Source organism: Ambystoma mexicanum, chromosome 10 (genome assembly GCF_040938575.1).
Source record: "Ambystoma mexicanum isolate Mex_15411 chromosome 10, UKY_AmexF1_1, whole genome shotgun sequence".
Classification (NCBI taxonomy): Eukaryota; Metazoa; Chordata; class Amphibia; order Caudata; family Ambystomatidae; genus Ambystoma; species Ambystoma mexicanum.
This window is the reverse complement of record NC_090932.1, coordinates 627630147-627918504: the sequence shown is the minus strand read 5'-3', so window position 1 is coordinate 627918504 and position 288358 is coordinate 627630147.

The following is a 288358-nucleotide window of genomic DNA, read 5'->3' as shown; positions in this document are numbered from 1 at the left end:
TGATGCTTTTTTTGTTGCTTTAAGGAGGAAATTCAAGACCCTTGCATTATCTACGAGGCTGTCTGGGGCGTGGGAACACACTACCTAAAGCTCTCTCTGGCAAACTACTTTTATTCATGATACCTTCGATCCTGTCGCTCCAACTGTCTGCTTGGGAAACGCTTCTCATAGCAGAGAGCAGGGTGCAGATTACAATTGACGTATAGGATCCGTGCCTGTTTGGACTCCACCTGAGGTTATCTTTGAAAGAATATGTAAATGTATTGGAAACAGGCACCTTGACATCGGTGAAATAGAAGTAAATATTGTGATATGTGGTTAACTAGAAATATTTCATTGTTTCAATACACTGATTGCCAGTAATATTGTTCATTTTTGTGGCATGTGTTTCCAAAAACAAAACTGACTCGAGCACACTGTGAACGCTACATGAAGGGTATCATTGTTATGCGTCCTTGAATACACAGCACTAAAAATTAGAAGGACTAAATGTGTTGAAAATCCACAAATAAATGATAAGATTCACTATATTGAAAGCTGACGTTGGAAAGTAAAGTTTCTGTTTTAGAAAACTTTGTTTTGAAGCAGTTGGTCTTCCGCTACATCAGAAGAATGGATTTGGAAAGGTAGTGTAAGCAAGATTTGAAATAATATCTATTGAAGTGTGTATTGAAAGTGTACTGTGTGCCTTATTATAAATGTTCTGAAAGATGAATGTGAAATTTGACGCAAATAATAGACATTGGATGTGTTAATTGTAACTTAAATGTACAGCCAAAATAAGAATGTACTCAGTATATTTAAGTATAAAGTGGTTTCTGAAATATGTTTTTGCATTCTCAATTTTACATAGTTATATAATCCCGATGTGCGTGTGTCATGGGTACAGTCTACCGGTTGACAACTTTTTCAACAATATTTGGACAATAAATATCAACAGTGGATATGTGATAACAATCATCAGGGATGAGCGCCAGACAACAATCTGTCCTTTAGCGGTTGCAGTAACAAGGAGTAACATGGGAGCGAACAGGTTTTTAGAAATGTGCGGATGTGAAAGTGTGGCATTCATTTCAATTTTAAAGCACTCATTTCTCTTCTGTAATGGAGCGCCTTGTGCGTAGATTACTCGTTGGTCGTGGTAGATCATTTTTGGTGAAGAAAGCAACGACTTGCATTAATCAATTGATGATTGGATTTAGCATTAGAAGATCACTGTTGACAGTTTCACAAAAAATGAGAACTATGCAAAGTTTGGAAGCGATGAACTGTGTTCTAAAAGGTTTACCAAGTTTTCATGGACTTAATTGAATGTTTTCATCGTTGTGTCAAAATGAAAAGTACTTGTTACGGTGTTGCTGTTTTCTTAAAAATAAAATGTTTCTATAATTTGTTTTGCATTCGGTTTGGATGTGTTTGTTTATGTTAGATAACCTTATGACGTTGGTAATGACAGGGTATGTTTGGCTATGCTACCTACTAACTTCATTGAAATAGGTGAAGCTCATTCTGAGCGTATATCGATGTTAGTGATGTTAGCATTAGGGGCGGACAAACCTATTCAGTGCTGCAAGGGCCTTTGAAGTTGTTAGGGAGAATTCCCTGTTTAGGCTGAATTTAACCTAGTGAGTCCCCCAGCAGCTTTGCTGGATTTCTGGAGTTTGTTTTTGTCATCCTGCCAAGAGTGAGACCCTTTTCTCCCACTCTTGGACATGATTTGTGGTAAATTACTTTGAATGTCAATGTGTTCGATGGGCTATGGGGTCTTTTACTCCATAGGGCCTCATGTGTTTTGCTATGTGTGTTACACAGCACCCTCCGTGCCGGAACACTGGGGGTGTCCTAGGTGACCCCCACCATAGACTCCATACCCTGGGACTGACTACTGTCTCCCAGGGCATGTAAAGTCACCATTGGCTTTACTAGACCTAAATTTACTAACAGAACCCGTACAAACCATCCTATTGTGGACGTACTGGTAGGGGTAATTCGATTACCCCTGGGTCTGTTGTTCGAGGGGGCACTGTCTCGTCCCCCCTCGTCGAGTTTTGGCTGGTGGCAGTGGAAACTACTTTTTATATTCGACCCTGAATATATTCCTATGGGATTCTTCCCATTGTTGGAGGCTAATACCTTTTCACGTTAGTCTCTAACATACCGCCGGTTTATTTATCTTAAATAAATCCACCGGGTGGTATTTTCTGCCAGAACTCGGTTTTTAAAATGGCGTATGTGTTCGCCTCTGTAACTCCGAACCAAAGGTTGAGCCCTTTGTTCCACTTTTGGCGGGCTTCTGCACAGAAGCCCTCCAAAGTGGTGCCATTCTGTCTGGGTACCACAGGGGGTTTGGGAGGGGATTTAGGCACCCTGGACTGAGTTGCCTTGCCAACTCGAGTCGCACTCTGGTGTGATTGGACCAAGTGGTGAGCCACCCCGCTCACCACTTAGCGTGGTTTGATTGACAGCTAGGCTGAATGAATGGGGGTTTTCTGCATAAAAGCAGGGCTTTTGGGACTGGATCTTCAGAAGTCGCCACAGGACCTAAGAATCCGACGAGGGTAAAGCTGAGCCGACCTGCAACGACGACACCTCCGGTGGAGCCCTGCTGAACCGACTCACCACTTCCCAACGACAGAGGAGATATCCCTGCTGGAGAGTCTTCTTCCCCTGACTGGTGGGAACAACCAGTCCCTTTGCTTTTTCTTCGCTTCCAGGTTGTAGTGGTCGAATTGCCCGTGCTGAGCACCCCGGCAACCGGATAGCCACTAGCCCGTACCGCGACCAAAAAGGTGGTGCCTTGTGACGGAGCACTCCGCGGCTGGTCTCTTCCCTGGTGGTGCAACGATCTTCAACTTTCCTTCGACAACGAGACCATCTCATCTCTTGGCAAAGCCCCGACTTGCATCCACCACCAGGAACAACTGCCCCCGCCGGAGCTGTCTCTTCACTTACAAGGTACTGTGTCCGCCTGGCTTCCCTTGTGACGGTTAGCGTGAGGTGTCTTAAATCCTTACCTTTCCATTGGGTCGCCTCCAGACCTTCTTAACTTTTTGTTCTGAACTGGTCCAACCTTTCTGTGACAATTTGCTACAAAGACTCGAAGTGCATTTCCACTGTGATACTTTTTGGGACATATCGCCTTGCCTCTCTCCGAGTGGGCCTGGCCTCTGAACTTTGTGATCTACAGTAGACCCTGCCTTACTTGCCTTGCATTTGCTTCCTAAAAGTGTTGGTACCGAGTTGGTTTCATACCCTGCCTTTTCTCTCCCGTTCTAACGAATATTAGAGTGCTATCTAGGTTAAAGCATTCACCTCTGTCTGCAAATAAGTGGTGCCGTTGAACCTAGACTTGTCGAAATATTGTTAGTGGATCGATATACTTATAGTAATTGTAATTGAAGTTGTTTGCCGTATTAGTGCCAGTGTGTTTTCCATAGATGTGTTTTTAAAATAAATAATGATATATCTTTACACCGAAGCTCTGTTCCGTGTCTGCTTGTTCTACTGTGTAAATTGCCCTATCTTGTATACTCCACATACTGCCTAACTTTTCTTGAGGGGAGTCTGACTGCTCAGTCACAGCTACCAAGTGAATCTGTGTGGTACAGACTGCTACCAAGTGGGTTTACTGCCAAACACCTGTAGTCCTAAATCTTTTGCAGTGGTCCCAGAGGGAACTGCACAGGTTTCTGCCTAACAGAAGTTAGGGCAATAGAAATGTATTGAGTCTATCTACTTTATTGGGAAATGTAAAATAGATGAAGTCTATAAGATTATTTGTTTTAGTTCGAACTGCGAAAGGTGGTTCCTAAGGAAACCTTTTTTTTGTTGTTTTTTCTTTTTTTCTTTTTTGCAGGAGAGGTCAGAAAGTAAGGTGGGGAGGGAAATGAGGGAAGAGGCACCACCAAAAATATGGAGGGGCAGGTGGACAGGGGAAGATGTGTTGCATCAACAGTCTTAGTTCTTTAACACTTTATGGAAAAGGAAACTGCAGATCTGATAACAGAACACAAGATATAAATTCTAACAAACATGTTAAAACCCTTGAGTCAAAATCTTCTCGGACTTACCTATCATGCAATGGGTGACTACACCCAGAGAGCTGACAATGGCCTCAGTTACAAGGACAAGCAGAGTCCCTTAACGAGCGTGGTGGGCCGTTACCCACAGGGTGAGCCCAGCCACTGAGAGGCATATCGCCTTTAGCACCTGTGTAGGATGCTTCACGGGTGCTAAAGGTTTTTTTTATGGTAAGTTTTTTTCTTTCTGGCCACAATGGAATAGGAAGGCAGGGCTGCATATGGAGCCCCTCTTCCATTTCCATGGCAGCCAGAGCGGGGACGGGAGCAGCAGCAGCTGCGGCAGCGTGAATCGCTGCCGCATCTAACAGGTAAGTCAAATTGGGGGAAGGATTCAAAAAAAGCAAAAAAGCAAGGGCGGTGAGGGGTGGATGGGGGCATGGAGATCTGCCCATCAAGGGGCATAGAATGCAGGCTTTCACTGGTAGTGTCAGCCCATGTTCCTAGCCACCTGATTGGCTGGCTACCCACCCAGGGTCCTAATGACAGTTACAACTGCAAACTGTGCCATCCACGTACAGCAAGTTGAAGTGCCAGCTCTTTCTATACAAGGGGCAAAGGTTGTAAGAGCCTGTGTTCTTTTGATCCATCCACTGTGTAAGTAAGTTGACACAACAAAAGCTACTGGAGTACTGAATTTTGATCTGCAGGGTGCCAGGGCTTCCTTTAGATGTAGAACATCATGCCTCGGCAGTAGGGGCAGACATGAACCTTTTGCTCACTGGGCCTTAGAGAGGCTCAGCTCCTCAGAAGGGAATTACTCACTGCAGCTGTATTTCTGGTGCTTGTATCTGTTTAGATTCACATGCGCCCACCCTTAGATTCACAGGCGCCCACCCTTCCTCCCCTGTGGAGTAGAAGTTGCATAGATGTTTCTCTGGCTTTATCTGCTCTCCTATGCTTTGTCACATCTGTACTCACGCTTCACTTCATGCTACGTCATGTCAGAAACAAAACAATCTGAGGGACCTCAGATGCGTGAAGGACCATGGGTACAGTAGATGTCACACTGGGGATAGTATTACTGGCACACCCTGTCGATGTCCCTATCATAGCATGTGAATCTAAGCAGGTACAAGCATCAGAAATAGGATTACAGTGAGTAATGTATCCCAAAGATTTGTGACAAAACTTTGTTAAAGGGACGTTATGGTTAAGTTGCACTAAAGGAAACCAATGAAATTCAGTGAAAAAACTTTGTTAAAGCGACATTATGGTTACAAGTAAAACCGAAAAACCCTAGAAATGTGTCGGTTATGGTAAGCTAAGCAACAACTTGTGCCACCACCGTGCAATGCTAAGACTAACACCCAGGACATCAGAGATGGCACCACAAATGTCATTGATGAAATCACTGATGACATCACATATCTAGACCACTTGTTTGTGTTCACTGACATATCTAGGCCAGGTGTTTTTGTTCACTGACAGTCAGAATATGAACATTCAAAAGGTACTAAATATCTAGATGTTAACCTTGTGGTATGTTCTTAAAGTACTTTCTATAGGGTTTGGCCTCAGCTCATGGTGCACATACACAGGGCAATAAGCAGGCCTCAAAACACAATTCATTTGTATAAATGAATATGAACTTTAATGTTATTGACACTTTTTGGTGATCTTGTTTCTTTCTTCCTTACCTTAGCTTACCTGTATGTGCCTCTGATCTGTGTGCATTGTGGGTCTTCATATGTATTGTTTGTACTAACACAAGTGTGTAGTAAGTCTTGAATTGTTAGCTATTTATTCCATGTTGAACATTATTCAAAACTCTGATAAGGTAACATTCATTATTTTACTGTCCAAAATTACCAGATTAAAAATAATGTACCTCTATGGTGGGTGCTGCAGCCATTGCCTATATGTATGTGTGATTAGGTTCCTGTATTTAACAACAACACTCTAATATAATGTTTTGTTTAGATGAGTATAATCTTTACTACATTAAGTAGTTCATGATAGGTCTCCCGCTCACCTCTGACATCTTGTTACCAACATTATAAACACAACCCCTTGTAGGGACTTTTCATCCAAATTAATTTCATATATGATGTCATCAGTTATGTCATCAATGACATTTGTGAGGTCATCTTTGATGTCATGGGTGTTAGTCTTAGCAAGTGCATGGTCCAGTTCAGCTTTCTCACTGAATTTCATAGGTTTGTATTAGTGCAACGTAACGATAACATCCCTTTAACAACGTTTTTTTCTGTGAATTTCATAGGTTTGTATTGAGTGAAAATGTTTCATGATGTTATATCACTGTATATAAGTTATTATTAATTCCTCCTTTAACATATATGAAAGAACTGTAAACCTCCTTTAACAAACATATTTTTTGTAACACATACATGCTGGGAATGCAAGTCATGGTTAAATTGCCTAGGGCATGAGGCTCGACCATGATTCCAGCCCCACCAAACCACCCACGTTATCCACTGCACATACCCTGCATCCTAGTTCCGTGTCCACTCTACCCTCATTATGTCACCAATGGCCAGAACTCATGGCTTGCAGCCATGGCCAGTCTCCACCATACCTGGGGCCTGGGCTTTGGCCATGCCGCTTTCCCCAATAGGCAAATCAGAGTAGACATTTGTCCTTGCTGAGGGCCAAGCCCACTGCCCAGGCAGAACATTTATATCACTATATATTGTACTTACTTTTGACACTTTCAAAAAAGTAAAACACAGCACAGATTTCCAAAATCATGCCTTCAGGTCCTTGCTGATGCTTCTCGTGCTCGTTTGCTGCAATCACGTTCCGCGCCTTGGGCTGCAGCCGCAAGCAATTTTTTTCCCCATTTAAACCTATGGCTTCGGCCATGCCACATGCCCCAATGTGTAAATCAGAGTAGGCATTTGTCCTTGCAGACGGCCAGGCCCACTGCTCATGCACCAAAGTTATATCACTATTATTTGTACTGACATGTTGACACTTGGAAAAATAAAACACAAGAGAGATTTGCTTTCAGGTCCTTGCTTACGCTCCTACTGCAGGTTTTTTTGTAATCCAGTCCAGCACTTCAGGCTGCAGACACAAGCAGAATATTTGTTCCCATTCAAACGTATTGTTCTTTTAACCCATCAAGGTGGTGAAGGCGGGTAGAAGGCACGTGGTGATGAGTGATGGAAGGTGTTGGAGCATGGATAGTGTAGCTATTGCGTGGTATCTGGATGTAAAGCAACCTGCATGTGGTGAACAGCATGGAGATGCCTTTCGGGATGGGAGAGATGAATGGTACTAGGGGTGTGGTGACAATGACAGTGAATGGGTCGCAATGTAGAAATTTCTTCTTCCTCCAGATGTGATGATGCATGTGGTAGTCAGGATGGTATACAGGGTGGCACAGATGATAGACATGACGAGGTCTCTTGGAATGATGTTATGTACGAGAGAAGGAGTTCGGGTAGCACAACAGGTCACGTGGGAAGGAGACCTTCAGAGCTTGATGATTATGTAATGTATAGATAGAACATGCTCTGGCATTGATGTTGTTCTCTAATGCTCCACGTGCATTGTATCATGTCCATGGTATGCTGTGTTTCTCAGTCCTTCTGAATCTATGCATTCTTTTCCAGTTCAGTACCTGATATGCGTAAGAGGAAACATATGTTGTATTCTCTGCTGTGCACGCAATGGCAACCCAGCATTCTATTACGCAATGTCATTGCATGCACCCCACTAAGTGACGGTTGACTGTTAACAGCAACTTGTTGAGTGGACTGGTACAGCGACATTCATGCCGATGGACCTGCGCGGGGGTCTTGCTTTACAGTAAAACGTATTCATATATAGCCAAACCTACCTTGATCCATCCCCTGGTCATTACTACTCCAACCCCTATGCAAAGCCTTGATCATTCACTGTACATCCTACTAAGTACTATATGAATAGAGACAGACTAGCTGGGAATCAGCAGAGAGATGAGCACAAGGGGGATAACTTAATAGCATACAATAACATGGATTACATTAAAAGGGTCGAATATTCAGTGAAAGTTCCAAGGGTTTTGAGAGAGGGAATGGTTACAGGTTCGGGAGTGGACGGTAGACGCAGTTGAGTTCAGGAAGTTCTGTAAAACATAGACTACTATTTCTTAACAAAAGAAATTCTGAAAGTGGGGACAATGTTCAAAGATAATGCATAATTATTTTAATCATTTAGAACGGAACTATTACTTGTTAAATGTGCAATACCAACTAACAAATGACAAATTCACATAAAAGTCACCCATTCCAAAGTAAAGACACGCAATTTAACAAGTGTTTAAAATACAAATACAGGAAACTAAGAGCTGTTTTCAAACATTTTGACAATCGACCTAACAAAACACATCCGAGGCACAAACTAATCACAGCAAATATTATAACAAGAGCAGCAATCAAAAATGTGTGTCACACGGAGAAAAATGTGGGAGCGCCCCAAAAATTGATAAATAGCAAACCCAATAAAGTCTACACACTGTCCAATATTTATATTTGCAGCAGTTGTGTCATTGATACATCTAGATTTTTCAACAATTGAATCACAGCACGTGTATCAGTCAATGGGCTTTACCGAAAACTCTGACAATTGTTTCCTGCACTAAGGTCACACGCAGCAGCCTTTCGCTGCATACTAGTTCTGTCATGTATGGGCCTCATCACGACTTGGGCGGTAACGGTAACGCTATTAGCGCGGGCGGTATTAGCCCTACCGCCGAACTCCCCGGCTCTAATAGCGCCGGATCACGAGTTCGCCGGTAATGTAAGTCCCCATTCCCAACTGAGCCCATTCGGGAATGCCCCATTCCTCATTGGGCTCAATCGGGAATCTTCGTGCTAATACCGCCAGCGGATTTCCCGCCGGCGGTAATAGCGCAAATTTTCAGCGGATTTCCCCCCAGCTCAGAGCTGGGGCGAAATCCGCCAAAGCCCTGATTCGGCTGACCCTTAAATTCAGCGGTAATAGCGCTATCGCCAGATTTAAGGGTTACCGCCGAAGTCGTGATGAGGCCCTATATAGTCAGGAGTGTTTCGGAATGATTACCTGTGGCGAATGACATCTGTCAAATAAAAAGTCTCCACTCCCCCCCTTTATTTGCTCCACACAAAACATTAATAAAAATGAAACTGCAAAACTGCCTTATCCTTGATGGGACTGCCATACCCACACCTACAGGTAGAATAGGATCTACCACCCATTTACTTATTTTAAAGTGAAGGTATCCAATAGAATCTGCATACCTTTCTGTAGCAGTTTGCACCTATGTCACAAACACGACGAATTTCGAGGCCAGCTGTTTAAATGGGCATTTTTGGGGGCAGTGAATGAGTTTGGTGGAAATACAAAACCGAGAGAGGGTCTGTTTAGAAATCTGATAGTGATTGTTGTGCCTGGGGTAAAAGGATTATGATTTTGGGGTAATGTAAAACAGAATTGTGGGTGCCGTTTAAGGCTCGCTTCCTTTATTTCCTCTTTTGATTTAGTAAAGTACAGTTTCTTTTTGCATTCACTAACCTTTTAAAATTCTTTTCTTAGGAAATCTGGCTCTGCGCTGTCTGACAAGACTCCCACACAATCTGGATCCGCTATTGTATAAGTACTTCTTATTGAAATATTTCTAATTTTCTTAGTCATGCATGGCACGTGTATTTAACAACATTTTGTTCGGAACAGTTAATTGTTTCAAATAGTTGACATCCAAAGCTGCAGTAGCAGTAGCTAATATGGAAGCTATTTGAAAATTAAATCTAAATCAAATGGGTTATCTCGAAATTGTACATTGAAGAGAAGTTATGTTTTATTCCTTTATTTGTATGTATGTACTGGATTTTATATAGTGAAAAACCTAGCTGCATAGCAACAAAGTACTATACAACAAGCACATACAGTCATAGGGTATAACAACATAGCTACAATTATAAAGATAGACTATTAAGAGTGATTAATTGATTGATTGATCTGATTGATCGATTGATTGGATATTTGTAAGGTGCCAATACAAGTGATGCTTCAAGGCACCACAAGACAAAAGGTGGGGGGACAAAGGAGAAAGATACAATAACGGTCCTACTAGGCCTTGTGACATTCGGATCATGCAAGTGCAGAACAAGAAGTGCGAGGGAGGGAGGGAGTGGCGGTTTGCGCAAAAAGCCAAGTGCTAAGGGGAAGCCAGAGGGCAAGTGCCAAGGAGTGCAGGGAAGGGGGAGGGTTGACTGGGTGGAATGGGGATCCAGTCTCAATCAGTAAACTTGATTGCATGCAGCTGTGCTCCCATTGAAGATATATTCCGGCGAGATTTAGATAATATGACCCTTTTATCTCATTATTAGTGATTCAATTCCTTGGATTCTTCCCTAATGGGAGAGGAAGAAAGATCATTCCCTTTCAACCCTCCCAGAAGGCCCCAAAAGCAGCAAATAAGCAAGCAGTCTCGCCCTACAATTCAAGCTGTCTTCCAAAACAATTCCAGCAGAATAACCCAGGACACATGCTCACCCACCAAAGATACTTTAGAATATCCTTTTTAATGACCCTCTGACCCTCACAGTCCCTATGCATATCTTCTCTCTCTCTCTCTCTCTCTCTCTCTCCCTCTCTCTCTTTCTTTCTCTCTTTCTCTCTCTCTCTCTCTTTTTCTCAACTCGATACATATTACTCACGGTGCAACAAGGATCAGGGACTGGCAGGTGAATGGAAAGGTGGCTGCCTGGGAACTCATCTAATTTCCCTCAGTTTATTGCTACGGGTTAAAGGTTGAGGTGCACTTTTGGGTTGAAGGAGATCCCAAGAATATGAGAAACAAACATAGGTTGTGGTATAATATAATACAGGATATGTCATGATATGAAGTATTTCTAAGAGCAACTTTCAACTGGAAGGACATCTTGATTTTTGACCTAAAGGACATTAATTAGCTGACAGTAGGGAGAAAGGCCAGTTCATATTGCAGAGGGAAGCTAAAATGTTTTTTTTTTTTTTTTTTTTACTTCTCCCCGGGAAGCTAAAATGTGATAGGACAGCAAAAGGTCAAGTGCTCATCAATAAATATTATTTCCATTCAGAGATCATTCCAGAAGTTGTAAGCCAACATAGAAATAGCTGGCAGCCCCAATGGATAAAACTAAAGACAACCATTATATTTCAGTGTCTTGTTTGCCCTGGCATTCATTTAACTTTGCCGCAAGATGGGCCACAGAATATGAATTCTGAGACTGCTAAGCCTCAGTAACAAATTGTGTAAAAAGATGAATGTTGGTGGATAACGGAGGGTAGGCAGGAGTTCGCACAGTCAGATTTTCAAAATCAAATATTGACAGCCTGGAATCTTAAGAAAATGATTCTTTTGATAGGTATTGTTTATGTCCTGCTAGACTTCATTTTAATTCACAATATGACAAAATCGCAGAAGAGACTGCTGGAATGTATAGAGTATATTTGGCCTGGAGTATTCTGCAAACATGCAGTTCTTCCCTAAAAATAATAGATTTGAATCCGTGAAAACCATGAAATTGCAGCACTTGTACACAGTTTGGAACCTTAAATGTCAGAAGATCTAATGATATTCTCTTCCTTTCCTCTCTTCTCCCCTGATGAGGTCGGTAGACAATTCCAATCTATGAAAGCCTTGTCAAAACAGGATCATCCATGTTCCTCTAAAACCATCAAGGACCACATTGACACCCTCGCTCCGGCCCTTGCCGATTTTTGCAACCACTCCTTTGCCTCAGGATCCTTCCGTTCCCCTCTGTAGCTCTCCTTTGTGCATCCTCGTCTCAAGAAACCCACAGCCGATCCTTACTGTCTGGCTAACTATCGGCCAATTTCCATTACTCCCTTTCTGGGCAAACTCCTGGGAAAGCTGGCCATCTCTCAGCTTAAACTTCATTCCGATTCTGTTGGCTGTCTTCATGACCACCAGTCTGGCTTCAGAGTGGCCAGGGCATGGAAACTGCTCTCCTGAACATCTGTGAAGATCTGCTCTCCAACCTTGACTCTAACATTCCCTCAGTCCTCATCCTACTCAATCTCTCTTCTGCCTTCGATACGGTCAACCATACCATCCTGCTCAACCGTCTCCATGATAACCTGGGTATCACAATTCAGGCTGTGGCCTGGCTGTCCTCTTTCCTCTCTGGTTGACCCTCCCAGGTCCAACTGGGGTCCTTCATATCTTCTATCTACCTCTCTACCTGTGGTGTTTCCCAGGAGCCTAACCTCTCGCCCTGGCTTTTCAACCAATACCTGGCAACTCTTGCCCACTGCATTGCCATTTTCTGCTCAAATTTCCAGTGCTACGCTGATGACACTCAACTCATTTTCAGGCTGCCCTTGGCCACCTCCTCTCCCTCTCTCATCTCTGATTGCCTAACTGCCATTCAAGATTGGTGTGCCACCAATGATCTTTGTCTGAATGCTAGCAAGACGGAGATCCTCCTCATCAGCACACCTTCACCCTCATTTCCCCTCACTCTCTAGCCAGCCTCTCTTGGCCTTCCTCCTACCCCCACCTGCAAGTCTAAGAACCTCGGGTCATCTTTGACTCCACAATTTCCTTCTCTGCCCACATCTCTGAGGTTTCTAAAAAGTCAAACGTCCTACTGCACCTCCTCAGAGGTACACTGCCTTTCCTCTACTTCCCCCAGAAGCTCACTGCCTCCCAAGCTCTGGTTCTCTCTAGGTTGGACTATTGTATCAGCCGCTTTCTAAGTCTACCTGCCTCTACTCTCTGCCCTCTGCAACAAATCCAGAACAGGTCTGTAAGACCTGTCCTGGGCCTTAAGCCCTGGGATCATATCTCACCAGCTCTGAAATCTCTCCATTGTCTTCCGGTGGATGCCAGGATTAAATTCAAAACTCTCTGCACTGTTCACAAGGCTTTCTGGGGCCTGGGTCCAAATATCTTCAGCTATCCCTCCACAAATACCTCCGCTCTCATGCTCTTCGATCCTTTACCTCTAACTCCCTTAGGGTCAGTTGTTCTTCAAAGAAACGAGCTGGGGGCAGATCTCTGTCTTCGGCTGGGGCCTCCCACTGGAACAGTCTCCCTGCCACTTTAAAACTTGAGGAGAACCATCTCTGGTTATGGAAGCACCTCAAGACCTTCCTCTTTGCTTCTGCCTTCGCTCCCCCTCTCCCCTGCTTATCTGCTCTCTCTTGGCACTGTGCACCTGGCCATCCTCTGTGCCATGGGCCCAGGTATCTGCTCACCTTGCCACCCTCCTGCACTGCCTCCTGACCACCCCTTTCACTGGTGACTATATCTGTACCCATACAGTCCCCCGCAACCCCCATTTTTTCCTTCTCTTTCTGCACTTATCAGACTTACCCAGTCTGCTGCCGTAAACACAGCACTTGCCACTTGCTAGCTGCACTACCACAGTTTATTGCCTCCATTTTCTATCTCTTTTTATTTATTATTATTTATCTGTTCTCCTCTGCTCTGCACTTTCCACTCTCCCCCTTCCATGCACTTTTCCCCCTTTCCCTTTCCTATACACTTGTGCATTCTCAATATCACTGGGCCTAGTAAGATTGTTGTTGTCGCGCTCTGAAACACTTGTGTATGAGCGTGACACAAATAAAATATCATATCATAGTTATGAGTAACATTTCAAACAAACAATTATCTTAACTAGGTCAAACCTCATTGGTTGTCAAGAATGTAACCTCAAAATGGTTAATGATTTTTCCCCAAACATTTCACTCCAAATGTGATCCCCCAGCCATCTAAAATAGAACTGAATTGTCTCACTTTTGTTGCTAGTTCTGCATAGAGTGGTGGTATCAAAAGAAAGCATATTTCCCCAGTCAATTGTTAAACATGTTAAGAATATGGTGTTCCAATATTTTTATATACTACACAGAAAATAACAAAGAACAATGCAGTTGTGTATTGCAGTAAAAATTTACGGACACAAATCTGTATTTGCATTTGTATTTGGGTTCACATAGGGCAAACCTACCTAGAAAGCAATTGAGCACTGTATGAGTAATTTGGGGTTAACATAGATCAGGAGAAAGAGAGGTCATAGAAGCTTGGAGAATCTATTCTACAGGTGTGGTATATACCTAGGAGTAGGAGGTGCTATGTGACCCCTAAGTATTCCCTGAAGATCAGGGTCTTGAAGTCTTTTCAGAACTGCAGGAGCATTGCAGACGCCTGGATTTCAACTGGGATGGCATTACAGTTGCCTGGCACATAGCAAGAGAAGGCACAATTGCTGATTGTTTCTTTACTTGCCAGCTTAGTCTCAAGCCTTCAAGTGGTCTTGCTCCTAATAGAGCTTGACACACCTGAGCCTATGAGGTATACGGCCCACTAGGGTGGAGTTTGGACAGTAGTTATCACATTTGTCATATGGCAGTTGCGAAGAGTATGCTGGCTGGAAAGGGCAGCCAGTGTAATTCTCTTAGGATGAGTGAGATGGGGTCAAACAGTCATACAGCGACATATTGAATGTCCCTAAGGGGGCCCAGGTGACTGGCTTGGATGCCGATGACGATGGTGCTGCCTCCATCAAGTTGTTATAGTAAGAGCTTTGGGAATGTTGGTCTGAAATCCTCCCCTAACTGTGTATGTATTGTGTCACCACCAACATGGCAGCCACCATCTAACATCAGGTATGTGTTCCCAGGCCTATGATTCCATAAAGTCATGTATTAGACATGCTTTAATTGTCATAGATATTTTGAATAATAATTTCCATTACAGTGTTTCTTATAAGTAGTCTCCAATACCCATGCATGTGGTATGTCACATTTCTGCCAGTGACTGCATTCATGTGATGCCTTTAGGCAAGGTAGCTTAAATAGATTAAATTCCACTAGTCCATCTTAGATGATCTACTGGCTTCTTTATTGCCTTCAACCATTATGAGACCCCCTGCACACCACACTTTCCAGTCAAGTACTCCCGAAGGTGGACCTAATAAGTCACTCTCATCCATGTGCCCTCCATAACAGACAGATGACCTTCACAACACCTCTTAATAGCAGGTCAAGGCCAATCTTAGCAGACCCATACAGTTATACACTTCCTCCAAAAAAGACATTGAACATCCACACCACCCCCTGATTACTGCACCAGGCGAGACCACCATAATACAGAGACAGTTGCAATATGCGGGATCACAGGCAAAATGCCACATTAGACACATATTTAATGACAGCTCTACTATCTCAACTTCAGTGGTATGCCTACACAGTAACCACAACTCTACCAGGTCAGTATTACTCCATCAACTACAGACAGAGGACTTTTCAAGAACTCCCCAGAAGCAACTACCAGGAGGGTTTACAGAAACTGGAACACTCCCAAACGTAAACCATAAAACAAAGGTAATAATGAAAACCAGGACATTAAAAACTGCCATCTTTGATTAATACTGTCTTTCCATGTTTCACCCCCTTCCCTCCCTAACCTGCTTATACTTTCAATCACTTCCCACATTACAGTACATATTTGAATCCCTACACACGTCTGCTAGCAGTCCCATCACTACACCAACCACTGTGGAGCAATGGAGAGCTCTCTCTGTCGATTTTTCTCTTCTCTCTCACACATGGAATCTCTCCAGCTATCCCCCGATTAGGAAACGGTCACATGCATTTTTACCATATACTGGTACCACTATTTCCATCTCATTTTAATATTAAAAAAGTCATTGTCTCTGCTCAATGCAAGGAGCTATGGTCTTTCAACTACTTTATAGGAGCAAATACACATTTGTGCTGAATTTTGTCAAATTGTCATCCAGCTTTAAGTCTGTTTTTCCACAACAAAAAAGTTCACCCTTTTTGGCAGACATTCTCTTTTGAAGCAGATGCTGCTGTCCTACCATTTCTGTGTGAATGTGTGAATGCCAATCTATGGGCTCCCACCATGTGTCTGGAGGTTCTAAGAAGGTTTCTATGTTCTATTTCCTAAGCTGGTATCGCAAAGAATATTTTGAGCTATATATTTCCTGAAACCACTTATCTAAGGACCTACTCAATACAGGATTCTTACTATCTGACATGATCATCCTTATGTGGCAATAAATGTGGGCCTCTCTTCCGGGAAAGAATTGTGATGTTTCTTCGAACATCGCAGATAATGTCTTGGAGTTCAAGTGCCAAAAGTGAGAATCCTAAAACTGATCCTATTCAGAGGAGTTGGCTTAGCAACGTTACTGATGGCAGTTTAGCTCTGCGGCTTCAATCCAGGGCTACATAATTGGGTCTTTTTCCCCAACATGAGGAGCGAGTGCTTACCTACTCGATGCACAAAAGACAGAGGAAGGTCGGAGGCAGCCCTTGGGCAGCTTGTTTGGCTTCCTGAGGCATTTTCTCTCATGGGAGGCTGCCGCCCGTGATGGTGCACTCGAGGTACTAAAGAAAATACACTCAGCAAGAACAGGTAACACGTAAAATAATTATATTAACTGAATAAATCTCACCCAAGTGCTGCTTTAAGGTATATCAACACATTTAGCTGCCTTCACATGTGACAATAAATACAATTTAAAGATGACCCTGTGGAGTGCTTAATTTGAGGTTGTGGTTTATTTAATTGGCACCCTGAATATCTTTGCTGCATTTGAACGTTACTATATTTTACCGTACTACTGAATTCAGCGCTAAAATCAATGTATTTAAGTGTGAGTGCAGCAACGTTTTAAAAAGACAGTCACAATCATCTGTCACTTCAATGCAACAAATGAAGCATTGTGGCATTGGCTTGTGTGGGTTGGATTTTAGTTTTCAAAGGACTTTATTGTTGGGAGGTGAAATCTCACTATGGCCTCCTTTAAAGGGAACCTAAGCAAAGAAATGCTGCAGCTGATCTGCAAGTGCTCATAAAAGACCAAAACATGCAAATATTGATCCCACTATGCAGTCTATCTTAACTGAGTTAAGAACCATGACGCCTTTTATGGAAACTACTAATATAACATTACAGCAGCTAGATGATACATGTTCATCTTTTGAATCAAGAATGGAGGAAGTCGAAGGGCAAATTGGCAATGTTGAAGATGCAACCAATAGAGTGTCAAATTGGACATTGCAGTAAACACTGCAATAACAGAGAATTTGGAAAACAGAAATAGGTGTTGTCAAGAAATGATCCAATTTTGTTTCTAGGAACTATGATTCCTAAATTACTAGTCCGTCCTAGATCCATGATTTTAAATATTCAATGAGCTCATTGAATCGGTCCCACAATATCTTCACCCAACAGGAGTCACTCATCAAGAATGCTTTTATTCGTCTTATTGGATTATTCACATATTCAGATCATCCTGAAGAAAGTTGAATGGGCAAAATGATTACTTTGGAATGGACACAAAATCTACATTTTTCAAGATGTGTTGAATGTGATGTCTTCCGAAGAAAGGAATTCTTGACATTTAGACCTACTCTGAGACATCTAAATGCTAGATTTAGTATTTTTCACCCAGGTTTGTTCAAAGTCACCTTGAAAGATTACACCTAAACATTTGAAAATCTTATGGATCTAAGGCACTTTATTTGTGCTACAAAAATTGAAGACATTGACACTTTGTTACTATCTTAAAATATGAATTCAGCATTGTTTCTAAATAATTTAACATGACATAGTTTTAGACTCCAATCCAATAAGAAAGGTACTTCAAAGGAACAGAATGAAGGACTGGCTTCAACTGCCTGGTTCTTCAACTCCCAAGTTGTCTGCATCAGCATGGATTGGTGTGGCCATTTCCTGTTAGCAACGGTTATAGTTAATAATGTTCCATTAGAGATTGAAGGATTGTTTCATGTTGGTGATATTGATTTCCCCTCCTGCTGTGACTGTCTTTGTTGTTTGTTTTCTTACAGGATGCGATCTAAGAAAGCTTGAGCTTTTCTTCTCAGATCTGGAATTGTATCTTGTTCGAGGAGGACAAGTAAGTCTACATTATTTATGCATATGGGTCAAAATATAGGTTGTTATCTTTGTTTGCTCTTTGATAAATGTTGCTGAATGTTGCTTCTTGGAATGTAAAAGGTTTGTATTATCTGACTAAGAGACATAATGTTCTCTCTTAATTGGAATAGATCTAAGCCATCTATTGCTTGCATCCAAGAAACACATATATCTCTTCTAAAGGTTGCAAAATTAAAAAGGTTTTGGGTGGAAGAGGTTTTTTTCAAATACAGCTGATGGAAAACAAGTGGTGTATCAATTCTTCAGAATAAATCCTTCAAATATAAGTGCTTCCTTCGAATTCAGATAATCAAGGTAGATGGGTTCTCATAAAAGTCCTTGTTCACTCAGTTGTTTCTACTATTTTAAATGTTTGTGGCCCTACATTGCCTAACCCCTCCTTCTGGTCTAGTTTGATAGAATATAGTTTTCAATCAGATATCCAAAACTTGATTAATTGTGGTGATTGTAATGACATTTGTAATCCTTTCTTAGGGAATCAGATGTAACTTTTGAAAATACCAAATCTCGTTAACAGTTTTTAAAGTTTATTTCTCAATTGGGTATTATAGTCTCCTGGCGCATTACACACCCAGCTGACATTCATTTTCATTTCACTCTATTCCACATAATTCATTATCAAGAATTGATTACATCTTTATTTCCAAGTAGTTACTGAGTTCTTTAATTGATGCTAATATTGAAAGTATTGCTCTATTAGACCATGCACCAAAACATATCACACTAGAAATAACCCCAAATGACCACAGACCTAATAGATGGAGACTAAATATCTCCTTATTAAATGACAAACTATTCACCAAATTCCTTACATAATTAAATCAATTATTTGCATTGAATAATAGTGTGGAAACATAAATAAAGATTTTCTTAGGGGGCATATTATTTTGTATGTTGCTAGAAAACAAAGAAAAGATTAAGGAGTTTAGAGTTAATTTTAAAACAATAAACCTTTTTGAAAAACAATGCTAAACAAATTAAAAATATTTAATATAATAAAATATCTTCTGAATGTTCCTGTGCTGTGCTGTGCTACTGAAATATAAAGCTAAAAGTTATCAATTTTCAAATAAAACCTATAAATCTCTTGCTTGAAATTTAGAAAAGTGAGAACTAGATTCCCTCTCATTAAAAATAGATTAGGTGTGAGGACGTTTTCTGATACATTTTATCAGAATGTATATTCCTCAGATGCATCATACAATAATCCTAATTTTCAGAAATTGCCTAAATGCTTCATTTCCGGATTGTGTTTTTACTTCTTTGGAGAGCCCCGTCTCCATTGATGAAATCTATCAAGCAATGCGAGACCTTAGGAAGCGCAAGGCTCCAGACACAGATGGTTTTTCCATTGATTTGTCTGTACAATTTCAAAGCCTACTAGCTCCTTAACTTAATGAGTTGTTTTCTTATTTTTCATTAAAGGATCAATCATTATCGTCCTTTTCTGTAGTCTTGAAATTTGTCTTTCCAAAACCAAATAAAGTTCCAGAATTTCCTCATAATTAAAGGCCAATTTTCCTAATAAACCTAGACTGTAAAATATATGCAAAAACTTTAGCTAAACGTTTGGCCCCCTTCATGTCCAGGTTGATTAAAAGAGATCAAGTTGGATTTCTTATGTGTAGATTATCATCTTCTAACTTTAGATTCTTTTTAGATATTCTTTGTATTGTGAATAAATCCAATGATATTTATACAGCTCTGGCACTTGATGCAGAAAAAGCATTTGATAGAGTGGAATGGGATTATTTCTTTGAGGTGTTGAAATGCCACGATTTGTCATTTATATCTATGATTAAATTGTTATATTCTGGCCATCATAGTTGTATTTTTCTTAATAGACATATGCATCCTTTTTTCCATTATTTAGTGGAACTCAGTAAGCGTGTCCCTTATCTCCCATTGTATTCATGATACCTCTTGAACCATTTTTAGAATCGATTAGACTGGATGATAACATACACAGAGTTGAGAAGTCTGATATTTCTATTAAACTTGCTGCTTATTAGAATAACATATTTCTATAGAAATATAAAATGCCCCTATCTTGACTTTTTCTGGGTATAAATTGAATAGGTATACGTCAGACGTCTTGCCCTTAAGTATTCACTTTACGAAACATTATCTTGAAAAATCTGAGATCTGTATTCATCATCCTATAAGGATATTATGAAATAAAATACCAAATACTTAATGTTTAGACTTAATTAGCTTATTAATTCATGGTCTCCATTGCATCTAACATGGTTGGGTCACTTAGAGTCAATTAAAATGATAACCACTCTGTACTTTATTTATTGTATACATTAGGCTGCCCTTTTCTTTATCTTTCTTAAGTCACTTGAATCTTGCTTGGTGAAATTTCCATAAGGGAGTGAAAAGCATATCATTTCCTACAGTAAACTTAAGGAATTGACTTGCAATGGGGTGTTCAATTCCCAAACTTTAAGTTTTATCATTCAGCATACATACTTAGACAAATTCAAGCTTGGCTCATCCCTAATGAAAGTGAAGAGATGACCTTTGCTGTATACTGGAAAAATCGTTGGTGACCCCTTTATCTCTAGAAGATTGTTGTTTCATAAAAGGCAGAAAATGACTGATTTATAATATGAGTACTAAAGTGTCAGCTGAGCATCTCAAAATGTTTTTATTTCTACATATTAGAAAAACAGATCAATTAATTTCACAATATGTATGGTTTAACAAATGTATTGACATTAATGGGAAATATGTCTGAAACCTGGGCCGTGCATAGGTATCAAATATCCAATTCCTGATACATGGAATTCCTATTTCATTTAATGAATTTATATTTTTTTCCCTTCTTCTCTCATATTGTCATTAATTTCCTAACTTTATGGATGCTATAATGGAAAATGTAGTGGTTGTGGTCTGCTAGTAATGTTTTACCTGATCAGGTCAGACTAAAACGTATGAAAGAGTGAACAATGTTTTAAAAAGTACTAAATACTAGTAAAACTGATGAACAAAAATGGAGGTTGGAAATCATTTGGGAACAAGAATGTGTCCTGACCAATATTGAAAATCTGTGGCCTCAAATTTGGAATAGGATTTTGCATGCTAGCACATCGGCGAGCCTAACTCAAACCCTTTCAACGATAGAGTTTTTGTTACACCCTGGAGACTATTTAAAAGCAATCTCTTAACAACCAATAAATGATGGGATTGCCCAGACACTGAAGGCTCCTTGAATGTAAATGTGTTAAGATATTTTGAGAAAATATCTGGAATAGAATTATACAAATCTCAAGCTATATCTGGGTTTTCATTTCAAACATCTATTGTTAGGTATTATTATTTTACAAGGTGTGATTGAAAAAAACCAATCACTTCCAAATTGGAATACATGAGACGTCAGTAATTACAAAATGTGGTGGAACCCCATTTGCAATATACATCGACTAGAAAAATGCTTAGCATCCTTTCTGCTGCAATTGATAAAAGATGAATGGAACATATTATTTTACTTTCTGTGTAGCTCCACTCTTAGTATATAATTGATTACAAGTGTAATCCTGTGTTTCCTTTCCATTCCCTTTGCAGCTCTCAGTGACTCCCTCCCTTCTTGTGGTTCTGTGCAGTTAATTGTTTGTCTTAATTGGGTAAGTCTTTAAAGATTATTATATTAGCCTATAACAGTTATCACCTTTTGTATTAGTTTGTTTTCATATTCAATATTATGTACCTTGTTAATGGATGATTATGTCCTATGTGGTTGTCTGCATTTTCCTATGAAATAAAAGATGTTCTTAAACTAAAAAATAAACTGATCCCATCACATGTGTGAAAACTTAACAATGTAAGGTTTTCCCACAGATGTGCCTACAGCTCTCTCCTCCTGGTTGCTTCATAATCAGTTCTAAACATTGGAACATCCTCCAGGTTCCTGGCAAATATACATTATTTTCAGCAGCATCATCAAAGCATCTACAGGTCTTTATTATACAATCCTTATCAATTTCATCAGTCAATGAGCACTTATTCCCCAGCACATCTATGAGAACCAAGCGGAGTTGTATTCTAGAGACGTGTAAGGTCATGTTTTCCTGCAGAATCAAGAACCAGGAAGATATATGGGGAAGGTTTGACCTATGTGCAAGACACCCTCATGCCTGAATTTTTCATCAGGTAAGACATTGTGTCCAAGAGCACACATTAAGGAACATAATATTGACATGTGCCTTGATTATGTATATGAGGAAGGCTTATTGAGTTGCCTTGTCCTCTTCTTTTGGTACAGTTTAGGTGCAGAATAATCCGCTACCACTGTAGGATAAATTCCACCCCTGAGACGCGACTCCATCATTGTATGTGGAGGTGAGTGTCAGTTTCTATATACATACATTGAGATATACACACAAGTTGTATCTGTGTCTACAGAAATAAGAGATCGGAATTTTGACAAATTGTATATTGTTTATTTGTAGATAGATATTTTGATGACATCCTCCACCTTTTTGACACCTTGGAGTGATTGCAACTGAACCATCCGTCTCCTGAAGAAGGTCGCCTACATCGACGGGCCCTAATTGAGAGCATCCCTTGACGACCGAAACATATGTCGAGTCATATTAAATAAGCATGATGCTATTTGATTTTGTGTGTTAACACTTACTGAAAATATAAAGGAGTGTTGTGATTTATTATATGAGTTTTTAGGTGGATGTATTACCCTATTTGTGAAATATTGAAACATTTAGTGAGATTGTGAATGAATGATGGAATGAATGGTGGGATATAAATGTGGATGTTGAGAATAATAAAACGTTTTGAAGATTACATATAAATAAATATATATTTTTGACAAAAGCTGGTGTTGTCAAGTAAATGTTCTGATCTCATATGCTAGGGTCCATTTTTTTGTTGTTCCATTATATTTAGCCTAAAGGACCTGTGGTTGTTTAGGCATCCCTTATTTTGAAACTCTCCATGTACAGCCCACTGGCTGAAAGGGAGCATAGTATTACGCAGCTAAATAATAGAGCTTAATTTAAATGGAGAATGTGAATGTTTTTTTCATTTTCCGACGATGTCATGCCTGCCAGGTCCTCCCATACTCGTGCTCAGCACCCTACATGTACAGCCCAGAGATCAGCCAGACCATTTTATACTCGGTGGCGACTCTGGGGGAAGCTTCCTGGCAAACGACTTCATTCCCGCTAATTCCTTGTCAGACTTCCTTACCTTCTGCCTTTTGCGAACGGACGGACATTCCATATCACGCATACCGCGCATACCATTTACCAATACCAATTGCATTCCACAGGTATGCGCGAGTATCACATGACTGGACGTCATCGCGCTACTCACACGCCCTCACCAGCTGACTCGCGCTACTCACGCATTCTCATCAGCTTACTCGTATTTAAACGGAAGCCTCCTGCGAATCGGCACTTCTGATCGTTGTTCTTTGATCTTCGTTCCGGAGCTCGGTATTCTACCTTGCTTCTAAGAAGTTTCCAAACTGCTCTTTCCTTTACTGCCAGCCGGACCCACGCTGCTATACATGGCAGTTTCCAGACTGCTTTTCCTTTGCTATCAGCCGGACCCGCGTTGCTAGTCTCGGCAAGAACTCCAGCTATCCTGACGCCGCGGTCCTCTGGCTCCTCGCAGCAACACCCTGCGGTTCATACCGCTATCTTCAGCTGGTTATTCTATTCCCCACGTCTGGATTTCGGATACTCCAATTCCTCCTTTTCCTTATCCAGTTATGCTGTACCCACAGGGGGTGATTTATAGGTGAGAACTGAGTCCTGTTCCTTCCCATCTCAAACCTCCCTTAAAGGGCTCTGCCAGTCCCACCCTATCCTGGACCTTCCTGTTCTAGGATTACCTTTTCCATCCGGACCTCCATCCAATTCAATCTACTTTTCTACAAGGATAGTGCACTGAACTTTATGGACGCTATCCGGTGTGCACCAACCCGTCACTAGTGCGGCCCTCGTTCCGTTCGGGTTAGTTACCTTATTAACTTCCCCTTTTCCCTTCGTTGGTTTTTATTTTTGGATTTGTATTCCTGGAACTCAGTCTTCAGTCCACATAAACTGCAGGTTAGTGTATCCTTAATCTAACCCATACATAGTAATTAGATCATGTGACTAGTGACTAAAACTCCTTATCCTTTATCCAGCAGACTGGTGGTATCCGTCCCATATATGGCCCTTTCCATTAATTACTCTCACAGGCTGTTTTTTTTCATCAATAGTCTGAGAGTGGCATTGGTTGGAAGGTTTTCAATCATCAAACTCATCTCCTTAGAAGTCACCCGGAATAGCCAATTGTGAGAAGCCCTCCGGGAACTCAACTTTTATCCTTTTTTGTACACCTAAGTATCCTTTTTGGTGTTCTGCTAGCGTTCTAAAATCTGTGGTTGTAACAGACGAACACTATAGGAAGTTACTTGACATCCCAGCCCTGTTTGAGAACGAGACACCAGTAGAAAAGATACCTGATGGGACAGATGAGTTGAACACAATTACACAAAAAAAGAAGAAATTAGCATGCACTCAACTACATGGCAGCTTTATGCTGCAATATTTGAAAGAAGGGATAATACCTGAAGGTCTGCAGGTAAAGATAATTCTGAGACTTTTTATTGAAAACCCCAGATTTAAAAAAAAACTTTAGTAGAGTATGTAATAAGTGTTCAATAGATTTGATGATTCTCATAGTGGAGACTGTGGAAGAGGAGGCCAAGGCACAAAGTGAGGAGCTAGAACACCTCGAAGAACTCTTTGTTGAAAACAAATCCATTAAAGATGCAAAAACATCACTAGAAAATCTAGAAGAAGAAATTAAAAAATTCAAACAATTTAATCTGGACAAAAAAATCAAGAAACTGAAAAAATATTTAAATAATTACAAAGAGGAAAGAATGTACCCTTATTTACGCATAGGATTCTACACAGAGACCACTACAGGCCCTAACAATAGAAGGCCGAATCGATATGTAAATTTTTCAAACTCCTCAGGCTCATCAATCGATTCTGATCAAACAGGTGGAGCACAGGGTGGTACAAATTTAACTAATACATGGGGGCAGCAGCCAGGTTTTTTCCGGGGAGGGGGCCAGAGAGGCTGACCAACAATTCGGACCAGGGGTCAGAACGAGACAATGGTACCAAAATCAGTAAACTCAGACAATATTCCTATCTTTAATTTATCATCTAAAGAGTTGACCGACATTGAACTAAATCTATTATCCAAGGGCTTGTCATACGTCCCAGTGTCTAGAGTGGATCCATTCAAGCGTGAAATGGAGTTACAAAGTTTCTTTCGTAAAATCAGATTAAAACATTACTTTGAGGTATTTTTACCGAGTACATCAACAGGAAACAAAAAAGTTCCAAAGAGCGAGACGAAGTGAAGAGTATCACTGGTCTAAAACTGAAATCACATTTCACACCTCCCACACATGTGTGCCCCCCTGAAATTATGACCTTTGAAAATATTGTGAGGAAACAAGTGCAGGAGGCCATAAAAAAGAGGAATTTCTATCAAGACAATTTGAACAAGGGCGAACGTGAAGCACTGAAGAATTTGTGCGATGACCCCCTTTTAACCATTAAACCAGCTGACAAAGGTGGAAGGATCGTAGTAATGGATACTCAAAAATATGAAGAAGAATGTTTAAGACTCTTGGGAGATTCAAAATTATATACAAAACTGGACCATGACCCTAGAAAAGCCTGACAAGAGGAAATAGTGAATTTGATGAAACACGCCGTGAACGAGGAATGTATCAGTGAAGAAGAACAGCTATTCCTATGCAAGATCCATCCCAGAAAGGGGGCTTTTTATGTACTCCCGAAAGTACACAAAAATGCAGACCATCCCCCCAGTAGACCAATAGTTTCAGCAATTGATTCATTGTTGCAGCCATTATCCGTATATACAGATTGTCTTTTTAAAACATTTGCCGAACAGATGCCGGCCTATATAAAAGACACTACTCATAGGCTCCTCACTCTAGAAAATGTCACTATGGAACCAGGGGATATTTTAGTGACGATGGACATCGAATCAATATAAACTTCCATCCCACAGATGCAGAGTTTAGAGGTTTTAAGAATTATCCTTGATACAAGGAAAATACCATTAACTCCACCAACGGGCTTCATTCTTGAATGTGCAAGTCTAGCTATGTGCAAAAACAATTTCTTGTTTAATAAAAGCTTATACAAACAACTAAGAGGTGTAAGTATGGGCGCTACTTTTGCGCCCGATGGGGCAAATTTGTATATGGCAGATTTTGAGCACAAATTTGTACTGGGACCTTCAAACGCTTTGAAACAACAACTGTTTGGGGATAACCTGGTAGTATGGAAATGGTTCATAGATGACGTGTTCTTTGTGTGGAGAGGTCAGGAAGACTCTCTGTTAGCCTTCCACCTGTGGATAAACTCTTGTGATACTCATATCAGTTTCACGATAGAATGGAATAAAATCAGTGTCAGTTTCTTGGATCTGGTGATTCAAAAGAAGGAAGATCTTTTGGAAACAACCTTATTTAGAAAGACCACGGATACACTGGTACACTATCAAAGCTTCCACCCTGCGGGTTTAAAATTACATCTACCATATGGTCAATTGCTTCGTATCAGAAGGAATTGTACTGAAAAGATCGAGTTTATGAATCAGTCGGTGAAGTTGAAGGAGAGATTAATTGAGAGAGGGTATCCAAAAAAGTTGGTTAAACAACATTACAAACGCGCCTTGAACACACATCGAGAGAAATGTCTGTCACCAAGGATCAAAGAAAAAAATGACAGACTTATTTGTGTATCTACTTTCTCCCCAATTAGTAACCTGATTAATAGGAGTGTGAACAAGATCTGGAACCTTGTGAAATGTCCCGGGAGCTTGGCACAAAAACCAATGTTTGCGTTTAAACGAAATATGAACCTAAAACAAAAACTGGTGCACACGTATAAAGAATCTAAAGACAACCAAACAGTGATGAACCAATGGTGTCTGAAACTTGTCGAAGGACATCACAAATGTGGCCACTGTGTAGCGTGTTAATTCACCTCGACAAGAAAATCTTTTAAATATGGCAATAATAAGGAGTGGATCCTAACAAACCACACTAATTATCTAAGTAAAAAAGCTATATACATTATTCAATGCCCATGCGATCTAATATATGTGAGAAAAACTATGAGAGAGGTGCATCAATATCGGAACATCGTTCCTGTATAAGGAACAAGGTGCAAGATAAACCACTGGTAGAGCATTTTTCCAAAATGGGGCACACAGACAAGGATATTAGTTGGTTTGTTCTTCAAACTATCAGGACCCCCATGAGAGGGGGTGATATGTCCACCATGTTACATCGACATGAACAAAGGTGCATCCATTTTTTGGATTCAGTCAAGAATGGCCTGAATATCTCGATCGATTGGAACAAATTCATCACGGGATAAGGAACATGACACATGACTCTCCGGGATGACAGATCCTGGCTGGAGTGTTGTGAATGAGATATATATTTTTCCTTGTATTTCTGTGTATTTGTGCATAGATAATTTTCCTTGTATTTCTGTGTATTTGTGCATAGATCACACTGTGTGACATCAGCCATTGGTAAGCGGTTTGTTGCCGCACACATGGGTGTTTTTCCACCCCACATATATATATATGTATAGATGGTTGGGGCACTATATGGGCAGGAGCTATGGGATCATGTCTGCACATAAGTATATAAACATATATGCTTATGCCATTAGAGACTGAAAAAATGTCCTGGGAACAGTCCACACATGGGGGTTGCACACGGGAGACAGTGTTCTTCTCATAGGCGCCACAAACCTAGTACTTATTTCTCAACGCGCACGTAAGGGCCGTATAATCCATAAGTTTGTTTTCAAATTGGGGCATCATTGTCCCAGGATTCAGGGAGGCTACATGCACGTGAGCGCTGCAACTCCCATTAGTGTGTCTAAAATGGGGGCACTAAATATCCCAGGATCCCGTGAGGCTGATACAGATCAGTTCTTCCTCCATGTCCATGATTGAGATCAGGTAGCCACACCCACATCCATTCAATTGTATTGCCAGCAAGTTGAGATAGAGCAGTACACCATGTGTCAAACAGCAAGAAAACAACGGTAAGAAAAAAAATGTCCCCTCAAGAGATAGACTAAGTGCTTTACATGCACGTGATGACTGTGAAACCCATAATGGTTTTGAAATGGGGGCACCACAAGTGTCATGACTGGATGGGCTCGCCCCTTCTGGAGTTCGTGGTAACAACAACACTGCCTTGCGGAATCCATTTTTCCTTCCAACATGGCGACCAATGTCTTTCCAGCCGCATTAGTGGTCTAGTTTCCTGGATCCTGTTTTTGTCACGGCAGATAGGTGCCGGACTCGAATTCAGCTGCGTGTCTCAACGCTCTTATTGCTCGTATTCCATACCCCGTTAGGCAGCCTCTCTCCTTCCTGCCCCTCACCTGCTTGCTGCCACCTACCCTCTCTCTTTCCTGGCTTCTTGCGCGTTGTTAGCCTGCTTCTTCCTGGTTATTCATCCCTGGTCCTCCCAGGATTCCTTCCAGGACTGACACTGTGAAACTCCTAAATGGACGGTACCTACGGTGCCTGTCTATTCAGCCCTGGCTCACAGGGTGGCATCTGGAGATGCGCGCCCTTATCTCAGAGACACCCGCACCAAGAAAAAGGACAAGCCTCCTGCGACAAAGAAAAAGAACTCCAAGTGCAAACAGGTGAGCCCGGGGAGAACTTGTGACAGTTTGAGACGCCCACTAACTGACAGTGATCCCGGAAGGGAGGCTACTATACAGAATCTCCTGCCTGGAATGCAGGAATTATCCACTGAGGTTCAGAACCTCAAGGCAGAGAACGCAGCCCTAAAACAGTTAGTCCTGTCCAGAGATTCAGCCCTACAGGAAAGTGCACCTACAGGTGGCGTGGTTGAAAAGTATGATGGGAACCCCAAGACTCTGCGCCCCTTCCTTGGTTCCTGTTTGGTCCATTTTACCTTCAAGCCCTATTATTTTTCTACCCCTCGGGCTAAAGTAGGGTTTGTTATAGTTCACCTCTCAGGAAACGCCCTAGCTTGGGCCACACCCTTGGTGTCTGCCGAAGATCCACTCCTGAATAATTATAATGGATTCATCTGTGCCTTTTAAACAATATTTGACCGCCCAGATCAGGTTTTTTCATCTCAGGGAAAACTCCTGGAATTCACCAAGGTAGCCAGGACATGCTAACCTATGTTACTCGATTTAAACAATTGGCCAAGGTAGCTGATTGGAGTACAGAAGCTTGTTTCACCCTGTTTCGCTGAGGCTTAAACGAAGAAGTCAAAGACGAACTGGCTAGGGTAGCCTGCCCAAGTTTCTTCCAGGCTCTATTGGACATCACACTGCAGATAGACTTCCGAATCCAAGAAAGAAAGGCAGAGAAGAGGAAAATATGCAGCCCTTGCCCGAAACTCACTACGGTGTATACGAGCTCCTGAGAACCCATTCCATCATCTTCATCAGAACCGGAACCTATGCAATTAGGAACATTACGTGGGTCTATCACCTCAGAAGAACGGACTTGCAGGATTAACAGCAGTCTCTGTATGTACTGCACTTCAGCCAAGCATCTGGTAAGAAATTGCCCTATAGCCCCTGCAAGATGGTTGGGAAACATCAGCTCCCGATTCTAAATGGAACACAGTATCGGGAGAAAGAGAACAGCTCCGCCTTCTCAGCCTCAATGAATCCACCATTCAGATCCTCCCTGGTGATCCTTCAAATCACACTCACTACTCATACAGATGAAGTTATTCCAGCCCTGGCCTTGGTTGATTGTGGGGTCATGGGCATCTTCCTTGATGACGAATGGGCAGACAACATGGTTTACCTAGGGAACCTAAGGATGTGGTACAAGCAGTCGAAGGGATTGATGGACGCCCTTTATCCTCTGCACCTAGAACTGAATGATCTACAGCACTCTTGCTGTCTATAAACAACCATCAAGAGATCCAGCAATTTGATATTAAAAGGGCAGCTCATTATCCCACAGTTTTAGGTATGCCCTGGCTACAACAACACAATCCCTACATCAACTGGAAAGCGGGGTCCTTGTTCTTGGGATCGGAATACTGTTTATCACATTGTTTGTCTCCTAAGTCTTGTCCCAAATCAATCCCTGCCAATGAACCTCACAAACACAAGAACATCACTGTATCTAACATAACCCAAGTCCCTGAGGCCTACCATCAGTTCTCGGATGTCTTTTCTACTGCTATAGTACAAAGACTACCACCCCATAGACCAGAGGACTGTGCCATCAACACTATTCCAGATGCAGTTATTCTTTTTAGATGGATGTTCATTCTATCTGAGCCAGAAATGAAAGCCCTATGAGAGTATCTAGATACCAACCTGACAAACGGAATAATCCGCCCCTCCAAATCACCGGCGGGGGCTTCCTTGTTTTTTGTTCCCAAGAAAGACTCTAAAGAACTCAGTCCGTGCCTGGATTACAGGGGGTTGAACCAACATACCAGAAAGGATCGGTATCCTCTACCACTTATTTCAGATATCCTTGAAGTCCCTCATGGATCAGCAATATACACCAAACTAGACTTGAGGGGAGCCTACCATTTGATCAGAATCAAAGAGGGCGACGAGTGGAAGACCGCATTTAGGACTCCCTTTGGTCATTTTGAATACCTTGGACTCTCCAATGCTCACACTGTTTTTCAGCGCTTCATGGACTGGGTCTTTTCTGACATGTTATTCCTATTTGTGATAGTCTACCTAGATGACATCCTGGTATATTCCAAAAACCAAGCTGCACATCAGAAACACGTTAAGCAGGTTCTTCAACGCATGCGGGAACATCACCTGTTCGCAAAACCAGAGAAATGTATCTTTCACGTGTCCTCCATACGATATCTGAGATTTGTTATAAGCCCCCAAGGAATAGCAATGGACCCATCCAAAGTCGCTGCTATCTCCTCCTGGCCCGTTCCTTCCATGGTTAAACAGATCCAATCTTTCCTAGGCCTAGCTAATTTCTATAGGAAATTTATACCGACCTTCTCCTCTATTGTTCAGCCCATCGTGTCACTACTGAAAAAGAACACCCCCTTTCAGTGGGGCGACAAAAAGGACAGGGCCTTTCGGAATCTAAAAGACAAGTTCACCCAGGAACACACCCTGATTCAGCCAGATGTTACCAAACCCTTCCTGGTAGAAACAGATGCTTCTGAATACGCTATACGGCAGTGTTGAAACAGGAGCTCAAGGAAGGGCAGGAGCATCCCATAGCTTACCTTTCCAGGACATTGAATTCCAGCAAAACACATTACTCCGTCCTAGTACAGAACTTCTTGCTATCCATCAGGCCTTTAAGGAGTGGAGTCATCTACTTCTAGTAGCCCAACATCCTGTACAAGTAAGGACTGATCACAGGAACCTCCAGGTGCTACAATCCATGGAATGCAGAAATAGCAGACAAGCACGATGGGCCTATTTTTTTGCTCAATACCATAATGGTGACTACTGATCTATTCTCCCACATGGCACACTTCACCCTCTTGCTGAAATTACCACCAGCCCATGAAATGGCACAGATCTTCGTGAGCCATATATTTAGACTCCACAGACTACCCACTAAGATAATATCAGACCGGGGACCGCAATATACCTCCAGGTTCTGGAAATATCTCTGTCAATTGTTGGGAATTCAACGTGCCTTGTCATCTGGATATCATCCACAGACCAATGGAATCACCAAGAGGGTAAATCAAACCCTTGAACTATACCTTAGATGTTTCTCCACCCAGGTCCAAGATGACTGGTCAGTCCTAATTCCAGTGGCAGAATTCACCTACAAAAACTGTGAACATTCTATGATTGGGACCAGTCCATTTTTTTGCAACCAAGGGTTCCATCCTTCCACCATACCCTTGGTTGTCCCACACTCCTGTCTGTGGACTCCTGGATAACCCATCGGACGACAGTACAGAAGGATATTAAAGGTCATCTGGAAATAGCCCGAGCAGACATAAAGAAATATGCTGATGCCAGGTGACAACCCTCCCCTTCATATAAGGTTGGGGATAAAGTATGGCTCTCTTCCCTTTATTTACCCTGACACCTAAGACCCAATAAACTGGCTCCTCGATTTTAGGGCCCTTTTACAATAATCAAAGTGGTTAACCCAGTTGCTCCACAACTCCGCCTTCCGGCAACCTGGAAGAGAATCCACCCAGTTTTTCACTCTTCCCTTGTGAAACCATATCATCAGTTCACCAGGTCCACTTCTCGTCCCCCTCCTGTTCTTGTCAACAATCAGATTGAATATGAAGTATCCAGGATATGTGACTCCAGGCATAGGAGGTGTCAGCTGCAGTATTTGGTGGAATAGAAAGGCTACCCGCCAAGTGCCCACACGTGGGAACCCATTGGGAACCCATTGGCAACATCAATGCTCCCCGTTTGCTACTTAGATTTCATCAGATTCACCCGGGAATACCTGGTGGGATGGGTTTTCAGAGGAGGCATGCTGTAATGAATGGATGGGCTCGCCCTTTCTAGAGATCGTGCTCACAACAACACCGCCTTGCGGCGTCCATTTTTCCTTCCAACATGTCAACCAATGTCTTTCCAGCCTTATTAGCGGTCTAGTTTCCTGGATCCCGTTTTCATCACAGCAGATAGGCGCCGGACTCAAATTCAGCTGCGAGTGTCAACGCTCTAACTCTGAGCTCAGCGCGTTACTGCTCATATTCCATACACTGTCAGGCAGCCTCTCTACTTCCTGCACCTCACCTGCTTGCTGCCGCCTATCCCTCTTTCCTGGCTTCTTGCGCGTTGTTTAGCCCGCTTCTTCCTGGTTATTCGTCCCTGTTCCTTCCTGGATTCCTTCCAGGACTGACATTGTCAAACTCCTAAACGGACGGTACCTCTGTGCCTGTTTATCCAGCCCTGGCTGACAGGGTGGCGTCTGGAGATGCGCGCCCTTATCTCAGATCACCCGCACCAAGAAAATGGACAAGCCTCCTGCGACAAAGAAAAAGAACTCCAAGTGCAAAGAGGTGAGCCCGAGGAGAACTCGTGACAACAAGTCCCAGGATTCTGCGATGTTACAATACCCATGAGTGTATTTAAAATGGGGGCACTACATATCCCAGGATACCATGAGGTTAATGTAGATTAGTTTTTCTGCCATGTCTATGATTTAGATAAGGAAGCCACGCCCACGCTCATTTGTGTGTGTTTTCTGGCGAGCGGAGACAGAGCAGTACATTGCGTGTCGAACAGCTAGAAAGAACGGTAAGAAACAGTTTTTCTCCCTCAAGAGGAAGACTGAGTGCTTTAATGCATGGGGCCCTAAGGTTGAGGCTGTTAAATTTAAACATTTAGAAACAGCATGTGTTTACGAGCATTGTCTATGAGATAATGTGCAATGCGCGAAGACATTAAACGTTTGAACATAGTGAATCAGAAGAATGTGGGAAAATATTTATATGCCTGGGGACCAGGATGTAATGAGATTCCTTGTTCATCCCGCACGCTGTAGATACATCAGATGGGATAGGGGAGCTACACCCACATTGTTGGATGTGTGCTCCTCGCGTCTAGATATAGATTAGCATGTTTTTTTAAAAAAACCTGAGAGTAAACAGGGTAGAGTAGTTCTCCCACACCGAAAACAGGGAATATTTTTGAAACACTATATTAGGGATACCAGATAGTAATATGAAGGACACAAAGTTTGATAAATCACGACCTGCTTATGCTCCGACAACTTTGCGAATGTGCCTTAATGGGTGTATGGAGTTATGTGATTTTGTCTCATATATCCTTTGTAGGAATATGGACAACAGCCATTGTGGAATGTGTGACTCATCTGTGGGCACAGAATAGATTATTCAAGGATCCACAAATACGAGGTGAGGTAACTAGAGGTTGGGTCACTCATGAGAACACGTGACATCCCGTAACGGACTGGTTTACACATATACTCTCTGTTTTGTATCGTAGAGACGTGTAAGGTCATGTTTTCCTGCAGAATCAAGAACCAGGAAGATATATGGGGAAGGTTTGACCTATGTGCAAGACACCCTCATGCCTGAATTTTTCATCAGGTAAGACATTGTGTCCAAGAGCACACATTAAGGAACATAATATTGACATGTGCCTTGATTATGTATATGAGGAAGGCTTATTGAGTTGCCTTGTCCTCTTCTTTTGGTACAGTTTAGGTGCAGAATAATCCGCTACCACTGTAGGATAAATTCCACCCCTGAGACGCGACTCCATCATTGTATGTGGAGGTGAGTGTCAGTTTCTATATACATACACTGAGATATACACACAAGTTGTATCTGTGTCTACGGGAAAATAAGAGATCAGAATTTTGACAAATTGTATATTGTTTATTTGTAGATAGATATTTTGATGACATCCTCCACCTTTTTGACACCTTGGAGTGGTTGCAACTGAACCATCCGTCTCCTGAAGAAGGTTGCCTACTTCGACGGGCCCTAATTAAGAGCCTATCCCTTGACGACCGAAACATATGTCGAGTCATATTAAATAAGCATGATGCTATTTGATTTTGTGTGTTAACACTTACTGAAAATATAAAGGAGTGTTGTGATTTATGTAAAAATATGAGTTTTTAGGTGGATGTATTACCCTATTTGTGAAAGAATGAAACATTTAGTGAGATTGTGAATGAATGATGGAATGAATGGTGGGATATAAATGTGGATGCTGAGAATAATAAAGAGTTTTGAAGAGTACATATAAATAAATATATATATTTTGACAAAAGTTGGTGTTGTCAAGTTTAAGAAATGCTCAGGGGTATGTCAGCCAGACACATGCACCCATTCTCTGTGCAGTTTACTTCAGGGTGAAAAGCACATCAAGCGATAAGTGAATCTGAACAGTGACCTACTGGATCAGTGTTATAATGTCTGTCTACAGAACCCATTTGGAGAACGAGTACTTCTTCTGATGATCCATATAAGGGACACGTATCAGTCATCTGCTACATCATGTATAATGATTGAATCTTGGAGAAAGCTCTACGCCTGGCTAAAGGCAACTTTGCTAAATTGCAGCGCTCATAAGGATACATGTTAGGGTGTGGCCCTGATATCAGTTGGCTGCTCTGCTCTTTTATGCATAATAGGTGCAATCTGTAGAAAACTCTGCAATGGTGTGGTTTCTCCTTCTGTTTTGCGTCTTGATAAAGCACTTGGTGGGCAAAACACGTTAATAGCCAATTAGTAAAAGTACAGTTGCTGGAGCCTTGCTTTCTATAACTCTCTTTCTTCTGATGTGGGTGTGTACCAGTCTTCCTGAAGAGAGTTTGTGGAGCCAGAATGGGAAGAACACTTTCAACTCACATGTTTTCATTGGAGTGTGCAGCATCATCACAGGAATCTTACTTTCCTTGTGCATTACATTGTGTTTTATTTTTTCACTTGGCCACAATGTTGTGGTACACAAAACATTGATAATTGGCACAGAAACAAGGCTTCTGTCCAAAAGGCTGGATGGAAGTATGTTTTCTTTAAATATTCATACTTCTATACCTGTGTAAAAAATAGCTTCCACATATTTTTCATCCATTTATTAGAAATAATTATTAGTTACGCATGGCCCATTGATGAACTAATGGTGACCGTCACAGTGTATTTTGAGTTGATGTGTCAACATCTTAAAAGACTCAGTTTGCACAGAGCACAGTACCCCTTTATGCAGCCCAGAGCATGCAAATTTCAAAGAGGCAAGGTCGAGAGAATGGTTTAATTGTAGCTTGGCCCTGTCTGTGAAGGACTGGATTGGACTATGATGAGCTAAAGTTGATAGGTGTGTAGACAAACGCACAGGCCATAGTGAGACTAAGGATATGCTAATATGGGTCTTGGGACACTCCAAACATATAATATTTTATTATAATTATTATTATTATTATTATTATTATTATTATTATTATTATTATTATTATTATTATTATTTATTCAGGGCACACAAGCAACAATCAACGATGTAGTCAGGACAATGACACAGGGAATCAGTAGAGTGGCGCTAGAGAGACAGACCAAGGTGTTGGTCTCTCTTTGAGCTCTGTGCTGAGCAATGAAAAATCCTGAAGAAAAAGCTGCTTGGGAGGCAGCACAATCGTTACACACGGTGCAACCGAATGCCCTGAAGGTCCCTCCTAGTGCTGGGCAGGCTGATGCGGCGGTAATCCCTGCCGTGCCCGCATTGCAGAGTTGATTGGCCCACCAGCGTGAGGAGGAGCCGACGGGGAGGGAAAGGTGCTCTGGGCCAACCACTGTGAGGGGGGTGTGGAGAGCTGCAGTGCCACCTCCTGTGGGGCGTGCTGATGCTGGTCTGGTGGAGAGGGTTGGGCTTACGTGATGGGCAGCCTGGTGCGGCGGTACCTCCTGCTGTGCCCATTTTGCAGAGTTGATTGGCCCGCCAGCCTGAGAAGGAGCTGACAGGCAGTGGAAGGCGCTCCAGGCCCGACCGCTGTGAGTGTGTGAGGCGGGCTGTAGCGCCCGTTCCTGTGGGGCGTGCTGTAGCCGGGCTGCTGGAGAGGCTTGGGCTGACGAAAACTACCGTGATAGAGGAGGAGGGAGTGGAGCGCATTTGACTTTGGGCTAGCCTGGCAGCAGAGGCCGTGGCTGCATTGTGGTCCAAGCACTGAATGTGAGCGGTGGTGGAGATGCTGGGTGGCAAGGCTCATCTTCACCCCACATCCCCCCTGGAGATATCTGCAACAACACCACCCCATGTGGAGGAGCCGAGACTGACCCGGAGACCTGGGGTGGTGGCGGGACACGGCCCACTGGTGGAGGCAGCTGGGAGCCCGCAGCCGGGATCCCAGATCTGGAGAGCCCCGACTGTAGGCACAATCTCTGGACTACAGTCTCCAGAACTCCTTGAGGGACAGCTCAGCAGGCATACTGATCCACCAGGGGAACAACATTAACATAATTCCACGTCCCATGCTTAGGGAGCAGAGGCAGTTTGGAGCCTGCTCCCCGTTGTGCAGTTGTAGCAGATTTAATAACTGAGTGACAGTGAACCAGTGGAAGGATTTGGTGGTGGGACCCTGTGCCGGTGACACTTCCTTGTGTCTGGCCACAGTGCAGGGTGGTGTTCAAGTGGGTGGTGGTGTTCAAGTGGAGGATAGTGGGTCACAGACCCCATGCTTGGTTTGGCGACTTGGTTAACCTGAGTGAACTGGAGTGCAGACTGGCCCAGTTGAGATTAAGGAGGTGACACTAGGATTAGTGGTCGTCTTGAAAGGCAACACCACCTGGGTAAAGGACCCTCACAGATCATTGATTGCAATACATTTGGGCAAGCGGCACAGCGTGCGACCTCCTCTTTGGGAGTGAAATACTGATCTTCTGTCCCGCTCCCACCTGGGACAACACCGGATGCTGCCAGAGGGCCCCTGGATCCTGTGGGTCCCGCTGAATAGACCTGGCAGTAGGCTTACAGGTGCGCTTTGTACAATATAGGTGCAGGGCTGCCCTCCCTCCTGACAAGGTAGGTGGCCTGACTCCCCATCGCCTACCACCGGAGGCAGCGCCGCAGTCCCAATAAGGTCCCCACTTAACAGACACCATACAGGCCCCGCGGTGGCACGCGACATAAGCAAGGCACGCAATGGACGTGGCGGCAGACAGCCTGGACACTATCAGTTGCAGCGACGGCCCCAGCGGGGAGCCCCATCTTCATCAAGTCCAGGTCCACGGCTGGGGTGCTTCCTGCTGGCTCCGCCCACCCCTGGAGTCGACAGAAACCCCCAGCAATATGGGAAAGACAGATAAGAGTCAACCAAAACTCACCTTCGAGGGGGGAGCTTCCTCTAAGTCTTCCAGGTTACAACATCAGGTGGAGGCAGCAGAACATGCAGCTGAGATGGCGGGGGAGCCGCCATGATCCCAGAGGTGGACATTAGGGAAATACTGCTCCACCTTAAGGAAGGCATTGGTGGCCTCGACTCGAACTTGGACTCACTCTTGTCCAAAGTTGACCTCCTTCAGCATCGACTGGATAAACACAGTGACCGTCTAGATGAGGTAGAGCATAGAGTATCCGGACTGGTGGATGGGTCGGCCTCGCTGGTAGCCAGAGTGTCATCCCTCAAGGTACAGATTAAGGCAGTGGTGGCTAAAAATGAAAATCTAGAAGGGAGAGCCCAGAGAAATAAAATACACCTTGTGGGTGTTCAAGAAAGAGACAGCAAGCTCAATATGGAGGAATTTGTGGAGGCCCTACGTAAGGAGCTCTTCGGGGGAGCTTTCTCCACTGTTCATGGTGGAAAGAGCCCACTGTAAACCTGCAGCTCGGCCGATACTTGTAGTGGCCCCCCGCCCTGTCAGTACACGCCTCCTTAATTACAGGGACTGGGATGCAATTCTGCGTCTGGCCATTATGAAAGGAGATCTTCAGTATGTTGGGGACAAAATCCATATATATCCGGACTTCTCCTCAGCAATGCAGGCCTTTCAGCGATCCTTCGCAGGGGTCAAGAGACGGCTGAGAGACCATAGCATCCAATATACTTCATGTTGTGCCCTGAAAAACTCCGGTTCCAGCACGAGGTTTAGGGGGTACCGTTTTTCACATCACCAGAAGGGGCGAGTTGGTTTCTAGATGAGATCGGCAGACACTCCCCCCCGCAACAACCCAAGACTCCGAGCAGGTGATCAGGAACGGGACCGGGGTGACTGGAGAGATCCAGGATGATGAGACCCAGATTGAATGGCTGAAAGGGAGTTATATGAATAGCACTGTGAAGTCTGTCAACACCACCATTTTCAGATAGTTTGCCTCAGTTTGTTTATATAATGCCAATTGGTGATGGAGCCCCGCAGGTTTGGCTGGGAACTGGCCCCGCCGTGCACAGCAAAGTTTTGGACCGATGGTTGGGGGTTCAACGGGCAGGTTGGGGGTTGCCCGTGGGGGTGGGTGGTTGTTGTGGGCTGTGGGTAAGGGAAGTGTGAGGGATATAGGATTATCCCAGGGACTGCATCTTTCCTGCACTAAAATGTCTTCACTGGCTCCCAGGTTGCTGCACAGATTAAATTCAAATCCATCTGCATCATCCACCGGGCACCACATTATCTTCAACTTTATCTTACTAAATACTCTCCTTCTAGACCACTACGGTCCTCTGACTCCAACTCTCTGTGTGTAAAGTGTTTGGCTAAACAGAGGACAGGTGGTCGTTCACTTTCCTCAGCTGGCTCCCTTCTATGGAACAGCCTCTACCTCCCTCTGCGCCTTGAGCAGGATCTTCATTAATTCCAGAAGCTCCTCAAGACTCTCTTCTTTACCTCCTCCTTCTCTTCTTATCTCCCCTGCTAATCCCACAGTTGCTGTGATAGGTGACCTGGGCCTTTATGCATCCTCAGGGCCCTGACCTCCTGCAGCCAATCGACCCAGCTCCTGTCTATCTTCTGCACTTGCACTTAAACCCTCCGCCCTGGAGGCTCGCACTTACACCCGTTGCAGCTCCAGGCCATGTAGCAATCAACATTCCTAGCAATCCCCAGCACTTCCTCTATGCCGTCTTCCTTGCTGCACTTGCACGTTCTGAATACTCACAAAGCATGGTAGGTTTGTCTTCTTTTCTTTTTCCCCCCACTGCTCTTAAATGTTGTGTTTTTTATGTATTTCAATGTATTTCCAACTCCTGCTCCCTCCCTTGCCCTGTTGGCTCTTTTAAAGAGTATTGTCTTTTTGTATAAGCGCCTAACTAGAAAACAATAAATAAATGCATACAATAAATTAAGTAATTGAAGATCCTTCCCTTCAAAGGGCAAATCAACTGATTTAATGAGTCTCCCTTCTCTCTTCCCACCTCAAACCTGCCACAGACCCTTCGGTATCCATCCTCCCAATAAACCCTAATCCTGTATGTGCAATTGGATCTCCCACAAGTGCAATTGTATCTGTGTAGTCATTGAGGAGATCTGTTGAATGATGCCGGAGACAGTTTGAGGATGGAGGAGACTTTTTAGACTTAACAAGAGCTCTCAGAATTCCAGTAGAACAAGGGATTGGCAATTACAAGGCTGGAGAATAAAAGCTTCTCATGACAATAAAGGAATGACGAGTGCCACTTTGTCGTTTGGTTCTTTTTTTACAAGAGGGCAATCTGGATAATTGGAAATGGCTAAAAGGCTTAATTCATTATTTTCTCTAATTTCAGAAAAAAATGTATTTGTGACTCTTGAATCCAGGTATGATCGTCAAGCTGAAAAACAGTGATTGTTGAAGGCTTAGTAATAGTGCAAAGAAGTTCACTTGTAAAGGATGACATCTGTTCCCGGGGACACAACACCCGAGGGAGCATACCAGTTTAAAAGGATGCTATTTGGATTGCTGTTATGTTACATCAGATGTTTAAGGGAATGTTGGGGTGGTGGAATTTCAAGATGATTTGTTAGTTTATGGACATACTGCATATTAACATAACAGAATATTGGACAATGTGCAGAAACTATTGAGGGAGGGAGGCATGACCCTGCAAAAGGGCGAAAGTTTTTTTCTGAAACCCTCTGTAGAGTTCTTAGGACATTTAATCTTTGCAGGGGGGATGGGCCAAGGAAATATTGGCTAAGGGTATTGGCACAGTGGCCACACAATAGTGAACAAATGTTATAATGTTTAGGTTTAAGTGAGTGTTATGCAACAATTGTGAATGGGTGTGATCTCTTGATAGGACCATTGAGGAAATTGTATAGGTGTGAGGTATGAGCAGAATTCCCTGTTCAAGAAAAGTTTCAATGGAATAAAGAATGCTATCATATCAGCCCCGATGTTATGGTTATTCAGAGAGAGCGAACCATTTGTAGTGACTGTAGATGCCAGTGCATGTGATTGGGCTGCCATGTTAGAGCCAATGGTCACAGAAAGAGAACATTCCACTTGCTTCATTTACTGTACACTCGTTTGAGTGGCAACATTCATTTATTGAACTTGGACCCTTGACATATGTGTGGGCGATAAATCCTTTAAAATGATATCTGTGGGGAACATTGTTATACTTTGTAATGACCACACACCATTATTGTAGGGGCTTCAGATGGGTAGAACAGCGAAAGCATTGGCTGTATTTGACTGCTTAACTTCAAAATTACATTAATTAATTTATCAATTGGTTTAGGTGTCAGGGTTAAATGATGATAGGGTAGATTGTTTTTCATGGTTGCCTGTTCCATCAACTGAAGATGAGTATGATGGGAGGATGAAAAGCAAATGGATCTGATGTGGGGCAGTGTAATTGATGCAATATAATGAGGGGCATATTGGAGAATAAAGTTCTGAAGGAAATAATGACTTATGTCAGGTTGGTGTAGCCTAAGTAAAGGAGTGTGAGATTAGAGGTACAAGCATACGTAAAAGTGTAAGATTCATTATTTATCAATGGAGAACATGTTTTATTGCACCAAAAAGTGTGAGTACCAAATTACTGGGTATTGGACATTATGAGCCTCATTCCGAGAATGGAGGTAACCATGCTGCTTTTTGCGGGATGGCTACCCCCATTCTGGGTACCGGGTCCGGGTTCCATGAATTGGGAAATACCGGTCCATTCTGACCTTGGAGGGCCCGGTATTTCCCCATTCAGGGAACCTGGACCTGGTACATTCCCATTCCCATTTGAGCCCCCATAGGGCTCAATGGGAATGGGGAGGATGCAAACCACGGGCCCGTTAATGACGGGTCCGTTGTTTGCATCCAGGTCTGCTTGCAGGACCCGCTAAGGACGCCTGGCTTTACCAGGCGTCCTTAGCAGGTCCTGCGAGGAGACCTCATAATGAGGCAGTAGGGGGTTAGTGGGGCTGGCAGCTCTACTGGGCCCGTTAACCCCCTACCGCCTAAAGTGTAATGAGGCCCTATGTATTAAATATTACGATTATGATTATGATTATTATTATTATTATTATTATCTATTTATTTATTTTATATAGAATTATTGCTATTATTAGGATATTTATTGAGGGCAGACCTAGCACATGATGGACATGGTGGGTCTACCACGGTGAAGAGACATTTGAGAGATAAATATATTGGTAGTCAACAATTGTTAAAGAGGTTGAGTGGCTATTGAATAGATGTTCCATGTGTAGTAGAGCTGATAAAGGAATGATGTTGAGACATGTCCCTTTGCAAATCGTGGATTGACCTGAGAAACAATAGGCCACGATAGCTGTGGACTTTATTGATCCTGTTGAATTGCTGGCATGCGAGTAGCGCTATGCCTTGGTGGTGGTGGATTATCACTCTAGATAAATGGAAGTGGAGTTTATTTCTACTGTGACCACTAACAGAGTCATTGAATGTTTGCAAGATGTATTTGTCAAGAGGGTGTGTCAGAGGCATTGGTGATGGACAACAGTGTCCAGTTAACTTTATGAAGAATGCAACAGTTTGCTTTTGTCTGAGTTGGGAATAAAGAGTTGGAGGACTGCATTTTATAATCCACAAGCTAGTGGTTTGGTGAAAGGATCTTATACAATTTTGGAGGAGTGCATCTAATGGGCTTTGGATAATCAGGTGCCAGTACATGGTGCAATTGTGTATGGTCTATCACATGATAGGTGTTTCTCCATTTTAATTCACTAAGGAAGGAAATCTGTGTTAAAATTGGCACCTGTGTGTATAGGTCAGTTGTCTGAAATTATGCACTTTGAAAAAAACTGGCGAAATTAGGAAGGACGTGTTGAGGTCACAGTGCAAGACCAAAGTGTAGTGTGATCGGTGCAAGCATATATAGAAACATGAAGTACAACTGGGTGATATTATTCTTATACAGAAGCCATTCATGGTTGCTAAAGGTGCATCACAATATTATGATTCAGGTGACGTCACAGAAGGATGCGGGAAATTGTATTTTGCTAGATGTTCAGAACAGAATGACTCATAGTGGTTGAATGATGGAATGGAAGATAAGGGTATGTATATGGCACTGTTGAGCCAATGATTACTGGGTCAGCACCAACGTGTAATGCTGATGTTGAAATCGAGGAGGTTGACATCGCACCTGCAAGTGATGTGGTTGAAGGTGATGTGAGTAATGGCACAGGGAGCATATCAGGTGAAAGGTTGGTGTTCCTGCCAAGTTTACAAATTATTAATGCTATGATGAATTGTTAGAAAAATATGTTGTCAACCTCAATCATTGAAATATTTATTATGTGCTTAGATCTATTTTTCTCTTTATAAAAACATTGATTTCTCAAATCACATGTGCCTTTAATGGCATGCGGTGTTGTATCTTGTCCTCCCCTGTCTGAGTGATGTAAGGTCATCATAGAATGTTTGCAGTGTGTGAAATATCCGTACATGACTTAATGTTCCAACCCATGCCCTGAGTGCATTCATAAGCAGCTCTGCTGTATAGTGGGCAAAGGTTACCCGACTGGGACTGGAGAGCTGAAGACAGGATGTCTGTTGGTGTCTGCTACCTGTCTCTAACCAGTGCGGAAAAGAGATAAGAGGGCTGCGAGTCCCTAGGGCAAAGGAAGTGAAAGAATTGGGAGAGAAAGGAGTGAGGTGCTGTACTTAGGGGCATAGGGTACCATGTACCCAGAGCAAGGGAATAGTACCCGCCAGCAATCCTGATGGAGGGTAGTCTGTTCTATGAGAAAGCAGCCATTTGCAAAATGCCAAAGTCAGGGATGAGAGATGGAGATATTTCTCCTGGACATCGGTGGCAGAGCCGCAGCGAACAACCAAAACACCCACAGGAGCGGAGAGATATCATTGGTGCCAGTGCTGCAGCAGGCACCCAGAGCATCTGCAAGGCGACAGATACCTGAGAGCACCAGATCTGCCTGTTGGATAAGGGAAGATATGATGGAGCTCTGTGAGTGCACCAGAGCTGACCTGGGAGATGTGAGTGAGATCTGGGAGCTCCATGCCCCCTTCCTTACCGAGAGAAAGAATATTGTGCCGGTGCCATGGCTAGCAGAGCCATTGTAGCCGTTGGACATGCTTCTTGGGCAAGAGTCTTCTGGTGACATCATCAGCAGCACAGACGGGTATGGTGAGGCACAGAACGTTGACCATGGTGTTACGCAGGTGCCCGTGCTTCAAATTCCACTGTAGTCGTCCAAAGAGGTTTTTGGTTTTCGGATGGATGGAGAAAAGGACCATGATACGTGGTGACGATGTTATGACACCATTCACGTCTCTCCTGAGCTCCGAGGACAGAGAGATCTTGATAGTTTTGTTTTACATGTTCTGTATTCAGGTACTGTTTACTTTCAGTAGTGCCACCAAGCGTGAGGTGTTGAGCTGACATTTATATGTTTTCTGCTGACTCTTGGCTAGTTTATGCAGAGTGCCACGCTTATCTTGTCAATCTCTCAGCTGGACAGCAGGCTGGGCTTCCGTCCACATTGGGAACAAAAAAACTGCTTCATTACGAGTTTGGTGGTAAGTGGTAAAATTGGCAGCAACTGTGTTACTGCTAATTGTACCACTATGCCAAATTATGAGTTTGGCGTTAAGTCGAGGATTTACCTCCTGCAACCCCCTGGAGGTATATCTTCCCACTCAACACCGAAAAATCAGCAGAATTGGCGGAATTCCCACTGCAGTAATTCTGCCACAGTAGTTCCACCAAAAATCCCAATTGGGTCAAATGGACCCAAAATAAATGGGGAATTACACTGCCACCACCACTTGTAATCAGGCAGAACTCCTGCCAGACCAAGTGGAGGTAAAGGTAATTCCTCAGGGCTATTTTTGGGAGGATTTACCGCCGATTTTCCACCTAACTCTTAATGAAACCCAAAGGGTCTGTGGACGCCCCACCTTAATTACCTTTTCGCTCGCTCTGCAGAGTAGTTATATGTTGATAGGGAAATAAACTCTCAGCCTGGAACGTGCGCTTATGAAGAAATGCTGTTCTTGTCACTTTGCCATACATTCAGGCCGATTCATGTAATTCCTCTCAAAAGTGTCGCACGCGGCTGGCGCACAGCATGCCCATGCGAATGTCTGCGCCAGCTGCGTGCGATAAAATCAATTTCCGCGCACAGCGTATTCATGGATTCTCGCCTCCAAAAGCAGACGTGGCGCAGAGTGGCGCAGCGACCCTGCAGCAGCGCCAGTTACGCCCCCAAGAACGCCCTCACGCAAGGAAAAGCCATCAAGATCGCAAAACCATCGCAAAGGGCTGCGCCAACACTGTACCAGTTTTACCGGACTGGCAAAAGCAGGGAACGCGTATTACGGGTGTCGGGAACACGCGTGCGCGAGAAGATTCACACGCGATCGGGCCAGGGGGAGCGTGTGCGTGTATTTCAGGGGTGCGCGAGAAGTTCTACACGCGAATGGCCTGGGTGCGTGTATTTCAGGGGTGCGCGGGAAGTTTCACACGCGATTGGGCTGCGTGCGTGTATTTCAGGGGTGCGTGGGAAGTTTCACACGCGATTGGGCTGCGTGCGTGTATTTCAGGGGTTTGTGGGTAGTTTCACACGCGATTGGGCTGCGTGCGTGTATTTCAGGGGTGCGCGGGAAGTTTCACATGCGATTGGGCTGCGTGCATGTATTTCAGGGGTGCGCGGGAAGTTTCACACGCGATTGCCCTGGGCGCGTGTATTACAGGGATACGGGGGAAGTTTCACACGCGATTGGACTGCGTGCGTGTATTTCAGGGGTGCGCGGGAAGTTTCACACGCGATTGGGCTGCGTGCATGTATTTCAGGGGTGCGTGGGAAGTTTCACATCCGATTGGGCTGCGTGCGTGTATTTCAGGGGTGCGCAGGAAGTTTCACACGCGATTGGGCTGCGTGCGTGTATTTCAGGGGTGCGCGGGAAGTTTCACACGCGATTGGGCTGCGTGCGTGTATTTCAGGGGTGCGCGGGAAGTTTCACACACGATTGGGCTGCGTGCGGGTATTTCAGGGGTGCGCGGGAAGTTTCACACGCGATTGGGCTACGTGCGTGTATTACAGGAGTGCGCGGGAAGTTTCACACGCGATTGCCCTCGGCGCGTGTATTACAGGGGTGCGCGGGAAGTTTCACACACGATTGGGCTGCGTGCGTGTATTTCAGGGGTGCGCGGGAAGTTTCACACGCGATTGGGCTGCGTGCATGTATTTCAGGGGTGCGCGGGAAGTTTCACACTCGATTGGGCTGCGTGCGTGTATTTCAGGGGTGCGCGGGAACTTTCACACGCGATTGGGCTGCGTGCGTGTATTTCAGGGGTGCGCGGGAAGTTTCACACGCGATTCTATTTATTTATTTATTTATATTTATATAGCGCGCAAGAAGCCCAGGGGCATTGAGGCGCTGTTACTTGCAATAACTTAGTTACATGGTACAGGCATGAAAGCGATTGATAACACATTATGAATACTACAAGATATCATACTGTTGTTACAGATATTGCATTGGGACGTATATTACAACATATATGATAAGTATTCGTGCTGGTGGGTCGGGTCTTATGAGAAGAGGGTAGTTTTCAGAGTTTTGCGGAAGGTGGTGAGGGAGGCCTCCCGGGTTCGTGTATTACAGGGGTGCGCATGGAGCACCACACGCAATTTCATCAGGGTACGTGTATTACAGGGGTGCGTGGGGAGCACCACACGTGAATTGCACGTGTGGGTCCTCCCAGGTGTTCCCTCTACACCCTCCATGGCCCCTGCAGGTGGCTCAAACCACAGGGGCCTACCCTGCACATGTCCTGCAGGCACCCCATCCACCATGGCCATGCCCCCCAGCCAACCCACATGTCAACTTGCACTACTGCCCACCAACACATGTCCCCCTGCACCCCCAGCCACCAGGGGCACCCTCCACCAGGCCTCCACCCATGTCTCCCACCCCCTCACCCCCCGGCACTGCGGGGCACCTGCCAGCAGGCTCCCACCCCCACACCCCCCAGCACTGCGGGGCACCTGCCAGCAGGCCCCCACCCATGTCCAACTCATGTTCCCCACCCCCCACTCCCCAGCAGTGCAGGGGCACCCTCCACCAGGCCCTCGCCCATGTCCCATCCATGCGCCCCTGCACCTCTGTCCCAACAATCCCCAATCATGTCCGTAATGGCCATCCTCCCCTGCCAAAAGGCCCAACCAACTATCACATCCACCCACATATCAAAGGCAATTACATGTTACACACCCAATGTAAATAATGCAAATGAACACATGTCTGTCACACACAATGGCTGCAAGTGAATGTTAAAACACCCAACATGACATGCATAAAAGCAATGAGATGATACGACACATTGAAGGATGAAAATAAAAATGTATTGAAAATCAACTTGAATGGAAATGAAATGAGAAAAACCACAAAGCAAAACAACCAAAAGAAGATGAATGTCCATGAAAAAAACAAAAACACACAGCACAATCAAAATGAATGGTGTCCAAAGTCACAGTCAGAAAAGTAATCCAAGTGTAAATGATAAACAAAAACCATTGCTCCATGGCGATGAAAAAAATCCAAAAAATAAAAGAATCCATTGAAGAACTATTTACACGATAATCCCGGGTCCATGAGACCAACCAAATGAAACCTAACTATGACAACTAACTAAAAACTGAACTATATACAAAAATGTGGCGCATTGTCCAATCGCAACCAAATAAAAAAAAAATATTAAAGGAAACCTAACACTAACTATATAACTATATACAAAGGCGGCGGGCAAGTCCAGCGGCTCACTCCGTGGTGTTCCGGGCCAGGGCATCATCGAACTCCTGTTCGATGTCCCGGAGGCGGTCCTGTTCCATGGCCCTGAGGGTCCGCAGGGACGACGCCGTCTCCTCCTCCAACCCCCTGCGGATTGCCTCGAGGCACTCGGCCCGCCTCAGGGCCCTCCGCATGGAGTTCTCCGCCCTGTCCATTGAGAGCCGTGCCTCTTCCACCCGCCGCTGCTCTGCACCTATATGCTGGCCCAACCGCTGCCACACGGAAGACACTTCCCGTCCTGGGTCCTCCTGCCCTCCGGCCGATGCCTGCCCCTCCGATGTTGATGGCCCCGAGCCATGATGCCTCCCACGTTGACTCCGCTGCTGCCTCCGACGCCACTGCCTCTGCCAGCACGACGGCATCCAGGCTGATGGAATCCACCGACGCCGTCGTGCACGTGCCCTGCCTGATGATGCCGGCACATCCTCCATCTGCTGGGGTACAGTTGCTGTGGTGTCCACCCCTGCTGGACCTCTGACTCCCGACTGTGGCAGGGATGGGATCCCCACCGAGCTGGCTGCATTGGTCAGGGCAGGTCCACAGGGGGCCCTGGTGGCAACTGGACCAGAAGACGGCAAGGAGAACGACTGGCGTATAGTTTCCACAGAGGAGGAGAGGGCCGCCAGATTGGCCGACACATGCAGGAAACCCCCGAACATGGACAATCACAATTGGGCCACGTCGGCACGGTTCTCTTCGTGATGACGTGGATGCTCCTCCTGGGAAGCACGCACGTCATCACGAATCACAGCCGTGCGCATCGCGACCCCAATCAGGACCTTCTCCATACGGCCAGGGGTCCCCTCGTCCGCAGGTGGAGTGGAGTCAGATGACATGGACATCCCCTCTACCTGCGGACGGGCCTGGGACGGGGCATCCCTGCTGGTGCATGGTGGTGCACCCACAGGGTCAGGGACAGCGACATGCACAGGCCCCTCCACGGTGACCTGTGCTGCCTCCTGCCCCTGCCCCTGGACTGCACCACTTGCACCAGCAGGGATGCCCCCACCAGGCCCCATGTGCGCCTCAGTGGCGGCCTCCTCCTCCTCTGTGGAAACCACCAACCTGGATGGCTCCTCACCGTCTTCCGCCGTAGCAGGCCCCTGTGGCGGCTCACCCACCCCTTCCGCTGCAGCCGTGGGGGCATCCCCGCCGCCTTGCTCCACAGCGCCGTCTCCGCCCTCTTCTTCACTAGCCGCTGGGTAGAGGGAGACATAGAACACAAGCATCGGGGTACGGTACAATGGTCCCCTAGACAGGAAGAAATAGCAAATGAGTGCCACTGTCAAAGTACACTTCCATCATGTCCCTCCACAACACATGTGTCAGTCCAGGCAAAACACACACAGTGACAGTCATGGTGAATGCCATGGACATTTCCATACATGTCCAATGGACTCTCGAAACATACAATGTAATGGAACTCACATGCATCATGGGTCATGCCTATCACATGCACACACTTCACCTCAGTCACATCCATCTGGCCCCGTACACCCCAATCACAGTGGATACAAGGATGACTAGGCTGCATCAGTGAATCGGTAAATTGTCACAGACATGTGTCATGCATCCATGGCATTCACAAGTCACAGACACGCAGGTCAGGCACACAGACATGGATACCATATATGTACCTGGCATCAGCACCCATCCCTCACCCCCACCCATGTCCAGGAACAGAGACTGCCATGCTCTCATGTGTACAATCTGCATAGGGCTCCCCATGTCGCATTTAAACACATGCAACAACCGTGCGGTTCACACATTACTGGTCGCACATGCATTACCATGATGTCCCTGCACACATACATCCGTGCATGGCCTATGTCACACATACAGGCAAGTATCAGACAACCAGCACACTGCAACATGCCCTGTCTCACACAGCAATGCTTGGCCACTTACCGCTCAACTTCAGACGGGTCTCCCTCTCAAGGACCTGGGCGTGGAGCGCTGGGTGTACGCGTTCCAGGACCGTCACCTGGATGGAACTCATGCGGCCCCGGCCCCCCTCCACGAGGCGCCGGGCCTTTATGAGGGTCCTGGACCTTAAGTCCTCCCAGCGCTTATTGACCTTCTTGATGGTGCGGGTTGCCACCCCCTCCACGTTGATGGCAACCACACAGTCGGCCTAGATCCTCTCCCGTCGTTCCTTGTTGGCGCGGGACGACGCGAAGAGGGCATCATACTGCCCCAGGACTTGCTCCACCAGGACACCAACTTCGGTGGCAGTGAAGCTGGTGCCCCTCTGCCCCTCTGGCCGGGGGTTGCCACTGGTGCCAGATGTTGATGTGCCCGACATGGCAACCCCAGGGGCAGGAGTGGGTGGGCAACTGGGTCCTGGGGCTGGGCTGTGGAGCGATGTTATCCGAGTCGGGAGGCTTCTGTTCCAGCAGGGGTGGACACAGCAACTGGACCCCTGCAGATGGCTGATGTGCAGGCACCAAATGGCAGGGCACGTGGCAGCAGGCAGGCAGGCAGCAGCGGTTGGCACGTGGGAGGCTGCTCGGGGCACTGGGGGGCAGTAATTCGGCCTTCTGGGCAGGAGCGTGGTCTTCCGTGTGTTTTTGCGTGGCCAGCTTGATGCAGAGTGATTTGGCACGTGAAAATCCTGCACGTCAGCGTGAAATTCGAGGAAAGGGGCTTAGCGCGTAAGCGCGTCAGCACGCGTACGCGATTTCATTGGACCAAAGGCCCTTACAGCGTAAGCGCGTCTGTGACGTTTCGCGCACGGGCGTTGCCCTGGCAGGGCTTGGAGATCCCGCGTGCCTTTACACTGCTCTGTACGTGCTTTTCGTGCGGTGCGTGTGTTTTCCATCCGTTGCGGTTCACACGCTATTACTTCACAGCGGGTGTTGGCTACGCGTTCTTCTACACGCAAGGCAGACAGTGAGTGGTACCCCGCTCCCCCCAGGCCTGATCGCGTGAAAAACTTTGCGCGCACCTCTGATATACCCGCACGCAGCCCAATCGTGTGTGAAACTTCACGCGCACACCTGAAATGCCCGCACGCAGCCCAATCGCGTGTGGAACTTCTCACGCACCTCTGAAATACACGCACACGCTCCCCCAGGCCAGATCGCGTGTGTAACTTCGCGCGCTCCTCTGTTATACCCGCACACAGCCCAATCGCGTGTGAAACTTCACGCGCACCCCTGAAATACCCGCACGCAGCCCAATCGCGTGTGGAACTTCTCGCGCACCTCTGAAATACACGCACACGCTCCCCCAGGCCCGATCGCGTGTGAAAACACCCGCGAGCCCCTGAAATACACGTACCCTGCTCCCCCAGGCCCGATCGCGTGTGAAAACACCCGCGAGCCCCTGAAATACACGTACCCTGCTCCCCCAGGCCCGATCGTGTGTAGAAACACCCGCTAGCCCCTGGAATACACGTATCCTGCTCCCCCAGGCCCGATCGCGTGTGAAAACACCCGCGAGCCCCAGAAATACACGCGCCCAGGCCAATCGTGTGAGAAACTTCACGCGCACCCCTGAAATACACGCACACGCTCCCCCAGGCCTGATCGCGTGTGGGCCTTCTCGCGCGTGTAGGACTTTGGCGCACATTTTTTTCCTGCGCAGGGACGCTACCGCCTGCTTTTGTGTGGCAGACATGTATAGGCCTGTGCGCGTCTTTGGCCGTGCGCTGTTTTTCCCTATTCGATTCCATGAATACGTGTTGTAGGCAAGCGTGTGGGCGTTCTGCGCACTTGCCTCCTGTACTTCCCCCGTGACGCCCACATTTTCACGAGTTGTTCCCCATTCTGCGTGTGATGCCCTGTGTTACGCCTACTTTTGTTATGTGCGCCGCGCTATGTGCGAATTCGCTGTGGCCTTGTCGCACGGCGTTCGATGACCTGTGCACCGGTGTGCGCCAGCGTGCGCCACGCACTTTTTCAGCGCACATCCCACATTTCGCGCGTGCACAGACTTCCATGAATTGATGTGCGATGTTTTCTGTGCGATAATCGCACTTGCACTGCGATTTTTGCTATTTCTCTGCGAATCGCACGTTTTCGCACGCGTGCGCCATTTTTTCAGCGCACATTGATTCCATGAATCGGCCTGATTATGTGTAGTGTTGTGTTGATAACGACTTGCTGTGACTGCCGAGCAATTTCACAACAAATGTATGCGAAAAGTAACGCATTTAGATGGATCTTAACATTTTTGTGCTCAAATGTGGAGATTGCAAATGGATAATGTTTATGTGGACTGTGGGTGATATGGTGTGTTCAATTGGTTTAGGGTTGAACAACAGATATTGTCCTTGGGCCAGGTGCGCTTTATAAATAAAATAAATACAAATATTATCTTTAACCATTTTGAGGATGTACAGGAGTGTTTGTTTTGGATGGCCACCATAGATATGTTAGTTCTAACCGTTTGAGGATTTACAGGAATATTTTGCTTGCGGTGTGACCTTTTTGGGCATACTGCTAGAGTTAACAATTTTGGAGGATGTTCAGGATTATGCTGCAGATAAGCAGGGTAGACTTTAAAATGTTGAACTTGATGTGCTTAGCTGTTTGAATGTTTAGGGTTTGACATTTGCGGCTCTGAGAGTTTATTACTTTGACGAATGACAGCTGGCCTACAGTCTTGAGCAGAATGGACGTTTAACTTTGTGTTGGGTGTGGAATGTTAAATATATTAAACTGGACCTGACAACCTTTGAGGCATTTTCAGCTTTAAAGATGCAGAATGAAACTAGGACTTTTAATAATGTTACTGTATGGCCAGAAATACATTCTAGTTATGCTATTTTAACCATGTCATCACATGCAATATGTGGTGAGTGTGACACTGTCAAAGGAGTGACACTGTGAAAGGGAATGAGTGCTTTACTGTTAGAATATTAAGGAGTGAGTGTTTTCCTGGTAGAATTTTAATGAGATCACATTTATGTTAAAGCCTATAAGAAATGACTTTCAGAGATTTGCATTCAGCACATTGGGGTGAATGTGGTGTTGAGTGATCCAGCTGTAGTTTTAGTAGCTGTTTGGTTGGGGACGTCTGCCCCCAAGTGTAGTTTGAGTATTGTGGAGTTTCTATGCAAATCACTATGGAAGATGCTTGTGATGTGTGCCTGATTGTGGCATATTCTTTATACCAAAACAAGGGGGGTCTGGGAAACACTGTGCCTCTCTAAGAACAGTGAGCAAGCGGTCCACGTCTGGATAGCCCTGGTAACTTAGGGTGTGACCCAAAGTTAAATTATGCAAAACAATGGGGGTCTGGGAAACTCTCTACCAGCACAAACAGATCCCATTGACTTTTTCTTGGGTGGATGGCACAGCTTCACCTCACTGCCCAACAAGGCTGAAAAATGTGTATGAGGTTGCTGTGGTACTCTTGTTCAGAGGAGAATTGCCTAGCATTTCGCTGCTGGACTGCCCCTAGTCAGGACAAAGACTGATATGCAGGGAAATGTCTTCTCTGTGAAAAGAACAGTGAGCTAAAGACTTGGTTGAGACTCACCCAGAGGTCATCCACCCAAGAACAAGTCAATGAGCTGTGTTCGTGCTGGTAGAGAGACTCCCAGACCCCCCCTTGTTTTGCATAAATTAATTTTGGGTCTCACCCTAAGTTACCAGGGTGATCCAGACATGGACCCCTTGCTCACTGTTCTTAGAGAGGCACAGCTTCACCTCACTGATTATGCCCAACAAGGCTGAAACACATGTACAGGGTTGAGTTGCTACTTTTGTTTAAAGGATAATTGCCTAGTATTTCTGTGCTGGACTGCCCCTGGGCAGGACAAAGACTGATATGCAGGGATATGTCTTGTCTGTGAAAGTGACAGTGAGATAAAGACTTGGTAGAGTCTCTCCCAGGGGTTATTCACCCAAGGACAGGTCATTGGGTTGTGTTTGTGCTGGTAGAGAGATTCCCAGACCCCCCTTGTTTTACTCTTTATACCATTCTGTTGTTATTGGTTTGGTCAATGGCATATGGTCAGGCTTTATTGGTAGGTGATGTGTTTATTGAGCCTCATCAGTGATGTATTAGTATTTGTGTTTCATCATCTTTCTCAGAATCCCACTATGATTTGTTTTGGGTGGTTAGAGCTTTCATCCATTGTTGGTCTATATGGCAACTACTCTTCATCGTAGTCAGCGGCAATCATTTTCAGTAGCGTGTGCTGAGTATTCAGTTTCTCAATTTGCCTGGGCAGTTTTTGGAGTTCTGTGGATGTGGGTGTTGTTTTCTTGAAAGGGTGTCTTGCTAGATGTGGTGTTGTGTGTGTGTTGCATTGTGAATGATAATGTTGTGCATCTGTCTGAGTTATAGTTGCTGTGTGTATGTCCGTAGTTCAGGCCCTGTTGGTGTAGTATTTGCTTCAGGTTGTGGGTCTCTGTGTGGTGTTTCATTTGGAGATTGTGGTTGCCTTCTGGATGTTGGTAGGTATTTAAATGGATCAGCAGATCCACGTGATAGCCCAAGAAGGTGCCTGTTTTGTGGTCATGTGTGGTAGGCTTGAGTTTTGGCAGTGGTGAACGGGAGGTGCATGGTGTCATTGAGGATTTGATGGAGGTAGTTTGGTGCCCAAGGAGGGGCTGTTTAGCACTCAGTTGTGGCAGGCTTGAGACCCACTGGTGGTGGCAGTGGGTAGTAGGTGATGCAAAGGTAACAATGACTTTGGGATGTAGAGTTGTGGTGTGACCTGTTGGTTGGATGTTAGTTACACTTTAGTGGGACAACCAGATTTGTTGATCTTGCAGGTGATGGCGGCACAAGATGGTTTGTGGTGGTGGCTAGTTCCATGTGCTTTGTGCTCTGTTTGTGTGTTGAAGGGTGCAATAGTTACTGGTATCTATGTCCTTTGTTGCAAGTGCAAGGAAAGGAGGTGTGTTGCATCTTGGTGTATGGTTATGTTTTGCATGTGCAAGGAACGGTAGTGTGTTGTATCCTGGTACATGGTCCTGTGTTGTATTTGCAAGGAAAGGAGGTGTGTTGTATCTTGTCCTCCCCTGTCTGAGTGATGTGAGGTAATTGTAGAATGTTTCAGTGTGTGGAATGTTTGTATGGAATGTTTGTACTTGACTTAATATTACACCCCAGGCAGTTTGAACTATGTAGCCTCGGTGGTGGGAGCCAATGGGCTCTTCTCCTTCTCCTAGCTCCTGATCTTAATGGATTCATACCTGATTAGATAAGCTTCTTAATAAAGGAGCTTAAGACTCTTACCTGCAGCTTCCAACGGGTTAATCTTTATTACATATAGCACGCGACTTTGCCACACGTCATGGAATAGACTGTGATGTTTGGCATGTTGGGGGCGGGGACCTGGTGGCAGTTGGGGGAAAAGCAGTGCAAACAACTGGAATGCTGGCTTATGTTCTGTCACAGGTCTTTCTAATAAAGTAACTTTATATCTTCAAAAGTACATAATAATTTATCAATTAAAAGTATTGTTCTTGCAAGCCGGGAGCAGCAAGAAAAGAGGAATGACTGTGGACCCAAATAGATTTCTGAGCACCATGGCTCTGAATTGGTTGGGGCTCAATGTGGGGTTAGATCATGCGACAAGATTGCTAATTGGAGTAATGTTTTTGTTGTTTCTTCCAGCTATTAAACTAGAAAAGAGACTGCATAGTTCTTACTTTCATACCTTCCCACACCTTCCTGCAACCCCTCATTTCCCACAAGGAGGGAAACTCATTTCCATTACATCCACAAAGATTCACCTTGTGTATTATGAAGGGTATGAGCTCACTTCTGGGACCAGCCCAAATACACCCCCATCCCCTCTCTCTCAGGTTCGAACTTTATGCGACACACCATGAACTCATTCCGGAAGAAACTCAACCAGAAAATGTGATATACTTGTATTTATTTCACAATAAGTAAACTATATAAATAAGCAATCATTTTAGTAAAAAGGGACAGAATACAAGTTATGAATCAATGGCCACTGTAAAGGTGACACACACAGAGTTTACACACTGATCAGTGATAAAGGCGCATCTATAATAGATTATATTTGTTAATAATGCAGCATTACATCTGGTGAAAGACATGTTAGTCCTGATCTGTGATGAGAGCGACCACCTGCCAATCTTTATTTTACTCACTGCTTCCATTGCTGAGCCAAGCTATAAAATTAGTGGTGACATCGTCTTCAACCCGGGTGCAAATAGGATACAATGGAAACCAACCAAGCTTGAACATGCTAAGGTTGTCTGCAAGCGAGCCCTGCCTACTTTTACTGAACGTTGGACAAATAATAGTGCACTACAAAAGAATTCCATCATATCTTAATTTACAGAGTTAATGGCAGAAATTAAGGTAACTACATTCACAAAACATACACACACTTGTGCAAGTGAACGTTGAAATTGCAAATCCAGCTCTAGACAATTTCATTACATGCAAATTCAATCTGCAAAAAAAATTGCGTAAGGAAATTAAATTATTTATTAAAAACAAGTCACACAGAGTACATGACAAAGAACTCAAAACAAATCTAAAGTTACTAAAGTTGAAGTATCGAGCTTGGTTGCGTCGCCACTTAGAAAACGCTAAATTTAAACTATAGCTGAAATTAGCTAATAATGGTAGATGAAATAACTATAGAGGTATATGGGCGATATTTAGTGGCTCGGATAAATGCAATCTACCTATAAACAGCATTGCAGAAGATAGATGGGCTGATCATGTTGATAAAACAGTAGGCTATACATCTCCAGCAGATGACACACACCTCAAACCTCCAGCTAAATGGACATGCTCTGCATCCATAAAAGATATCGGTACCATGATTTCCAAATTACCATTCTCGCAAGGCACAGGACCAGATGGCTCCTGCAACGGCTTACTTAAAAAATCCCCTGAAATATGGGCTCATGCCCTCCACGCCTTGTTTGTCAATATTGGCGAGTTGGGAGTAATCCCTCCAACATGGAAAGAGAGTACCATCCTCCCTGTGTTTAAAGAAAGGTTCCCGGAAAAACCCCTCACATTATTGTATGCTGGCCATGCTGGATATACCTGCAAAGGTCTTTGTGAAAGTCCTTTTAATTGAACTTAAGGAATGGATCCTCGATAATAACATTTTGCCCACTAATCAATCCGGATTCAGAGGGAAAGCCAGCACAACCCATAATCTCTTGACCCTAGTAACTCAATCTAATATGCCTGGAACAAACGCCCATTACCTATTTAAGGAGTGTTCATAGATTTTAGCTCTGCATTTGACATCGTTATGAGAAACAGACTATGGGATAAGTTGCAGTCCTGGAATATTCTATCTGGCTTGCTTATTATGATCAAGCTACACCACAATGACACCAGTGTGAGAGTCAGACTCGATGGCAATGGCAGAGTATCTAATCTAATCCCCCCTTCTAGAGGTGTCAACCTCGCAGGCACCTTATTCAATCTGTATCAGGCTGTCCTACGTGATGTATTACAACCATGTGGTGCATGCCCTGTTAAAATATGCCCACTGAGGATCAGGTGGCTTGCATACGATGACAAACTACTCCTCCTTGATTACACTCCAAGGGGACTCCAACTCATGTTAAATGCCTTTGACACTTACACCATAATTAATAGTCTGTGGATCAACATCACAAAAACTAAAATTGTGGCTTTTTCTGGCAAAAATAAGCGTCATATCGCCACTTAATTCACATGGAAATTAAATGACCTGGCTGTAGAAACTGTAAACTGCCACAAATACTTGGGCGTGTTGATTGGCAATAGATTAAATTGGGCCCCCCGCTGAGAGGAAAATAAGGCCAAATGTATGCAAATTACCCGGGCCTTGAGTGTGTTTATCGGTAAACAGGTGTTACAATTCTGCACTTTGGCTGCAGTTCCACAACCCTGTCATTGATTGGTTGACATATCAGATCCAGTTCCCTTCCAATGTCTGCAATACCCAATGCACTTCTTTGCTTGGAATAAGCCAGGGTAGCCCTGCCAGGACACTGGTATCCTCTACCATGCGTATTGTAGCCGTATCAAACAACCCTGTGTCCACGGTTCCTTCTCAATATGCAGAATTTCTGGACGTATTCGACAAAGGGATGGCAAAAACTCTACCTTCACATCGGGCCTATGAATGCCCGATAGACCTGTTACCAGGGATAAAGATACCTGCTGGAAGGGTGTATTCACTCACTCTCAAGGAAGATGCAGTACTCAAAGAGTACATAGATAAGGCTCTTGCCATGGGATTTATTCGCCCTTCAAAATCCCCAGTTGCGTCCCCACTCTTTTTTGTTCCAAAGAAAGAAGTGGATTTACGACCCTGTATTGACTATCGTGCCTTGAATGCAGCTACCATAAGAAAAACAGTACCCCCTTCCCCTGATCTCTTTTCTCCTTGAGTTGGGATCCTCAAAAATATTTACTAAACTCGATCTCAGAGGGACCTACAATTTAGTCCGTATGAGAAGAGGGGACGAGTGGAAAACTACGTTTAAAATACGTTACGGTCTATTTGAATACTTGGTGATGCCCTTTGGGCTCTGTAACGCCCCGGCCACCTCCCAGGCATTTATGAACGACTTATTCCATGACATTCTTGATCAGTACGTGGTAGTTTACCTGGATGATATTCTGATCTATTCACAAAATCAGACGGACCATTTACTACATGTCAAAACGGTGCTCCAAAGTCTGAGAGATCACAATTTGTTCGTAAAAGCCGAAAAATGCATTTTTCACACCTCAGAGGTGGAATTCTTAGGTTACGATCTTACTAGCAACAGGGTTCGTATGAGCCAATCCAAAATTAGTGCGATTTTGGAATGGCCAGTGCCCAAAACTGTCAAATCTCTACAATCATTTCTGGGTTTTGCAAATTTTTATAGGCATTTTATTAACGGCTTTTCGGAGATCTCTGCGCCTCTTACCTCCCTGACCAGTGCCATGGTGCCATATGTATGGTCGTCTGAAGCCCAAAAGGCTTTTGACCAGCTAAAAGCCGCCTTCACTTCCACCCCTGTCCTCAAACATCCCGATCCTGATCTCCCATTCTTCGTGGAGGCTGATGCCTCGGGTTATACAGTTGGTGCTGTGTTGTCTCAACATTGTCTCTTTCAGGCAACATACATCCCGTTGCCTACTTCTCTCATAAATTGACACCTTACGAGTGGAATTATCCCATTACGGAACGTGAACTCCTAGCCATCAGAGACGCTTTTCTGGAATTGAGACATCACCTCCTGGGAGCAAGACATCCTGTTACAGTATACTCAGATCACAGAAGTCTGTTAGCCTTCAAATCAATGAAATGTCTTACTGCAAGGCAGGCGCGGTGGCACTTATTTTTCTCGCAGTACAGGTTTGTTATCACATACCATCCTGCTAAGGCCCAAGTGTCGGCCGACACTCTCTCCCGCCTCCATGCCGGGAACCAGTTCCAACAAACTGAAGCACTACCTCTCCTACCAAACAGAGTAGTTTGTGGATGTTCGGTTCAACCGTTTTTACGTTCAATCATCATTGATTGGGTCTCAACCCAGCCAACGCAAATTGCTGATTTCAACCTGGAACTGGTTCAAGGTTTGCCATACATCCAAGGGTGTGTCTTTGTTTCACCGGGCCAGGCCGGACCTTGGCTCTCCAGTGGTCCCATGATTCTCTGGTTGCAGCACATCCAGGAAGTCAGAAAACCCTCGAGGCATTGCAGCGTTGGGCTTGGTGGCCTTCCATGGCACGCAATGTAAAGGATTACATCCTAACCTGTGCCATTTGCACCCAATGTAAGACCTCCAGAGCCAAAACTGTGGGTTTACTACAGACTTTGCCTATCCCATACAAACCTTGGCAGATGGTGTCTATGGATTTCATTGTTGACTTGCCCAACATTCAGGGACACAACACCATTTGGGTGATTGTGGACTATTTCACAAAATATGCTTTGTTCATCCCTTGTTCTGGCTTGCCGTCAGCTCCTGGACTGGCTAGACTGTTCATAACGAAAGTGTTTCGTTTCTCTGGGTTGCCATCTGTCATCGTTTCCGATCGTGGGACACAATTTACCTCACGGTTTTGGAAGGCTCTTACGGCTTCCCTAGGCATTGAGGATAGATATTCCTCGGCATACCATCCTCAGACAGATGGGCAGATTGAAAGAACCAACGCTACTATCGAACAGTTCCTACGTTGCTTATGTTTTCAGTTTCAACAGTCCTGGTTCACTTCTTTGCCTTACGCCGAGTTTGCATACAATAATTCTATGCATACGTCCACGGGGGGTTTCTCCCTTCTTTGCCCTGTATGGTTGCAACCTTAGGGCGCTCCCACTTGATCCAACCTTGCCGGATTCTACCCCGGCTGCAAGAGATTGCGTAAGAGACCTGGACCAGATTCATCAGGATGTACCTGTCATTTGCTCCGGGTCAAGAACGTGCAAAGAGATATGCGGATGTGCACCGTTCGCCGGCACCGGTGTATCGGATTGGCATGAAGGTGTGGTTGTCGTCCCGTAATTTAAGGATTGCTGGTAAACGCTCTCTTCTGCCTAAATTCGTGGGGCCCTAAAACATTTCTGATGTTATTAACCCTGCGGCGGTCAAGTTGACACTGCCACGTTCGTGGCGCATTCACCCGGTCTTTCATGTCTCCCTGATCAAACCTTTTGTCCGGTCTACTTGCCTACCAACGCGTCCTTCACCGATCTTGGTGGACAGCGAAGAGGAGTACGAGGTTTCACGCATTCTGGACTGCAAAGTCTCCAGGGGTACAGTGTTCTATCTGGTGGATTGGAAGGGTTTTGGGCCTGAGGATCGTACCTGGGAGCCTTTATCCAACTTGCATTCCCCTGATCTTTTGAGAGGTTTTCATTCCGCCAGGGGGTTGCCAGTGTCTTTGGGGGAGGATGCTGTTACACTTCAGCAGAGAAGGACTTCCCTGCGGAGTACGTCTCATTCACAAGCTCCTTTGTGGAGCAGATACAGGTTGCCATGGCGCCTGTACAAGCTACGGCGGAACCCGTGTCAGCTGACACGCCTCATACGTGGAGGATGTACAGCAAGACACACCCCCATATGGGTTTAAAACTGCTGTCTTCCAGAGGGCTTGTTGCTGCTAATTAGTGTTTCTTGCTATTTGCGGTTATGTCCGTTTTCCTTCTTGAAACCCTTGTCACAAACTCCTGATTTGATCTCCTGGTTCTGACCCACGCCTGACCTTGTTACGCCTTCTCCCCTTTTTTGGCACTTTTCACAGACTGCTACTGTACTGAACCGGACTGCACCTGGACTGTCATCTCTCTTCCTTATCATTGTCGTGATCTCCTGGTATTTGACGCGGAATGTTATTGGATTGTTCTTCCCCGCTCCTGCTACCCTTGCAGCTCACCCGATAGCGGCTACCCAGAACACCTCCATTGCTGTGTTTTCAGGTAACCTGCTGTATTTGTTTATTGGTAATTCTGCCAGCGCCATCTCTGACTATTGTACCTCATTTACCTACTGCTCTGTTGGGTATTTCTCTCTACTGGATTTTGGGACATTTATTGGATTACAATACTCAGTGAACTTATTTTCAAAGTGGATATTGACGTTTTCCTGACCCTGCACCAACCCGGCTCTAGCGCGACCCTCGTGCCGCCCGGGTTTACTTCCCTGTACTAACTTACCTCTTTATTATTTTATCCTGTCGTTTTCTCCAATCCTGGACATCGTTAACCCTTAAGAGTCCCACAATTCAGGTCTGTTGTTTTTGGTTAAATACTCTATAGGAAGAGTCCATTAGACTATTTTCGCTCACTGGGTTTATTTCTTTAATTGTAGGTCCATCCCGGGGAGAGCTCCACTCCAATCCGTGCCTAGGTATTTTCTATCCACTACTTTGCTCGATTGCTTATTGTTCCTCTCAGCACTGTTTAATATCTTTGTATTCCTTTGCAGCATTGGTATTGGCGATGCGTGTTCTCCCCGCTCTTTTATTCAACTGACACCTCTGCCTTTTCCAATGGAAACAGCAGAGAGGTACGTTGTAAAGAAGAGCCCCTCTTTGAGGAAGCCTGAGTCTTGTACTTAGGGGAGCTGGAATTGGAGGCTGAATATCGATTCCTGTACACATATCGTCTCCAAGATCATCTATCCACCTTCCTGACCTGCTTACGGAGCGGTGAGTAACAACAGGGTGGTTGCTCTTACAAAACCATTACTCTCCTTTACTCTGCAAAAATTGTTCCCTGTAAAAATGATACAACTTGAAAATATGATTCTGCGTATTCTGTTTTGTATGCCTAAATCTTTGCCTATAGAATTCATTCTGCTCAAATTCAATATTCGATCAATAAATGCAATCATTGCTAGTAAATCAACTTTATGCTAAAATAATGTATTATAACTCGATAATAAAACTGTGATTGTTGATGCATTTCGGGCTTATAAAACACTTGACAACTATGAACATTTTGGAACCCTAGGTAAAATGTGTTCTGGATACCAACGCTGGTCCACAGGTTATGATCTGCAATGTCAGTCACAATCCCAGAAAAGTATTAAATTATGGGTAAGCAAGTCAACAGATGCATTTTGGTCAGAGAGTAACTTAGTTCAACTTGCATCCAATTTGCATAGTGGCCAATTAATTAATTACTGGCTGGATACCTGCATTAAACTAAAGGGAGGTTAGCTCAGTGGCAATGTGATGGCCTTGGAAGCAAGACGACACAGAGCAACATGGGTTCGATCCCCGGGTCCACGCTTAGAAACCACTGGGTATTAAGCATCTTATAAATACCCTATCATATCATATCATAAATACAGTGAGGCATTTCCAAATAGTGCTATCATACGCAACTATTTATTACTCAAGTTTAACCGGACACAGGTGTTGAATACGCTGGGTGCACAAAACTGTATACCCTGTAATTTGCAACTATGTCGCCTATGTGGTGAATCAACTTGCGAAACTGCTGAACATATAATGTGTTATTGTGCTAGTTTGGACGAATTAAGAATGAACCATTTAAAGGCCTATTGTAATAGCTTTGATAACAATTACATTGGTGCTATGTGGAACGCTTATTTGAAGGGAATGATGCCAATCTAATTTTTTAAATGTTTTGGCAACGTTATTGACATTTTAAGGGAACTATAAATTGATACTTTGTACTTTTAATTAATGTGCTAGGATGGATCTGGATTTAAATGTTTGCTGTGTATGTATGTTGTGCTTGTATATGTACAAATCCTTAACTGGATATGTATAATAAAAAAAAAAAAGAATCACAAGTACTTCAAGCACAACAGGTCTTACGTTCCTAGGTATTTTGAACAATGACACTGTTACATCTGGGACCACACCACACTCACCCCTGGTACTTCTCCTCTGTGGGACTGGCACACAGGTGAGATATGACTAGCTAGGAACCCCTGCCCTGGAGTAGCTGTTATTTCTGGGCACTTCACATGTGCACACAGCAAAAGCCCTACAGAGGAGCATCCCTCTATTAATGTGTGTAGCCAGTTTCATGAGGTAGGTCTTTCAATCAGAGTGACACACATTTGTAGAACCTTTGTGTTGTGCAAAACATGTTTTTATGGAAAAATACAATTCCACATTGGCCCAACCTGCTCTCATCCCTCACTCCATCGCTGGGAAAGCGATTCTTAGGAATGCAGTCTTATCAGAACCCGCTTGGGCCAACATGCCTTCAATGTTTTTTCCCCTGCAACCCAGTGTCTGTTTACAGTGAACAGAGAAAGCCTCTTGCGAAAGTGGAAGCTGAATACAAGTATTGCGATTAACCCTCAGCAAGCAACTTCATGAGGGAACATGTTTTCTGTGATGAATATAGCTCACTGTGCTAGGTGTTTAAGCAATACTAAATCATTACTAAGCCATTATTTTTTTTTTATTACCAGCATTTAGTACACTCTTTGAATAAGCTATTAATCCAAGTTCCTAATGCAACAATCTATAGGCCTAATATGCAATATGGTTAGCTCAGTGGGTTTATGCACCTACACCTGTTTTTGCTCATTACACTACACCTTGTCAAAATAGATTATTGCTCCCATCTGCTAATGGAACTACCACCTTATACTCTCATCACTATGCAATCTCTTTGTAATATGTCTCTTCACTTTAAAGCTTTGTTTCCGCTCTCACATTTCCCAGAAGTATTCTCTGTGGTCAGTTTGTTCCATCCTTGCATCTTTCAGTGTCTACCCTGGTGACCCTATGTGTTGCATTTCACAGTCCTCTTACTCCTCCTCAAAGACTACACTTGCTCCCTCCCACAATCATGTGCCTCTTTTCGGTTTCACCCTTTATACTCCTAACACTTGAAGCAAATGCATTAGTCCACACTGCACCATCATTCACCGCCTTCTAGTCTCACAGTGGAGCAAAGTGTATTTTTGCAGTGCAAAGTCACTTAGCACTGCAACAGTACGCTTTGCACTGTGAATTAGGCCAATTTAGGGCCTGATTCACAGAAACGTTTTATGATGGTGCAATCCCATAGGAAAACACTCTGGCTCTCATTCCGAGGTTGGTGCTAGTGATGGCGCTATTAGCGCCATCACTAGCACAAATACCGGTACCGCCACCGACTTGGTGGTATGGGGACTTCCCGGTCTATTCCGACCTTTGCGGGACCGGTAAGTCCCCATTTGAAATTCCATTCCCATTTGAGCCCGAGAGGGCTCAATGGGAAGGGGGAAAGCGCCATGACTCCGGTATCCCTTTGCGGGTCCCGTCCACAACGCCTGGTAAAACCAGGCGTTAAGGGAGGGACCCGCAAAGGGACCTCGGAATAGGGCGCAAAGGGATTACCGCACCGGTGTCATTACCGGAGCCCGGTATTCCTTTGCGCCCAGGTCGTAATGACCCCCTCTGTGCTAGGTGTTTAAGCAATACTAAATCATTACTAAGCCCTTAGCGCGGTGCAGAGTGCTTTTGCAGTGCAAAGTGACTTTGCACTGCAAAAATATACTTTGCACCCCTCTGTGAATCAGGGTGTTTGTTGCCAGTGCTAAGTGACTTTGTTTTGCACTAAAAGTTCCCTGAATTGGGCCCTAGGTCACTTGTCCCTCCTACCTGGGCCAGGCTCGAAAGCGTGTATACCTTTTTTGTTCATTAGTTGAGTTCTTGGAGAATATATTGTACTAACTACTTGAAATTTATTCCATTGTCTATAAAAAAGGCAAGGCACAATTGTGTGGTAAACCTTCATAGAACACACAGCCTCCAGGGACATTTTTGCAAAGCTGGATAAATAGGTATTTGCTGCGTAGTGCGAGAATTCGCTTAGTGGCGCATTTTGCAATTCTATTTTTCGAACCTAAGATTTCATTTAAGGTAGGTCATTATTCAACTATGCATACATATACTTTAATTTGTTAGGGCATGAAGGTGATCTTTTGTATGTGTAGAGTGTATTTAGTGCTCAGGTTCCACCAAATGTTTCCATTCGGGAAATTTTAGTAATCTAGGTCGAATAAATAGAACACAGGATTCTGCCATATGAAGTATTGTTACAAGGAGTCAAAGGATATCCAATTTACATATACAGCACCTTGTTAGAAAGACAAAGTTTGGACGAATTGAAAATAACAAGGCACTTCGCCTTATGTAATGCTGCAGCAAAGACTCATGGTAAATGCATTTGGCACACACAGTACCTTTTTATAAAGGCTGAGTTTTGGTTTACTGGAAACAGGCTCTATTGCCACGTGTGACTGAAGTGAACGCATGTTTATCGCGACATCTCCTGCTTGCAATGTAATATCTCACTGCACCAAACGGTCGAACATTCATGGAATGTAGATCTCGTAGTTAATTGGCTTGGCGAGAAAGAAATATAGATTTAATCTGCTTGAGTGTCCACCATTTCCTTTCGGCTGTGTCTGACTGACTTGGAAGCATTTTATCTCAAATAACGGAGACAGGAGCAGTATGTTCTGCTGGAATCACAAGCCATTACATCATTTGATGTTGGTAAATATTTGAACATAACGACAGCCTTACTGAGCAGTGACAGTTATGCTATGTTTTGTTTGGAGGCATTCCAAATACCAAACTGATTTTTGTCTGGCACTGACACGGCCTAGGAATATTCAGTGGACTCTATTCAGGAAAATCTTACTTAATAGCAACATTGCATGTCTACTCAGTTCCTTTTTATTTCTGGTTGTGGTTCTTTTAATGGGATGGGTGATGAGGGCACAGGCTCCCCGTCCTGTCTCCCAATCCAGCTGCAAAAATGTTTCAAAGTCACCTGGAGTGGTAAACCAAGGAGTGAACCACCTTACTCCTTGATTTTACACTTTAGTTTATGTTAGGAAAGATTTCTTAATTGTGGGTAATTTTCCTTCCATGTGGCAACCCCTAAACATTTTGCTGTTGTTTTCACCATGATCTAGACTTTGCCAGAGAAGTGCAGCCTTCTGCCGCACTCCTCTGGGCTTTTGCTCCATTCTTACGGGAAAACTGACATGCCCTTAAGACAGTCAGTACCGGGAAACGTTGTTTTCTGTAGTTTCTTTATCATGTTGCAGCTTTCGCGCAACATGGCACAAGAGGGCACTCTAAGCTAAGTTACTGATCTCTTGGGTCTCTAGTCTTCTAAAGGCCCTAGATACTCTCTTTGGATTGTAAATGAACAGTGCAAGTGAATCACGGACGGGATTGGTGGCAGCGATCGTTTCTTGTGTTTTTGAGCTCCTTTTGGCGTTTAAGCGCGTTTCTCGCGCTTAGCCCAAAATGGTGGCCTGGCTTCCAAAATGGCCAGACCACGAGGCTCTTTGTCCTGTCCGCTGACTGTCTTGCCCCCTTCACCTCCCCCAGGTCGAGCTGACCCGGGGCCTTCCTTATTTAGGCATGTACTTTCCCGCGAAACACAGATGCTTTTGTGGGCTTCTACAGGCCTTGTGTGTGCCTCCAGGATGGGGGCTGGGATGTCTGGTCCCAATACACATCCTGGGCGCCAGAGAGTCTAGGGTGGTGTGAATGCCTGGGACCCCTGTGGTCCGTGATAGTTCCACATATGGTGTGATTGTTTTATGAGCGGATCTCCCATTGGGTCCCCTCCGTTTTGGCGCAAAGGGAACCGTGGATAAGAGGGGGCTGGAAACACCACTACCAGGTTGATCTCCTGAGTTCTCACGAACAAAGGAATATAGGAGCCAAGTATCCTGCAACCACGAGGCTGAACCGAGGAATCGCTGGTGACCCGCTGAAGGACTGCTCCTCTGCACTGCTGTCGCCTTGTGAAACCCTTTCTACCCCGGATCGAACGAAAAGGCCTGTACTGGTACTTCGGCCCTTGGAATAGTGGGAACAACTATTCTCGGCATCTTCACCATCTCCTGCACGTAAGCCTTCGGAAGTGTCTCTGGGCCATCCAGCAGACTGACCAGCCTACCCAGGAGTCTTGCTCTGTAACCGCCATTAGGTTGTGTTGTATTACGAGTCCTTGTCACTCTCACATGATTCGTACACTTGGCATTCCCAGGTCTGAAGTGAGTAGTGTACCTTGGGCTGAAATACACACGGCCGCTCGGTTGCCTTGCTGTGGTAACAAACTGTCCGGGTTCACTGCGTTTGGGACATCCTCAACTCAACTTCTGCTGCTGCAGAATCTAGACAACGCCGAGACGTCCCCTCCTCGTATCGGAACCTGTCAGCACTGAAGCTGATGCGGAGAAGCCTGGGTCTGCCTGCATCGGGGACCGGTGAGTAGCATCGCTAGGAACTGGTCGCCCTCCTGCAGTAGCCCATCGCTTTTCCCCGCTGTGTCTAACAGCACGCCTTTCCGTACTCGCGCTCTGCTTCTGCCCCCAGTGGAGGCTGTGCTTGAGTCGCGGAGCTCTGTTCATCTTCATTTGCTCATCGAACTAAACTTCTTGATTCCCTCGAAGAGACTCCCCTTTTGCCCGTTGGCACCGGCGTGTGCAGGTACTTTTGAGCACCAGACTCCACTCTTTGTATGGCTTGGACTTCCTTTTAGTTAGGTGCCTCTGAAGGCAGACTGGGTCTAATATATTATTCGCACTGCCTGTTTTCCTCACCATCTAGGTGGTCTACACATTTCGTGCATCTAACTCGTTAGACTCGTTTGTATTTGTATATATATTGTATTGGTTTGGTATGTGTTGGTTTACTTGAGTTTTATTGTGATTTCTCGCTACGGTCAATGTTACAAAGGCTTTGTAATAAATGTGAATATATTTTTAATATAACACCTGCTTGGAGTAATTTGTAAGTGTCCTTGCTTTGTGTGCTCATTGCGGGCTTTCAGTCCAAGTAAACCAACACATACCAAACCAATACAATATATATACAAATACAAATGAGTCTAAGGAGTTAGACGCACGAAATGTGTAGACCACCTAGATGGGGAGGAAAACAGGCAGTGCGAATAATAATTAGACCCAGTCTGCCTTCAGAGGCACCTAACTAAAAGGAAGTCCAAGCCCTACAAAGAGTGGAGCCTGGTGCTCAAAAGCACCTGCACACGCTGGTGCCAATGGGCAAAAGGGGAGTCTCTTCGAGGGAATCAGGCAGTTTAGTTCGATGAACAAATGAAGATGAACAGAGCTCCGCGACTCAAGCGCAGCCTCCACTGGGGGCAGAAGCAGAGCGCAAGTACGGAAAGGTGTGCTGTTAGACACAGCGAGGAAAAGCGATGGGCTACTGCAGGAGGGCGACCAGTTCCTAGCGATGCTACTCACCGGTCCCTGATGCAGGCAGATCCAGGTTTCTCCGCGTCAGCTTCAGTGCTGGCAAGTTCCGATACGAGCAGGGGACGTCTCGGCGTCGTGTAGATTCCGCAGCAGCAGAAGTTGAGTTGAGGATGTCCCAAACGCAGTGAGCCCGCACAATTTGTTACCACAGCAAGGCAACGGAGCGGCCGTGTGTATTTCAGCCCAAGGTACACTACTCACTTCAGACCTGGGAATGCCAAGTGTACGAATCGTGTGAGAGTGACAAGGACTCGTAATACAACACAACCTGACGGCGGTTACAGAGCAAGACTCCTGGGTAGGCTGGTCAGTCTGCTGGATGGCCCAGAGACACTTCCGAAGGCTTACGTGCAGGAGATGGTGAAGATGCCGAAAATAGTTGTTCCCACTATTCCAAGGGTCGAAGTACCAGTACAGGCCTTCTCGTTCGATCCGGGGTAGAAAGGATTTCACAAAGCGACAGCAATGCAGAGGAGCAGTCCTTCAGCGGGTCACCAGCCGTTCCTCGATTCAGCCTCGTGGTTGCAGGATACTTGGCTCCTGTATTCCTTTGTTCGTGAGAACTCAGGAGATCGACCTGGTAGTGGTGTTTCCAGCCCCCTCTTATCCACGGTTCCCTTCACGCCAAAACGGAGGGGACCCAATGGGAGATCCGCTCATAAAACACTCACACCATATGTGGACCTATCACGGACCACAGGGGTCCCAGGCATTCACACCATCCTAGACTCTCTGGCGCCCAGGATGTGTATTGGGACCAGACATCCCAGCCCCCATCCTGGAGGCACACACAAGGCCTGTAGAAGCCTGCAAAAGCATCTGTGTTTCGTGGGAAAGTACATGCCCAAATAAGGAAGGCCCTGGGTCGGCTCGACCTGGGGGAGTTGAAGGGGGCAAGACGGTCAGCGGACAGGACAAAGAGCCTCGTGGTCTGGACATGTTGGAAGCTAGGCCACCATTTTGGGCTAAGCACGAGAAACGCGCTTAAACGCCAAAAGGAGCTCAAAAACACAAGAAATGATCGCTGCCACCAATCCCGTCTGTGATTCACTTGCACCGTTCGCTTACAGTGCCTTCTTGTGCCATCTTGCGCGAAAGCTGCAACATGATAAAGAAACTACGGAAAACAATGTTTCCCGGTACTGACTGTCTTAAGGGCATGTCAGTTTCCCCGTAAGAAGGGAGCGAAAGCCCAGAGGAGTGCGGGAGAAGGCTGCACTTATCTGGCAAAGTCTAGATCATGGTGAAAACAACAGCAAAAAGTTTAGGGGTTGCCACATGGAAGGAAAATTACCCACTATTAAGAAATCTTTCCTAACACTCGCCCCTCCCAGACTATGGACAGGGGGAACTAATCCACCTCTGGATGAGTCTTGTGTTCAGGTCGGTTAAACATTCTGGACAACCCATCAGCATTGCTATGTTGGACACCTGGCCTATGCTCAATAGTGAAGTCAAAGCCTTGTAGACTTATGGACCACCTAAGCAACTTTGGATTCTCTCCCTTCATGTTCATTAGCCACTTTAAGGGCTTAAGGTCAGTTTGCACAGTGAAGTGGGTCTCATAGAGGTAGGGCCTCAGCTTCCGTAGGGCCCACACAACAGAGAAACATTCTTTCTCCACTGTGGACCATCTGAGCTCTCTGTCCTTAAGCTGGCGACTACTAAAACCAATGGGGTGTTCCTTACCCTTCTCATCTACTTGCGATAGTACAGCTCCTATCCCAGTGTCAGAGGCGTCCGTCTGCACAATAAAAGGTCTTTGATAATCAGGGGCCCTGAGGACAGGGGCCTGGCACAAGGAGTCTTTTAAGCCATTGAAGGCCTTCTCACACTCGTCGGTCCAAGTTACCTTCTTGGGTTTCTTCGTAGTAGTGAGGGCAGTCAGAGGGGCAGCTATGGTGCCATAGTCTGCCATGAAATTGCGGTAATACCCCGTGAGTCCTAAGAAGGCTCTCACTTGGGTCTGTGTAGTGGGGGTAGGCCAGTCTTGTATTGCTTGTACTTTACTGGGAAGAGGCTGTATCCTCCTTTCACCTATTTCATGTCCAAGGTAAACCACTGAGCTTTGTCCAATCTGGCATTTACTAGCCTTTATCCTCAAGTGTGCTTTCTGAAGAGCCTGGAGCACAATCCCGAGGTGTTTCACATGGTCTTCCCAGGTGGCACTGAAAACTGCTATATCATCCAGATATGCAAGACAGAATTCGTCCAACCCATTCAACACATGATTCACAAGCCTCTGGAAAGTGGCAGGTGCATTTTTCAACCCGAACGCCATTACCCTGAATTGGTAAAGGCTGTCTGGAGTAGAAAACGCTGTCTTCTCCTTGGCATGTTCTGCTAAAGCTATTTTCCAATAGCCAGCAGTGAGGTCAAACGTGATGAGGTACTTGGAGGCACCCAAAGTATCCACCAGCTCATCTGTTCGAGGCAAGGGGTGTGCATCTGTCTTGGTGACAGCATTCAGAGCCCTGTAATCCACGCAGAACCTCAATTCAGAAGTGCCTGCCTTTGGAAGCAAAACCACAGAGCTGGACCAAGGACTACTAGAGGGCTCAATCACCCCAAGGTCTAACATCTTGTTGACCTCGGTCTTAATGTAAGACCGTACTTTGTCTGACATCCTGTATCCCCTACTTTTGGTAGGTACACTGTCTCCTGTGTCTATGTTATGTTTGCACCAAGGTGTCAAACCAGGCGACTGTGAAAACAGGGGGGAAAACTGCCTAAGCAAACTTTTCACCTCAGCCTGCTGATTAGAAGTCAGGTGAGGGGCCACTGGGACACCCTGAAAGGAGCTATCTGAAGTACCGCTTTGGAACAGGTCAGGGAGAGGTTCAGACTCCTCTTCCTCAACATCTGAAGCCAGTAGCAGTGCTGCGAATTCACCTCTTGGGACAAAAGCCTTCAGCCTATTTACGTGGAACACTTTTGGAGCCTGTCCAGGCCTTCCAAGGTCAACTAAATAGTTAACCTCACCCAGGGGCTCCACCACTGTGTAAGGGCCTGACCATTTGTCCAGTAAAGCTCGAGGCCTTATGGGATTCATGATCAGGACTTGCTGACCAGGTGTAAAGTTGATGAGGGAAGCTTTCTGGTCGTACCAATGTTTCACCAGCGCTTGTCCTGCCTTCAATTTATCACTAGCCAAGCCCATCAGAAGTACCATCTGTTTTCTGAGCCCCAGCACATAATCTACTACGTTGGTAGTAACAGGGGGAGTGGGCATCTCCCATCCCTCTTTGACTATGGCTAAGGGTCCCCATACAGGATGACCGAACAGAAGTTCGAAGGGGCTGAAGCCAACACCCTCCTGTGGTACCTCTCGGTAGGCAAACAGTAAGCCTGGTAAAGGAAGATCCCATTTTCTTCTCTGAGGTTCTTCCAGAGCCCCAATCATGCTCTTTAACGTTCTGTTGAAATGTTCCACCAGACCATTGGTCTGTGGGTGGTATGCAGAAGAGAACTTGTAGGTGACCCCACATTCTTTCCAAATAGCCTGCATATACCTTGACATAAAGTTGCTGCCTCTGTCAGACACAACTTCTTTAGGGAAGCCAACCCTAGTAAAGATGCCAAGTAACGCTTTTGCAATTGACTTGGCAGTTACAGTTTTCAATGGGATGGCCTCAGGATATCTGGTAGCATAGTCGACTAGCACCAAGATAAACCTATTGCCTGAGGATTTCTGCGGGTCAAGGGACCAACGATGTCGATCCCTACCCTTTCGAATGGTATTCCCACAACTGGGAGTGGTACCAATGGAGCTTGGATTGTTGAGCCACTCTTACCAGATAACTGGCAGGAGGCACAACTCCTGCAGTGACTTTCTACTTGCACCCCCATCTTGGGCCAGTAGAAGTGCATGCATAACCTTTGCTTGGTCCTCTTAATACCAAGGTGACCAGCAAGGGGTACTTCATGCGCCAACTGCAGGAGGAAGGTTCTTACAGCAAAGGGAACCACCAACCTCCTATGGTCTCCTTCTGTAGACTCTGTGGGCTCACTATACAGGAGTCCACCTTCCCAATAAATCCGATGCGTCCCAGGAGGTTCACCCTCAAACTGGGAGCGGGCCTCTCTCCTTAGGCCTTCCAGAGATGGGCACTCACGTTGGCCTTTACTGAATTCTTCCCTGTCAGGACCACCTTCTACTAACAAGTCTTATAGTTCCGGGTGGTCGTTGGGGTCAAATACTTCAGGCATCGCCACCTCCTTGTCAGGCCTGGGCGATTGACCAACTTCCTCCACCGCAGTGGTAGGCGAGTTCGGGGGAATGCTCTCTTTCCCTCGTCTTGACTTGCTTACTCCTTTCGCCTTGGGTTTCCACTTCGGCTGGGGCGGCTTATTGGTCTTGGCCAATGCTGCCCGTGTTTGAGACCGTGTGCAGGGTCTGTCGGCAGTGTCTCCTACGAGCCCTAAAGCTCTGAGATCGTTGCCTAACAAGACCTTTACTGGGACGTTCCGCTGAATGCTCACTAGAATCCTGACTGCTGTACCATTTAAAGTAAGATTTACAGGTATTACTGGAAACATGCGAGGTGGGCCGTCAGCCAACTTAGTGGGCATCAGAGTAGCTCTGGCAACTTCTTCTGAGTCTACCAAGGTAGAATCCACTACAGTTCAACTGCACCCACTATCCCTAAGAGCTGGAGTATCCACTCCATTCATCAGCACACTGTCTTTAAAGTAGTGCTTGGTATTATCTGGAATCCTGGCATAAACCTCTGCAACTTTAGGCTCCCAGAAACCCAGGGAAACTAAAACTACCTCAGCTTCTATCCCGCTGGGGAAGGAGTCTGAGGAGAAGGATGCTCCTGTAATCTCTTCTTCCTTGTAGGAGAAGGCCAGATTAGCGGAGTGGACCCCCAAAGGTTTAACCTTACACCGGGGATCCCCCTTCACATGGTCAGTTGCTCCACAAGCAAAACAAGATCCATTGGGTCTGTTTACATAGGGAGACTTACTGTAACCAGAGTTCTGTTTCGGAGGCTGACCTCCACTACCCTGTGAGTTCTCTTGTGTCTTACGCTTATTTTTCTTTTTGTGGCCCTTTTGAGAAGAAGATTTATCAGATCCTCCACCCTCCTTATCTTTGGACTTTTTCCCTTGCTCCTGCTTACCAGGGTGAGTTTTGTCCTTATGGGACACTCAATGTGACACTCATAAATCTGCGACAATGGCAAGCTTCTTAGGATCTATCTCCTTCGAATCGGCCAAATGCTGCTTAAGCTCCGGGGAAGGAGATGCAAAAATATGTTCCAGCATGACAAGACTTATCATGCCTTCAAAGGTAGAAACCTTATAACCTTCGACCCAGCCAGTCAAGTTTTTTAAGGATTCGGTTACATAAGATACCCAAGTACCACCTTCTTTTTTCTTATACTCTCGGAATCGTTTTAAATATTGGGCAGGAGTCTTTCCAAACTTTAAAATGAGAGTTTGCTTTAACATTGCGAAATCCGCTCGCTCAGCCTTCGACATTTCCATAATGGCACTGCAGCCAGAATAGGGCAGTCTGCTGAATAACCAGGCAATTTTATCAGCATTGTCAACTTGTTGAACTTCACATGCATACTCAAATGTATTCAGCCAGTCCATAATGTAATTCTTTTCCTCATACACACTGAGCAGATCTTTTGGAAACCGTGGATGAGAGGAGGACCCAGACCCATGTCCAGGAACCTTGGATCCATTTGCAACCTGAAGCTTGGCCAGTTCCAACTGGTGATCCCTGTCTTTCTGTTTTTCGGCCTGTTCGATTCTTAGTTTGGTTATGTTGAACTCAAGCTCCTTCTGCATAAACAGCAGCTCTTGCGTCTTGAATTCAAGCATGGCCTCCCCATCGACACTGGCAGAGGAAACATTAGACATCTCATCTTCCCTTTCCTCGTGGTCGCGGTGGGCCAGTGCAGCGGCAGAACCGTCGGTTCTACCAGTGAGAGCAGCCCCACCTCCTTCCGCACTGTCCTCAGAAGTTATAGCATCAAGCTGCGCTTCTTGCCACGCCACGATTCTTTGGATCATATCCATTTTGGTGCCTTGAGAGGAGACACCTCTCTCCGCACAGATCTTTTTCAATGTTTCGGATTTAGAAGCATTTAAAGTTAACAAGGTATTTGTTTCCATACTGTTTAGATAGGACTATGGCCTTTTAAAAGTTATACTACGACAATTCACTACGTGTCCTGGTAGGAATAACTTGAAATGCCTTTGCTTGTGCGCAACACTGGATACCTTCAGTAGTATCCCACCGCTGTACACCAATTTGTTAAGACATATTTCTGAACTCTGCCTCGAGGGGCAGAGGTTCAGAAGGCCAGCCTAGTTTCTTGGAACAGGGTAACCTCTGGACAAGCCAGACCAATCAGGGTAGCGATCGCGTCGGTCAAGACTAGGGCCCTCATTACGACCCTGGCTTTGGACCATGGTGCTAATAGCACCATGGTCCATGCCGGTAACTTACCGACTCTGCCATGGCGGAATGGGGAATTACCGCCCCATTCCGAGGTTGGCGGGGCGGTAATTCCCCATGCCGCCATGGTCCTTCCCCATTCCCATTTTTGCCCCATAGGGCTCAATGGAAATGGGGAAGGCGCTAAGTACGGTGCCGTAAATTGCAGCACCGTACTTAGCACCAAGGTCCCTTTGCGGGTTGGTTTTTAACGCCTGCAAAAAGCAGGCGTTAAAGTCTCCAGCCTGCAAAGGGACCTCGTAATCAGGCGTCGTTAACCCCTTAACGCCTGGGTTGTAATGAGGGCCACAGACTCCCTCATGTATGCACACACTAATTTAAACTCTGGCCTTCACACAAATATATCAAAATAACTCAGTCAGTATCAGACTTAATTCTATAGGTCTCCTCTCAGCATCTATTGAAACCATTCAGGGTCTTAAAGAGGGGTGCGTTTGGGCACCCCTGTTATATAACTTATATGTATCTGATTTGCACGAGGTATTACAGGCTTGCAACAATGTTCGTCCACGTATTGAATCCCACCCTATCTGGTGGCTTTCATTTGCAGATGACACTGTGATCATGGATCGAACCCCATGGGCCTTCAGGGATCATTATATGTATATGTATTATCCCAATACTCTAAAGAGAGCCATATTAATCTGAATTGGGGAGAAACAAAACTACTGATTATTGACTGTTGATGATGTGCCAAAAGAAGTTGTTACCTCTTATGTATATCGTGGTATTCCCCCCAATAGGGTTCACTTGGAAAACAGTGATGTTCCCAAAGATCTTTGTCAATTTAGAGCCAGAAAGAGCTAGATAGTCTCTAAGGGTGACTTTTCCATTGCAGACCTTCTGAAGATGTATAAGACCTGTACAATCTCAGGTATACTTTATGGCATGGAAAGCTTCGCTGAGAGGCATGTTGGTCAGTTAGATCACCTAGGGGGCAAACGTTGGTGCTCTGCACTTGGCCTTTCTGGCACTGTGCCTGGTGAAGCCATTTGCTGTGTGCATCTATTTATGCGAGAGGGTGCCTTTGTAAATGCATGCATATGAATGCAGTGTGGGTGTGCACAAGGCTGGGGCCTGTGGGCCTGTGGGGCATTAGAGCATGGACGTATTTCTTACAGGAGCATGCCATGTTTAGCTGGGATATTTGAACAAAGCAAGGCAAACTTCTTGAGTGTTTTCACATGGAGGAGAGGTTGGGGTGGGGTGGGAGGAGGTTGCTAGATTGGGGCTGGCAGTCTGGATCTTTTCATACGGCAGATGGAATTTGGTGCTGTCATTAAGGTCAAAGCCAACATGATAAGCGTTTTTACATTGAGGAGGGGAGGATATGTTTCCTTATTGTGTCACAGCATTCTTTACTGGTGTCAAGATCAAAGGCAACATTAGGTTGTCTTAATATTGCACCTAAATAAATTCTGAGGATAGCCTGCCTAGTGCGCCTTTAAGATGTATTATGATAGCCTGCCTTTTGAATTTAGCATGGTATTTCACCTAGAAGACTCATGATGTTAGCCTGTCTGTTGTGCTTAGAAATTGATGAGGATAGCCAATGAATTGCACATAGAAGATATATGCGGGTAGCCTTGAAAATGCAGTTCAAATGTGTATTGGGATAGCCTGTCTGTTGCACGTAGAGGATCGATGAGGGTACTCTGCACATTATACAGAAGTTATGATCACAGCTACTTCAAAAACAAAGCCCCATCTGAGCCTCGCATTCCTGCACCACTTCGATGGACATCTGTATCAGGCACGTTCAACCACCAGCCTGCATCAGAATGCAGCAACAACCTACGACAAACTCTAGCTGGACACAAAATAATGTTTCAGTTTTATACAGCAGACTAAAAAATCAAGACACAACACCTCTGCAATCAGAATGCAGCGAAGACCGATGACAACATTCGGTCTAGCTGTACACATAACAAGTCTTTTGCACTTGTGCAATCTCCTGACCACCTCGGCACCTATCCACATGCCTGTCCTTCATGGGTAGCTTACTGGACCTTGGCCAGCCCCCTTAACTCAGTAAAATGCACACACATATTCCAATCATTCTGACAAGTCTTCCCATATCTTGGACTTCAGTCCCCAAAGGGGGTTCCCACCCTTAGCAATTTGAGGCCATGTTAATGGGATAAATGTTCTATATAAATTACAAACTACTACTACTATAAACTACTACATGGGGGGCAGTGTTTTCTTACTTTGGCACCACATTGTTTACTGGTGTTATGTGGCAAACACAACATGAGTATTCTGATAGGGAGGGGAAGAGGGGGGTGCATGTGTGTAGCCAGCAAGTACATGATTTCCTGGTGTGGCATGGCTTTATTCTTATTGGCATTAAAGCAAAACCGATAGGCATAAGTTTGTTCATGGGGATGATGGCATGTTTTGGCAAAGTCAGCATGAACATGTTTTGTTACAGAATCATTACTGGGATTATAGGCAGAGCAAAGATGGGTATGTTCTTATGTGGGAATACTAGCATATATTGAACTTTTCTAACCGCTGTTTTGTATTCATCAAGCAGATCAAGGCCACATTGTACTAGCATAGCACGTCACCTGTTCAGCTTGGACATCAGTTTGCAACTGGGGACAACTTCAAACCGATACTTCTTCAAATAACAGATAGAACTACCAAGGTCACAGCATCGAACAGCTCCAGAACTCAGCTCACACAGCTGAAAGCCTTGCATCAGTTGCCCACTTGACCTAGTCGTAAGCACCCTCTTGAACCAGCTTAACCTTCATTCACTGGTGGACTCACTGAACTTCATAGCTCCTATTATGCCTTCAAACTGGAGTGAGCTCTGCTTCAAACTGACTCAATACCGAATTGCAGCCTGAACCAGCACATTAGCACATTAATGAACCACCCAATAACAGAATAAGGTACTTCTGGGACCTTAGCGACTGATAAGCCACGTTAATGCACTCTTTTCTACCAAGACAAGTCCATTAGGTGACATTGTTGCAGTTTCTTGCCCTTCATCCCTGAAAATGATGCTATGCTTAAAAACGTGTATCTATAAGAATGATCAGAACTTCAGTTAAAAGATTTCGAGAAATGTTGAGCCTTTCCAGCCAATGGTTAAATTATTTCAAGCTGAGACAAGCTCCTATTATTTAGATAGGCTCCCACCTCTTTTGAGCCACTGTTCCCATTCCTATGAACTATATTTCAGGTATGGGACTCAGACATAGAGGATACCCAAAGATAGTTTTATAAATTATGTCATGCAAGGGCCCCACAAATACTTGATTGAATGAATGCTCTACATGAAGAAAACAGCTAGCCAAACTACTGTTCTATTGTTACACAAATTCAAAAACCCACACGACACATGAGTCTTTTGGCCAGTTGACTTCAATGGGCTAGGCAAAGAGACATGTAGGAAGAGGGCATGCATCAGAAAGTATAGCATCACAAAAGATTGCTGTGGTAAAATGACACTGATCCCATTTTGATGCTTGCTATAGCTGTTAATGCTAAAAGAATTACTACTAATATTTCATATATACCAGCATTTACACTTCCATTTCTCAAAATGTATGTCCCAGTCATATATGCGATTATGTCATGTAATGGTGTGCCATGATATGTTATCTACAAAGCTTGACACCTTAGCTATGGTCTGATCTAAAGTGTAACATTACCTCCAATGTATCAGAGCCTATTTGGGTCCAGTATATTAATACTATGGGCCTCATTCTGACTTGGGCGGTAAGGGATACCGGGCACCGGTAAGGAGACCGGTGCCGGTAAACCCTTACCGCCCAATTCCGAGGTCCCTTAGCGGGAACCGCAAAGGACGTGTGGTCTGACCACACGTTCTTTACGGGCCCCGCTAAGGGACCAGGGCGCTACTTACGGGCCTGCTATTAGCAGGCCCTTAATTAGGGCCTTCCCCATTCCCATTGAGCCCTACTGGGGCTCTAATGGGAATGGAGAATGGTTGGGTGAATGGGGACTTACCGGGTCCAAACAAGTCGGAATGTCCGGGTAAGTCCCCATTCACCCAGACCGGACACAGATACGGGTTTGGAGGCAGCCATGGTGCAAATAGCGCCATAGCTACCTCCAAACTCGGAATGAGGCCCTATGTTTGGTAAGGCTCTCGAACTTAGTAAGATAATGGAACTGATTAGGGATGACTTTTGGATATATGCTGCCACCTATGCCGATATACACTATAGTATTAGAAATCTTAAACCCTTGGCCTGGATGGAATATGTAGTAATTCTTTACTACAATTAGCACCAGGCAACTGGGCGAAGGTACTTCAAGCTTTGGTGCACTTCCTAGCACTTGGACATATAGCATTTTGGTCCCTAAATCAAATATATTAAACTCTCTAAGGTGCCATTTTCCTGATCACTTGATTGTGGTGCAATTCCCAAGTGGACTATTGCTTGTAATCAGTTATTAAAAAATTCAATCATTAATGAACCAAATGTATTGTTAAATCAAGGTAAGCTGCATGAGCCGTGAACCCAAATAAACTAAATGAGTCAACATGTGTTTCGAGAATTGATTCTCTTCCTCAAGTCATTAGCATCTAATTAAGCAATAGGCCCCGAGCGGGGGCATTACCACTTCAGGAAATGCCCGGGGCCCATAGTTACAGGCCTCAGTGAAGCAAGGACCTTAACCAAGGCCCCGGAGAATTACCTGAAGTGGTACTGCCCCCCCTGCAAGCCTTAGTTACGTCATCCAGCCCAAACTTTTAACAGGAGGAACTTGGCCCTACACATCCTCTCATATTCTTGCCCTTGAATAGATTCCCAAAGTGCTCCAGCCATGCTGCTTCCTCCACGTGGGTACCACTTGCCTCATTGATCATGCCACCCCCAAGGATCCCCCCTTCACATACTCCCAGAAGGCCTTCTTGTCATTGTGTTTAGCAGCGTCCAGAAAGCCCTCCCGAGATGCCCCTTCAATTTCTAATTTCCTTCTCTTTAGCTCTACTTGGTAATGTGCCTTGGCCTGGGCAATCTCTCTTCTACAAGAGGTCGGGTTCCTCACCAAACCAACCCTTGCATAGCACTGGGCCCTTCCCTTTATGTATTAGCGTACATCTTTTCGAAAGGGCTCCAGTTAGTTCAACGAATTGATCCACTATTCGCCCTGACGAAGAAGTATCCTCCAATATACCAAGTAATAAAGGTACATTCCTCGAGAAGGTATCTATATCCAAATTCTCCTCTTTTATTGCCCCCATTTGATTCTTCTTGCACCGGGAGCCACCTCCCTAATTGGACATAATTCAGAGTTAGTTTGAGCCCCCACATCCCCTTAAAACAAAGACGAATGGGGTGGTGGTCACTGTTTACATCTGTAATCACTTCAAAAGTTCAATGCCCGATCCGAAAGCCTCACAGAGATGCAGAAATAATCAATTATCGAGGAGCCCAAATGGTTGTTAAAGATCAACCGGCCTGGGATATCTGGGGCCAAGCGGCCATTAACAGTGCGTAACCCCCATTCCGTCAACCATGAGCACAATTGGAGACCCTTATTACAGACCCTTGTGTCCCCAAAATAGGGGCAGGAATATTCACAGACAAATCCTCTAAAGGTTCTTGTAAATCCCCATCCATGCCCATTCCAATTTTTATGTTAAAATCACCTCCCCAGATATACATTTCATTTCTACTTGTACCCGAAGACAACAGATCCTCAATAAACCCCTTAACTTGGCTAGTCTATCAGCCTCTGCTTTATGCGGACTATTATAAAAATTGATAATACAGATCGGGTCACCCCTCGTGGTCGAAATAGACAAGCCCCCATAGCATCTTCCCCTTGATTTTTTCTTAGCAGGGATCCAAAGGAAACAAAGCATTCAGTTTCGGGGTCTCAAATGCCAAAGTTTCCTGTAGAAGGACCACTTCATTAGCTTGAAGAAACTCAGCAATATCTCTCCTTTCTAACTTCCGCCTTGACCCTGCTATATTCCAGGACAGCAAACAGAATACTGGGGGTATACGGGCCTGGGTGTCACTTACTATGATAGGAGCTAAGGACGGAGCTGCCCCCTGCCCCTTGCCCCTACCTCCAAGGCAACCCTACTCTGTGGGACATCTGACTGTCAATCAAGGTGCTCACAGGATGTGAGGACCTCAAAACGATTAGCCAGTTCAAAAGCACCATTATGTGCACTTTCACCAATATGATTAAACCCTTGCTTCCTGAGAAATTAATGCCATCCTCCCACCTTGGGATGGGCAGATACTGGAAGCCCAGTCGTTTTCCCCCTCCCCACGCACCAGCCCCCTGCTTCTACATCCCTTCTACCCTTCATTGTTTCTGGTGCTACCTGATCACCCACCTTCTCAGAGAAATAATCCAGAGAGAGAAGTCTTCTAAAAAGTCTACTGCCATTTGGTTTAAGGCCCTGTGCAATGTTAGAACTAAGGAGATAACCAACCACTGTTGCGTCCAAAAAAGTGACCATTGCACAGTTGCCATCCACATTCTTGGGCTTGGTGTCAACCCATCCAACTCTTCTAGCCATGCAAATAATGGCCGGGTCTACTTTAGGCCCCATCAGATTTGTATTAATCCAATGTGTCGCTTTGTTATTAAGGGAGATGGTCAACTCAAGATTGCCCTTTGTGAGACCAAGCTGACCTGTAATAATCCCCATGAAAGGGACTGCTTCTGGGGGCATATTTAAGATTGTTTGGTCCCCCACCTCCTGTGGTGGAATAATCCCCTGTGGTCCCGGCCCAACCATTTGTTCGGGCTCACTTCTCCTCCCTCGATTGACATGAGCCCCAATCCCTAACATTTTAGGGACAGTGCCTACCTTGACAGCCACATGCAAAGCCCCGCTGCTCCCTACTTTAGACAAATCAGGACTTACAGGGTGTCCTCCCTTCACTAGTGCGCTACAGACACAAGGCACAACACCCACCACCTCTTCCACCCGAGCTTTATCCAAATCTAACACCTTGGAAGATAACGCTCTTATGGAATCATCCATTATTGCTAATGTGCTCAGAACTCCCACCTTTTAGGCTTGTAAGGATTGTAGAACCAACTGTAAAGGCTTCAATCAATTTTTCATCTAGCAGGGATTCCAGCCAGATCTTGCCGTCCTCCCCCTCAAGGAAAGAGTCCGGATCCAAACTGGCAGAGCCTGCGGTCATTGCAGAACCTGACTGTAGGTTGCCCAGCAGGTTCACTTCTACGTCTGGAGCTGGGACCATTACTGGGGCTGCCCCTAGCCTTTCCTCAGGCACCTTCTCACATGCTATTAGGACTACTAGACAACCTTTCCCATAGTTCCCCCCCACTATTATTTCTGCTGCACTCACCACTACTTGAGCTAAGGAGCCCCTCTAACAAGGGTGCTACCTCTCCCGAGGCTATCTCGGCTGCTGTCAGGCAGCTCGCTATCTTATTCGCCATTGCATCCATATACAAATCCAGGGACCTCTGGGAGGGGTTATGTAAAGCTTCCCTCATCCCCAGCTTTCCCTTTCCCCATAGGCAGCACTTATGGAGCTGCAATACCAAACCGTATTGCAAAACTCAGATTCAAAAAAAATAAACAAACCGGGTCTAGGGATCCAAGTTGGATAATGCCCAGAAATTACAGAGCTAAGAACAATACGAACTATATAAGAACTGTAAACCACAGAGAAAGAAAAAAAATGTTTAAAAAGGGAGAGGAAGACCCTTAGTCCCCTCACAACCCTATAATAGAAGACAGTGGGGGGATAAAAAAAAGACTTGCAACCCCACCTAAAAAAATGTTATACAAATGGTTTATAAAACCTGACTGCTAAAAAGTACAATTCGGTTCAGCTTGTAGATATAACCCCTAAAGAAATGGTTAAAATTGATGTATTTGATTAAGCAAGCAAACAAGCATTAGTCCATATATAGTCAATGAGTAAAGATCCCTCCAGAAACTGCCAATAGCATATTAACAGGCAGATATGAGCATCCCCTAGGACCACAAGTCCACAGGTTCTCTGGGCAAAGCAAAACAGAGGCCCTCCTTGCTGGTAAAATCAATATATCAATACGAGGGAGACTCAGAAAAGACTCAATAAGGTGCAAAAGGGTAGCGCCGAGCAGAGTTCGTGGAGGAGAGCACTAAAAATAAGCACTAAAAATGACTCAGATATATCATGCTCTCTCCAGCCAGGCTCCCCTCAAAAGGAATAGCTCAAAGAAAATGACCAACAAATGTCCAACACACTTAAGGGCACAGCATTACAGCATTGCAGCATCACACTGGGCTGGAAAGTTTCACGATAATCCACCCCTCACTGGCTCAGTTTGTAAAGAAGTACATGAAGGAAAAAATGTGCGCTGGTGATGCAGGTGAAGTAATTTCAAGTGCAAATTGCAATTGCAAGTCCCAGGGCAAAGTACGGGTGTGAGGTGGGGAACGCCCAACAGCTCGAGGAGCTGCCATAGTCCGACTCTCCCACCCCACCCTCACTGGGACCCAGCTCTCACTGTGCACAGATGAAAACAGAAGACAGAAGTGGGATAAATCAACATGCAGGCACTCCTCCAAAAGCAGAATAATGCTGCTGTCAGTAGCCAACCTCAGGGTGAGAGTCTGATGAGAGACACCCGCAGCACACGAAGGACAGGAAAGACTCTGCACACTCCGCAAATGAAAGCCCTTAATTATGTTTAGACCATCCTTTAGGATCTGATTCCATCAAAGTTAACCCCTTCCAGGGAGGCAAAGCAACAAAAATAGTGTGTGTGCCCAGGACAGGAAGGACTCTGCGCGGACTCCGCGCGCTCGGCGAATGAAAGCCCTCAAGTATGTTTAGCCCCTCCTCCAGGCTCCGAATCCAGCAAAGTTAACCCCTTCCAGGGCACATAGTATGGAGCTTAATAGTAAAGCATATGTAGTTTCCAATCAACCCAAAAAACGATTAGCAATAGTGGGTGCAAGTTTCGCACACATGGCTATTCCCTTGGTTTCAATATAGAATTCTCCATCAAATTAAAACTGTTATTTGTCAAAGTGAATTCCAACATTTCAATAATCATTTCACAGAATTTGAAGTAAGATGCTGATTTCTGCTAAATCCAAAAGCCAACTGTGTTCAGTGCCAATTCATATTGGATTGATAATGCCTTAACATCATATTTTACTAGTAAGAAGTCTGGTTGCCATTCAATCGAATTAAGACTATTAAAAATATGCATCAAATCTCTGGTATAGGAATCCAATTAGGTGGCATAATCTCTCAAATGTTTATCAATGAACTCTGACTTTAGTTCTGTGGTCCAACCAATTACTGATACAATTGGTCTCATCTCAGGTAGCTTGGTAAAAGGTTTGTAAACTTTCAGAAGAAAGTACATTGTTTGAATGTTGTTGTCTGTTTTGACCAAAAAGTCTCTTTCTTCATCATCCAGAAGCCCATAATGGTACCACATTTTTGTAGCTATCTATAAACCTGGTGCGCAGACAAATTACAAATCTACTGTCTTCTTGCAATGTTGAATGCACCTGCTAAGCTCTTTTACTGTGTAATGTTATCTGAGCTCACAGAATTGGCAACATCTTGTGACATTCTGCCTACTATTCAAACTGGGTCCAGGAAGGGTAATTCCATGAAAGTTAACCTCATATCAATGACTTTAATGATTCAACAAGCTAATCCTTCATACCTCCAGCTGGTTTACACTACTTTTAAAGACTACATTCAGAGGTGTTGCTTGGGAGTTTTGGGAGGGATATAGCACTGTGTCTTTTGGTTGTAGCCCCAGATAAAAACACATGGGCAAAGTGGTGGCTAAGTAGTGGATTTTGGTGTAACATTTCTTCTATTCCCATTGTTGGGGGTGTGGCTTCTACAAGGACCAACTCTACAAGGACTTATAAGCCCCAGTCAAGCCGTGGCATGCAGAGAGGCAAAGTGGTGGCTAAGTGGTGTTCTTTGGCATAACATTTCTTCTATTCCCATTGTTGGGGGTGTGGCTTCTACAAGGATCCAATCTACAAGGATGTATAAGCCCCAGTAAAGTGGTGGAATGCAAAGCGGCAAAGTGGTGGCTAAGTGGTGCTCTTTGGTGTAACATTTCTTCTATTCCCATTGTTGGGGGCGTGGCTTCTACAATTACCCAATCTACAAGGACTTATAAGCCCCAGTCAAGCCGCGCTAGGCAAAGCGGCAAATTGGTGGTCTTTGGCGCAACACTTCTTCTATTCCCATTGTTGGAGGGCGTGGCTTCTACAAGGACCCAATCTACAAGTACTTCTAAGTCCCAGACAAGCCACGGCATGCAGAGCAGAAAAGTGGTGGCTAAGTGGTGGTCTTTGGTCTTTGACGTCTTTGAGAGTCGTGGGAGTCGGAGACACAAGAGGAGGCAGCCTTAGTGAGCAGCAGTGATTACTTATGAATAAGGTAACTGTGGGGCTGTGCCCTTTGAGCCTGTCAGCACTTTCCTGAACAATAAACCTGCAAACTAAATACATATGCCTAAACACTGCATACTGCTCAACATGTTTATTGAATTAAGGGACGGCCATCTCGATCACACCCTCTCTCACCTTAATTGTCTATGTGTGACAAACAAGTACACATAGAGGTGAGCCCGGGCTCGCCTTGCTCATAAAGCCACACACCAACTGACTGAACTGGCCAGAAGCACAAATGAAGCACGGCACCTCTCACAAATCTACATTGCGTAGCGCTAATACTCGATCCACAGGCGTAGCTAACAAACTGATTACAGCCTCAAAATGTAAGACTAAACTGGTAAAAAGCATGCTAAATAATACTTCCAGTAATCTAAAACTGGCTATCACAGGTTTTTTCCAACCAAGCATGGGAAAAGATCATCTTCCATGTCTTCCACCAGCTCACTAGACCAAACACCCTCCAACATCATCGACAATAATAGGTCGTTATTTAAATTATTGGAGGGGTTGCAACATGCCTTTCTTGGCGGGCAACAGATTACAATCACCCCAAACCCTGATGAGGACATACTAGATATGAATTTGTCCAATTCACCAGATTTGGTTGCCCTGGTGTCATCTTCCGATTCATCTGAAATTCATGAATCAAGCAGGGCTAGCGAAGAATCCATTGCCACAGGGGTGGAAGCATCCTGGCACAATTATACAAACACACCCAAATATATAGTTGTCAATTTTTGAAAAAGTAGATGCCTTATCCTCTATGCTGGCTACAGTTGCAAAAGATCAAATTGAAGTTAAAACACTACTGAATAAACTACTAGACATAATTCAGGAAATGGCAACAAAAATACCATCGACTCACAACCCTACGGAGACAAAATTTGCAGAAAAAACTTTTAGGAAGAAACAGACTAAACTGTTACCCTCGCCATCAGATGGAGGCTTTAGCACACGTACAATCGCACAATGTCCTTTCATCCATGATACTGCCATCCCTTATATCAATTGGGACTATGAGGAGATTCATATCCCACCGGAACATAGTGAGTGCCCTAACATCGATATGACAGCAATGGCTAAGACGATTACAATCAAATTTGGATAAGATGGAGTTGTAAAGTTTAACAATAAGATTGTACTTCGTAATTCAGTTTAATGTATGTTTCCAATAAGCAGGCCTTGAACAGCTGTCAAGCAACTGCAACCCAGGCTTTCAAAAATAAACTTGTCCTCACTTCAAAAAAGTTGATAAAAACTGTCTTAATATGCAAAAATAACATTTAGGCCTCATTAATTGGCTTACCAAAGTTCAGAAACTCTGATGCACTCCTTTCTAAATGTGCCAAACGCTAAGATTTTTTTTGAGTTGAGTAGTGGCCACTATACAGAACTCCAAAAATTGACCTCCTCTTTATAGGTGATTTTACTGACATTCTGGTCAATGCTTTAGCCTACAATACCTACAACATGATACTTGGTGACTTTATTTCTTGATTACATACTCTAAATGCTTCTTTTATTTGACACTTACAAGATCTGACGTTTACCTCTGCTCTTTACCACGTCTCCTTTCTACTAACCTGGACTAATAACAATGTATTTCCTTTTTCTAACAGGTTCAATTTGACACAAGACTTCACGATAAATACCAAGAGCAGCTCCACCCATTGGAATGTTTTACATTAGAATATTTTCTTTCTCTCTTCAAACTATCTTTCATCAAAGGCCCTCAACCCCACTGATCCCACAACCATCATTCTATCTGCACATACAGAACTTGACATGATGGCCCCTAAACTCATTCCCATTCAGGACTTTCATTATGCCTGACAAATGGTTATATTGCAAGCTTCTAGCATGAGATTAATAAACAGAAGCAGTAACACGCATTTGCAAAGTCAATTGGTGAGTCTTTGTAAAATGAGAGTTTTTTAAAATGCCTAACCTCCACTGCTGGTCAGAAAGCCATATCCTTTCCACAGCATCTACTTTTGTCCAGTCAAGAACATGATCTTGTTGTACAAATGTGCATTATGAAAAAAAAAGTATGTTATACAATTTATTCTGGAGTTATACAAAAAAAAGGTATTTCTTTAGGATTAGATTTGGGAATTATTTTTTTTATTTTTTTTTTATTTTATACTTTATATAACCCAAAGGGTTTTTAAAAGTGAGCTTTCTATTTTCTTTCTTTCTTTCTTACTTTCAATTTTACTTATATGCCTTTTTCGACCGTTGACAGAATTGTGTCCGGGATTTTTGCCGTGGCAGTTACCCAGGTGGTTCTATCGCCTCCAATCAATCTCGGCCACCAGGTCTCTACCTCATAGGTCGACTCCTGGGCATCTTAACAACAAGTGTTCAATTGTTTCCACTGTGCTCAGATCTTTACAAAATCTACACGTGTTTGTAGTGGCCAGGCCTCTTATCTCTAAAATTTCATTTGTGGGTAGTAAATTGAGGCGGGCTCTTAAAAAAGTATTCCTCAGCTTTCTATTGGGGTACTTTTTCACGTATGGTTGAAGTTTGTGTAGTTTGTGAGCAGTATGTGGCAGATGTAAAGTTAGTTTGTATGAGGCTGCCTTTTCCAAAGTACATATCCAATCCATCTCGTTTAGTTTTTTTGGGATTTTTGTCGGATTATCCATTAGATCTTTTTTGAGCATTGGATATGATCGAGTTTTGCTTCCTGGATTCTGTACCATTTGGTCAGACTGGCCACACCGCCTTCTTCAGCTTCTTTGTTTATTGCTCCCACGAGCATTGGCCGATTTTCCAACAGTAATTTTCTGAACAGCATCATGCTGTTCCTCTCCACTATAGAGACAAGTGAGAGCTGGCTCATTTCGCATCTAATCAGAGCTATTGGCGTTGATTTTGGTAATTTCAAGACTTCTCTCCAATATTGACTTTCCATCTTGTTCCAGATGTTTTGTGGTATCCCAAGCATCGCTTCAGCTCCGTAAACTAGTGTAGGAACTACCTTTACCCTGTAGAAGTCCACAATTGGGATAAGTGAAAAACTGCCATATTTTCTGTCAATCGCTTTTGCCTGCAATGTTAAGTTCTTTGTTTTCTGAAGCAGATGTTTTTGCATTGCAAGCTCCTTGGATGAGTTGTCCACAATAATGCCCAAATATTTAAATTTGTTTACTATTTCAATCTGTTCGCCTTCCAGGAACCAAGTAAAAGAATCACCTTTATTTATTTCCAAGGAGCATGATTTTGGTCTTTGGCTTATTTATTTCGAGACCATTTGCATTTATGTATTCCGTAAGGTTGTTTAGTTGTCTCTGCAACCCTATTGCAGTTTGATCAGCAATTAAGATATTGTCCGCGTACATGATTCTTGAAATTTTCATCTGTCCAATTTGCAGGGGAAAAGATCTTATTTTTCCTTCTGTTTCTTTGTAGTCTCCAATGAAACTCAAGAAGAGTGCAGGAGCCAAAGGGCATCCTTGCTTGACCCCCTGGTTGGTTGAAATCTCCTCCGAAAGAGTACCTTTGTTATCAAGCCTCACTTGTATCTTTGTGGCTGTGTGTAATGCCATGATTGGGTGTAAGATTTGTTCAGGGCATTTCCATGATCTTAGCTTCTCCCATAGTGTCTGTCTGTTGACTTGGTCAAAAGCTTGTTTTAGGTCAATGAAGGCCATATAAGTTCTGGTCCCTCTCGACTGGCTTTTGTTTTTTAGGATGTTAATCGTTAGAATATTGATTGTAGTTCCCACGTTCTTTTTAAAGCCAAATTGAAGAGGATCTTCACAGGGTGCCTCCTTTGCCCACCTTAGGAAATGTCGTAAAAGTAGCGAACCATACACCTTCCCAATCACATTCAGCAAAGCAATGGGCCGGAAATGTTTTGGGTCGTCCCTCGACCCTCTTTTGTAAATAGGTACAACCACTGCATTTGTCCAGGATTTCGGTAGTACCTTTGCAATTGTCAATCTTTGGAATACCTCGCTTATGAAATTGGCCCATGCCTCAGGGTGTTCTTTTAAATGTCTGTTTGTAAGGCCATCTGGCCCAGGTGCCCTGGAATTTTGGTTTGTACCCATGTTCACCATCACTTTATGTGGTCAGTAAAATAATTTCCAAATGTACCACACTTCCTAAAAATAACACACAAACACTGATACATGTTTTGTTTGTTTAAAAAAAGGCATCATCTCATTTTTGTGGTAACCATAAACGCAATGTCGCTAAATCAAATGGCCATTGGCACAATTATCCTGGCTGAAAAAACAAGATTAATGCACACAGATTTTGAGCACTGAAAACATGTGCAAAATTAAAGAGCTACTTTTTGAACTGTAGCAAGTTTTGAGTTGTCTTGGTGAACAAAAATGTATGTGCCCAAAAACATAAGAACAGCTCAACGAGATGGCCAGTGTCACTGTTAAGTATGTCAGTGATTCTATCATCACAAACTGATTGCTGGTTTTAAAGGTCTTGAGGATGATCTCTGCTTTCCAGATTTACATTTACCACCGTAGGTCAATCAAGATGTCTGCAGCACAATAATTCGTAATTTCAGGGGAACAACCAGGGCCAATCAGAAAATAATGGCAATAAATATAAATTGTTTGAGAAAATAGCCTGATTGCATGAATGACAACAATACGTTGAACTACTTTAATTTTGAATTGAGTGGCACTAGGAGAACTTTCGACTGGGCAATTGGATTTCACAAATGGAAATTTGTGGGAAGGAATATACTGCTCAAACCTTCTTATTGAAGACAGGGACCAGCTACTTCATATAAGTAATTTAAACATGTTTGTCTTAATTCAATTTGACTATAATATCATGAGAAAAATAACGTCTTAATGTCTAGTGTGTAGGATCAATACTTGGTATTACTTGTCTGTCTGTTGGGGAGAAAGTATAGGGAAGGTTTACAAAAGTGTAGTGAAGAACTCCCGTTTAAAAACACAAATGTTAATCTCAACTCTGAATCTGTGCTAAATTCAGGTTTAAAGAGCGTGCAGATAAATGAGTTCTCAGAAGGTTCAGATGAACTGCATGAAAATGAGCATGTTTATTTGTAGAACTGAAAACGAATACCGTGCCGAGATAGATTACTGACATTCACTTCAGATAGTTTGTGTGCAGTGATTACAGATCACACCATGCTCCTGCACAATACCCACACCATATGCTGTAAACAGGACCAGTGACAAATAAGTACTGATTCTGTTGTTTTATGAATTTGTTGTTAGACTCATTTCCTCAATATTACACACATTATACACATATGGTCAGTTGATGTATACATATCAAAAATGTGTGAAATTACCACCACAGTCGAATACATCAAAATATGACATGAAATTACGTGCAATTAATATTTAATAATGTGTTTAATGTAAAAGACAAATTCACATTCCCGATGGGAGAGGAAACAGACAAGAATCGATCTTGGTTTCAGTTTTCAATCTGAGTCTTCCACTTAGTACCGATCAATAGCACATCACATACAGTAAATATAGTGTATTTTTGCAATGTGTACACTGTCCTCAATGTTTAATAAAAGGTGAACATCCAGCTCCTATTCAACATAGAAAAGGGGAGCAAGGAAAAAATGCTGGGTCTTTAAATCCCCACAAAAGTATATCCTTGGTATTATAGCCAAACAGCATAATGAATGACCGAGTATCTAGACACTTGTTTCTAATTCAAAACACATTCTATGTATTTTCAACCAGTCACACATTGATACAATATAAATCGCTATTGTGTAACAGTGTGCCACCAACATCCCTCTCCCAAATAGCATTCTAAACCACACAATGGATGATATGTCCCAATACTATTGCTAGAGACACAACCAGAAAATGTTTGTTGCTGTGAACCTCTACACTGTCAACGCATGTTTCACTGGTGCGTGAAATAGATTTCTCTTTCTCTCAAGCTCTACATATATTCCAAAATGCATGCAGAACGTTATAAGACCATACCCAAAATATTTATAACATAACTTAAGGACTGATGTCATAGTCATTCACTCACCTTCATTCACTCTTTCTCTAGACATGTTCATTCCATAGTGTCACATGGTTATCATTAATTTCCAGGTTACAAGTCAAATGTGCAGATCATATTCCATCAAATACATGGGTACGTCATTAATGGCTGAGCACTCTCCACAAAATAGGTTGTTGCATCACTAAAGGTACACTCACCAATCCCGTCTGATAAACTTATATTCTATGCGCTTTAATTGTCCATGTAGCTTCCCTGGGTATCTGAATAAAGTAAGCACTTAAAAGTGACTCATTGCCTCAAGATGTGTCCATAATTTCCATTTAAATATGAAATTGGGACTCGGGTCTGTGAAATAGTAAGTGATATTTTTCCCTATAGTTCATATTTCATTAGGTAACAATCTATCCTGCTGGTGTCCTCGGATCTGTATGCACCCCCCTGTATCATCCAAGAGCTCGCTATTGTGACTATAGAGCCCTTACAAAACCCCACAGGGAATAGGATTCGCAAAAGCAATCTAACAGAAGAAGACTACATACATTAAGGCATCCTCACAAATACAGCATTTTAAATGCTAAAATAAAGACTGTTAAAAGTGTACCTTTTCCCTAGTAATAAGTGGTCTCTTCAGCAGGCTGCTACATCAAAATGTACTAGTGGTTGACGAGAAGGGGCTCAACTTAGTAAACTAAATTAATTCTGCCTCTGGGGACTGAACCAGTTCCCCACACCTCCTGTGCTTTCCTGTTTCTGAACCACAGCCTTTACACACGTACACTAAAGGGCTGATTCACAAATATGCTATCTGGTGTAGCGCAGGCCTACTCCTGACTTGCTCCAGGAAAGAGACAAGTAAGTCAGAATTACTGCTGTATTTGTAACTACTTTGTGTACTGAATAGTGCCTCTCCATGAGTAACACAGAGTTACTCCTGGCAGTTTCTGTGTGAATGAGCCCCTAGGGGCTTATATTCTGCTATGCTGCATTTTAACTGGAGCACTTTGTTACTGTAGTGTGCCTGAACTGTTGTGCAAAGAGATAATGTAGTTATAACCTGCTAAATGGCTAGACTGCAACAACAAGTAAACTAATAACACGTGTAAGGAGGTTTGAACACAGCCCTTTGTGTAAAGTGTAGAACAAGCATACAAGTGTAGGGGAACAAGCATGAGGGCCCCTCTAGAATTACAAACATACCTCTAGTGCTAAAATGATAAGCAGAATTTTTATTCGAGAGATTCTGGAGACAAACTAGTGGTGCTATTGGTTGATGGTAAGGTTGGTTAGGTGACAGAAAAAAGACAGATAACACAAAATGTTCCTTTTAAGTGTATTAGTAATATAGGTGTAGTTAACAATAGTTAATCAAGCCTAATTTAGCTAAATAACAAAGTGGAAAGCAGAACCTTTATTAATGTACTATCAGTTGTAACCGTGCTTCAGACAGTAATGCCTACAAAAAAAATGAAACATTGTACAAAGGTATATTTATATTTTATACTTTTTTACAATGCCTACAACATGGAACCAATGCACACGCCAAATTTTAGGTTTGTAGCATGTTGGAAAGTATACTGAACATTTTGAACAGACACACATGCCTATCCACACATTTCCACCCCATAAAAATTAGACTAAGTTATATTTATATTTTATACTTTTGCATTGTGTACACCATGGGACCTACCCACATGCCATACTTCATGTTTGTAGCATGTTGGGAAGTATGCTGAACATTTCGAACAGACACACACACACATATACAAGCTTTGCAGACCACTTCAAACATGCTTTAAAAAAACTAAATTAGAAAAATGTATATTTTATAGTTTTTACATTGTCTACACCACAAAACCTACCCACATGCCACATTTCAGGTTTGTAGCATGTTGGGAAGTATGCTGAATATTTCTAAAGCAGACACACACAAATATCCACAAATGTTCCAAATAAAAATAATTAGACAAAGGTATATTTATATTGTATACATTTTACATTGTCTACACCATGGAACCTACCCACATGCCATGTTTGAGGGTTGTAGCATGTTGGGAAGGATGCTGAACATTTCGAACAGACACACACACACATATCCAATCATTGCAGACTGCTTACAAAAATTCTTTAAAAAAGCTTAAAAAAACAAAATTAGACTTTTTACATTGTCTACACCATGAAACGTACCCACATGCCAAATGTCCCTTTTACATATATAGAGATAGTTAGAAGATAGATTTAGATAGATTGATATTTCAATTTCAAATAGTTCACCAGAGACTGATAAAAGAAAAGATCAAATAGGTAATATAGAATAAAACCAAAAAATGAAGGTATGAAATATTGACATAATTTATTATTTGAGACTAGTGCTTTCTGCACAGGTTGCCTCCAGATATTTACTGTGGCAATATTAGATAAAAGAATAGAGACACAAGGGAATACATCCAGATACCCTGAAACATTATACATACAGTGCTGTTGTTATGCACAATTTCGTACCCTTCTAACAAGAGAGTATATTAGCATCGAATCAAAGCAGAAAAACATTCACTGGGTACCAGGAAGAAAGACACAGGACCTACATTGAGTCATGCTTATAGTAGGGCTTTGCCATTAACAATCAGCAGTTTTGTAATGGATTGTTTAATAGTAAAAGCTGAAATTGTAATAACTAATTTATGAGACAAAAATGAAATAAGAATATCTCAGTAGTGAAGTGTGCGTTTGTGTGTGTGTGTGTGTGTGTATACATGTCATTAAGTCTTTCTTCACAACTTGAGTAGTCCGAATTGTAGATTTTGCTATGGCGTTTCATACGACTGGTTAGTGCTGGCATACATTATTACGTTTTTGCTACATAATTCTAACGTTCCAAAGCTCAGATTAGAAATGCATACTTCTGTAGGAGCCATAGCATTGTGTCTATTATGCTACAGTATAAATTATATGCGATCAATAGTTACTTCAGCAATATATTTATTTGTGTCCATCACAGTACGAATTTAACGTGCAAAAGCAATTGTCATCAGGAAAGAGATACAGGATAACCTACAGAATTCGGCTGGGCCCTATTGTTCATTCTCCACACGTATGCGTAGATTTCAGAACTGGCTGTGGATTAAGGGCACTATTATAAAAGCAGGGCTGTGATCCAGCTGGCAAACCAACACCTTGTGCTGCATTCCTCAATAAAATACATGTAATTGGCACGCACATGAACACTGCAGCAGATAAGAACTGTACAGCACCATGTGAGCTGTACCTTTGTGGAGGGGTGACTTTTCCGCCTGCTCGATCATCTAGACACAGTCCCAGATTACACCGAGTCTTATGAGAGACCTAAGGGGTCCAGTACGGAGTGGACCACTGCAAATCTTGACAGCACCGTCCTCACCTCCCTGAAATGATTTTCTGAAAGCACAGTCCGGCTTGACTTTCAATGGGCATCCCAAAAGAAGAAAGTTGATACTGGGTCCTTGGATGAGCTTCCAATTTTCACAAGATGGGCCTTGATGGTCCATGAAGAAACTCCCAAGCAGGGCGCTGAATGGGATCTTCAAGGGGGTGGCAGACATTTGGAATGTCTCCTACAGGTCTGATTGCAAAATACATGTGGTCTATATGACAAGGCCAGTACCCTGGCATTTCAAGAGGGGATGGGAACCTCTGTCAGATGGGGTCTACCTGGGAAAAATCCAGAGCCAGTCCTACCACTGACGAGGATGATGATAATTGAGAGGGCCACAATTCCTGTCCATTCCCCAAGTGACAGACTGTTTCTCTGCACTACTGAACTGTATCTCCCAATGCCTAACATCCAAAGTATTTCTCTCTGATTTCAGAATGGAGAGGAGATGTCAGGAAGAGGAGCAGTCCAGAAGAGGAATAACAGCTTCTCATGCAACTTATTTTCCGGACCCGTCTAAGAAACCACAACTTAAGAGAGAGAGCGATGCTACTAAACCCGCTGAACACATGTGTTTGAGGGCCAATGCCACAACGGAAAGATAGAACGGAGCAATAGATTCAGAAAGGAAAAGTGGTCTGCTGCGGCAGGTTCGCAATACCAAGGAAGACCTCCCCAATGAGGCCACTAGACTGCCTGAGACTAAAGCAGACATTAAGCATCCTGAAAAGGATGATACATACCTCATAACGGGAACACCACCAAACCCCTTTCTCGAAGGAGAACACTGCAGAACACGGCCCACTATTGCAGTCCCTTGGAAGTCCTGCATGGAGAAAAGGGACAGGGTCTGGCCCTGTATTTGAAACCTGCAGTATCTATGATCCCTCTCAGTTGGGGAAAGAAGGGCCTAATTGGATAGGATCAGGTCACCAACCATGCTGCAGGGAAAGGCATAAAAGAATAAAAAGGAATCAAGATGGTGTGGGTTGTTTGAGTTGGGTGAGAGGAGGTGAAGGCATTGGACCAAGAGGCCAGCAGGAGGAAGAAAGGAGCAGCAGATTGTGTAGGCGCTTTTCTAAATAAGGTGAGGTATTGATAAGTGAATGCAAATTTTACTGCAGCATAAGTGTGAGTGTTAGTTTGGCAAAGGTGGCTACAAAAATTAGTGTAAGAAGTGACAGTGAAGTGAATGTAACTGGTTGAAAAGATGATGACTGAGTAGCAAGTGGGCAGACTGGTAGTTGAAGAGGTAGTGTGAAGGTGGGAGTTGCAGATTGAAATATGGAGTTGTGGTGTGAAAGAGAGTTTAGTAACCATCAAAGGTGGAGGAGGAGATGGGAGAAGTAAACATCAAAGGGTGGAGGCATAGCCTTGAGGAAGCGAGAAACATCAGATGAACAGAGGAGAATGGGACAAGGCAAAAGGTACAAGTATTTGCAAGAGAAGAGCAGTGCAAAGTATAGGCGGGAGGTAGAGGAGCACATGAGCGTGGTATATGGAAGAGCGAATCAAGTAGGGCATCTGCAATGCACATTCCCTATTCCCACAGAACACTAACCACTGGATAGATCAGGGGCAGTTAAGAAGTCCCTAAAAGAAGTTTAGACAGATAGGGTGGTTCACCTTTAGATCATCATCACAGCTAAACTCGCTCTTAGGACACCACGGGAGAAACAATCAGTAGCTACTAGCATGAGTGCAAAGGACATGTGGGCTAAGGAGGTGTTGCTTGCAGATGTGAGAGATGGACGGTCCTGGGGCCCATTGAAAGTTGAATAAAACCCCTAAAATGTTCTTGAGCATTGGTGTATTTCTTGAGGCAACTGTGATATGTGCTGTCAGAATTGGGATTTCTCAAGCTCCTATATTGAGACTGCCAAAAGAATGCAAGAAAATCAGAGAACTGGGATTTGTGGGTGATGGTCAGCATCAAATTTGGGGACCAGGAAATTTGCTATTGGGAGTGGAATTGGAGTTCTGAGCTCTCAATCAAGTTCCAGAGGAAATTGAAGGCTCATGGAAGGAGGCTGAATTAGAATCTCACCCTGCGGCGGTTGGTGTGCAGAGGAAATCCAACAAACTGGCAGACAGAACCAACAGAAACCTGTTGACCCAACAAAGGAAGCTCAAGAAAGAAAAAGCTAGTGGAGGAGGGACCATGCTAGTGAAAGCAGATTATAAACTCTCCAGAAAACATAGCGTTCTGGCAATGAGAAAGCCCTATTAACACAAACAAGGAAGAAGAAGCTGTAAACCCGACAAATCTTGAGGAAGACCTGCCTCCCCAAGTCCACAGTCATACCATAATGGAGGAGCAGTTGAGAGCCCTGGTGGATGTCCAACTAATGATCAACCAGCAACATCATCAAACATGATCAGTTTACAGGGGGTGGTAAAGAAGGGACGAGAACAACCTACCATCTCTCCATCAATCCTATGAAAATTGGGTAGCCGGCAAAGACCCTGTCACCTTCTTTACACATTTTGAGAAGTTTGCAAAATTGCAGGGTGGCACTGGGATAGTTGTGCCAGCTACAATGCTCACCTACTAACCAGAGCTGTACAACAAGCCTTTCAAGCACTGAACTCAGATGAGAGAACCTCCTATAAGGAGATGAAGAGAGGTATCCTCGAGCAATTAGAACAAGACAGGGAGCATTGTCGATTCTGCCTTTGGCAACTACGGCTATGTCAAGGCGAAAAAACCCATATAACTGGGCTAATGGGTGAGGAACTTCCTTAACAAGTGGTTATCCGATAGAACGAATGAACAGGTGAAGGACATGTTGGTAGTGGAGCAGTTTATACAATCCCTATCCCCATATTTACAAAAGGTGAAATTGCCCGAAAAACTGCCTATAATACACAGAAAGCAAGTAACCATGTGACACTGAACCATTATAATTGTTCCTTAATAAAGCAATTAATACCAACGAGTGCTTTCAAAGCACGGGGTCGGGATTTAAACCTGTGTTGCGCTGCATTGTCTTTTTGCTTACAAGTCAAACGTGTTGCCCCTGAGCTATCCTTTCTCCCATTGGTACATGGGAAAGAAAAAAACCTTGTATTGAAGAGCCACAGCCCTAGCCTTCCAAACACTGTAACCATGACAAGAGTCCCCATTCCCATCAACAGGCAGAGACAGACAGAAACCCGAGCCTGTGCATGATAAGGTGTTATGACTGTGGGAGACCATGGCATTTACCCCAAGAGCTACCGAAAGGAAGTGCGGTCTGCCATGGCGGACTGGCAATGTAAAGAAAGGCCTCCCTTATTCGACCACTACACCACCGAAGTCTAAAGCAGCATTAGATGTCCTGAAAGGGGATGAGACCTACCTCATTACCATTCCTTATCCTTTCACTATGCGAAGATGATAATGTTTAGCTGAGTTAGAACGCACAATTCTGAAATGACAACATCAGACCACCTTAGTTCTCAGATTCGTTTCATGGACTAGTTAACTATATATGTCTTTAGATCAGCTTAACGTTAGATACGGCGTGAATGCTTTTTGCATTCTTGTTGGTACGTCAACAATTCCATGGGAATCGCAATAATAGCGGAAGAGCTTTTTGAAACAGATATACTTCTGAACTATTCACATTGACCATTCCAAAATGGCCGCCGCAATATGGTAGCGGTTTCCAAGGGAATAAGATACAACAAAGTTAAGAAAGGGCCGTGCACACGCACGATGGCGTTGCAGAGTAGCGGAAGCTGACACTGCATATCAGGTACGAAAGGGTATTATTTTTCACAGTACTCGTTTGGATTGATCGTGTTAGTATCATTAACTAAGGGGTCACTATACATCTTTCTAGATAACCACGATGCACATATGCTGAAAATATATAATTTTTAACACACGGTGAACGCCATCTGCTGTAGTTATAGGTAAGACCTTTTGTGACTTCCAGTATAACGTGCCCATAAACAGATGTAGAATTAAATAGAATCATATATCTGTACATTGTTCCTCTTTGCAGAACACATCATGGGGAATTTTTAGAAAAACAGGTTAGTGAGGTTGATGAAGATGAATTTTAATATTCAACAACACCGATGTAAACGCATACGTTTGACTCTGTCTGAAGAGAGTGACATAGACACAGTTTAGTTTTCATTTTTTTCAATGTTCCCATATCTTCTCTTCCCTGTCTCTGTTTGTTTCTTTCTTTGCAACTTGTTATTGAACTGGAAACACATGACAGTAACGTATATATAATGAATACGTGCTCCAATGATTTTCATGTATACGTTTTATCCATGCATGTCTATGAACCTAACTATGAATATTGATGATGAATTCCAAAATCGCTTACTTAGGTAAAGAATATATTCTCGTGATACTGATAATCTACATTGGTTGATTTGCATAACCATAATGGGATATTATGACTGCACCTATTTTGTTTGTAATGATGTGAACTTATGTATGGATACTATCATTTATTTTATGATTTGTGACCTAGGTTTAATACGAGAAAGACACACTATCACAGGCCCTGAGGAAGGACATTATTGCCCGAAATGCAGAGGCCTACAATGTGATACATCTGCCAAAAATATTCACAATAAATAGAACTGAAAGAATTACATTTCAAAATTTATTTTGGAAGTGACTTTTTGAAGTGATCACGTTGCAACCAAATGAGATACCATTACATCAAACATTTGAGTTACATCACTTCACTGTAGTGATCAGGGTGTGCAGCCCACACCGCTGGCCTCACGGCCAAGGTCTTTCCTTCTGCAATATACAGTGCTACTTCACGGAGGCACCTCATACAGTGGGTATGCACCCAAAGCTTAACGAACAGTGATACTGAATCAAATCTGAATTTGAATTAGTAGGTTGTGCAAGCTCACCACCAATCTACCTCAGAAGGGGAACATCATCAACCCCCTATCTCGCATGAGAACAATGTGGAATACAGGCTGCCATTGCAACCTGCAGTGGCTCTGCCTGGAAAAAGGGGGCAGGTCTTAGCCTGGTATTTGAAACCTGCATTATCTACAATTCCTTCTGGGTGGGGAAAGCACAGCCTATTTGGATGGGATCAGTCCAACAACTAGGATACCAGGAGAAGGATAAAAGAGGAAACAGGAATCAGGAGTGTGTGGGTTGTTTGGGTGAGGTCAGAGGAGGTGGAGGTGGTGGACAAAGAGAAAAGGAATTAGATGTGAATTTTGGCCGTGATTTCTGGAGAAGGTGAGGTATTGGTTAGTGGGTGCAAGTGGTACTGCAGTGTGAGTGCATGTGTTAGTGTGGCAAATTTGGTTAGATACATTAGTTTGAGGAGTTAGAGTGAAGTGAATTACTGGGTGAAGGAAGGGTGACTGAGTAGCAGGTAGTTGGGGTGGTAGTTCTAGTAGTAGTGTGGTGGAGGGAATTGTAGTGTAGAAGGGGGAGTAGTAGTGAGAAGGATGAAGAGTAAACATCAAAGGGTGGAGGTGGAGCTTAGGGGAAGTGGGAGACATCGGAGGGACGGAAGGGATAGTAATGAGAATAGCGTTGAGATGAGTTGGAGAAGGAAAGTAGTATGAAGTATAGAGAGGGAGAGGGAGAAGAGGGCACACACACGGTAGATGAAAGAACAAATCAAGCAGGGAATCTGCAAAGCACATTCCTATCCATTACAACACTAACCACTGGATAGTGTAAGGACAGTTAGGCATCCCAGAGGGGGTTGAGACAGATAAGGCGGTTTGCCATTAGTTTATCATTGTAGCATAACTATCTATTGGAATACTGAGAAAGAAACTATTGCTAGCCACTAACCAAAGTGCTAAGGATTGCCTGGGTTAGGCAGGAGGTGCTTGAAGATGAGGCAGATAGTGAAAACCCTTGGGTCAATTGAAAGCTCAGTAAAAGCCTTTGAACTTTCCTCAAGCAGTGGAGCGTTGTGTATTAATGCACGCAAAGTCAGTCCATTTACTAAAATATAGAAGTGTGTCAGGTGCAAGAAAAAAAAGGCTTTATTCACTTTATTAACTGTTGGCCAGGAGTCAAGCAAGATACAAAAAACTCAACGAGCCCACCTCGGACTGAGGGTTACAAGGCATAGTTAAAACAAAAAATACAGGTGACATTTACTAACATTTTCTAACATAATAATTGGCTGCACTTCCCTATAGATCCCTATTCATTGGAGTCTACCATTGTCTGCTCCATTATCTACAAACCCACCAAGGTCAATCCCTCCAACTACAGTCATCATTACAATCACATCACTACCAGACACTTCGGTTGGTCGGCACAATACATACTGCCATTGATAAGAATTCACTGTCATTGGATGGCAAATCTCTCAAGGTGGCCTTGAATGTTGCAACTGTTCCTGACAATCTCATTTTTATTTGATTTAGTGACCAGGAATAGAGAGATCAACCCCTGCTTCCAAGAATAAAAAGGTACTCCCATCTCAACCTTCAATCTTACAGTTAGCCACTACTGTCTCGATACTCGCCGCCAATGCAGGTGCATAATCTTTTAAATGGGTCTTGCTCATTTTTATTTTTATTTGTCTCCCATGGGGGTACAAACTTGGGGTTTCTATAGCCTGTTATAGGTTGCAATGGATAGAGCCACATACCGCCTGTGGGTGCGTGGACCCATACAGGGGAGGGGCAGTGTGCTGTGCGCATATTTTAATTTGTGTCTCCTTTTCATGTTTTTTATTGCCCTCCTCTTCCTCCAATATTTTCCACAATTCTATAATACTCTATTTTTTTGTTTCTTCCCCTTTTTATTTTGCTGTTAGATGTACAAATATGTTCCTTAACATGTACTTATAATGTGTGCCTTCTGCGGGTCAAGATTGAAACATCTGCCCTGCTGTTTCATGTATCCATTCCTTATGATATTTAATTATGTTCTCCCTATACTGTGAGAAATGATTTACACATGTGTACTAATGGGGAGTCCATTTTATAAATATATCATAGGGCAGCGCTAGCCTCCCTATAGTGAAGGTGAGTCGGACTCCATATAAACCCCTCAACATTCTATTGTTAATACCTTTTGATTTGAGGAGCCGATTTGACCGAAATTTCAAATGTGATTAGGGACTGGCGGGCCTCCCCAGATTGCAACGTTTTGTAAAGACACGTTAAAAAATAAGAAAGTTATTAAGAAGACAAAATTAAGTTTTGGCCCGCAAGCCATGCCTGGTTTGGGCTTATTCCATGCAGTAGATATTTAAATATTTGACGTAGAAGGGGTGCCCCCTTCTCAGGAATTTATAATTATATCTCCCATGGTGCATCGAAGGATCATGGTTTTCAGAAATGAAAAAGCTGCCATCGTGTTTTTCCCTCCACGCGAGATATATTCGTGGTTATAGCCGATGATATGGAAAAAAGCTATTTACAGTTAAAAAAACATGCAAATGCCATCAGGATAGAGGTGGGTGTGGGAGGGCTAGAGCGCACCAAGTGAAATGTGGGTGTTGGAGGGGGTCTAGGGACTGAGTTTGCAACACAAAGCTTTCTGTAGCTTTGGCTATAGCCGCCATCTCAAATCAAACTGTGTCACAGAAACAATGTGTGTTGTGGGGGGAAGGAAGAGGGCAGGGGAGGTGAGGAGGCCATTTGGGAGTTGGTGGGAGCAGGCACAGATAAGGGGGCACTCGGTGAGGGCCTGGGGGGCAGGAAAGCATTTTCTTTCCAGTCTTTTTTTCAGATATCCATGGCTATATAGGACTACGGATAGCCGAGGGTATGTGTAGTTCAGTACCCATGGTCACAGCTTTTTTTTAAAGATATGTTTTAGCTATAGTGAAGTAGGAGGTGAAAAATCACTGGGCAGTGACACGATTGCCATCCAGGTCTCCCATTCATGCAATAACTAAAACAGACCCTGCTTAGCTTCAAAGCGGGACTGACACTGCTGAGCTTCAAAGCAAGGAAAGGGCCGGCCCGTTTCTCTAAGTGGTCTTGTAACTTTGGTTCATTTATCGGGCAACATGCCCTAAGGAGGCTAGCCCTTTCCTCACTTTGAAGCTAAGCAGGGTTGGTCTCAGTTACTGCATGGATGTGACAGTCCACTGTCCAGTGCTGTGTGTTTTCTTCGTTTTAAATATCTCATAACACACTAAGAAAGTACATGGCATGTGCTTTTTTTTGTAATAACATGCTACTGTCAGTCCGTAAAAGTAATGCACTCAGGGGCCATTTTATTGCCTTTTGCTGAATTTAATTCTGGCATTTGTAGTCTGACAGTCAAGAGGGGGTTGGGGGATAATGGCACAGTTGTGCACTTTTTGCCTAACATAATTCAATGAGGATTTATATGTTTGAGTGACACTATGGAATGCATACTTTTCAAGTTATCTTTATAAAGCAGAGTATTGTTGAAAGACAGACATGAGGGTGAGGAGCAGAAATTATGAGAGGGCAAGTAAGTCATGCGTATTTGCCCACAATGTAGCAAGAGAGTTTGTAATACTGGACACTGGTGCAGTTATTCTCCCCTGATGGTGGATGCTTTTCAGGGCACAAGTAAAGCACACTTGTGGGTCAAGAGCGTAACTGTTTTTCAAAGGGCGGACGCAACACATGAGGATCTTTGTGCTTGTGAAGCTTGCTCAAGTATTTGTGTACTAGGATTTTACTCAGGTTGTCATGTTCCCAGTGCAGACGCTTACTCACAAGACCACAAGCACTTGTTTTGTATTGGGATGTTCTTAACAAGGGAATATTTCACAACCGATTGCTGGTTTTAAAAGGTGAACACCTTTTATACTTTGCCAGCATATTTTTTGGAACTTTTTTTCTCTCAGGTTATTTTTCTGGTGTTCATTACTTTTTTTTAAAGTCCAATGATATTTTGTCTTGCGCACTTTCTTCTAAGGGTAAGGTCAAATGAACTACATTTGTATATTTCACTTTAAGATGTATGTTCACTTACTGTGCGTATATTCATGGGTGCCATCTTTTGATTTTCGCTATGGATGCAGAAAGTACGTGGGCATATATTATTATTGCAGACAGTCATTTCTTTCCCTTTTCTGTGCTGCTTAAAAGTGATTAGTTGGGGTTGTGCCATGTATCACAACATTCACCAAGAAACCGGCCATAAAACAAGGGGCTTGGAGCACGTTGCTTAACCAAAGTGTGTAGTCCATGGCAAATAATTTAATCTCATTGCACATTGTCTAAAATCATTTTGATTCCTCAAGTCTCCAATCTTTTATACATAACAATACCACTGTCAAAACAGGACAAAATCAGTTTGTGATTGATGAATATCTTTGAACTATGGGTTGCAAGTGTTTTAAAATATAGAGTGGCCGTGGCTAGTGGTTTAGTTGTTCGGAGGTGCCCAATTAGTGTTGTGAATTGGATAGTGGGCATGACCAAAGACAGTGCCCACTGTCCATGGCTGAAGACCGTGTTAGTGGTCTGGAAGCATTCTACAAATCTATAGAATAACAAAACCCTCAAAATTCAAGGAAATAACTTTAGTTGCAGGGATGTTAAGGTGAGAAATACAGTGTAACAAAACCTTTGAAATTCAAGGAAATGTCCTTGAATATATATATATATATATATATATATATATATATATATATATATATATATATATGTACATATATATATATATTTTTTTTAACTGAAAAAACTTGTTAAACGGAAGTTATGGTTAAGTTGTACTAATAAAAACCAATGAAATTCAACTGAAACTCATACAACTTACTAATGTCATACTTACCCCAATATAGCAACATTTTTGTCCAATTTACAAAGTTTCACCTTAAAGCTATACCATGTCCCACCTTCTAGCATCATTCTTAACACTGCTATACACTTTTTACAACTTTTCTACTGTTTTTCTGTAGACTATCCAGACAGTGTCACATGATCATGCACGCACATCTGCACTTCTCAAATCGGTCCTTGCTTCGCAAACAGTACGGAACTGCATTTTTCAGCTCAACTAGGAACTTTGAAGCTCAACATGTACCCTTGCACATCTCCTACACCTATTCTTACTCATTATCCATTAACAATCTAGCACACAGCACATGCTTGGAAAAATATTAGCAAAATTGATATTTATCTTTAAAATGGAATCAGCTATTGCCATCCCTCCTCCCCAAGAGCCACCACCACCACCAATTGGAAGACCATGTGCGTGCGATGATCACTTGTTCATGAACGTGTCCGCACTTCACGATCAGGTCTGTGCTTCATGGACAGCTCGGAACTGCACTTTCTACTGATCAAGGAACTTTCAAGTTCAAAATGTACCCTTGCACAGCTCCTACACCTATTCCTACTCATTATCCATTAACAATTTAGTGCAGATCACCTACTTGGAAGAATATTAGCAAAACTGCTATTTCTCTTACAAATGGGATCAGCTCCTGCCATCCTTCCTCCCCAACAGCCACCACGACCAGTTGGAGGACCTACACAGCAAAAGAAACGCAGTACTTAAAAAGACAATGAAGAGGGCGTGCCTACATCTAGCAGCCAGAGAGAATCATGGGTGTGGCAGTTCTTTACCACTGTTGGAAATGTACCAAAGGCTAAATCTACTAAAGTGAAATGCACTGGGTGCAATGTTGTACTCAGTCGCAGACTACCTTGGCAGTACTCCTACGGGACTCCCTCCATGCACCGCCACACCAAATCCCACCACTGCAATGCCCTCAGAAAGGTGGTTCCTTTCTTAGAAAGTAGTAGGCTGTCTTCCTCTACCTCATCTTCCAGAAACCAATACTGTAACCACACAACCTACTTCTGTGAGACAAACAAATTCCACCAGCTACCTTGCAAACAATAAACTGAGGCTGTTAATCCATATCTTTCGAAGACAACAGTTCTCTCTATATACTGCAACACACCACTCTGCAGGGGGGAGCAATTTTGAAGTGCTTTTGAAGCTGTAATCATGAGCATGAGAAACACTGCCCTTCCCTTAGATGTAACACATGCGCAACATCTTCCCCTATCCACCTGCCCCTCCATATTTGTGGTTGGTGCCCCTTCCCTCATTTCTCTCCCCACCTTACTTTGTGACCTCTCCTGCACACAAAAAAACAAAAATCACCAATAAACACCCAGCAAAATGATCCTTTAGGAACCACCTTTCACAGTTAAAGAATAGAACTAAAAAAATAATCGTACAGACTCCATTTACTTTACATTTCTCAGTAAAGTAGCTAGACTCAATAAGATTCTCCAACATCTCCATAAGAATTTTGTGTTATGCAAATAGGAATAATGGACAGTTGTATACTAGAGAAAAATATAAAAGGACAGAACCAATTTTCTGTCCCAAATACTTTTCTCTAGCATAGAATAAGGACCATAATCGATGGACCTTTATAACTATCCGCAGTCTCCACAGTCCACTTTCCAGGCCCTAGATCATTAAAAGACATGGATGGCATGTGCACACCATTGCAGTGGGCAGCCCTTCTACCCTTTTTAATTTTATATTTGTAACACTCCCTCAATGCCTGCTTTCAAACAGTCACACATCCATCCAACAATCACTTCCAAAAACTGTACATATAACCCTATCACCATATTAAGCTTCCACACACCAACTGCCACTTAACAATCTTCTACAGATCTTTTGCATCTGCATTTCCCTTACTTATACAAAAAGAATGTACACAGTATAAATGTATACTGTAAATGCACATATACATTGCACAGTGTAAATGAATACTATAAATGCACACAATGATTGTGAAGAGAGAAAAGTGCATAAATATATGGATGGGCAAGTGCTCATGAGAACCCAAGGTGAAAATGCCAAAGGATGCCAAGGTGGGAAGCCACTGGCTAACTACTGGTGCAGAGGAGTCCCAAGGGTGATATGAATCTTAACCGTAAAATCCCTTTAACAACGTTTTTTTCCTGTCAAATTAATAGGTTTTTATAAGTGAACATTTTCCATTGTGTTACATTTATGTATATAAGTTATTAATAATTCCTCTTTTCATATATATATTAAAGAACTATAAACCTGCTTTAAGAAACATATTTTTTGCAACACATACTTATGTCTGTCATTATCAGCAGCGCATGCAGGGGATGGAAATCATCGTTCAACTGCCTACGGCATAAGGTTAAACCATGAACCAAGCCACCCCTATTATTCACTGCGCCTACCTTGCATTATCCTAGCTCAGTGTCCACTATACCCTAATAATGTAACCAATGGCCAGTGCTCAAGGCTTGCAGTCATAGAAAGTCTCCAAATCCATGCAGCACGGGTTTCGGCCATGCCGCATTTCCCAATAAGCAAATCAGAGTACACATTTGCGTTTGCCGAGGGCCAGGCCCACTGCACACACACACACACCAAATGTATATCACTGGTTTTTCTACTTACATTCTTACACTTTGGAAAAATAAAATACAAGACTTATTTCCAAACATGTTTTCAGGTCCTTGTTAACGCTTGTCACGCAAGTTTTTTGTAATCTAGTCCACCACCGCATGCATAATATTTTTTTCCATTAAAATCTACCACTTCCGCCATGCCCCAATAAGCACATTACAGAACACATTTCTTCTTGCTGACTGCTAGGCCCATTGCCCAGACACCAATGTTATATCACTGTGTAGTATACTTACATGTTCACACTTTCAAAAAAATGGAATACAGGACATATTTGCAAAACCATTCTTTGAAGTTCTTGCTGAGTCTCCTCATGCATATCCCATCCAGCATTTCAACCAGTAACTGTCAGTAGAATGTTTTTTCTCTGTTTAAACCTATCCCAATTTCGAAAAAAAAGCTTTACCACATAGCCAGTCCCTTGCTATACTTGTGGGACTTGTACACTGTGTAGGTTCACAAAAACATGGGCATGGAATGGGAGCTCAGGACATTTTCCAAATACAAAATGGCAAACCTCATTTTTTGCAAACAATGTCATTGCAGAAAGAGATACATTGGCCAGAAAAGGAGACCAGTCCACAAAATAATCATGGAGCATAGATCTAGAATTAGATGCAAAAGATCAATGCTCTGTTGGTATCTCGCTTTGTGGAACACCAGCATACTCATGACAATATATTGTGGTGGGTAGTGGACGTGGTTTTAACGTCCCAAAAAAATGGCAGTGCCCTTGCTTATAAAGAGAGCTAGCCAGATGGACACAGATGGCAAAAGGTTTTAACCTGCATATGTTAAATGGTCAAACACGTGGCGACATTCCAGGTAAACAAACGTGGTCGAATGGCCAAGCATCGACAATAATAGATTACATATGGGTCTCTTTACCCCTGATGCTGGAAATAGAAAACTTTGAAATCTTACATCAAAATGACAGTGATCATAACATCCTCAAAACATCATGGAGAAGAGAGAAAAATTCAAAATCTTATGGGAACAGCACTAACCTAGCCTTAAACCCGTCGGCAAATCGAATAAGGCTGACAAAGAAAAACATTCTATCGTTGAAAGAGGTCTTCGTCGAACCAGAAAACAACTTGACGGGGCACCTCAATTATGAAACACTCTTAGAAGCCTACAAAATAACGAGCTCAGGACTTAAAACTGATGCAATAATACACAAGCACAAATACAGCAGACAATTAGTAGAAAGGAGGAAACAACTAAGAAAGGAAATAAGAGCTTGTAAAAAAGGAAAAAAGACCCAAACACAGAAAAACAAAGGAGCATCAAGGTATGCCGAAATCACTATAAAAACTGGCTTATAGATTTCAAAACCAGACGACACCAAGAACAAGGGGAATCTATGCTAAAGACCCTACAAAAGTCCAATACCAGAGAAACATGGGACTTAATAAATAACTGTACCCTGAGCCATCAAAGTAGACTAACATGCGGAGTCTCTGAGCATGATTGGATAAAACATTATACAGAAGTATTTTCTGCTAAAGCTGACGACGTGGACTTACCTGAAGGGATTACAACACACGCTTGGATGAAAATGATGGATGAGGTGGAAATTGAAACCGCAATTCGGAAATTAAAAGACTCCTCCGCTGCTGGGCCTGACGGGTTAACGAATATCCACCTGAAGAAGGATCCAAAATCATGGGCAGTGATAATAAACATCTTATTCACGACAATTGTATTGCAAAGAAAGATCCCAGAAACATGGACACAAAGCATAACAGTGCCAATATATAAAAAGGGTCAACGAGATCTGCCAACAAATTATCGACCGATCTCATTACTAGCAATAACAGGAAAGCTTTTTGCAGCAGATTTACAGAAAAACCTGACAAAATGGGCAGAGACGAACAACATCATCGATCCGCGCCAAACAGGGTTCACTAAGCGAACAGGAACTGATCCAAACCTATTCATTATATCAATGCTAAAAACCAATGCTATAGAGTTCAAAAAAGAACTACATTTGGCATTTATCGATCTAAGTCAAGCATTTGATACTGTAAACAGAAGAAAGTTATGGGAAAAGTTAAAATCATGGTCGTGTCCACCAGAATTATTGAACCCAATAAGGGCGTTACATCAAAATACGACCACCCAAATCAGAGTGAACAACCGAGGCGATCTGACGGCCAACATCAGAATCAACAAGGGTGTGAAGCAAGGCTGTCCGCTTGCAGCCACATTATTCAAACTGTTTCTAGCGGACATACCAGAAATAACAACAGGCACTAGACACTTCAGCCCGAAAATAAACAACCAGGAAGTGTCGATAATATGCTATGCAGACGACATAGTAATACTAGACGAAACCAGAATCGGGCTGCAACGACTTAAAAATAACCTACAGACTTACATGCAAAAAAATGACCTGACGATCAACGTGGGAAAATCAAAAATTCTGACAATAAATGGCAAGAACAACGCCATAATGAAAACATTTAACTGGAATATAGAAGGAGAACCTCTCGAACAAATAGAGATGATAAAATACTTAGGTGTCGGACTCAATGCCTCAACTGTGGAAAAGAGCTGGGAAGATATTCTGCTGGCAAAAGTCAGAAATCTAAGCGCACAAGGAAGGGTCTTAGATGGTAAATATGGAAAATTTTCATTAGCACCAGTAAGAATGTTCTATGTTCAAAAAGTTCTGCCCTCCTTAGCACATGGGAGCGAAGCTGGATTGAATCTATCATATAAAATATGGTCTAAATTGGAAAGTGGATTTTGGAAACCAGTGTTGAAGCTTCCAAGGAGCACTCCGATAGTGGCAATAAGAGCGAAATTGGGGCTCGAGTCTCTTGAAGCCATAATGAAATGGAAATCATTATGCATGCTGAGGAAAATCTGTGAAGCCAGTCCAGCCGAGAGCTACAAACTACTGGCAACCAAAGGACTAGATAAAAGTTCAACTTACCTCAACCATTGGAAAAGAGAATGGTTGCAGGTTCTATCAAAAATGGACTCATCTAAAGAAGAACTGGTCACAAACCCCATGAAAGTAAAAGAAAAGCTCATGAGACAGGACTGGATTGCAACAAGAGAGGCCAAGATGAAGCTAAAGAACATAAAAAACATGGCAATTGAACATAGAAAAAGAAACGTGCTTCCAGAGTATCTAGCAAAATTTCCATCTTACACACATAGAGCAACACTTTTAAAAATTTGGTTGGGAGTCTACCCAACTAATGACTATAAAAACAGAACTGGAGGAAGAGGCACAAATGAAGGGCGCTGCAGATTCTGTCAAAACAAGGGGCAACTAGAGACACCGATGCATCTCATAACGAACTGCACTGCCGTTTCAAAAGAAAGAAAGCGAATGCTATCAAGGTATATGTTAAAAATTACCCAATGCAACGACGAGGAACGATGGGACTATTTTATTCAAGGACACAATCCCAGATTCTCATGCGCGGGTGTAAACTTTTTAGACAAAATCCTCAAAGAAAAAGACGATGAATTAGTCGAGGAAAACACACCAAAGACTGGATAAATTAAGTGAATAAACAAACATATACCTTTGGAGGTGAAGGACTCACAGTCAGACATGATATAAAAGTGAAATGAAAGGAAAAGAAACGCAATGAAACGAAATGGAAAGTGTGATAAAAGTTTAAATGTAAACTAAAACAATTACACTATAAAAAATAAAAAAATAAAAAATAAAGAGAGCTAGTGGACACATAAAGCCCAGACATACCTCACAAGATTAAATGAAGAATTTCCAAGTATGTACTTTTAATATTTCTTTAAGAAAAGTGGCTGTATTGGCTTGGGGATTGAAATGTTGTCCTTGCCACAAATTGAGTATGTAAAGTACCTCTGCAGTTCCTAAGCCCACAGTAATAATGAAATGTGGTCCACTAGACCACAGGCTTTGCACACACATACAAGCACATACAAGCAGGCAGTGATACACAGAGACATGCCTTAATGGTGTGGTTTCCTTTTCTGGCTCCCCGAGGCAGATCTAGTATTTATTGCTGCACGATAGGAAAGATCACATGTAGGTTATGAAACACTCTCGTCTATAGCGGAAGTAAAATGACATTTTAACCCGTGGGTAACAAAGTGCCATAGCACAGAGGAAGTCTGAATGTGAAATACCCCAGCACACAGGTATGTACAAATTTACAAGGGACTGCGTGGGACAACACAATTTGGACTGAGAGATGAGGACATCCCACAAGCAGCAAGTCTCTTTGGGAACAGGTTCAAGATCGAAAGGCACCACCATGTGGTCATAAAGGAATTGTAGTAACACACGCATGGAACTAGACAGGCATTAATGCCTTGATTTCTTGCTTTACATAGGCTCTCAGTACGTTTCTTTGAGAAAGTTGGATGAAAGTTAGAACGAGCATTCAAGTCATGGTAGAAGGAAAGATACATAATGGCAGACTTTTTTGGTAAAGAATACTGTGGGTAGACCCTTGAGTGATTAGCGAAATATTGATCTGGGTCCCATATTCTTTCATGATATACAGGTGATCACTTAAGGCCACCACATAGAAATTGTTCAGTGAATAAGTGGATGTGATCCAGCAAGCTCTGCTCCCAAGACAATGTGATGAGGTTAGTAGTGACCCATATGATATTGTGAACAGTCCTAAAAAATAAAAAAGACAAAGATAAATCCAATACTGGAACTTTAAATGTAGCTCACTAATTTGCTATACTTTCTTTGTGAATGGTCTTCTAAATATCAGAATCCTGAGGAAGGCAGGCAGAGATAATTTCTGTTGAAACATCTCAATTGGAACTGGAGTGAAGTGACCACAACCCACCTTTATTTATTTACATTGTCTGGAGATGTAGATCGTTGAAGGCCCTTGCCAGTCGTAGTTCATTGTTAATTTGAATCTATGCAATGCAAGAACCACAGAGTGTGTGGATAGTAAAAGAATATGTTGAAAGACTTCAACAAGTTCACTGAAAACTAATAGCAGTGATGTGTATATTTGGGAAACTTCACATTAAAATATGCACTTTAGTATTCCATACACTATATATTAATAGGCATATTTTCATATATACATTTCATGTACTGTATAAATGTGGTCAGATGATATATGGTATTAGAGTGAAGAGTGAATGTAAAATGTGGAATGTATTGTGCAATGTAGTATTATTACATTGTATTTCATTAGGTTATTATTTTTGAGTTAATCTGTATATGCTTCATTGTTCAGTAAGGGGCCAATGATGTGTCATGATTAAATTGCTAAATATGTATTGGAAATTATGAAAATCGTTGATGAAAAATGAAATTACATATTTAAATGACTTATAGTGCATTTTTCAAAACTGCTGATAAAAGATATGTCTCTACTAACAGAGGACTGCTTAATTTGTTGGGCAAAGTGTCAAGTCTTAAATATAAAGGAATAGAATCATGATAATGCAGATGTTGCTAGGAGCAATTCTTTGGTAATACTTTTTTGGTAATTATTTGGTAATACCTTTTTGGGTAATATAATCTTTTATGAATAACAGTCTTCATGGGCTGTGCCTGCCGGGAATATTTTCTTCTATTTGACTGCAATTAATACAGGCTGTAGGGGCACCAATTGGCCATAGGGGGCACAGTGCATACAACTTAGTTTAGTGTCTTTGGCAATATTTCATCTTGCAGCATCATGCACCTGGCAATCAAAGCTTCTGAGTGTTTATTCAATTATCGATTATACCAGACATAATTGCTACATATCTGCTCCTGTGTTAGGGAGCAATATATATTTTGCCACCCCGTAGAGCCCCATCTTGTACTCCCTTCCACTGTAATCTTTACTGTCTCATACATTCAGATGAGAAAGGGCTTCTCGTAAAGTTGGCCAAATCTAAGCAGTGCGGCATCACAGCTCTAAAATAACACGTTGTGCACTGTCACATGAGGCCTTCGCTGCAAAATGGCAGAACCTCTGCTAGAAGCTACATTTATAGTTCAACAGGATTAATCTTTCTTCGTGAATGTATCTCTTAGTATTCTTCCCACTGTATTCAGCACCCTATATTTCTCAGTGATCTTCTCAGTTTATGCTTCAACCCAACTCCCTCAATGAGGCACAACTACCTATTGTTTTGCAACTAAATCTATTCTACTTGTTTGTTTGTTTGTTTATTTATTTGTAATGCGCGCCAGACCCGGGGGTATCAGGGCACAGTGGATACATGAATATTTTTGGCTTAATGTTACACATTTACAAAGGGGGAAAGACAGGTGTTGCAGAAAGGGTAGCATGAGACAGCCATATGAGAGTTATATACATACCGTAAGAATAATCAAAACAGCATTACATAATATACAATATAATATACAATCAGAATAGTCAGTACAACATTGCATAATATAAAGGTTGAAGTTCAGCATCAACTAGGCTTAGTAGTAACTATATACATTGCAGGATGAAAACACTAGGACAATAGCTGGGTACGTTGGTGGTCATTTTCCCTAAGCCAGTCAATGATGTTAAGTCTGAAGTTCAGATAGGTTTGGTCTGCCCTCAGGGGGGTGGGTGGGAGTTCAAGGTCTGAGCAGCTTTAACTGGGAAACTGCTCCCTCCAACTTTGGTCAGTTTGAACCTAGGTATCACCATGTAGTTTATATTTGTGGTCCTGGTTGGACGACTGGAGAATTTTCTATTGATTCTTTCCATGAGATAGCGAGGTGCAGCATTGTTAAGGCACTTGTGTGTTAGGGAGGCAGTTTTGAGCTTAATTGTGTCGCTGGTAGAAAGCCAGTTATTCTGTCTTCTTACCTCAGAGATGTGCTCTTTTCTAGCTATGCCTAGTGCCGCTCTAAGGACATTATTCTGGTGAATTTGGATTTTGTCGATAATGTACTTATTAGCGTCTAGGTATAGAGAGTTACAATAGTCCAATTTCAACAAAATCAAGGCCCTAGCCAGAACTTGTGATTATATCCCAACAGATGACACTTGTCCCTAGTCTTCTTGTGTAAGTGTATCGCTAGTGTTCAAACTTCTTGAAAACAGTCTGAGCGGATAAAAAGGGCATAAAGCCATTCATTTAAATGAACCCCATTATCTTGTATTTACGTTCACGTTTTGGGGTTGTGGAGGTCAGTGTGTGACATGGTGTTTGCCCCATTTGCACCATCACAGTTTCTTGAGCCATGTGTGACATTGTGCAAAATGAATTTGCTAATTTGCAAGTAAAATACCTGTACACCACAAGGGAATATCCTTTTCTAACTGTGTGGGTTACAAGTCACACACAGCCAAATATTTGAAAAAATTCCACCAAAAAAATGTTTTGTCTTTATGTAATCAGAAATGACATGACTGATTCCAAAATAGGGAGACATACCTGCCATTCTCACAGAACAATTTCTATACTATTGAAATAGGTCTGTATTATTTTGCCACTTGAGATCTGATTGATTGTTAACAGCTGTGAAAGATAGGCAAATGTAAAACGTTGCAGCAAGAGTCTCTGAAGTTTCCTTCATTCGCCACAGGTGAGCAAGAAGGAAAAGCTGTTCTGGCATGAGGTGCTGGCAAGTGTGAGCTTACAACACCCATAAAGGCAGACCCCTTGAGAAATATTGATTGTATGTTCATATCATCATCACCCACATTTCTTCTAATGTTTTGTTTTTGATCTTAGTGGTGTTCAGCCAATACACCTCTTGAATGCGCCACCTAACATTAACCTATGTCACTGCGTACCAGACCTCAGTGTGTGTAATTGCTTTGGTGGTGGCAGCTTTTTAGTGTATACATTCATTGGCTGACGCTCATAGTCAATATCAGGGAAGGTATGCTCAATGTGCTTCTTTCAAATGGTTTGCGTTTTTTTGTGTACTTCTGCTGTGCGAATCTTAGTCTGTTCGAGAACAGAGATGGACAGAAGTTGTGACTGACGAAAGGGGCATCTCTGAGCTTTTTGTGGTACCCTCCTCAGACCTTTCCCTTTTATATGTGGTTTTGTTAACCTCCCTGCTAGGATCTGAACTTACAAATGGGAGCATCTCTCTCTCTGGAAGATCTAATTACAAGCTTTCAGGGAACTAACCTCATGGGATTCCATGCCCTCTTTCCCAAGAGAAGAGGCAACGGTTGGTGGTCTTTCAGCCTGACCAAGCCCAAGCCTTGGAAGGATTCAAAATAGATTTCCTGAGATCTTTTCTTAACAAAATTCCCGGATATCTTGGGAGACTTCCAAATCATACCTCTTGACGTTATTGCAAACCTCTTCCAGAACTAATGACATTGGCCAGCTGATCCACAGACACATCGAGGATCAGACAGATTGCAGCTCTAGTTTGGAAATGTGTCCTAGATCACCAAAGTGCTAGCAAATACCCATACAGCAGGAAGAAAGCAACAACAAGGATCTTTTTCTCTGAGCAAGAGAGTCAGTTAGGAAAAATGTTTCCAGTATTGGGCAGTGGTGTCAGAAAAACACACTACATTGAAGTTTCAGAATGTGTCTCCTTCAGCTCTCTCTGTCCGGCTGCCTGCAAAGCAAATCAAATGTAAAACTGTAGAGCTGGCACAACTGAGAAATCTGTTGCAGAGGCCAGTGGGTGATGATTTGGGTTGGCAGGTTACATTTGGTGATGCATGGGTACCCCGAGCATGGATTTAAGGGCTTGGCCACATGCTCAGAAATATCCCACAACATCACTCAATAGAACCTTGCCTGTAGAATAAATGCACTACAGAATAAACATTGGGTTGCTAATCTTTGATGTCTTGGCATATACTGTACAGTGACATGCACACCTAAATACGAGCTGTGGCTGGTGTGATGACAAAAGAGTCTGAGACGTCCTGCCCATGTGATGAATGGAATTCTGCATTATCAACTTGCATCCCAGGTAGGCAACCATGATCCTAGTAGTCTGGCTTGACAGTGTAACGCTGCCGAATATGATAAGAGCCTTTACAATGAAGTGAGGTTTTTGTGAAAACTGTGACACTGAAGACTTCAATCTCTTTCCCCGGCTTTACATCGCTCTGCCTTACCAGTGGGGCCATAGAACTGGGCACAGCATGGTGAGGGAAGGAATGCCATGCTTCGCTCTCGCTGATGGCAAAGAGAAGCAGGGGATCAGAATAGCTTCCATCAGGTAAATAAATTTAGTAGAGGGACAAAGATGACAAATAGTGTGGGCATTTGATGATATTACCCAGCAATGTAGTTGAGCATCAGAGTAAATTAGAGAAATGGTGGGAATATCTTGGCAAATTACTGTCAGCGTAAGCACATGGTGTGAGCACCTAGGTAAACGATGGCAGCATCTTATAATTAGTGTGTACCTGTGCATTCATTACTGCAGTACAATCTTCAATATGGTGTGAAATGCTACGCAAGCACAAACAAAACCTGCATACTAATATGATATACTATAAATGTAATAGGTTATTTATAACTCGCTTAATATCCAGAGGTTTCTAAGCACGGACCAGGGGATCGAATCGGATTGCTCTGCATCGTCTTACTTCCAAGGCGAGTGCTTTGCCCCAGAGTTATCCTCCCATACTCGGCATGGTAGTATGACTACCTAGGTGAAAGGGGGCATATAGTGTCCGTGTCATGGAAGTTGCGGGAAATGGCCTACTAATTCTACACCATTGGCTAGTCAACTTACCAGTCAAACTGACAAATGGTATGAGTACTGATGCCTACCAAGGCATTTTCTGGAAAGAATGGCCTTTTATTGTGAGTACTTTGCATATGATGTCAGAACGTGGCATATGGTGTGAGTAGATGATCATAAAATGGCAGAAATCAATACGTAATGGTAGTACCTGAGCAATAAAGCATATAGTGAAGCCAGTGACTGGGATATGATGGCCATACATATTAAATAGTAGGAGCATCTTGGAATAAAGTAGAACATACCTATGAAACAATTAGAGCATGTGGGTACATAGCAGCAATAGCTAGCACATGGTTAAAGTATGCATTAATATCATATGAATAATTGACAAATGGTGTGAGTGTCCTGGTCTATCATGGAAATTGATAGTAAATGCCATGGATAACTAGGCAACTAAAGGCAATATCTGGCAAATGGCGTACCTGGCCATATAATGAATGCACCTGGCAAGTGCATGGACACATGCCGCCAATATTTAACAAAATGTGGTAATATCAGCCCAATGTTGTGAGCACCTTGGCATGTGATGGCCGCACCTACAAACACTAACAATACCAACCATGAAATGTCAATGCTCTGGCATATTACCTGGTAAATAATGTTAGTACTTGGGTATATGATTACAATGCATAGAATATGATGATACAGCCTACAAGTAATGCGAGTGGCCGTGTAGTTGGTAACCAATGCCAAAACATGGTGTACTTGCCAAGGAATATATTGGCAGGATCAGGCAAATAGTGTGACTACCATGACAAATCATGTCAATAGACTGGAATTATATGAGTAAAATTGCATATGTTAAAAATACCTGCTATATGATGATGAATCCTAATAGAGGCCATGAATATCTGAATATAACATGATATTACTTGGCAAATGATAGCAGTATCTGGGCATGTGTTAAATCAAGAGGTTGCCACAGAATGAATGAACTAATGAATCACTTAATGCATTTATATCGCACAGTGCGGTGGGTCGCCAAAATAAGTCACTATAAGTAAAGAACTACGTCTTAAAGCTGTATTTGAAATGACATAAGAATTCAGAAATGGTCGAGTGTCTATTATGTTCCTGGGCCACCTTTGGCATTCTTCTCATCGTTGGCCGGTTTAGTTTGTGATTCCATCATGACCATACCTATTGCATTGTACTCATTCTCCCAGAATGCAGAGTGCAAGCTGTATCTTTCACTTCGGGTATCATTTCGGATTGTACTTCCAGAAGGCATGATTTCAATTGTTTTTCTCGTACATTTATTGTGCTTGTGATTGCACTCAGTCTCACAGAATGCTGCTATTTTTGTGTGCCAGTGCCTTTTGGACTTTCTCCTTGAATCCATCTACCATAATTAGGCATCTGTGTTGCATATCAGCCATTTGTCAGCTTTGTTGTGCTTTCCCCAAAGGCTCAGCCTCTCAGAATTGCGGCCCGTCGTGGTTCTTGCTTCTATGGGACTCCATACCTTCCACTGTTCTTCTCGGATCCTCTTATACATGTTTCAAGGGATTTGTATTTGTTTTTGGGATTGGGTTTCTACAGCGCAAACCTGATTAGGAGGCAACAGAGTAAAAGGCAAGTATTTAGGAGACTTTACAACATCGAATTCAAATTGTGTAGTATGTGTGATCAAATGTCAGTGTGAACTATTTTACGTTGCATTAAGAACAAGGAAAGTAGATCGTTGGTGGTCAGAACATAAATCAGATGTCAGACGACTAGCTAATGAAAAATCTCTGGTTGCTGTGCATTATAAAGTGTTTCGGCATACACTTTCCAAGTTGAAATTTGTGATCTTCGAAAAAGTCAAAGTTGCAAAAAGAGACATCACACAGAGGCTTGCACAGGTGGAAATGTTTTGAATCAAACATCGTCATCACTAACCCCCAAAAGGTTAAACGTATACTGTGACTTAAGTTGCTATTTACAAGTCTCTGTCACGGTCCATCTGATCTAAATGATCGTCTTAAAAGATAAATTATTAACGTCTGTTAGCACATCCTTGTCCTATTTTTGGAAAACTATTTCCAGGTTTTAGTCACAATCTTGTATCTATATCTAATTTAATCTACACTCCTGAATGTGGAATTAAGGTGAGAATGTTAGCAGAGATATATGCAGCCTTGTTTCTACGTGTGCACCTCCAATTCCATCATAATTAATCCTTAGAAAGCAGGAGGTCCTAAATGTGTTTGATGCTGCCGCCCTCCTTTCTCTCCTCTTCCAGACCAGAACCGTGAAACTTAACCTTGGCCTTAACCCCAGGGACCGCATCTCTCCGGCGCGGAAATCCCTCCACTGGCTCCTGTAGCTGCAAGGATCAAGTTCAAGACCCTCTGCATTGTCCACAAGGCTTTCTGGGGTCTGGGTTCTACCTAGCTTCAACAATGCCTAAGCAAATACTGTCCTTCCCGAGCCCTCTGCTCATCTACCTTCAACCTTCTGAGTGTGAGCTGGTTCTCCAAGAAGAGATTTGGTGGGAGATCTTTATCCTCAACAGGGGCCTCCCTCTGGAATAGCCTCCCGCCGACCTCTGTCTTGAGCCTGATCTCCTTAAATTACAGAAACCCAAGACATTCCTTTTCTCCTCTTCCTTCTCTCTCCCTCTACCTGCTAACCTCTCTCTCCGCTCTATTCATCTCTCCTTCCTTTTCCACACAGTTTGTTTTCTGGCCGCCAGGTGTACCTCAGAGTCTCACAGGTCCCTGGCACCCATGGCAGTCAGCTCGCACTTGCCTCCGGGCCTGCACTTGCCTCATTGCTACTTCACTTAGTCAATGGCCCATGAGAGTGGCATCTCTCAGCACTTACTCCAGTTTCTAACTGACTGGGTGCACTTGGACTCCCCGCACCCCACCCCTGAACTTGTTCTCCCATTTCCCCCCTCTCTTTTACCGTCTGTGCACTTGCACGATCTGAATATTACCATGCCTTCAAGATCAGCTATCTTTCTTCCCTGTCTCCCCTCCTTGTATGGTTGTGCCTTAATGCACTTGGAAAAACTGCAGCATCATCATCAGACCTATTTGCTGTTATCTGCACTGTTAATTGTATAATATGCACTTATTCTGCCTGTGCAGCCTTGTTTTGTTCAGAAATTCAAGAGCTCTGAATGACTGTTGTTTTTCCCCTGTTCTCTCCCTCCTTGAGCGATTGGAAAACACCTGCCTTGTGTATAGGCGCTATACAAATAAACATTACCATTACTATTACCATATGATAAAAATGGGGTACCATGGGGTAGCTGTTGGGCAAGATGGTTAACTGATTAATTATTTTCACTGGCTGGACCATTCAAATTGACACCCAACTGAAAGTTCCATAAAATTGTAATTTTAATAGTTTCATATATTTGAACATACTGTCAGCAATACGAACTAACTGATGCATGGATGAATGTGTGACATGTATTTCCTGTCAAAAGACTCTGTTTTTGAACTATTTTCTATCACTACATCGGTTAATAATTTGCTCTCTTCTTCTTGTTGATTAGTTGGACATACATTTAAATGATCAGTAACCCCTTCAGTAATTTCGTCTAGTTTGAATAAGCAAAGAATGGGTTCATGTAATTAATATTTTGAACATTTGATTAACATTCATGTTTGCAATCTTGCTGAGTGCATTGTCAAGATATCAGTGTCTGTTTAAGTGGCGCAGATAACACTATATAGTCTTCTTTTAAAATGAAATACACATATCACACCTACTTCCTGTTATTGTTACTATTGATGTGGAAGGCTTAATAGGAAAGTCAAGATGGTGTTCTAAAGTAAATGGTAATATCTTTTTTTTTGTCCCTTTGTTATGTTATGTTTTTTTATGAGTATTTATTAAGCGCAAACCACCACCAATTAGGGCATCTTGGCGCTGGGGGGCAAAGAACCGAAAAAGCAAAAGAGACCAAAAAAAGAAAAATGAAGATGATTAAACAGGAAAAAGAAAGGTTTTCACTGCTCGCCGGAATCAAAAATGATTGTCAATGGAGCAGAGGGGGAAAGAGAAGGCATTCCACAACAGGGCGGTGGAAGGCAAAAAAGAGCGTCCCCCTAAGCAGTTGCACTTGAAACATGGGATGGCAATGCAATAGGCTGTGGCAGATCGCAGCGAGCAAGAAGGAATATAGCGCATATATTTAGCTTGTAAATATTCTGTGCCTACTTTATGGACGGCTCGATGAACCCGGCAAAGTACCTTAAATTAGACTCGCTTAGCCACTGGGAGCCAGTGAAGGGTGCGGAGGATGGCAGACACCAAGGAGCGGCGAGGGGCCCCCACAGCCACCCGGGCTGCCGAAATTTGCACAATTGGTAGACGCTGAAGGAGATACAAGCGTAGACCAAGGTAGAGAATACCAAAAATCAATGGAAACAAAAACCAGACATGATACAACTTGAGGGGGGAGGTCGTGCAGAAGATACGGAAGAACCTTGCTATGGATTCAGAGCTTAAACTTAACAGCTGTACATACAGTGCTGGCCTGATCACCCAATGACAAGGATACTGAAAATGTGATGCCAAGGTGCTTCACAGTGGCAGAGGGAGAAGGCAGGGGGACAAGTTCAGCCAGCCAGAAGGCTGCAGACCAGGGTGAGGAATCAGGAGGGTCACCAACAACAAAGACCTCTGTCTGATCCCCGTTAAAATGGAGCCAACTGCTACCCATCCAAGCATGGATGGCCAAAAGACAGGAACGACAGCGTTCAGCAGTGGGTGAAAGAGCCAGATCCGAACGAACCAAGATTTGTGTGTCATCTGCGTAGGAGTAACACCGGAAACCAAAGGTGTGAATAAGTCTCACCAGAGGCTGGATATATATATTGAAAAGCAAAAACAAAAGAGCAGAACCCCACACGTGATGGGCAAAGAAGCAGAGGCAAAAGGAGGAAGAGAAAGAAATTGGGACCGGCCAGAAAGAAAGAATGAGAACCAGTCCAAGACCTTGTTTGTTTATTTGTAAAGCGCTCCGGTCCCTGAGGTAACTGGGTGCATTTCAAGACAGCTTAAAATACATATGCACAAAGGTTGCGGCAGACAAGAGATGTACATGCATAAATGAGTAATACAACAATAGATAGCAATGATGTGCAATCATACAGCTTGAATACAAAAAGGTTACAGCAGACACGAGATGTATAGGCATAAGTGAATAATGCAAAAATAGGTAGCAATAATATGCAATCATACATTGACAGTCAGAAATAAGAAGGAACATTATAGTAGTCGTGAGATGGCCGTTATCAAGTCACTTTTTTGTATTCAGTCTGAAAATATCGAAGGTTTGGTCTGTTCTTAAGTTAAGTGAAAGTGCATTCCACGGTGAGGCTGCTTGAACCGTGAAGCTAGAACCACCCGCTCTTTTTAGGTTGAAGCGAGGAGTGATAATGCAACAGGAGTTGGCTGATCTAGTAGGTCTGGAAGAAGTTTTACGGATAATTTTGTCTTTGAGGTATTGGGGGCAGCATTGCTGAGACATTTATGAGTGGTGGAGACAAGTTTGAAATAGATTTTTCTCGAATAGATAGCCATTTATAGCTCCGTCTTATTTCAGTGATGCGTTGTTTTGTAAGGTTTGCAATTTGTTTAAAACTTGTTTATTGGCTCCTGCATATAGTGCATTGCAGTAATTAAGTTCAGACAAGATAAGTGCGCAAGCTAATGTGATGCAGCTGTTTGTAGATAGGTAGGCTTTGCAGGCATTAATAAGCTTGCAGGTGCAAGCTGTGGCCAAGGCGGGAGCATTGACTTATTTCCTCAAACTCAGCGTGGAGTAAATATAAAAGCCTAGCGTTTTAGTTTCCGTGGCAGATTTTATTATGTTACCATCTATGTTGAAGCACACGTATTTAGTATTTAGTTTGTTAAGGTGAGGGGAGGCACCGAGGATGAGAATCTCAGTCTTATCATTCAAACACAGGCTGTTGGTGGCCATCCAAGCTTGAATGACAAGATAGATTTCTTTTAAGTAGGGCATTGTCAGAGTCAGAGTCACCAAATAGGGGAATCAGTCTCTGGGTGTCATCTGCATAGTTAGTGTAGATGACACCCAGGCGGTCCAGTAGTAAAGATGTTGTATAAAGTAGGGGAGATGCAGGAGCCTTGAAGTACTCCCCAGGTAATGGGAATGGGGTTAGCCAAGTCGGTAGGGGAGAAAACCGTCATTGTTCTGTTGTTGAGGAAAGACTTGATCCAATTAGAGGCTTCTAGTGAGAAGTTGGCAGATGAGGTCAGGTGTTCACAGAGTATGTTATGGTCTACCAAGTCAAAGGCGGCAGAGAGGTCAAGCAGGAGAAGAAGGGCACATTGGCTGTTGTCTTTCAGAAGGTCAATTTGTGTTTTCAGTTCCATGAAGAGGTCTGAAACCCGACTGTCTGAGACCTAGGAGGTTGTTAGTCTTGAAGTAAGTCTGGATTTGGATACACATTGCCTTGTCAATAATTTTCAGTAGAAAAGGGACCATCGTTATAGGTCTGTAGTTGGTCGGGATGGTAGGGTCGAGTGAGGATTTTTTTGTAAGGGGAGAACCCAGGCGTTTTTCAGGTTGGTAGGAACCAGACATGATTTCAAGGAAGCGTTTATGATCCTTGTGATGAAGGGGGCAAGGTCCCTGGCAGCATCTTTTATGATTTGCGCTGGGCAGATGTCACCTTGGTAACGAGAAGGTTTTAAGGAGGCAATAATTTTTTCAACCTCATTAGTGGTAACTCGAGTGAATTTAAATTCTGGTAGGCTGTTGAAGGCTAATGTTTTTTCTGGTTTCTTATTGGTCTCAGTGGAGTTGATGTTCAGTCGTTTAATGGCAATTTTGTTTTGCAAGGTGGCAATTTTGTTAGCTAAGGCATTTTGGATGCTAGTGCACCAATCTTTGTTTTACGGGAGAAGTCATCAGGAGCTGTAGGGGATTCTAGCTCCTTGAGAATTCCAAATAGTTCCTTGATGCTGTAGCTTGGGTTTAGAATCCTGTTGTTGTATGTTTCGTGTTTAGTTTTGATGATGTCTGCATTGTAGAGAGCGGAGATTTCAGTGACTTTATCTTTGTTCTCTTTAGTGGGTAGGTTTTTCCAGGTGGACTCACATTTCCTTTTTTCAGATCTAAGGGTTTTTAGGTGTGGGGTAAACCACGTGTTGAGATGTGCTTTAGGTTTGCTTTTGCAGAGTTTCAGGGGGGCAATAGTGTTGAGGGCAAAGTGTTGTTGAATAGGTTTATTAATTCTTCTGGGTCTTCGGTAGTGGCAGTGTTCAGTATTGGCATCAGGATAGGAGTTAGATGCTCTGCAGTTATGTTGCGCTTATTTCTAGTGAGCAAGGGGGTGCAATACTCCTAGTTTTGATGGCTGGTCGGGTAGCGTTAACAGTAAAGGAGATCAGGGAATGGTCTGTCCATGGTACAGGTTCGATGGTGGATATGGAAGTGGTGCAATTGTGGTGGGCAAGCCAGTCCAAAGGTTTGTCCTTTCACATGTGTAGGTTGGATAATTCTTTGTGTGAAGTTGAGTTCGCGCAAAGCGTCTTCCAGGGATTTAGCAGCCAGGTCACTGGGGTCGGATAGGGCTAAATTGAAGTCGCCTAGGACTATAATTTGAGTTGAAGGTTTGAGGTTGTCTGAGAGCAGTGTAATAATATCCTCCTCGAAGTCTGCTGTAGGACCGGGAGGCCTGTAAATGAGGTGGAGCGTGATGGTGCGAAATGCAAAGTTGTTAATTTAGCTGTGATCAGTTCACAGAATTTGAGTGTAGGGGAGGAAGAGAGTCTGACCGCCAGATTAGCCCGAGCTATGAAGGCAACTCCTCTTCCTTTGGAATTTTGCCTATCTGACCGAATGATGGTGTAGGAGTCAGGTATGGCTAGCATTAAGTAAGGCCCTGCAGCAGCATGAAGACAAGTTTCAGATATGGCTAGGAAGTCGAGTTCATTATTGGTGATTAAGTCTACTAAGTCGGTTGTGTGCGCAATGACAGATCTTGCGTTTATTAATGCTCCTTTAATGGTTGGGTCTAAAGTATCAGTGTGTTTGGTTGGTGAGGATATGTGGGGTCTGCCCCACTTTGGCCTCTGTTTTTTTTGTGCTACCTTAGTGGTAGAGGGTAGAAGATGGCATGGTACAGGCGTTTGAGTAGGGTGAGGTAGTGTTGCTGTTTCCATGTGTAGGTTGGCTGGGTATGTATCAATAAGGAGTCTAGACCCAAGTCTAATATTTCTATGATGTCCACGGCATGGTTGGTTTGGAGTGGGTTTGACTGTAAATCGCTCGATCCATTGGAGAGGTGTGAGGTCGGATGGGTCATTAGGAGTAGGTAGGCTGGTCAGGCTTTTATCAAAGGGGACGGCTGGAGTAGGTGAGCTTGAAGTCAGGTTAGGGGAGATGGCAAGTGATACTTGTAAGGGAGGGAGAAATGGAGTTGGTGTAATCAGGCAAGAGCTAGGCATTTTCTGCGAAGGAAGGATATTAGACAGCTCACTGGCGAGGTATGTGTGCAAGGTTATGAGGGTCAAGAGAATGTCAAGGAGACACTTGGTGAGAACCATACTAGGTTCAGCAAATGATTAGAGTGGGTGGTATTAATGTGTAAATATACAGTGGGCAGTAATTTGCAGTAAGTCTGTGTGGTACTGCTAGCATAGCGCAGGCTGGGCAAAGCAGTAGATATCGATGGGCGAGATTGGGCATGTACAAAAGGGGGAAAAAATGAAAAAAAACGTAGGGCATAAAAAAGGCACAGTGGTCACAATCAGGCATTTGCAAGAGGAATCAAGGAGATTGTATGGCTAGACTAATACATAACACATGGCACAGTCATGGAAGCATTGAAAGTCTAAAATAATCGCACATACATGAAAGGTGAGTGCCAGCAGGCTATGCTTGTAGCATGGGAGTCGCAGGCTAGTTTTGAATAGTAAATAGCATCGCCTCCTTGCTGGCCTGTACAATGCAAGGGCAAGAAAGGGCACAAAAATGTTGGATGCAGAGGTAATAGCGAGATGACACATGCCAGATATTAAGCAAGAGGAGTGAAGCTGAGCTCCAATGTTGATGCTATGCAACAAGATGGTGGTAGTAATAGTGCTGAACTTAGTAGAATATTGAAACTGCACGCCATGCAGAGGCAAATTAAGCGTACATGAGCATGAGCGAGGATATGTTCAGATGGGTGGGCAAATGCGCGCCACTCGAAATTTAATTAAACGTGCATGAGCATGGATGGCAATCCGAAGTGGCAAATGCAGGAGGCATAGGTTTTGAGGCAAAGGGTGTAAACACATGGACACGGTAGCCGGGGATGGTCCAATACATATGTGACTACAGGATGGGGAAGGCTAATATACTCTGGTTCGATTGTAGTGGGTAGGTCGTGTTACAGGGTGAAGTACATATTGCCATAAACATTGCACGGAGCAAGACACAGGGTTATGTGAAATAAGAAATACAATACTGAATATGCTTGTGTCTAAAAGAGCATAACTTCATTACAAGGTGCTAACGTAACCAGTACGAGACTGGCTGTTAATAGGAACAGGCGCTACGGTGGGCACAATGAAGGTCGTGAAGTCGTGTGCATGGCACATGGATGTTCTAGTATGCTGATGTCGGGAAGTGGCGAGTAGAATAGTGCACTTGGAATCGTTTCAAAATGATTGTACATAATGTTTAGGGCTGCTTACCATTATAGGTAGTAACAGGCTGATGGCAGGAGATGCACGGACAGAGTTCCTGGCCCTGGCCTCTGTCGTCTCTGGACAGGCTTGGGACAGGTACAGTTCCTTGTTTGGTAGTTCCTTGCCAGAGACAACCACCTTGGAAAGCCTACTGATCAAAATGGCATTATCAATGGTGTCAAATGCCACAGAGAGGTCCAGGAGGATCAGGGCACCAACGCCCCTCTGATCCACAATTGGAACCAAATTTTCATAGGCAGACCCCAGAACAGACTCTGTTCTCGGACCAGGCCTAAAACCTGGACAGAAAAGGATCAAAGGCCACAGAGTCCTCAAGAAAGGAACGAAGGAGGGGGTGACTGGGGCTTCAAGCAGTTTCATTGGGAAAGATAACAAGAAAATGGGGTGAACGTTTGATGAAAGTGAGGGGTCAAGATTGGGTTTATTTAGAAGGGGAATGACAATAACATGTTTTAAAGTAGCAGGAATGTGACTGGTGGAAAAGGAAAAATTGACAGCTGAGGTCACCAGGGGAGCAGAGTCAGAAATAATAGCCTTCAGGATGCACAACAGAATTGGATCTGAGGGAGAAATAGATTTAGGACTCTGAGTAGCCGAGATGATGTCAGCATCAGTGAAGACCGGCACAAGCCACCGGATGGGAAAAAGATAGGCTGGCATCCACAATGAAGCGGACCCTGGCCTCAACAATTTTGTTCCCAATTATCATAATTTTGTCCACAAAGAAGGTGGAGAGAGTGCAGTACACAGCCCAAGAGAAGGGGCCAACCTTGTATTCTGGGTATGAGAGGACAAGGATTTAACTAATTGGAAATGTCCCTTAGGGATTTGGGCGCAGTCTCAAGTTGCAAAGAGGAATAATCAGACTTGGCTTTGGAAATAGAACTCTGATAGGCTGCAGTAGCTCTACGGAAATCAAGATGTGCCAAAGGACAGTAGGCCAAGCACCATTTGCATTTGGCTTGATGACGTGCCAAACGGAGATCTGCAATCCTATCAGAGTACCAGGGTTCGGATGGCTGACCCTGGGGAGTGGAGGGCTTCAAGGGTGCCAGGGAGTCAGCAACAGTCATAAGAGCTGCCAACAGCATGGACAAGTCATAACTCACACCCACAGAAAGGGAATTGGATATACCCAACATGAAATTAGGGCCAGGGAAGCCCTGCCAATGATGCAAGGGGGGTGGGGAAGATTACAGATAAATGAAGTGAGACAAAGATTAATAGAAAAGGGAGCAAGAAAATGATCCAACCACGTGATGATTACACAGGAGGAAACTGTGACCAGAGAAGGGGGAGCAAAAACAAGATCCAGTGCGTTGCCCAATCTAGGGTCAGACCTGACACCAACTGATCCAAACCAACATCCAGCAAAGAGGAAATGAGACGATCCGCCTGAATGTCCCACAGATTATTTGGGTGAAGTTTGAAATCCCCCAGTACTATGAGGGAATCATACCGCAAATGAAGATCTGTCAGGTCTTCTATGAGGCATCATGCAAAATCAGAGTCAAAGTTTGGAGGGTGATACACTAAAAGAATATGCAGAGTGCGTGATGGAGAAACAATAATGTGCAGAAACAACTCTTCCATATTGAAAGCGTGTTTCAAAGGGAAGACCCTGCAGGTAAGGGCGGAATGATACAATAAAGCCACTCCTCTCCCATTACAGGGGCCAGCACTATCCAGCCTCAATATACTGTAATCCGGGGGGAGTGCATGCACCAGCAAAGGATCAGAGGCTTCATTGAGCCAAGATTTCCGTGACCCAAGCCAAATCAGGTTCATGGTCCTGGAGAAGATCATAGCAATCATGTGCATGTGCAGTGAGGGAATGAGCATTCACCAGCATGCACCTAATAGGATTGTGGGGTCCCAGGGGTCTGGGGCTAGCAACAACCTGGCAGAGAGACCCATTAAAAGGAAGAACCGTATCAGTCGGCGTGGTTCTAATAGGTTTGTTGGGTATTTTTGTGGAGATTTGGGGCCTGACGGTATTTTCTTACCGCCGAAAAATAATTTTGCAACAATCACTCCTTGTATTCAGATTGGGCCATGTACAACAATAATACAGTGGACATGCATTATTTTAGCACACAGACATCCGTGGTTGGTATGCGTGGTTGGTATGCGTGATTGGTGGTATTTTGGTGAGCATAATTCCTTTTTTTTATTTGTGGCCCCAATATCCAGAACCCCTTATTTTTGTTTAGATTTTTCGTGTAATCACTAGAGAGACCTCAGGCTTGCATTTCAGGAACACCACATTTTCATTTTTAGTGTGCCACCATGGGCAATTTCTCGCTGTCTTATCTACGGCAGCGAGCTATCATGTGGTATTTTTCACTAACTTATATACGGTAGTGAACTATGTCCCGGGCCTCCCTTTCTGCCGACTCATAGACCTCCGGCAGACTACAACACACACAGTTAGTTATAATTGCTCTTACTGAATGACGTTGTGCACACAGTTGCAGCCAAATCTTATTTTAGCTACCTTAAAAATGACAATTGCACTGTCTAAACATCTCCCCGCATCATCAGCACTGTATTGATAAATGCACAAATGAAAGAGAAAATAAACACACTACCCGTCTGCTTTCAGATATTTTTGTGTATTATAAAAGTTGCATTTAAACACGATCTCACTCTTTACAGAAATAAATGAAATAGCACAGTAACAGCATTATTTGTGATACACTGAAAAGAGAGTGGCGGAGACAAGAATTCAATTTGCAACATTAAACACGTGAGTAAAGCACAGGAATCTCCTTTCCTACACTGACTGAATATTTTCGTACACACTCAGCCCCCACACCTCAGCGAGATAATTACTAGGCTTATTCAGTATGTAACTTCTTTGGCTGGTCGCCTTCTGGAGGGATTCACCCAGCAAGGACAAGCATCTGCTGTCACTCAAGCTGGGACTTGTTGACTGGAAAAGCCAGTCTCTGCAACCAAGTTGAATCTGCTTTCGGAATCAGGCATCCCCAGCTGTTCACCCCGTCCTTCTTCGAGCTGTGTCAAGATGTCTCTCCCTAGCTCCTTCCTCGAGATTAAACAAAAAAACTCTGGTTCCCTCCTACCTAAGGATCCTAACCAAAAAAATTCTATCATGCCCTAACCACCCTCTGTACACAATGGCTTGGCTTATACAGTTGCAACTGTAACCAAACTGATTTCCTGCTTATTCGAAGTCTTTGCTTCCTGCAGTTACTGTGGACAGAGCACAGAAAGGCAAAAGAAAAAAAAAACTTGAATGTGTGTTTAAAACTGATTTTCAGAGTAGGCCTCAATTTGCAGTGAAGACACATTCTTTTATTAATGAGTTATAATTATTAGTCTTGTTAGTGAGATTAGTTTGTTAATTACCAAATGTGTCTCTTGCAACATAGGCATTTCAGGTGAGAAATGGTGTGCATTTTGAAGGTACAGATGTGTGCTTTTAACTGTGAAAAATGTATTTGCATTTTATATGTAAAAATCGTTTTTGACTGAATAACCTGCCCTTACTTATATGTCCATGTTACACTGGCAACACATAGCTTGAAACAACTGCATCATAGCAATGCACCAAACCCATGCAGTGGTGCTTCATAAAAAAAAAACATGCTACACATTTATCCTGTGCAGTAGTGCTGTACTCTGTGCTGTACTCTGTGCTGTAACACGTTCCTTGCATGTATAGCAGGTTATGGGGTTGATGCATGCTTTAGTCAGGTGTCTGTCTGATACGTGGCGGGACTTCGGCAAGGGATAGGCGCTTCGGCTGTGCCTGTCCATTGCGCCTCCGGAGTGGGGGCAGCTTCAAATGACACATAGTAATGCCTGGAGCCAATCCGAACAGAGGGAGATGATAGACAACGAGAGCAGACATGCTTGGTTTGTGAGTGTCTGCAAATAAAGAAACAGGCAATCCACCAGAACGAGCCCCACGGCCGACAGGAGGCCAGGCAACCTCTGCCAACATTGAGTGGGAGTACAAGGAAAGTAACCCAAGGAAAATAGGTAAAGAATATTAAAATATATTTTTAAAACATAACCTGAGTGTGATAAAAAATATGTGAAACACAAGAGTCCAGTCACCCACCAGCGGCCCAAGTTCAAACTCACAGCCAGTAAAAGGAAATAAATAGAATGCAGAAATAAATAAAATGTTAAACAAGAACTGAGGCCTGAACAGGCACTGTAGCCAAGTTACTTGATAAACAAAAACGCAGACTCACTGGCATCATATGAGGCACCATAAGCACATTAGCCTCAGAAATGGCCAATCCGTATGGAGGGAGATGATAGACAGCGAGAGCAGACTCGCAGGGTGTGTGAGTGCCTGCAAGTAAAGAAACAGGCGAGCCAGCAGTACGAGCCACATGTCTGCCAGGATGCCAGGCAGCCTAGCGCTGCACTGAGCGGGAGTACAAGGAAAGTAAACCAAGTAAAATAAGCAAAGTGTAAAGAATATTAAAATATATTTTAAAAATATACCCTGGGTGTGATAAAAAATACATAAAACACAGGGGTCCAGTCACACACCACCGGCCTGAGTCCAAACTCCAGCCAGTAAAAGGAAATAGAATGCATATACAAATAAAATGTAAGACAAGAACTGAGGTCTCAACAGGCACTGTAGCCAAGCTACTTGCCAAGCAAAAAAGCTGTCTCATCGGCGTGATCCAAGGCACCTTAAGGATATTAGCCCCAGAAATGGCCAATCTGTGTGGAGGGAGATGATACATAGCGAGAGCAGACCTGCAGTGTGTGTGAGTGTCTGCAAGTAATGAAACAGGTGAGCCAGTAAGGCAAGCCCAGCGGCCGTCAGCAGGCCAGGCAATCTCACCCCCATTAAATAATGGGAGTACAAGGAAAGTAACCTCAAAACATACACTGAGTGAAATTCAAAATACGTGAAACATAGGTGTCCAGTCAGCCGCCAGCAACCGAGTCCAAACTCACAGTCAGTATAAGAAAATAAATAGAATGCAAAAAGAAATAAAATGAAAAAGAAGAACTGAGGTCTGAACAGGCACTGTAGCTAAGCTACTTGCCAAGTAAAAATGCTATTGCTGCTACAATGAATCTGGAGACTGCAGGTTCTCTCCCCTGAGATGTGATGTCTTCTTTCATGACTTTAAAGCTGCTCACAAAATGGAGGACAACTGTAGTAAGAAACAAGGATATTGCAAAGTAACAATTAAAGTAGAAGGCACTGATTTTTGCTGCTAAGTAGTCAGTTAGGAACAACATATTTTATTTATGCAAACGCTGTATGTCTTCATTAAGTCTGCCATTAAATAGTCCCACTGGTGGCCTGGCGTTAATGTCTCGTTGGGGGACTCGAGGAATTCAAGTAGAGGGAAGGAGCAGAAGCAGGAAGTCGGCAAGCAGGGGTGGTCGATGGAAAGGTTGAGAAGAGAGGAGGGTTGCAGTGTCTGAGATGAAGAGTAGAGAGAGATGCAGTCTGCCAGCTAGAGAGTAGTAAGACCATGGATGGATTTGTAGACGAGGGGTAGTGATATAAAGAAGGATTACTTTTGCATAGAGATCATCCAATGTGGTGTTAGTGTGTAAAGGTGGCGGGGGATCTTTGTAGGTTGTAGAGGATACTTATTTTGGGAGAACATAGGAGTAAATGGGAAGACCAAGCAGTATGCTAAAATATTAATCAAGATTGCTGAGCATAAGGGTAGAGATTAGACGTGTGACTGCTTGGTTGGTGAGTAGGGAGATGATTTCACATATTTAGAAGGTTATTTCTGGCAGCAGTTCAGGTTGATTTAACTAGTGATGAGGGACTTTTTGGTTGACACCTTTTGTGGTAATACCACGCGACCTTGTTATGTGTTTGGTACTTAGAACTTAAGAGATCTTGATTATGGGAGCTGCATAATTAACTCTTGGTTGCACCAATGTAAGCGTCTACGGAGACAAAGATACCCTCAACTCCGTTGTTCAAATTATCAATGATAGGGTGAGCTTACACTTGTTAGTGTGCCGCAGGATTCTCATAAAAAGAGACAAGTCTTGAAAAGTATTTAAGATTACTTTATTTGAAAATGTCTGTAGCTTTTAGTAGATGACACGTGTTTTGGCAAACATGATTTGCCTTTCTCAAATCCAGGCTAGGTACAAACATAACATAAACGAAAGAAAAGGAAAAATACATAGGACATGGTAAAGCTCTTGCAGAACTATTACATAGATCACTATCACATAGTCACTAGTGATAGAAAGTGCTCTGGAGATTCAAAAGGTGCGTGGGTATGGGTGGTGCCCGGTATTTTTAGCCCGTGCCTGAATCAAGTTTTAGAGAGGCTATGGAAAGGGAGCAGTGAAACAGGAGATAATGATAGTGAAAACCTTCAGATTAAAATAAAGGAAGCGGAATGAGTGAGAGAGAAAATGGTTGGACATGTGTAGGTGGGTGGCGGGTATGAAAACTTAAATAGTAATTGATTTGTTAAGTGGTCTCTTACCCTTGCTCACTTCCGTGAATAGAAGCATAATGCAGGTTAATGATAAGTCATGGGCTCAATCCCACCTGTGTATGAAAGAAAAAGACCCATGTGTACAAATTGTTTACTTTGAAATACTCATCCATGTGCAAGATATGTACATTTCCTCCAATTGACTGATGTTTAAGCCTATTTCAGGTTCTTAAATACGTATTTATGAAAAAAGACTACTCTATTTCTTTGTTCAACATATATTACTAAAAATTGTTTCCTGAGCAGTCATTTTGTGTTAACATCATTAGAAAAATATTTTTGAGTCGAAAATGTATCCTAAACGCCTTCACGCACGCTTGTTGTGCAGCATATGTAGGAGATGTGGTGGGATAGGAAAATTTGAGCCCCCCCCCGTGTCTGGGTGGCTATGTTCATTGAGCTTACCTCATGAGGATGTGTCCTCAGCTTGCTGAGTGGTCTGCGTTTGAAATGCCGGCCAGTATAGAAGAAGGGAAATTGGGTTTACAAGTGTTAGTCCTTCCGCAGTGTCTATTGCGGCGGCCATACTTTGGGCTTTACATCATATGGCTGACAGTCTTATAAGAAAAAGTGCCCAACTTACAGTAATATTACGAGTGAGAGCGTGATTTAGATCAGGAGTCAGAGATAAGAAGCCTGGTCCTTCGCCTGTGCCAAATGATGTGCTATTCACATTAAAGTATAATTTTTGAAAAGTGGAAACTTTGTGATAATACTAAAGCCTCAATAGGCAGCTCAAATCAAAAATATGTTCTGGCAAGGTAGCCTGTTAAAAGGTTAATCAATGGAAATAAATGCAAAGCATTGTGGTTATTGTGGTTCTGCCTGTTATGGAAACAATGTACTGGCAATTAACCGTTCCGATACATTCTAAATGTTATATAAAACATGATACAAACCGTTTGACCTTATTAGGAGAGGACAATCCTTGGCATGGTTTAAAAATAGAGGTAGATGTATGGCATTGTGGTTAATGTAGTTCTGCCTATTTTGACCAGGTGTGCTGGCTATTTGCCTAACTGATGTATTCTAAGTGTTGTATACTTACATGAGAGAACTCTTTTCATCTATGAACAAAATCGAGGAGGAGAGAACATTTATATTGCATGCAATATATCATGTGTGAAATACATACAAGAGTGATAACAGTATATACATTGCATTATAAAAAATGGATCATTTCATTATCAGAATTCAATCCAAATTCTACAGTTCAGTAACGCCAAATTAGTCTGGTCTCTGCTCTTCTAAGATGTAGTTCATGGTTGCAACCTCTTCTGTTTATCACTATTTTTTGTAGACCAATGAACTTGATGTCCCGTTTGTTGTCCATCTGATGGAAGGTTTGCCATTGTTGTGACACAGGTAAATTGCTGTCCTGGCTACTCATTGCTGAGATGTGTTCTCTTATACGTATTCTTAATTTGCGTATTGTACTTCCAATGTAGATAAGTTGACAAATACATTGAATTGCATCGACAACATATTTGGAGCGGCAGTTGATTTGTTCTTTGATTGTTGTTTTGGTCCCATTATTGTCTGTGAATATGGTTGTTTCAGGAAATGCATGCTTACACATAGTACAAAACCCACATTTTCTGAACCCAGTTTTTGGTTGTTGTAGCCAGTTCATCGTTCGTCTCTCTCCATTATCCGGTAGAAAGGAGGGACCGAGGGTCCTTTTTAAAGTTTTACCTCTTTTAAAGATCAAAGTTGGTTAGTCATTGATGTTTTTAGCTCTGTGAGTGTCCATTTTGAGGAGATGCCAGTTCTTTTTGAGTGCTTTCCTTAGCAATGTTGTGTTTTCATACTAGGTGGTAATAAATTGAACCGAATCATCCTGTTTAGATTGTTTAACTTTGTGAGTCAGTGTGGCTTGTCTATTCATTCATTTGTTTGGCCTTGGTTATTGCTTTCACAATTGTGTTTCTGGGGTACCCCCTGGCAAGAAATCTGTTAGATAGGAGTTCACATTCAGATTCAAAGGACAATGTTTCTGTGCAGTTTCTTTTTGCACGTATAAATTCACCTTTAGGGAGGTTTTTAATGACTGGTTTCTAGTGGCAACTGGTAGCGAAAAGGGTTGAATTTACTTCAGTTGGTTTTCTGTAGGTTTGTTAGTTATAAGTTTGTCCCCTGACGTGGAAATTGTGAGGTCTAAGATGTTTATTTCTGAATCACTAGAAGTTCCAGAGAATTCAAGACCATAAGTATTGTTGTTGACATGATTCAGAAAGGTGTCAAGTTCATATTTAGTTCCACTTTAAATTAATAATACGTTGTGTATATAGTGAGTCCATTTCACTACTTTGTTCTTGAAAGTTGTTAATGGATAGATAAACAGGTCTTCAAACATTCCCCTTACAAGGTTGGCAAGAGCTGGTGCAAATTTAACACCCATTGCGACGCCACATGTTTGTTTGAAAAACTTGTTATAAAAAACGAAAATATTATTCTCCAACGTTGTTATCAACATTTCTTTTAACATGCAAACATAACTGAAGTGTGAAGCAGATTTGTCTTTGATAATGAAGTCCATTGTTTGTAATGCCAAATTGTGTCCTATCGATGTGTATAGGGCCTTAACGTCACAAGTTGCCAGTAAGTAATTGTCTTGCCACTGTATTTCTTCTAGTATCTTAATAGTTGATGTTGTGTCCTTTAAATATGCTTTTACTTGACAGACCTTTGGCTTAAGTATGTTGTCGATGTATTCAGCGGTTGGTTCTGTGGCCCATCCGATGCCGCTTACCTTCAGGAATTTTGAGAAAGGGCTTGTGTACCTTTGGAAGGAAATAAATTGTCGGTATAGTTGGTTTGGGTATGGATAGGTGCAGTCTCTCATCATCGGTGATTGGACCTTGTCGATGTCATCCGTCTTTTAAGTATTTTAGTTCTTGTGTGATTGTTGCTGTAGAATTGCATGGGAGTTTCACATAGCCGTTAGGGGTCTCAAGGTGGTTATTGGCTTTTTGGATGTAGTCGGAACGGTTCATTATATGTAACGCAATACTTTCCTGGTCGGTTAGATTGTTGATACACTTTCTCATTCTTTGATTAGATTTTTTAGATGAAGCCTCATGTTTCTGACACATAAACTCTACCCTACTTCATAGGATGTTCTCTTGGGTCTCGGGATAACCTCATGCTCACGCTACCATCCCTGTCCCCAAATATAAGGCGCAGTGCAGTGACTCCATTTAGCCCGTCCATGTTGTCTGGTAATGTAGCACCCTTCCAATACATCTTCAAACCAAGGTGGGCATATTTACATTCCATAGAATCATCCAAATCTGGTTCTTTCTGAGATAAACACACACATTTACAGCTCCAGTCCACCTCAGTATGCTAGTCTAGCACCAAGAATTCATGTACAGAGCGGTCAAATACCTTAAAAGTGAAAGGAACAGAACACACCAGCCAGGGAGCACAATCAGTCTAGGAGGACAGGTAGTCAGTATTGTTGAAGGTTTTGGAGATGAGCAGCCAGAGGAGAAAACTGCCCAGCCATTGGCAGCTGACATCAAAGGGGACATTGACTATTTTCCACTCATCAACTGTCTGAGACTGTAAATATAGACGTCAGGGGGGAGAGGCTTCTAAAACATGTTGGAGTGCTATTTTCGAGCAGTTACATAAACTGTTATGTGAGCAATGTCGAGGTGCCTGTGAGGATAGGTAGTTTCAGTGAGAGGCAGGCACGAGGTGCCTATTTCAAGCAAAGAGATTGCTATGGTGGCTGTATAAATAACTGTTGAAAGTTTCTATATCTGTGTTGACTATTGTTCAAAAATAATAATAATAATAATAATAATAATAATAATAATACAAATAATGATGAAGATAATGATGATGATAATAATACTTTGGGGGTCATTCCGAGTATGGAGGTAACCATGCCGCTATTAATGGCATGGGTACCCCCATACCGGTTCCCGGGTTCCTTGAATGAGGAATTACCGGGCCATTCGACCTTGGAGGGCCCGGTAATTCCTCATTGAAGGAACCCAGACCCGGTACATCCCCATTCCCATTTGAGCCCCCATAGGGCTCAACGGGAATGGGGAGGATGCTAACAACGGGCCCATTATTAACGGGCCCGTTGTTAGCATCCTGGTGCGCTTGCGGGACCCGCTAAGGACGCTTGGTTTTACCAGGCATCCTTAGCGGGTTCCCGCAAGCCCAATCTTAATGGGGCGTAAGAGGTTGACGACTCCGGCACCTTTACGGGCGCCGTTGACCCCTTTACCGCAAGGTCGTAATTACCTCCTTTGTCTTCTTGTATGGTGTGTCATGCCAGATTAATCCAGCATCCAAGCACCGAAACAAAAGATGTTATCATGACGAAGTTTCACTTAAGCTGGGCTTGGACTCCAGCAAGCATCAGAATGCTTTGCAGTGTTGACAGAACAAACATGGAAGGTAGTGAATTGAATATCATAGAGAGCGCAGTTGAAGACATTTGAAATTGTGTTTGTTCCTCTTTTTTTACTACTGTGATGAAGAAGCAATAGCATCTGACGATAAACACTGAGTTCAGGAGAGATAAAAAAAAGACTAGAGTTTCATGACAATAGAAACGTTAAAAAGAGTTGCTGTGCCAAGGAAGGGGAACAGAACAACAATGTATGATGCCTCAAGCAAAGTATCATTTGGACCTCGGCGCAGCTCTTACCTCACCTCGGCAACTGCCTTGCTATAAAGCTGGTTAAGGAAGCAGGGCGTCGCGTCAAAGGATCAGGGTCATGAGTAGATTTTTGAGAGGCAGTTATGAGCTGGGAATCCAAAGTGTCCCTGGAAATGTTTTTTTCAAAGTGGCCCCATATTACTGCACAACCCCTCTTTGTAGGGTTTCGGGGTTTCTCCCACATGAAAAATAGGAAAGAATATGGGAAAAATGAGTCAAAATAGTAAGGTGCATTTGAAACTACATAAGGATAAAAACAAGCATTAGCAATGCCAACAGTTTGTGCTTTTGTGTAGGCATGGAAAAGGCATTTGCCAGGCACAGCCACAGTGGTATTAACTGCCAACTGATTGTAGCAGGTGCAAAATGGTGCAGTTACCAGGTCATATAATAAGCAGTGCCTGGCAAATGTCTAATTCTTATACACAAGCCAAAACTGTTGAATTTGCCAAAGCTTGTTTTTACAGGATTTTTTTATCACACCAGTAGCGGGTTTACAAACACTGGCTGGCACTTCCAGCACAAGGTGCGATGGTAAGGCTTGATTAAAGCGAGCTCAACACATTTCCCTGAGAAAGTGTTTGGGGCAGGGAGGGCCAAACTCTGGGTGGGAACGGCCATAGGGATTAACATGGTCATGGGCAGTCAATGACATGTGTTAAGAGTGAGGAATTACGGGGTGGAAGCTTTAAAATTAGGAGAAAGGGAAGGAAGGAAGGAAGGAAGGAAGGAAGGAAGGAAGGAAGGAAGGAAGGAAGGAAGGAAGGAAGGAAGGAAGGAAGGAAGGAAGGAAGGAAGGGAGGGAGGGAGGGAGGGAGGAAGGAAGGAAGGAAGGAAGGAAGGAAGGAAGGAAGGAAGGAAGGGAGGGAGGGAGGGAGGGAGGGAGGGAGGGAGGGAGGGAGGGAGGGAGGGAGGAAGGAAGGAAGGAAGGAAGGAAGGAAGGAAGGAAGGAAGGAAGGAAGGAAGGAAGGAAGGAAGGAAGGAAGGAAGGAAGGAAGGAAGGAAGGAAGGAAGGAAGGAAGGAAGGAGGGAGGGAGGGAGGGAGGGAGGGAGGGAGGGAGGGAGGGAGGGAGGGAGGGAGGGAAGGAAGGAAGGAAGGAAGGAAGGAAGGAAGGGAGGGAGGGAGGGAAGTATGCCCACGAAAGAGGCCCACCAGGAAATCTCTGGAGTGGCCTGTAAACCAGTCCACGGCTGCTGAGTGGTCAAGCGTTTTTTGGAATCTGAAACAGAATTCGGGTCAAGCGTTTTTTGGAATCTGAAACAGAATTCGTGTACTGTTTGTTTACTGATTCCAGGTTTAACAAAGTGCTTCTACCAAGGCAGCTACCGTCCTAGCCGCTTGTTTTGTTACTAGGGCCGGACACCTCGCCAATAAACGTTTCATAAAGGCGTATTATAAGAAATCATACAAAAATATCCCATTAAGATATCGTGCATTTAAAGCTTCATGACGAACCAGTTGTCAAGAAAGCAGCAGGTTTAATAAACCATCCACCCGCACGTGCTGCTGAGACTCCAGTATCTCTTCCCATCATGCTGAATTGCTGTGTATCTCAGAGTCCGGCATTGGGGTGAAAAGCATTCTGTGCCTGTCTCAGAGCACCGTCACAGAACAGCACATGGCAGGCATTGTTCCTCCCCCGGGTACTCCCACTGCCAAGGAGCCCAGCTGCGGCGGCATAAGACACGGAAAAAGCACAGAATGCAGCCCACAGAGGAAAGTCCGGCGTGTGGGTGTCTCAAACCCACTGAGCTAGATTTGCAAAGGAGGTGCGATGCTGAGTGTACGCTCTCACGCTTGCCAGCAGGATGTTTCCACACAAAGGTTTCTATTATCTGCCGAGCTAAACTGACAGATCGCGAACCTCGCTGGCTAAGCATTGCAATTCAAAATGCTCTGTCATTAGAAGTTGGTGTTTGGCAACCCACACAGACCGCGGAAGAGAGATCCATGAGTAATTAGTTGACAATCTGTTATGATCCGAGATAGGCATTTGACACCCTCCGATCGAAGCAGATGTCTGAGCCTGTTATCCCAGGCTGTTATCATGCATACCACTACACTAATACTACTCCAACACACCGATCCCATTAAAAAAACAGAACCCTTTCCATTAATTCAACGTCCATAGATGGGCAGCAAAGAAGCCCGGAAGGCGCTTGAGCTGAGCTTCTGAGCGTGAAAAGAATTAATCCGATCGTCGAAAGGATTACATCATTAAGACTATTTAAAAGTTTAAAATTAAACTAGGCAGAACACAAGAGCGGAGGCAGGGATGTCATTTCACCAAAATGCCAGGGGTGGCGGAAGTGACGCCACACGACCCTTGACCCTCTGATGACATCACAGAAACTGTCATTTGACCCCACCCTGAAGTGACATCACGGGAAGCGATGGAACACGACCTTTCACCCCTAGACAAAAACAGAAAGTGGCATCACATAACATTGTTTCTGAGTACACTACGAACAATATGGTTACGAGATCACTGTAAAGTGATATACATTTCATACAAGAATGGATGATTATATGTATCATTAATATCAGTGCGTATAGGCCCGTATTACCAAATCACTGTGAATCCAAGCAGACGCCCAAGGCCAAACGATAATGATGTGTTATTATATAGCACGTAAACAAATATACATACAATATCAAACAACCTGTGTTGGTGCTCACTTATCAATCTCAGCAGGATGAAAAACTGAATTGACCTTGGTGGGAGTCGAACCTGCAACCTTCAGATCACCCACACATTGCAGCAGCCAGCACTGAACCCACTGAGCTATCTTACCGGCTATAGCTATCAAAAAACCAGCCACTCCAGAAACAAGGAGCCACATACTGCTGGCCACAGCCCATGAGCCTCAAGGTAAAAAAATAAATGTAAAAAAATGTTATTTTTTCAGATTTTTTTTAGGGGTAGCAGCAGTTGCGTCCCCTATCAACCCCTAAATGACATCAATGAGCGGAGGTTAACCCATTCCACCCCATGCATACCACCCAATTTAAATTCAATGAAAACAAAAATAACTACGCCCAGGAAGCGGGTTCTGCTTTGAAAAACATACAAATGTTTCTAGATAAATTTGTTCTGTTGTCCAAATTGATTGGCTGGCCACACCTGTGCATAGTTTGGTAAGAATACATGGCATGCATTTTTGTTGACGTAAAATAATGACTATTTTTAAATAGTCTCCAAATTATCTACTTTTTGTTGCTTTCATGTGGAAATGAAAGGATCGCCTATGCTTTCTTACAAGCGCATAGAATTAACAGCATTTCACAAAATATGTTTCACAAATATAAAAAGTTGAAGCATTCAACTTTGCTTTCCTTTTGACAGCAGTTTGGGTAGTTCATTTGAATCCAACTGAATGATCTGCTCCTCTGCCCTCCTTGTTGAGGTTCACCTTTATCCCAATAAAGTAACCTTTATCCCAATAAATGAACGCTATAGCAACACAAAATGTATGTAAAAAGGCAACGATTTTCAGTGAAGGGCTTCACCTAGTTCAAAACTTGGCTACCCCTGTTATGAATAATCCCATCTGCAGATGCTGCCTTATCTGAGACGTTACCCTTGGCGACCACCATTTTGCTATGCTCTGTTGTTTTGCTTTTAAGACAGCCGAGTGGGTTAAATTACCCTGACCTCCCCCTATCTCTGTGCATCCCACAGTCACAGAGTTGAGGCCAGTCAGACCAGCCTCAGCCATTCATCCTTCCAAGGTCAATACATTGAGTACCATTGAGTTGGGTAGCGATACCTCCACTGATCATCTCCAGGGGACTGTACAGTGTGTTGTGTGTGCTACTATTTATTTATTTATTTAGCATTTATTTCAGTCCCGAGGCATCTAAGCGCTAGTTACAGAAAGTGCTTAGTACACTTCATAAGGTGCAAGAATACGCATATGATACAGCATAATGAAAGGTGGTAGAAGCATACTTTGTCAAGTTTCACCTCATGGTGCGAGGGGCTTCAGGTGTGCAAACAAGCATGACAGACGAAATCTGATGATGATCCGAAACATGAGACTGGTGAAGAATCCATTAATTCATGTTTAAATATAGATGCCAGGAGGGATAGTGATAAGGAGTGTGACGCTTTCTTACCATGTCAGCTAAAATTGATGCATTATTTGAACTGGTTACCGAAATGGCAGAAGATCAACACAACCTAAAATTATTGGTAACCAGGCTAATGGAAGATGGGAGCCCAATTGGTGTATACGTTGCAGTAACAACTAATTCTGGCACCATGGCTGACACTAGGGAAAATGTTCTATTATCCATGTATGTAGCACATTATGCTTAGTTTAAAAAAGTAAAAGACGCAGAAAACATACACGCTGAGATACCCATTAGGGGAGATAGGCCAAAGGGTCAACAGGTGGTAGTTTAAGCCACAAACGAACCAGACGCAATTTACATCTGCCATGTAATGGAGATGATGGATAAAACCGCCACACATATTTCGAATGAAACAAAAATTAACAAACAGAAAAATAATTGAATAGACCGACATAAACACATTTCCCCGACAAGCACACTTCAAAGGATTACATCGAATATGAAGGAACAAAAGAAATGGGCTGATAAAGTGGACCCAATGCCTGTTTTAATGAAGTCATCTAATATCATTGTCTCACGTCTAAATGATGATGGGAAATTCAGGCAGGTCAATTTACGTGGTTTGTTGGATAAATCGGTCACTAATTATTCGATTTCAGGCAGATCGGCCCAACCACTGCTATCCATGGATGACACCCTTCTGAATTGAGAGGGAAAACAATGGATCATTTGACATCTGGAAGGCCTGTGGAAACTCAGATATTAGCAAACTCTCTTCCACCACAGCCCCTATAATGAGGGCAGGAGATGAGGAAGTAATATGAAAGAAATTTCCTCCATTTGTAAAACTGGAGGAAATCAATCCTACTAGCACATTTTGAAATAGAACAAATCTTCTAGATATTTGGAGTTCCATACCCTGTTTGTCTACCAAATCTAATGGGGACATATGGAGATTGGAACTACTGAAATGGAGTAGTCGGACTAACTGGATATTGATAGAATTATCCTCTCCGGCAGAAACTGCCTTATTATGATCATGCACGGATTTGCTGTCTGAATCAGGATATTGACAAGATATGAGAATCCAGTTAAGGATGATAATAACATCTCTAAAAATAATACATTCCTTATTACAACACACCTCCATAGGAATGTGATACAATATAATAATCAAGATAATGGACACAACAACAAGTCTGAAACCAATTGATCATGTATGAATTTTACTTCTTTAGACTGGATATGTTGGATATGAGAGGTTTTAACTCATTCCTCAATCATACAGAGGGTATGGCTTTGATTGGATTGTGCCATGTATTTCTATTACAAGAACCATAGGCAACCAAAGATTTTATAGTGGATGGTTTTGCTATTCTCAATCGTCATGCAATTAAAGGCCCACAAGGTAGACCAATGGAAGCCCTTGCCATAGGTGTGCAATCATTTCTTTCAATTAGTCCATATTCCATGGAACTCGGCACCCAATTTGTATTAGCAGCTGTTTTACATTTTTCAACTCCAGCAAAAAATATATTGATTATAAATGGTTATTCGCCTCCGGATGATGAAAATGGAAATTAAATTGTCACAGCAATTTATATTATTATGAACACTTGGCAAGTGAATTTCTCTTGCCATAATATTTTTATTGCGGGAGATCTAAATGCATCTAGATTTGTGAAATATAATATTTCCCATATTGAATGACCAGACTCTATAGGAAATTTGTATTGAATGACCATTAATGATCGAGGGATGAAATGGGTCCAGCTTTTTTATATATGGGATATTATATGTCTTAATTGTAAGGGAGATATTTTTAATAGGGATGGCTCCACTTGGACAACTCTAGACTATGTTCATGTGGACAACAAATTATTCTTGCTGTCAGCCTATGACGAATAAGTTCACTATTCAACTAGTGACCACGCAATATTGACATGGTCTCTTAGAACCCCCCCAAACTCATGAAATTGTATACTATAATGACCCTATCGAAATAAATCTCTCTGGTAATTTAATAAAATGGAGTAATTGGAATTTGGATAGACTTAACCAATTCATTAAGGATAATATGACTGCCCTTTTAGACTGGCTTCAAAACAATCAGTGAAATTTAGATATGCTGATGATGAGCTTAAAGGTTTTCTTGAAATTAAATGCGGTACAAGACACCGGTAATGGTCTACATAAGGTACATAAGGGATGTTATGATCATGAGATAGCGATGGTTAAGCAATACTATTGTATACAAGGTTGAACCATTGATAAGAGATACCCTGCTTCATAACGAGGCAAGGCACCGGCTAAAAACATTGGCATCAATCCGATTTAAAATTGTCTGAGAATGCACAAATCATCAATTATGAATGCCAACAGGAAATATCTTTTAAATTACTGAGCAAAAGGGATGAAAAAAGGTTCTGGGCCGTTATTAGATCGAACAGCTATTCCTTAACTAAAATGGAAACTTCTATTAGTATAAATGGCTGGAAACGCACAGTGAATGTGCTTTACTATACTAACAATATTATATCAAGTAAAGCTGAAATCTATAGCCTTCACTATGGAGGATATTATGATCATCTTATCCTCTCTTAATAATTCACATGCTCCTGGGTGATCCCTAACAAAGTTTTAAAGGATAACCCCAATTTTTGGGTGCCAGTATTGGAGAAGTTATTTGATAAGATATTACGGGAACGGGTAATCCTGGTAAATTGGCAGGAGTCTATAATGATTCCTATTTTTAAAGGTGGTGCGCATACAAACACCACTAATTGTAGATTTCTGGCCATGGTTGATGCCAGCCAAAAATATTGTTCTGCCCTGCTTCGTAGAAAGCTAAATAGATGGATTGGGTATGCTGACATTTTACCACAATATCAAACTGGTTTCTGCCAAGGCATGAATACCTTGATGAATATCTGGTGAGGGATGTGGCGCACAATAAAAATTCTTTTAATTTATTGATTTTGGATTCTGCTTTGAGAAGGCACCCAACCCGTCTCACACCCCCCTTAACAAACACCCTGTGTTGCAATGGACCATGAACTAGTGCAGTGTGTAATAATGCAATATTTATTTATATTTAAATTCAGATTCAAAATCAAACAAATCAAATTTAGGGCAGAAATCACCAATGGGGTGATAATATACAGCAAAATGTTTTGATAAACTTAATATAACTTTCTGACAGTTGACACATAAGTTTAATGGATGTGGAAGCAAATTCACTTTTTGGTCATACTTACCGATGGCACAACTGTTAGGCACTCCCCCTGCAACAATTCCCCCAAACACCTGCTGACTAAGTTTTTTGTGGGTGGAAATTAGTTGCAAGGAGTGGCAAGGATTTGCAAGGAGTCACAAATAAGAGGGAAACATTTTAAATCCGACCTACCACCCCAGAATGGAAGGCCAAAACGGCATGAAAAACCCTTGAAAAATCAGCAAAATGGCACTCAGAAATCACTGGATAATTAGAGGTCAGTTTACATGTGCGGTAGAATGGATAGGAGAAGAAAGCTTACAAACTACAGGGCGAAGAACTACAAAAACACGAATGCAGGTAAGAAAATTGATGTTAGGAAGGAAAGCAATGCAGCAAAAATCACATGTGACACAATTGCAATTTCTTCTTTTTGGATTTAAACAAGCAAGCAGCTAAGGAAATGAGGTAAACAGTCAAATCTAAAATCAGGTTTTCTGATGGGGTACCAAGGCACATAACAGGTAAGAAACTAATGTGAAAGGATGACTTTTTATGGGATGACAGTATGGGATTCTTTATAGTAAAGATACATCAGATTTTATAATGAAAACTATTTCACGGGGCAAACTGGGTTTTGATAACATAAATTATTTGTTCTACTGGGGATGTATTTTATTGACTAGATCATTAAAGAAAGACACTGCACGTAAGGAGGTTAATTTGCAATGTAAACCAATGTACGTCACATTCCTCTTTATATGGGAATTAATTAATTTATCTAAAAATGGTATTAAGGAATTACACAAATTGCTGAAATGATTTGTACAGAATTACACTAATACATGGAGACCAACACAGATTCTTCTAAGGACAGGATAAACAGAGGATGCTATCAATTTGGGGAAAATACCAGGGTTTCTTATATGAGTTGTATAGGATTTTGACAGAATGCAAGATAACAGAGCGGTGTATGCAGTATTTGGCACTGGGAGAGTGATACTTACAAAATGCACTGGAGTTGGGTTATTGGAACAGTGAGGCCAGGGTCTGGTCACTGGCCAGCGGCTGGGCTCTCCTTTATGGGAACAGCTGGGCAAAAGAGATCTGGTCTTTGGATTCTCCCCTGGATTAGTGGTTCTGCCTGGATCTAGATGGGTGGTTCTGCCTGGATCTAGATCAGGATAGGTGGTTCTGGATCAGAGGTTTTGCCTGGATCTGGACCAGCTACCTCTGGATCTGGTTCTTGAGTCTCGGAGTCTTGCAGGGTGAATTCTGAATGTTGGATTTTGAATGTCTGGATTCTTGAATGTCTCTGGATTCTTGAGTGTCCTGAATTTCCCTATGCCTCCTTCTTATATAGGCAGGATTATAACAGAGGGTTTTTACAATGTGGGCAGAAGTCATCTCAACATACCCCTTGGAAGGGCTACATCAGGCTATCGATGTCCCCTCCTCCCTGCAAGTGGATTGGTTCCAAGAAAGTGACATCAGTTTAAGTGTGGGTGTTTTATGACTGGTTTTGTTTCACCACAGTTACTTTTGCCAAAATAAGTTATGCAACAAGACCCTTATATTTACAAACATCACCATTATAAAAATCAGATAGGCAAATCTCATATTTCACAAGGAATATGCTGATTGAAACGCCCAGTCTGTGCAATACTGCTTTGCCCTTTTGGCACTCTTTTGCAATTTCTCATGGAAAACATTTGATCTAAAATTCTACAAATAGCTACACATGAGCCTGACCGTGTCGGGCATATTTTCATCACGTTTCATATCTGTGCCATTTACTCTTTCCCCAGAAATGACTTTTACTGCCGTTCACGTCCCCCACATGGTCTTATTTTACTTGTGGAAAAATTACATTAAAACTGTCATAATATCACATTACTGCTTCATTAGATTACTGAAATAAATGTCTTAATGTAAAAAGTATTTTAAATCAAATGGGGTGGATGTTTCCCCAAAGGTGAGTGGTCTTTCCAACCCCCAGCCAAATGTCTTCCCCTGATCAGCTTGCACAGGGGTTGCCATGACTCCCCTTTTTAAGTTCTCCATTTTGAATGGAAGGGAACTCACACTGCTTTATGAAGTGCTAATTCCCCTTGGTCCACTGTCCCTTGCTGGGGAAATGCTGTCAAGTCTGACGAGGTCACGAATTTCCACACTTTGGCCCTTTCACATGGGGCTGGATTTCTGTAAAGTGCCTGCCAAATTGGTTCTGGAGTCTTGAAACATTTTCTTTTTCTTTTTCTCTCTTTATTCCCCAGTACCCAAGTCCTTTTGTAAGTTTTATAATATACATTTAAACCACCCCAACCCCACACATACAATGCTGTTTCTGTTGTTTCTGTGTGAATATTGGGATGATTTCACATTTAGCTTTCAAAAGAGCAGTTTTCTTGCTTTTGCAAAAGCAAATTTCTCACGTGTGTTTATTTCAGTTCATTTTGAGATTCCCAATACGCTTTCTGTGGCACACATTTTCTTTGGCATTAACTTTCTGAAAGCTTTTCATAGCTCTGGTCAGTTTCCGTTACACAGGGATATGCTTGGCAAATGGGTTCTTTGAAACTGACACAAGGCACGTGAGGAAGAGAACTTCTTCTGAAGTACTTTGCGTGAGTTACTTGTTTCCAAAAGTAAATTCAAGCCATGTTTCAGTAGAAATCCAAATTCTTGGCCTTTCAAGTAGGTTTCTAGCCCATCAGCTGCTCTGGGAATGCTTTTGCCTCACCTCTTGCTACTCAGCAGAAATGAAACATGCCAGCAGGGGTTTACTTGAAGGGCATAATCTTTGTGGAAAATGCATCAAGAGCCAATTTCAAAGCCGCCTTGAAAGTCATGTGCGCAATTTTAGTGTTCAACGTGACAGAACAGAAAAAGGTGATGCCGTTCTGAGGAGGTCATTTTCTGCTGGATTTAGATGAAAGAAGCAAATGCAGCCATTCTTTGTAGTGTCAGTATTGAAAGCTTGCCACTCCTGCTCCGGGGAAAGAAAGCACTGCCGCTTTTGGGTTGAAATGGGGAAATGTGTTTTTTGTTGTAGGGGGGTTTTAGTTACGGCTGGCAAATGTACCCCACACTATATTAGAGGCCACAATTATATGCACAATGTTAAACGTTCCAAAGTCAGTTGCTGTGATGGCTTTGCGTATGGAGCTTGGTATTACTTCAATTAAAACCATACGATTAATACAAAAAATGTGCCTTATAATTTAATATTATTTTGACTTCCCCAGAGGAAAATTTGATATATGGGTTATTGGCATGGCAATATAACAGAAACTGCACTAATCCTGTTTTGATTATTTTGAAAGAAGGTGTAGGAAAATATTTGAGATTATTCATCAAATAGTCTGATACAATATTAACTAACCCTAATAGAATGAAACTTATTAAGAAGAAAGCCAAAGAACAGGACTCAATTACGAATATTGAATATCTGTTGAATTGCACCATGTATTAGGAATACAGTAAACAGTCTTTCACTTTGGGGCTCCCTCTTCCATATCTTACAAAAATTTGCTCTAAAGAGATCCGAAGATTTATTACATATCTATGAATTAATATTCTTCCAACCCATGAGCATATGGGACGATGGTCAAAGTTTCCCAGAGAGAAGAGACTCTGTCGCCTCTGTGGTTTAAAAATCAGGACAGCCAGACTCAATGCTCACAATTAATAATGGAGTACGGTTATGCTTACAGCAAAATTATAACTACTATTATATCGATTAAAGGGAATCAATTCTGGGCTGCAATTTTTTCAGGCAAATCCATTGTAATATCTGGAGCCGTGTATTTTGTATGGAAGAGGCACTTGCTCAAATCATTTCCCAGAATTTATAACCATAAAGATATGTCACATTTTAATAGGATTTCATTTGGATTTTTAATTAGGAAATAAGATTGAAATGATTGGTATTAATATTACAAATGCTTGGATTTAATGTATAAGGATATTTAATATTATATTTTATCATACTTATTTTAAAATGGATTTTATAGATGATCTTATTCTTATGTAAAGTGTATATATTGATGTGTTCTTATGTGTTTCAATGTGGAAACTTGATCAATTTAATGTCTTTTCTTAATGTCGTCTTGTGAAATCAGTTAATATGCATGTATTTCTTTTTAACATGTAATGTAATTTTGTGTAAAGGTTTGTAGTAACCATAAACACATTCACCCCCCCCCCCCAAGACCCCGCAGGGTGTTAATACTGTATTGTGAACATGAGCCAGTATCATAATGGTAAAATCAATTGCAGGGTAAAAGGTGGTTGTGGCCTATTGCAAAATTCTTGTGCCACAGCTACACGTAAAGTGATTGATCCAGCACAACCTAGTCAGAATGGTGATGGTAAGGGGTCCACTAAACCAAAATTGTTGAAAACAGTTAGTAGTACAATGGGTCATAGTCACACATTTCTTTTTGTAAACTTCCCCTTGCAGCCAACCTAGTCGTAGTGTTAGTAATACAGGGGCTTAAATGGCAAATGGGATTACACAACAACATTAATTAACAAACTATTCAATGGATTAACAGCAATTTAAATGGAGCTCTGATCAATCCACAATAAGTGAGCATGGCCAAAGGGGCTGAGTAAATAGGCCAGTATAATTTTTGTGGGGACGACTGCATTGCTTTTTCGTTATCAAAGCCTTAAGTGGTGAGATCGCTTCTCTACTCCAATCTAATCTGAACCCCCATGGTGCTAGGAGGGGCTGTATAAAGCTAGAGCCTCTCCATTATTTTATCCTAATATTTTAAACTACCCTGGAGAAAATCAAGGTGTAATAACTTTGTGACTGGAAGCTTTGGCCCTGATCTGCAGAAGTACAATTATCTAAGCATTATTAGCTCTTTTGTAATTTAGAAAATGTAGAATGAGAGACAAGATTAGATCTAACTGAGAATTTAAATATGCCAGAGTTAACAATGGCCTGCCTCTCTTGGTTTTAAATGTCAGAGGACAAAGGACAGAAAAAGGGCTGTTTCATTTAATTCGATATTATTTTTTAATGCTATCATGGAATATAGGTGGTGAGGGTGCACCTTGCTATTCCTTAATCTGTTTACAAGATGGTTATGCAGCCATATGTAATGCAGCCACATCTAGTAATAATGGGAACAACTATGGCGGCCTACTTCCTTGGAATCTTTTACATCTTTTAATGGTATGTTATGTTATTTGATATTTGTATAATGCCCACTGCCATTGTTATGGCATTGAAGAGAAGTGGGGTGGAAGGCCCTTCGGATGTCCACAATCTGTGCAAGCATGGAAATAAAAAGAGCATTGCATTGCATGTGAATAGTACATAGAATTAGGTGACTATTCAATTACTAGCCGAGAGGACTAGTTTAAAACATTATTAAAATCATGCACAGCATTGGTGCATGTGCAGAGATGGCTGACATGTTAGTGACTATGTGACAGCCGGACCACATTGTTTGTGTGATTCAGTTGTATTCTACGGTTTGGGTAATGGGTATTGTAAATAGCCATTCAAACCCTAGGGCAAATGTCTACGGTTCAGGGCTCTGCTATCTTTTACATGCAGAAGACATACACACTGAAAAACAGACTTTCAAGGCAAAACAACCTGCAACGCTGCACTCCCTCAACTGGCATATTGCATACAGGTCCCATACCACTAGCTCACACTGCCCCTGCCAATCCCCCCCTTCTCTGTCTCTTTCGCTCGCTTTCTCTCTCATCGATACATTGAATCCCATTTAAGGCAAAAGAAGCATTTGTGAGTTGACAGATGAGGGGGAAGGGTTAGGCAATCTGTAAACTCAAGTCAATTACCATAAGCACCAGGTAAGGGTTATGAGTGACAAGAACATTTGGTTCAGAGAAAGGCCTACTTGAAATTTGGGGCGGCATTCACCCATTGTGCCTTGCTTAGCATGCTGGTTGACAGGCTGAGAGATGCCTCAAGCTGCCTCTACCATGCTCAGGAGCTGGAGTCCACTCCCACAGTGAGTCAATGTGACAACTTCAATTTAAACTGTGGAGCTTCCGCTAGTAATGGTATTTTGGAGCCAGAAGAGGATACAGAAAATTGAGCATTTTATTAAAAGAAGTCATAAATGACACACCAATAATGATGGTCCTGTTCTGTTGAACAATGTCTATGAGTGTGATTTCAGATTAGCAACTGGTAGAGTGCCCTCAGATAAGCCTGGAAACTGTACTTATATAGGTTTTTGTGGTTCTTCTATTAATTGTTTCTTTTTTATTTTGTAGTGGCACTGAGTTTTAGATTTAAAAATTAATGAACAATTAGATAGTTAGCATACCACCTTATATGTATTTATTGTAAGTATCTGCTTCACACGGGCCTGGTACTAATCTGCACAAGGTAACCAAAGGTACTGTCAATAGCTGCTGCTGTAGGTTTAGATGAGATTGAGTGTTGTGCGTCAGATTGGAAACACTCCTTTAGCGCTAAGCTAAACTCGAGGCTCTTCATTATAGGAAAGAACACTTTCAACTAAGAGATATTTCCAGCAGGAACCTTAAAAGACTGGCCTCATTGTGCTGTTTTAACTACAGTTCATGAGGTGACCCTGCTTTACTGAACTTAGCATCACGATAAGAAGGCTGACATTTCCTCATGCCTGATTTCCATGGACACCCACTAAACGAGGAGCCTGTTGATGTCCACGTGCATTGGAGCTTGAAAGGCCATCTCTTCTGAAATTGCTAGGGTCCATTTAAGTGTTTGGAAAGTACAAGTGGCAACATCAGTAGTGATATGACATCCTGTAGAAGACAGGGGTTTGGATAACGCTGCTCAGTGTCTGATTGTTAAATTATATATTGACAGTAATGCACAATTAAAGGACATGTTTATCCTTCATGTGACTGTAATGCACACTGAAATGAAATGTTTGTTTGATGTATTTTGTATGACTCTTTAAATAAGTGTGTTAAAACACAATTTGCATACGGATGATGGGCCGTCTACTGAACAATAGGTTTCAATGGTGTAACATCAGTCTGACAAAACTAATGAAAAAGGTAGCGGAATGTCATTTTTGTTGATTTGTCGGTGGTCCACTTTTCTCTGCTCAAATTGGGTCTTCCCAATGTGTCTGTATTAAGTGATAACGGTTGAGAGTCATCACCTGTTGGGAATTAATAATACATGGTCCCTTTTGTGACAGAAAGAAAGAGCATTGTGAATAGTGTAGCATGGGAATGCTGGCTTTCCCATTTCTCTTCTCTGTACTGACAATACTGGAGACGTTCTATTGCACCATAAAGAAATGCCTACTCGAGAAAATGTGGCTCTTATTGACACACACTGTACTACAATAGTTACCCTGGGAGAGATTATGAATGGTATGTCATATTTTAAAGTACAGAAAAGAGAAAAGTCTTGCCCAAGCCATATTCCCTCAAACTTCTATAAAGTTCATTCCGGAAACTGTGGCCTTTTATTATGTAATGCATTTAACATCATGATAAGGTATCAATTATCTCCAGACTCCTGGTGGAAAGCAGTCCTTTTCCCAATTGTTAAGAAAGCCAATTGAATGAGTCCATCCAGCTATCATCCTGTATCATTGCGGGATTGTTTGTTTAACATTTTTTGGAAGGAACTGTTAAAAAAGTCTGATGAACTAGGCTTATGAGCATAATATACCTTTGTCAATCAAATTGGTATTTCGAGTAGATATTGGATCTCAACATCAAGGACTCAACCGATATCTGTTAGCCGCTAATTCCCAATATATTAGGCACATTAGCCCATTATATGCGGCCGACATAGAGTTAGCTACTGCTTTTGACTCAGCTGCTTTGGGAGTTACTTGCACAGAAAGACATTCTGATTGTCATTGTAAACATGGCATTGCATGGCAGCAACACTGCCCAACTAGCTAAGGCATAATTTCACATTAAAGTGTGGAAAGTCAGTATCTTTGTGCCAATACTTCTTAATCTTCTAACTAATGGTTTGCATAGAAGGTTTTCCCCAGTTCAAAGATGTCATAGGGGTGTGACTTCTTCAGCCTGTTGTGCATCCATTTACACTCCCCGGCAGAGCAGGCACGGTTTACACACTACTGGACTGCGTCGTGGCTGCTTTGAGCCATGGCATACAGTGCACCAGTTGCAAACTGCAAGGGATCCTAGGAGTGAGAGAGGGTCTCAGGCCTGTCTGATAGCATTAGAGGCCAAGTCAAGTGGTGTCAGATTTACACTTGTTTATAAAGTTAAATCCGCAGAAAATGCACACACCCTAACATTGATGCAATACACTGGCTATACTGATCTAGAGCTAGTGGAGTTCCCCCATTCACCATTACTTATCATTGGGCGTAATAATAATAATAATGATAAAAGGAATCACATTTGTATCCAACCTCATGCCAAATTCCACCACTTCTGTGGCCATGTCTTGACATGAAGCAGCCTCCTGTGGTAGGTGCGACATGTCTAGCTGTTATGAATCGCCGCCGCGTTCCCCGTCTCCAAGCATCTCCAATTTGACAACGCTGGAAGTTACCATGGAGACGTGGCTTTTCCGCTGCCCGTGTTTCAGGTAGTCACATGACACGGCGATTACGTGCACTACACGTAAGGTAATGCCTCCTCCTTTAAATACGATTGCCAAAGGTTTAACACTGCTTCTAATTAGCGTTTGTCATACCATTACTTTGATCCAGATTTCTTCCACTTTTGAACTCGGAACGTTTCCCGACCTGTCTATCGGATTACCCTTGGATATCAAGTTGGACCGTGGCTAGCCGTCTCGTCGGCTTGCCGCACTTGCAGCGTCTCCTCGGCAGTAGTCCCGGCTGCTTGCCGAGGCCCCACGCTGCCTTCGTTCTTTCAAGCCAGCCATCCTGCCAGTGCGCCGCACCTTGCAGCGGCTTCCTCAGCAGTGGTTCCGCCTACCTGCTGATCCCCCACGCTGCCTTTGTTCGTTAAGGTAAGCCTGCTTGCCTACCCGCGACTCTCTGGCTGTCAAGTCTCTGTGCTGCTCAACAAACTCATACCGAAGCCCGTTATAGACGGATTCGACCACTCCTGTGTTTGAAAGTACAGAGGACTTAAAGCTTCGATTCTACTTTTGCTCTGCGGCGCACTACGCAGCCCGCAACATCAACCTTTTTTCTAAGCCCCTACTTATGGGGAGATGTTATGAACTCATGAACTACCTACCTTGACCAATACCAAAACACCCGGGGAACTTTCATGTGAACTAATGTGTTTGGGACACTTTTCACCAGCAACTGTGCACTTTCTGAACGCTCTCCTGTAGTGCACCATCCCGGACCTAGGTTGCTAGTCTTCCTATACTAACCTTCCTGTTTGTTATTTTTTCCTACCGTTGATTAGTACATTCCTTCCTGAAAACACCTATTGGGTAAGCCTGGGGACATTGGTGTTTGTTTTCGGGAATCAATAGGTTATCATTCTTACCTATCCTTTCTTTGTTTCCAGTATTCTTGGTCCCAGTCTAACCACCTGTAGTTGCCATAGAGCCCTATCAAGCCCTTCCTTCAGGTACTGTTGTTTGGTCTGATCTTGAATTAATGCAGTGATGTCCAAAGTCAGGGATGTATAATTGTGCTTTTGTTTATTTCTTACAGCCTGGGTTTGGTGGTGTGGATTTCCCCGCTGTTTTGGGTAATTGATTCCTCTGACTGTTTTTGTTATACAGCAAAGGGGTGTGTTGCCTTAAAGAGGTCCTCGAGTTGAGGAGGTCTCGTACCATTGTACATTCCAGCTTAGACTGAATACTTACCGGAGCTGCTCCCTCTTCAGTTATATCCCAAGGTTGAGCAACGCCCCGACCAGTCCAGCAACTGGTGAATAACACTAGCTCAGTTTGTACCCTAGCAACAATTTGGCTTTTTTCATGGGCTACCACCATTGTCCATGTGGCTTGGAAGAGGGAGATGGCCTGCTACAACACAGTGAATGATTAGTAAAGATCTTCCAATTGTTGTCTCATTATGGGTGTGGCTAATGATAAAAAAAAAACATTTGGCATGTTAAAATATCACCTACTTATGAGTTGGGATTTCATGGGATATATATGGCATCGCTGCACAAAGAGAATGGCAAGGGGTTCATATGCACGATATACTCCATGCAGTACTTTTTGCGCATCAAAGGCCATAACTACCCCATTCAATCTCCACTACTAATTAGTCTGCCTTTTCTTAGAGTTGGCATTTGAAATATTGCAGGTTTATGAGTTGTTTTTTTTAAAGTGGTAATTAACTTCAGTGTGCATTTCATGTTTCTATACGACTGAACAAATGGTCACTCTTGCCTAGCTCGAATTCTTTTATTCACTGAAAAAATAGAGTTCTCAAAGGAATCATCTTTGGTGAAGAAAGATTTCAAGCTCTGTTACGTTAGGCAGAACATATGTTTACAACGTTAGAGGACAATAAATAAAATGTTCAGGTGGTACCCCAAAGCAACAGCAGATGCTGGACTTGTGAAAGTGTAGAATATTATTAAATTCATAGGGCCCGATCATGGAACTTTTAGCGCGGTGCAATGTGACTTTGCGCTAACAACAAACACCCTGATTCATAGAGCGTTGCAAAGTGTAATGTTTCAATGCAAAGTGACTTTGCACTGCCAACAAACACCCTGATTAACAGAGCGTTGCAAAGTGTAATGTTTCAATGCAAAGTGACTTTATACTGCCAACAAACACCCTGATTCACAGAGCGTTGTAAAGTGTATTTTTGCAGTGCAAAGTGACTTTGCACCACTTTTGCACCACTCTGTGAATCAGGGTGTTTGATGTCAGTGCAAAGTCACTTTGCACAGGGCAACAAATTCCAGGCGTGTTATGTTATAAATGCCATATCATATGGTATAATATCATGAATCACGCCCATAGTCTCGCAAAGAACTAATATCTGGCAATCTGATTAGTGAAAAGATGAATGACTGTTATTGGTAACAGGTAGCCATATGTTACTGCAATCCTTGATGCACCTGTGCTAAAATCCCAGAGCATTGGATTTTATGCAATATCCATCCATGAAACTATGCCCGAATCAAAAGATGGAACATATTTCTCACCACATACACCTATACCATCATCATAAACTTTATTTTGGTTAATCAACCATAAAAGTACATGTAATAAAAAGCAGTAAGGTCATGCTTGAAAACAGCTACTTAAAAAACACATGAAATCAGATACGAATTTTCGCTTTGAAGTGGAAGTGCTTTACAAGGATAAAACAAAGTTTGGACTTACTTTGGGCTCAGTAGCAAATCAAGTTAAATGCAAACCCACAATTGTTGAGCACATGTTAGAGAATAAACTATATGTTGAAAGATTGACTAAATCCATTAGATCAGATCCTACAGGTGAACAGAAGAGGAAAGTCAAAGGCTTGCAGCCTCTAATGTGCTGCAACAAACACAATATGTAGATCTGCGCTCTGGCTCAAAGATTTCACAACACTATTGGAGTCACAGACCCCTGACTCTCTCAACATTGGCAAGAAATACATTTTTCTCAACTTAATTTTTCTATTGCAAAACAAAAAGAAATGTGAAACTGTTTCATTACCGTCCTTGCACAGAGGGCACATACTCGTATTGGCGCGTAACCAACTTTGGGTAAAACAAGCAAAGGGGGGAATCTCCAAGCAAAAGCGTAAATAAAAGGATTTTTCATTAGCTGGATAAATATTGTCTAGGTATAACTTAAATCCATGTTGATGCCTCTGATTGAGAAAGCTGGGGCCAGGTTTTCAAGGAAGAGGTATCGACCAACAATGTATCAATTGACTTCTGCCTGATCTTAGCCATAATGCTCTCTATCAAGGCGGGCCTAACGACGTCGGGATAGTTCCACAGGTCTGTCAGGTCAATGTCCTGGAATGTATTCCTAACGTGGGGTGTCCATGAAAGACTCCTACCACCCACCATGTCCAGGAGATGTACTGACTTCCAATATCTTTCGATGACACATCTCTTACACAATTCAGCCCAAAAGAGGGCTGGTCTAGGTTGAATTTGGACAACAACTGACATACCACCAAGCTCCAAGAAAATCAGGGCTGTCAGGGTGTCAACAGGAAGCTGCACTCATTTCTTCAGGACGATGTGTTCATAATTGATAATCTTCTGGATATTACTATACCCCCACAATTATGAGCCATACAAAGCAGCCGGGATAGCTTGCTTATGGAACAGGTCCAAAGGGGGAGAAACATCAGTCCTCCCATGTTTGGTGTGAAACGCGAGGGTGGCTCCCCAATCTTCTTTAGAGTGGCCGATGATTTATTGTCTGAGCCGTCCAACTTCCAAGTTCCTTAAATCTCAGGCCTAAATAATCTTAAAATTTGACCTGTTCCAACAGGGAACCCTCCACATTGATCTTAAGTGATATTGTTTTCTCTAATTTGTGACTAAAAACCATGACTTTTGATTTTTCAATGTTCAAACTGAGATTCAACTCTTTACATTTTTTCACAAATACTGATAGGGACCTCCTTAGGCCGTGCGGGGATGTAGCTATGAGGGCCGCATCATCTGCATAAAACAAGGCTGGGTACTTATCGGAATACATTTTTGGGCAGTCTTGGCACTCCCTAATAAAGAATCTATATAGAAGGGGTGCCAGGGCACAACCTTGCCTGACCGCCTTCTCGACATCAAAGGGTTGTGTCAGCTCACCACCAAGCCCAAAACGTACACATGCCCTGTTAACGGTATAATATATTTATCAGTGCTGCAGAACCCTTCTTTGAGTGTATGATCTGCCACTAAGTTTCCCTACAGACTTAGTCAAATGCGGTTTTTAGATCTACGAATACCACATAGAGATGCATTTTCTTTAAGACAGTATATTTCTGAATTAGGAGGTACAGCATAAAGCATTGATCTATTGTTCCTCTATTGGACCTAAAGCCTGGCTGAAGGTCGTGAATTATTGATTCCTTATCTGCCCAGTCCTGTAGGTGTTTCAAAATAACTTTCCCAAATAGTTTACCAATGCTATCCAAGAGCGAAATTGGACGGTAACTCCTGGGTTTTCCCTACCTCCCTTTTTATGAATAGGCACAATCACTGCCCTCCTCCAGGAGTTTGGGATTTCCCACGGACAGCATAGCGTTAAAAACCCTATATAGAACTGGGGCACAGATAGCCACTCTTCTTTATGGAGGTTGAACAGAATAAGATCGGGGCCTGCCGCTTTGCCACTGTTTTGTGCATTAAGAGGGTATCTGGTCAATCCATCGAACACCATAGCATCGACCACCATAGCATCAAATTATAAGCAACGAAATGCCATTCCATCGAATTACCATTTTGTTGCATATAATTCGATGGTAGCATCGAAATGTGTTATATTGGATTAGGATTAGGGGTTAGGGTTGGGGCTAGGGTTTGATTAAGGGTTAGATTATGGTTAGGGTTGGGGCTAGGGTTAGGGTTAGGTTTAGGGTTAGGTTTAGGGTTCGGGTTATGGTTAGGGTTGGGGCTAGGATTAGATTAAGGGTTAGATTAGGGTTAGGGGTTAGGGTTGGGGCTAGGGTTAGATTAAGGATAACATTAGGGTTAGTGGTAGGGTTAGGGTTAGCGTTAGGGGGTGGGCATGGGGGTTGGGGGTTTGGAGGTGGGAACCCCCCAATATACATACAAATTTAAAAACGTTACAAGGAGCTGGCTAGTGCCGCAATTTCAGCACTAGACAGCTCCATGTAATGTTTTAAAGTTACAAAAAAGCATTGAAATGCTATTTTTTACATGTAAAAGTACATTTCCATTGAAACCAGTCCATTTCAATTTTCGATGGACTGGTTTCGATGGAAATTCACTTTTACATGTTAAAGATAGCATGTCAGTGCTTGGCAGACGATACTTTGCATTAGATAGTTTGGTATGTCAATGTTTTTTTTTCGACGGATTGACTATAAACCCATTAAGAGCTATTTTGACCTCTGTAATAGACACTGTCAGGACGTATACAACAATAGGGAGATTAGGAGGGACAGAAAACACCACCCCCGCAATAGAAGTTCGATATAGGTTGGCAACATGTGCCCTCCACTCCTTTTCGTTAATGCGACAAAGTAATGCCGGGGAGCCCTTCAACTCTTTAGCCGACACCAGTTTCCAAAATAATGGTTGGTCCCCTGCTTGGAGAGCTGCTTGGAGGGCCATCCATTTCCCATGAGTGGACACCAAAGATTTATATACTGAACAGATGTTTTAGCGTTTCTGTCTGTCCAGCCATAGGTTAGATTGAAGGCAGTTAAGAATTTCAGCCTTTGCCTTGTGACAGTCACCATCATGCCAATTTGGTTTACTAAAATGTGTTTTTTGGACACCTTCCCAGGCACTGAAATGTGTGGGATCAGTTTCGTTGTGAGCCTCTCATATTCTGTTAGGATACATCTATATAAATTCTCAATCATAAAGTGTCATAGGTATACCAATTTAATACAGCATTTCAATAATGATGAATTCCATAAGCACTTTTTGAAACTGTTTTACTAGCAATACACAGAACAGCAATTAGAGCTGCTGTGCTTTAGTCACCAATTAATAGGAAGTTGACACATTACATTTAAGAAGTTAAAGTGATAGATTGTGTTGCTCCTTAAGCAGGATGCAAGTGCTGTGATGTTAGTTGGTGCTCTCGCATACTTCAGTTGCTTCAACGAGCTGCACACTGATGTGTTCCCTTTTAGCGCACATGCACTTGTAATGTGGTACGAACCTTTCGAGACAATTGTCAACCCAATGAGATGGACTTGCCATTTTATTGGATAGGTGCTTTTGAAGTGTGTACATATTGTTGAAATGTATGAAATATATGCCATGAGCAAATAATAAGATACATGTATGTTAACTTGATGAATCAAATATGATGTAACTGCTGAAAGAAGCAGAATATGCAACCACACGCTATGTGTACTATGTACATGTTTGGTATGCCAAAGGTTTACTATGTTTTGTTCTTTTGTTCGTGTCCTCCTTCATAACGCATGCTTTAAAGATTGTAGATCCCTCGGGCTGCTGCATGTGTGGATGCAAAGAGAAAGTGGGGTAATGCACCCACATTTTTAGGCTTCTATATACTAGTCTGTTCGCTTTGGTCTTTGACAGCAACTCTTTGAATACTGATGTTATTTTTCTTCACAATGTTTTCTACTCTGATAATGTTGCTCCACTTTCAGCCATTTTTATAAACTAGTGTTTTCTTCGCAGGCAAAATGATACGAGTCATGGGTTTCAGCAGATAACGAGTGAGTCACCTATTCCTATACACCTTTCCAAAATAAGAAGCTCAGAAACAGATCACAAGCAGATTTCGATGCTCCAAGTGTTAAATAAAAGCATTAATTGAACATGCATATTTCTTGAGATGGATCATCGGACAAATGTGTTTGCATTAAGTAGAAAATCTAGTGGTACATATTAGAGAGGGTCATTGTGAGGAATTTCCATAGGGCTAGGGTGCAGAAGCCCTGGCTTTTTTATTTTATTTCTTTATTGTTATCATTTAGTTTATTACACACTTTTTAGCTATTGTACTTTCTAGATAGTATAAATGATTAAAACGTTATTTGCGTCCTTAGGAGCAGGTATGTAATGGCGAGCTTACTCATTTCTTCAAAGCAATTTTCAGAAAGTTCACGGATGCATAGTTGACGTTGCGCTCTTCCACTTGATATATTCTTTCCCACCAACTATCAGTGTCAATATTGCCAATTTTCCCTAGTTCTGTCAAGAGATGTATCAACCTTTGATCCTGTAGACCTGGGCAAAATAAACATATATGTCTCAAGGTTTCATTTTTATATTTACATAACCTGCATTCACTTGAGAGGACTTTATTGTATCTTTTTAAAGTGCTTTTAGTTTGCAGAATGTTCAGTCTTAATCGCATTTGTGTGTTTCTTGCAAAGTTGTTAGGAAATTTAGTCAAGTACAACTTTCTTACATGTATGAATCAGCCTGTGTTATTCCATAACCTGTGAGTTTTTGACTCGGCTGTGTTTTTTCCTGTTATTCTCCAGTCATCTGCCAACAATATCTCATTACCAACTGTAGGATTTCTGCATGATACTTCTTCAGATGTTCCCAATTCCCAAAGGATAGAGGAACAATCTGATTTCCAATCGGCCAGCATTTGATCATCTTTTAAGTTTTTTCTTTTCTTCAGAATCTCATATTGAGGTGCGCTGGATTCTTGTATGACTTTTCTTTATAACAAGATTTTGTTCCATGTAATTCTGGCTTTTAGAAAGGTTAACCCGAGTTCATGGCGAATAACAGCCACTGGGAGTGATTTTGGAAACTTCAAGAGGTTTTTCCAGAAATAACCTGCACACCATTTCCAGATCTCTTCTCCTAGACCATTGCATGATTCTGCTCCATAAATTACAACCGGTGTTACTTTTTGATTAAAGAAATTTATTATCGGAGACAGTGTAAACTTGCCGAATGATTTGTCCAGTACTTTTCCCTGCGCTGTTCATTATTTTACTTTTTTCTTTATGTTCTCCATCCAAGGTTTCTAATTTTTAAACTGATTTATTATTACTCCCAGATATTTCTGCTCTTGGACTGGGCACAGTTTTTTGTTGTTGTCGAAAACCCATGATTGTTTGAGGTTTTTTCTTCTGTCTCCAAAGATCATAACAGCAGATTTAGCAACTTTGATTCCCAGCTGGTTCTTCTCTACATATTTTTGTAGCATGGCAAGTTTTCTCTGTAGCCCTATGCGAGTCTGATCTAATAAAACAACATCATCCACATATAGTAACCACCCTACCTTGTTTCCATTGATTTTTGGTAAAAATGTATTCTGAAGTGATAGGTCTGCATTGATGTCTTCCAAAAAAAAGTTAAATAGGGTGGCAGAAAGTGGGCAACCCTGTTTTAACCCTCTGGTTGTCTGTATTTTTTCGGGACAAGGTGCCCCTTTGGTCTAGTTTTACCTGCATGTTTGTTCTAGAATAAAGTTCTATGATTATCTCTATCAGGTCAGATGGGCATCCCTTTGTTTTCAGTTTTTCCCATAGAAGTGAGCGGTTGATGCTATCAAATGCCTGACATAAATCTACACTTGCCGTGTATAGTTTTGTCTTCGTAGTTTCTGCCCATTGTTTCAGCAGGTGTAGAATCAAAAGGTTCAGGTTACAGCCCACACCTTTAACAAAGCCTGTTTGTCTTTTGTCTATCGAGTCCGAAGACTCTATCCAGGCTAGCAGGTGTTGTCGAATAACACTAGCAAAGATTTTTCCCACCAATCAACTAACACGAAGGGTCTATAATTTTCCGGTGTCATTCTATGCCCTGTTTGAAAATTGTTATTACTATGGCTGATTTCCACGATTTTGGAATTTTTCTTTTTCGAGAATATTCTCGAAAATAATATTTAGCAGAAATCTGCCCATTTATCAGGGGCTTCCTAAATGAAGGTGTTGGATACACTGTCTGGGCCAGAGCTCGGGATTTGCTGCTTTTTTTAAATCAGACATAGAAGTTCCTCATTGTCACAATATACCGCCCATTCACCCTTTTTTGGTTTTAATTTCTCAATCTTATCACTGATAATCTGTTTGGTCTCTGAACAGATTTTCAAAATGAGTTACCCAAACCTTTTCAGATATTGGGCTAAGCTGGCACGGTTTTTATTACGGAAACAATCGGGAGTGTCTGGGCTCTTGCGTGGATCAGAACTTAGCATTGTCACAATGTACACCTCCCAAGAACATTCTTTTGTTGGATGTGGACTCTTGAAGGGCGTCTTTAGGGATTTTAATACGACGCAATCAAGTTCTCGTCCTCTTCCTCTCTTTTCTCGTGATAATTCTATAAAGCTTTCTATTGGGATTAATTTGGAGTTCATGAGAGCTATGAGAGTAGATTGGTCTTTGTAGTTGTCGCTCAACGTCTCGTACAATTTTAAGTATGGTGCCAAAGTTATTGTAACGGCTGAGATCAGCGACATTTGTAATGATTTTTCTCTTTCCATTTCAGCTGCCTGTCTTAATGTCAAGTTTGTGTCCAGTGTATCCTTTTTATACTTTATGTTATTTCTTTGTGCACTGAGAAAAGGTTATTCAACAATGTAGGAGCACTCTGTGCTATCAGACTCACTACTTGTGGACGATTTACTGCAACCTTCGATTTCGTTGCAAGCTGTTTTGTTTTGTAACTTTTTTTGGCACCTGACAAGATGATGTATCTCTCCTGAATTTGCTCGGCCTTTTTGAAGGTGTGGATTTTATTTGTGCACCATTTCTGCAGGCAGAGTTATGACTACCCAAGCTGTTTTCCAATCCTACTTTTGGGTCAGAATTGATGTTCGACACAAGGAAGAGTTCTTTCTCAGTTACCAGCATGTGAGAGCCTGTTGACATCTTGCGGTCAGTGGTGTCACAACAACTCCCAGTTCGACTTTTAGTGAGATCGATCTCACTAGGGTGTCTCTTCAACCTATCTTCGGTGTAGTCGTCACTAAAAAAACTGGTGGGTTCATCCGAGGCCACAGTGACAATCTAATTGGGCATTTGAATTTGTCTGGATAGAGTGCAATCTCCTTTTTTATGGTTCATTGAGACATTGTCTATTGTCAAAATAACTGATGGTGTCCGTTCTGACATCAGGATTTTTGGAGAGCTCCGGTATTTCCAGAGGGAATGCCGGTGCACTGCACAGTCAAGTTGTTTGAAGTGCCCGACAAAAGTTTTTCATCTGTCATTTCATCTGTGGGCGCTGGTTTTACTTTGGAGATTTTTTCAGGTTCCATGAAACGTGGACGTTTAATTCCTTCAAGCTCTTTATTTGTGTTTCTTGGTTTGAAGTACCACCTAAGCGTTCCCAAATCTGAAGTTGAGTAATTTCTTTTCTTGATAATATGCTTGTTAGGCTTTCTCTTCGTACTCAGGGAATACGGAGCGCGAGGGGTCAGCTTTAAATTGTTTTGTGAAATAGACACTTTTCCCGCATTACTTTGTGAGCTGGTTGAAAGGACAGGTGCGTGGATGATGTCCTGAGGGGCGCCACAGTGTGATATTCCATCATATATGCATGCTGGTCATGGGGTGGGCATTATAGTATGCTCGTCGTTCGCTCCACTCATGTGTACCCAGCTCTCACCCTCATGGAGCTCTCCCACCAGAGCTACTAGTGTCAGCACCCCAAAAGAGCACAACTCTATGCTTTCACTTAAAGGAGCTTCCTGTAGTTTAGGGCAAGAGCCAACAGGTGACTTACTTGCGACCGCGTAAACCAGGGCCGTCCATGCGACGTTCTCCTCCTCAAACACTGTGTCGCAGAGCTCCGCAGCAGCCATCACCATGCGGGGCTCTGCATCTGCTGCCAGCTTGCCGGCGGGACCGAAAACACTCACCCCGCCACCCAACATCCCACCAGCATCATTCCAGTCCTCAGGGTGTCAGGTAATATTATGCCCATATATATATGGTCGCCGTACATAATATCGCCGGGAAATGGTTGTGGCGATATTATATGGGTGACCATATATATGGGGATAAAGGCAGCCAAAAAAAGAAAAAAAAAAAAGAAAAAAAAAGGGTTTCGGGGTTGCGTGGGTATCCCCCGCATGTTCCATGTAATAATGTCCCCACAAAAAATGGCAATTTTTCAGCGATATTTTTGCAGGGCGATATTTCTGTGGGGACATTATTACATGGAACCGTCCTCAGCACAGGAAAGGTAGGTTGAACAGTTTGGACATGTTGGTACCAAAAGCGGTGGTGCATGGACAAGGTGGATTTAGGCAGCGCGCTACCACTGATGTTTGGGCCATAAGCTGATCCTTTGGTGAATCTTTATTTGCTGCTTAACTGCCCTGGAAATAGACTCTCGGGGTAGTTCATTTAAAATGTTTATAGGATTTAAGTGCACACCAACACGTACCTTACTCCTTGTACCTGATTGGAGACCAGCGTCCATTACTTCATCCTTGAGGGGGCTTGTTGAGCACTTCCTCAGCCTTCTTCAGCCACACAAAGACACACTAAGACTCCGTGCCCAATCGGATGCCTAGGGTCTTACTGTGGGACGCTCCTCCTCTCACTGTAGAACTGGTGGAAAGACTTGTGCAGCAGGGTTAGCAGGAATAAACACACCCAGCCAGTCCTTACTCATTCAACACACTAAAACTCTGCTACACTCTACTTAACAAAATGATGTGGGTAATTCTATTTTAGGAAGGGAAATCTGCTAATAATATCAATTGTTCTTTTATAATGTACATAATAGCGTAGACCAGTTTCTCAGTGCGATTTCCCTTTTAAAAATCCAAGTCGGGCAGCTGCATCAATAGCCTGATCTGCAGTGCCGGCTCTCCAGTGGCACAGAGCATGTTCAGAGGTCACTGGTGTCCATGTGACAGCTACAGTGACAGCCAAGTCTTTGAAGCACAGGGGCTGCATTTAAGAAATGCACCCCGTTCGGCAGGGGGTGCTGTTGCGCACAACCAAGATGGCCGACTAGCACGTGAGCTCCGGCTTCAATGAATCCTGGCGATCGCCTATCCTTGCTCAGGGCCGCCCTCGCAGCATAAAAACCGCACCGGTGTGTGGCGGACGGTTGTGGCCCCAGTCTGGCTTAATCTGGGGCTTGGGCACTGCACCGCGCGGCAGATACGTCGTCTTGAAGATCCGGCGGCCGGGGCCGCGTCGTTGGCCGCCTGCGGGCTCCATGCAACATCCCCTTGGAGCCGCGGGGGGAGGGGCCATACGCGGCTACCCATCCTGATATAAGTGGAGCGCTGGCGCCAACATCAGCGTAAAGAGAGGTCCCGACGGGGCCTGGCAGCCACGGAGGCTCCCTGCTGACACTGAATCACGGCCCCCCGGGTGGAGGACTGAGGCGGCGGCGGGCTCTGCCAGTGGCTAGTTGCAGGGAGAGCGACCGCGACGCTGTGCGGCGTGGCCCTCTGCTGGGCCGGCCGCTGGCCATGCTGGGTGGCCGCCCCCCGGGCTCCCTGGGAATGCGTGGGGCCCGGACCTCGCAGATGACATCCGCGACGACACCTTGTGTCTCCCGCTGGGCGGGAAGCCCCCTCCCTGAAGGACTTCTCCCACAAGTAAGGTCGAGTGGAGCGGTTGGTGGGGGGGGTTCGCGCTCCATAGGAAGCCGGCACTGGAGGAGGTGAATATTTTGGAGGAGGCCTCCCCCAGACAGTAACTCTGTCGGAGGTTGTGGGGTGAGGGTTGAATACACTTTCACACCGTGACACGTTGGGGCCTGGGCCTGCTCGCCGCGGATTGCACCTTGGGCTACTCCCCTGATGCAGACTTGAGGCCTTAAGCGGCCGGAGCACTGGATTGAGCACCATACAACCATCTCTGTGCCTGAACTTGGTGGCTGCACACAGCGGCCCACAACTGTCAACGGTGGGTGACACTACATACTGTACTGCTGATCCTGAGAGACTGGCCGCCTACCTACACTGTGCTCGCAATACCTCCCTGCTGGTGCCACTAACACTTTGTTCTACTGGGGTCCATTGCGGCCCAACCGCTCCCCTGGCCCCGCTAGATCAATCCTGCGGTATTGACATTCTTTGAACCCACGCCGCGCAGCGACTGTGCTCGAGCACGCTACCAACCCCATATAACGCCTCTACAGCATGTGGATACAGGGGACACTGGAGGTGCTGGAGGTTCCGGCCCACCCTCCTTTGCACATGGGCCGCCACGAGCAGAAGGGAGTACGCTCCAGAAAAACCGGCCCAATGGACTCCTTTGCTAGTGCCCAGCCTAGCGGGTCCGCAGAAACTTCGTCGCAACAGGCAGTTAGCTCACCCGAATAGCCAATGGTGGAGAGGGTGGATAGACTGATGGCTATGGTCCAGAATGGCTTTTTGGCGGTAAACACAAACCTGGACGACATTGGGGCAACAATCAGTTCCTTAAAGGCGAGGGTGGACAAGGAGAGTGCACGCACTACTGAGGCTGAGGGTAGAATTGCTACCAACGAAGACGTGATAGCACAACATGGCCGTGATATTGCCCAACTGAAGGGGGACCTCCGAAAAACCCTTGATAAATGCGAAGATTTGGAATCTCGTTCCAGGAGGAATAACATACGGTTGGTCGGGGTGGCCGAATCCTTTGGTAAAGGATCCATGGAGCGCCAAGTAGAAGTCCTTCTGAAAGAACTCCTGGGCCCGGATGCATTCTCGGACCACTTTCTGATGGAACGAGCACACCGCACATCGTCTCCTCCGCCCAAACCCGGGGCTCCGCTTCGTACAATAATTGCCCGTCTTCTAAACTACAGGGACAGAGACGCTATCCTGCGAATATCCAGGGAAAAGGGCACTTTACTATATGAGAACAACAGGATACACATATATCCGGACTTTTCCACAAATGTCCAAACACTTAGAAGAACATACGAACCCGTCAAGAGGCAACTAAGGCTTCGCCAGGTCCCATATTCACTTGTCTATCCGGCGAAAATGAGGATACAGCATGATGGCCGGGCTCATTTCTTTGAAAATCCAACTGAAGCCATGTTGTATGTTGAGGCCTCCATCCCGTTGCCGGCCCGGGATCGGGCTGGGAACCACAATTTGCCGCCCCGAGGTGTAGCGGAACCCGATGACCCCGCGGGTTGATGTGCCTTCCCTGATGCTGCATCATTATAATGCTTTCACTTGTTGGCCACAGGGCGGCCCTGAATGTTAATGTTTGTTTAAATGAAGCTGTGCAGATCTCTTGGGTTGAAGGCCATGTGAGTGCAGCTCATACCCCCCAATAGCATTCCTAGGTTATGGTTCTAGGGGTACATCGTCCAGTTGGGGTTGATGATGCGGGTGGGGTTTGGGGGTGGAAAATAGGTATGGTTAGGCCGGTTGTTATGCCAGATCTGTTTGAGGAGTTTATGTTTAGAGTTGTTATGATTAAACCAGAGAGCGGTTCTGCAGCAGGACTTCCACTTCCCTCCCGGAAGGGGTGAGAGTGTGGACATACGCCCAATTTGTGGTACGAACATGACACAGGTCAATAAGGGATTAGACATTAAGCTCCTTTCCTGGAATATCCGGGGCCTAAATAACCCGATCAAGGCAAGAAAGATCTCAGCGTATGTAGTGCGGCACAACCCCCAAATTCTGTTTATGCAGGAAACACATGCGCTTGGGCAGGTTAATGTTAAATTTTTGCCGGGATGGGGACCCCACAGGTACTTCACAGATTATTCATCACAGTCCAGGGGAGTGCTGACCCTTATATACCCCAGACTGTGCTTTAAATATCAGTCCAGTAAAATAGACTCACAGGGTAGATACGTGTTGGTGCTGGGGGAGTTGGCGGGGCACCAGACGATCCTGATAAACACATATGGTCCCAACCTAGACGATCCACAGTTCTATTGTACACTGATGGATATGTTAACCTCATCTGGGGAGGCGCGAATACTCTGGGGTGGAGATTTCAATATGATACTAGACCAATCCTTAGACCGCTCGTCGATGGTCCCCAGGAATCCCACCAGGGCTGCACTTGTGGTTAAAAAACTGATGGAACAGATGGGCATGTTTGACGCATGGCAGACATTACATCCAAACGAGAAGAAATACACTTTCTATTCGTCGGTGCACGATTCTCATTCGCGCATTGACTACTGGATCATTAGTCAATCCCTGGCTGGGGCTGTCTCTCGGTGTGATATACATCCCCGTACCCTTTCGGATCACTTGCCGATAACACTTGATATCAACTTGAGGGACGTTTCCCCCCCGGCGAGGAGATGGAGGATGCCATCCGCAATCTTAAGAGGCCCTAACATATGTGAGTCGCTGCATACTGAGATTGCGGAATTTCTAGAATTAAATGAGGGTTCGGTTTCCACTTATGCGATTCTGTGGGATGCATTTAAGGTCTGGGTCCGGGGAGCCATTCTGGGTAAGTCAACAGGTATGTTGAGGTTGGTATGGGAGGAATTAGGCTTGACCGAGGTTAAGCTTGATCTATTACAGACAGAATATAGTACTACACAGAACAAGGAAACCCTTTCACAACTTCACACTACACTGGGAGAATTCCATAAGTTGGCCCATAGAGAAGTCCTGTACATGGCCACACCGGCCAGAGCGCGACGATATGGGGAAAGTAATAAGGCTGAGAGATTCCTTGCCAACATGCTTAGAACTGACAGGCACCATAACCCGATCCCGAGTATACACGCCCCTAATGGTACACTGGTGAATGGAGAACAGGACATCAGCTCCGCATTCATGGAGTTCTACTCCTCTCTCTATTCTAACCATGATCAAAAAAATAAAGAGGATACTTTCCGATATCTGGACAACCTTGACCTCCCCACATTTACTTCTGAGACCCGGGGTGCACTGGATAGACCAATCACTGTGGAAGAGATTGTTGAGGCCATAAAAACTTTATCGAATGGTCGCTCCCCTGGTTGAGATGGCCTGCCTGCAGAATTATATAAAGAGTTCAGTGATGAACTGGCCCCAATATTGTTGAAGGTTTGGGAGGAGGCGATGGACCAGCGGGTGCTTCCAGAGTCAATGAGAGAGGCGATTATCACCGTCCTCTTGAAACCCCGCAGACCGGCACAAGACATGGCATCTTACAGGCCCTTGTCCTTAATTAATACTGATGCAAACATTTTTGCAAAAGTACTGGCCACCAGACTTCTCCCGTACATGTCGATCCTTGTCCACCCTGACCAGGCGGGCTTTGTTCCAGCTCGGTGTACAGCTCTGAATCTGAGGCGCCTATTTAATGTAATGGCACAAATAGACCCAGGTGCCAAGGCGGCTGTGGTCGCATTGGATGCCGAGAAGGCTTTTGATTTGGTGTCCTGGACCTATCTCTTTCTGGTGTTGGAGCGGTTTGGTCTGGGTCAGTATTACATCAACTGTGTGCGTCTACTGTATACACAGCCGACAGCTAAGGTTTTGACCAACACCCCGGCGTTCCATCTATACAGGGGTACTAGACAGGGATGCCACTTTTCGCCAATACTTTTTGCTCTGACTATCGAACCAATGGCAGAATACATACGTCAACACCACGCGCATAGAGGACTTAGGATGACCGGGCCCCCTCAGATAATTTCGTTGTATGCAGACGATACCCTGTTATACGTCCGAGATCCCATCGAGAATGTAAAACACATCATGGCAGACATACAGGAATTCTCAGAACATTCTGGATACAGAATTAATGTGCCTAAGTCTGAAATATTCCCTCTTACGGATGGCACGGGAGACCTAGCTGGAGTAGAGGGATTTCGATCTGCCCCCACTAAAGTGAGAACCCTCGGGATACTAGTGGATAGAAATAAAGACCTGCTATACATGCACAATCATGGGGAATTACTGTCAACCCTGGTGACTAAGTTTCAACTATGGGCCAACCTTCCGCTATCACTATATGGCAGGGTGGCATTACTAAAGATGGTGGTTCTCCCCAAGCTCCTCTATTATTTCAATAATATCCCTGTCTGGCCCGGTAAGCCTTTCTTTGCTAAACTTAAATCTCTTTCCTCCTCGTTCATTTGGAATGGGAAGACAGCTAGGATGGGTTGGGATAAAATGGTTGAGCCCTTTGCACAGGGTGGCATCGCTGCACCAGACTTTGAGTTATATTATTTATGTGCGCAAGCTCAATTCGTAAAACACTGGTTTGACCCTGAGGACACGGCCCCACATATACTGATCGAGAAATATTCTGTTCGCCCAAATGACATACGTTCAGTCCTTCTTAACCCACGCTACGGAGACATATGCCCGTTTGACCCAGTATATAAAACCACTCATGCATGGGCCAGGATATATAGAAGGATCGGCGTGGAATCCCCCTATGACCTGGAAGTTCCCTTGTGGGCCTTTTCTGGCATCTCGCCCGCGTTTGATCAGGACCTTCAGCAATCCTGGGATCCCAACAAGCTTTTTACATTATGTGATATGTTCCCTGATGGGGAGTTCTGTGACCTCACGGATTTCATTGAGGTGGTGGGCAGGGGACAACTTAAGCACCTCCAATATTATAGAATGAGGGCAGCCTTTTTGGCAAAATGGCCAACATTTCCTCAAGAACACCAGTCCCATGAATGTATCAGGTCAATGGTGTCCACAGATGTTTGCGGCAAGGGGGTCTCCATGCTATACACCCTGGTTCAGGCCCACTCCCCTTCACGCAACACGATGAGGGAGGTCTGGGAACGAGACACAGGCACTCAGATTGATGAGGTCCGCTGGGCCCGGTACTGTCAATTAACCCGATCGGTGTCCATGAATTCTGGGCTCAGGCTAATCCAGTTTAAAGTATTGAACCAACTCCACTACTCCCCCTCCAAGGTGGCTAAATTTGTGGATACTTGCACGGGGGCCTGCCCTAAATGTGACGCCCCCGATGCAGGACCTTATCATATGTACTGGTCATGTCCATTGGTTGCTAAATTCTGGAGGGAGGTGGCGGTACTCCTTGAAGACATCACAGCCATTCATGCAACTCTCTCGCCCTTTAAATACCTCCTGGGCGAAATAGGAAAGGTAAAGGAAACCACAAGGAGGTTATTCAATATATCCTTCATCATTGCAAAACGTTGTATTCTTAAATGCTGGAAATCCCCTAACGCCTCAACCAGGGCCTCCTTCCTGAAAGAGCTTTGTATGGTGAACGACGATGAGGAACTATTTGTATTGTCGGTTCCATCGCCCTCTCGTCCCAAGACCATCTGGACATTGTTGCGCTTTTACCTGTGTAGCCTGGACTCAGACGCGGCGTCTGAACATACACCTTGACCTGTGGTGTCTGCTTATCTTGTATGTGATGTCTTCATACCTGCAATATAGATGCCTTAAATCTGTTACTTTCTCCCTACCCTGTACATTGAAGGACATTTGAATGCTGTACCGAGATGTGTAAGTTAATGTCGTGCTGCTGACCTGCTCTCTTAATAAAAATATGTTTAAAATAAAAAAAAAATAAATGCACCTTGTTCCGAAAACTACTACTACTATGAGATTAATGGCCTGGTGGCAAATTAAACAGTAAATAAAATCCATACCTGGATTAACGGTGTGCTGGTCAGCATCTCCCACACTTATCCAAACCACATCAATTTGATATCACACATGTGTCAGCCCTGTGAGCCCAGCTCAGCTGTGAAAGGATTATGTGCACTATCCCCAGACAGGTTGGACCTTGCCACTGCTGGGAGGTCTGTAGCCTTAGGGGTTGCCTCTCTTTCTTGCTATGAGTGGACAGGTAACTATCTCCCCACAGAGACAGCCACTCCACATAACACTGTCCTACAAACAGCAATCACCAGGACCCTCCAGAGCTGCCTTTGGCACTCACTGCCTCTCATACCTCTAGCTTCTTCAGTGTTGAGGAGTCCCCAATCCAACTGATCCAGGTGTTCCTCACGAACTGCGTCCTTCGATCCCTGTATCAAACCAACTCACATGTGCATTTGTCACCAACCCATCCACCGTCGGACCTCGACTTCCGAACTGAACGTGATAACCACCACTACCCACAATGCTTGAGTAACGTTTGAAACCACAACCTTCTTCAGTTAGACCACGTTTTGACATCTGCTTGCCGCTGGACCTCTGAAACTGCAGAATTTCGAACAGCACCCAAAGGCCGGGTTTGTCACATGTGCTAATGGGGTGCGGGGAAGGGAACGGGGTGCAGGTTGCCCAGGCTGCTCATAATGTGGGCTTGTGTCATACAGCACAACCCATGTTACGAGCATCCTGATTGGCTAGCATCCCCCCATCAGGGTGCTTATGACTGTGGGCTTGATTCAAGGAAAAGGCACATTTACCCCACAAAGCCTGTGTGCCAAAAATGAATTTGCGCACCCCTGAGAAAATAAGAAAATCTGTGCTCTCTACATATTCACAGAATTTCCCATGCAAAACAACCATATGAGCAAGGAGCGGCCGGAACACCCACGACACGCCCCCACCCAATCCATACACAAACTTTAGTGCCTACCGCTGCCTGACCATCCAGCAACCCGGAGAAACTGTGTGCGATCACTCCCTAACTTGTGTGCACCCCAAAAGTTACGAGCACCTTGGAACTTAGAAGTTACAAGTTATAAGGTGATGCTCGTAACTTGTAAATTACCAGGAGATGCTCGTAAGTTACAAATTACGAGGTGATGCTCGTAACTTACAAATTACAAGCTGATGCTTGTAACTTACAAGTTAGGAGGTGATGCTCGTAACTATTAAGTTCCGAGGTGATGCTCGTAACTTACAAGTTACATGGAGATGCTCGTAATTTACAAGCTATGCGATAATGCCCGTAACTTGGATGCGCCCCCGCGATTGTATATACCGTCACCAATATGATCAGTGTTTTGCACGCTCGCCTTTGGGCTTTACGCCTGCTATCATGTGGCGTATGGGTCCTGGGATTTGCGTTTGCTTTTTTGCGGCCTGACGTTCCGAGTTCAATCCATGAATAGGGTTATATTTACGCAGCAATTGGCATGCTATTGCTTGGCTATGTTCCGTCCGTCAACACGGCCACATTTTCGTAAATTCTTCCTCATTTTGCATTTTCCATCACCTATTTTGGTCGATGCTTAGGTGTGGGCCACACTCTGCATGGAATCTCACGCAAGGTGCTCGTCAACTCGGAGAAATGTGCCGGGCCTGCGCAAACTACACACAAATCCCAGGAAAATCGCGTGCAGTCGGTTCCATGAATCGACAAAAAGGGATTTGCGTGCAGATCGGCAGGCAAATCTCAGATTTTCCAGGCAAATATTATCATGAATATGCCCTTGTGAAATTATATTGGTTTCATCAGTATCAATTTTGCTTTCTCTGGACCGATAATTTTGAAACAGTAAGTTAACCATTATAAATGTAGTCGATAATACTAGTGTTGGCTCACCAACCACCACATCTACTTTTGTTTTGCTTGTAAACCAATTGTAACTGGTGGGAAGGTGGCAGGCAGTATATAACACTTTCTCGCTTAAAGTTCTCCATATTTGGGAGATTGCAAGGCAGCACACGTCGTAGATGGACTTCCCACTCTGGAATTATTAGTACGCAGACCATGCTTCAACTTGTTCGGAATGCAACTAACACAGTTTTCCCCTTGAAAGGTGCCCATTAAAATGCAATTACCCTTATGCCATGAAATGCCATCAGACCCCTTAAATGGTTATTTGTATCATTATCAGCACATAATGCCCTCGGGTGCAATTATTAATCTCAAGTGAAGCAAGGCGTGTATTATAATTGGAGTTCACTTTGTATGATAATCGCCCATATGGGAGTGTTATTTCTGTTATTACATGATTCCAATGTTTTCCTATCGGATTTCGAAAGAGAAACTTAGTTTTTGTTCTTTCAAAGTATTTTGTTGAAATGAACTCCGTTTTGTGTGAAACAAAAACCGTTTCATCAGGATTTTAATAGCTACAGGGAGAAATGTCATCCGTTGCCATTTTTATTTCAAAATTAATTTTAGGATGTCTGGAAACCACTTATACCAACATGAACCTAGACTGAGTCTCAAGTGCAAACATCTTTAATATATTGTTGTCCATCAAGTCGATATTTTATGTTTTCATTGTTCTGTTGCAGGAACTATATCTGATGCTAATTCAAATACCAGAGAGAAGCTTGCGTAAAGCTGATCGTGCTACCGTATCATTAGTTCCATATCATTCAGTTCCTTGACCAACCTCTTTGTCTTGCATTCAGTTTTGATACTAGAGGCTGAAATTATAATAACGCTTTTGTGTGAGTTATCTTTATGGACGAGGATGAGATTGGACCTGTTTTAAGTACATTTTGGCATTGACCAATTCTGTAACAATTCTTATGTGTGTTAACTTTTATTGCATCATTATTTATTATAAATTATAAAATATTAATACATTTTATAATTGGCATAGTTAATTGGAGGGGTTGAAGTTAAGGTTTCTTGTAAAACAACTAAATAGTTTATAAATACATATGGTTTAATAGAAGCTAAGAAGCTATTAAGGTTATTTTAAGTTTCACAATTTTACTGGAATTCTTATTTGTCACAGTATTCATCTTAAAATTGATATTTTTTACCCCACCAGAAGCACAGAACTTTATTTATGCAGACAAGCGGTACATGTGTTGATGATGTGTTGACTAATTAGATTAATTGCACATGTGTGCACTCTGGAGAAGCCAAGCAGCAGGCAAATCACATTTGGGGTGGCTTGCATCATCCACTTTGTCATCCTTCTGGCTGATAAATATTCCTAGTCAATTCAATTAGGAACCTGAACACTTAATTAGTTTTGTCCTTCTTGTGATACATTTCCAACAGCGCCAAGGATGCGTTACTTCTTTTGAAAAGTTTTCCGTGATTTGTTTTTAACTTCCTGTTCTTCACAATGCAAAGTTACTACCCAATTACACCAGCCGAATAGAGCTGGCAACATGATGAAGTGGCCTCATGTTTATGAACATCAAATGCTTCTAATCCCAAGGGCTCAATTTCAGCAGAAGAGTTGCCATTGCTCATCAGCCAGCTCTCGCCTCCTCCTTCCGTTCCCGCCTTTAGAAAAGGTAACATGGAAAATTGCCACTTCGGGTGGAGGGAAAAACAGTCCCTGCGAGATGTAATTCTGCGATGGTGTTCTTTCACGCTAAATCAGTCAATCATGTCTGACGTGCCTGGCGTTTCTCTCCTGCTATAAATCTGAGCCCATTTTTGATAATTATTTTGCACTTTGCGTAATTTCTGTGTGGGAAATGTTCTCTGTCTGCTAGTCGTTTAATGCATTCTGTGGAACTTTTTATAGTGGAAGACACTGTCAAACATAAATAGCATATTTTAAGCTCTATGTATTCCTCTTGTATGGGTAGTTTTTGGGCCAGAACCTAAGCATCCAAGCACATGGTTATGTTTTATAACAATTGATGTCTCATCTCTTTACCAGCAACATCGTCTTTTTACTGCTAAATTTCCTGGTTATTCACTAGCCCTCTTCAATTTCTTTTCACTGAACCCCCCCCACCCCGAACTCTCGCTCCTTTTCCCATGATTCTGCCAAGCTTAACAATATCCTTCTCTTGCTTTGCTCTTTGGACCTAATTTACAAAGAAAAGTACTAATTTCACACAAAGTAGTTAGTGCGAGCACGAACATTGCTCTGCCCAAATGTACAGCGCTGGGAGCTGATTCGTGGAATTAAATGCGGGTAACAGTCTGCAGCGCAAAGAAAAATGAGTAGCATCCACCACTCCCACAACACGCTGCCAGAGTGAAATGGACATAGAGCTGTTTAACAACTTTTGTGGCGGACCCCTAGAAAGAAGTAATCAAGGATTACTTACCATCAATCAGCATTACTTCCACTCCTCTTTTGCGACCGACAAGTCCATGTCCCAGTGCCAGTAGTAATCTATGCCCCACCACCCTACATTAAGGCAGCACCCACATGTCCTCCCCCATCCCAGTACCTCTACTAATCAGCACACCAAAGTGCTATATTTGTATTTGTATTTATTGTTTTTATATAGCACTTTAATCCAAAGCGCTTTACAGTTTAACAACAAGAATACATCAAACATGGAACAGTAGAAGCAGTAACAATATACATGAATCAAACCAGAAAAACAGTAAGTAGAACAATTTACATATGAGAACGAAGAGGAGAGTGGGGGTGTGGAAGGAAGGAAGAGGCAGAGAGAGTAGGGAGTAAAGTGAGGGTAGGAAGAGAGGAGATCTTAGGAGAGACTGTGGAGATAAACAGAACTATGACAGGGATACTAGAGGGAGAGAGAGAAAGGTAAAAGGGGGGAAAGGTGTCAGGGAGGGGAATGAAGAAGGAGTGATTTCAAGGAGGAGCGGAAGGAGGAATAGGTGGGGGTGGAGTGGATAGAAAAAGGTAGGGCGTTCCAGTGTAAAGGGGCAAGGAGCTGAAAGGAGCGGAAATGAGAAGATGCCCAAGCGGGTGGGAGGACAGAGAGTAAGACGAGATATTAACGGCAAACCCACAAGTCCTCCCTCATCCCAGTACCTCCATTATTCTGTGCCCCAAAATCTGCATCACTCTACATCCACTCCTCTCCCACACAGTACTTGCCCCAACAAGGTGCCACATCACAACAATGCACCCCAAATACACATCCCCCAGTGCCCACTTTTACTCTCTCAGTGCACAGTACTGATACCAGGAGCTGGATGAAATGTTAAATGTCTGAGTGAATATCCATTGAACTGCTTGCGGAAGTCGATGATGAATCCCCAGTCCACCTTAGTAGACTCCATACATTCCCTTGTAATTTGGCAATAACACTTGCCTGTCAACAGCTCACTGGATGTCCCCTACATATCCCTTGCACATAGGGACACAACAATTGGACTACCACAGGCGTACAAATCTTGTTGGCTGCTGAACAGTCAGAACTGTATGCAGGCACACACTCATGACCTGTTGGGAAAAGGGTACAGACACATGCCCAACAGTAATGGATACCCACACCCATTCAATGTCCCTACAATGTGAACAGGCGTGCAAGCCTTGTTCACTATGATGGTGGTGTTAGCCTTACAATTGTTGTAAATTTAACAACATTTGACAGCTATGCATCTTGAACACCCATGGCCCAGTTCACTGTGGAACACCTACCTTTGACAACTCCTCTGGCTTGTGTCTTCCATGAACTACACATGGCAGACATCCTCCTCCAACATGATCACTTGGAAGCAGTGCTGGTGAATCCAGGACAGTCACCTCTTCCGTGGCTTCCCCTTGGATCACACTCAGCTGCAATGCAAAAGCCAACCATATTGTTTCTGTAGCTACACTTTTGTCCCTTAACATTCAGGTGGCATATGCCTCATGTTAGGTGGATAGAACAGTGAATGAAAGTGAGCCCACACCCCTTCCCATCATCCACAATGTCAATAAGCTATACCTGCCGTGGAAGTGTGAGCACATCCACGTGGTCAACTGCTAAAGGGTCACCTTACCTGCTGTGGTAGCATAAAGGAACACAACATACACAAATCTGAAATCTGGAGAAGTGAATGGGTAGAGGTGAATTAGCTGTCACCGGATACCTCAAATATCCCGGCTCTGAATACATCTGGCCAGATACCGAAACAAATGAGCACCCATCCTCAATAAGAGACCCAAAACATTAACATAAAATATACATCTCATCTCCAAATGTCTCCCCAAATCGCCACCAGTGGGCACACAATCGAAAACATACTCAACCAACACTGATACACCGACAGCAAACATGCAATGCCCCTTCTCCAAGAATGGCATCAGGCAACCACACCTTGATACCCCCACCTTTGTGACGGTCCCGTCCCTACTTGTGAAACACATGTCCACATGGACATATAGGCAAATAAATCAAAGTAATGACACCATGCCCACCTCAAACAATCTCCAACATGACCCAACTCCCATGAAAACATTTACAAAGGAAGTGTCATGCCAGCCACTGCATACATGTTTGACACACCCATGCAAAACATGTACATTAATTAACAACATGCCTGTACTGCAAACCACAGAAATAATCAAACAACAGACGTGTATGTTATAGACGTGAAACATGTGAAACTCCAAACAAGTCATTTTACAACATTAACCATTGTCCACATACGTTCATTGGCCATTAAGGCATCATACTAAACATCACACTCACCTGAAGCATGCACACATGTCCCCCAGAAAATAGACCAGTACCACAATGAGCCACATATGATAGCCATGGGAAATACTAATTTGGAGATCATGTTCAAACAAAAGGTGCATATGGAAAAAGAAGCACAAAAACATGCATACACCAGAAAGCCGAGACATGGTGCACATGGAACAAAGAGACAGCAAACAATGGTGTTGAATATTAAGATATAAATCTATTAATGTACAAAAATGGAAACAAAATAATGCTCATGTAAAAATTGCATAAAATAAAAGGAAACCTACAACTACTGAACTATACACAAGAATCAGCGGGCTAGTCTATACTAATTTCCCAAAATGCCTCATCCAAGACTGATTCCCCATTAACATCTGCCTTTTGCAGACAGGCCTCTGTTATTTCCTGGAGTGCTTGCAGGGCCTCCCTTATCATCGACTTAATCTCCTCTGTTGCCCAGGAAGACTCCTCATGGATGGCAGTCCATGCCCGCGCCAACCTCTCTGCAGCCTCGGCCCTGCCTCTGGCAATTGCTGCTGCATGTGCCCACCGCTTCTCCTCATCCTGCTGCCTCACAAAAGCCACCTGTGAAGACACCAGGGCATACAGGTGCGTTGTGCTTCCTGCCTCACTTGCACCATGCATGCACCTTCTTGCCTCCTTCTACTAGCAATTCCATCCAGGATTTGCCTCCTCACCAATATCTCCTGCTGCCTGCAAGGTGTCTGCGATGCAGGCACTCCATTCGACTGGATGACATTCTGCATCAGGGGGAGTACACCACATGCCATCAATTGCCTGGTGTTCCTCCATAGCCTGTTCCCCTGTAGGTTTTTGGGCAGGCTCAGTGACCACCTCATCTGCCACGGTACTGACTTCCACCTCCACCAGGGACACAGGCACATCCAGACTCACCACTTCCGGGACAGGGGCACAGGAGGTCATGGTTGCAGCTGGCATGGATGCCTCAGCTGAGGATGACTGGGGCCCAGATGAGGAGTCGGAGGGGGCCATTGCAGTTCAAAGTCAGTCCATAGAGGCCACCGGCAAGCAGAGCTGTTGCCAGGTGGGAAAAGAGGTGGCCCATCTGACTGTGATGCTCTACAAGCATCTCATGAGTTGTGTGCACAGTAGCACTGACAGCCTGCTGCCTCAAGCCACAAACCATCATTTGCAGCACAGAGCCCTCGAAGACTTTGTTGGCTGAAAGAATGGGCTCTGTCTGGGTGGAGGCATCCAAGAAGGTGGGTAGTGCTTCAGCAGATGGCCCATGGATAGGAGGTTGTGTTGACCCCTCAACGGTGGGCTGCTCAGTCTCTTGTATCAGGGTCAGGTGTGCAGCCTGCACATCCCACGTCAGAATCACCACCTGACACTCTGGGCAGGCCTACAGCGGCCTCCTCCTCCTCCATCAACCCTGAAACCTCCAATGAGGTCTACATGCCTTGGAGACCCTTTGTGACAATTTCTCCACCAACCTGTCCCTCTGCTGCTGAGGTATTCGCCAAAACAATGGGATCCTGGTATGTCTCCTCAGCAGCAGTGTCATCAGAATTGGATGCTCCCGCAGACTTATCACCCTCATAGGACGTGGATACAAGAGGGTGTTCCTGGGGTCTGCACCTGCATCTGGAGGCCTTGGCCCTGGCATCCAACTCCACAGCACAGGTCGTGCCCTCTTCTTCAGACTCTGCACAAAGAACCTAGTAATCAATAATAAGTTCCAATGCGTGTGTACTCTCCTCAATTGTATCCTTGGCATGCTGTCAGCATTGGTCAACAATCAACTGCATAACACACACATGCTCGGAAATCTGAATGAATACAGTCTCACAATTAAAATAAAAATGACAAGTCACAACGATGAGACATGCACATGTGAACATAGCACATTGTCGTGTGGCCACATACACATGACAACTAATTTCACATCACAATAACAGTGAATCAGTGACCCAAGTGCCTTCTGCAGGAAGGGCCATGGAAAGGGAACCTGGGCACATGTGCTGAAGCGCCATGGGCACTTATCCATCCAAACACATCTTGCAACATGCACCCTTAACAGTCCAACATAAAAGCATGCAACACGTACACGCACCCTCTGCTGAAAATCAAACAGCAATGCTGTCTCTCCCAACACAAAAAAATGTCATTATGGCATACTTTGTATGCCCCCTCCTTTAGGGGACTCACGGGTTCCAATATTCATTCAGATAGTCAAAAGCACTAAATTGACATGAACTGACAACCAAACAGAAGTGTCAGCCTCAGCTGCTGAGTAGAGATGATGCAATCATCTTACCCAATTGAACAACCCATGCAGGAGGTGTGCATGAATGTATCTCACATGTCCTCAATATTTCAATTTGGGTAGTGTTCCTTTCTGAGGCCTTGCTGTCCGCATCTCATATTGGATGCACACAAGTATACTTTGTCAACAAAAGCTGCCAAAGCTCATTCCTATAACTGTGCACTTCACATATGTGTGCCATTACATACTTCCAGTGTTGGGGTGAGGCTGCATGCTAGTTAGAAATTGTGCAATGCACATGCCGTGAAAAGCACTAACTTGCTCAATTCATGCATTACCATGCAGGAAATACTGAATATGTGGAAATGTTCAGCCTGTGACAACTCACCAGCAGCTTTGATACAAGCCTGCAGGTCAGGACCTGAGCATGGACCATTGGGTTGATCCAGCATCCAGAGGTGTAGGGCTGCACCTCCAAGGAAGCACCGGCATCAAAGGCCTCCTTCACCTGGCTCTGGGTCCTTAGGTAATCCCAGATCTTCTTAGCATTGTCTCCTGTACAGACTGCCTCCCCCTCCACATTGATGGCAGCCATAATGTCCACCCTGATCTTCTGATGGCCTCATGTCCTAAACTGCTCAAAGAGGACATCATAATGGGCCCAGACCTGTTCGCCCAGGATGCCAACTTCTGCAGAAGAGAAGATGACAGCCCTCAGCCTTGTCACCTTGGGGGTGCTGCTTCACGTGGCTGACATGGTGCACCCGAAGGTGGTGGAGTGAACCTGGGCCGTGACTGTTGGTACTGTGGAGCTGTGGTGGTAGTATTGAGGTTTGGAAGTTCCTATATGGCAGATGAGTTGGACACAGAGCCTGAAAGGAGAGCCACAGAAGAACAGGCTGTGGAGGAATACCAAGAGCTCCAAGGCAGTGCTAGTGCTCGGCAGTCAGTGAAACACTACCAGGCAGCAGGAGATGTAGAGGTTTGAAGGCAAAATACGGCTGGAGGAGAAGAAATGGTACAAGGCAGAGGAAGGACCCTATGCTCATAGGTTCCGCACTGCACGCAGTGCACATAGGTGCATAACGCTGTAAATAATGTGCTCATACATGCCTCCTATGTACATGTCCATTCCTTGTCGTGCGCAGAGGCGGTGATATTTGGGAGTACCTTGCAGACTTCCTGCTATGCACAAAGGCAGCGATTTTGAAGTTATTTGCAGGCTTCCTGGTATGCGTGAAGGCAGTGATGTTTGAGGGTACCTTGTCATAAATCACCTTACATTGTGCATTGAAGAGTTTTTTCACTCAACCGTCCCATTGCACCATGTGTGGAAGGGCCCCATGGAGAGGACAGGGATGAGGGCAGGAGAAGGGTCCACCAGCCAAACATAATTGTGAGGCAAAAGTTGCGCCAGTACAACCAAGGCCCACTTAGGCTAAAAGGGGCTAGCCTGCAGAGCAGAAACAGACAGCACCCATGAAGAGCCATAGGCAAAGGAGAAAGGGCCACCAATGAAGAAGCACTTCACGGATGAGGAGCTAATAATCCTCATTGATTACATGGACAAAAACCATGTTGACATGTACCCTTAGTTCTATAGTACCCTTCCTATGACCCACCTGTGGAGGATGTAACCGGGGAGCTACAATCTCAAAAGTGCCTGTGGTGTGGAGAGGTGCACTGTGAAAGAGGTCCACAAGAGGCAGTCTTACCTCAGTAGGCGGGCCAAGGAGAAGCTCAGCCGCAATGTGGCCTATGCCCAGGCTATTGGAGGTGGATCACAGCTGTTGAAGCGATAATCCCATTTGAAGAGGTCACCAGTAGCCTCATCACCAGTGAGCAGGTGGTTGGCATGGGAGGCGTGGACACCTTTGCAGCCACTGCAGGTGAGTGCAATGTGTGCATTTTAGATATGTGCTTTCCTCAACACAAAATATGCTTTCAAATATTGCAGTAATGTTAGTCGGGCTCCTTCTCACCCATCCATATGTGCTGCAGTAATGCATCCACAGTCACTTCTATTACATGGTGTGCATCGTACTAGGTGTATGACTGATCTATGTTTGTGGTTTAAATTTACTTTACTGCATGCATTACTGTATACAGAATTCCCATGTGACGCCAATACACCTGAATGTGCCATGGGCCTGTAAGATAGATGTCATTGGACACACTTATTGTGTCATGCATGTGAAGTGAGCATTGTGAACACACATTTTGCCTCACATGGAACAATAATAAGTAGTGTATGATGTCAGAGTTATCCATTCACTAGCCCTGGCAGCCAGTGGACATGGATGAGCAACCATGTTAGTGAGAAGTTGCGGGAGGCTGTATTACAGATAGATGTTTGTTAAGTGATGCTCCTTCGGCATTTGGACCCTCAATGTTTCATTGGTCATGCAAGTACACACTGATTATGGATGCAGCAGCAGCAGCTACAGCTCTCAAACATCTCGGCAAAGCACACGCAACAGGGTCTAAAGTGAAGGAAAATTAGCTGCACAGCCTATTCTTGCCCCCATGTTCCTGTGTCAAAACAGCCAAAGCACATACATCACGTTCATGCACATACAAAACAAAGCCTTTTTCGTAATTTGGTGTGCCCAAAACTGGTGCTGAACACAATGCAACCTTAAGCAAATCAAAATCATCCTGGCAATCCATGTTCCACAGTCAAGGCAAAGAAATATCCTTCTTTGTCAGTGCCAACATAGGTTTTATCAACAACGGAAAATGTGGGATCCACTGTCTACAATATGAGGCCATGTCTGTTAAGGCTCTGACTTCTTTCTGTGTATTTGGAACAGACATATCAGAGATGCTTTGTATCCGTTCAGGTGTCAGTCTTCTTCCCTCCTTCGACAGGAGATAGCCCAAATAGGCGACCTCCTGTCGACAATACTGAAACGTCTTCAATGAAGCCTTATGCCCATGTTCTGCTAACTGAATTAGCAGCAAACCACTGTCCTCTTTGCAGGCATGTTCAGAATCAGCAGCTAGAGGTAGATCATCAACATATTGCAACAACGTGCAAGTGGAAGGCAACTCGAGTGTATCAAGCTGCTCTTTCAACGCTCTACTATAGATACTTGGACTCTCAGCCATTGCAGAACACGAGTAAATGTGAACAAGCGTCCCTCTAGGGTGAGCGTGAACAAATATCTGCTATCAACATGCACAGGGATACTAAAGAAAACGTTTTTCAAATCCACAACACTAAAATGTGTAGCTGTGGCTGGAATCATAGTCAGAATTGTGGTGACATCGGGTAAAATCGGAAACTGTTGAGCAACCACCTTATTATTTGCACGCAAATCAATAATAAAACTAAAAGGAATTTCATTATCCCTTTTCTTAAATACTGGTAAAATCGGACTATTACACACACTCCCCGCAATTTCTTCAATTACACCTCAGTGTACGAAATCAGAAATAATACTTTTCAAAGCCTGTTCACCTTTGACCGAAATCTTACACTGCGGAATACCCGGCAATTTAACACCTGGTTTCAACACAATTTCAACACAATTTTAACTGGCTCAACCTGTAAAATTCCATCATCATTTTCATTAACTGCCCATAAACATGTCGGAACCTTATTCAATTCAGTTGGTAAAGGCATAGAAAAAAATTGTGGTACAGAAGATTGTTGGGGCGAAATCGTTAAGTACACTCCTTTTGGAGAACAGTAAATCACAGCATTCAATTTCTTTAATGAATTCAATCCCAACAAATTTCGGCCACAACTTGTCATCAATAGAAATGGATAAGTATCAGTAAATGGTCCCAGTGAAATTGGTACCGGCCGAGAGACCCGACAACCACTGGTGTACCAGAGAACCCTACTGAAATGTTGTTCTGCCCTGACAGTGGGATATCTGGCACCCATGAATGCTCAATAGAACACTTCTCTGCTCCTGTATCTATCAAAAACAGATGCTCCCTATTCCCCACCTTCAGTTCAACGTAGGGCCCTTTCTGATCGATGGGATTATCAAAAATATTCTCACTACTAACACTCTGTTGCTGATTATCTTGTGATGGTGTCTGTTGGTTCTATGCAAACTGTTTTCTACCAGGACCCCCATACGTACTATCTGATCTCTGCTGTAGGTTTCGGGCATTGTACTCGCCAATGACCCTCCTGTCTACAATATGCACACTGGTTTATGTGTACGGGGCTCATTTGTGCACCATCCTGTGGTGTAAATGGGCCTCTGAACTGTGTATTCCCAGCTCTGGCTCCTCTAGCTATCTGCTGCAATAACACTCTAGTCTTCAGGTCTCCTTTCTTCTATTCCACCTTCTCCTTCTCTGTATTAACCCTAATTCCATAATAATGAGCCATGTCTAACACTTCAGATTGTGATTTCGCTTGCCACGTACTCTCAGAAGTCATTATCTGTGATTGGATTTCAAGCAAAAATCCACACACAAACTTATCAACTCATAGCCTTTTTTCCTGGCTATGTACTTAAATCTTGACCACTAAAATCTGAAAATACTTGCTCAAATCTGTTAAAATGCTCTGTCACACCTTCTGACTTCCCTTGCATGCAAGCCGTAAGCTTATCACATATAATTCTTTTTTCAGGAACCAGAGTTTTTAATTTTGTCACTATTCTGTCTGGCAACATCAATATCACCTGTGGCGGTTTTTCACCAACATTCCTTTCCCCATCTGCTCGTACTAAGGCATCCCATGTATCACCCATCCCTGCCTGATCATCTACAGTTCTACTTTGCTTCCATAATTCAGCAGGAAGGATCACAGGAAACAACAATATATCACCCAGCGTGAAAACTGACGAATGCAAGACCGATTCAATTTCTTCATAAAATCCTGTTGGATTTTTCCTAATATCTGATGGTATTCACTTCCTGTCTAGAAAACAGGATATGGACGAACTGTGAGACATAATGTGCTTCAATAGTGGTGGCAGGTGTTCCTGCTGCAGCATTAGCAGGAATCTCTACTTTCAGAACAAATGTCAGAGGAACCTCCCTCATCGGCAATTGTAAAGTCGGCAAATCTGAACGTCTATTAAGCAACAAGGCTAAATCAAGTGACAAAGAAGTCAATGCAGTATCAGGCGAAATGCTCTTTTATAAATAACCATCAAATCTGCGGGACAACATTCCTTTCTCTTCATAAATTTATCTTGTAAATATTCAACCATCACCTGTAACACTTTCCTTTGCATTGCCGGAGCATACTGACTAAACGTGCCATGCACTTCAATGGGAGAAATTGAAGCATCCGAAATTCATCTAAGAGTGTCTCTTGTGCAAATGCGCATTTCTTCACTCATTTTTTTCAATGGAGGAAGAAATCGCTTCTGCACATGTGAAGCCTGCCGTCCATTATCATCCATCTCATCTTTCTGTAACCGATCTAGCTCCCTTTTAAACTCAAATACCTTCTCTACATGCTCATATATTTACACTGCACTGTCCCTTGGGCGGGCAAGGACATTCAAATCCCTCAAACCCTGTGGGACATTCATGTCCGTCAAATCACCCCATATATCAACTAAATACGTTCCCATCCATTCTATCAAAATATTCTGTTCAGGAATACCCCCTTGATCAGAAATCGCAACTAAAACAGCCGATTTATCACCCTCTATTATGTACTTTTTAGCCCACGTATACAATTCTCTCTTTCTGTCTTTAGATACTGTGCCACAAGTCACTATTCTTGGACCAGCTCCCACCCCTTCAATCACTACAGGTGGAGCAGAACCACCTGGAAAAGCGGGTTCATACAATTCTTGTTCAATAGGCAGCGGAGGCAATACCACTGCCGGTGCAGACGGAATTTTGGGTACGGCAACTGTTGGCACGGGTGGAGGTGCAGGAGGGGGAACAACAACGGGAGGAAGAGGAACAACAAAGGGAATAGGAGGAATAACAATGGGAGGAGGCACATAAGGAGGTGGTGCAGTTGAAACAGTTCTACGCTCATTCAATAATGTATTAATTAATTTGTCTGATGTATGATAATCCTGAGAGGGATATATCTTTTGCACATTTAGTTGAAAAGCCCTGTCCATGCCTCTAATGGATTCTGACTTATTCTGCTGATCATGCAATAATGCTTTCTCAGCATTCGTCATGTGTCTACGCACATGTGTTTCTCTACTTTTGAGTTGCTGCATAGCTTCCATCCTCCAATCTCTAACTGCATCAAATGCTGCAGGCCTAGCCTTTTTTTCTCAACAATACAGATTCTAAATGTGTCACGATGCCTACACCCAGACATCGGGCACAGGTCCATCTGTCCAGGGAACAGGCACCCAAGAAGACACAGGAATTCCCAAAACCCTGCCTAGGGGCTATACGGGTTCAGTCCTGGTGCCGTAGGCGCCAGGCTCATATTGCCAACCTTAAACTATGCAGGTCATCCTGCAAAGAACTCATGTACAGGCCATCATGAGGCCATGAAGGGACTACTTTCCTTTAGGAACTATTTTGCTGTTTGGGTGTGGTACTGGAACTTCTTACCTGGGAACTACTTTTTTGATGCTATTTAAACCACGCCCGAAGAGCAGCACACGCTTTGCGTTATTCTGCATCTTAGCCGCGTAACGCTCACTGTGTCTGCAGTCCAGCATCCAGTCTACAGCCACACCCGTCTTGTGTCCGGAGCTGATCCTAGAGAAAAGGAAAGAAGAAGAGAAGGTTAGAACAAGGAGATTTCCATTTGGTCATCATCTTTTCCTGGAGCAGCCGCACCTGTGGATAAAGGAAAAAGACATTAAAATAAACCGTGTCGCATTGCCAGCTGCAGCGCTGTGCCATACTCACCTGTCTTCGGAGCATCTCCACGATCCGGCGCAGCACCCATTGAATCAACGCTTGAAACATCAGCATCTGAAAAGACAAGAACAAACAAAAGGTGAGCTGGGTTCCGCCAAAGACATTCTTTTACTTATCGCAAGATACTTACTCAGAATTTTACCGCTTTGGGCAGCGCTGGTCATCATCCTACGTGAGACATTTTCGGCAAGGCGACGCACCTGCAAAGAAGATAGAGAACTATTGGTTAATTACATTTAGAACAATATTACTTGCTAGACAGTGCTTGGTACAAACTGACTCTTACCTAAGCGCTGCCTTCATCCATCGAGGCGAACTCACTCCTTGGATCACGCTGCAAGGGAAAAGGTATGAAAGGAGCAAGAGTGGATTAACAGACATTTGAACTCTAAAAGAACTATACATTCGGTTTACACACTACTTACCTCAGAGTCATTGTTGTCTGGAACCCTGCCAAATACCTTCGGATCAGTGAAGTAACTGAACTTCTATGCGCCCCCTGCACTCCAGGCAGGATGGAGAGTTCTTCCTTCCAAACAATAAGATGAGACTTTATGAAGGGGAATACTGGAAGTTTTCAGGGAAAATAGTGTTAGTGTAACCTCTCTACCACGGGTGGCTAATCCCCTTTACTGCTTTTAGAAAAATATTCCTGCGGGCCAGGCAGATGAAACTGAGTGGGCAAGTGCAGTCGATCATCACTTCGCTACAAGTCACACTGGTGGAGACCGCAGCAGTCCAGCTTCGTTGGACACCCCTGTGGAATCCAGGTGAGCGTAACAAAATGCTCTAGGCACGCAATTTCAAAACTACCATGAACTAGCCACTGAAGTTCCAAAACATGTCTGGTCTGTCTGTGCCAAATAGCATTAAATATGATAGCTCCAAGGCTATACTTAAAATACATTAAATAAGCCAGTGACCCTTCGGGTGGCGCCGGTTGGCCATGTTTCAAAGAATGTCTTTCCCTGCTGAAAAATACCACGAAGCAGGATGACAATTTCCCAGGCATAATTAAATCGAGATCTTACCTGGCTATGTTTGTTTCTGCAGAGACAACACTTGCAACAAATATCAGGATTTTTTAGGAATCGGGGTACAACTCACCTTATTTCAACCAACAAAGGTCTGATCGGACATCAAATTGTCATGGTTGGCGTTTTTGACAAACAGGCCTTGATACGGGGAACCTTGTCATGATGCCCTACTAAACGCTGCTCACTGTGCAGGGATCGGGCGTGCAGTACTTTGGAGGAATCGTGTCTCAAGGTAGCTGTCTGGCTCTCAACACCCCGCAATGTGAGCAAGCAGACACCGTGAGATGAGAAAGTGCTGGACATTTCCAAAACACAAGTATTTATACAAGTTTTCCACAATCCCGGACACATCGTCCAGCCCCTCTTAGTGCAATACATTTACCTAGGGTTCATAGCCTTTCCACATAACTAATTCATGTTTAAACATCTTTACATAGTTCATTGTTTTTCCTTAAATATTTCACATGTTTTCCAAACATAAGACAAAAAGGTAACATTCCTTATTTTGCTTGCTTACATTTGTCTATCATTTGTTCTTGAGTTTAAAGTCAGCTTAGTTTCAAAGAGCGAAAATAAAGATTTCTGCAAGAAGGTCACGTTCAACTATTCATCATTCTACTTTGCTGTTTGAATGGAGAAGGCACTATTGGAACAGATGGTATTTAAATGACTGATTAGTACAGCTTTTGTTTAACTCCAAGGTTTCTCAGTGTAGGACAAAAAATCCATTTTAGCAGCTTCAACATTCTTATCTACGTTGACATCATGGACACAGTACAAAGTTCATTTTGCTCTGCTGGAGCTGAAAACACAATTCTAAACATGGGACAGAAAGCAAGAAGCGATCAAAATGGCGGATAACTCAAAATAGCAGCGAAGTCAGCCTGTTTCATGTTCATTCAATGCAATTTATAGTGCGATGCGAATGTGCTTAGGCCAACGTTTACTATCAGGTGGGATTCATGCAAAATATACTTTTACATCCTCAGGTACCTTTAGATTACCCTCTTGGGTGCCCCCATTGACATTATTCATATTTGTGGCAGACATAATGTTTATCATTTCTGATGTCACAATGGCAACGGGAGCAAGCTCTGAAGTCTGTGCCTCTGCCATGTACACTGCAGTGCTTGTGACGATGACTACATTCACAGTGTTGACCGGGAAGATTGATAATGCTCAGGTCACTCACCTCTTCTCCGGTCTCCTTATGATGAGTCCTTTCGTGGTCTGATGCCTTCTTCTTATCCTGGGTCATCCTCGATGTGGTCACGCGTGGCGAGTTGTTAACTTGCGAACCGCAAGTATGTTGGTCCTTCCACTCAAGTGTGTTGTTCCTTCAACTCCCGTTAGGATTGGATAACAAATGGACACACAGAGTTCTAGGCAGGGGGATGAATGCACTCTGCTAACAAATTTGGTTAACGTTCGCCTAGGATCTCCCTCAGCCGTGCCCCTCTAGCCGAACACTCAGCCGAACAATCATTCAAACACTCTGGCACGCTCCGCTTGTGGTGGGTGTTTTGTGCCTTTGGCTCCTCATTTCTTCTGCCAGCAGCCAGATAGACAGAGCGAACAGATGTTGATACAGTGTAATTTCACGGCACACAGAGGGATGGCCAAACACTCAGCCAAACACTCCGTAAGTGTTTATAGCGACCTGTATGCTTTCTAACAGACATATTTTGAGGGCAACTGCTTTTTTTAATGTATTACTAGATATCTGATGCACTCATTGCACCCAATATATTTTTATGAAAAGATTGTTTAAACTAATGGCATGTATTTTTAACAAAAACATTTTTAAAAATACAGCAATGTTAGGGTTGTTGCCTACATCCGTTGCTCCGATACTGTAGAAGTGAACGAATCCAATGTTTTCGAGGAAGAAGTGACTGAATTGTTTTTTACTGGAAACAAAACTTTTGAGATAAAATACATGTAGAAGTGGTGTAAGAGATAATAATAAAGGTAGGGGGAACAAGGGAGGCTGCGGGGGTATCCCCTGCAATAAAAAAACACGTTTTTCATTTCACTCTTTCGAAAACATGTATTTGGTCAAATCACCTACATCCTTGTTGCTCTATTCTAAAGGAACAATGTCCCTATGTTACAAGGAATTTTATGAATAGGACAACATCTTTTAGGGTGCAAGTGATAAGATACAATTGCATATCTCATCACTTGCGCAAACAACGGTTTTGATAATAGACGTCTTAGTGGAGATAAAAGTTATGTTTTTGACATATGCTATGTGTTTTCTTCATGTACAGAGTTCATAACATTCCAATCCTAACTGGCTAAATGGCATTATTTTAAGAAAGGTCATAGTCTGCATTATACATGCTTGACATGTAACTGACAATGGGCCTCATTACAAGTGTGGCGGTCTGGAAACAAGGGTGCCGCAGCTTACCGAACCCTTGTTTCCGGACTGCCACACTAAGAATCTGGCTGCCAGGGCTGCTGCCCCCGACAGGTCTAACCCTGCCGGGTGCAGTGGCCCCGGTAGGCAGATTCTTCACTGAAGTGCTGGCACCATTATCAACAGTGCCGCTGATTCCATCTCCACACTCCGATAGAGTCCTATGGGACTCTATGGGAATGGGGAGTTACAAAGTCCGGCGCCTGACTTCCCGCGCTGCCGGGACTTGTAATGTCCCAGTGGTACCGGGAAGTCAGAAGCCGGATTCAGTGTTACAGGGTTGCACCGGCGGGTTACTGCCAACCTCGTAATGAGGCCCTACTGGCCTTTTTTGAGGTCATTGACATGCAGCCTTGGACTCTCCATATTATTAAATACATGACCTCAATAGTACTCATAGAGGGCTCAGCAGGATTAAACATAATGCAACATTAATGCATGACTGACTCTTCTGCAGACCTTTAGGCTTTTCAGGGGTCCATTTATGTTATGAATTTCCTAAATTGTAATATAAACCTAAACAATGATCAGTGTGTCTACCTCTGATTGATAAAAAGCAGGCCAAGACATGTCTGACCTGTGACTGACTCTGCTGGTCTGACATGCAATGTTACAATTCCTCATTTCCACTTTACAAATATTATGAAGTTCAGAAGGATGAAAGGTTGAGTTCTTCTTTCCTAGTTTCGAACCTGGGACCTGCAGGTTACACAATCTCTGAAGAAGTTGTATTAACCTACTTAGGAATCTTACTGCAGATTTTAATATGCTGTCCTGCTTGGATGAGCAGGCCTCCATTTCCTCTTGCTAACCCCTAACCCCTCCCAGTTGTAGTTCAGTTGAGAAATGAGCACAACTGCCTCCTGGGGAGGCAGATGGAGGGAGGCTTGGAGAAAAAAATCTAAAGACTGTCCCAGCGGTGGCATAATATACAGAGGTGCCTGTGACAGTATCAACCATGCAAATATGCCTACCTAAGCTATGCTAATGCATAACCTTGTATACAGTAGTTATCAAACATTAACACATTGTTTTAAAAATTACCTTATGGGGGATCTTATCCTGGGCTTTCAGGACCCAAAAGATCGCAAGGCACTAGCCATTGCTAATTCTATCCCAGAATTAGGTTTTGAACATCACATCACTGAACCTAAACACAACAAAGGAAGGACACTAGATTGGTTGATCGATTTCAACTGCGACACAAATATTCTTTCCAACACACCTTGTGCCTGGTCGGACCATCATCTTTTCACCTTCACTATGAAGGAAAGGAATCAGACTAACCTCCAGAACCGCGCACCACCCTAATGCACGAGGAATAATCATAACATAACAGTTGTGAAACTACTTCCCCTGCTACAGCCGATCATCATTCCTCCACTACTCATACTGACCCCACTGTCCTAGTTGACCTATACAAACACACCTCACTTAAGGCTCTCAACACAATAGCACCTTTAAAACTGCACAAGGCAAAACCCTGTTCGCACCTAAACTCGTGGTTCACTCTGCACCTCAGATCTTTACGCAAAATCAAAATAAATGCGGAAGTTCTCTGCAAGAGCCTTCCCTCAGCTTCTAACAAAGACAAATTCGTAATAGCATCCCTTAAATACAAAGAGGCTATCCTCCAGACAAAAAAAGATACCTATAATTACTGCATCATACATGCCAAATCCATTACTAAAGAACTCTTCAATGTACTTAGAGAGTTGGAATCCCCAGCCTCACCACCGAACTTGTGCACCAAAGATATTACTTTGTGCACTAATATTCAGAAAGCTCTATTGCATAAAAAAAAATGCTACAAGGTAAAATAGAATCCAAGAAATGTAGGCCCTGATTCACAGAGCATTTTCCAATGGGGTTTTGCCATTATAAAATGCTTCTGTGAATTAGGCCCTTACTCTCTCCCATGTCACTGTGCAACTAACCCTATCAGCGCCGCCCGCCAACACTCACAAACCATTTAACTTTTCTCCTCTCTCTACGAAAGAAGTTCAGGACGTAATCACAAAATTAAAACCATCAAGATGTCAGGGAGACATCTGCCCCACTCCCATCAGCTAATGCTTGGATCCAGTCCTTCCTCCATAACAGATCGATGAGTCTTTGCACCCTCGACTTCTGCAGAGCCATCACCAGTCTCGTGTGGAGTCCCCCAAGGATCCTGCGTTTCCCTTACCTTATAAAATGTGTTCACGAAGCCTCTGTTCGATGACCATGACTTTTTGGGTGTCACCTACACCAATTATGCCGATGACAACCAAATACTCATCCCTATCACAGGAGACTATGCAACTGACACGAAAGCACTTAATGACATTTACCTTATCATCCAAGCCCGGATGGCTAAGCACGGTCTCCGTCTAAACGATGATAAGACAGAGTTACTCCTCTTAGGATACCAAACAAAACATAAACATCGACGGCAACAACATCAAGGTCTCTAAGGATGTGAAAATGCTAGGCATGTATATTGACATTGCACTAACTCTATCAAGACAAATCAATGCAGTAGCGTACTCTACGGCTTACACCTGCAAATTAATTACTGCTTGTAGTCCCTTCCTCAACACAGCCAACTGCATATCCATAGCCAGAGCATTAGTCTTATCAAAACTAGACTATTGTAATGCACTCTACCTGGGAACCAACGGAACATAAATAAGATGCAAGTATTACAAAACAATGCCATCAGATCGGGGCTAAAAATCCCCATATCACAGCACATCTCTGAATGGAGACGCAATTTGAATTGGCTATCTGTTAATCAATGGATTGCCTTTGAAACGATATCCTTAACACACCAGTGCCTCGCAGTCCTAGCACGCAGATATTTGACCAACCATTTCTCATATAACATCTCAAAATCGTCCCACCAGATCTGCATAGTCACATTGCCTTAAGATCCTGAAGTTCAAACTACAGAAGGCAGGAGGTAGCAGCTTTCCTGTTCTAGAAGCTAAGATGTGGAACTCCCTACCCATAACTTTAAGAACTGAACCTTCCTACCACATATTCAGGAATAATGAAAAAATGTGGCTCTTCTCACAAGAGAATTAGAAACTTTTTCCCTCCTCTTCTTTATTTGACTGCACTGCTGTTTTTGCACTTTTCTGAACCTGCTGTACTTCACTTATCTGTATGTAACTATGTAACATATCCCTATGTAAGAAAAGAGCCCAGATGCCTCAGGGCTTCGTGCGCGCTACAAATAAAATAAATACAAAAATAAATACATGCATCATTTATTACTACATAAGAATACACAAGTTAATCAATACAATGTCAATCTACTACCATAAATTAATAGGACAGTATATAACATTAAATTCATCTCCTACCATTAAACTTTGCCATAGATTTTCACTGATATATGTATCGATGACTAAAGCACAATTTGCTCTCAAATATTTCCCTTCTAAATAACTTAGTTTTGGAGAATACAATAGTAGGTATTTGTTGGTTTCAATCCGCTCATTTTGACAAATGCGTCAGGTCCTATTGCCAGTTGGGATTTCAGCCCAGGCACATGCCATTTAAGATGATGGTGCAATGTTAAATTTAGGGAGCATGTAATTGCACTTAACTCTGTTGTTAGGGAACTGGATCACATATTTAGGTTCATAACCCACTGGAGGTGTGCATGGAATATACTCCCAAGAATGGAATTTGGTGGTAAAGTCACTCAGATTTTGTTCATAAAGCAAATCCATGATAGTCCTTTTGATGCTAATGTTCATATTTGTGAAGTTTTCTTTAGCAAAATGCACCATAATAAAAGTGCACAAGAGGGCAGAGTCACACATGACTTTATGGATCGCAGTGCCTATCATGACAAGTTTTACCCCACATAGACTTTTCATATTTGTTACTTGAGTGTATGGGACGTAGCCTGTTGCAGTTTGATACTATCATTTAAATGGTTGTTCTAAAATCTGGTACTTTATAGAACTAACGCCAAGCTCAGCAAGGGTACATTTTGAGGGCACCAATAAAGTATCTTTCTACAGATGTGACCCATTTTACTCAATGCCATTTGTTTGGCTTCACCCCAGATTTCTGCGCCATATAACACTGTGGGAGAAATGTTCATATTAAATATATATTTCAGTGGTTTGGGAGTATATGTTATGTTATGTTATTTATCTTTTCTTTAGTGCCTACTGCCATATGGCCTCAAAGCACTGTGGGGTGAATACCCATGTAGGACCGAGATCCGAGATCCTAGATGTGAGCTGTGAAGGAGGATTCTAGAATGTGTGTGAAAATTTTTAGTCAGCACAAAGGTAGATAGGGGTGGCTAAGTCCATGATAGCGACCCAAAGAGATCTGGACAGTGGATGGGTGCTGTGATAGACTGTCAGAAGAGTAGGTGAGTCAAGGTGACAGATTATGTGCACAGCTGGATCAAATTCTTTTCGTGGGACTCAGCTGCATTCTATTGGCAGTGGTGATGTGTGTTGTGAAGTTGAGTTGTGATTATTGCAGATGCATGCGGGTGGGTGGCTTTGCCCCGGGCGGGATACAGCTAGGTTCTATTGTGATGGAGTGCTATTCGTACCAGTAAATCAAGGCTTATATCCAGTTACCATGAGGTTATGCAGATCATATCATAAGGTTTGACTTTCCATGTGGGCTATGTACCATCTTGGTGTCTCCTCGTGTGACTCATTGGGGTCCCCTGCTTTCCTTTCTGGGAGTGATAATTCACCCAGGACGTGGACTAGGTCAGTCAGGATGCAGAAGGGAAGAACCAGGTCTTGAGAGCCTTCTGGAAAGCAAGTTGATCCTGTGTGCCAAATGGAATCGCGATCCAGTGGGAGCTTGGACTGAGAGAGAAGATCCCCTATTCTAGTCGATTTTGCCACTGCGCTGACAAGGAGCAGAGCTGTCCTGGATCTCAGATTTCTGGTGGGCCTGTAGGGTGTGAATTTGTGTTACAGATATTCTGGTCCTGTGTTGTGCAGTGCTCGGTGGGTGATTCACATTGCCTTGAAGGTAGATCATTGCAAACAGTGAAGGACACGGAGGGCGGGTGTGATGTGTTCTGTAGGGCGTAGGGCAAGAATATATCCACAATTAAAGGATGAAAATGTCGTAATAGCAGCAAAGAGTTGACTGATGAAACCTTGCACACATGCATTTTGTTCCTTACAGTTTAATCTTTCCTAGACACAGCCTTGACTGGATGCGCATTTAACATACGGTTATATTTATTCAATTTAGGTGGACGATTCAAAATCATTACTTTTGTTGAGTTGTGTATAAACCATACCTCTGCATAGTTATGAAGCATAACTAACTGCCGCTGTGATCCAGTGTGGGTACTGTCCAGTAGCATAATGTCACCTGCCTAGGTGCAAGGGCCTGTCACTGCAATTTGAATTACCCCAAAGTAGGAGTGTATACAGCATCAGATTTAAGAGCAGTGGGCATGTCAGACAAATGTAGATTGAAATCTGCAAATCATGAAGGGGTGATTTTTGAATTCAGGCTTCCAACGGCCTTTAAGCTTGGTAAGAGGCAATGCATTCTGGAATGCATTCAAATGTGAAGGGACATTTGTCTTGTTAGTTGGTCACCAAGCTCTGCACCTGTCATTTACAAATCCATTGTGTGACACAATGTGAGGCACCCGCACCATGCCAACCACCCACCCCAGAAAGAATGTCTACCCTGTCCAGGGCTTCAGAAACAAAGCAAGCTCTCCTTTCGAATACGCATTCTCCAAATTGGCTACATTTTGTTTGAAAACTCTCGTCTTCTGTTGTTACTTAAAGAGAAACCCCCATTTCGGAAGACAATGTGGCTCTGGATTTCTGTGTTAAACAGGCCTGCAAGTGACCTCCAGACCCTCTATCACAGCGCTGGGTGTACCAATATAATAAGACAGAAGTCATAAAGCGATGACAACCAAGATTAACTTCTCAAGCAGGAAAAACAGATGCAGTGTGTGTTAATTGTTTTGGCTTGTGAAGTGATAACATGCTACGTATAGCTCCTACTGTGTTCTTTGAGCCCTAACAGCATCCGGAGTGCACTACAGAAACTGCTTTGAGGCCCTGACTATAGGCCACTGAGAAGGACCCTTATAAGTGTGTGTACCCTTTAACGCCCTGCCTCAAATACTCTAGCCTATAAATCGGGTACCTGGGAGGCTCTAAGGATACTCTTAGCTGTGAGTAGCTTTCAGTTTTTAAGTTCAATTGATTCCCTTGTCCTGTGCCTGCTCTGCCCCTTACTTTGTTGGTGTTCTTTGGGATTCAGCCGTTTGGGCACTACAGGACCCATCATAGGGTGGTGCCATGTGCTTCTGTGAATCATCTCATTATACTACTACTCCTCCGCAGACACCCGTCCTTTGCTGTGGTTACCTGCTGATTTTAAAAGGTGATAACCAGGTAAACCCTAAATGGGTCCAAGGGGACTGGGAATTGTTGGGAGCCCTGCTGTTGGGTTAAAGTGGTTCACATCTGTTGGGTGAGGGCACAAAAGAATTAGGAACGTCCAGACACGAAACAAACATTTGTGAATTACTGGGTGCCACATGTGTTTGTAGTTTGCTGCATCTTGTAAGCTCCATGGGAAAGGTATCCCGTTTAGTCAAAAGGTGTAGGTCTACTTGTGGGGATAAATCTAACTTTAGATGTGTACATCTAACCTGCCACGGCTGAAAGGCTTGTCTAGGTTGGAATTCTTCATTTTAACAGATCCAAAATTGAAAATGTTTGAGGTAACCTGTAGCTCAGGACTTTCTTTGCTGCTGTGAACCAAAGAGATCCTGTAGCAGTAGATTCCTATTGCAGATGTACAGTTGGCTGATGTTTAGGCTTTAGCGACTATAAAGCTTTTCATCATGGAATATGGAGAAGATAATACATATTTTGGAATGTTTCTGTTTGCAATAAGTGTGTACCAAAACTACCCCGTCTGTAACTTTATGTCACGATCTTGGAGCAGGAGGAGCCTTATTTGGAGTTAGGAGAAATGCATTAATAACATGGATGGAGTGTTACCCAATGTTGTCTTATTTTTGCCATGTTTTAACTCATTTGTAAACACAGTAAAATGTGAAGTAATACTGTGGGACTAATTTACAAAAAAAGAGAAAGAACATTGCATGGGTGAAAAGAATAGCCCTGGCAGCCAATTCATGGAAGGAAAGGCGTGCAGAAACCAGCTGGGCAAAGGATAATGAGTAGCGCCCGGAAAGCCCACAACACGCCGCCATCACAAACAGAACATTGTGGTGTCAAACAACCTTTGCACCGAACCCATGGAAAAAAGTAATCAAGGATTACTTACCAGCAATCACCATTACTCTCACTCCACTCCTTCGACCGACAAGTCTTCGTCCCAGCACCCCCCTAAACTGCGCCACAGCCCTTTAACGTAAGACAGCACCCACATACCCACACTAAACTGCACCTCGGTGCCCTAACTTAAGTCAGCACCCAGGTACCTCCACTAAACTGCATCACAGGTAGCCAAGGGCATGGGGTGTTTACTGGAGGCTGTATCCTCTTTCCACTGATGTCCCTGCCGTCCTGCTGGGCCCTCTCACCAGTCTGCTAAACTGTTAAAACTCCCCCTGCTTCCTCGCAACGGTGAAGCCCGCAGGGAGTCAATTGCGCGGGTTGTTTGCATCCCACAGGGGTGTTCGCAGACCGCCATTTGCTGCTGCCGGTCGACAGCGCACCAGTGCCTAAACTTGGGGGATATCTCTTGCTCTGCACTGCTAGCCAATCTAAATCTGGTTTCGGCACTGTGAACCCACAAAGCCAGGGGAATTTAAAACAATTAATGCCGCTGTTGAAAAGCTCTCTTTATAAATTGTGAATTTCCATATTTTCATTGACACTGACACCGCAGGCATTGGGAACATCCGAAACATTGGGAACAGTGCCATCATATTTATTTTTTGCACTTCCATTTCCATTTGAACTTCCATTTTCTAACCCTTGGCCTTTGGTTCCACTTACCTACACCACCATGTCTATGACTCTGGAACAAGTGCGAGATTCGGTGGAGACAACTAGCCCCCTTCCTATGTTCGTAGCCGGGCTTGGCTTGGGTTTTTACCTTGGCTTGGGGCCTAAAAGGAACATTTTGTCCCTAAAGTGAAATAAACCCAAATATTCTGCCCTGCTCCCAGGGGTGATGTTGACTTAGCAGCCCCCACTAGACCTGATGCTGCTGGCACTTTTTGTAATGCCCACTTACTAATTTCGGAACATTCAACAATTCCTGGGCACTCCCAATGCCTGCTCAATCTCACATGCCCAATTGGACTGTGTGGATTGGCCAGACAATTCAGATAAATGGTTGTGTGCATTTTGCTCCCTAAACATTCAGGGTCAGGTGGACCAAGTCCTAACTAAGATACTCATCAGCTCCGGCGCTAGCCAGAAGGAACTCCCTATGGTTTCCCTTTCCACAATCCTACCTTCAAGTGGGCAGAAGGCCAATTCACTGTCAATTGTGGTCACTGATGACACGACTAGCCAACCACCCTCCCCCCTATCTGTATGCAGGGGGAGTGAGTTAGAGGAGTTAGTGGAGGGCCCAGCAAACATTTTGGCAGTAATTAGCACAGACTTTCTGGAATTCCCCCCCCGCCCAGTACCCAACACGGAAGAAGCATGCAGTGCCACCCATGCCATCTCTGCGGTTAAAGGGGAGGGGAGTCTAGCGCGAAGGGAGTGCTGTCTTAGTTGTAGCGCGGTGCTGGCCAAGCTCTTGTTATTGAAAAGTTTGCTCTTGTCCCTCATGGCAATGGTGGGAAAGAAAGTCAAAGTAGCTACTGTACCGGCCCTACTGGGTGATGAGAATGGGACTTGGGTCAAGCCCAATGTACCGAAAACAGTAGGACTGCCCGTTTATGGCCTCTGTACTGTTCTGCCCAAGTTAATCAAGGGTCCCAGTTGGAGCCATGATGGGATTAAAGCATTTACAAAAAAAGTAAATGCCAAAAACGACAAAGGGACGAATCAAGGTCTGCAGGTTAGCAAAATCCCAGGGGCAATTAAGATAACAGTGAATACAGCCAGGAGGTCGGCCAAAGAGTTGTCTAATTCTTCATATAAACCAAATATGCCCCTTTGCACCAGCTCAATATTCCTTCATGGAGAACTGAAACCGCCAATAAACTAAAAGAACCAAGGGAAGCACTTAGAAATACATGCCTGCACTGGCTGCACTCGGTGAAGGGATGTCTCTTCTTAACTATGGACCATATTGTAGACTGTGCTAGGATACCCAAGATTGGGGAGGATGACTCTGACTCTGTCAGGATAACTCTAAGAACTCCAGAAATGGCCAGGAACCTATTTAGCTCTGGATGGCCACGCAGTACTCTGAAAGCCAGTCCTACGAGACATGTGGGTTTCTCCCGACAAATGGTTACTAACGGGTTACATGGCAATACCTGAAGGAGACATCTGTGATTTAGCTAAGCTTGGCCCGGTTCCCTTGGACTATTGTATTTCTTTAATACTGATTCATGACAATGTTTGTTTTGGGTGTGTTTGAAATGATTATAATTTGTGATGTGAAAAATGGTATGGCTTCAAGCCCAAAAAAAGTTAAAAAACTAAACTGGGCCCCAAATAAAGTTAAACAAACTAAACTGGGCCTGGGCCCCCTAACCTAAGGCAGCACTTGTGTATCCACACTAAACTGCGCCTTGCGCCCCTAACTAAAAACAGCACCCACAAGTCCGCCCTCATCCCTGTCCCCCCACTGACCTGTGCCCCAACCTCCTAACTTAAAGCAGCACCCACAAGTCCAACCTCAGTCCAGTCCTTCCAATGACTTGTGCCTCAACCCCTAAACCCAAGGTGGCGCCCGCAAGTCTGCCCTTGTCCCAGTCCAATGTGGAACACCAATCTACCCCAACTCCCCTGGCCTAGGTACATCATGAAGTACACCTGCTGTACATCCTCCTCCAACATGATAACTTGGAGCAGTGCTGATGAATTCAAGACTGTAACCTCTTCCATGGTGCCCTGTTGGATCACACTGTGCTGCACTTCAACAGCCAACCATACTGTTACAGCAGCTACATTCTGGTCCCTTCATGTACATGTGACATAGTGCACATGTGATGTGTGTAGCCCAGTGATCCAGAGTGAGACCTCATCGCTCCTCAACATCCCTAATGCCTGTGAATGGAGTATGAGCACATCCACATTACCAAGCAAGGGCCAAAGGGACACCAAAACATCAGTGAATCAGAGAGGAGCACAACACCCAATTAACTGAACCTCGAAAAGTGAATGGGTAGAGGTGAATGAGCTGCCACCAGATACCAAAAACATCAGAATCTTGTGGAACATATGGCAAGACACATAAAGAAATGTGTACTCATCCCCAATGAGAGACCACAAAAACCATCATGATACATCTCACTCATCACCAAATGCATCCCCACATTGACACCAATAGATACACAATCAAAAAGTCACTCAACAAACACTGCCACACCAACACCAAACAAGCAGTGCCCTTGGAAAAGGAATGGCACCAGACAAAGCATCCCTTGCCACCACCAGCCATCTGATGAACCCAACCCTAAATGTGAAATACATGTCCACATGTCCAAGTCAATCAAAGTCATGCCACCATGACAACCACAAACAACCCACAACATCACCCAAGACCCATGAGCATAGTCACTAATGACGTGCCAATTCAAGGAATCCATCACCTTCCACCTCACAGGAGTGACTCCTTCATTGCAGACATCTCCAACGTACTCTCCTCTGCCAAATTAGCACATTCAAATAATTGTTGGTATGCAGATGGTTACGTCATCCATTGCTACTGCCCCTCCCTTGCCCCAATACAGTACAGGTGAGAAATGTTACTGACTATGGCAACCGTACCACCCTTATCCCAAGCAGGTACAGCGGGAGATGAGCACAATTTAAACTGAAGATGGCACGAGTAAAAGCAAACTAACGTTACAACATTACATGTGCATGCATTAGACACAAAGCAAATGCATACTCAACATCAAGAACACAAATACTAGGTAAAATATGCATTTAAACATGAAGAATATTAACATGCATACAAAAGACATGAACAACACTAACATAAGCAATATATAGGCTGAATGCAACATGAACTACTTGCATGTATTTTTGTATTTTTGTACATGTAATTTTGGGGAGAGCATCTTCATTATTGTAGAGGGGAAATGTTAAGGATATCAGAGACATGAATGTGGAGGGGGTGGGTTGGAAGCTGTTGATTTGCCCCAATGCAGGTGCATATGTGCCACATATGCAGATGATGTGCAATTAATTTTTAGGCTGAATTCTCATGTATCTTATTCCAAATTAAGAGCTTGTCTGTCAGAGATTGGTGGTTGGATGTCGAACGATTTGTTGAAACTCAATGGTGAGAAAACATACATTTTGGTGGTTGGTCCTTAGTATGGCCACTCTTTCTGGCCCCTTGATTTTTGGACATACTCTTTGGGACCTTGCACAGCTCTGAACTCATCTGTTCAGAATTTACGGCTCAAGCTTCTCTCTTCTGGCTCAATAGAAACACAGATTGCATCATTTTGCAATTCTGGCTTTTTCAAATTGAAACTTTTGAGGAAAGTGCTCTCTTTTATTCCATTGCATTTTCAGTTCACTGTAGTTACTGCCTCTATTATGGGCTCTCTGGACTGGCATTTATCCTTGTCAACCGGATGTTCTGGTCAAACAGCTACATATTTTGCAAACCTCTGCAGCAGGTCTGTCTCTAAATGTTTCTAGATTGTCTTCTGTATCCCCTCTGCTGGCAAAGCTTCACTGGCTTCCAGGGGAATGCTTTATAAAATCTTATTTTTTGCCAGAATGTGCACACAAGTTTGGTCTGCTGAGAAACCTATTAGCTTCTGGCTGTGCTGCGCTGAAGTCTTTCTACGGTGCCTACTATTTTTTTTGAAACACCTACTACAAATGCATCTCTCCCATGTGGACCACGCACGGAGTGTGCTGACAAGTGTGGTCTGTGGTGGGACTGGTGACTGCCACGCCATGAAGAACTAAACCAGGATGCTTTTCTCATGCTGTGCCGCGCATTGAACAACAACAACTAGATCAGCGTGTAAGAGTCCAGCGAGCAACGATTATGGATACTCGAGGTAAATCGCACTTATTGATCAAATCTATGCTGCTGAAAAGAACATTAAATAATCGAAGTGCTGTGAAAAAAGCAGGAGCTGTATTAAGAAAAGATGAAGATGTTTTTTTGCTGTGATTTTGTAAACGCGAAGGGTGAGTCGGGTGCAGTGCCGAACGAGTTGCTGTTAGAGTCTTAATTGAGTCAACACCTGAGAATGCCGAAAGATGGTAATGTAAATAACTGTAAAATGGTTGTAGGGAGTTTTTTTCCTCTTTTTGAGGTTTTGCACGCTGGATAGCGGCTATATCTCCGAATTAGAAACAGTTTTGGGAGTAATGGACGCTGATTCACGAGAGACATTGGAATTAAGCATAGCTAGCCTGCCCTTGACTGCCACAATGAATTGTCCACAAACTACTGGGGTCCCCTGCAGCCAATGCTGTCATATGTGAAACCAGAACTCAAACCCCAGAAGCCCAGAATGAAAGAGTTAAAACGAACATTGTAGATGACCAGCAGGGATTGACCTCTCCCTGGCATCCCTCAGATGCTGCCAAAGCAACACCCCTGGGTGTAAAAGCAAACTGCATGACTTCAACTGGTTCTGGGGCAATGCCTTGTTCGTAACTGATTCAAAAATGCAACCACAATCACAGGCTAGCATTGCAGCAGATTCTGCTGTCAAGTGTTTCCTTAAAAAACACGTTTTCTATAAAGGATCAAGATCTATTGGGGTAATAATGAGGAAGGATCAACTGACCTATCAAAGGACCATAGCTTCAGCCGAGGACAGGATGCAGAAATTGCGGACTCGAAGCTGCTTGAGTCAACTCAGCGGCTAGAGACAGTAATTTTGGCAGAATCAAGTATAACTTTAAAGGAGGCCGAAAGTACCTTAACTCAACCTTTGCCTATAGATTTTAATTTTGGAAATGTTCTAACCATAGAAGATCGTCTGATAACTGGGCCCTCAAGGACAGATGTACATTAGCGGAGCCATGCGTTACAGCAAAGTTTGTGGAGAGTACATTACCTACACCCTTGCCTGCAAAACGTTACTGAGGAAATGCATCAATCATGGAAGATTGTCAGAGAGCAGGGCCTACAAACGTGCAACTAGGAAAGGACAGTTGCGCATTGGCTACCTCCTCAAAGAAAGAAATCACGAAATCACCAAAGCAATGGATGTCGATTCAAATTCTTTGTGAGCCTTCAGCGCTTGCGTGCCCGTAAGTCAGGAAGAATCATTAGATATGCCACCCAAGGTAGTCCTGGAAATATGGGAACCTCAGCTGGTCGGTGTGCATAATGACGCAATGTACCAGAGCAGTACTTTAAGTCCAGAGTGGCCTATACGCATGATTAAACATACAAATCACATTGAATCACGTGAATCACTGTTGGCAGGATCTAAAGTGGCTGGATTGTGGGTGAATGAAGAATCAGTATTGAAGAACTTTAGATGAGCGATAAGCTCCTCTGAGAGCTCCACCACTACTGACTCACCAACTCGATTGGCATCTGGTAATGGAAGGAAGAAAAATAACACATGCCATCAGGTTAGAACTAATGAGCAGCAATCATCAGAAATGGCAGCATGGGCGTTGACATTGGTATTATATCTGCCTTAAAGGAATGGTTTGGTCAAAAAATATTATTATCCCTATGGGTCGGCCATGTGCTTTTAACCATAATTAGATCGATCGTACAAACATTTCCTTTGCACCTTACCCGGGTTTTTGTCTCATGAACACAAGCAAAATCGGGCAGCAGGGCGCGGCCATTTTGTGATAATCCTATCTCTTGCCGCATCGCCCGAGCTGCCAGACTTCACGGCAGTCTGTCTCACACGGTCCGTGTTGAGGATTTTGATGGTGCTTATGCACGAACTTCGCGCAACAGTTCGCCCTCGTAATCCAAGTAACGAGTAAGTGTAGTCTGGTTGTGATGTCAGTTAGGCCACTACTATTTCTTGGTTGTCCCCTATATTCTCGGAAATTCAAGATATCATTGTCATATCCGTTTAGTCTTGCAATTCTTTAGTAATAGTCGCATAAAAGTCGTTCAATATTGTGCAGTGTCTAGTTAGCATTTTTCATGGCAAAAATGCCATTGCATACAAGAATTGTCATTGACAACTAAGGTTTAATGCACTTATCTTGGTCGTTTAAAAACAGAGTGTATCTTTCTCTTTCATAGGTGTTACCGGCTGGTGGCCTATCGTTCGTACACATGGTGGCTTCATGGGAATCTTGGACACCGCGTTCGACGAGTAATACTGTGTCGTTGGCGCCATTAGACAAACTTTCCCAGTGACAGTGGTCAGTACAGGGGATTTTCCCTCGCTGAGCTGCAACCAGATCTTTACAATGTCTAGTATTATTGTGCCATCAAAATAAGAAACCAAATAAAACGCAACATATTTTTTATCAATGGTTGTTTCAGTTTTTAAGTGAATCAAGTGTGTCTCTATTCAGCAGTGTTCCGGTGCCTTGTCTGCACGCCTCCCGGCCCATCCATCCGACCCCCCACTATCGAAGGCAGTTCGCACCAGTAGATGTGCACTGCCATGGGGTGCTGTCTGGGGCGCGAACGGCCAAGGTGCCAAACAACATGTACACTTCAAAAGGTATCCTACGCCCAGGGGCCATTGCTCACATGGCCTCCTCAGACCCTATGTCTCCAGGCAGGCCTCCCCTGAAGCAGACCGTGCCCCTGCAATCCACTTAGGTGTGTCTCCATTCAGCAGTGTTCCAGTGCCTTGCCTGCACGCCTCCCGGCCCATCCATCCCACCCCCCACTATCAAAGGCAGTTTGCACCAGTGATGTGCGCTGCCATGGGGTGCTGTCAGGGGCACGAACGGCCAAGGTGTCAAACAACATGTACACTTCAAAAGGTATCCTACACCCAGGGGCCATTGCTCACATGGCCTCCTCAGAACCTGTGTCTCCAGGCAGGCCACCCATGAAGCAGACCGTGCCCCTGTAATCCACATAATACCACGACATATACACGTCATTCATTCACAAACACACCCCTTTTTGTTATTTTTTATAAACCACTGGATATTTACCTTGAGACCATCTTTGAGCACTGCAAGTCAACTCGTGAACGTGCTACACTGTGACCGGTTCGAGTGAACTCATCAGTGTGCTACCTGTGAACATCTCCCTGTTCTCCTGCCACTAATTACTCTGCTTGCTGAAACCAACTGTTTGTTGGTCAAGGTAAGGGCATGAATCCTAATCATATCTCCTTCATTTGTAAATTTATATCTATTCTGAAGTATCTAACTCCGTACTGCTATGTTAATTTGTATCATTGCTGTTGACTTGAGTTTCTTTTGATATGTTATCGATATATCAATTTTTATCAGTGTCAATTGGCATCGTATTGCATCCTTCGCGGACCGTGTCTACAGTATAAGCATGTTTCCTTTTCGTGCATGATAGAACATTCAAGGGACGAGTAACATGTTCTGATTTTCAACACATCAATTGTCACGATCCGGACCAATTCCAAAGCTCAGGGAAAGACCTGGGCCAACAGGCTGGCTGCCTGGCACCAATCCAGGCTATTTGCTGTATAGCCCCTTCCAAAATGGCCCCCAGGACTGGATGCTTTAATTGGATTCAACATGGCCACTAGAGGGCCGTGTTACTAGCTTCCCTGATGGTCTAGTGGTTCTGGGTGGGCCCAGGGCTATATAAACCCCGCCCTGGGCCACACCCAGTGCTTAGCATTTTCTCCGGCTGCTAGCGTGACGCTTGCCTGCTTTGGAGTTCCTCGTGTACAAGCAACTCTGCACTACGGGTCAAGACATCTTGAGACCAGTTCTGCACTACGAGTCAAGACGTCTTGAGACCAGTTCTGCACTACGAGTCAAGACGCCTTGAGACCAGCTCTGCGCTACATGTCAAGGCCTGTGCAACACGGATCACGTGGCGCAAAGTAAGACTCATTACAATACTCTCCTGAGCGTGTGCAGACCACGGACCTCTTCCGCTCTGTTCCTGCATTACCTTCTGGGTTCTGCTCGCGTTTCTGTTCTTCGTGCACCGCAACACCTGAGCAAAGAAACAAAAGGACATAAGGGTAAGCTGAGATCCTGGCAATCATATTCATCCCGCCCACCACCCACGCATCACTTACCTGCTCAGCTGAGTTCAGGAAACAGCGCTGCACTTTCCGTGCCGAACTTTGAATACTGCGCCTGGGGGAAAAGAAAACAGGAAGATATTAGATATTAACACATTGAAACAACGCATTTAAAACACAAAAAGCAGACAGTGGATGTCGCAGCTGGACTGGGCATTCCACCAATCTAGTGGAAGAACTACTACTCACCTCGCTTCAGTGAAGGAACTGAGGCGGATGAACTGGCCTGGTAAATGCCTAGTGAGGAAACTGGGCAGCAGCATTACCAGACTCTCGGACTGGAAAAACTTTGCCGAAAATGCCGGGAGGCGCAACGTGCACCAAAACCAGATCTTCCAGATCTCTCCTACTTCTCTGACCACTGGGTGTTTTAACCTGCAGTGAGTAGAGAGGAGGGAGAGTTTTTGGGTAAACAACAGGAGGTGCACAAACCGGACCAGTACTCGTCGACAGACTGGACCAGGCACTCCTGCAAAGCCCCAGAGGTAAGCGTTACATCAATGAATCGTTTGTGAAATGTATCCAATAATACAGCCGCACACGCTGCAGTGGTTTTGCTGTGGTGCCCAAAAGAAAGCGTGCAATGAACAATGTATGGTCCAATTCATTCTTTCTCACTTGCTTATGTAAAATATGTTTTTAATAATCTTGATCTTTATTTTGCAGAATTTACAACAATGCCTGCATGTTCTATTTTCGGTTGCCCTTCGAAGACCCATGACAAATCCGAAGGCATTACCATGCATGTATTTCCTAAGATTGTTGATCGAATAAGAGAATGGGTCAGACTTTGCGGCTATCCACCGGAAGAGCTTGAAAGTAGAGTCAAACAAGTCTTGGAGGACAAGAGGAGTCATTGATACCGCATCTGCAGCCTTCACTTCTCCCCAGATATGTACGGCACATCCGTGTACACAAAGAGGAATCAACTGAGAACAACTCGGAAATTGCTCCCAAACGCTATTCCGACTTTACTCGTGAAAATGCTGCCACATGTGAGTCACGCTTCCGGATTTAGCTTTACGCCTGTATTTTCAGTGTAAATGCACTTATAGTACTTTCCATATTTATGTGATTGAATAGCTGTTGAAATAATGACTTTTTTGCTAAACATCAGTCCTTAGAACCCACATAGAAAAATGATTTATGGGGACAGATAACTATGCTATATTATGCATTTCAATAAGTGTAATTTTCTCGTATTCAGTCTCCTTACATGCCATATTGTAATGTTGGAATTTCTAAATCGAATAATACTTTGCCTTTACCACTCCATGACTATCCACCAAATATGAAGGAACAAGATTCAACATCCATGTCTTGCCTGGAGTCATCAACCACTTTGAGCGAGTATCAGGTAATGCTACCTAGCTATTCTGTTCCAGACTGGTTTTATGAACGCAATTCTAGATAATTTGATCATATTTTCACAACGTATCATTGCATTACACAATGTTTCTTTACTACTTTACTGTTGATATGTACCTTTGTCGTCTTTCCAAATTGTGTGTCCCGTTTCCAAACTTTTCGACCTTACTAATGCAAGTACTGTGTTTCAGGGGGATGCTGCAGCGTCCACTACAATTAGAACATCCCTCTTAGTCGATCCAGTGCCAGTGGTATGGGGCTTCATAGCTCAATAGGATGAGATAATCTGATCATATTTTCATATTGTGTAATTGTTTTACACTATGTTTCATTCCTACTTTACTATTGATGTGACCCTTTGTCGTCTTTCCAAATTGTGTGCCCCGTTTACAATCTTTTCCTCTTTACTAATGCAAGTACTGTGTTTCAGGGAGATGCTGCAGCGTCCTCTACAATTACATTATCCATTGTGGTTGTTCCGGAACCAGACCTTACAGTTGATCTGGACCCAGAGGTATGCGCACTGACAGTACCATCAAATGAAAGAAAGTCGGTCTAATTAGATGTGTAATGCCAATGACTTATTTTAAATGGATACTTTTTTTTGTAGGGATGTATACAAGATCCGTATATTGAACCGGAGGAACGTGTATCTGAGTTGGTGCGCCAGTTGTCCGATGAGTAAAGAAGGTTTCAAAGAAAAGAAATAAAAATAAGGTTAGTTATAAACACTTTCTATTGTTGGCAATTGTTTTGTGCTAAGGCCTTCATTATATGCTTTTTTTAATGTCAATTGTACAACACTGTATGTTGGATTTAAACTGAACATCCCTTTTCATATCTGTCCTGTAGTTACCCGATGGAGTACGGACTATGCAGACACCGACAGCGATACAAATGACAGATGCTGCTTGCCAAACTGTTTTCACCATGGATAAACTATTCATTGAGGCGTGTCGTGTTCACACTCGAGATGCCTATGTCCAATGGCCAGAAAATGAAGTTAATAAGACCTGCTATTGCAGCAAAGTGTTCTTGGACCATTGCTACAATTCGCCCGCTCTGCTAGAGGAAGGTAAAATTGAATTTATAGATGATAGTTTAACATTACTAGATGAGCACTTGACACAATCGACACCCGCCAAAAAAATGCCCCCCAAAAAACAGTCCACATTGATCTTTTCTCCTATCCATCATCAAGTAACAGATGTTGAAATGACAGAAACTGAAGCATCAACACTATTGACCGACAAAACAGACAACGATATCGACTATAGTATGTCCGGTTTGGCTGATATGTCCACAATGGTTCAGTCCGAAACCACAGTGTTGCCAGATGACAGTGTAATAGAAGAGGCCAAATACATAGTATTCGACAGCAGCTTGATGGAGATTATACGGATGCTGAAATGTGTGCATTCAGTGGGAGGGGAAGTATGTGGAAAGCCATTGCTGAGCGTGACTCATTTAACACAAGGCAGTAACCTCAAAATACATGCCACCTGTGAAAAGTCACATAAAGCATTTTCATGGACCGCTCAACCGATGCTGGGGAAACTGCCAGCTGGCAATCTACTGTGTGCAGCAGCTTTACTTTTCAGTGGCTCCAGTTTCATGAAGTTATCCAGTTTCTTTCAGTTTATGGGACCCCATTTCATTTCTAAAACGCAATACTGCATATACCAACGTGATTATCTATTCCCTGCCATTAGTGATGCTTGGAGAATCGAACAATTGGCTATTCAAAGTACATTCCCCGACAAACGGTTCAGGCTAGCCGGCGATGGATATTGTGACAGCCCCGGATTTTCTGCTAAGTACTGCACCTACCATCTTCAGGACATGGAAAGTAAGAAAGTTGTGAGTTTGGTGGTTGTGCAGGTGTCCCAATTTAAATCCTCGGTGGCCATGGAGAAACTTGGTTTTATAAAATCACTGGAAGATCTACAATCAAGGGGAATGCAAATCAACCTCATACCCACGGACAGACACGTTTCAATAGCCAAGACAATGAGAGAGCAGTATCCAAATATTAAACATCAATTTGATGTATGGCATGTTGCCAAATCAATCAATAAAAAAATCTCGGCTGCAGGGAAAAAAAAAAGGTTTGGAAGGTATTTCAGCAACTATCTTTGGTGGAGCTCAAAAGCATGTGATGGATCTGTGGAAATTCTAATGGAAAAATGGCGGTCACTAATGCATCACTGTTCCAACGTTCACTACTGGACAGAAAACAAACATTTACACCAATGTGAACATGGCCCTTTGTCCCCAGAGCAGGCAAAGAAGTGGTTGATCCCATCTTCACCTCCACACAAAGCCCTTGAGAAGATTGTGTTTGATAAAACTCTATCAAGAGATCTTAAGGGACTCACAGAATTCTGTCACACAGGAGATTTGGAGGTGTTCCACAATATGTGCCTAAAGTACAGGCCAAAGAGATTGCATTTTGGCATCCAGGGGATGAAATGTCAGACTTTACTTGCGGTATTAGCGCATAGCGAGAATGTGGGCCGGGAACAATCTAGGACTGCAGGAAACTTAGGAATGCTTTGCTACACTATGGCCTTTACGAAAAGAAGCAAAAAATGGGTTGTCAAACCATTATATGAGAAAATGGGATTTGATTTTGTGAAAGATCTTATTGTTAATGTGGTCGAGATGCACACTCATGGAATCGCGCATAAATCTGTTCAGAGCATACACATTGCCACAAAACATTGCCAGCATGCCATGTCCACCCAAAGCAGAGCTTGTTAAATCGTTCAAATCCCGGTTGAAATGATTACCGTCTGTTTTTATTTTTGCAAAAAATGTTTCTATAAAAGTATGCATTTTGTCTTTTGAAATCTATCCGCTGAGTCCTTCATTTTTCGTATTAATGACCAATGGGTAACAGTGTGTAAGAATATTTGGGTTTTGGCAGTTGACTTGCAATAAAGTTCAGCAAAAAGCTGAATAACTGCTGAACCTACAAAAGGGATTAGACCTAGGCCACAAAACATTCTAGGCACGCAAGAAGTACTGACTGTGAAAACATGCCATGGGGTAGGAGGCCATGAGATAAGCAGAGGTGGCCCTATTATTAGACACATTTTGACTCTGTTTTTGTGTTACACCGACTATAATTTGGGAATAGGGGCGTTCTGTCATTGGCAAATTTCATCTACAGCTGAGCAGCTCCACGAACAACGAGCAGTGATAGCCCCCAATTTCCTGTGCCTGTGCTTCAAAATTCATGTTCTCATGGATGCATTGACACGGGATGTTGCAAAGTAAGAATGTATGTTAATTTTGAGTGAAGGTCACCAGCTTTGAATTTTTGCTTGGGAGCTGGGAGGCCCACGCGTCCCGCGCACAGTATAAGGTTCTATTGTTTTTGACCTTGAGAGGCAGGGACCATTCTGAAAGGGATTGAATTGAAGAGTGGTGTAATAACGTATGATATGATAAGGTTGCCCATTCCGAAACTGCAGCTAGTTACATATATGTTCAGTTTATGAGAAAACGTTGACACGAACGGAGGACTCTGCATTACGCCTAGAGAATGAAAATGCTGAATATAATGTAAGTTTCTCTTTAGACGATTTCATACCAGAACTAATCGAAATACGAATAGCTGACCGTTACTGCTGGGTGACATTGTACTTGTTCGTTCTGTTTGGCATATTGTAATGAAGTGCTAGTACAACCTTTGTGTGCAGGGCTATCTACCGGGCACATGGGCAGGCCAGCATTGAGACGCATGTAGACCACCACTCGTTTCTCCCTGGCTCTACGCTAATAAATCATTACATTGTTTTTGCACCTCGAATTCTTGCCCCAGTTTACGTATTACGTTTAGAGCTCGACATTCTCATTCGCACTATCCTCGGAAGCAAATAGCAGAGTACTTTGATATTCCACGTTGTATTCTCTCGGTTCACATTGTGTCACCTATGTGCTAATAAAGGAAATGATTAATTGCAATAAAGATCGGCTACTGAGACACTTTTTGATTTTTATCTTTTGCAAAAAGGTACATCGTGCAGTTCTGCGATTGTCATCTATTCCAGACCCCGACCGATGGCTTCTTCAACAGCCAGCTGCAGCTACATGTCAATCATTGGATCTACTTGACCGTATTTTGGGACGACAGTCAAGGTCCAATATGTCTGTACGCTGTACCGGCGATTAGGAGCAACATAACAACCTTTACGGTGGTCTAGTGCCAAGTTGAAGCACCAGCTGTGCAACCGAAGTGCTTTGTTTACCCAAAACGAGCACCCTGTGTACCCAAAAGGAACAGCGCGTGACTCACGATAAACATTTGCGGATTTATGAAACGAGAGCAAAGAAAAAAAGTTCCATTTTAATTGATTTGGTCACCTGCCGAATGTTATCGAAACATGTGAAATAAATGTACTTTACCAATTGTACAGTCTTGTTGTTTCCTTTTAAAGTACAGTTTCATATTCCTAATTGTGACGCGCCGTGCTGTGAAACGATGTGTATTGTTTTCCGGGGTCCGCGTCTAGTTGCGTAGGTAACGACTGGATGAGTTTGGCCACGCTGCCCAGCAAAATCACAGAGAGAGGCGGAGAATATAAATGATTTGGTGAGGTCAGGCTCAGGGGCGGGGGATATGATTTAGTGCTGCAAACGCAGGTCACCCAGGGCGATGCAGCAAGTGATAAGATTATCACAAGATGGCCGCGCCCTGCTGCCTGATTTTGCTTGTGTTCTTGAGACGAAAACTCAGGTAAGGTTCATATGAAATGTTAGTACGATCGATTAAATTATGGTTAAAAGCACACGGCCGAACCATAGGGACAATAATATTTCTGACCAAACCATTCCTTTAAACCTTACACTGGCCCCCTTTCAAAAACTATACGAGGCATTAAACAAAAACTTAAAGGATCACTCCACTATGTTAGCCATGATGCACTATAAATTGATTTTTATTGAAGGTTTTGTTACTGCTGCCCAGGGAAATCTAGAGAAAAATGCAGAATACACTGCGCAAACATTCCAAAGTATTTTGGAGACGTGAATTCAAGATTACGATAAAAGAAAAGATCACGCTCACAAGAAGCAAATAGCAGCGAAACACCGGCAGTCAATTTGTTAATTAACAAAGAGACATCAACTTGTGCTCTCATTTACGAAGTTGGAACCCTGGAATGGAACAAAAGTGAAGTTAATTCCTTAGTGTCCAGGGCAAGGGGCCAGGAGGGAACAACTGACCAACCAGTGAGGGCGGTTCCAGATGTTTCTAATGAGCCTCTCTTCTCGAAATTATCATCTACTGTAATTGAACAAGAGATCATTATAGTTCCAATGAACAAGGTAACTCAGACAACAGCACCTTGTGTGGACTCTATCTGAGAAGTTGAGGAAATAATTAACATTGTCTCAACGAATCCATCAATAAAGATTATCCTATTTTTACAAGGAGAAAGATGAAAAAGCAACAAGGCCTGAAACACCCTCAACAGCTAGTAAAGAAATACAAAAATGTGAGCAATGGGAAAAAATTAGATTGAATGATTCAAGAACATTTTAAGAAACTTAAAAGATCCTATAACACCGGTAAAAGACTAATAAAATAAAAGAGAGCCTTAGAACAGAATCATAATAATGCCTGTACGTCTAAGCCGGCAGTGGAAGATCTTTCTGGCCACAATTCCAGCGATGATAAACTAGGGGATGACTCATCAATGGCATCCATAAGGCTCCTGATGAGCCCCTCGACCCATTTAATTGATCAACAACAGGTGGTTGTTTTGAACAATTCTGTGTCACAATCTGCATTAAATGCCTTGGATGATCGACGTTATATGGAGGTGCAAAAGGACGGCTCATACCCAAAATCAGGAACGTTGGACCAGAACCGTTTAGTCAAAATGAGGCTTGCACACTGAGAAGGAGGGCAACGATGTGGATTCCAAAAGTATCTCGTCATTCATAACCATGGAGCAAAAACACCAGATGCTAGCTAACGCAGCTGTGAGGAGGAGTGAAACAGTTGTAATAAAATCATTGTACTCTGAGAAGGGAGGGAATGTTGTCTACTCTGATAGAACCTCACCCTTTCTAACCTCGGAGTAAAATCTGCAGCTGCGTTGTGTGAAACTAAGTTGTGTGAAACTAAGTCTACAAAGGGTGCCTCCGAAACATTGACTGGTGCCCAATCAGAGACGTTTCCTAATTCGCAAAACACTAAATGTCATTGTGTGAGCCTTGAAAGAGTGTTTAGTATGGGAGATGGTTTAATACTGAACAGGTATAGTGTGTTGAGGCTTTTTCGATGTATCCCTAAGTTGAAGTCAATTGAGACAAGGGACATTGACTTGGTTGAGTTCCTAGATCAGCCAGCTGGACAAGGTCCATTTATATTTATCTTCGAGCTTGGTGAAAGCAATGTTGCTAGAAGAAGCTGAGGGTTTGCTTCCTTTGGGGTTTGACATGAGAGAGATAGTCCCGAAATGTAATAAAATTCAGGACTTAAAGGGGTATTGTGATGGAAATCGAAATATGTTGAATAGGCCTCTGTGGCACCTGGTTGAAGATTAAGTGTCTTTAAAGGCATATACCGGTGAAGGAGGTGAATGTGCAAACAGGAAACAGGAAGTTGTAAGCAAGAAAATAATGCCTTATTCAATAACTGTGGATGGGCAGGAAGGTGCACGGAGGAAAGTGGTGTGTGAGGAGGCAGAACGGCAAACACTGGATGGAGATGGCTCCTGGGCTTGGTTATCCGAGGCCCTTGTTTTGCATAAAGGGGGAAATTAACTAAAAAGAGCAGTTGAGTTGGGGGGGTTAAGTTAGCATCTCGGAATACTAGAGGGTTTAAACACGGTGAACTACACTTTGAGTCTTTTAAGATTTTGTGCTTGCAAGAGACTTGGCTGCGAGAGGTGCCAGCCCTAGATGGCTATTCATTACTCTGAATCTAGCCACTAAAGGCCCAAAGGGTAGACCATCGCCGGGCCTTCTCGTAGCTTTAAAGAGTCTGTCGAACATGGAGGTAGTTATGGTTAAACACCCTAACCCCTACATACAAGTATTGGTTATTCGATTCAACCACTTATTGTGAAGCTTGTGCTATATAGTATGTAATGTTTATTGGAACCCTAATGGCATCAAAGATGTAGAATTCATAGAAAAATATATTGACACCTTAAATTAATGTTGTGAATCCCTCCAGGATCCATATATAATAATTTGTGGGGACTTTAATATGTCTGACTTGGGAGGTATGAAACGGAGTAAGGAGGGGAAGGGTGGTAAAATGAATCGAACAGACAGAGGTATCGAACATGAATCTGCATATGTTAAACTGATTAGTTGAGGGGATATTCTGGGGTACCCAACGTGGAAATTTGGCACTAAGTGCAGCAATTGACTATGTTTGAGTGAGAATTTTTTTTAACAGCTCTAACAAGGTTTGTAATCACACCCTCTAATGCAAATGATCATAATATCTTGCAAATTACTTGGTATATGAATATAATGCCTGTAAAAAGGACCTTTGGGACTAAGTTTGAGGTTACTCAGGGTCGCAATCGATTGAGAATGACTGCACGAGATATAGCGGAATTGCTTTATAGGTTATTGAGAAGTAGAGTGGAACAAGATAACATTGGCAAACCTTCCACTATTGATTATCCGTGATTTTTAAGGATTTTGTATGTTCTGCATGATTGAACAGAAGGAAGGCATTATCCCCAACTCAGTCATTGTACAAGAAAAAAGGACACTCAGAGCAGTCCGTAAGCAAATAAGATTATGCCCGGGCCCTAATATCCACGTTCCTTTCAAAAAACAGCATCAAAAGTATAGGAACTGGGCTAGAGCATGTAAGTGGAAGATTGAACAGGAAGATGCAGAGAGTATGTTGACAAAAATTCATAACAAGAAGTTAGGTGAAATATGGCAATTGATTCATTCTGTGGGCACGTCAAATAAAGCATTGCAAGTGAACACAGTTTAGGTAGAGGCATGGGTGAATCATTATTCTAGCTATTCAACATGCCAGGTAAAGCCAATGAGCTGCATGCTGAGTTAGGAGTGGTGGACTGGGACTTTATATTTGACAGAGCAGATCTACACTATTTGACAAACAAGACCAGTAATTCAAGGGCTCCAGGCCCTTATGGATTAACTAATGTAATGCTTAAAAATGAGGTAAACGCTTGGGCAGATTTTTTGACTGCCTTGTTTGCAGAGATCATCATGTTGAGGACTATCCCTGCCTCGTGCAAAACTTAATTGTAGTACCAATTTTCAAGAAGGAGATTAGGGGGGATCTGAAGCATTACCGGCCAATCGCCCTTCTTGACATAGTTGGTAAACTATTTGCTTCCTCGCTTCTGGCGAGGCTATCTGATTGGGTATCCAGCAGAGAAAGGTTGGACCTTTACCAATCATCTTTTGTAAAGAAGATGGGAACTAGTCTGAGCATCTTCTTGTTAAACATTCTGAACATGCATTCTATCATGGGTAAAAGGAAAATATACTTGCCATTTGTTGACCTGGAACAGTCATTCCACTCTGTGGATAGACATCTCCTATGGATCAAATTGGTTAAGTGGGTTTGCCCAACGGGACTATTGCAGGCGATTAGGGCTTTGTATTCAGATACTTCTTTAAGGGAAAGGCTGGATAGCACGGGCTAATTTTCAAGATCAATAGCAACTAAACAAGGTTCAAAGAAAAGCTGTCCTTTGGCCCCAGCCCTTTTTAATTTGTTTATATCCATTTTAGTTGATATGCTGGGAGAGTTTAAAACATTCCCCCCAAGAATAAATGGGTGTCCGGCGAGGCACTTGCTCTACGCGTACAACCAGGTTCTTTTTGGCAAAATGCCAAAAGGTCTCCAGTGCCAATTAGAAGCTCTGCAGCTATAAGTGGACAAATATATGTTAAGGATTAACGTGGCAAAAACATCAATTTTGATATTTCAATCAGCAGTGGGGAGAAAAGAAAAACGGAGGACTTGGTCTCCATAAAGGAACCAATTGCTAAATTAAAATCCTTTACTTATTTAGGTATGTTGCTAAACATTAGTGTGAACGATGGACCTAGGATAGCACAATTGAGGATAAAAGCTAAACATCTAGCTGCTCAGGGTTCTATTTTACTTAAGAAGTTTGGCCGATTCTCCTTTAATACATTTCTATAAGAAGAAAGTGGCTGCTATATTGACTTATGGTGCAGAAGTGTTTTTTTTCAACTGCGCACTCATGGTGGGCAGTACTCGAGGATTTTGTTTTGCGAAGGGTTTTGTGTCTTCCACAAGGTACTCCAATGCCAGTTGTAAGATATTAGTTTGGTCTCACATCGTTATATTCAATGGTAGTATGGAAGTCCTTGTCACTATATCGAAAATCTATTATTAAATTGCCTGTGAGAAGCTTTGAATTAATGAAGGAGGCCTTAGCGTCTCACTTTGAGCCGATTATAGAGGAGTGGAGATTAGCATGGTCCGTGACTTTAATTGAGTTAGGTACATCAGAGGAAATGTAACTCTCCAACTCAATTGCGGTATGTTAATGACTCCAATCAAGCATTCCCACTACGTCAGTGCCTGGTCTGGGATTGCTCAAGGGAAGCCCTTATTTATATATTTTTATGACAAGTTATAATCTGGATGATTAACCCTTGTATAACGCCCCTCTCTTAGAATCCCCCTGAACCCACTGAGCCAAGAAGTAGGTTTGTTTTGCAAATTAAAAAAAAAAGTTTATTTGAAAAATTAAACAATAGAGATATATCACACTTTTATAATAAATTAATATTGATAGCACACTTGTGAATATGAGCTTTAATCAGCAATAGGTAATCCTATAGTAGCACAGTTCTTGGTTACTTATGAATGAGAACAGAGGACTAAGGTAGCAGAGAATGCTTCATATGGTTCAAGGAAATGCAAGGTGGGACAGAATGCAACACAGAAATAATTTGATATGATTTCAAGAAGAGATAATGTGATCGCTTTTTCTTTTGACAATTCACTCCCCCCCTTTATGTAATATAAGGAAATGGAAGGGGAGCACACAGTCTTCAAGAATACCAACAAAAATGCAATACAAAGTTCCAATTCCCCCCAGCAAGCTGAGAGCACCAGGGATGATTTTTAAACACAGGCCCAAAATACTTTAATGTGGTGGCAATGAAGAGAAAAATATGCTAAAAATGCTTTTAATTCCCTCGAGAGTGAGGGTGAGTGAGAGATACTTTAAATCAGTTCAGGCAAGCCCTATCAATGATTCAGGGATGGTTATCAGGTTGAAAACGGAATTCCGTAATGGAAGCAAAAGACAAATATTTTTGCACGTGGCTGAAATGAAACAAAATGTCAAATCACGGCAATTTAGTCGCGTGCGTCGAGCGCAATTACGAAGGAACTATAAGGAGTAGCAAGTCGGTTTAGAGCTTGTTGGAAAGCTTAGAATCTCAGCTTTAAAATAAATTACAAACGGTTCAAGAGATACGGACGATTTTGTTAAGGTCGATTTTCAGAAATGAATAATGATTCAAAATGGCAAAATGACACTTTTACAGGTTGAAAATCAGAGAAGGGACACACAATTCTATGATGCAGTTCGGGACAGGTTCAAATGTTTTGAATCAGATTAATTTAAGCTAAGAGATTGGTTCTGCACAGTTCTAGCTGGGTGCTCACTCCTAATTTTGGAAGGAAAGGGCCTCGTCACGGATCTTGTCAACAGGATGGACTGGACTTCTGGGCGGTTTCTGGTACTGGTTCTCTGGTTCTGGATCTCTGGTCTGGATCTCTGGTTCTGCTCACAGCGATCTGGTCTGGGTCCGGTCTGCGGTTCTGGATACAGCTCTGCTTTCTGGGTGTTTCTGGCACAGGGTTCTAGGCCATAATCCGACAGCTCAGCCCGGCTGTTTGAATAATTTGCAAATGATTTTGAGGCCTGCTGAAAAAGGATTCAGCTTGTGGATTCAGGCCTCTCTGCTACAAGTTCTGGAGTCTGGATTCAAAGTTCTGGTCTCTGGAGATTAATGGATTTGAAGTCTGGAGTCTCCCGGCAAAGCGTCCCGCAAGAAAGTGGAAAGTGAATTAATCCCTACCTGTCCTGCACAGTCTCCTTTTATGTGTTTTGAAAGTGGGTGGATCGGCACATTCTGCATGCCCAACCCTCTCAACTTATCATTGGCCAATTCCTCCTCTCTCCCTTGATTGGGGAACTGAGTTGTGTGTCAGAGGGTCCTCCCTTTGTCAAATTGCACACAAATCTATATTTGACCCAAATACACATTTATCTATGTACCATTTGTATAATATTATAGGTCCAGTTAACATATTTTCTGTAGCACCAAACCATCCGATCCCTGTCTTTGTAAGATGTTGTGTCCACTTTTGACAGAATTCTGCCCTTTTCATCCAGATAACGACCTCTAAACTTTTCCGGATTTCACACAAATGTGCACAAGGGATATGGGTTTCAGATGATAAAGTGTCCGATTTTTAACATGCATACATTTGGAGTAACAACCTTATTTTTTCCGCTACTACTCCCCAGAACATACCACAGAGACCTGACACCTCTTAAAATGTGCACAGAAAAATCACAAGAATGATGATATTATTTATATAATTCTTACAAGTCCACACTATGAATTATCCATCTTTTTAAAATGATGCTCTGGCCCCAAAGGGGTGTGGTTTTCCAAAGCACATGGTGGAATTTCTGGTTTGTCCACTTCCCCCAATGCAGCTTGCTCACAGATGCAGCGCCCCTCCCATTTCCTTCCAAGAGGAAGCCATTTACGACCCCCCTAATTTAACATTTGCCTGGGCCCAGGAAGGCCCATTGTTCTGTTTCCTGCAGTCCCCAGGTGCACTCCCCTAATTCAATCAGACAGGTGTCATCTCCTTTTGGCAGGGGCAGCAGAATGCAGCCAGGCCTGGGAACACAGCTGCTGATCAAGTTTCAACTCCTGTCGGGGGTAGTTGTCAGGCAGAATTCAATCTCTTTAAGCCAGGCTTCAGCTAAATGTCACTTTGGTTCCCAGTTTTCTACATTCAAACCAAACTTGCAATTTTTACACATGCAGCTAGAACACTGATTCTAAGTTCAAAACTATGACATTTAAACAATTGCAACCTATGTGACACTCAAAAGTAGGTCACTCATTTATTCTAAACATTTCGATTTTAGTGGCTTTAAACCCAAATTCACTTAAGCTGCTGACATCTCCAGGTATTTTCAATACATACATTAGACAATTACTTCCTTCCTGTCATTTCAGAATATAGTTTTACATTGTATCCACCTCTTAGCAAGTCTTTCTTTGGCCTGGTTTGGGTTCATTTGTTCAGTTTTACACAAGTGTCTGGTGGTTTTAAAACACTGGCTTTCTGGTAGTGGTGAGCACCAGTATTGCACCCATTTTTGACATTAATAACAACAAATTTTGAACAGCACCATATTCCTTAGCACTGATTTTGCTCATGGCGCTTCTGGCCCCTCACGCTCACAATGGTGGGTGGCAGGTCAGGTGACCGTTTTGGTGTGCGCACAAACTATGCGGTTTTCCTGGATTTTGGCGCAAATGTGGGTTTTTCCGCCATCTTGGATTTTCTAAGCCCCCAGCACCAAATGTTGCAGCATAATAGTCCAAACGTGGGTCAGGACACCCAACAGGTAAAACAAAATTATGGAGAAAGGATTGGGTGGAGAAAATGAATCTGAGGTTGCAATACAAACTCTATAGAACATTTTATGTGGAATGCTGATCCTACAATACTCTCCCCAGATATTTGAGATTGTTCCGTAACTGCTTTTACATATTACATTTTTTAAGGTTTCGTATGCATTTATATCCAACTGAGGAGATTTTAACTGCTAGGACACAATGGAAGGGGATGGATCTGTCTTGTAGATTTTTCGGGTAAATTGGGGTAGATGGAGACATTGAACCATTTTGTCCTATCCTGCTAGAGGCTTATAGAAAAAAGAACCCTGTATTTGAGAAAGAGCTTTGAAAATTCTAAAACATCTAGTGTAGAGGACTGGCTCATGATTATTTGTGGTGAGAGTGTAACAACAATCATTGCCTTAATTAAATATTAAGAAGACAATTTTAGGGGAACTAAAGTAGAGGGTGAGTGTTCTGATGACTATTGGCAGTGATTGGATATATCAAGAATGGGGTCACTAACTCCGAATAAGCTTGAATGCATGGGCAACAAGTCACTACTAATCATGGGGGGAAGGGGAAAAACTTGCTCAGCATAGTTTAAATGTGGATAATATTAACAATAAGCTTGGTGGTACAACCTAAGTAGCGAAGACAGAATGGGGACAGCGGCGCCCAACTTGTTTCCCAAATTACTTAATAAACTGGGAAGCACGGTGCCCATCGTCACCGGGAACCTATTCACTCCCACTCTAGCCACTAAGTGTTGCCCTTTTGATAGTGAAGTTGCAGAAAGAAAACTCCTACTACACAAAGGAATTAGGTCCGCGAAAAGACTCCACATGAATAATAAGGCAGTCTGCATTCAGGAAATCAATTTGATAAAAACAAAAATACAGACTCTGGTGTATATACAGGAAAATGCAGAAATACATGCACAAGAACCAGGGTCTGTTGGCAAAGCTTGTTAGGAAAGATAGCTGTGGTATTTGGTTGACATTGAACAACAAGAACAGGTTACAATCTCCACTCCTGACCACGGGGGTGGCAGAGGAAGACTGGGTAGGCTTTTTCAAGGGCAGGTTTAGCAGGGGTGAGGATGAGTTCATGGGGGGAGCTTCAGGTAGCCTCTCCCATCCCCGTCTGGAACACCAAATTTGATAGAGAGGATTTGGAACAAATTATTTCCACCCTCAACAACTCACAGGCCAGTGGCCCAGACGGGGAGACGAATAGGGTCCTGAAGAACAAGCCTCCCCTCTGGGCTGACTTTCTGGGACACCTATTTGAGCAAATAGCCAAGCATGGCAAGTGTCCTGATTTTTGGCACAGTTCTATTTTGATCCCGATCTATAAAAAAGGAGACAGGACTTCCCCTAAGAGCTACCACCCAATCTCATTGATCGATACATCCTCCAAGGTATTTGCCACTATGGTGTTACGCGAGTTGAGGTCCTGGGCAGAGACCAGCAACTGCATACACCCACTCCAAACTGGGTTTAGAAGGGGTGTGACAACACTCCAGAGCGGGCTAATCCTTCATGCCTGTCTCTCGGAAGTTAACAGTAAGGGACCAATCAATCTGTACATCGCAGCCATAGACCTCTAGGCAGCCTTCGACAACATGGATCTTCCATGCTTATGGAAGAAGATGGCTAGTCGGGTATTGACCCGGGCCTCCTGGCCATGATACAGATGCTATATTCCCACAACACATGCAAAGTGAGGGTAAACAGCAGAGGAGACCTCTCCAGAGCCATATCCGTTGCAAAAGGAGTTTGACAAGGGTGTGTGGTAGCATCAACACTCTTTAATATGTACCTAGCAGTCCTGTGGGAGGAAGCCAATACCTGGGGGGATTTGCCCCTAAGTGGGGGGACTTATTAGAGGGATGTATTGCCTATGCGGAAAGTGGAGTGTTTCCAATACCTCGGCTTCCCTGTCTCTCATAAACATAGACAACAAGTGACTGAAGCTAAACTGGAAGAGAAGGTCGGAGCCAGCCTGTCTCTCGCAAAAGCAGTGAAAAATAGACTATGTGAATTCTCCCTCCTGCCCCTAATTGTGTTCTACAGGGCCAAGATCTCTGTGATTGTCCTGTATGGAACTGAGTTGACTCAGAGCATGAGTAGTAAGTTCCTGGACATACAGAAAGGGAGGATCTTAAAGAGAGTCTTGGGGCTTCCAATCTCAGTTCCAGTGAGTCTAATTAGACTGGAACTGAAGCTGGTGTCATGGTGGGCACAAGTGATGAAGCGCTGCCTCTTGCTTTTTTAAAATGGTAAGAGCGGAACGTCCACTATCTGAACACCCATACGGGGAAGGGATTTCATTTTTTTCTGTGTAAATTTAAGAAGAGGTGTGAGCATTCATGGAACAGCTGGACTTGAAGGGTCTGGTTTCTGATGACTTATTAAAATCTAGGGTAGAGAAATGGGACAGGATAACAGACCTTCAAGACCTGAGCCGCCGAAAGTTATATGCCGGGCAGGAAGCCTGGTATTTGCTCCAGAGAGAGCTTACACTCTACATAACAAAATTCCCCTCAGCCAAGCTTAGAGGCTGGTACCTCAAATTTAGATTGCATTGTCTGCCGACCCTTGATGTGGTAGGGCCTAAATTAAGGGTCCCATTGGGGCTTAGACTCCAGCAATACCTGGAAAAGGCACCTTGGTTGTGGACTGTGATATGCCCCCGACAATGGCTTTGCTGTGCTAGAATTATCCAGAAGCGAGGAAGTGTAAGGCTGATAGTACTTTCACCAAGGGTGTCACTGACGGCAAGCAGATGGTCGGTGATATCATCTTATTCTCCCACTACCTGACCAGATCTAGAATGACATAGGGGTGGAATCAGTATCTTCCATACACCTCCTCTTCTGGAATATCCCAAATATTTGTAGTTTTTCGATGGTTGATTCTGCCCCTCCTCCTCCACCTCCTTCCATGTAATAGGATCAGTGCTAGCAATGCAGGGTCCAGCATTGTGGAAGTCCTATGTTTAATGATGTTGCATTGCACTTTCATAAAATAGCTTTCATTGCGCTTTATGCTTTGCGACGTGTAACGAGTGGTGGTAAGATCACGAGATCTGCATTCTACTTTGTACTGCAGACAATTGCGCGAGAGCTTCTGTGAATAGGGTTTCCTTAGTGCTTGATAAGGCATGTTTTTGTTTGCACAGTGCCTCCCTCCCCATGCCCATGTTCTTCCACATTTACCACCTTGAATGGGGATTTTACATGTTCCACCCCTAGTTAGTTGTTTGCACTTGCCCTTCCCAGTTGTTGCGCTCTGTGTTGCACAAAGCACACCAGCTCAGTGCATACTAGGAAGGACCAGCGCAAAATAAGATCTGTGAATTGGAAATTGTTTCTTAGCACAGTGCAAAGTGTACTTTTATGGCACAAAGTGCACTGTGCTAAATATTTTGTAAATGAGACCCTCTGTCTTCATTGTATCTGCATTTCACTTTACTCTATAGGGGTTATTCTGGCTACCATGGATTGGCTGTATGGAAAAGTTTGAACAATATTCCGCCCGGCCATTCTGATCTGTTTCCGCAATCAACAGAGACTTTCAAGGCAGTCATTTCAGATGCGCGGTAACTAACACATTTGGAAATTTCACCACACACATTCAGTGAATTTGATAAGCTCTACGCATGTGCACTGCATACTGCTGGCGTGTGGCTAATATTTACAATGGTAGCCACCAGTGTGCAATGAGGACCACCATTGCTTCCTTCCGCCTCCTGCTCTGTCATGCATTCTTCTAGATTATGCATGGTCATTGCTGGTGCAACAATGCGCCTATGGCTCTTGAAATCTTCATGCTCCTCTATCTGATTGGTTCTGCCACATGTGACCAGAGTGTGTGTAATTGAGGGGTGGTCATGACTGCCATCAAACATGGATTGCATGTAAGCAGGGATTCTCTGGACCTATGTGTTCTTAAAACTAGGAATAATTTTGCACTTACTGGTGGATATATTTAGTTTAGGATGCCTTCAAAACCTTACAGTCAGAAACCTCCACTGAGGTCAGTTCAAGACACATAAAATCACTGCTGTCATATTCTAACAAATGGAGCTGCAAATCGTGCGTCCTTGCACAAATGACTGTCAAACTAAATGATCATGTACTTAGGGATCCCACACAGCCCATCTTTCAAGGTGTCAGAGAAATTGTTGAAGTCAGCTAAACTTCCGCGATGTTTTAATTACACCAAGGAGCTGAATTTTACTTTTGTTGCTTTCTCATTTGGAACTGAGCATACGCGGTCCCAATGGAAAGCAGATGGCTCTGATAGACATTATAAGCTGTGCTTCCAGGACATTAACACTTGCAGAGAAATGGTGTGGTGTTTTTAGATCGAATCAACACCTCTACCATCAAGCAACATTCACAACCCTGATTAATTGTGAGCCACAGATGTGTGTCAATATTTAAGCGGAAGGTAAACTATATCATATCAGTCCGAAAAATGGCCCTCAAGTTGTCAAGGATGCGAGGGTAGGAGTGTCGCTCATCTCGCTCAACTATTAAAGTCAATGTTGCCACCATGCACCGCCGCGAGAGGTACTGTAGTTTAAGTCAAATCTATGAATGCAAAGTGTTGCCATAAAGAATTTGAATGGCAAAATAAAAGCTAGAACCTGTGATGCATGGTCATAGATGCTGGAGAGGTGCGTACACATGGGCCTTATCACGAGTTGGCCAGTAGCTCTTAAATGCGGCAGTAACATGCGGTAATAGTGCCGGTGGTAATTACACCAAAAATTACACTTACCGCCCAACCCATGATCGGTGGTAATACCCCCGGAGGGCTGGGTGGTAATGCGAATACAGTTGGGCGGTATCCCAGTCGGAATACTGCCCAGCTCGTGATGAGGCTATCATATCACTGTTATTTCACTCCACCATCACTGGCTTTCTCTTTGGTTTGCACACAGTTTAAACTCTGCTGCAGTACTTTCAAACACCTCTAACAAATTAGCTGTCCTGTTTGGCCAAAAAGCTTCATGTGGCCAAGGGAAAACATAGAAAAAGAAATACAAATTTAAAGCAGTTAGACAAACGAAATTCTCCAGCTACGCCTTTTGCATAGGCTGCCTAAAAAATGGAACTACTCGGTCCCTAAAGTTGGGTATGTGGAAACCTTGATGAGTTCTGGAAGAGCCTTGAAAATGTATTTTTTTAAAGCTAGCTTTCCTCCCACTTTGTATGTACTCCATTACCCAGCAGCAGTCGAGTATGCTCTATAAAACGATGAAGACCATCTGTAAAAAACTGGTTTGCCAATTGCAGGAACCCAAGGATGAGACAAATCAGGTCTAAGAAGTGTGTTAATGCACAGTATGAACATATGAGACACATCTTGGTGAGCTCTTAGTTTTAACTTCCACTTCTATATTTGACAATGAAAAATGTCAAAATGATCATTTTTTATTTCTTTTGACTTACTATCTATTGTGTTGGTATGTTCATTATTAAATTCAAAAGAGTGTCCTTATTTTAACTTTTGCTAGTTTGTTCCCCTTTAGAATATGTCATATGTGGAGTGGAGCCCTTTCCCCTGCAACGCTGCCTCCCCCTTCTTCTCACACACCCGACTACACTACCGTGGTCACCTTTCATCCCACTGCACACCAACCTTTCCCTTCTGCAACCCAACACTATAGAGCATGCCACTCCTTCATCACTCCTTGACTATGCTTCCTGATTTTACCTGTTGCGAGGGTGGGGTTAATTCGGACTTTACCGTCCAAAGGAAACCCTGGTCTGCTAAGGCGCACAGCATGGCGGGGGCCTGGAGATGAGCCGAGTCTGAACTCTGAGAGATGGCAACCCCAGGTTGTGTACCACGGGGCACAGAGGTGGTAATGGAGCGCAAAGGTGCCCGGCACCTGTTCTCAGACACAGTGCTCTTTGTCCCATCCATTTGTGTTGCAATGCTGGTCGGGTTAATTTTTTTTGGAAAGCTCTGCCACCACCAAGACTTGAACAGGCCCTGCAGGTTTACAAGGCTATGGCACACACATTGATATTTGTGTCTACTGGCAAGAAGCAACATACCCTTGATATGCTATGATATGATATGATATGATATGATATATGATATGATATGATATGATATGATATGGCATATATAACGCGCCTGTACACAAGTGTTTCTAGGCGCGACAAGACAAGGAGGGGGAAACAAAGGGAAGACAGCATAATGATCTTACTAGGTTTTGTGTCATTCAGATCGCGCAAGTGCGAGGAAGAAGGAAGGGGAGAAGTGCAAGGGGTGAGGGGAAGGGGAAAGTGAAGTTAACTCACAAGTGCAGCCAGCAATGGCTCATAAGTGCAGAGAAAAGGGACTGTAGGGTTGCATATACAGACCTTTAAATGCTGAGGAGCCCAGAGGCAGTGCAAGGGCAACTGGACATGAAGGTGCTTGGGCCCGAATTCAGAGGGTGACCAGGTGACCAGTGCGCTGAGCAGTCAGGTGCATCAGCAGGGGAGAGGAATAGAGAAAGCAGAAAGCGAAAAGGAAGGTCTTGAGTTGCTTCCGGAACCAGAGGTGGTTTTGCTCAAGTTTGCTTGAGGCAGAGAGCAGATCCAAAGGGAGGCCCCAGCCGAGGAGATAGATCTGCCCCAAACTCTCTGCTTGGAGAAGGGTCTGCCCCTCAGAGAGTTAGAGGTGCATGAGCAGAGGGCTCGAGAAGGAAGATGTTTTGGAAGAGAAAGTTGGAGGTAGATCGGTCCCAGGCCCCATAAAGCCTTGTGGATGATGTAGAGGGTCTTGAACTTGATCCTTGCAGCCACTGGTTGCCAGTGAAGAGATTTTAGAGCTGGAGAGATATGATCCCTGGGCCTGAGGCCAAGGGCAAATCTTGCAGTCCTGTTCTGGATAAAGTTGTAAAGGTCGAAGAGTAGAGGCAGGAAGATTTAGAAAGAGACTGTTGCAATAGTCCAGCCTAGAGATGAGCAGAGATCTGGAGACATTGAGATTCTGGGGAAAAGTAAGGAAAGGAAAAATATCTCTGAGGAGGTGCATTTGATAGTTTGACTTCTTAGAGGCGTCGGAGATGTGAGGAGAGAAGGAGAGAGTGGAGTCCATGATGACACCAATTTTCTTAGCCTCGCAGGAAGGAGCAGGAAGATGGCCCAGAGTGGGCAGCAAGAGAGAGAGAGAGGAAAGGTGGGAGCAGGTGTCCCAATGAGGAGGATTTAAGACTTACTGGCATTATGGCAAAGATCATTGGTCGCACACCATTCGTGAATTGCGGCCGGACAGTCTGGCATGAGAGAAGAATCAGAAGTGGCTGAGGGGAGTCTTCAAGAGAGCTGAGTATCATTCGCATAACATTGAAAATTGGAGCAGAAAGTAACAATGCAAAGGGCACAAGGTGAGAGGTAGCGATTATAGAGCCACTGAGAGAGGTTAGACCCCTAGGGAACACCACAAGTAGAGAGAGAGAGATAGAAGAGAGGAAAGACCCCAGTTGGACCTGAGAGGGTCTGGCAGTGAGAAAGAAGGTCAACCAGGTCTTGGCCTGATCAGTAATACCAAGGTTGCTGTGGAGGTGAATGAGCAGGATGGCATGGCTGACCATGTTAAAAACAGAGGATAGATCGAGGAGAATGAGGACAGAAGGGAGGTTGGAGTCAAGATTGGAGAGCAAGTCTTCACAGGTGTTCAGGAGAGCAGTTTTCATGCTTCTGGCAACACTGAAGCCAGACTGGTGGTCATGAAGGCAACAAATAGATTCAGTATGTAGATTAAGCTGGGAGATGGCCAATAGTTAGCCGTAGAGGAAAGATCTGCCGAGGGCTTCCTTAGGAGGGGGTGCACAAGAGAGTGCTTAAAGGGGAGGGGAAAGTTCCAGTAGCAAAGAAGTGATTGCAGAAATCGGCCAAGGCTGGAGCAAGGGTGTCAATGTGATCCCTGATGGTTCTGGATGAGCTGCAGAGAACCTGCTTTGATGAGACTTTCATAGATCAGACTTGTCTAGAAACATTGTCGGTGTGAACAGGGGAAAAGAGGAGAAAGGAGGAGGAGAGGTGGCCTCAGACGGGCCAGAGTGTTAGAGGAGGGGGAAGAGGAGGTAGAGGAAGAGAGGGTGGACAGGGTGTCCTGAGTTTTAGTAGTGAAATGAGATGCCAAGGCCATGCAGAGGGCCTGGGAGGGAACAGGAGAGGTAGAGACTGCAGCAAGATTGGCCAGCTCCTTGCAGATTTTGAAAAGTTTGGCTGAGTTGTTAGATGCCGCAGAGATGGGGGCTTGGATGAAGGCTCTCTTCTTAGAGAGGACAGGGAGTCTAAAATGCCTTTGGAGCAGGTGCCTGAATCAATGATACATTTCTTTACATGTGACATACAACAGAACACTCACGACTGACACTTGACAGACTAGACAGACACCAGCTGGACATATATCTCTGCCTTCTAATCAATACCCCATCATGGGGTCTAAACGAACGCCCTTAATGACGTCTTTAAACGTGGTCGTATCCTAATCGTCCCCTATTCTGGGGGATCTGAGTTCACGTTTCTTCTGACCGCTATGTTAAAAAGCAGGAACAAGGTGAATCCTCTTTACTTTTTTATCTCAGGTGTACTTCCTGGTATCCTCTGCTTTTTCTCTTGGGTGCCCTCCTGGTATCTTCTGCTTTTTCTCTCAGATGCCTTCCTGGTAACCACTGTTTTTCTCTTATACTCGAGCCATTATCCCCATATTTATATATACAGTCTTCTCTACTTCTGATTATTTTATTTTCCGCCACCCTCCGTTACCTTTTCCCTTACTTGCTCTAATGCCTAAAAAACTTTTGCCAAAGTGTTGAGTCTTTTCGTTCACTCACCGCTCGCATGGTTCTCTGGATCTTCGGGATCACCAGCCCCTCCGTCGTTACCAGTTCACCGGTCTTTTCGTCCGATTGGCTGCCCGTAGGAATGAGATATTGCCGAAAACCCAGAGTTACTTCGTATCGGCGGTCAATAGGTGTCTTATCAATAGTTAATCAATACTCGATGGTCAAGAAACATCCTCTTCTACCAAGTGTATTGGAGGGCAGAGCGTCCTCTGATGGGCCCATAGGTCAGAGCTCACCCTCGGGTACTTTTAAGACAAGATAGCCGCACCTCGAGGAGGATGGGGTGCGGGATTCTCTTACTCCAACACCAATCAATAAGGACAAGTCAACGGTTGGGCAAAGGGAAGTCTGTTTAATGACAAGTACAAAAAACAGGGAAACAAATGGTAATCAACAGTGTTGTGATCGCCTGTCTCACTTCAACTCCCAAATTCTTCATGCAGACAGTGGGCCTCATTACGACCCTGGCGGAGTGGGTTTACGCCAGCGGTATTCGCGGCGGACCCTTCCGCCCTACTACGAGTTCCCGTAGCGCCATGGAGCCGTTTTCCGCCTGGTTTTTCCGGGCGGAGAAATCCATGGCGCTACGGGACCTTGATGTTAATTACGCCACCGTATGTTACGGTGGCGTAATTAACGCCTTCCCCACTCCCATTATACCCTATGGGGCAAAAATGGGAATGGGGAAGGGTAAAATGGGGAATGGGGATTTACCGCCCCGCCAAGGTCGGCATGGGGCGGTAAATCCGCCAACCCCCATGGCGCTATTGGCAGCTTTCCGCCGTGCTCCATGGTGCATATTGCACCACGATTTCCGCCAGGGTCGTAATGAGGGCCAGTAACTTTTATAGCAAATTCGCGTCATCATTGACGTGTAAAACTCATAAGTTTGACATGCAATTCTATTGGTTGGAAAAGGTAACTTAAGTACAGGTGCTATATCTGTATATGGTAACAGAGCGTGAGGATTGGATAACTCTTATCGGGTGGGCGTCTACGCCCATCCCTCTACATCACTCGTGATAGACGTCACTACAACTATGACGTCTGATTGGCTCTACAAACTATAGGACCCTAGATCATTTGGTCCATTGTGATTGGGTGGGTTTCACCCCTAGGCATATATCTCCACTTTAATTAGCAGCATGCTGAATGGACATCAAGATGTGGAGTGCCCCAAGATTCACCCTGCCTCCCTTCCATCAATCAGTACCTTTAGGGCTATACGTCAATTAGTTGGCTGAGGATGGCCTCGAAACTGTAGCTTCTTATCAGGAAAAGTTATGTCATCCTCGGGTTCTGGGTGACATTAGACATTGGTACCTCTTTGCCCTTGGCTGGTCACGTCTCTGTTCACTGTGAATCTGCTTCATTTACCTTCTTTTCGTGTACTTAATTCTTCGTTCAGCCTCGCCACCTGCCTGGGGCCTCTTTATCTTGACCTTCACTGGCTGGCAGTCATGCTCTGATGTTACGATTCTTCAGAGTTGCCGCTCTCCTCCCTTCCTGGTGTTGACCTCGAATTCCCAGGCATGAGCTGCCTCTTACTAAGTTTCGATTCCGCTCTTTCCTTTGACTTTGGCTGGAATATAAATCTTGGCCCTGTTAGTCCTTTGCAACATGGGCTTAATTCTGCTTTACAAAATGGAGTTGCACTTGGATACTGTGCTTAATTGAGGTAGATATATAATTGGTGCATGCCGCTAAATTCTTTTACTAAGCATTGCAAGCAGTATCGCTGTCTTAGCTTCTTGCGTTTCAAGCATATTTACAGGCATTTCAGTCAGTTTTCGTGTGTTCATCTCACTTCATGGTTATGTTTCTTTATATTAACATCGTTTCTTCTTACACATCCATCACATCGTTATTTTTAGCATTTTGCCCTTGCCTTGTGAGTCAACTTTCATTCGTTGTTTAAGTTTATTTGTACGTTTGTCCAGGCTCTTATGTCGTCACCATTTACCCTCCATTAGGGCTCTTTGGGTCTCTTCGGGGACAGCCTGTAAGTAGTCTTCGCTTCGTGTCAGCTGCTGGTACGGTTGTCTCAGTGGGTACCGAGCTGCCCATGGCTGTCTGGTTATAGGCACTTCAACAGGTATTGCTCTTCTGATGGGCACCGGGCATAGGCCCAGTATAGCTCTCTGTTGGTTCAATTTCTCCTCGTACGTCACGTACTTTGGCGAGTATGTTCCTGGTACCTCAAACTGTGGGGTTGGGGTGTAGGCCATATCTGGGACCTCCTCTACAGGATGACCGAGAAGGTAGGTGGGGTGTCCAGTCAAAGGATCGATTACAAAAGGCTCGAATGCAAAAGGTGAGAGTCTATAGGGTCGAAAACCAAAGGTTCGAATTTTTTTCTTAATTTATATATTTATTTTTGTGTTTCCCTGTAGGTAAAAAAAAGTGTTTTTTGCCACAAAAAAGGGCGTTGGGGGAACCCCCCCCAAAAAAATATAAATATTAAAAAAAAAAAATAATCAAACCTTTTGTTTTCGAGACTATTGACTCAAACCTTTTGTCATTCGACCCTTTGCAGTCGATCCTTTGACCTATAACCGGTAGGAGCCAGTGCTGGAGTCGGCTTGACTTGCAGGAAAGAGAGAGAGAGGTGGGAGGAAAAGAGAAAGTGATCAATCCAAGAGAGAGGAGTGGTGAGAGGGTTATAGAAGGGGAGGTCTGAGGAGATCAGAACATCCAGGGTGTTCCCTGCAGAGTGAGTTGGGCCAGAGGGAAGAATAGAGAGAGAGAGAATCGCAGAGCTTGCGAAAGAGTCCCGAAGAAGGACTGGTAGCATCCAGGTGGATGTGCAAGTCTCCGAGGAGGAAAAGTTGAGGGGTAGAGGCAAAGAGCGAGGAGGAGAGTTCAGCCCACACAGAGAGGAAGAGGGCAGCCTGGTCAGGCGGCCTGTAGATAGTGGCCACAATGAGAAAGAGGCCAGGAGAAAAAGAGAGCCTGCAGACCAGGCATTCAAAGGAGGGGTAGTGTAGCATTGAAATGATAGAAGCAGGGATCCACTTCAGGAAATTCAAGGCAACACCCTCACCGGAATGGTTGGTTCTGGGTTAGAAGAGGATCTTGTAGCCATTGGAAGGAGAGTGTCAAAACTCGTGACAAAGCTGGCCGTGACCCAAGTCTCAGTGAGACCGAGTACATCCAAATCAATCTCTTCTAGGAGACAGCAAATGTCAGATGAGTGTTTGACAGCTGAACGATAGTTATGAGTAGTGATGTGGAGCAGGTTGCCACATTTTAATAACTTCCGGGAAGGGGTACATGTCAGAGGTACACACTGCGGAAATGTTGGAGGTGCCTGCACATGTCAGAGAGGGAGAAGAGAGTGTCATAGGGGTGGCAGTGGAGGGAGGCAACTGGATGGCCAGAGAGGCAGCAGGGGGTGCCAAAGAGGTAGCAGGGGAAGGAGGCAGCAGAAGAGCCAGAGAGGGCTAAGAAAGGATAGCAGGAGAGGAAAGGAAGTTGATAAGGCCCGGGAAGCGTCTAGCAAAGAGAAGATTGGCCTGAGAGCCTGCACCAAGATGGTGCCATTTAGGTAGACATTAACGATGGTCTTAGAGGCGTGGAAGTGGAAGGGGGCCAGGAGGGCCTCCCACTGGGTGCCACCATTAATGGGAGAAGAGGAAAAAGGAGAGAGAACAGAGACCATATGCGGGGTCCATAGACCTAGAGCTTGTATATTTAACCCAATGTGCCAAAAGGTGTTGGGTAAATATGTTAAGTATAGGTTTTAGTTTCGTTAGTAAACATAGCCAAGTTAGTCCAACGAGCTAAACTGTAGCTGGAATGTATTCACAGTTTCCAAAACCAGTCGGTACAAAAACAATTTTTACCCAGATTTATTTCTATACCGAATCTTTTCAAAATTCTGGAGCCGTGCAAAAATGATGCCAGACAAAAGCCGATGTTCATCATGAGACACCGGAGGCCGTTGCTTTTAAAATTGATGGCACGCTGCAAAGCCTTTTTCTTTGTGTTGTGCCACTTTTAAAGACATCTTTGTACGTGAAAACAATTAAGCACTATAGCAAAATTGTCTGTAATCGAAAAACTATGACAAGCAGAGGGCAAAAGCTAGAGCAAAATCAGGCCATCACGGGCAGCTTCTGACGTTGGCGCAGTAAGAGTGGTCTACGCCACAGGGGGGTGTCCAGGTATCGCCCCTGTAATGGTGTGATGCTGGAAATCTTCCCAAAATGGTGTTGCTTTGTCGCATTGATACAAGGTCTATCTGTGCATCCAGCTCATGGAATTGCCAATTTTTAGAAAGAACTCGGCAGCATGTATTTATGAAAGAAGCATTTGGTAATTATCGTAATGTTACTGAGAGCATTCTCGGCCCTGCCTCCTGGCTCTCTTGCATTTTCAGCTGCTTGATATATAAACAGGTGAAACATATGCATAGAAGTAAACACATCTACAACATCAGCACATTTTCAGAAGACGCATGGAAAACATTATGGCAGTAGTTTCTCCTCTCTGCGTTGTCTTATTTGTCCCCCAAAAAATAGTATTAGGAAATGTGTGTTAGCCACTTGCGAAACCATGCGGATCTGCACATTTCTAAAAGTGGTGGTCCATGCCCTACCGTAATGCAAACTTTGTTTTCTATACAGCAAATCGTATTTGTTTAAAACAAAAGCCACTTTTGGTATTGACCAGAATGGGTCTAAAAGTCTAAATTGGTTGCTGTTATGATAGGGGACAGATTCTGTATTTTCGACAAAGTTCCTGTCAGGTTGCCCCACATCGTTGTGTGGGCGGACCCCGGTTGGGTCCTCAGGACATGACGTCCCGGACGTGACGTCAGGGGACGGGGGAGGGACGGGGGAAGTTTCGGCAGTTCCGCCGGCATTGTTAATAAAGAAGGTTGTGCAGTAGACTGGCTCCTGCGTGTTATTCCGGCGTGCGCCGGATCAGCTGCTTGGGCTCGCTTCAAAAGCGGGGACCCAACACTGGCGACGAGCGGGCGCGGACCCCGCAGGCACCGTGCCGAGGTCTGCAGCCGAGCAGTTTAGCGCGCCGGCGCGCCTCGGGCACGGGTGCCCACCCGGCAAGGCCCCGCCTCCCGCATGACAGAGGCCTCACCTTCAGCCCGTCACCCTCTGCTACAACAGGTGCACCGTGTGAGAGCGGCCCCGGCTCCCGCGTGACATTATTTTGCAAGCCGAGACACAGGCGCTCCGGCACCGCCGGGCACTCGTCACGAGTGGCCCCGCCCCCGACATTACAAGCGCAGCGTGAGCGCGGCCCCGGCCCCGCGTGACACGGCAAACACCCACGCAGAGACGCCCACAGGACACGGGCGCTCTGAACCCGCGGAGGCACCCGGCCACAAGCGGCCCCGCCCCCACACATGGGAGTTCAAGTGAAGACGTGCGAGGATCCAGCACCCAGCAGGAGCAGAGGCCAAAGGCCACATCACGAGGAAGCACCAACGTAGGTGCCCACAGTGCATCTCACATTGCACAAAAGTCAGCGCCACCACACCCTCACGGCGGCACAGTCATGTCGGGCACCGCGACCACCCCGGAGTCCTCCTCAGTAGGAGCAGGACAGGCATCTGGAAGCGCCGACACTGCGCGGGACAACAACCTGCAGGAAGGTGCAGCCCAAGTCATGCATATGCCCAACCCATTTGAAATCAGAGACACCTCCAACCTAGGGCCCAGATGGAACATATGGTTACGAGACATCAAGTTCTACACAGGGGCCATAGGATTGACGGACGACACGAGGCTGAAAAACACATTGTTCATGGCAGTGGGACCGGCGGTACGAGACATCGCGGGGGAGTTGCTGGATGTAGACACCGTCACATATGGCCAACTACATGCCAAACTGTCTGAATACTTCGCACCGCATACAAACGTGGATTATGAGCGCCACATGTTCCACACAACAAGACAGGAAAAAGGGGAGTCCATAGACAGTTTTGTGATGCGACTACGCATCAAACTGAAACATTGTGAATTCCACAGATACTCCAACGAAGAGGCGCTCAGGTCCCAAGTGATAGCTGGATGCCTCTCACAGCCTTTCCGCAAGCAACTGTTACAGAAACAACGGTCACTAGAAGAAATCCTGGCGCTGGCCCGCATGGAAGCAGCGGTGGACTCGCAACTGGACAACCTAGGCAAGGTGTCCATTCACCAACCCAGCGACAACGCAGAAGTAATCAACAAGATATACACCCACCCAAGTCAGACCACCAAACACCCCGATGCCACGTGCTTCAAATGCGGCTACGAATATCCACACTCTGGCACATGCCCGGCCATAGGGCAGAAGTGCGCTGCGTGCGGGGGAATGGACCATTACAGGGCCATGTGCAAGAACGCCCCGACCCACTCAACGCCCAAACACTGATACCAGGAAAGGCGCAGGCCCACACCACAGAGCCCGCCCAGGCCGCCAGCGGACAGCAATAGGCGGCGTACCAGGAAAGACGAAGGAGACCGCAGAAGTCGCTACACACGCGAAGACAAAAGGTCATCCGAGGACACTAGAAGATCACACAGGCTGCGTTTCGTAAGGTACGTGGAGACCCGATCCCCCACCAGCACTGATACCCTCTCGTCAGAGGAAGATCAGAGAAGAAAAGGGTACGTGTGGGCCCTACAGGACAACACGACGGCCACCCAACACAGCCCCATTTTGACACTCCAAGTGAACGACACTCCACTGAAGTTTCTCGTGGATACCGGAGCGACGGTCAACATCATCAGCGAAAGCGCATATCAGTCCTTAACCGCCCCACCAAAGATCCGAAAAGCCACAGTGGACATATACCCCTACAGGTCCAGGACACCCCTGCCATGCAAAGGCATGATCACGGCCACATGCACACACAAAGGACACTCGGCGAAGATCCCGCTATACATCCTAGACACCGAAGCCAACAGCGGGTGCATACTGAGTTTCCGGACAGCAGTTGACATGGGACTGGTACACATCTTATACCAGTTGATGGCCCACAAGTACTTCGCCAAACCGGACTCAATTGAACAATCATTCCCCAGACTCTTCACAGGTCTAGGCAAACTACGCAACCGAAAAGTGCACCTCCACATCAACCCTCAGGTCAAACCGGTAGCCCAACACTACCGAGGCATCCCGTTCAACATCCAAAGACAAGTAGAAGAGGAATTGGACAAGCTCATCAAAATGAACGTTATAGAACCCGTTTCAGGCCCGACACCATGGGTTTCACCCATCGTCCCCGTCCCAAAAAAATCACCAGAAGGATCCATACGGCTATGCGTCGACATGCGCAGAGCCAACACAGCCATCGAAAGGGAGCGACATCAAGCGCCGAGAATCACGGACATGATTCACCTACTCCACGGGGCGAGGATATTCTCCAAATTAGACCTCACGAAAGGCTACCACCAGATCGAAATAGCACCGGAATCCCGTTACATCACCACGTTTGTCACTCATCTCGGCCTGTTTCAATACAAAAGGCTCAGTTTTGGCATATCCTCGGCCGCTGAGATCTTTCAGGAGGAGATCCACAAGGTGATCAGGCACGTTCCCAACTGTCTAAACTATTCGGACGACGTCCTGGTATACGGCAAATCACAGGAAGAACATGACCTGGCACTGCACAGAGTATGCCAGGCGCTAGACGACGCAGGGCTCACCCTAAACAAAGCTAAGTGCGAATTCTCCAAAGGATCGCTGAGGTTTTTTGGGCACATCTTCTCAGATAAAGGCATGAGGCCTGACCCGGAGAAAGTGGAGGCCCTCAACTCAGCCACGCCCCCCGTCAACACTACCAACCTCAGATCGTTCCTGGGACTGGCCAGCTACTGCTCCAGATACCTGAAGGACTATGCCACCGTCAGCAATCCCCTACGACTTCTCACCAGGAAGGACACGCCGTTCACGTGGTCAAAGGAGTGCCAAGCAGCATTGGAAGCGATACAAAGAGCCATCACACAGGCAGAGGACATGGCATATTTTGACGCCAACCGTGATACCGAGCTGATAGTGGACGCCAGCCCTGTGGGACTGGGCGCCATATTGACGCAAAAAGACCACATGGAACCACGGTCCACGCACGTGGTAGCTTACGCCAGTAGGAGCCTGACGACCACAGAACAGGCATACTCTCAGGCGGAAAAAGAGAGCCTCGCCGTTGTCTGGGCCTGCAAATACTTTCATCTATTCCTCTTTGGCAAGGAGTTCACTATCGTCACGGACCACCAGGCACTACTCACCATTTACGGCAGCCCGAAGGCCAGGATGCCACCAAGAATTGCCAGGTGGGGACTCCGCTTGCAGGACTACAAGTTTACCATACAACACCGGCCAGGAAAAGAGGAAAACCCCGCGGACTATCTCTCACGACATCCCATGCCCACGACGGCGTCCCAACCGTCCATAGCGGACGCATACATCAACTATATCATCCACCACCTACAACCACTTCCGGTAGGATGGCTGGAGCTGGCCGTACAATCAGAAGCAGACCCAGCACTGCGAATCGCCCGGCACTGTCTTCAGGTAGACAAGACAGCCCTCATGTGACAGCAGGCCAGAGATGAAGCGGAAACCACGAAAGAAGACATCAAGTGGCTAGATCAAGTCCGCGACGAATTGACCGTGGTGGAGGATAACGTCATACTAAAAGGCTGCAAGGTCATCGTCCCGAGAACTCTCCGGGAAAGGATAATACACCTAGCCCACGAAGGACACAGGGGCGTAGTCGCCACAAAGCGCCTCCTGCGCCAGGAAGTCTGGTTCCCCCAACTCGATCGCCTGGTGGAAAACATAGTGGGCAACTGCCACGTCTGTGCACAAGTGGCACCCCCGTCACACCCGAACCCCCTACAACCCTCACCGCTGCCCAGTAAAGTGTGGGAAGAGCTGGAAATAGACCTATTCGGACCACTGAACAATGGGACACAAGTGGTTGTACTCATGGACGAGCGCTCAAGATACCCGGACGCTCAGATAGTAGAGAGCAGCGCCACGACGTGTGTCATCCCAGTTATAGACAGGATGCTCTCTGCCTATGGTATCCCCAAGATCATAAAGTCCGACAACGGTCCCACTTTCATCAGTCAAGACTTTCAACAATTCGCAAAATACATGGGGTTTCAACATCGACGCATAACCCCTCGGTGGCCACAAGCCAACGGCATGGTCGAGAGATTTATGGCCAACATAAAGAGGACCCTACAAATAGCCCATGTACAGAACAAGCCATTCGAACAGGCCCTCAATCAACTTCTACGAGTATACAGGCACACACCCCACAGCACCACGGGTGTATGCCCGGCAGACCTAATGTTCCGAAGACCGATCGTCACACGACTACCCGAGGACCCGAGACCACAAAGCCCAACACCGCTGGAACAAGAAGCGCAAGCAAATGACACCGCGAACAAAGCGAAAACAAAGGAGATCACGGACAGGAAAAGGAGGGCTCGGGAGAACACAATGCAACCAGGAGACGAAGTATGGCTAAGACAACCCAAGAACAGGAAAGAGGAAGCCACCTTCGCACCCACACCGCTGGTCGTGACACACAAGAAGGGCTCTATGGTCACTGCACAAAGGAGTGACCACTCAACAATAACCCGGAACAGCTCGCACTTCAAACGAGTCAGACTGACGCCAGCAGGCCAATGGACATGGGACCGAGACAGTGATGAGGACAGACCACGCGAAGAAGCATATCAGGGAGACGGAGAAGAGTCAGAAGGCGAAGCGCCCCATTCCCCACCCGCCAGGGAGGAGTCGACCCCGAGCAAGACAATCCGACCGCAGAGGAGTCGCATGAAACCGATGCGACTCATCGAGAAGATGGGGTAAGAGAGGGGCCCTTCAACTAACGTGTTAAAAGGGAGGGAGATGTCAGGTTGCCCCACATCGTTGTGTGGGCGGACCCCGGTTGGGTCCTCAGGACATGACGTCCCGGACGTGACGTCAGGGGAAGGGGGAGGGACGGGGGAAGTTTCAGCAGTTCTGCCGGCATTGTTAATAAAGAAGGTTGTGCAGTAGACTGGCTCCTGCGTGTTATTTCGGCGTGCTCCGGATCAGCTGCTTGGGCTCGCTTCAGCACGAAGCGGGGACCCAACAGTTCCTGGCGTTAAATTAGAGATTGACAATGGAAGTGCCCTAGGATACAGGGACCCCCGCCACACCCCAAGCTAGAGGATGGTTGACCCGGAGATGTACAACTTTTACTGCACCCCTCTTCCTGAGCACGGGACAGTCACAGGGCTCTCCTAATAGCAGCCACTCCACATGAGAGGAACACCCTCAATTAGTCAGGTGATTATGGGAAAGATGAGAAGAGAACACTAATCCCCAAGGATTCCTCACTAGGTTAAAGCCAAAAGATGGACTTGACCCAGGAAAGACAACTAGGGATACACAAGAGAGACCACCATGAGGAATGCCCAGCTCAGCCAATGGAGCACCAGGGAAAGCCTCCCCAACCAAAGCCATAGAGGTATGTTTAATAGAGGACGAAGGGGAGTACTACATTTCATATAATCCCTTGGGTTTAATAAAAGTAAAACCGGAGAAGACTAGAAAACCACAATCATGGTCAGAGACACAGGAGAACTGCGAAGGGGAAATGGCCAACCAACAAAAGTGCTTTTCAAACCTATGGAAAGACAGCACATGGGAACCCACACCTCTTGCCCATAAGAGTAGAGATATTTCACCCACTCCACTGCTAAATAACACAAGAGAAAGTATTATGTTACAGCCTTCATCACTCTGCAGACTGATCTGCTAAACACAGGAAAGGGCAAAAACCATGTGAAACTGAAAGCAAAGGCAGACATGACCTCAAAATACCCTGCAGGAACATTAAATGAGAAGGAAATAACGAGAAGTTACAAAAGAGAGGGGCACTTACCTTTTAGGGGTACATGGGGAGGGGGAATGTAAACGCAAACAGACACAGAGAGGCAAAGCAGACCAGTGAGATCCAACATGGCTGCCCCACCTCTTATAGCCTCTATCACAATGAACACCCCACCAGGGCACAAGGCAGTCACAAGAAGGAAGTTGCCACAACCAATCATTGATGTGCCATCACCACAGGCTATAAGTGCAAAGCACCCGTCTGGGAGTCAGCCCTACGGGGAAACAAAGAACCTATAAAAAGTCCAACCACGCAGTTCAGTTTATAGGCTGTTAAGAGTGGAGGAAGAATGGAGTTTGGTAAGGAAGATGATGAAGCTTGGAGCAGGGGCAACGAGGTGGTTTGAGAGTGCAGCAGAGCAGAGTGGAGGAGAGATGGTAGAGAAGGGGAGAAGAGGAAAGATAAGGACCAGACTACAGAGCAGCTAGAAACTAGGAGGAGAAAAGAAGGAGGAGATAGACTGTGAGTGTTAGGTGGTGACGCTTTGATGACACAGGAGTGGGTTGGGTTTTTAATGCTTGATAGTAGATTTAATAGAGCTGTAACATAAAGCTGGGTGACATCATCATTTTATTAGAGCTGTAATATAAAGTGGTGGTGGGGCTTTTACGGCCCAATGATATGCTATTATCACATAGATGGCATGTACCATAGGCATGTCACATATGTGTCAATAGGGCTGAGAAATGCGTACTGAAAGTGGGGGAATTGAAACAATCAGCCTGAATGAACACTGAAAAATACGGAACAATGTTGTTGCAAGATGCCACTTCAACGTCAACTGGCGTGATGTTGCACAAAATGTCTACTGTGGGCAGAAGAGATACTTTAATACCCAAATCTAGGGCCGCAGAATCTTTTGGATGAAGCACATGGGTGACCCAAACTACTCAGGCACACACACCCTCATCTGGCACTCAATCAGAACCCCTCGCACACACAACATACACATGGATCACATACACATGCATGTGCACTCACCGGACAATGCCTCGTAATCTGGCAGTTCTCCCACACTTTGGATCTGTTCCTCTGTAACGTAGGTCCCAGCAACAGACTCATGTACAGTGAGTTCAATGTCCTCTTGTGGAGACCCACCTCCAGTCACCAGAGTAGCGGCATGCCTTGAGGCCAGCTTTTTCTTTGCCATGCGCTTAAGGTAATTCCAGCGCTTGTAGCACTCACCAGCTGTGAGGGACAATGGCTGATGGTAGTCATTTTCTTTCACTATGATGTCTCATGACCTGTATTGTGGCTCTGATTTTACTTTGTCTGTACTCTCCCCTCCAGGTCTCTTGCTGAACTTCTAGCACTTAACTAGACCGTTGCATGTTTGTTCTGTGCACTTTCCCTTTTCTGCCACACCTGCACTTAAATGATCTAAATTTTTTTCAAGGTCTTTCAAGGTCTGTGAAAGATCAAATCTCTGTGAGCCCCTCCATTTGGCTTGGAGACACTACTAAGTCACAGACCACAGTTGGTGTTAGGGTGTCTTGAATATAAAAATGACATTCATGAGCAGAGCAAATTCACCTTTATTCCTTACCTCTCCTCCATATATTTCTACTGCCTGCCTTTCCATTTCTCCCTCGTCACTTTCTCCCTCCTCCCATGTTACGTTTCCCTCTACAGGGCCCCAACTTCTTAAAGGGCCAGTGAGCAGCATCATAACACCACCCCCTCACATAAATCCTGTGGTCCATCTCATATTTCTTCCACTAGCTGATGTGGCCTTCTAATCACTCTTCGAGGCCTCCTTGTATCCAGGGTTAGGCAGAATCCTATGCAGTTCCCATAGGGAGCACTACAGAAGTTTAGAACTACAGGTATATGCAATAAATCCCCTTTGGTATCATTTTGTACCACACGGATTTAGTTGGTAGCTGTGGCTGAGCAGTCAGATGTATCTCAAGAGGGAGATGAGCAGTATTCAGAGTTTACACAATAGGACTACAATACTATGGAACAAGGAAACACTGACCAAAGCTTTGTATCAAAAAGAATATATATTTATTTTACACACACTTAGTTCAACACACAAATCACTATCATTAAAGCAAGCTAAAACAGTCAAGAAAAGTATACACAACTCCCTATTTAAATTGTAGACAAGTTTGAGCAAGAGTGAAAACTGAGCAAAACGGCACAGTGCAATCCAAGCAGAAATGGCACTCTAACAATTTCTTCAGAGGGAGGGAAAGGTCAAGTTATACAGGGTTAGACTCCTAAACACACCAGCAACACTTCCCAATAGGATGGTGAACAAGTTAGGCAAGGTAGTACTTTAGCATAAGCAATACTTAGGTGAAAACCGAGCAAAATGGCACTTCACAATATTTAAAGGGGAAGGAAAAGGTGGTTGTAAGAGATTAGGTGCACCAACACATTTCTTGATGAAAAGCAATCTATAGAAGGCAGTTGTAACTGATTTAGCCAAAGTCAATAGGCCTGTGCCAGAGTCAGTGGTACAAGGCAAAGTGCACAGGTTCAAATGGCTCTAGTAGCTGCAGTCAAGTCTTTGGTTAACGATTCAAAAGGAGGGTGCAGAAGGTCAAAAGACAATGTTAGACGATAGGGGCAGCCAACCTAAAAGGTAGGTAAAGGGTTTAAAACACCTTTAGCAGTACCCAACAAAACGGGAGGCCTGGCGGAACAATGTACCTTAAAAATGGATGGGGCTCCTGCGGTGGTGGTAGTTCCTGGCAGTTCCTGCAGTTCGGGAGATCCAACAGAGGAAGAGAGGCTCTCGTCGTGGAGGAAGGTTCGGGTCACTGCACTGCCCAGGGTTGAAGCCAGCCGCGGTGATGCCAAAATGGAATAAAAGGTACGCTCCTTTAAATCGCGGTTGTGGTGGACGGTGCCTGGCTATCCGGTCAACGGGTGCCTGGCACTGGCAATTCGACCAAAGCAGGTCCTGGAAGGTGATTGGTGAACTGGTTGGCCCCACCAGCTCAAGGGAAGAAGACTCTTGTAGGTGAAGATCTTCTCGGGTCGTTGGAGAAAAGGGGTGAGGATCTGCAGCAGGGCTTCACCGGTGCAGATCTCCTCTTCAGATTTCTTAGGTCCAGTGGCGACGTCTTGTCCAGAAGTCCTCAGAGCCCTGCTTTTATGCAGAAAACCCCCATTCATACAGCCTAGCTTTCACTCACACAGCGGGGTGGTTATCCTGGCGGGATAACGCCCCAGCTTATCAGGGCAGAGTGCAACTTGGGTTGCTTAGGCAACCCTGTCCAGGGTGCCTATTCCCCCTCCCACACATCCTGTCTACCCCAGACTCAGTGGCACCGAAAGGAGGGCTTGTGTGCAGAAGCCCGCCAAAAGGACGAACAAAGGATTCCCGACCTGGGTTAGGGTTTCAGAGAAAGACACGAGAAAGAAATATTATCCAAGATCTGGCAATAAAACCCTACCAGAGTAAAGTTAATAAAAAGATAAACCGGCGGTATATTAGAGGCTGTCAGTAAAAGTGTTAGCCTCGAACAATGGAAAAATACCATAGGAAAATATTCGCAGTCGAATATTTATGGTAGTAACCACTGCCACCAGCCAGAAACTTTGGAAAGAGGGGCTGGACCGAAGCCTCTCGAAAATGAAATCCAGGTAAAAACTATTAACACTTTCCAGGACTTTCATAGTAAGATGGGTTGTGCTGGTTTTTGACAGTAGTCCGTTACAGGGTATGGAGTCTATGTATGGGGTTCACTATGACACCCCTGTGTTAGTGCACTGAGGGCGCTGTGTAACACATATGCAAAAAAAAAGATGATACCTATGAGGGTGAGAAAAGCCCCATAGACCATAAGCACAAAAATAGCCTAAAACACACATTAGCAATATGCCTAAGAGTGGGAAAAAGAGTCTGATTCTTAGCAGGAGAAAAAAATAAACCCCTCAAATCCAGCAAAGCGGCTGAGGGACTCTATAGGTAAGGGAAATTAGCCTTTTGAGAGAATTCTCCCTAACAGTCCATCTCATATTTCTTCCACTAGCTGATGTGGCCTTCTAATCACTCTTCGAGGCCTCCCTGTATCCGTATTCATGGTCATTTCCTCCGACCCCATTTCCCTTTGATACATCAGTCCTGTAGCTCCACTCCACTGCTGCTCATGTTCTGCATCTTTTCCCATCTCCTCACCTATTTCCTCATCAGATTCTTTGACTCTGATTACTTGAAACTGAGTTGCTGCATAGTTCCGTTCTGTCTTCTTTCACGTCCATTTCTCACCAGGATTTCTTCCATATACTGAATTCCTTTGATCTGACTCCCCTCCTCTGGTCCATCTGTTCTCTTGTTTGCTGCTTGATCTAGGTATCCCTTCCTCAAATTTCTTCAGCTCTTTCTCCTCTGACTGCAGAGACCCTGGGCAACCGTGTTCCCGGTTGGTAGGCCATCATGAGTTCCACCAGTGTTTTGCCTGTGGCATCATGCAGAGTGTTGAACATCCTGAACATCCTGCATATCGCCTCTTGAATTGATATGCCATCAATCAGTGCTTTTGGATTGTTCTCTTGATTGATGACATGAACCTCTCAGCCATTCCATTGGCTTGCAGCCAGAGAGTCGTGATTGTCTGGTGCACATACGCCATATGGCACCAAACCTGCTAAAATCATTCCCATTGAATGGTGGACCACTGTCCCTCTTTATCATATGCTAAATGTCCCATAAACTGAACACTTCATCAACGTTCCCGCCACATGAGCATACACTGTCGTGTGAATCCATTTCACAACAGGAAATCGGAAAAACTCATCAATCGTCACCAGCAGGTACTACCCTGCTTCCATGGGTCAATAGAATTACATGGCAACTCAATGCCAGGGGCCTTCAGGTATCCCAGTTTCTTGTAGGGGTAGGGGAGGCCCAGGCCGGGACATGCATGGGCACAGAAAGTAGTGGTGTATGGTCTCCTCAACCAGTGCATCCACGAATGGGAAGCATACATGTTGCCTGCGCTGCTTCTTTGTGTTCTCCACTACTTTGTGCCTTTCATGAGCCATTTGCACCACTCTCCTTCACAGTGCCAACTGACATCCTCTTATCTGTAACCCTTGATCCAACACCGCTAACTCTGTGTGTATCTTGGCTATCCTCACTATGTCAAAACTATTTGCCTTGGGATGTTGTTCCAGATATCTGCGATAGTCTCTCAATTTGTTGTTTTTGGTCAGTTCGATGGCCAGAGCAATTGACAAGTCTTCTACCGACGCCTGTGTGAACTTGTTCACAGTGTGCACCGGCGGCAGTGCTTTTGTAGCTACTACGTAGTTAATGCATTCTGCATTGCCTTGCCTTGGTCCCAGATCACCCGGGCCAGGGTGGTGTACAATGTCGTAATCCAACGGCTGCTCCTGCAGGTGGATGCCACATCTCTCAATACGTGGCAGCCTTTTTGTTTGAGGGTTCCCAAATAAAGACAGGAATGCCAGGTGGTCTGTTACTAAGTTGAACTTTTGGCAAGTGACAATATGGTGAAAATGGTGAATGCTTGCATGCCAGTCAGCGTTTACTTTTAATAATGAGCACTGCTTCCAAAGTGCGCATGACAAGCAGTGCCCAAAATTGAAATCATTGTATTTGTACAAAATGTTTAACTATATGTGCTCAATAAAAAAAAAATATAATAATAATTGTAGTTGTATGGACCCATAGGGATCTCCAGCATGTGTGTTGGTATACACATGCATGCCGGCACAGATGCTGCCACATGTGTATGGCGCAGAAGAAGGGAGTGACGGAAATGCAAGTTGTGTTCCAACCCTCCTCTCGGCCATGCAAATTAATGAAAATGAGCTGTGGCGTAAAGGCAAGGCGTTAAAGCCTTAAGCAAGGCTTTGGCACCTTGCACTCATGTTATGGCTCAATGGATAATGAGCCCCAGAGAGACCCGTCCATCACTGTCTACCTATCACATCACACACCCAAACAAGAGCTCCAAAGGAAAACACCAAGTACATGGAAGAGCACCTTTTCAGTAATTATGATCAGTGCTGCAACTCGGCAAAGGCAGTGGTGGAGCGGGGTCCGAGGAGGCAGGGGGAGCACGGCCACCCACCAGTGTCGGACTGGGACAAGAAATAGGCCCGGTCACCCAAAAAAAAAGTGGCCCACCCCATGCCTCAAAAAAGTGTCCCACCCCTCGCGTCACAACCCTTCACCTCTACCCCACCCCAAAATGATATCCCAGCAAGTGATGAAACACGACCTTTCACCCCTTGACAAAACAGCAAGTGGCATCAAATAGCATTGTTCCTAAGTATACTAAATTACTGTGAATCCAAGCAGACGTCCAAGGCCAAATGATAATATGTTACTGTATAGCACTTACGCTTAAGCTCTTTTTTATAGAACAAATATGCATGCACTATCACCCAACCTGTGTTGGTACTCATGTATCGACCTAAGAGCGATGAAAGGATTTTTGGAATTTTGGAAGAAAAAAAAATGAAATTCTTTTTTTTTCTCTTTTTGTTTTCTCCAAACCGGCCCCCACTCTCCAGGGACGATTTCGGCCCGGCCACAGGGCGAAAGGCCGAGGGGCCAATCCGATCCTGCCACCCCTCACCCCCCATTTGTCCATTTGTTCCCCCCCTGGTGCCCAGGGCGAGACCCAGCCTCCCGCTGATGCCCTCTTATCCGCTGCCTCTGCTATTGGGCAAAGGCCTCTCTGCTTTTGATAAATAAAACACACGAAGCAAACATTTAGAGCCTTCCTTCTGCAAAAAAAACAGAACCACCTTCACCAGTTCAGTAACTTGTGCAGCGTAAAAGGAGAGAGGGGCCTCAGTCCCTTTGCGTTGCTCTCCTGAATCCTGATAAGGACTGCAATGCAGCGGTGTGGGAGCGCCATTTGAAGAGAAACACTGTGGAAATAAATGAGATCTTTTCAAGTAGGTTTTTCTGTGCGCACTGGGGCAAGTTGCCATTTTGCTTGGAGGCAGAAAGGAGGACGCCAGTGATGAGCCTTACCTCGGCAACAGAGCTGCGCCGCTTCGCAATGGCCTTATCAGACAAGGATTGTCTGCTTTAATTTAGCTGACAAGAAACTCCAGCGCCGGTCAGAGAAGGTATGCAGTCAGTGCGGCTGATAACAAGACTTGACTTGACCCCGCTGTCTTCTGTCAAGATCATGCAGCCACCGACTGTTTACAAGCTCAAATGGGCATACGCAGGAAATAGATGGCGAGTGACCTTTAAAAGATATGGCAAAAGAGCAGGTTGCATTGCCGGAAGCCCACCCCAACAACATTAGATTGTCTCAAAATCTGTGCAGTCAAGGGAAGGATCTGCTTTTTATTCTATGTCTATGTCGCCGAAGAGGCCTGTATGATACACATGTGTGGTTTTACCTAACTAGAGTAATAGGTAAATCAGACTTGATTAACATGACTAGATAAAATTCGTGTACAGGCTTGGGCGTAGGGTACTGTCAAACGTTGAAAAATGACCAGCTGAACAACTTTTAAAGGCATTCGGTGTTACAAGTGTTTTAATGTACGTTTTCCAATATTGTGCACTTATTTGTTTTAGTTCGGCTTTAAATCTATTACAGTAAAGCGCATCAGAAAATGAATTGGAATTCTGCAATGACGGCCCTTAATAACTCCTACTGCCTCCGAATTGCACCTCACAACAAACACTTAAATGTTAAAATACCAACATAACATGAGTCAGTGCAGGGATCTTCCGGTCGTACTCATGCTGCTACAACTGCCTTCAGGATACAAATAATCCATAGCAGTGGGCCTCAGTACAAGTATGACAGTCCAGAAATAAGGGTGCGACTCTAACCAGCATACTACAATGATGCCAGTAGGGGCCACGGATCCCCCGGCAGGCCTGACCTGCCGGGAGTGCAAGACCACCACCGGCATGGTTGTCACAGAAGCACCAGCACTGTTAGCAACCGTGCCGCTGCTTCCGTGTCCCCATTTCCATGACCGCCACCACTTGTGAATCGCGGTGGCACCGGGATATCAGACAGCAGTAACAGTGTTACGGATATCAGGCAGTGGTAACAGTGTACAGGGTTGGCAGCAACAGGCTGGTAGCACCGGCGGGTTACCGCCAACCTCGTAATGAGGCCCAATGTCTCCTATATAACCCTTACTCATTAATGCAAATTAAAACAAATGACACTTTTTCATGTAATGATTCTGGCAGATTATTCCTGCTTCGAGTAGCTGGACTAAGTATGTTACTCCCTTATTTAACAGTACTCACTTTATCTAACTTTGAAGAATGAAGAGCTGGCTTTGGTTAGCAAGGCATCAAACCTCTACCTGTGGGTTGCATGCAGATGTCAGAGCCACGGAGCTATTCAAATTCTTCAACTTCTTTATACATATTAAAATACTGGCAAGTTGGAATTTAATCACAACCTTTCAAATATCCTCTGCCATTGTTGAGCATAGACAATTCTTTCATAATTTGAGTGCTAACATATTTATTTCACATTATCTGTCTATTTATCTTTCTGGTGGTCCTATCTGTGACTAAATGACTTTGGCTCTGCAGGAGTATAGGGGGTGAGTACTGAATAAATCACCTACTCAGCCCTCACACTTTTGCAAACCAATAGTGATCCCAATTATAAAGGAAAAACAGGCATATTCAAGGGAAATGCCTCATTTACCTTTTATGGTAACGTGTGCTAAGGGAAGGCTATACTCTTAAGAGGGGTGAAAATGTGTTCAGTAGTGACCAAAACAGCAAGTCATCACAGCTCAAAATAGAGGTAATGTCCAATCCAGGATCTATAAAATACATATACTTTAATTAAACACACCATCTACAAGAAAACCAAATAGAAAAACTGTACAACAGCCCACCCCTGTGGAAAGGACAGAGACTATGCCAGATAAGGAGAATACAGCACTCTGGGTGAGAATACAGGGGTGAAAAGGCAATTTCAACGACCACAATGTTCTTTGTAAAAGGATATGTATTGGGAAAAGGTGCACCAGGTGACCTTATCAGTCTCCAGGGCCCAAAATGGACAAGGGGGCAGTTAGGGGCCCATATAACCTTTGTTGCAGCTTGCTGAAGCTGTTTGCGCAGTTCAAAGAAGTTTGGGTGTGATGGTTGCAGTGTCCTAGGAGGGCAGCAGTGTCGAGTGAGGCTCAAACAAGGCACATTGCAGTTCGAAGTCGATGCTGGTAGATTAGCAGATCGTGAGGGCCACCACGGTCGGTGCAACAGTTAGTTCGAAGGTGCTGGTGACTGGATTCTCTGGTCGGCTGGATCGGTTCGATGAAGCGCGCGATGGGTGGTGAATCATGAGGGCTGCATGGGTCAGTTCAATGGTCGAGTAGAGGTTGAGGATTCTGGTGCGCAGCTGCGTAGGCTCAGTTTTAGCAGTTTGATGCAGCGTCCGATGGTCGGGGCTCGAAAGTCCACTACGGTCAATTCGACTGGTGATCGCGATCAGCAGCGAAGATGATGGTGGAGCAAGCTTTGGTTTGGTGGTGGCAGATGCAACAAAGGAGCTTGTAGTTGAAGTCAAGGTAAGGATGCGCTCAGCTAGTATGGGGCAATGGCAAACAGGTTTGAATGTACAGTTTGAGTTTAAAAAGCTTGATGAGTGTCAAAGGCAGCTACAGAAGATTCTGCTGATTTAAGATGCAGTGAAACCGTTTCAACAATGGTTCAACAGGTTTGATGAAAGGAATGACAGGGCTCTAGGCTGTCTTGACTCTCTGGATGCTGTGTATCCCCTCAGGGATCTCAGAGACAAGTCTAGTCCTGGCTTTCTGGCTCCCAGCAAGAGAAGCTTGTGCACACCTTCAGGGGTCCTTCACCAGGTTGTGGTTCTGGCAGCAGTGTGGCTGGCATAGAGGCAGGACTTGTTTCAGCAGCAAAATCATCCCCCCAATGTGCCTTCAGGATGGTTAGGGGAGAGAGCTTACCTCTGTCTTGGACACTCAGTCTTCACCTCACTAGACGAGGGCCCTGGAAAGTCAACTCTCTCAACAGAAGTCCAATAAAATCTTCTTCAAGGGGTGGAATCCAAAAGAATGATCTAAAGACATGGTGGGAGACCACTTCTTTTAAAGGTAAAAGTCCACCAGTGATTGGACTAAAGATAGTCTGATTTAAGGCTCCACTCCACACTCTTGAAATGAGTAAACTTTGCCCTTCTGACATCACACCCAAAGTGCTTTGTGCTAGAAGGAGTGGACGGGACAGGAAGGCGAGAGAGAGGTAGAGAAACAAGTTGATGGACTTCTTTGCCAACTGTACAGAGCTCCCCCTGTCTACACAAACCCAACCCATGCCCTTCTCCATAGCATGAAAGGTCCCTTTGGTATGCAGCACCCTGGTATTAGGTTACTCTTTTGAATGGGTGTCCTCCTTTGATGTCTGGGCCCAGGACATCTGGCTGTTGAGTGGCTGCCTCTGGAGGAGTGTGCTACCTACCCTCACAAAGGGATCAAAGAAAAGGCCTGGCCATTCAGGTTCCTGTCCTGTCACTATGCATGTCTAACCTGTCTGGCCAGAGTACACATATCCTTCCACTTCTGAGCTGGCTCACAGGAGCTGACACATGTCTGATATCAAAGTGGATATGACTGCAATGATTACGAGCACTGCCATGCACCATGCCCTAAATCAAGAATATCTTACCTGCCACCCGCACAGGCTACTTATAATAATATTTTGGTACAGGGGTGCATATTCCAACTCTGTGCTGCAGTGACTTTAGCTGTCACTTCAGCTGTCAAGAGGACACCTGTGACCTGAACCTACTCTCTGCCAATCTAGGGCAGGCACTGCAATCAGGCTTCCGATGCAGCAGTGCACAGGTGTAGACTGTGCTTTTAGCTTGGAACTTAGAAAAGGGGAACTGCATCAGCAGATTGCTCTTTCAAACATGGAACTACCAGAATCATTTTATCAATTAATATAAATCAAATAATCCAGGGCTTCTACATTCTTGCCAGATGCCAATTGCTCACAGTACCTCTCTATCAATCAATGTACTACATTTATATGTAGCACTCTAAGACCAAAGACTATCAGGGCACTGACGAGGAAGCAGCACTAGATACTATGACTGATGATTATGGCAGGGCTGGACAAAAGAACAGCACTACATACAGGACACATTACACGTAAACATGTTTCCTCAAACAAGACAGCTCCTCTGCATCACCAGCTTCCTCGCAGCTGTGGACACTACCTTAGATGTCAACTCTAGATGATCCAGGTAAGGCAATAAAATAATGGTGTACAACACAGAGGCCGCTCTATATCCAACTCTCTATGCCTAAATACCTTCCTTCTAGAACCCTTTGCTCAGCTACATCAAACTCTCTGAGGGTCAGACATTTCTCCAAGCTGAGTGTGGGGGTTGATCGCTCTCCTCTGCAGGTGCCTCCCTCTGGAACGGTCTCCCTGCACCTCTCAAACTTGAGCCGGACCACCTGAAGTTCCGGAAGCTGCTCCAAACCTTCATTTTCTCCTCTACATTCTCTCTCCCTCTTCCTTGCTAACCTTCCTATCTACCTGTCCTGACTGGTCTCCGGGTACCCTCAGAATCTCACAGGGTACCAGGCCCCTCCATGACAAGTCTTCGTGCACTGCCTCCGTGCCTACTGCACACTTAAGGACTGGAATCGCAACTCCTACTGCCCTCCATGCACTTACCCAGAGCCGTGCTGCCCTGGCTGCACTTACTTAGAGCATTGGTGCCCTGACTGCACTTTCGCCTTCCCTCTCCCCTGCATTCCCCACTCTCACTTTCCCACTTTGCGCTTCGTTGTCGCATTTGGGCGATCCAAATAACACAAGGCCTAGAAGGATTGTTTGTCCTGTTTCCCTCTGTCCCCCCTCCCTTGTCTTGTGGCGCCTAGAAACACTTGTGTACAGGTGCGCTATAAATACCAAATCATATCATATCATATATTTTCATCTGCTGCAAGTAAAATATGGAACCATCTACCTCAAATATGCTAGAACATACTCTGTTGACATATCAGATGTCTGAAATAGAAATTAATTTCATTAACAAGGATTTGTTCTTTTGTCATCCATCTAAGTTCGACATCACAAACCCTAAACTGAACCTTTACAACATTGTGTGCAAACTCACTTGTTTCCTATTCCTTCAATGCACATCAGATATGATATGATATGATATGATAGGTTATTAATAAAGCGCTTAATACCCAGAGGTTTCTAAGCACGGACTTGGTTATCAAACCTGTGTTGCTCTGTGCCGTCTTGCTTCCAAGGCGAGCACGTTGCCCCAAAGCTATCCTCCCGAGACCCACGGTACCCATGCCTATTCTCTCAAAAGGCCACCCAACCACAGGTAGTGAAATTAAGGGGGCCTTTGAGGCACCAGCTGATTTGCCAAAAGGTTAACAAGTCGGGCAGGACCGGTACAGATACATTTCAGTCTTGCTCGTGGGGTTCGCCAGAAACAAGCCAGGCTTCTACATCATTTCCAGCAGGTCAAATTGGCGTAAAAGTGGTTGAGTCAGGTGCTTCCCAATGAGTAGAGTCGGCATCAATACGGTTGAGTCAGTTCAAAGGGGCACAGCAATGCAATGTGGTTCTGCAGCAACAGTTGGCTTGAGACAACTAGAGAACATGCACTCAATGGTGATTGATTCAGCTTGAAAGTGTCTTGAGGTGGGAAACAGAGTCCAAAGCTGTTCCTTTGATCCTTGGTTCATGTGTAACGTGTCCAAGGTCTCAAAGAATAAGGCAAGTCCTTATTCTGTGCTTTTCAGCCTGGAAGGTGGCTAGAGAGCACTTGCAGGGCTCCAACTTCCATTAGGTAGAGTTCTGGGTACCAATGTCTCAGCAGCAGGCAGGCCTTGTCCAACAGCAGATCACGTCAAATGTTCTTCTGAAGTGATTGAGGGAAGGGACTGACTTCCTGCTTGGATAGCTTTATTTGTAACTCAATGGCTGAATGGCTGAGGGCTTTGGGTAAACTATACTAAAGCAGAAAAAAGGGAGCTTCTGGGGTACAACCCAACAGATTCTTGTGGGTGAACCCAGTTCCTGACAGATACACAACATCTCTAACACCAGTAACTAGAAACCAGTTTCACAATAAAATCACATCATATTTGATTTTGGCAATTAACATTTTATTTCCCCATATGCCAATATATCAAAACAGATATAGCTTTATATTTATGTTTACCAATTCATCTGACACCAGACTTTGGTGATGTACACTTAATAATTGAAACCTGTATATTTACCTTGAAAAGGATTCCAACATGTATTCCAAAAAAGGTCATGGAGAAATGTAAAATACCTGGTTCTAGACATGATCCTTTAGAGGGTACCTTCCTTATGTCGCCAGCAACGCCACTTTGAACTGCTAGAACATTTATAGCAGGATTGCCAACCATAAATGGGCCTACATTTTAAGTGACCAAATGGGGCACTTTCTAAAAGTGTAGCTCCATTGCTTCTAACATTTATATAGCTCCAGCAGATTGTTTCTGGAATGTCCATATTACTCTGAAACTCCAATGTAGCCAGATCACAGAGCAGATGCTGGTATGTCAGAAGACAGGCCCAGCAATAGCACAAATGTGTACTATACTTTTTAGAATGGAGCATTGGAAAGTGAGGCCTCTTCAGCAGAGTTCACTTTCTGAGAGAGATAACCAGCATAATTTGACAGTGTCCCATGTAGATTGCATTCTCTCACAAACAGTACTCTACGATATTTTGGGCATCCAACATATAACCATCTCAAAATTCTGTGGCAACATTAAGATGAATACGTGGAAAACAGAAGCCCACTAACATTAACTTTCCAAAGGGTCAAACTTGATCACAAAGTGGACTGTGAGATGTGCCTTTTCTTGCAATCTGTCTCTCAGTAGCTTTTCTTAGTGCCTTTCATTGCTTTTCTCTGATAAGATCCTTCCCTTTTGTTCTGCTCTGCGGTTGCTAATCCTCTCCCTTACCCTCATTCCACCTCCTCTTTACCCACCTGGTTGTGATGTAATGAAGCCACAGAAGTGGTCACAGGACTGTGACAATCTGGCACGAGACACGGGAGCTGGGAAAGAGGAAGAGGAGGAGTTTAGTTTACGTTGGAAGCATGACGGATAAAGACATGCAAACTTGGCTCCTGGTGTCCGTGCCTTATTGCATGTTTGGGGTGCCGTGTGGGTGAGTTGGTCCCATGCAGCGGAGAACCCTGTGCGCCTGCATGTTTGTGATGAAGCAGAGGACTCGCTATATTACGGCTGAGGCTTGGAGTCACCCGAGCGATGCAGTGTGAGACCTGCAGTGCAGGTTGGTGGACCAGAGAGGTCCTGAGCTCACATTGGAGGCTCAGAGTTGCGAGAGCAACATAACGGAAGACCCGCAATGTATTTTGGATGACCGGAGGGGTCCTTAGCTCACACCTGGAGAATAAGGAGGCAGGGCCTGATAAGGAGGCAGTGGCTGTGAATACCGGGCCTTTGAGGCCTTGTATTCACATCCACCACCAACGAGACACTTCAGCAACATTGAGACGCCCACAGAGCAGCCGTGGCATGTGACAATGTGGCAAAAGCCCGCACTGTAGCACCAGAATGTCCATCAGCAGTGTGGAGGAGCAGAACTGACACCATGTGTGCAGAAGGAAGTGGCAGGCCCAGCTCATCAACAGGATGTAAGAGGAATAGATCCCCAGGACAAGTACTGGCAGCTTCAGATCACACAAGGAAGAGTATATGGATAATTAATAGCAGCACTCTGTCAAATAAGACAGCGAGACAGCCTACAAGTACACTGGCATGTATATCTATACTGTCAGACACTGAAACGCACACGAGACCGATAATGCCACAGGCCGGCTTATCTTTGTGCCTATAAGAAAACGTGGTGATGCAACTGTCAGGACACTTTGACATATCAGAGACCAGCAACATGGGTCTAAGATTGGCCGTGTGGATGAGGGATTTAATTGTGTACATCAGAGCGATAGGACTGCTTGATGAGAAGAAAGAAACAATGTCTGCTCTCCCTGGCCATAGGTCCAAATGTACGAGACATTATCGATGAATTCCTACCGGATGCTATAGACTCATATGCCAGCCTCCAGGCAGCAATTACTGAATATTTCATGCCTCATACTAATGTAGACTGTGAACACCACATGGCTCACACCACAACCCAAAACAAAGGGGAGACAATAGACGCTTTTGTGATGTGCCTCTGTATTCGAATGAACTTTGCAAATTCAACAATTACTCAAATGAAAAGGCTCTGTGATTGCAGATTATAGTGGGGTGTTAGTCCACAGCATTTTGCAAACACTTACTGCAGAAACCCAGATCTCCAGAGGAAATATTAAGGCTGCCACGGTCAGACACAGCAATGGAACTGCAGGCAGAGGCCATGTCCAACATGAAGGTGACTACCTCTCGCCCCCAATAGTGAACAAAATGGCCACTTCCTCACCCCAACAGGGATACAATGGCCAATTCTGTTACCGGTGTGGATATGAATTCCCTCATGAGGGAGCGTGGCCCGCCATTGCGCAACAATGTTGGCAACGTGGAGGCAAAAGTCATTTCAAATCGGTGCACAGAATGTCACAGAGTCAAGCGAGAGGCGATGGATCAAATACCACAGCACCAAGGTTTAAGGAAAGGGCACTTCCCAGCTCATCAGGAGTAATGCAATAGAAGGAACACTCACACAGGAGACACCGTGAATGGAAAGAGGATCAGAGGTCAAGTGGTAAACAGATGCCTGAATGGCAGTTACATTACACGTTGACATCTCGGCCTGAGAGAAGAATTAAAAGACATATTAGATAACTTGTAGAACAGTCTCCATCAGACAACAGCTCCAGCTGCTCATCCATGGCAGAAACCAGAAAGAGGTGCCATCTTTACGCCTTGGGAAACCAGACGACAAAAGAAGAGAGTCCCACATTATTGCTACAAATCAACGAACTACGGGCAGAATTTCTTGTGGACATGGGGGCAACAGTGAATCTCATTAGCAAAGACATCTACAACAATATCCTGAGAGCTCCCAAACTGAAGCTGGCATAAGTGGACATCTACCTGTATGGTTCAAAAACCCCACTGCCATGCAAGGGGTACTTTGTAGCCAAATGCAGATACAAGACGCAAGAAAAATATCTCCATATACATGGGTTGGAGGCAGCAGAGGAAAGTGGCTGCATCTTGAGCTTCAAGGTAGCACTAGACATGGGCCTCATCCATGTGCTATATCGACTGATGTCTCACATGAACATTGACTTGACGGCAATGATTTAACAACTATTTCGGTCCCTCTTCAAAGGTCTGGGAAACTCAGAGATAGACAAATACGAATACATCGATACATCCATGTGACCTGTTACACAGCACTAACGAGGGATACTCATAAACATTCAGCGACAAGTGGAAGAAGAACTACATAAGCTGTTGAAGTTCAACAACATTGAGCCAGCTGTAGGGCCCACACCATGAGTTTTCGCCCATAATCCCAGTGCTCAAAAAGGGATCCGACTCCATCCGACTATGCGTAGAGATGCAGGGATCAAATGAGGAAATATTAAGAGAAAGGCATCACACTTCCCAGATCACAGACATGATTAACTTCCTCAATGGAGTGCAAGTGTTCTTCAAATTGTATCTGAATAAAAGATATAACCAGCTGGAAATGTGTAAAGAATCAAGATATATCACAACCTTCATAAGACCCTTAGGACTTTACAGATACAAATGGCCCAGCTTCGGAATCCCCTCAGCAGTTGTTTTTTTTCAAGCAGAAATTTAAAATGCCATCACACAAATTAACAAGGGGTTCCTGGGAGTCTCTCTGCCAGACATGAGGTCCAACCAGACCGAAACACGTGTCTGGGGTTGCTGTTGGTACTCTTGTTCAGAAGAGAATTTCTTAGCATTTCAGTGCTGGACTGCCCCTGGTGAGGACAAAGACTGATATGTTTGGGATATTTCTCCTCTGAAAGATAGTAAGCTATAGAATTTGGGTACGGCTCCCACAACCAGGACTAATGTCTGGCAAAGAGACTCCCATGACCCCCCTTGTTTTTTGAATATTTAAGTAACTTTCAGTCTCATCCTAAGTTACTAGGGGAATTCAGAAGTGGACCTCTTGCTCACTATTCTTAGAGAGGCACAGCTCCACCCTACTGATAAGGTCCAACCAGAACGAAACACGTGTCTGGGGTTGCTGTTGGTACTCTTGTTCAGAGTAGAACTGCCTAGCATTTTGGTGCTGGACTGCCCCTGGGCAGGACAGTGACTGATATGTTTGGGATATTTGTCCTCTGTGAAAGATCGTGAGCTAAAGAATCGGGGTAAGACTCTCACAACCAGGACTAACGTCGGGCAGAGAGACTCCCAGCACCCCCCTTGTTTTTTGCAATGTCATCAAACATACACCCAGTTGTCTCAATTACAGTGATGATATATTCATTTTTTTTTTAAAGATCAAGATCAGCACGATAACACCTCAGCAAGAGTATGCATGGCGCTGGCAATGTATGCTCAACAAAGAGAAGTGCGAGTTTGGAAAGGGCATGCTAGTTTTTTTGGGTACATTTTCTCAGCAGAAGCCATGACACCTGACCCCGAGAAAGTGGTGGCCCTTAACAGCATGCCCCCAGCGACCAGCGTATCTGATTTGTGCTCTTTCTTGGGGCTGGTGAGAAATTGCACATGCTACATACATGACTTTGCCTCAGTGATTGAACGGCTGAGAGCAGTGACAAAGAAACAAGTCCCATTCCAATGGTCAGCATTGTGTCAAGGGGCATTTGAAACCATACGGCAACGCATATCATCGTCAGAAAACATGGTTTATTCCTATGCCACAAGAGACACAGAACTGACAGTTGACGCCAGTCTGGTAGGCCTTGATGTCATCCTGTCTCAAATAGATTCTGAATGACCTCAGAAGCGGCACGCCGTCTCATACAAGTCTCTCCAAGACAGAACAGGCACTCTCCCAGGCAGAGAAAGAGGGGTTAGCGGTAGTATGGGCCTGCAAGTCCTTCCACCTTTTCACCTATAGTAAACCATTTACCATAGTGATGGATCACCAAGCCATACTATTCATCTACAGAAACCCCAAAGCGATAATGCCAACGAGAATTGCCAGATGGGGGTTGAGATTGCAGGACTACTGTTTGACCATTGTACATCGCCCGGGGAAGGAAAAAAGCCCAGACAATTTCCTCTCTCGACCTCTCATTTCCACCACATCAGTGGGGCTGAGCATCTCAGACCAATATATACACAACGCCGTACAAGCAGCCACTGAAGGCCGTCAAGATGTTACAAATCGATCAGGAATCAAAGAATAACCAAGCTTAACTGCTCATCAAGGGATGCCTGAAGACAGGGCGATGGAAGCATACCAAGCAAGCAGGGAACATGCCATCTTGGAGGCACAGAAAAACATCAAGCGTCTACTGCTTGTGATGGAGGAACTGTCCACATCAGAGGGGGGACTATTGCTGAAAGGGACTAAGATCGTAATCCCGCTAGCACTCCAGCAGCCGATAGTTGAGTTGGCCATGAAGGGCATAGACGCATAGTGTCCACCAAAAGACTCCTACAGCAGAAAATGTGGTTTATCCACCTACATGGTCTAGTGTAAGCATTGTTCCCAATTGTACTGCACCACATGTACAGTCGCCAACCCACACAAGAACCCGGAACCGCTTCAGATTATGGAACTGCCTGAAAAGGCATGGGATGAAATCACCATTTACTTTTTTGGGCCTGTTGAAGGAGGACAATATGTACTGGTTGCTGTGGATGAGTACTCCAGATTTCCATACATACAACTGATGCGATCCACAGCACCATACTACACCATCCCTGCCCTCAACAGAATGTTCTCCACATTCGGCACCCAACAGTGATCAAATGAGACAATGGGCCCCCTTTCACCAGCCAAGATTTCAGGTGTTTCACTGAATAAATGGATTTCAGGCACAGGAAAATAACAATTGTGTGAACCCAGCCCAATGGGACAGTTTAACGTTTAATGAGCAATGTCAAGAGGAACATCCAGATTGCCCATCTGACTGGGAACCCAGTCGAGAAACTACTGTACCAGCTTGTGAGAGATTATCGAAACAATCTACACCGCACCACTGGCAAAGTTCCCTCAGAAATTATGTTTAGTCGGAACATTAGAACACATCTACCACAATTATCTTCCCCAGGAGAAGCATACGCGGAGGACCGTCCCATGAGAGAACATAATGGGCAAGCTAAGTACAAGATGAACAGTTATGCAGATGCTAGAAGGAATGCACATCAAGAAACACTACAATTCAGTGACAAAGTGGTGGTGCGGCAGCTCCGGACCCACAAACACACATATTCTTTCAATAGTGATCCCCTGATGGTCAGAAATGCAAGAGTGTCCTTAATAACAGCCGAGGATGGACAGCAACACCTAACACAAAACTTGTTAAACTTCAAAAAGATAATCAGTCAAGTGCCGACCATTGGAGGAGGAGAACCTACAGATGATAAGAAATCTAATTGCTCTTATGAAGGGGATGGGGAAGACTCTGCGGATGAAGTGTACAATCCGGTGGAGAACCACAGCACTGACAGTCCACGAGTGGTGCATCCAGGTCGCCTCAGAGAGCGAGAAACCGACCTCAGCGACTCATCGAAGTGATGGACTAAGTAAGAACTCAATACTTAAAGAAGGGAGAGCTTGTGATGTCCTGAAGCCACAGAGGTGGTCACATGACAGTGACAATTTGGCATGGGACATGGGGGGAGGGGAGAAGGGAAAGAGGAAGAGTTTTGTTTACATTGGAAGCACAAAGAATAAAGACATGCAAACTTGCTCCTGGTGTCCGTGCCTTATTGCATGTGTGGGGCACCATGTGGGTAAGCCAGCCCTTTGCAGGTTAGACCCCTGTGCACCTTAAAAATACCATCCCTCTAAATGTTGTTTATGACCACCTCAGATTGCTTCAAGGTACTCTTTCATGACTCATGAATTCTGATGGACATATACAGGGTAATTCATAGAATTTCGCAGAAAAGTGTCGCAAGCGGCTGGCGCAGAGTGTCCGCGTGCGATTGACTGTGCCAGGCACGTGCGCTAAAACCGATTTCCGCGCACAGCGTATTCATGGATTTCAGGCTCCCAAACCAGCCGTGGCGCAGAGTATCGCAGCGACCCTGCAGCAGCGCCAGTAACGCCCCCAAGAACGCCCTCGCGCAAGGAAAAGCCATCAAAATCGCTAAATCATCGCAAAGGGCTGCGCTAACCCTGGACCAGTTTACAGGGCTGCCAAACAAGGAACGCAAAGCGGGTAACGTGCATATCAGGGGTACGCGTGAAGTTATACACGCGATTAGCCAGGGTACGTGTATCACTGGGGTACGCGGGAAGTTTAACACGCGATTGGCCAGGGTACGTGTATTACAGGGGTACGCGGGAAGTTCAACACGCGATTAGCCAGGGTACGTGTATTACAGGGGTATGCGGGAAGTTTAACACGCGATTGGCCAGGGTACGTGTATTACAGGGGTATGCGGGAAGTTTAACACGCGATTAGCCAGGGTACGTGTATTACAGGGGTACGCGGGAAGTTTAACACGCGATTGGCCAGGGTACGTGTATTACTGGGGTACGCGGGAAGTTTAACACGCGATTGGCCAGGGTACGTGTATTACAGGGGTACGCGGGAAGTTTAACACGCGATTAGCCAGGGTACGTGTATTACAGGGGTACGCGGGAAGTTTAACACGCGATTGGCCAGGGTACGTGTATTACAGGGGTATGCGGGAAGTTTAACACGCGATTGTCCAGGGTACGTGTATTACAGGGGTACGTGGGAAGTTTAACACGCGATTAGCCAGGGTACGTGTATTACAGGGGTACGCGGGAAGTTTAACACGCGATTAGCCAGGGTACGTGTATTACAGGGGTACGCGGGAAGTTTAACACGCGATTGGCCAGGGTACGTGTATTACAGGGGTATGCGGGAAGTTTAACACGCGATTCGGCTGGGTACGTGTATTACAGGGATGCGATTTGGCCAGGTACGTGTATTACAGGGGTGCGCAGGAATTATCACACGCGATTTGGCTGGGTACGTGTATTACAGGGGTGCGTGGGAATCATCACACGCGATTTGGCTGGGTACGTGTATTACAGGGGTGCGTGGGAAGTCACACGCGATTAGGCTGGGTGGGTCCTCACAGGTGTTCCCTGTACACCCTCCACGGCCCCTGCAGGCAGCCTACAAAACAGGGGACTACCCTGCACACCTGCTCATGTCCCCCTGCACCCCCACCCCCCAGCAGTGCAGGGGCAGCCTCCACCAGGCCCCCACTCATGTCTCCCAACACCCCCACCCTCCCGCCACCAGGGGCAGCCTCCACCAGGCCCCCACTCATGTCCCACTGCACCCCCACCCCCCAGCAGTGCATGGGCACCCTCCACCAGGCCCCCACCCATGTCTCCCACCACCCCCACCCCCCCGCCACCAGGGGCACTCTCCACCAAGCCCCCACCCATGTCTCCCACCACCCCCACCAGTGCAGGGGCACCCTCCACCAGGCCCCCACCCATGTCTCCCAACACCCCCACCCACCAGCACTGTGGGGCACGTGGCCAGCAGGCAGTCAGGCAGCAGCAGATGGCAGGTGGGAGCGTGCTCAGGGCTCTGGGGGGCAGTAATTTGGCCTCCTGGCCAGGAGCGTGGTCTCTCGTGTGTGAACGCGTGGACAGCCTGATAGGGAGTGAAATCCCACACGTCAGCAAAGGCCCTTAGCGCGTAAACCCGTCAACAGCATATGCGCGCCTATAGTCACCTGCACGTGCAGGAAATTGTTGCGTGACACGTCCCAGTGTCAAAGCGTGTGATTGGTGAAAATGGATCTACACGCAGAAGTGACAAAGCGTGTGATTGGTGAAAATGGATCTACACGCAGAAGTGACAAAGCGTGTGATTGGTGAAAATGGATCTACACGCAGAAGTGACAAAGCGTGTGATTGGTGAAAATGGATCTACACGCAGGAGTGACAAAGCGTGTGATTGGTGAACGTACACGCCGCGTAAGTGACGCTGTACGTGTGGGCCTGTATATAAGGTACATGTAGAACACCATTTCCTTGTACGTGCTTTTCGTGGAGAGCGAGTGGGTGAATTCTGTACTTCTTGTCGTTTCACACGCGATTTACTTCACGGTGTTTCCAGTTCGTATTCCCTGTTACCTCTGACAGCTTTTTCTCTTTTTTCTCTTTTACTGGTTTACCTGGGCCTGTTCCCTCAAACAGTGTCCCCTTCTACTGTTGTCCTGTCTTCTCAGACAGCGTACACATCTTCTTTTGGCGGGGGTTTAGCCAGCCAAACGCGCTAATTTTTCACGCTCTTTTACCTGGCAGACGGTGAGTCACACACGTATCCAACTTCTGTGCTTGCCCCGTGTGTAGCCTACCCCTTCAGAGGTCATTCTAGGCTGCGTGTGACACGCATACGTTCATTCTTGTGTTACTGCGTGCCACAGCGTAGTGCAGGTTTTTCTTTCTGCACACGTGGTCTAGGAGGGGTTGCGTGCACGTCATCTCCCTTTTTTGGGCCTCCTGTGCGTTGCGTGACCCGTCATCTTTCCCCAGGGGTTACAATCAGCCGTGCTAGAGCACTAGGGTACAATTACCATCTGGTACCCAACCCCTTTGACCCCCAATTGCCCAGGACAATTGTCTACAGCCACTCCCATACGCACATTAACATCAGTGCCATGGCTGGGAGGCGAGGATTCCGTAAGGGTGGCAAAGGTGGAAGAGCCACAAGTGGTGGCCGTGGTGGATCCGGTAGGGGACGTGGTCGTAACTTGCAGGGTGAGCCTGTCCCCCCATGTGTGGAGGACCAGTCAAGGGCACCCATCATTCCCCCCCCTCCCGTTGAGGCTGAAGTGGCTGACACCATCCATGCTCAGCCCTTGTTGGACCAGCCCATTGTGGCACCAGACCTGGCTGACTCCATGGCTGACTTCCAGGTCAGCAGGGCTACGACACGTGCGCTGGTGCACGTTGATGCCATCATGCCACGTGGATCTGGGGCAGCAAGGTCATCTGCTGCACCAAGGAGGCAGGGCGGAGTGGCTGCAGGGGCAGCTGCGGCTCCATCCACCCCAGCCCTCACACACCCAGCCAGGACAGTGTCGGTCCTAGTCCATGCTGCTGACATTCCCCCTGACACCATCACACTAGAGCCAATGCCTGCACCAACTCCCATGCTGAGTGTGCAATCCCACACTCCTGATACAGAGTCCACCAGGGCTCCTGCCCCTAGTGTCCAGAGCGGCGCAGGACACTCAGGATCACCACCACCTTCCAAGCGGAAGAGGAAGAGTGCTCGTCCGGCACAGGCTGATGCCCCAGACACGGCTACACAGTCCGGCCCGTCCAGGAAGCCCAGCTTCACGGATGACGAACTGAATGCACTTGTCGAGTATGTGTCCGGACATGACAACGAGATGGTCATTGTTGCAGGATCCAAGACCACACCTGCACAACGCCAGGCACACTGGCAGACCGTTGCGGACATCGTAAGTGCCCTTGGAATCGTGAGGCGCACAGCCAATGATTGCTATAAGCGCTGGAATGACCTAAAGCGCAGGGCAAAGAGTAAGCTGGCCTCAAGTCATGCCGCAACTCTAGTGACTGGAGGTGGGTCTCCAGTAGTAGACATGGAACTCACTCCACATGAGTCAGTCGCTGGGACCTACGTCACGGAGGAACAGATCCAAGGCGTGGGAGATCTGGCTGATTACGAGGCATTGTCCGGTGAGTGCACATGCATGTGTGTGTCATCCATGTGCATGGTGTGTGTGTGAGGGCTTCTGTTTGGGTGCCAGGTGAGAGTGTGTGCGCCTGAGTCGTATGGGTCAGCCATGTGCTTCATGCAATACTTCCTGCGCAGCTGCATTTGGCCATAGCAGTATCCCTTCTGCCAACAGTAGACATCTAGCACAACTGCACGCCAGTTGCCCTTGAAGTGTCACCTTGACACAACATATTTGCTTATTTTTCACTGTTCATTCAGTCAGTTTGTTTGCATTCCACCACTTTCACTAGGCATGTCGCTGTCCACTAGTCACATGTCTGACATGGGTATGGTAAAGTGGAGTGACTTTGTTACCTGGATATCATTTGTACACACATGTCCCTGTGCAATTTGACCATTTCAGACTGGCAGCTCCAGGTGAAAAATCTGACCTGTTAGAATTAGAAAAGCTATTACATGCGGGAACTGGACTGAATGAATAGGTGCTGCTCTCCTCTCCATCTTCACTCAATAGCAATGGTACATGCCATCTGTGTGATGGCATGTGTGTTTCACCTGCCAATCACAGGCCAATGTGTGATGCCACTGCCAGGCAGCATGCAGAAAATTTGTTCATCTTCCATCTTGGTCTCATCAGTGTGTGCCATTTGCCTGCACTTCATACGCAGTGAGGGTGCATGCATGGGAGGGTTTTAGTCATGTGGGACATGTGTCAATCAAGTACTGGTTCTCTTGCTTCTCAGCCCTCAATGTGTGCCATGGTGCTAATGCCTGTTTCCATTACTTTGTTTTCATGTCTTTGCAGGGGAAGACGCACCTGATACTGCTGGGGTTGTGGAGATGGTGCAGACCCAGGAGGTGTCCCAGGGCCGACCAACCACCAGTGAGGGACGTGGTGTGGTGGTGGGGGAGAACCCACAAGTGCTGCAGGTCGTGCTCTCAAAGGGTGTCTCTGGCTGCACCTCCCCCGAGCTGTACTCAGGTGTTGATTCGGATGAGACCTACGTGCCGTCGCAGGTGAGTGTTCCAGGGAGGGATTCTGTTCTGTCTCACCCACCTGCACCAGGGTCAGTACCCTCCATGGGGATGTCAGTGTTGGCAGCTACGCCTTCGGTGGTTACGGATGCAGGGTCACACTCCGCGACATCTGATCCTGTTCCTGGGCCAGCAGATCAGAGGGGGAATGCAGTCCTGCAGCCTCAGGCAGTGCCAGCACAGCAAGGCGCAGTTCGCCTTGCCCCAGACAGGTGTGGTGCCCGCCGACGTGGTGGGCGTACGCCACCCGGCAATACCGCATCGGAGCAATCCATTTACGGTATGGCTACCCAACAGGCTGCATCATCCGAGATGATGGCTCAGGCCATGGATAGGGTGGCCACTTCCATTGTCCCCCCAGAAAGGCTGATGGAGCGACTAGAGCAGGCAACCGACTCCATCTGCCAGTCACACAGGGAGGACATGTTGGGGTCCAACAGGGACAGGCGGGCGGCACTGGCGACTCTGCAGGAGGCCATCTCCATTGAGTCCCAGGGCCACAGGGAAGCCCTGAGGCAGGAGCTCCTACACCTCAGGACGACTCTTGTTGAGCTTGAGGCTTCAACACACCAAAGGACAGAACAGCAGCTGGAGCGTCTCACCCGTACGCTCTCAGCTGAGATGCAGGCAACGAGGGCGGAGGTCCGGGCATCCCGTGAGTTGTTGCATGGGGACCTCCGCACACTCATCCTCCAGAACCAGACCTACCACACCCGCATGCTTGCAGCCATGGAGGAGCAGACTAGGGCCTTGCGTGGGCTGCCTCCCATAGTGCAACCACCTCCGGATGCAGCTGCACAGGGTGATAATAGCGACAGCAGTGATACTCCCACAATAGGGTAGCCGTGTGGGCCATGAGCCCATGGAGGTGTTTTATCTTCCCAGGATCCACGCAGGTGGGTTCTGGTGTGCATCCTGTCCTCGGACCTCCTTGGTGGCCTCCCCAACCCCCCCGGGCCCATCAATGGCCATTTTTGATTGTTTCTTATTTTTATTTTTATTTTGATTTCTTTTATTCCCAATTTTTTTGGGACGATCTGTTGGCTTCGATGTGTTGGCTTCGATGTGTTGGCTTCGATGTGTTGGCTTCGATCTGTTGGCTTCGATGTGTTGGCTTCGATGTGTTGGCTTCGATCTGTTGGCTTCGATCTGTTGGCTTCCGTGGTTCCTGTGGGCATACGCTGCATTGTGGCTGGGCACATGCAGGCTTGTAATGTATTTGGTTCAGATGCTTGGGTTTGAGTCACACACACCCCTCCTGCTTCCCGTTTCCATGGGCTTGCAAAGGGTGTGCCCAAGTGACAGTGAATTACACAGTGACGTTGGACTCCCATGAGCTGTGTGGCCAGTCTGTAGTCAATACTGTGTATACATTCATAGTGCATATTGCTGTTGTGTTGTACACTGCATGTTGCATTGATGTGTAACTCTTCTTCTGTGTCTACCTCCCAATTTGCAGGTCCCTTCCTCAAGTCCACACAAGGACCTCTAGTCTGGAGATGGGGACCATGTTGGCAGCAGTGCACCTACAACTCTACATGGCGCCAACACTGCACAGTTGGTAGTGGTGGGAGTGCAGGCATTTCCAGGTGGTGAGACTACTAATATGTAACATTTGTGATGTCATGTTAATGGTACTACGTGCTCAAGTATGTTGTTGGTCCGGCATTGCTGTGAGCATTTCAGGTGTTGCAGGTTTCTAATAGTGCCACTGTACATAGTGATGTCATGTTGTGGGTATTACTTTGTTTACCTGCAATTAGCATGACATGGCACGGTGTGTCGTGTGGCAGTGCTGGGGTTGGGTTGGCTGACATGGCACTGTCCTCTTGTTGCATTTTGCAAGTGGGTATTCATTTTAGCTGCTTCAATGTGTAACTTCACAAAACTGCATTGGTGGTGTCTGTGTGGGTAGGGATGCACACATTGTGACACTTCCAGGTGAACAATCTCAGGCTGACATGGAATTCCCGGTTCATTCTCCAGACATTCAGGATCAGTGTCAGGTTGAATCATCATTGATTGTCAGATGGAATGTGCCAGGGCAGTGTGCACTCCACAGGGGTGTGATTTCTATGTGAAGTAATTAGCCACTAGCTGTGTACGGGCTTCCTCCCCCCGTGCCCTTTCCCCTCCCATGCGTAGCGGCTGTGCATGTGGTTGGGGATGTGGGGCCACCACCATGTCCACGGCCAGGCCCTGGCGTGTTGCAACGTTGTGCAGGACACATGCTGCCACTATGATCCTGCACACTACTGGGGGAGCGTATAACAGCTGCCCGCCAGAACGGTCAAGGGAGCGAAAGCGTGACTTTAGCACTCCGAATGTGCGCTCCACTATGCCCCTGGTTGTAATGTGGGCTGTGTTAAATCTTACCTGGGGTGGCGTGGTGGGGTTCCGAATTGGCGTCATCATGTGGGGGCTGAGAGGGTAGGCACTGTCCCCTGTGGAGGTGGGGATTGGTATCATTGGTGAGGTTGTAACCTTGCTCAGTATCCAACATGCATGCATGTGCAGTGGCATACATACTCACCAAGCAGCCATGTATCGCCATGCCGCCCAGCTTCTAGGTCCCGGCTTAGGGTGGACATTCGGTAAATGAAGCTGTCGTGGGTGGAGCCGGGATAGTTGGCATATACTGAGGTGATGATTCCCTTGGCATTACATGCTACCTGCACGTTGATGGAATGCCAGTGCTTGCGGTTCCTATAGATGTGCTCAGATGCCCTGGGGGGACGTAGAGCCACATGGGTGAAGTCGATGGCACCTAGCACTTTGGGGAATCGTGCCACTGCGTAAAAATCCAGGGCGGCAGCATGCCTTTCTGCAGGTGTTCTGGGCAGGTATATGTGCCTGCGGACTGATGGGCGTGCAGTCATGATGTTCAAGACCTGGTGTAGGCAGCGTGACTGGGTGGCCTGTGACACCCCACCCACTATGGCACTTGTCCGCTGAAATGATCCAGTGGCTAAGAAGTGCAGTACATTGAGGACCTTCTCCAGGGGGCTGAGTGCTTGGGAGCACAGGGTGGGTGATGTGAGGTCATCCTCCCACTCACTCACCAGGTCCAGTATGATGTGTGGTGGAAACCTGTACCTCCCATACACCTGGTCATCAGGCATCCCGAAAAGGCTGGTTCTGGGTGTGAATATTCTGGCCCTGACTATCCTCCTCCTCCTCCTTTGGTAGCCCACTGCCACTGCTGCTAGGAACGGTATGTACATCCTGGCGTCTGAGCTTGTTATTGTTATTGTTAGAATCCAGTTCCCAGTCCAATAGCGTGCGGAAATTCACACGCACCACGGGATACAGCGTGTGACCCGCGCACCCCTGGAATCCAGTTCCCAGTCCAATAGCGTGCGGAAATTCACACGCACCACGGGATACAGCGTGTGACCCGCGCACCCCTGGAATCCAGTTCCCAGTCCAATAGCGTGCGGAAATTCACACGCACCACGGGATACAGCGTGTGACCCGCGCACCCCTGGAATCCAGTTCCCAGTCCAATAGCGTGCGGAAATTCACACGCACCACGGGATACAGCGTGTGACCCGCGCACCCCTGGAATCCAGTTCCCAGTCCAATAGCGTGTGGAAATTCACACGCACCACGGGATACAGCGTGTGACCCGCGCACCCCTGGAATCCAGTTCCCAGTCCAATAGCGTGCGGAAATTCACACGCACCACGGGATACAGGTTCGCTGACGTACTTGCGTGTGTAAGTGGCCGCGCACCCATTAAATACACGTACATAGGCCAATCGCGTGTACGCGCACTTTTGTCCAATTACACGCAATGACACTCTGACGTGCAGTATCTCCACGTGTGCCCCGTCATCACGTGCTGAGTGGGGAACACCCGTGCGGGTCACGTCACAGACGCGCTTACGCGCTGAGGGACTCTGGTCCAATAGAATCGCGTATGCGTGCTGACGCGCTTACGCGCTAAGGGCCTTTCCTCGGATTTCACGCTGACGTGCAGGATTTTCACGTGCCAAATCACTCCGTTTCAAGCTGGCCACGCGAAAACACACGGAAGCCCACGCTCCTGCCCAGAAGGCCGAGTTACTGCCCCCCAGTGCCCCGAGCAGCCTCCCACGTGCCATCTGCTGCTGCCTGCCTGCCTGCCTGCTGCCACCGTGCCCTGCCATTTGGTGCCTGCACATCAGCCATCTGCAGGGGTCCAGTTGCTGTGTCCACCCCTGCTGGAACTGAAGACTCCCGACTGGGATTACATCGCTCCACAGCCCAGCCCCAGGACCCAGTTGCCCACCCACACCTGCCTCTGGGGTTGCCATGTCGGGCACTTCCACATCTGGCACCAGTGGCAACCCCAGGCCAGAGGGGCAGAGGGGCACCAGCTTCACTGTCACCGAAGTTGGTGTCCTGGTGGAGCATGTCCTGGGGCAGTATGATGCCCTCTTTGGATCGTCCCGCGCCAGCAAGGAAGGACGGCAGAGGATCTGGGCCGACTGTGTGGTTGCCATCAACGCGGAGGGGGTGGCAACCCGCGACGTCCTGAAGATCAAGAAGCGCTGGGAGGACTTGAGGTCCAGGACCCTTGTGAAGGCCCGGCGCCTCGTGGAGGGGGGCCGGGGCCGCATGAGTTCCATCCAGATGAGGGTCCTGGAACGCGTACGCCCAGCGCTCCACGCCCAGATCCTTGAGAGGGAGGCCCGTCTGGAGTTGAGCGGTAAGTGTCCATGCATTACTGTGTGAGACAGGGCATGTTGCGGTGTGCTGGTTCTATGATACTTGCCTGTATGTGTGCCATAGGCCATGTATGCATGTATGTGTGCAGGGACATCATGGTAATGCATGTGCGACCAGTGATGTGTGATGCACATGGTTGTTGCATGTGTTGAAATGCCGCATGGGGAGCCCTATTCAGATTTTTAACATGATAGCATGCCAGTCTCTGTACCTGGACATGGGTGGGGGTGAGGGATGGGTGCTGATGCCAGGTACATATATGGTAGCCATGTCTGTGTGCCTGACCTGCGTGTCTGTGACTTGTGCATGCCATGGATGCATGACACATGTGTGTGACAATGCAGAGATTCAGTAAAGCAGCCAAATTACCCTTGTATCCGCTGTGTTTGGTGTGTTTGGGGCCAGATGGATGTGACTGAGGTGAAGTGTGTGCATGTGATGGGCATGAGCCATGATGCATGTGAGTTACATATCATTGAATGTTTCAAGAGTCCATTGGACATGCATGGAAATGTCCATGGCATGCACCATGCCTGTTACTGTGTGTGTTTTGCCTGGACTGACCCATGTGTTGTGGAGGGACATGATGGAAGTGTACTTTGACAGTGGTGCTCATCTGCTATTGCTTCCTGTCTAGGGGACCATTGTACAGTGCCCTGATGCTTGTGTTCTTTGTCTCCCTCTACGCAGCGGCTAGTGAAGAAGAGGGCGGAGACGGCGCTGTGGAGCAAGGCGGCGGGGATGCCCCCACGGCTGCAGCGGAAGGGGTGGGTGAGCCCCCACAGGGGCCTGCTACGGTGGGAGACGGAGAGGAGCCATCCAGGTTGGTGGTTTGCACAGAGGAGGAGGAGGCCGCCACTGGGGCACACATGGGGCCTGGTGGGGGCATCCCTGCTGGTGCAAGTGGTGCAGTCCAGGGCCAGGGGCAGGAGGCAGCACAGATCACCATGGAGGGGCCTGTGCATGTCGCTGTCCCTGACCCTGTGAGTGCACCACCATGCACCAGCAGGGATGCCCCGTCCCAGGCCTGTCCGCAGGTAGAGGGGATGTCCATGTCACCTGACTCCCCTCCACCTGCGGACGTGGGAACCCCTGGCCGTGCGGAGAAGGTCCTGATTGGGGTCGCGATGCGCACGGCTGTGATTCGTGATGCCGTGCGTGCTTCCCGGGAGGAGTACGCACGTCATCACGAAGTGCACCGTGCCGACGTGGCCCAATTGGGATCGGCCATGTTCGGGGGTTTCCTGCATGTGTTGGCCAATGTGGCGGCCCTCTCCTCCTCTGTGCAGGCTATCCACCAGTCGTTCTCCTTGCCGTCTTCCAGCCCAGATGCCACCAGGGCCCCCTGTGGACCTGCCCCGACCAATGCAGCCAGCTCGGTGGGGATCCCATCCCTGCCACAGTCGGGAGTCAGAGATCCAGCAGGGGTGGACACCAGAGCAACTGGACCCCAGCAGATGGAGGATGTGACGGCATCATCGGGCAGGGCACGTGCACGACGGCGTCGGTGGTTTCCATCAGCCTGGATGCCGTCGTGCTGGCACAGGCAGTTGCGTCGGAGGCAGCAGCAGGCTCAACGTGGGAGGCATCATGGCTCGGGGCCATCAACATCAGGGGTGCAGGCATCGGCCGGAGGGCAGGAGAACCCTGGAATGGGAGTGGCTTCCGTGTGGGAGAGGTTGTGCCAGCGGATAGGTGCGGAGCGGCAGCGGGCAGAGGAGGAACGGCTCACGATGGTCAGGGCGGAGGACTCCATGCGGAGGGCGCTGAGGCGGGCTGAGTGCCTCGAGGGTCTTCGCAGGGAGTTTGAGCTTGACACTGCGTTATCCCTGCGGGACCTCGGGGCCAGGGAACATGCCCGCCTCCAAGCCATTGACCAGGAGTTCGATGATGCCCTGGCCCATGACAAAAACCAGTGAGCCGTCCGAATAGCCCGCTGCCTTTGTATATAGTTGTATAGTTAGTGTTAGGTTTCCTTTGTTTTTTTGATTTTTTTTTGGTTGCGATTGGACAATGCACCACTTTTTTGTATATAGTTCACTTTTTAGTTAGTAGTCAGTTAGGTTTAATTTGGTAGGGCTCATGGACCCAGGATGATCTTCTTCATTGCCTTATTTTAATTTTTCAGATTATTTTCTTGGACATTCATCTTGTTTTGTTTGATTTGCTTTGTGTTTTTTCTTATTTCATTTCCATTCTACTTGCTGTTAAATACATATTTTTTTTTTATCTTCAATGTGTCGTATCATCTCATTGCTTTCAGGCATGTCATGTTGGGTGTTTTGTCATTCACTTGCAGCCATTGTGTGTGACAGACATGTGTTAAATTGCATTATTTAATTTGGGGGTGTAACATGTAATTGCCTTTGATATGTGGGTGGGTGTGATAGTTGGTTGGGCCTTTTGGCAGGGGAGGATGGGCATTACGGACATGATTGGGGAATGTTGGGACCCAGGTGCAGGGGGGCATGGATTGGACATGGGTGGGGGCCTGCTGGCAGGTGCCCCACAGTGCTGGGGGGTGGGGGGGTGGGGGACATGAGTTGGACATGGGTGGGGGCCTGCTGGCAGGTGCCCCACAGTGCTGGGGGGTGGGGGGGTGGGGGACATGAGTTGGACATGGGTGGGGGCCTGCTGGCAGGTGCCCCACAGTGCTGGGGGGTGGGGGTGGTGGGAGACATGAGTGGGGGCCTGGTGGAGGGTGACCCTGGTGGCTGGGGTTTGGGGGTGGTGGGAGACATGAGTGGGGGCCTGGTGGAGGGTGACCCTGCACTGCTGGGGTGTGGGGGTGGTGGGTGACATGAGTGGGGGCCTGGTGGAGGGTGACCCTGCACTGCTGGGGTGTGGGGGTGGTGGGTGACATGAGTGGGGGCCTGGTGGAGGGTGACCCTGGTGGCTGGGGGGTGGGGGTGGTGGTAGACATGAGTGGGGGCCTGGTGGAGGGTGCCCCTGGTGGCTGGGGGGTGGGGGTGGTGGGAGACATGAGTGGGGGCCTGGTGGAGGCTGACCCTGGTGGCTGGGGGGTGGGGGTGGTGGTAGACATGAGTGGGGGCCTGGTGGAGGGTGCCCCTGGTGGCTGGGGGGTGGGGGTGGTGGGAGACATGAGTGGGGGCCTGGTGGAGGGTGACCCTGCACTGCTGGGGGGTGGGGGTGGTGGGAGACATGAGTGGGGGCCTGGTGGAGGGTGCCCCTGGTGGCTGGGGGGTGGGGGTGGTGGTAGACATGAGTGGGGGCCTGGTGGAGGGTGCCCCTGGTGGCTGGGGTTTGGGGGTGGTGGGAGACATGAGTGGGGGCCTGGTGGAGGGTGACCCTGCACTGCTGGGGTGTGGGGGTGGTGGGTGACATGAGTGGGGGCCTGGTGGAGGGTGACCCTGCACTGCTGGGGTGTGGGGGTGGTGGGTGACATGAGTGGGGGCCTGGTGGAGGGTGCCCCTGGTGGCTGGGGTTTGGGGGTGGTGGGAGACATGAGTGGGGGCCTGGTGGAGGGTGACCCTGGTGGCTGGGGGGTGGGGGTGGTGGGAGACATGGTTTGGACATGGGTGGGGGCCTGCTGGCAGGTGCCCCACAGTGCTGGGGGGTGGGGGGGGTGGGGGACATGAGTTGGACATGGGTGGGGGCCTGCTGGCAGGTGCCCCACAGTGCTGGGGGGTGGGGGTGGTGGGAGACATGAGTGGGGGCCTGGTGGAGGGTGACCCTGGTGGCTGGGGGGTGGGGGTGGTGGGAGACATGAGTGGGGGCCTGGTGGAGGCTGACCCTGGTGGCTGGGGGGTGGGGGTGGTGGTAGACATGAGTGGGGGCCTGGTGGAGGGTGCCCCTGGTGGCTGGGGGGTGGGGGTGGTGGGAGACATGAGTGGGGGCCTGGTGGAGGGTGCCCCTGGTGGCTGGGGGGTGGGGGTGGTGGGAGACATGAGTTGGACATGGGTGGGGGCCTGCTGGCAGGTGCCCCACAGTGCTGGGGGGTGGGGGGGGTGGGGGACATGAGTTGGACATGGGTGGGGGCCTGCTGGCAGGTGCCCCACAGTGCTGGGGGGTGGGGGTGGTGGGAGACATGAGTGGGGGCCTGGTGGAGGGTGACCCTGCACTGCTGGGGTGTGGGGGTGGTGGGAGACATGAGTGGGGGCCTGGTGGAGGGTGCCCCTGGTGGCTGGGGGGTGGGGGTGGTGGGAGACATGAGTGGGGGCCTGGTGGAGGGTGCCCCTGGTGGCTGGGGGGTGGGGGTGGTGGGAGACATGAGTTGGACATGGGTGGGGGCCTGCTGGCAGGTGCCCCACAGTGCTGGGGGGTGGGGGTGGTGGGGGACATGAGTTGGACATGGGTGGGGGCCTGCTGGCAGGTGCCCCACAGTGCTGGGGGGTGGGGGTGGTGGGGGACATGAGTTGGACATGGGTGGGGGCCTGCTGGCAGGTGCCCCACAGTGCTGGGGGGTGGGGGTGCAAGGGGACATGAGTTGGTGTTCATTAGTTCAAGGAGACATGTGCCTTTGCTGGGGGGCATGCCCATGGTGGGTGGGCTGCCTGCGGGACATGACCAGGGATGCAGGGTAGTCCCCTGTGGTGTGGGCTGCCTGCAGGGGCCGTGGAGGGTGTACAGGGTACACCTGGGAGGACCCACACTGTCAAATCACATGTGGAACTTCACGCGCACCCCTGATATACATGCGCCCAGGCTATTCGCGTGTGGAACTTCCCGCGCACCCCTGGAATACACGCGCCCAGGCTATTCGCGTGTGGAACTTCCCGCGCACCCCTGAAATACACGCGCGCCCAGGCTATTCGCGTGTGGAACTTCCCGCGCACCCCTGAAATACACGCGCCCAGGCTGTTCGCGTGTGGAACTTCCCCCGCACCCCTGAAATACACGCGCCCAGGCTGTTCGCGTGTGGAACTTCCCCCGCACCCCTGAAATACACGCGCCCAGGCTATTCGCGCGTGGAACTTCCCGCGCACCCCTGAAATACACGCGCCCAGGCTATTCGCACGTGGAACTTCCCGCGCACCCCTGAAATACACGCGCCCAGGCTGTTCGCGTGTGGAACTTCCCGCGCACCCCTGAAATACACGCGCCCAGGCTGTTCGCGTGTGGAACTTCCCGCGAACCCCTGAAATACACGCGCCCAGGCTATTCGCGTGTGGAACTTCCTGCGCACCCCTGAAATACACGCGCCCAGGCTGTTCGCGTGTGGAACTTCCCGCGCACCCCTGAAATACACGCGCCCAGGCTGTTCGTGTGTGGAACTTCACGCGAACCCCTGATATACACGTAGCCCGCTCCCCCAGACCCGATCGCGTGTGAAACTTCACGCGAACCCCTGTGATGCACGTACCCTGCTGAAATCGCGTGTTAGACTTCCCGCGCACCCCGGTATACACGCACACGTATTTTTTGTCAGCGGGTGTCCGTGTTTGTGGGTACCCCTTTGCACGTCATTTTTCCTGGAGGGCCACAGTATGGGACATTCATCATGGCAGTATATAGGTGCGATTTGTTGGCGCACCTTTTGGCGCACATTTCTTACAGCCGCAGAGACGCTACCGCCTGCTTTCTTGTGGCGGTCGTGTTTGTGCCTGTGCGCTGGTTTGAGCGTGCGCTTTTTTCCCCTATTCTATTCCATGAATACGTGTTGTAGGCGAGCGTGTGGGCGTTCCGCGCACTTGTGCCCTGTACTTCCCCCGTGACGCCCACGTTTTGGCAAGTTGTTCCCCATTCCGAGTGTTACGCCCGTGTTCCGCCTACTTTTGTTGCGTGCGCCGCGCTATGTGCGATTTTCGCTGTGGCCTGTGCGATTTTCGCAGTGACCTGGCGCACGCTGTTAGATGGCCTGTGCGCCAACGTGCGCCGCGCACTTTTTATCGCACATCCGCTGGTTTTCTCGCGCACGGCCTTCCATGAATCGACGTGCGCTGCTTTTCGTGCGATTTTCGCAATTGCACTGCGATTTTCGCTATTCCACTGCGATTCGCACGTTTTTGCCCACTTGCGCCGCGCTAATTATTCCATGAATCGGCCTCTTAATTTATTATGGACCAGAAGCACTATGACATTACATTATTGTGCTGCCAACATTATTTTTTTTCCTACACTGTTTGCCTTGAGAAACCGCTTGATAGCACCAAACGTATTGACTGTCTGTCAGATTTGTCTATCTGTAAACTGTGTACAGCTCAATCATATTTTTATTGTTTCATGATTCTGTCAGAGTATCCTGCTGTAATATGTCTTTGCAGCATCATGTGTGGCTGTGCGTGTGTGTGTCTGTAAGAAAGTGTCTGGTAGAAACACGTGTCAGCACATGCATGTTTGTATCACAAAGGATTTGGGGGCTGATACATTGAGCGCCTTAAGAAAATATAGACTTTAAAAGTCTTTTGCTAGAAAAAAGATATGTTTTAAGGATTGCATCTGGGCTGGTGGCATATTACGCATGCAAATCTCTTTGTCAGCGAGCATAAACTCAGAACCTTTTGGCCAGAAAATTAAATACCCCCAGAATTGCTACTATCATGTGTTGCTAATGATGATGAGGATACGCTTGAGGCTGCTAGCAGTAATATCTAAATCATGTTCTATTTGGTATGGAGATTGCTCAATCAAGGTTGTTGTGCTGCTCAATTTCACCTGTTGTGCAAGTCAATTCATACATGTTGTACTACTCAATAATGTCATTTGTTGAGCTCATGTGTGCAGCTCATTTATTGCAGGATTGCCACTCTGCAAGACCTGAAGTTTTGCTCAGTTATGCCTTTGTACAGCTAATTTATGCCCCGATTCAGTTAAATTATTCATGGGTTCTTTTCAAATATCTGTTGATTCTGATCAACCATTGGCATGGTGCTGCACACAAAAATATGTCCTAAATCTGCACTATAGATCCTAGATCTGCTTGAATATGCGCTTGTTTTAGTGGCACACCAGAAAAAATATAGGTCACCTGGAAAAATAAATGCAGGGTCAAAGAGATTTGCACCACCTTTTGCTTAAGTGGTCAATTGTTAACAGGCAAACACAACAACTCCCCCCAAAACATAACCTTGGTTTTAATGACAGTAGATTCCACAATCAATTGTTTTCAGTTCATAGATGTTATAGTGGATATAAAAACCAAATTTGGGAAAAATCAATTTAGCCAGTAGTCAAAACTTTCTTTAAAAATATCATGAATGCTGTACAGTGCATTTGAAAACATTGTCTAGTAATAATGGACAACATGTGATAGAATTTGAAGATAATGTTGCGTGGATGATTAGGGTTTTTTCCATTGGTGAGTAAAAGAGATATTGTCAACCCCCCTATGCTCATTAGGGTAACCATTGTCATGTATCCCATTCCCATTTATTCCCACAAGCAAAGTAATCAGAAGTGTGCATTCCCAAAGACCCTCAGTATCAGTTATTGTCAATGTCCTATTGCCCCTAGTAACAGTATTGCCACCATTCTCCACATGACTTTACAAGAATTGCCATTCACTCCATGGCCCCAGTAACACATATTTTTGGTTTCCTTGCACCCCAGTAACAGTCCCTGGCCTAAGAGTAGCCAATTTGCATGAGGACAACATACTCCCTGCCTCTGTACGTCTGACTGAAGCACCTTCCCCTTGACAATCAAGACTGGGCAAATCCTCTGGTATCTCAAGAAACCAGCACTGAACCCTGATGACCTCAGCAACTACCACCCCATCACCCATCTTCCCTTTTTAGGTAAGATGCTTGAGAAAACAGTCGCCATGCAACTCCTCCAACATATCAAATCCAACCATCTCCTACAGGCCTATCAATCCTGCTTCAGGCCCAGATGCAGCAAAGAAACAGCTACCATCAAGGTGATCGACAATGCCCTTAAATCTTTGATGATGGCCAGCCTTGCCTCCTGCAGCTCCTTGACCTCTCAGCAGCATTTGACACAGTAGGCCACCAGACACTCACCGACAATCTACATCCCTGCATGGGGATCAGCGAGATCATCATCAGCTGGTTCAAATCGTACCTTGTTAATCGCTACTAGCTTGTGCAAATGGATTCCTTCAGATGACCAACGCTTCCCATCTCCTGTGGAGTCCTGCGAGGATCCATCCTCTCCCCATGATCTTTGATCTTTACAAGGAGCCACTTGGAACACTCCTCACTCCACACCACATTCACATGGCTCTACCTCAAGATATCCACCGTGAAAGACACCCACAAGGCATGTCTCTCATTGATCCAGTCATGGAAGTCCGGTGCTTACCTGAAGCTCAACTCGTCCAACCCTGAATTCCTACTGCTGACCAACAACGCAGAGCACCTGAACATCCAGACCTGGCTCTCTTCTATGCAAATCGCCAAGTCCCATGGGTTTGATATTGACAGACGCCTCTCCTTCAAACAACATATAGCAAGATTGACACAAACAGCTTGGTATCAGCTTTCCCTCCTGCGGAAAATCAAGCCCTTCATTCCAGAAAACAACAGATCTGCTGTCCAATCCCTGGTCTTCTCCCAGCTGAATGGTTTTGGAGGGCCTTCTGGCAACTACCCTGGATCCCCATCAAAGACCTCATCGAACTTCACTGGCTCCGCTGCATGCCTGTATCATTTTCGAATCCTGCTGCATCATCTACAAGGCTGTCACCCTGAAGTCCCCAAGCTACCTCCCAGAGTACCTCCACATCTCCAGAGCCCTACGATTCACCTGAAGTAAGGACACATGCAAACTTGAACTCCTTCAATGCAGGAAGAAAATAAAAAGCAGACAGGCCCTAGCTGTCTACACCCCATGACTCTGGAACCTCTTCCCCATCAACATCTGACTCGCCCCCTCACTTCTCGAGTTCAGGAAGGAACTCAAGACCCTCCTCTTCAAGGAATAGTTGTTCCCTAACACCTAGGTCATTACCTCATCCGCTTCTCACCCTAAATGAGACTGGGTGATCTCATCCCCACTGTTTCCTCCCCTGGTCACTTGTAGATCCATTGCAGTTGCTCCCCACTCCCTTGTTTCTCTGCTCCCTAACCTTGTTCTTCCCCCTATGATTGTAAAAAAGCTCAGTGTCTACCCGAAGCTAGGTCCGCGCTCAATAAATACCATATAATAATAACAATAATAATAATAATAATAATGCGCATAAGGTAAAATAAAATGGCAAAAGGACTTTCAAGGCTCATTAAACGTGATTGATAGCTTTTGACTCCTTAACAGCTGATCAAGTCTCAATATGGGACTGGAACCTCTGTCCCAGCCCCATGAGTTCTAAATAACTGGTGATTCCAGGCTAGTCTATCAGTACCCAAATTTTAAGTTGGACAATCTGTCACTGGAAGTGAATGGCTGATAACATTGCATTCATAACAATGAAAAAAATGTATAGAGTACCTACAAACACATTACATAGTCTATTGGGCCAGAAGGATAGCTCAGGGGCAACTAATTTGTCTTGGACGCAAGACAATCTAATGCAACACAGGTTCAAATCATGGTCCCATGCTTACAGGCTGGTCTCCGGTATTAATTGCGTAATAAAATATTAATTTCAATTGCGGCGTGGCTAAGGAGCTCAGGAGCGCTGATGTAGAAGCGCTCAGCTCCCAGTGGACCTGTTGATCTGGACTGAATTATGCTCACCAGACACTGCTTGTAGCGTCCCCAAAGAAAGCTTTATGCCGGAGGACATTGTGTGAAGATTGGGGCAAACATTGGTGATGATCCGGAACCATTAATGTCTTAAATGTGGTTGCAGTGTCTCGCTGACTTTATAACAGGCCAATTTGGACAAGATGGGTGCACGGACTCAGAGATCGGAAGCCTGGGATCTTGAGCTGGAGCATTGAGGAGGCTCCTGAAGGTTAGCAGCTGACTCTGGATGGAACGTTGAGGTGAAGGTAATTTTTGGTCGATGTGCAGCATATTGAGAAAAATGTGATGGATTGATGAAGGGTGCACAGTGAGGTGGCAGATGGTATGTACGAGGATCAGTATGGTCAAGTGGAATCCTGTGGCTTAGTGAGGTGGAATGACAATCCTGGGCCCTGCTTGCCCACAGTCAGGGCGGGGGCAACATTTGCAGCTGCACGTAGGCCCACACACATCAGTGGGCTCAAAGTATACATGGAGTGTGGCGCATCTCATTATGGCGATGCTGATCCCATGAGGATATAGCTTCAGTGTGGAAGCCCACCGAGGTAATAAGCTCCCTGGTGACCAGCGGTAGGACCGTTCAAAATAATAAGCTTGCACCATAGCAAACAAGACTAGATAACTTCACCGAAGATGGAGCTCCCCTCCAAGAAACTCCCTTCACCACAGCAAAACCAGAAACAGGATGGGCCTATGATTGACCACACTCACACAGGGACAGACCAAGCAGTGTTGGAGGCATGTCATTAGAATAAAAAGTGGATGAGGTGCAGATTGATGTATCACTCCTACAGCAGGATCTGCATAATGTTGGGGTGGTCAGTAAAATTCCCAATGAGAAAGAGGGGTTCATGTTGCACATGCCATATTGATGACTGGGGGAACAGCGAAGAGATGCAATGTTGCAATTTTACATGTATCTAGTGTAGTTAATGGGAATGGGATATGAGTTACTTTTAGTGTTGCTTTGTGTTTAAATTGATACATTTTAGATTATACATGTGCAGCAAGATAAATGTCAAAACTGCTGATTAACTATAAACTATGTAGGTATGGTGTGCCATGTAGCACCTAGAAGTTGTTCGATGATGACCTTCATATGCGCATGCAAAATGGAGATTTGCAATGAGGAAATCACGGTGAGAGGATGCAGCAGTCTTGAACATATATGCACAGACATTCATATATACAGACATTCGTACATGGGGGTCTTTAAAGATATGTGTTTGGGACAATTGGGGTACATGGTGAATATATAATCTGTATGCCGCAGATCGTCACTGTTAGACAGAATTCTGCGCAGCTCCATTAGGGAGCACTACAGAAGATTAAGACTACAGGTATGAGCAATACATCCCTTTTGGTATCAGTCTGTACCACAAAGATTTAGTTGATAGCTGTGGCTAAGCAGTCAGACCTATCTCAAGAGGGAGATGAGCAGTATTCAGGGTTTACACAATAGGGCTACAGTACTATGGTAGAAGGAACACTGACCAAAGCTTTGTCTTAAAAAGAATATATATATATTTATTTTACACACTTCTAGTTTAACACATTAATCACAGTTATTAAATCAAGGTAAAATCAGTCAAGAAAAGTAAACACAACTCCCAGGTTAAATTGTAGACAAGTTTGAGCAAGAGTGAAAACTGAGCAAAACGGCACAGTGAAAACCAAACACAAATGGCACTCTATCAATTTCTCACAAGGGAGGGAAAGAACAAGTTATACAGGAATATACTCTTAGGCACCCTAGTGACACTTCCCAATAGATTGCGAACAAGTTGTAGGCAAGGCAGTACTTTAGCATGTATAATACTGAGGTGAAAACCGAGCAAAATGGCACTTCACAAGTTTAAGAAGTGGGAAAGAAAAGGTGGGTATAAAAGTTAGGTGCACCAACACATTTGTAGGTGAGAAGCAATCTAGAGAAGGCAGTTGTAACAGATTCAGCCAAAGCCTATAGGCCTGTGCCAGAGTCAGTGGTGCAGGGCAAAGAGCCCAGGAGCAAAATGTTCTTGTAGCTGCAGTAGAGTGTTTGTTAAACGATTCAAAAAGGTGGTTGCAAAGGGTGAAAGACAATGTTAGAGAATAGGGGCGGCCAACCCAGCAGGTAGGTAAAGGATTTCAAACACCTTTAGCGATACCAAATGAAAAGGGAGGCCTGGCGGAACAAGTACCTTAAATTGTAGAAGAGGCTCCTGCGGTGGCGGTTGTTCCTGACAGTTCCTGCAGTTCGGGAGATCCAGCAGAGGAGGAGAGATGCTCGTCGTGGAGGAAGGTTCGAGTTACTGCACTGCCCAGGGATTAAACCAGCCGCGGTGCTGCCAAACAAAACAAAAGATATGCTCCTTTAAATCGCGGTCCGGGTGGACAATTGCGTGGCTATCCAGTCTCCAAGTGCAGGGCACTGGCGATTCGACCAAGGCAGGTCCTGGAAGGTGATTGGCAAACTGGTTGGCTCCACCAGCTCAAGGGAAGAAGGCTCTTGCAGATGAAGATCTTCTCTCGTTGTGTGGAGAAAAGTGGTGAGACGCTGCAGCAGGGCTTCACCGTTGGTTCAGTTGGTGCAGATGTCTTTGGCTTCTCTCCTCTTCGGCTTCTTAGTTACAGTGGCGACGTCTTCATCTTCCAGTCCTCAGGACCCTGCCTTTATGCAAAAAGACCCCCATTCATACAGCCTAGCTGTCACTCTCACAGTGGAGTGGTCATCCTGGAGGGGGACTCTCCAGCCTATCAGTGCAGAGTGTGACATGGGTTGCTGAAGCAACCCTGTCCAGGGGTCCTACTCCCCCTACCACACAATGGGTCCACCCCAGACTAAGTGGCACCGAAAGGAGGGCTTCTTGGCAGAAGCCCGCCAAAAGGACAAACAAAGGATCCCCGAACTGGGTTAGGATTTTAGACAAAGACATGAGAAATAATTTATGTAAAAGTTCTGGCAAATCAAACCTACCGGAGTAAAGTTAATATAAAAATAAACCAGCGGTATGTTAGAGACTGTCAGTAAATGTGGTAGCCTTGAACAATGGGAAAATCCCATAGGGAAATATTTGCGGTCGAATATTTTTGGTAGTAACCACTGCCACCAGCCAGAAACTTTTAAGAGAGGGACTGTACGGTACCCTCTTGAAAATGAACATAAGGGAAAAACTATTGACCCTTGCCAGCACCTCCATAGTAAAATGGGTTGTACTGGTTTTGTTCATAAAGATGGACTAGTAAAGTCAATGGGGACTTTACATGCCCTGGGAGACAGTAGTCAGTCCCAGGGTATGGAGTGTATTTTTGGGGGTCGCTACGGCACCCCTTTGTTACTGCACGGAGGGTGCTGTGTAACACATGTGTATGAAGATGATTCCTATGAGGGTGAGAAAAACCCCATAGACAGTAAACACAAAAAATAGCCTAGAACACACATAGCAAAAATGCCTAAGAGTGGAAAAAAGAGTCTCACTCTTAGCAGGAGAAAAAAAAACCTTCAAATCCAGCAAAGCTGCTGGGGGGCTCTCTAGGTAAGGGAAATTAGCCATAGAATGAGAATTCTCCCTAACCCTCGCCCCCCCCCCCCTCAGACTAAGGGACAGGAGGAACTAATCCACTCCTGGATGAGTCTCTTACCTCTAGTCGGTTATAAACATCCTAGAGAGACCATCAGCATTTTGGTGGTGACATCCTGACCTGTGCTCAATGGTAAAATCAACGGTTTTCCTTTGTAAGATATATGACCTACAAACCCTTTGAGAAACATCTTTTTTTTAAAAAAATCTATAGGGGATCTGGTTGACCAGTCCCTCGGAAGTTGGTACAACTCCTGAACCTGTGATACACTTTTTTAAAAGGTCCTTATAAAGGATTCCCTTAGATCTAGAGAGGCCTCCAGAGTTCCTCACCACCTCTCTGTTGGGAGCAGGTTGGGTCTTAGGCCTCTTGGGTTGAGCGGCTGGGGATAAGCAAGGTACATGCTTCCCCTTCCTCTTAGATCTCACCTTATCTACTTTAGGAGTTTCCCTCCTAATACTAGGATTTGGGTTGGAGTCTTCTGTAGAAGGTCCAGCAGTCTGAAGGTTTTTGGCCTTAGACTTTTCTTTTCTGGTTTTCCATCAGCACTGAGAATGACCAGTTCTCTTAGGCCTAGAGAGGGGCCCAGTTGGTCTATCCACCTCTTTCTCAGAAGCAGGGGAGTCAGAGACTTTAAAACTGGGGGAACAATGATGGAGCTTGGTTGGGGCTCCCATTTCCCTAACAAGATTGCCTGACATTTGCCTGGGTTAGAGGTCAACTTACTAACACCAGGGCTTGTAGTGGGGTTCTCTGTAGAGGGTCCCACAGGCTTAGAATGGTCCCTTAAAGTGGCCTCTCTAGCCAATTTGGTTTGGTTCTACTTCTCCCTACTGGGAGGCCTGGGGGTACTGGATACTACTCCTAGAGCTTTTAAATCGTTCCCCAACAGGACTCTCCCAGGCACCTCAGTCTGAACACTGACAGGAATCCTCACTGTCATGTTATTACACTGAATGATGGCTGGTAGAATAGGAACCAACTGGACAGGACATCCAGAAAATGTAGTGGGACCTTTGGGTGTCTTAGCAACATCCTCAGGCTTGAAAAAGCTTTCATCCACTACTGTTCTGCTGGCCCCAGTGTCTCTCCTGGCAGGAGTATCCTGGCCATTGACAAGAACACTGTCCATGTAATATACTTTAGAGTTTTCTGAAAGGGAGTCATACACACCCCTATTCTGTTTGCTAACCAGACCGATGGACTCTAAGGATACAGTTGCTTGAAGACCCAAGGGTTCTTCAGCAAACAATTCATAATGGGCACTAGCCATTTGTACTTCCTCCTCAGGAGAGAAGGCTAAGGAGACTGTGCTGATCTCTGCAGGTTTACCCTTGCATCTGGGATAACCCTTTATATGGTCAGTAGACCCACAAACATAGCATTTTCCAAATGCTCTCTGGAATGGGGTTTTCTGCTGACTCACCTGTGGTTGGGCCCCAGAGGGTTCACTAGCCCTATTTGGTTTCCCAGGTGGCTTACCCTGGCTATTTTGGTGTTTGTGGCCCTCTTTGGATGGAAGGTATTAGGATTCTCTTAGTTCTCTTTTGGTGGCTGCTTCCCCTCATCCTTCTTCTGAGTTGCCACAGATTCCTTGTGAGTAGCCCTATTGGCAACCCACAAGTCAGCAGCCTTGCCTAACTTTCTAGAATCCATTTCCTTAGAATCAGCCAAGTGCTGTCTGAGCTCAGGAGAGCAGGCATCATAGATAGACTCCAACATTACAAGATTTCTCATTCCTTCATAAGTGTTAACTCTGTAACTCTTAATCCATCCCTCTAAGTTCTTCAAACACTCATTCACCCAAGTAGCCCAAGCGGTACTATCATGCTTTTTGAGGGTCCTAACCCTCTTAAGATACTGGGAAGGAGTCTTCCCAAATCTAGCTATTAAAGCTAGCTTCACACATTCATAATCCATCCTATCCACCTCCCCCAACTCCATTACCACATCAGATGTAACAGGGGGAGCCTAGAGAATTACCAGGGATTCAACTGATTCCCTGTGATATCCTGTAGCCCATGATTGTATTCAAACATAGCTAACCAATCTAATACATCCAACTTAGGTTCATACATAACCACAATCTCTTTAGGCATCCGGGGTCTTTTTGGACTGGAACATCTAGAGGATTCGGGGAGAGAAGCATTTTCCAAAGACAATTTCTTCATCTCTAGCTCATGATTGAGCTCCAATTCTTTGGGCCTTAGTTATTGATGCCTCTGTTCGGTTTGGGCACTAATTCCTTTGAATTCTAGCTCAAGTCTCATTTTTTCTAGGGTGGTAAATTCAGGACTTAATGTGGGACCTGACACTGGTCCAATAGCCATAGTTTGAGGCCTTTGAGCAGGCAGAGGGCCAGAGGGGGTGACATTGTTATCCTCCTCTCCCTCATCTGCTTCAACAATAACATCCTCAACATTATCATCCTCAATATTTGCTATATTTGCTGGATTAGTAGGTACTACAGCCCCACTATCCAGACTTTGTTTTTCTAGCAGTCTATCAATCATTTCTGATTTCTTGCCTTTGACAGGAAGACCTTTCTGTCTACACATATACCTTAGATAATCAGCAGTATTACTAAGGAGGGTCTCCTGGCTGTAACTTTCCATACTTTGACTTTGTTTCAAATAAACTTTTTGTGATTGTTAGCCTTGTGGTTAATTGAACCAAGGTACTAGCAGCACACTAAAATGTAAATCCAATACTTTTATCCTGACCGCTGTATACCAGTGTTTGGCAGAATCCTGTGCAGTTCCCTTAGGGCGCACTACAGAAGATTAAGACTACAGGTTTGAACAATGAAATCCCTTTGGTATCAGTCTGTACCACAAAGATTTAGTTGGTAGCTGTGGCTAAGCAGTCAGACTTATCTCAAGAGGGAGATGAGCAGTGTTCAGGGTTTACACAATAGGGCTACAGTACTATGGTACAAGGAAACACCGACCAAAGCTTTGTCTTAAAAAGAATATATATATATATATATATATATATATATATATATATATATATTTTACACACTTCTAGTTCAACACATTAATCACAGTTATCAAAGCAAGTTTAAATCAGAAAAGTAACCACAACTCCCAGGTTAAATTGTAGACAAGTTTGAGCAAGAGTGAAAACTGAGCAAAACGGCACAGTGAAAACCAAACACAAATGGCACTCTATCAATTTCTCACAAGGGAGGGAAAGAACAAGTTATACAGGAATATACTCTTAGGCACCCTAGTAACACTTCCGAATAGATTATGAACATGTTTTAGGCAAGGCAGTACTTTAGCATATATAATACTGAGGTGAAAACCAAGCAAACTGGCACTTCACAAGTTTAAAAATTGGGAAGGAAAAGGTTGTTATAAGAGTTAGGTGCACAAACACATTTCTAGGTGAGAAGCAATCTAGAGGAGGCAGTTGTAATAGATTCAGCCAGAGTCAATAGGCCTGTGCCAGAGTCAGTGGTACAGGGCAAAGAGCCCAGGAGCAAAATGTTCTTGTAGCTGCAGTCAAGACTTTGTTAAACGATTCGAAAAGGTGGTTCCAAATGGTGAAAGGCAATGTTAGAGGATAGGTGCGGCCAACCCAGCAGGTAGGTAAAGGATTTAAAATACCTTTAGCGATACCCAACGAAAAGGGAAGCCTGGCGGAACAAAGTACCTTAAATTGTAGAAGAGGCTCCTGCGGTGGCGGTTGTTCCTGACAGTTCCTCCAGTTCGGGAGATCCAGCAGAGGAAGAGAGACTCTCGTCATGGAGGAAGGTTCAAGTTACTACACTGCCCTGGGATGAAACCAGCCGCGGTGCTGCCAAATGAAATAAAAGGTACGCTCCTTTAAATCACCGTCCGGGTGTACGGGTGCCTGGCTATCCGGTCTCCGAGTGCAGGGCACTGGCGATTCGACCAAGGCAGGTCCTGGAAGGTGATTGGCAAACTGGTTGGCCCCACCAGCTCAAGGGAAGAAGGCTCTTCCAGATGAAGATCTTCTCTCGTTGTGTGGAGAAAAGTGGTGAGACACTGCAGCAGGGCTTCACCGGTGGTTCCGTTGGTGCGGATGTCTTTGGCTTCTCTCCTCTTCGGCTTCTTAGTTCCAGTGGTGACGTCTTGCTCTTCCAGTCCTCAGGACCCTGCTTTTATGCAAAAAACCACCATTCATACAGCCTAGTTGTCACCTGTCACTCACACAGTGGAGTGGTCATCCTGGCAGGAAACTCTCCAGCCTATCAGGGCAGAATTCGACATAGGTTGCTGAGGCAACCCTGTCCAGGGGTCCTACTCCCCCTCCCACACAATGGGTCCACCCCATACTCAGTGGCGCCGAAAGGAGGGCTTCTTGGCAGAAGCCTGCCAAAAGGACGAAGAAAGGATCCCCGACCTGGGTTAGGATTTTAGTCAAAGACATGAGAAATAATT